Raw genomic sequence first — 288,358 nt, forward strand, 5'->3', positions numbered from 1 at the left:
TCTGCGTCTGGCATGGCCTAGCAGGCATAACTAGTGGCAGGCCTGGGGGGGCTTTATTAGGCCCCCCGGCTGCCATAGAAACCAACAACATCCTGCAATCTTATCGCAGGATGCCGATGGGGTGAGAGAGGGAGCTCCCTCCCCCTCTCCAAAACCACTCAGATGCGACGCTCACTATTGAGCGCCGCATCTGAGGAGTTAAACTGGCGAGATCGATACTAATATCGATCTCGCGCGTTCAAGCAGGGCTGCTCCCAGAGCAGGGAGATTTAACGGCTCACTGCTCTATTTATTTATTCCGATAAAGCTCATTAGTGGCCGCCATGAAAAGGTGTATTGGCGGTCACTAACGAGTTAAGCCCCTCCTTTGAAGCTAGTTAAGAATATTTGGGGGTTGCATTATGAGCAATTGCTTACCATATTTCCTATTAGCTGGATTTATCTCTTTATAAGCAGTAGTAAGTCTCAGGATAGAGAATAGTCAGGGACTATTGGTGGGACTTACTCACACAGCACATATCACGCAATCTGTGCTGTCATTCACTGCGTGATCTTGCGAGATCACGCTGTACTGTGATTAAGTCCCACACAAATTTTACAGAAGTGTCGGGAGTGTAAATGGACATCGCGTCCTGGCTGGAGGTGATGTCTAGTCACTCTCAAGACACTTCAGTAAAGTTAATGTGGGTGTATGTGACAGCACAGCGTGATCTCGCGAGATCATGCTGTGCTGAGTACAAATGGACATGAATGGAGAGAAGTGTATGACGCTGATTGGTCACTGATTCGTCAGCGTCATACACTTATCTTTACAACACCCACTTGGTAAAAAGGTAAAAACCGCCCAGTTGTCTATTAAGAAACTAATTAGCATAAATCTAAAATTGCTCATAACTTGCTCAAAAATGATTGTTTTTCAAAATAAAAACCACTGTTGTTATCTACATTACAGCGCCGATCAGATCATGTAGGAGATAGGGCACTTATAATCTGGTGACAGAGCCTCTTTAATATTTCAATAGACCCAGATGAAATGAAGTTTCCTTTCTCCTTTTTACCAGCATTTATCAGGTATTTTACTTTTCATTTTTTGAAATCTATACTGGGTAATAATCATGTTCCTCATGCCGACATAATTGTTTTTTTTACAAAACACTAAAGGCATTTCTATTGTTCCCTGTGATCAGCAGGTCAAATCTTTTATATCACATAATATCAACTTGTTATTCATTTTCTTTTGATCACAGCAGCTTTTTTTGGGTCCAAAAGATTGAGGGTATGTTCACACGGCAGCATCCGTAACGGCCGAAATTACGGGGTTGTTTCCAGGAGAAAACAGCCCCGTCATTTCAGTCGTAACGGCATGTGCAGGCGCTTGAACGCCGCGTCCATTACGGACGTAACTGGAGCTGGTTTTCCATGGAGTCCATGGAAAACGGCTCCATTTACGTCTGAAGAAGTGAAATGACACTTCTTTGGCGCGGGCGTCTATTTACGTGCCGTCTTTTGACAGCGACGCGTAAATATACGCTTCGTGTGAACAGACAAACGTCAGCCCATTGCTTTCAATGGGCAGATGTTTGTCAACGCTTTCAAGCCGTAATTTCGGACGTAATTCCAGGCGTAAAACGCCCGAATTACGTCCGTAATTTGGCCATGTGAACAAACCCTAAGGCTATTTTCACACAGTGCAGTTTAGTGCAGTTTTTGATCTTTTTTTATTGTTTTTTGCTAAAGCTTTTGTTGGTCCTAAAGAGGGTAAAACAAAGGAAGGACACCCTACTCTTTTATAGTGTTAAAGTCATGATTTGTCGGGAAAAAAAAAGCACAAAAACAGCACTTTGAAATTGTGACCTTAAAGAGGCTCTGTCACCACATTATAAGTGCCCTATCTCCTACATAAGGAGATCGGCGCTATAATGTAGGTGACAGCAGTGCTTTTTATTTTTTTAAAAAACAATCTATTTTTACCACTTTATTAGCGATTTTAGATGTATGCTAATGAGTTGCTTAATGCCCAAGTGGGCGTGTTTTTACTTTAGACCAAGTGGACGTTGTACAGGGGAGTGTATGACGCTGACCAATCAGCATCATGCACTCCTCTCCATTCATTGACTCAGCGCATAGGGATCCTGCTAGATCCTTATGTGCTGTCTTATACTAACACATTAACAATACTGAAGTGCTTAGACAGTGAATAGACATTCCATGGGATGTCTATTCACAATCCCTGCACTTCATTATTCTGTCTGTGGTAGTTACAGCAGAGGAAGCGTGATCTCGCGAGATCTCGCTATAAATGACAGGTTACAACGAGATCACGCTTCCTCTGCTGTAACTACCATAGAAACAGTAACGAAGTGCAGAGATTGTAAATAGACATCCTGTGGGATGTCTATTCACTGTCTAAACACTTCAGTATTGTTAATGTGTTAGTATAAGACAGCACATAAGGATCTAGCAGGATCCCTATGCGCTGAGTAAATGAATGGAGAGGAGTGCATGATGCTGATTGGTCAGCGTCATACACTCCTCTGTACAACGTCCACTTGGTCTAAAGTAAAAATACGCCCACTTGGGCATTAAGCAACTCATTAGCATAAATCTAAAATCGCTAATAAAGTGGTAAAAATAGATAGTTTTTTAAAATAAAAAGCACAGCTGTCACCTACATTATAGCGCCGATCTCCTTATGTAGAAGATAGGGCACTTATAATGTGGTGACAGAGCCTCTTTAAGGTGCTTCTATTGTCCTCTGTTATCAGACCCCTCTCATCTTAAAGAAAAAAAAAAGTTTAGGTCAGGTTCACACAGTTTTACAAGCTAATAAAAATTGTCTTACTGTGAATATCATTAGTAGATACAAGGATCCAAAGCCAAATCAATGGCTATAATAGACTTTAATAAAACTCTGGTAGTTACCCATTTTGGGGATCAACCCCTTTTTCAGACACAGCAGCATGCACAATGGCTTTGGATCCTTCTATCTACTAATGGGATGCGAAGTTAGATATAAGACAATTTTTTATCGTATGAAACTATTTCACATCTGCTGAATAAAGATTCCTAAAAGAGATGTCTTGGAATTTAGCAGCCCCATATCTACATATTTAGCCTCCAGCACAACCGTACAAGGTAAGCAGCCACGCTGTTGTTCCCTGTTATCAGCTAACCTTTTAAGAACATATAGTACTAGCCTATGAAGCACTTTGTTTCCATTTTTCCCCTAGCTATTGCATACAGTGACATTTTGAGGAGATGCATTTTGATGCAACTAATAGTGGATTCTAAACAGAGAAGTATAAGTCTTTCTTGTTTACTTCTTCTCCCTTTGGGATATGCTCCTGGACCAAATCGGTCTTGGCCTTATATGAATATACCAGTCCCATACCTCCCAACCGTCCCGGATTCCGTGGGATAGTTCCGGTGTCAACTGTATCTGCGTCTTCAGGACGCAGATACAGTTGAATCCAATGCTGAGGCAGGGAACCATCAGCTCCCTGCAACAACATTCACTGTGTGAAGCGGTCGTGAGCCGCTCAGCACAGACAGTCACTGCATTGCGCCTCTCTGTGCCGAGGAACTTATATTACAGAGCGGAGTAGCAGAGGGATCTCGTCCATTCAACGTGGGAACGGGTAAGTAGTTATTTTATAATTGTTTTATTAGGCGCTATGGGACATTATACTATATGGTGGCAGATAAGGGGGCATTATACTGTATGGTGGCAGCTAAGGGGCATTATACTGTATAGGGGCTGCTCAGGAAGCATTATACTGTATGGGGCAACTAAAGCGGCATTATACTATATGGGGCAGCTATGGGGAATTATACGGTATGGGGCAGCTAAGGGGACATTATACTATATGGTGGCTGCTAAGCAGATATTATACTCAAAAAGAAAACATGTGGAGAGATCCTCCAGCTCACCTGACACACTCCTGTGTGTCGTTGATAGCGCCCGGTTCCTCGTGTCGGCACACGGGTTACAAGTAGGAAAACAGGGAAACAAAGGCAGGATCCAGCACTGTGGACAGCCAAGTCTAAGGACGCAGCGCCGTCCGAAACGCGTAGGCCATAGAGGATACCCTCCCTCCACTTCATACACACCCTGGACCTATACCACTGGACTTCCTTTTAACCTATTACATTAAACTTGGAAAAATCGATTTCCATTTTAAACGCATCTCAGCGCTGGATCCTGCCTTTGTTTCCCTGTTTTCCTACAGATATTATACTGTATGGTGGCAGCTAAGGGGGCATTATACCGTATGGGGAAGCTATGGGAGCATTATAATGTATGGGGGCAGCTATAGAGGCATTATACTGTAGGGGGCAACTGTGGGGGTATTATACTGTATGCGGTCAGCTATGGGCATTATACTTCACGGTGGCAGCTAAGGGAGCATTATACTGTATAGGAGCAGCTATATGGGGCATTATACTGTATGGGGCAGCTATGAGGCATTATACGGTATGGGTGCAGCTATGGGGCATTATACTGTATGGGAGCAGCTATGGGGCAATATGCTGTGTGGGGGCATCTGTGTGGGCATTATATTGTATGGGTGCAGTTATGGGGGCATTATACTGTATGGGGGCATTATATTGTGTGGAAGCAGTTTTTTGGCAATATACTGTGTGGGTGGCACTATGGGGTAAGTAGAGGTCCCCCTCCTGGTCTTGATCTCCTATTTATCTTCTTATACGCAGGTGTAGGTATACTACTTTACATGTCGTTTTTACTTAGATTGTACCTTATATATATTCTCTATACTTATTTATGTGTTCATCTGTGCAAAGCGTACCATGCCTAGTACCTGCTCATTAATATGTACTTATGCACTTTAGCCATATATAGGTTGTGTCAGACCATTTTTACATCTGGGGGGCTACTCTGCTTTTACGTTCGGATTCCGTTTGTGTTCGAGGGTCCATGGCATTTTATTATGTCTAAGTGTTATACGTTGTCTCCATGTGTCTAATTGACTTTAATAAAGATTATTTGTATTTTTTCAAACACCTGGTCGTGACTTGTTTCTTGTTCTGGTTTAGTTTTAATTAGTCACTAGGACCACTAGTATCATTCGGGGTATTATTCAGTTTGCTAAATTGGCACTATGGGGTATTAAACTGTATGGGGGCATCTGTATGGGTATTATACTTTTTTGGGGCATCTGTGTTGGCTTTATACTGTATGAGTGCATCTATGAGGGCATTATACTGTGTGGGGCAGCTATTTAGCATTTTACTGTGTGGGAGGTTCTATGGGAGCATTATACTGTGGGGAGGCACTATGGGAGCATGATGCTGTGTGGGCTAAACCAGATCCGTATGGGCAAGGATTGGGCAGGGTTAGAGGTGTGGCTTAGCAGGGAAAAAATGTGGTAGTCCCTCTTTGCGATATTTGAAAGATGGGAGGTATGCAGTCCTGTACCTAACCTTGTTCCATCCCATCATATACACCTATTTGTTGTTTAAATTTATCTCCGTAGACTAGGGTTCCACAGCGACATTTGGTCAGCTGCAATGTGTAGTACAATTTTGGCATTACCACCACTTCTATACCCTTCAATGTTTCCCTATGGGAAAAAAAATGTTGCAAGAACCATGTCAGATTTTTTGTGATGTTCGCAGGATCAACAGCAACTTTGTTTCTATAGGCAAACTTTGAAATAGTGCATGAGTCACCACGATTTTACCACAAATCATGGGCAACTTTGTGTCGTTGTGGAGCTCTAGCCTTAATGTGAGCATCTACCTTGGAACCATTATAATGTATTTATTAGGGATTTACAATATTAACGATTCCTCAATATACATCTGTTATCAAAATTGCTATTCAAATATAGAAAAGTCACTGCCCTGCAGGTAGGTTTGCCTAGATACCATACCCCTGTGCCAATGCCATTCACAGAATGAAGCCTCCTGTTATCAATCAGTGCCAGTATTCTGATGATGTCACCTGCCCTATTCTATTTTAGAATTCCAATAACTGGCGAACATTAGGGAAACGCTGAACATGCAATTCCTAAAATATGGTTTAAAGTGTCTCACAAGTCAACCCAGCAGAGCGCTTATTACATTTTTTGACACCCCAATTTGACCACCAATCCCACATTCCCTTAGATTCACACCTGCAGTATTTGCTGCAGAAACATGTGTGAATTCAACCTTACACTATTTAACAAGTCTATGATGTTCTTCACAAATAATTTTGTCTTTACATTTTTCCGCAGATCTAAACATGAACCATGCAAAGCAGCTTATGAGTTACAAAGTTTGATGTACAGGAATAAAACATATGTCAGCTAATGAATAGTAGAATGAGATGCACATAACATAAAACAGTGATTCTCCCCATGTTCTGTACAAGCAGCAGAAGCCAGTGCTTTGAGAAAGTTGTATCCTCTGCAGAACAAGGAGTAATCCAGGGAGTTAACTCTTAGATGATCAGTCCACAGCACAGGTTAGAACCAGGACTGAGCACAGGAAGACCAGAAGTCTAGAAGTAGCTGTCACCCTCTCCTACACTCACTCCTATCCTCAGCCCACTGAACAAATATAGCTGGAGCCCTCTAATTTGGGAGGGTGGGAGATGGGGCCGGACCAACCTGGAGAGTCCTGTCTTTGGGGAGGGTCTTTGATTTTTGGAAACTGAATACTATTTGCTAGCAGAGGAAAGCTGAAGAATGCTTGGAGACCCAGCAAAGGGGTCTTAGCCCAACCCTCTGACGGTGGGACTTTAGGAGGAGAGAGAGAGGTTTGCATTTTGATTAAAGCCCTCATACCTTCTTCAGTCTGCAGGCAGGGGACTGGGGAGGAACACATCTCAGCTGGGCAAAGGAGAAGAAAAGCCACCCCAAGCCCCCCTCCCCCTGTCAGACTTTTGGGTTTCTTCCTCCTAATGGCTGTGTAGTGATCACCTCCTGGACTTTTGGAAGGAGTTGGTGCTGTAGATTGAATCCTGAGATTCTTTATCATCTGGGGGGCTCCCAGTATTTGGAGTTGGAGATGGAGAGGTGGAACACAAGGTGGAAAACGAAAAGGAGGTTGTGGGATTCATCCCTTAGCTCCCTAATTCTCATCACTTTGACTTTCCTTTTCCAAGCTGCAGAGGTCAGAGGAGGTAAGAGAAAAAAACAAACCTAAAAAAACTAATGGACAGATGGGTCCCTTTTCATATCCCCATCAAAACCCAGGAAATATAACAGACCTGGACAATAATCCTTATGAGGATAATCTTTTCCTACAAGAGTCCATCTCACCATGCCTGAGTGCCTTTACTTTGATGCTGTGCTGAGTGCTTCATGTAATCTTCATTCATTTGATGGGTTAGGTGGCAGCACCCTGTATAGGGCTCAGGGAGGGGGTGGTAATACAGGGACATAGGTGACAGGTCTGAGGAGTTAGGAATGCTTCATTATAATGCACTCAGCTTTGTAGTAGTGGAAGTCTATGAGGATGCTGCACTGTCCTCCTGTCTCAGTGTAGCATATCCTGTCCTGGGAGGTGGGAGATAGAGGTGATGGTGGTCCGTTAGGTGTCTATGGACAAGGCTAGAAGGGTGGATTTTTTTTTCTCTGCAATGATCCCTCTGTGCTAGGAATTCCCCCCCAATCCCCCCCCCCCCCCCCAGGGGATGTCACATTCAGACACGTCTATAAGAGGGGTGGGACCAGACACACAGACCCCACCACCTTCCCACTGCAGACCCAGGCTAGATTTCTCCTGGATACAAAGAAAACTTCTGTAGAATCAGACATTCCCTACAAGGATCTTCCTTATGAGATCCTTGGGTACCTGAATATCCTCTTGGGGATTTCACAATAAACTAATTTTGCATCATACTTAACTACTTTTAGAACTTGGATTTATAGTTCAGTTAGTGTTCCTAGTGATACATTCTCCTTAGACTTAGAGCAGGAGTCTGATAATCACATGCAATCTGTGAGCCTCCAGATGTTGTGGAACTACAAATACCATAATGCCCTCTTGGCTATATTAGATCTGCTATAGAAATGCAAGTCTGATCTTGCTGGTACTTGTAGTTGCACAGCTTTTGTAGAGCCAAAGCTCATATAACTAGTATAATGTGGAATATAATACAATGTTATTATAGTAAGCATGTTACAATGTGACATTAATTCATCAATATTTTGCTGCCTTTTTCCTGGTGACTTATTGTTAGTTATGATCATATGGTCATTGCCTAGTGCTATGGAAAATCGATAGGTGAGAGATGTGAATAGATGGGAATAGATATGATATGATAATATCTGTTTTAAACCACAACTATGTTGGAAAATAATTTCCATGAATATCTTCATATTTGTTGTTTCAAGCCAGCTATGTCCGCTATTTAAAGTGCAGAATCATATCTCTAGGCAGCGAAATAGTGAATCTTCAACAAAATTGCACCATTATGGACAGCCTAACATGACATTCCTGGTCCGATAGGGGTGAAAGTCAAGATGTAGATCAGGCAATACTTCCATATTGTGCTATTTACCTTGAAAAAAGTTATACATTTTAACACAAAATGTATAATGGAACCTATAGGCAGGAGGACATGGTGCATGTTATAATGTAAATTCTCTAACTTAAATGCTATGTACAAGAGACCTACAGTAATGATATAATAGGTGTACTGTGTCCCAGGCTCCTATGTGGTAGTTGTGGCAATGTTTGTCTTGTATGAAAGTTTGTGGAAACAGTACTGTAGTGTGCATGCTGCCTGCATTCTGCCCTCTTCTGGTCTCTCACATTCACCAAAGGTGAACTGAGGATTCGTTACACTGTAGAAAGGAAATAAAACCCTCTCATATGATTCTGAGCAGGATAGATTAGCAATGTGACAAGGTCCCTTCACTGTTTCCTCCCAGTACGAATACTATACATGGATCTTGCTTATATATTCAATATAAAGAATATGTCTAATCCATGGACTGGTTGTTTGAATAATCTAATAGTTAATGAAGATTAATTAACATTCTTTGACCTAGAAGCACAAAAGAACTAAATAACAAATTCAGCTCTGCTACATCTGTAGTTGTATATATTTGCAGGTAGTAGAGCTCGCTACATTTAAAGCATATTATCTATTTTAGTTCATTATTTAGTGAGTCTGAGAATGGGTTACATTGTATTATGCATTCTAATCACACCATTTATGTAAATTGCAGGAGGCATTTCGGTAGAAAGGTGAATATTTTCATATGTTAACCATTAAAAACTATTATACTGGGACATGTTTAGTCAACATATACATCTCATACTTACATTTAGTTATATATTTGGAGGAAAGTCGTTTAAGAAGCTGTAGGCATCTATATAAGTGTCAGTTTTTGCTCAGTTCCTAGACACAGACACTGTAATGCATGATTTCCTTTGTTACTTTTAGGAATGTTTAGTGGTTGGCAGGACAGATAATTGTATGTTATGAATTAATAGGACAGAGGAGCTTGTAAAGAGCCCAGAATATAGACTTGTGTTCCCTGTCATCAAAGTCGTTTTCGACAGAAATTGCCACTTGCATTTAGGTCGGAGACTGAAGAAGTCAAATTATATTTATTCTCTAAGCCAGAGTCAATATTTCTACCCGGCATTCTATAGTATTATTCACACTTGGAATCAGATCTGGAGACTGGTCCCTAGGCAGGTTAACTCTGTAACGGCCAAACAGGCCCAAACCATATGCCACAGGCCTCAAGATCTGTAATAAATGGGGGTTTCATCTGCTGCATTTGGAAACACTTTAACACATAGTGATCTAGAGTATTTAAAAGTAAATTGCAACATTGTAGCAACAATGTAAGACACTATACCTAATGCTGTATGTTTCCTGCTGACTGTGTAACTCTATCCTGTAAATGTTATGAAGGGTTACTTATACTAAGGCCCCTTAGGATCCCAGACATGCGGAGACACGAAGCTAATAACTTAAAATGAGACATAGCTAAAAAGATGAAAGTAAAAATACTCTTTGGAATACTATAATACAGATGTGGCACAGATATATTTCTTATTTTACTCTTTCAAGCTAAATCACAGTTGCCAGGTATAGGAAAGGCAAGTCTGTTAGTATTATTATGTATAAGCTTCACAGGGAGTATATTTTACCAAGAGCACGTGTCATTCTTTTACTATCTGCTATTTGTATAGCACCAACATATTCCATAGTCCTGTACATGGAGTGCGCACACATCGGTCCTTGTATTAAAATGACTCTGTGGGATATGTAGAGTCACAATGAGAAGACTTATTTTATAGGAATGGGATTGATTGTTTATGTATCTAACAAGGTTCCACATTTTTGTAGTAATTGTTTCGGAATCACTTTATTTGTTCCAGATTTGTAAAGCGCAAGGTTTATATAAACTCCGTCTCAAAGTATCTGTCCACTTTTGAATATTATTCCAAGCTGACGCTGGACCGTTTAACAGTGAGAGGGTTAAACCGTCTTTTGTATTCTTGCCAGTGTTTTACTTTCAGGAGCAAAAAATAACACAGAAATGTTAAAAATGTACCCCTGCAAAAAAAGGGCACACAATTGCCACTTTGTTTGGGGGGTATGAAGTAAAATGATTAAATAAACTTGAGTGGGATGGGGAAAGGTTGGTCGTTGGGAAGCAGGAATTGAGTTGAGTCCCAGGGATCAGCAGGTGAAATGGTTTGAGGAGCAGACACTCAGGGTTTGCTTAAAAAAACAGCAGGAACAGGGCCTGGCTTTCTCCTCTCCCCTTTCATGGCCGAGGGCGTGTTTAAGGCTCCTTGCACCTCTGACTTGTAGCTGACACTGAAATATGAGTGCTATGTGGATTTCAGAATGTCCCTTTGAGCTGAATTCTCTGTGAGATCCATTGATTCACTGGTAGAGATAAAGCATTCCACATTTGTCCTACAAGGGCCCCTATTTCAGTGCTGTTTGCAGAAAATGGACACTTCTTAAGTAGCATGTGTGATTTAAGGGGCCTTACACAGTGATGAGAAATATTTTACTGTCTTGTAGACCTCGCCAGACATTTCTCTCCAGTTGTAGCTGATTCGTTTGCAGTGTGTTGAACATCCAGCCAGCTGGCCCTCAGACTAAGACCCCCAGGATGAAGTCAGTTCCCTCTCGGCCTGACCGATTTCACACTACAAATGTGCTATTGCCAAAGATAGAGCCATTAGGTGGAGCACATATTGGGTGTGAATCAAGAAACGTTCATTCATTCATTCAGGGACTTTTATTTGGGATTCTATTGGGTTTTGTTGGAAACTCCTTCCAGCCAGTAGTAATCAATTCTACACTCTTGGCACTCAATAGCTCCGATAGGGATCACGGTGTCCATCATCCTGTGATCTAATCTCATAACTTGTAGAATTAGCAAAGTAAGGTAATGCTATCCAAGTCTATTTAGGGATGGACCATATATACCCTGTTATTTCCTAATTCTCCTTCAAATTATGTCATCTAAAAGGGCCTGGTAAAATCTGGCAGCCTCCATAAACCAGCAACTGGTGCCAAATCAGATCCCTGGGTGCATAGCCAGATATCTCTATTCAGTTTTGTATTACTTCACAGTATTAGATTGGACCCTTTTTTTTAATAATCATTTTATTTTTAGAAGGCTTGTTTTAACCGATGAGTGAAGGCACTTGATATGACAACTGTGGGGCTATCCATGAAATCTTGTCTAAGTAGTCACTTAATGATATTGGACCTGATATATATGCCATGCCTCTTCATAAAAAAACATTCAAAGGGTCTGACAAACAGACTCATAAAAGGCAGAAATTGTAAAGATGTTGTCATGTATCATACCACCATTTTTCTTTCATATCTTTTAGTTGGAATGGACCATTATAAGAGCTGTACAGAAGAATGTGTCAGCATTTTATGACCACTACTAGGCTCGACTGCTTACACATGCTTCCGTCCAGTTATTTGCTGGCTGCATTCTAAAACTGTAAGCCCTGTGACCCATGAAACACAAGAGATAAAATAAACACATGTGGTCTAAGTCTGTCCCAAGTGAAAGAGCAAACAGACTGCTGCTAACATAGGGGAGGTGTAAAAGTCTTTTTCAGGAGATTTAGGTTCACACTTTAGTTAGATCATTTAAGAAACACATGGATTGAGAATGCTGTTATCCAGTGCCCCTCTACCTAGAAAATATATTTATTAATTACCGCTTGAAAATTCCCTAATTCAGATTACTCCCCTCAAAAAAAAGTTTTAAAAAAAGTAAATTAAGTAAAAAAAAAAATTATCTGTCCGGTGTAGGTGTGCGTGTGGGGGGATGACAAGTGGTAATTTTTTCCCTACAGAATACAGTGAGTGGAGGTCCTGGGCATCCATCATCAATATTTGTCACCAGCACTCTAAATCCACTGTTGCTAGGCAATGACTCCAACATATTAGTCATTGCCAAGCGAATAGTATGGATGTTAATTTAGAAGTAATGCACACTATATATAATTGCAATGGTAAACTGATTGTTATTGAAGTTTTATCAAATTTGTATATCTATAGACTGATGTGTGAAGTAAAGAGTAGGTATTACTCAATAGCACTATTATTGATCCTCATGCCATTATATGCAGACTATTCCCCTTCACTTTCTCTTGTAATTTCTCACATTGAACCACTGGGTGGAAAGGAAAGGCACATAAATTGATTAATTTGCCATCAGTTTTGCATTATGGAGCACATACATCTCTTATAATCAGAAAATACTTGTTTGTACTCTATCAGACTGATGGCATTACTTGAAAAATAATTTATTACTGTGTTTCTAATGATAATACCATCTGGTTTGGAGGTTATTGCATGTGGTTTTCTCCCTGTAGTTTGTCATATTAGAAGCTTGGATCCATTAGTGGCTAATCAAAACCACCTCAGAGAATTCACATTGTTCTATCGTAAATGAATCATTTCTAAGATCTGATTTGTTAAGCAAGGATACATTAGTCAATTCTTAATCTGCTTGTGAATTGTAAAATTGTGAAATGTTAAAAGAGGAAAAGTGGTAGTAGATGGATCAAATTGCCAACTAGTGCAAATGTTTCATGTACCATATATGCATCCGCACCCTTATGTCTCCATTAGTCCATACTGCCTAGTATTTTAGGACTGGTTTGCAATTCTCATACAACTATGACAGCTAACTAGACTTTATTGTTTCTTTAACACATTTATACTAAACTATAGCAGATGGTTGTGTCTTTTAGGCTAGTATCACAGCTCTTTATGCATATTTCTTGACTATGGATGCGCTGTATTAAATCAAATTTGGGTTTGATTGTAGCAACTGTCACCAAGATCTGGTGTGCTCACAGGAATAAATATAAAAGTATAGATTGGTCGTTCCATCTATGTTTTTGTTTTAACTCATTTTCACTATTGACTTACAGATGTGCAGTGTTCTGGTAGGCCTCAAAGAGAAATTTAGTTTTGTTTAGTCAGTGGTCTTCATGAATAACTTTATAAGAAGTTTGATTAGACCTGTCATAGAAAACAAAACAGTGGACACCTGGGGGCCATACTGTTCCCCCTTTCTGCATAGAGGTGGTCATGGATAAACTCGTAGATTTCCATAACTTTTGTCCATTTTGTTAGTGATTTGACCATACATGAGCAGCCACTTCTCTGCTGCAGGCAGGGACTAGGTCCTTATTTATTGGACCAATTCTTGACAATCAGCCCAACCGCCGGAACCCCCACAGATATGACTTTTATGATGTCTGGTGGCTGCTCAATATGTGATCCATAATTGCTGTAAAGAGCTTGTATCAGTCATCTCGATCTGTCAAATATAGTACTGTAGATGTTATGTCGTAGTTACTATATTGTGTAATCTAGTAAAGTACTGTGTAAGGAAATAACAAGGTTGTTCTACTAGTAGGTGAATTATATTCAGACAGATAGAAGTATAAACCTTTGATGTGTGTGGCATGCTTATGTTATGAAAAGAAACATTGACCAGATGTTCTGATGTGCAATATGGTCCACCTCCATGGAATCAGTTCTTGTGTAAGAACAGTCTCCCAAAACAGCTGCTTAACAGATAAGAAACATGTTGTTTTTTTCATTAGACTTTTATTTTGCAAAATTCAAATTACATTACAAAAAGAGAAAGTTACAAGGACAGCACCGCTGGTAAAAGAAAAGTCTACTGGATACAAACCAAGCTGAGCCAGATGTCACGTAATGAGTTGAGGAGGAAAGTCTAAGATTTCAGCCAAAGCTGAGTATCAGAAGCTAATATCATGTGGCACTTATCAAAATCATGAGATTTTACGACACTCGTCCAGAAAAAAGTTGTACAGGGACTAGGGGAAACTGAAGAATAGAATTTCCCTTCATATCTGTTCGTTAAGGAATTCTTCAGAATGCCTAATGAATAACTTTTTGCTTCCACTATTTGCTATACAGCAGCCGGATATGTTTGAGCTGTGGCTTAGCAACAAAGCTCTATCCCATAGGAGATGCGCACACACCTACAGACAATGGCTGAACCACTTGCTACAGAATACTGCAGAAATGCTAGGGGGTGTATTTCTCACCAACACTTCGACTGAGCCTAAAAGAGAAAGATGGTCACCTGTCCCAAGTCTGGAGTCCAATTTCTTGGGAAGAAAGTAAGAAGACACATGGCAAAGAACAGCAGGGGGACTTTTTGTCTCGCTAACTAAGTCTTTTATGAAGAATAAAGAGAAGGACCACAGATACCATCCATTTACTCAGGGTAGGAATATCTGTTTAGGATTCGGGAAAGTTTCACATTTATTAGCAAAAAGAACACAAGAGAGGAGTTTTTGCAAATACTCAAAACTACAGGAAAATGGGTAATGGTAACCAGGAGGATGTTTTCAGTCAGCTAGGCTTGACCTCAATCTCCGGATTACCACAGGGTAAAATGTACAGAAACTCCTTCAGGAGTCAATAGACAGACGACAGACATCCACAAACAGAGGGAGGTTGAGAAGGTTGTGGATATAATTGAGGTCATGCTCCTGGTATACAATGGGAATGATCCACTACTGGCAGGATATATGGTAACAGAAGAAAGTCTAAAGAATCAATCTGGAAAATGTCAGCACTTTTATTTTTCATATACACTGTTAGGGCATGTGCTCTTCAGGGGCTTCCAAGCTTGGGAACCTCTTCTATTAGTTACAGTGGAGTATCACTGGGAATATTGGGGAGCCGCTTAGGAGGCCTCAGTGCAACCAAGCATTTTATTTCAATGTGCGACATGTAATACTAGATCTCCCCTTCAGTGATGATACACTTCTTCCCCCGGTGATATCAGCTGATGGCCAGGCATTTCAGCCGCCTGACTTTTTGTTATCATCTTAATCATTTGTGAACCCCATTAATATCAATCAATCAATCAATCAATCAATCAATCAATCAATCAATCAATCAATCGATCACTTAAGGCAAAGCCTCACCTTTGAGCTACTTTAATGTGGACATTGTATTATCAGCAATAGCCCCCTATATTCCAGCAGCTTACAGAGGAGAAGCTGAAATGCTTTTTAGCACGATGCAGCAGTACTTTTGCTTCAGAGAATATAGGCTACCATATATTACATTTTTATTCTGCTGATGGTTCAAGTTGATAGTTATAAAATATGAATTCCTCTTACTTTCAGCTACCTACTTTCATTCTCTGTTACTGATTATTATTGTATTTTTGTGAATGTCTTTTAAATTATTCCAAGTAACGATGTAGACGTTGTTATAATGTGTCTGAATGTTGGGTTCACTTGAGGACTTTCTAGTGTGATTTAAAAGAAACACCAACTAACAAAAGTAAGGAGATGCATCAATCTTTTCTTCAATACTGTGTGTGTGATTCTGGCTTAAGTGGTTTTTTTTAAGACTAGGGGTACAAGGCGACTTGTGGCAACTAATGATAGTGAATGTGATTGTGCAGAAATCCAGCAGATTTCGATTTCTGCCGATGGCTTCCATGTGCTGTCCGTTTTTTTTTAAGAAGCTATAGACTTGAATGGCGGCATAGTTTCGGAAAAACAGACCGGGATAGGACATATTCTATAATTTGCGGAAAGGAACAAAGGATCCGCAAAAAATACTGATGCGTTCATGGCCCCATAGAACTGAATGGGTCAGTGTGCTCTCCACAAAAAATGTGGATAAAACACTGCAGAAAAATATTGTCCTGTTCATGAGCCCTAAAGGACACCTCCAGTTATCCTATTGATCCCATCTCCTGAAAGAATCCCAAAATCCTCTCACAGGGACTTTCATTGTTGTGTGGTTGCTTAGGCATGTTCAGCAGGATAAATTTGGGAATATGGAGGTATTCTTTTAGACCAAAATACATGAAGTTGACTGTTATATACTAAAGAAGCACTTTAAAACAGAGGCTAGTAAACATATAAAATGTCTCTATAGGGTTAAATTAGGGATTCTAAGAGCTATACAGCCCCTCAGGACCAAAGTTTGGAGGGTCCAGCATCGAGCTGAAAATGACATTTGGGAGGAGTATTGTTAGTTGCTGTCTGACATTCGTGTTCTCAGCAATGCTGACAAGCTATGCTCCCATCACAGTCAGCGCTCCTCCAAAATGTTCTGTTAAATTATTTTCCCAGATATTCTTATACGTTGAATGCGAGTCACAGTATACAGCCCTCTGTGTTTCTTGACATGGCTCGCTTTATAACATGGACTGCTTCTTCATCACACAAATCCATACCTCCCAACTTTTGAATTTGGAAAAGAGGAACATTTTAAGCCACGCCCCTAACCACGCCCAATATCCCAATATCCAGCATAAACACATCAAATCACGGCCAGATCCTTCTGCAAATAGCAAGCGCACATTTACACTGCGGATCTCTAGACTGTCTGGATATCACAGATATTATGGATCCGGTTATATCGTCTTTGTGTTACTTTTCCTATCTTGGGTATAATATTCGCTCATCATGGCGGCAGCAGCTGCAGGACAAACCAAAAGGCTGAGAACAATGAAAGTCAAGAGGGAGACCCTATGGTGGATGACTTTTCAATTGACAGGTAGCAGAGTTACATGATGGGGATTTTTTTTTCCAGTTGTGTAACACTGCTACCGGTCAATGGAAAAATCATCCACCAGAGCCCCCCTGTAGATTGCTCCATACACAGCCCCCCTGTACATAGTGCCAGACACAGCCTCCCTGTACATAGCGACACACACAGCCCCCCTGTAGATAGCTCCACACACAGCCGCCTGTAGATAGCTCCACACACAGCCCCCCTGTAGATAGCTCCACACACAGGCCCCTATAGATAGCGCCAGACACAGCCCCCCTGTAGATAGCGCCACACACAGCCCCCCTGTAGATAGCTCCACACACAGTCCCCCTGTAGGTGCCACATTGCCGCCAGAGCGGTAGAGGTAGGCTTTATTCACACGACAGGGTCCGAGTTTCGGCCGATAAATACGGCCGCTTTGGGACATTTTTCCCGGCCGTTTTGCATCCGTTCCGATTCTGTTCCGGGCCGTGTTGCCGTTTTTAACGGCCGATTTTGACCTGTTTTGCATCCGATATTTTCCCTGTCCGTTTTAAAATCGGATGAATTTCATTTAAATTTGTTGCCATACACAGCCCTCTGTAGATAATGCCCCCCTGCCCCCTGTAGGTAATGCCACCCAGCCCCCTGTAGGTAATGCCACCCAGCCCCCTGCAGGTAATGCCACCCAGCCCCTTTCGGTAATGCCACCCAGCCCCCTGTAGGTAATGCCACACAGCCCCCCGTAGGTTGCACCCATCCCCCCCTTCCAGGAGAAGTCACTGACTTCAATGTCCATATATGGACAGTGTAGTCACTGACTTCTCCTGGAGAGGAATCCCCGGCCACAGCGTCGAGGATTCCGCTTCAGAAGTGAGTGATGTCACTGTGTCCATATATGGACAGTGTGGTCACTCACTTCTTCTGTAGCGAATCCCAGGCCACAGGGTCGGGGATTCCGCTTCACAAGTGAGTGACGTCACTGTGTCCATATATGGACAGTGTAGTCACTCACTTCTCCTGTAGCGGAATCCCCAATCCCCGGCTGGAGATTGGGGATTCCGACTCCTACAGGGAGCAAAAAAAGACCCTCCTCCTCCTCCTCCTCACATGCACTCTGCACTGTGAGAAGGAGGAGGAGAGAGAGCGTGAGCGACGGAAGACACTGCCGTCACTCGGGACACGTCACTCACCGTCAGAAGAAGGCAGGAGTCTTGCAGTGGCATTCTCACTTGTGTTGATGCTGGCCCGGGAGTGAACCAGTCCAGTCACCTCACCGGTGAGGTCAGGTGACAGGTCAGGGGACTGAACTGGTCCACTCACGGGCCGGCATTGATCCCAGTAAGAGCACCGCCGCAAGACTCCTGCCTTCTTCTGATCGCTGCTGCAGTCAGCATCGATCAGCTGTTCTGATGCAGCGCCCAGCGGGACATTTATAGACTGCCTGGGACGGCGGGACAGCGGTGAGAAACCGGGACTGTCCCGCCGGATCCGGAACGGTTGGGAGGTATGCAAACGCCCAGTGTCCTCCTGGTTTCGACATATCTCCTAACATTTCTGTTTTAGTAAATACTTGTATTCCCTATAAAATAACAATACAAGGCCTCATTTTCTTAGAACTCTGCATTGTGTCATTCCTCTACTATTCCTCCTGGAAATGTATGATTAAATGGACAACTAGGCGTTATGATTCCTTTTATTGATACGGGTCTGTCCCTACACTGTGTGACACTGTGTCAGCACTGATTATATAGGCACACTCCACATTGACAAGGGAAGTGCTAACACTCAGGAGAGCTGACAACTCCTCTTTAAAGGTGATTTCCAGTTTTATGTAAATAGTTTGCTTCAATTGTATCTAGTCAAGGCAATCCTCTGTGAGCTAAATATATCAGCAGCGTCAGCACAAATCCTGTCCTTATTCTTTTCTACAGTGTAGATAACATTTATCAGCCTGGCATCTAAGATGTTTAGGTCACCGAGTACTGCCTAGACTGTATACAACTGTATCTATAGCTCATCTGTACATGAGACTAGGTCTGTATGGATTTTTTTAGTTTGTGGATGTGAATATAAATGCTTTCATATTTCAACAGTGATCTTAAAAACGATAAAGTATTGAAACACAAAGTAACCACTTCCACATCTAAATAAAATTTACAAAAGGTGTGCGTATGTTGTAAATTTGCAGTGACTTCAGTGTCAGTGAGGGGAAAAAAGGAACAAAACATTAGAGACAAAGCAGGGAAAGGGACTTTTTGAAAACCTATTTGATACAAACTAACATCTCGCCATTTATGGTAAATTACACAATAACCACATCACGACAACGCCGGAACATATGAACTTAAAAAATGTCTAAATCCGTCATAACTAAAATTCATTGCATACCATAAAAGCAACTCGGCACATTAGTATAACTAGGAGCTCCTGGACACCTATGAAAAATCTGTGGGGACCTGTGCATGCCCCCCGCTTACAATGTGCCATTTATAAGACCGGTGCCTTCTTATGTCACAGATGGGCTTTGGGCCCCCTTAGGCACTGGGGACCAGGTGTGACTGCTGCTTCTGTACCCCCTATTATTATGCCTTGATGGCAGCGTGTCCTCTTGCTAGACAGTAGCTGGCAGTGTGGTCCGGTTTGACACACACTGACAATAAGATCTCTGTTCATTGTGAAATAGTTGCTGCATCATTCTGTAATCAAAGATGTTTTCTGGACGTTGTTAAGAAAAATAACATTTTTTATTGTGCATATAAATCACAGATAAAGACCCAGCAATAAGACATAGACATGGGAGAAACTTTATGCTTCCAATTAATGTGCACATTTCTTCTCCATCTGTCAAGTACAATTTATTTAGACATGTGGCATGTTTCAGCAATGTATTGTGTCTTGAAAGTATCTATCTTACTTCCCCTTAGGCAAAACACTCACTGATAAAATAAGAGGATCTGGTCTGACTACACTCCACATAAACAGTTATTTATAGAAAAAAATAAATATATATATATATATATATATATATATATGGACTGGAAAAAACTTTTTCTAGAAAATTAGAAATGTTAATCCTTTTTGAACATCTGCAATTCTCAGCTTCTCGATTATTAAGAGGCTTTATAAGAATGTGCAGTTTATACAGTAGATGATGTAGTAGAGAAATTAAAACTTTGTAACAATTCCTTAAGTTGTTTAGATATTTGAATTCACAGAGTTGTATCTGTTTGCGCTTGTTTATTCTATATAGCTCTCAGGGTGTCCGTATCCAGGATGCATATACCATAGGCGCAGATCATGCATCGGCTATAGGGCCCTTGGAGAGACGGGGCTTTGCCCTGGTTGGTTTTATCCCCTTTGCTATTTGGTGGCAAGAACGTGTACAGAATGTTCCTCTCTAAAGGGACTGCAGTGTTAGCAAGCAAAAGAATAGGAATAGGCCCAAGTGTTATGGAAACAGCATGGAGGGGGAAGCAAACAGCAGGCCTTTCTGTCCTGGATGGCAATAATAATGGAGGACACATTTTGATATTTGCTATAGGGCTCCTTCTCTTCTAAGTACACCTGTGTTCCATATGTTAAAATGTGTTATTACTGTTACAGATGTAAGGTTTATAAATTATTCCTATAGAATTGACAGAGAGGTTATTACAGTAAAAGTTCAGAGTTTTACTCTAGTTTAAAACTTTTCAAAAAAGAGTCATTCCAGTAATAGATCAGAGCCACCTGCAACAATCTCATTTCCACTTACCTGTAGTCAGCATCAATATAATGTAGACTGTATTCTGGAAATGGACTCCTCACATATCTTTACACAACAACCCCCTATCAGAAATAATCAGGCCCTGCTATACACTGATCACTTTGGGTACAGCTGCATTTAGCCACACAATTGTAGTATTGCATGACGTCCATTCAAATAGGTGACCATGCTATATATGACCATGCCCAGTCCTCCAAAATGGGAAGCTGAGCAGGGGATCCCTCTTTATGACACCTATTTAGGGCATATAGATGGGAGGGTTGTCATCACGAGACAACGCCTTTGAACTTTTTTCATATGCCAAGGAAAAAAGTTTTGAGAAGTTAGTAGTGCTTTGTTTTTGAAAAAGTTCTCTATCACTTTAAAAATAGTAGCTCTCCTGCAGTTTTTCATTTAGATCACATTATGAGCCAATACATAGATGGAAAAGCATTAACAATCTCAGTACTAACAAAAGAGGCATTTGACTGTAACTTAAAAATGAAGCCCTGCTTACGGTAGTATAAGAAAAGTTAATGAGAAATGCAGCTGTGGGAATCGCGCATGGTTTATAACTTTAGTCATATATTTCGGGATGGTTTACAAAACTTCATGGAAAGACAAAACAATATTCTTCTGTACATTCAGTCCTCTTTACTATGCCACACTTGATACAGTCCAAAATTTACTGTACAAAGGCTTTGGCAGAGGATAAAGAGATACATTCTGCTTCTTAAACTCCTGTGGCTTGTCCAGCATATCAAATTCTTCCCAGCGGGAACCTGCAGTGTCCTTCCTTACAGCAATGAGGACAGCTCTACAACAAGGGAGACAGAGAAAGACAGTCAAAGATGTTGCGAAGAAGAACATTTATTATTCTGGCAAATAAATAAGAGCAGCACAAGAATAAGGTCTTAGTAAGGCCTTTTACAACTGTAATCACAGGTTACAATTGCAGGGTACACTGGGTTATACTCATTGTTTTATCTCATCTGGTTATAGATTTGCTACCCTGCATTTTCACAAGGCATGATTTAGATTATAATAGCCAGTAGCAAACTCAGGATAGAGGGTCCTATTTTGGAGGGGGGTCTTGGCACTGGACCAACCATCCATGTTCCGTGCAAACTTTAACCATTGCATTTGCTCAGTCCATTGCAGCTTCACAGACATGACCTTGTAGCCTGACCCTGACCCTACTATGTATATTCCAAAAATAAATATTTCAAAGCTGCTTGAATTTTCATAAAGCCTTCAAAAAGATCCAGGACTGGCATGTGTGAAGCAAGAGCTCCCAAGTTATGACATGATGATCACTATTAACAAAACTGCTATTGACTCTAGAACCATAACATAGTACAGTACGTAAGGCTGAAAAAAGATATGAGTCCATCTAGTTCAAACTATTCTCCTACATTGTTGATCCAGAAAAAGGCAAAAACCAACATGAGACAGAAGCCAATTTTACTCAGCTTAGCGAAAAAATTCCTTCCCGAACCCAAATATATCAGAATAATCCCTGGACCAATGACCCATCTCCAACGATCTAATTTGTAATATTATTACTTTCAGGAACGACATCCAAGTGCCTTTTATCTCCTTCGGGACTGAGCCATTTTTTGATTTTTGATTTACGTTTTTCACTCCCCGAATTCCAAGAGCCATAACTTTTTTATTTTTTTCGTCAGTAGAGTGGTGTGAGGGCTTATTTTTTGCAGGAGGAGTTGTAGTTTATTTTGGTGCCATTTATAGTTCCATATAATGTACTGGGAAACTGAAAAAAATATATTTGCGGGCTGAAGTTGGAAAAAACTGTGATTTCTCAAATGTTTTTGTTTCCTTTTTACGGCTTTCACCTTGCGGTAAAAATGACAACTTATCTTTATTTTGTGGCTCAGTACGATTACGGTGATACCAAATTTATATAGGTTTTTTTATATTTTACTACTTTTATTGATAAAAAACTTTTTGTTAAAAAAAAAATGTTTTGTGTCGTCACATTCTGAGAGCCATAACTTTTTTATTTGTTCACCGATTGAGTGGTGTGAGGGCTTATTTTTTGCGGAACAAGCTGTAGTTTTTATCGGTACCATTTTTTGGCACATAGATCTTTTTGATCACTTTGTATGACATTTTTTTTAGAGCTAAGTTGACCAAAAAACTGATTTTGGCGTTTTACAATTTTATTTTTTACTTCGTTTACCGTGCGTGTTAAATAACGCTATATTGTAATAGTTCAGACTTTTACGGAAGCAGCTATATCAATTTTGTTTACTTTTTTTTTTTTTTATTACTTTAAGGGAAAATTGTGAAAAAGGGGTTTTTTGAACTTTTATCATTATTATTATTTTTTCACTCCTAAAAACTTTTTTTCACTTTTTGTTACACACTTTATTAGCCCCCCTAAACTAACGTATTGCAGTATATTGTCATTTTTACAGGCTTCATTTTTACAGGCTTTGCAGAGGCAAAGTGAAGGCAGCCCTGGGGGCCTTCATTAGGCCCCTGGGCTGCCATGACAACTGTCGGCATCCTCCGATCTCGATGAGGGGGAGGCAATGAGCTGCCGGAGGGGGCCACCGCCTCTTTTCAATGCCTCCGATATTGCGGTCGTGATTGACCGCAGCATTTGAGGGGTTAAACTGCCACGAACTGCGGGATCGCTGCTCCTGGCTCTTAGTCCCGGGTGACCGCTGTAAAATACAGCGGACACTCGCAGCACATGGAGCGCGCTCAGCACGTGAGCGCGCTCCAAACATCACCCCCCGCACCCGGACTTAATAGCACGTCTGGGTGCGCGAAGGGGTTAAACTGTTTCAATGAATTAACAATGACAACTTCCTCTGACAGAGCTCCATAGTCTCACTAATCTTACAGTAATAAAAAAAAACTAAAAAAAACTAGAATGAAGGACATAAAGGAAGTAAACAGGAGAGAAGAAAGTCCAAATCGAATAAAGTGAACCAGCCGAGTTCATGTAATTTCATCCTTTCAGACATCAGTTTTCTTATAGTAATTGACCAATGACATACAAGAAGTTATGTTATACTTGGACTGCACTGCAGTAATGTCTATCATAAATTACTGTTTATTGACAGTAGCTCTAAATATAACTAAGGCCTCATGCACACGACCGTGTTTTTGCGGCCGCAATTCCCCCGAAAATCCACGGGAGAATTGCGGCCCCATTCTTTTCTATGGGGCCGTGGACACGACCGTAGTTTTTGCGGTCCGTGCACGGCCCGGGAGCCCGGACCGCAGAAAGAACGGGCATGTCTTATTACGGCCCGGTTCTGCGGTCCGGGCTCATTGAAAACAATGGCCGCGGCCATGTGCATGTGCGGGCGGCCTGCGGCTGACAGTCCGCTGACAGTCCGCAGCCGGCCGACACGAAAATCACGGCCGTGCACACGGCTACGGTCGTGTGCATGAGGCCTAAGTCCTTGAAGGGAATGTTCTCTTTTTCCCTATTTTTTCCCTATCATGGAGACATATCAGAAGACAGTATAGGTGGGCTGCTGAGCACTTAAACTCGCACTGATCATTAGAATGAAGGGGCTTAATCACCTGGGAGAGATGTTGTTGAGCCACAAACCCTATCAGTCCCGTAGCATCTCTCCTGAGCAGAGGTGAAAGAGGCCAATGGGACACAGCGCTCTGAAATTCTAGCGATTGAAGAGCAACAACAAAAAAATCAATGGCTAAGCTAAGCTTTTCTTCACCTAGGGCTTCCCTAACTTAATGGACAGGTTTACTATTCAAAACTTACCAGAATTCTGGCTCAAATTGAGACAGAATTTTGGAGTAATTGCTGTGTTAAAACATTTATTAACTCTTTTAGACACTTTTTTGACACACTCGACAAGGGCATGGTCAAGTGGGAAGAGGGCATGATCAAGCGGAAAGAGGGCATGGCCTAAATGTGACACCGTGTGCCAAAAATGCACCAAAAGTTTGGCGTAAACAAAAAGGGCGGGGAATAAGCCAATTAATAGGTGATATAAGGAAGAGAAAAGTGCCTAGCATGTCTACCTAGATGCGCCAAATTTGTTATACAGCATGCAGCACTTTGTTCAATTTAGCACATTTTCTGACTACCTTGTCTCATCTCATCTTGATGGTATTTATATATCTGCCCTAGTATCTAAATACCCTTGCCAAGACATAATAAATTCTTGGCATCCTCCCTCCCTCGGCAACCAGCACCTGGGAATCAGGCAATATAGTTGACATGAAAACTCATGGAGAGGGGTTGTTACCCAACTTCCTACAGTCAAGATTGGCAAGTTTGCCTGGCTATCCTGCTATGTGGGATCACACAACATTTGCCCTCCTTCAGTGTAAGAAAGCTTGGTGCTAAACCCTATGGGAACTTTAATGGATTGGTAACCTATTATAACCATAGATTAAATGCTCTTTAATTTTTTTTTTAGTAGACAGAAAATAAGTTATATGTATATAATATGTGTGTACAAGTCACTTTGATGTGGCTAAAGCTTTCTCCTGATATTTTTCATAAAGCTGATTTACAGCTGCTAATCCCTTTTCCCTTCCTAAAGCTCATTCTAATCCCCTTTAAGGAGCAGTGAAATGCCCTCTGGACATAAAATAACTCTCCTGCGAATTTTTGAAGGCCAAGGACGGGATTTAGTTGTCAAATCATCCTTGAAGGATGGTAGCAAAGCTCAGAGTTATGATATACATTTGCATATCGTCCACATGTATATATTATATATTACTTTAGTAGTGGCTTTTCATATATCATGCTCCAGTTTCTCAGTTTCATCAGTTGAGCTTCTATGCATGCTTTCCTCCTCTGAGGACACAAACAATGGAGCATCTATAGCCAATGTCCCTGAGATAATTACACAAAGTGTAAAATTTACATGTTACTCCTGGAGGACCCCTGGAGATGAGAAATGTGGCCACTCAGTTCAAATATCAAATTGCCATTGACTCTGATACATCTCAATAAGGGTCATCTTCCTCTCCCTTTTATAGTAATGAAGTCACTTTCAAACTTTTTTTGTCTACTTTTGTCAAGTTTTTACCTGATTTTGCTCACTTGAAACATAATTAACATCTATTTGGAGACGACTACCATATGTGAATGATCTAGAATTAGGGTAAAAGACAACAGGATATGATGATTTCTTCAAACCATAACTCTTACCTTATTTACGTCCTAAAGATGTTTAGAATAAATCAAAATGATCTATCAATTTCATGAAAAAAAATATATAACCTGTATTTCTTCTCCAATATGATCATATTTAGTGTATAATTTGTCCATTGGATCTCTTTTTTATTAAATAAACGTAAATCCAGCCTTTGTGTATGGTAAACCAAGGGTTATGTCAAAACTAAAGGGTACCTCTACCAGCTTCCATTATTTGAAATCCTGGTTCCTTATGTAATATCAGCAAGTAGATCTGTTTTTTCTGTACAAGCAATGAACAACCAAAAACAATAATCAGTGATGTCATCAGTGATGTAACTCGCAGCAACAAAAATAGTGATTATATGGCCAATTCAGCAAAACCCTTGCACCTTTTCCTACATTATTGAGTATTTACAGCTAAAATGGGCAACACCTTGTAGTGATGCAGAGCTAAGTTTGCCAGTTGTATGAAAACCGAGTGTAGCGTTAGGCAAGAGCGGGCAGAAGACAGGTCCAAACTGTTACCTTGAAGAAACTTCTCTTATGTTAGTCATAGACATTGGGATTTGGTTGGACATTTTGGAAATATGTGACATTTGTTTTTCTATAAAAATACATGTCCAAATGCCCAAGCATGCTTGCTGTGGTATACAGTCAGAGAGCTCCGAAATTGGTTTATCTGTGTAGAAACAATAGCTGTCAGCCACAAAGATGCAATCAGGACATTCAATATTTTGCCCTGTGGGGTGGAGAAACCAATGCCCATGGCATCATCTCTGCTGTGGATTTAGTCTCCTTTCAAATGTTGTTTAGTCTGAAAATCCTACAGTGAAATTATAGATGTGGGGCTACAGGAAATGATCAGTTCATCTGAGCATACAGTGGTACTATAGCTGGAAATTGTCAATACCCCGCTTTAAAGGAACATGAACTGTGTGCAGCGCCCAAATCGTATGTAGTGACTATGTTAGAATTTTAATGCTGACAATTGTGTATTTTTATCCATTTGGTAACATTTTGCTTGCAATGTTAAAGAGTCCAGAAGACTGGATACTGCTAACCGTGTGGTATACTTCCCCAAATTCTGAATTTCATATCCAACTGGCCATAGTGGTAACCAGTGCTTCTTTGAGAATCTAGTCGTTGTTATTATGTGACTTGATAAACAATTGCAAGTAATAATATTAGTTCTATTTCTTAACACAAAGTCAACTAATTGTGTATTTTGCTTGTCATCTTTTTCAGCTGGACCAGTCAATGTTCTCAGAGCATTAGATTTTCACAGTACACCCGATGGTGTGTCAAGAACAGGAGGGTTTTGCGCAAACAGGAAGGCATCCAAAGGATCAGACACAGCATACAGAGTACAAAAACATGCCCAGCTTAGTGCCCCAATGAATCAATTATTTCCAGGTAAGAAACAAAGATACTCGTATTCTTGTCTTATTTTTGTATGCCAATTGTCACAATTTTCAATTGTGGCCATAGACATTAAGTATTCATCAGCATATCTATTGTCTATGGGCACTGCCAGAGCTGAAAGTGCATGGTAATTCATTGTCAAAAGGTGTTTTTCTGCCTACAAGGCTACATTAAGACGAGCGTAGCTAACCTCGGACGTGAAAAGCTGCAGTTTTTCACGTCCGAGGTGCACCCGTGTGGGAAGCGTTGTCACTGATCCCCCATAGACTAGAGTCTATGGAGGGATGCGTGACACACAGGAAAATAGGACATGTCCCATTTTTTCACTGACCCTTTACACGCTCCGTTGAAACAACGGTCGTGTTCACGACCCCATTAAAATACATGAGTCCGTGTGACGGACGTTATTTTAACGGCTGTCACACGGACGAGATACTCGCTCGTCTGAATGAGCCCTTATGGTTGGCTTTAGTTTTAAGCTGACCATACACTTAGGCCCAATCTAAAAGAGGTGTTAGTTTTCTGGCGTAGAAAAGTCACAAATGCCTCAAAAGTCACAATTTGAGCAAATTTTTTTTTTTTACTTTTGAGGCTTTTGTGCAGCTCACGGCACTTTACTAAAAGGTGGGTGGGACTTAACAGAAGAGTCGTAGCCTTCAGTGGTAAAAAATTTTTATTATAATTTACGCCAGTAACTGGCACAAATTATAGCGCAGATTAAAGGCCCTTTTTTTTACACCGGGACAATTATCGGGCAAATGATCGTTCATAGAACCCTCATTGCCGATAATTGCCCTGTGTAAACAGGACAGCGGTCAGCCGATGAACAAGCAAACACTCAATCTTCTGCTGATCGTATGGTTTTAAAAAAGTTAAATATTATTGTTGTCGGCAACACATCTCACTGTGTAAGCAGGGAGACGTTCTGCCGACATGATAATGTATGGAGACGTGCGAGAGAAGTAACGAGCCCTTAGATCCCCATACATAGCTCCTTGTGACCGGAGTAAACGAGCGCCGATCAACGAGCTGTATCATTGATCGCCGCTCGTTTACACGGCCCAAGAGGACCTTTACTTAAGCTTGTAGTAGAAGTAGATTTGATTTACTGAGTCACGGACGGCCAGAGATGCATCTAATTTATTGAGAAACGTGCACTTTTTATTAAATTAGGCGCATCTTACTCCAGTGCTCTTTAGATTAAAACTGGTTTCTGAAACGCCAGTTTTAATTAATCCCCCCCCCCCTTTATGCTTAACATGATGTCCTAACAGTTATGGTTAATCTTCATCATTTGCTATAAGATTAAGAGAATGCTAAAGGTTTCCTGGCTCCACTATTAAGTTTGACAAAAAATCCTGACCTTTAAATATTGGATTTTACAGCCTTTTAATGAGAAATAAAACAATACATGATTCATTTAATCGATGGGGTGTCCCTCTATGCAAGCTAATATTTCCGTCTGATATTGAGCAGGCAGCTTTTGATTTACCGTCCTCCTTTAGGCATTTCTCAAAAAGTTAATGTTAGTTCATTCATTGAGTAGAGCTAACCTAACAATACAAGATTCTCCTGTTCGTCATTTAAGTCCTGTTCACATGCAGTGCAGTTTTCATGCAGCTTCTACTGCAGTTATATTGTAAACAAGACCTTAAAGCCAGGTTCATACAGTGCAGTTTCGTGCGGTTAAGCCTTTTTTACAACAGGGGGCTAAACTGAAAGGGCATGTTCACATGTCTTATTTTCAGGGGTATTTCGTAGCGTAAAACCCTCGTATTTCCCTCCAAAATATGCGTGAAATACGCCTGCAAACAGTTTCTCAATGGGAAATTCACTGTGTAGTTCATATGAGGCAGATTTTTATGCTGCTGAATTAAAAAAACACACAGCAAAAAAACACCTTGTAAAAAAGAAGTCCCTTCTTGAGACATTTAACAAGGCGATTTTCCATTGACACTACAAAAAACACTTAGAAATATGCCTCAAAACACGCTTCAAAATATGCTTGAAAAACGCTTTCAAATACTCTTCAAAAATGCTTTGAAAATCAGCATAAAAGAGGCTGTTTTCTGTTGAAATCATCATCGTATTTTTCTGCATCAAACATATACGTGTGAACATACCCCAATAGAAAATCAGTGCAACTGCAATGATGCTCTGCAGGGTTATAGTTGCAAGTGACTTTTTGATAACTTTATAGTCGCAAGGTCACTTGCATTTTTTTCCCCCATAGAGACTGATTGAAGTTTAGATATCCCTGTGATTTACTGCAGATTTTTGCCCTGCGGTGTTGCCACAACATTAGTCAAAACAAAACCATAAAGAAAAAACACAAATGGGCCACACTCCAACTTTAAAATAAAGTAGTATCCATATCATAAGTAAAAAATTCTATAAGTTTATAATAAACTACAAAAATAGATGAGCAAATCATAAGTGCCTTACAAAATGCTCTCTGCACGTAACACATTTATGATTTGATACATTTGTTTTGTCATTGATCCCTATGCTTTACACTGCAGTTCTGCTTGTTTATATTGGCTGTTGCATATACAGTACGCACAAGTCCATCACCAAGCTCACCAGGACGTTACTATTTAAGGGGGTTTCCCATAATCATTATTTATCACCTATCCACAGAATATCTGATAGGTGGGACCCCTACTGATCACAAGAACAGGCTTACATTGCCGTTCATGGGAGCCCCATAGAAATGGAGCGGTACTGCGCATGCTTGACCAACGCTCCATTAATTTTTTTGGGGCTGCTGAAGATAGCACTTGGCAGCCCCATAGAAATAAATGGAGCTGTGGTCGAGCATGCGCACTACCGCTCCATTTCTATGGGACTCACAGAAACGGCAAGGTAAAACCGTAGTCGTGATCGGTGGGGTTCCCAGCAGTCAGACCCCCACTGATCAGATATTTATCCCATATCCTGTGGATAGGTGATAAATATTAATTATGGGAAAACCCCTGATTTCCAATACAGCAATGGCAAAATTATTATATTCTGCAAGGAATTTATCCAAAAAGATTATGTCTAGGGTCAGCAATCTTCGGCACTCCAGCTGTTTAAAACTACAATTCCCAGCATGCCCTGACTGCCTTTGGCTGGAATAATAAAGCCTTTGACTGTCAGGGCATTCTGGGAGTTGTAGTTGCTCAACAGCTGGAGTGCCGAAGATTGCTGACCCCTATACTGAGCCAAACGAGCCTCAATGAGAGGGGGAGCCCTGAGATCCGCTAGAAATGTCTTCCTGTTCTCATCTTTTGTTCAAGCAAGCTGTGATGTAGAAGAGAGATATAGATAAACATTAGTACAACATTAGTTTGTTAAGAAAATAAATTGAGGAACAAGAAGCAGCAGATGGTTTCCCTTGTGGTGTGACGACATATCAAAACAGAAATCAGATTTCTAATTTCCTTCAATTTTATTCATTAGTAGAGAAAAAGTTATTTCCATAATTCTACTTTGAGATGTAGTTTCATGTTGGGAGCTGCTAATGATTGCACCAGTTATGTTCACAATAACTCCCTAATATACTATAATGACCAAAAGGTTTCGGAGTGTCATGTTCACATACTACAGCGGCCTTTATTTGACTAATGGGCTGTGACCGCAGACTACCATAGAACCCAAGGGGGAGGGGCTTTGAGGGATTTAAAATACTGCAGCTGTCAGGTCGGTGTAAGGGCATGACCACACATGGCGGAATTCCTCCGCAACTGTCCGCATCAATGCCGCACAGAATCTGCGTTGCAGATTCTGCAGCGGATCTGCACAAAATGTGCAGAAAATTGATGCGGACTGGCCGCTGCGGACTGCAGGAAAAGTGCTTCCCTTCTCCCTATCAGTGCAGGATAGAGAGAAGGGACAGCACTTTCCCTAGTGAAAGGAAACGATTTTCATACTTACCGGCCGTTGTCTTGGTGACGCGTCCCTCCTTCGGCATCCAGCCCGACCTCCCTGGATGACGCGCCAGTCCATGTGACCGCTGCAGCCTGTGCTTGGCCTGTGATTGGCTGCAGCCGTCACTTACACTGAAACGTCATCCTGGGAGGCCGGACTGGAGACAGACGCAGGGAGTTCTCGGTAAGTATGAACTTATATGTTTTTTTACAGATACATGTATATTGGGATCGGTAGTCACTGTCCCGGGTGCAGAAACAGTTACTGCCGATCGCTTAACTCTTTCAGCACCCTGGACAGTGACTATTTACAGACGTCTCCTAGCAACGCTCCCGTCATTACGGGAGCCCCATTGACTTCCTCAGTCTGGCTGTAGACCTAGAAATACATAGGTCCAGCCAGAATGAAGAAATGTCAAGTTAAAAAAGCAAGACGTATCCGCAGCACACATGACATGTGCATGACAGCTGCGGACTTCATTGCGGAACTTTGAATCTCCATTGAAGTCAATGGAGAAATTCCGCCATGAGTCCGCCACTGCTCCGCAACAGACAGAGCATGCTGCGGACACCAAATTCCGCTCCGCAGCCTATGCTCCGCAGCGGAATTGTACGCATCGTGTAAACGAACACTGCTAATTTAAAGTGAAAGTCAATGGAGAAACGGCTCCGCTGCGGATTAACGCTGCGGAGTGTCCGCAGCGGAATTTAAGTGGAATTCCGCCATGTGTGAACCCGCCCTAATCCTTCTGCTTTGTTCTTAAATAATTTCGGTAACGGAAGATTGCTAATAAATAGTGCATGAGTGGAAGAAATTGCTCGCTTCTGCATAAACCAGTGTTTCAAGACCAGGGTCCCAGAAAAGACAGCAGCAAGTGAATGGGGCTTTATCGCAGTTTCCTTCACAACGGGTGAAAGGGAGATTGACTGTGCAGGAAAAATTAGAGAAGGAGATGAAGCATTTCCTTCTGTGGAGTTGAACCCCCACTGATCAGGAAGGTATGGCATAATTTATGGATACAGTATTTCATCACTTTTAATAGTGGGAAAACCATTTTAAAATAAAACAGCCTTGTACTCCTTCCTTATCACAAAGATTTTTCATATAAAAAAAAAAAGAAACAATAAATATAAATCAATAAAATTCTCTAGTTGTAAAAAAAATCCATTTAGCCATTTGTTAGTTTTATATATATATATATATATACATATATATCTATATATATATATATAGATATATATGTATATAGATCTATATATATATATATATATATATATACATATATATATATATACATATATATAGATCTATCTATCTATCTATCTATCTATCTATCTATCTATCTATCTATCTATCTATCTATCTATCTATCTATCTATCTATCTATCTATCTATCTATAGATAGATAGATAGATAGATAGATCTATATATATATATAGATATATATATATATATATATATATATATATACACACACACACATATATACATATATTTCTGGAAATACTTTCTAACAACTAGGGAAGCTTTTACTCTGGTTTCTTAGACTTCTGAATGGCATTATATGCCAAAGATGTGTTACTACATAAATATGCATTTGCTCTACAGGACTAAGAAAGTAATGACTAAAATAGCCTGACTAAGGACTTATTTTTAAATTTTTACTGGAGATTTTTTTTTTTTTTTTTAGGAAGAAATGTTTTTTAATATTCTACATTCCATATAGCACTTGACATATACGCACTGTCAGCAGAAATTTAAAAAAAAAAAGTACTGCTAAAATGTATATTAATTTTGACAAAGATATGTGAGTAATGAAAAGCCAATGAGTTATCAGGTTTTAGATCAGCGCATTTTCTAGACTGGGGCATGCTAGTGCACATCTGCCAGCAAGATGCATCTGCTTTCTTGGGGCTTCTGCAGCTGGAATCCAGTGATGAAGAAGAGCTTCCTCCAGTCATGCTGCTAATGTGTTGCTGGCTGTGATCTCTTTTACATTTTTAATAAATAAACAAGACTTTACAAGTGTCTTCTTCATATATTTCCTTACAAGCCAAGACGTGTAAGACCCTGAAAATAAGTGCAAATTCCACAAAGGCTTTCAATTGACTTATTCGCTGCGTGATGTGCCTGCGGCAGGAAGACCTGTAGTGGGTGCTGGTTAAACGGTATGTTGGGCTTGCAGATGCAGTAATACGAATGCACTAAAAGTTCTTTCTGCACTTGTCTTTATAAAGCAATTTATTCACATACCATGTACTGGCTATGCAGTGTTGGCAAGACATTAATGAAATTAAAGTAACTCCATATACTGTTAATACAGAAATGTCCATTGTGGGATAAACTCGATGATCAGGTCAGCCAATACAAAGCTTTACTATATTATACATAGACCTGCAAACTGCTTTTCACTGTGATAAAAAAAACACCTTAAAGAATTTAAAGAGGCTCTGTCACCACATTATAAGTGCCCTATCTCCTATATAAGGAGATCGGCGCTATAATGCTTTTTATTTTAAAAAAACGATCTATTTTCACAACGTTAGGAGCAATTCTGGTTTATGCTAATGAGCTTTCTTAATGCCCAAGTGGGCATATTTTTACTTTCGACCAAGTGGACGTTGTACAGAGGAGTGCATGACGCTGACCAATCGGCATCATGCACTCCTCTCCATTCATTTACACTGCACTAGCGATATAGTTATATCACTATGTGCAGCTACATACACAAGCCCTAACATTACTACAGTGTCCTGATAATGAATACACATGACCATCCAGCCTGGACGTCATGTGTACTCAGAATCCTGACACTTCTGACTCGGTCGAAAGTAAAAATACGCCCACTTGGGCATTAAGAAAGCTCATTAGCATAAACCAAAATCGCTCCTAACGTTGTGAAAATAGATCGTTTTTTTAAATAAAAAGCATTACTGTCACCTACATTATAGTGCCGATCTCCTTATGTAGGAGATAGGGCACTTATAATGTGGTGACAGAGCCTCTTTAACTATATATTATTTTCATTTTATGATGAAATCCTTTATTTAATTAAGATTTCCATCCTAAAAGCAAAAAAAAGACCCACTTGTTAATATACATGTACTTGAGCTGACAACTTGTGTCAACTTGTTACAAATTCCATTTACCTAAAGTTTAATCAAATTCTTAAAAAGCTGAGTGACAACTAATATGGGCTGCGGTTCCCCTAGGTCTTGTAACCCAGCATTCTTAGAGTCCAGAATTGCAAATCTGTCCAGTTTGGACACCTTCAGACGGGCATATATGTAACACCCAGACCCCTGTGGTTCTACTAAACCAAACTTACAGCCCTGTAGGGATCTGTGAGAGTTGTTACCCAGCTTTCTCCGAAGCGGAAATAATTGAGGATCATATGAATGAAGTTTATAACAACTTGATAGGGAAGGACAACGCATGGACTTATATTTACGGGTTTGCAACCATGTCGATTACTGTGGCATACAGAGTTGCACAATTTCTCTTAATACATTAACAAATTTCAGAAGAAATATACATTATTAGTGATAATAATTCTTGTGTAGCTTCAGTTAGAAGATTGTCTTCCTGTTCAACTGAGATTCTAACAGGTAATGAACATTACTGATAGCTCCAACATTGTACCATTTCTATGAAATATATTAAGTAATTTTCCTGTTTTACTAAACTGGAAACTATAAATTGGAAACTATTAGAAGAATCTTACAACTTGTTAAAACAGGTTCTTGTGTAAGACATCTTAGATATGTCCATTCAAGGATGGTGGACACAAATAACAAGCACATAATGGAAAAAAAGAAGTAGTGTTTAGTAATATTTACAAAAGGCAGAAAGGCTTGGCTAATAACATAAAGGACGAAGCGTATCTCAACCTTCAATTATTCCAAAATGTGTCGGCACCCTATTAGGTTGCAGCATATTAAGGAGCAAACACTATATTACATACTATTTCAGTTAGTTTACATGTAAAATGTGTTTCTGGTGGTCTTAGGAAAGTTGTAGAGTTTTGTTGTATCTTTCTTTAATATAAAATATAGGAGCTTCCTCACTCATTTCGTTTTTGGAAGTGAGCGGAGTTATTAGTGTCATCTTTTCTATTCAATGATAGGGTTCATTTTGGTCCAACTGCGATTGTTGACCTCTACACACTGTGACTTCTTCAAGTTGATCTGCAAGACCATTTGGTTCCTTGTAGCCTATAACCATGAATCAACATTCCATGCATTGACTTCCTGGTGAGCTTCTGATGAACTTGCCTAAGTTGTGTGTTTTAAAAGCATCTAATATGAACAAGCAGAGCTGCAGAGTAAAGCATTTGGAATGGACCAGAGATAAAACTCAGGCAAAAAATGTATCAGGACTGTCAACGATCACATGCTATTTATAGTAGCGCTGGTAAAGGGACCATTGGGCCTCCTGAAGTATCCGAATCCAACCACAACCTCTTATAATTAAAGCCCTAGATCGGACAAAGTGTAAGGGGGCGTCTGATGAGATGGTAGGTGGATTTCAGACTCACCCACCCATAAGACAATGTAGACAGTAAAGTCATTGATCATGGCTGTGTGCATATGAAGAAGCGTTATAAGGCAGTTAATAAAGAGCAGAAAAACATTCCTCATAGACAGTGACTTACATATCAATTACAAACACACTTAATATTGCAACTCAATACTTGAAGATTATAAATCTTTAAGCTACATTAATGCAGGCAAATTTTCCTTCAGAACCTATTCGGAAGCAAATTTTATGTAATCCTGTTTTAACCCCATTGAAATATATGCATCTGAGAAGAAAAAATCCAAAAAAGAACTGTCGGTTAAATGTAACCAATGTAATATCATACGTTCCTGGCTTCTTTGACGCAGTTCAACACTTTCTGACTATGTATATTGAGCTTTTCTGATCTTGTGACTCTTTTTCAGGGGGAGCATTCCCAAAGGATTTCTCAATCCTGCTGACAGTTAAACCCAAGAAGGGCCTGCAGACATTCATCCTATCTATATACAATCAAAAAGGTGTGCAGCAATTGGGAGTGGAGGTTGGCAGGTCTCCGGTTTTCCTTTATGAAGATCAGCATGGAAAACCCGCACCAGAGGATTACCCCATTTTTAGCACTGTTAATGTTGCTGATGGAAAGTGAGTATTAGCTGAAAAACACATACAGTACATAGCATTAAAGTTTTCAGCGTATATGAAAGCACTTTTGGTGAATCTTTTGGCGAAGCATGCTAGGAAATTGCATAAACTGCAGAACCAATTTAGAACCAATATTAAAATTGCTCAGTTTGTAGGTGATCTGAAAATACATCAGGAAATCTTCTGGGAATGCAAATTCTCTTCAGCATCCTCGTCAACTAGGTAATAGGCTGTTTTCCTAAACCTTGCGTCTGCAGTTCCACAGGCAGAATACATGCAACCATAATTGTATTCTATTGACAGATTGACATGGCATTAACATGGAATTTTATCTACTTGCTTCCTTGCCAACTTATTATTGAACTTGAAGAAGACCTGTCACTAAGATTATGCTGCCCTATCTAAGGGCAGCATGAGTTTTTGACATGGACTTGCAGTGCACAAGGTGGATTACCCAGTCTATCAGGTAGAATATCTCTTAAATTCTGTCTATGTTGCATGTCCCTGACATTAACTCATGCTGCCTTCAGATAGGGCAACATGATTTTAACACCCTTTTACACGGGCCAATTATCAGCCAAACACAAACAAGCGGTCATATAAACGCTCGTTCCCGATCATTGTCCTGTGTAAACAGGGCAACGATCAGCCGATGAACTAGCAAATGTTTGTTCATCGCCTGATCGTTTATGCAGCATGAAATATTATCGTTGTCAGCAGCACATCTCTGTGTAAACAGGGAGATGTGCTGCCGACATGATAGAAATGCATGAGGACGAGCGATCATTGTAACGTTCGCTTGCCCCATGCATTTCTCCTTGTGAGAGCAGCAAACGAGTGCCGATCAACAAGCTGTCTCGTTGATCGGTGCTGGTTTACACGGCCCATGTTGGGCCGTGTAAGAGGACTCTTAGTGACATGTTTCCTTTAAGAAATGAGCGTGGTCCTGATAAAAAGTATATGTTGGGGAATTGGTATTTATGCAATTGCCCAAAATATTTTTTTTCCACCTTGTCGATAAATCTAGGTTGATGCACTCTATACATTCTACACTCTTATTATGTATTACTTATTTATAGTATGTAGTGGTAATTCCATTGCATTCATGGACTCTAATAACCAAAACTATATTTCACGGGTGTAATGTGCCGTAACCAGCATTTTCTGTAGTATCTTTACAGGCATTATCCCTTGAAGTACAAATTGTTGATTTATGGTCATCTGAAGAATTACATAAACTTAAAAGACAAAATAATGTATTTATAATGAAGCAGTTTGGAAGTTGAAGAACTTGGAATGAACGTAAAATAAAACCCTTAATTATAATTACGCTGGACAAATACGTACTTCCCGCTGTTTACTAAAATAATCTTTCTTCTTGTTACATTATTTGCACTTTTGATTCAAAATGCCTTTTATGTCTGTGCCAGGAAGCTCAGCTGTGCAGATACACTACGATGTCTCCTACAAAGTGACAATTCCTATAAAAACTTTTTGATCATGTTGTTTTGGTAATCTAGGTCAATCTTGTAAGTGATTCGAAAACTTTTCCACTTCACAGATAAGATTTCTTCTTTATGACAAGTACATTTGCTTGGGTTGCCACGGATCAGAGTTATAACTGGACAATGAGACCTTTAAGTGTCATTATCATATCTCATCAGCATGGCAACTTTGATTGGCACAATTCCCTATTACAATACGGAATCATTGGAGCAAACAGATGGCATCATTGAGAAGGCTCAGACACACCACTCAAGAAATCTGTTAAAGGGGTTTTCCCACGAGGATATGTCATAAATGTCAGATAGATGTGGGTCCCAACTCTGGGACCCGCACCTATCTCTAGAACGGGGCCCCCTAAACCCCGTTCTAGCTTTGTCTGCTATCGATGACGTCCGGCCCCTTCCTGACTTTATGGTCAGGCGTTACGAAAACAGCGTAGCCTGCAGAGCTACGCTGTTTCCGTAACTCCAATAGTAGTGAATAGCAGTTACGGACGCAGCGTAGCATGCGAGCTACGTTATTTCCGTAAAAACCATTCAGTTCTATGTGGCTTACAAGAACAGCGTAGCTCAGCGAGCTACGCTGTTTTCACCTTCATGGTCGGAAATCAGCCGACACACAAAGAGGTAGACGGGTTTAGGGGCCCCGTTCCAGAGATAGGTGCGGGTCCCATAGGTCGGACCCGCATCTATCTGACATTTATGACATATCCTGTGGATAGCCTCAGCAAAAGCATGGTTGAACAGCAGCACACGTCTCCCAAAGTTCAATCAATATATTCTTTTATTGGTCAAACATCCAGTAAAAAATGGCAACGTTTCGACCCGTGACAAGGGTCTTTCTCAAAGCTTTTGTCTGATTTTACAGCGTGACACTGCTCCTGATATCGGGAGTTGTGCTGCTTCAAATACGTTATTTTTTGGATTATATCCTGTGGATATGTCATAAATGTCCCTAGTGGGAAAACACCTTTAACTTTCTCAAAACATTCTTAAAGTCCTTTTAAAATAAAATAGTTGGTTTTCCAAAGTACATTATTGCCACTGTCAACAGTCTTTAAATTATCAGTAAGGTCTTAGCCAGGGTCGAACTGGTCCACCAGATTTCCAGAGGATCCACCGTTACGGGCCCAAACTAACCCAATAATCGGTCCTAAAATGTCTAGATGAAGACTACTCTATTTGAAGCTAACATTTGGAGCTAACTTGGGAGCCAAGCACTTGCCACTAGGGTCTATTTCTTATGGGTGATATGTCCTATGTGAACAATGATAATAACAAGTGGATGTGCACGTATTCTGTAGAGATGGTGGGTGGGCCCTGAGAATCATCCCTCTGGTGAGCCCAAGGGACCCTAGTCCGAAACTGGACATTCAGATAACATGTTTATATATGTACAATGGAGGATTTGATGAACTAGAAATTTGCACTTGTTTCCTGAGTGTATAATACCCCTATGTTATGGTGTTTTTTCTTCTTACTATTTTTGTTGTTGTTTTTTTTTTTTTAGTGAAGCTCCACCCTTTAAAGGGAACCTGTCACTTTGAACATAGGGTCTGATCTTCAAGCTGCATTTTATTAAGCAGGAGGATCTAGTAGATTGAATAATGTGATTTCATTAATTCATTAAAATCTCACCTATCTCTGGGCTTATGAGTCCAATGGACAGTGTTATATTAGTGTATAAACACTTATACAGGGAAGACAGTTAATCATTGAGTCCCTCTGGCCATTGGTCACATAAACATAACAGGGTAGCTACCTGTTAATGTTATACTGATTTTGTAGATTTCTCTGACTGACCCATTGGATAAGCGGGAGGACCTGTATTAAAATGCTTTATTAATTCATATAGGTGGCACCGGATTGCTATCAGCGTTGAAAAGAACACAGTCACAATGATTGTCGACTGCAAAAAAAAGATCACTAAGGCCCTTCCAAGAAGTGACAGACCTGTGCTGGACACCAATGGCATCGCTGTGTTTGGAACCCGTATCCTGGACGAGGAGGTGTTTGAGGTAAGAGGAGCAATGTTCTTAAAGGGAATCTATAACCTAGATTTTTTTCCTAACTAAAACCAGATAGTGAAAATAATCTTTTTTTTAATCTGTTTTAATTTTTTAATTGTAGAATTTTTATTGTATGTTCTGTTCACGATTATGAGGGTACCCATCTTGCTTGAGTACCCACTGACTCCTACGCGAGAGTTTTCCATTGTGACCTGGGCAGAAAAACATTGTGCAGGAGAGGATAGGTGGGGAGCTGTGTTCATTACCTATTATCAATGGTGGACCCACTGTGTTTTTAATATATATATATATATATATATATATATATGTATATATATATATATATATATATATACGTATACATATATATATATATACATATATATATATATATATATATATATATATATATATATATATATACATAGGCAGATGGATCCAGCAGCACCGGTATAGTGTGGGTGCAAGCCCAAAGGGATAGACCAAGATCCCAATTACACAAAGAGCAAAAATCAGGCAGCAAGAAAGGCTCCAGGGGAAGGAGCTGAAACGTTGCCTATGGGCCAATAAAAGTACCCTCTTTTTTCACTTTCATAAACGGAGTGCTGCCTGATTTTTGCTCTTTTTATATATATATATATATATATATATATATATATATATATACGTATTGTATTCCTGCCTGTGATGATAAGGAGATGACTGCTGAGAGGTGATCTCTACAGAACAGGAAGTGTCAGTCTGTTGTGTGGTACCATCTGGGGTGTATCATTCAGGTTTATATGGTGCTGTTGCCTTCCCCAGAATAATGTTCAGACATGAGCGCTCCTGTATGCTAAGGGTATGTTCACACGCTTAGCAAAAAAACGTCTGAACATACGGAGCTGTTTTTTTAAGGGAAAACAGCTCCTAATTTTCAGATGTTTTTTAATTAACTAACCTTTTTCGTGGCGTTTTTTACGGCCGTTTTTGGAGCTGTTTCTCTATAGAGTCAATGAAAAATGGCTCCAAAAACGGCTCAAGAAGTGACATGCACTTCTCTTTTGTGGGCATTTTTTAATGTGCCCGTTTTTCAAAACGGCCGCGTAAAAAAACGCCCCGTCGTAACACAACGTAGTTTTTCCTATTGAAATCAATGGTCAGATGTTTAGATTTTTCTGCCTTTTTTTGGCCATTTGCGGGACAAAAAATTGCCGAAAATAGGCCGTGTTAACATATCCTTAGTGCTCTGCTCAACCATAAAGAACAGAAGTATTCCTCCTGTGGTATTTTTACCATCTACAAAAGTTGACTTGTGTCTATTATTACGTACATGTCTCAATGTAAGGGCTTTTTTATGACCAAGACCTGTGTTTCCTCCATATGTATTTTGACAAAAACGTGAAACTTTCTATTTCTCTGTCTAAACCTGTTTTTTGCTAAATTAAATATATGGAGAAAATGCCTAACACAAATAAAATTGTGTAAAAAAGTCATACATGTGTGTGTTTCTACCACTTGACCGGGCTGAATGGGATGTGCTTCCCTTTGATGGAGTCAAGGGCTATGTTTGAGGTCCCCACAATATTTCAGTTCACCCACCACTGGTCTATTAAATGTATGGCTCTTGCGTTTATGGTGTTGCTTTTATGGAAAAAGTAACATGTCTTCATCTGTTTTTCCCTCCCCCACTATCTCAATATCTTCTCACCTGTTCTTAGATCGGGGAGAGGGCTGCTATGTCCAAGCTCTTCATTTTCAGCTGTACTGACATTGAGTATTGTGTTAGCTGCTAGAATGTGCCTTAGGCTCTGTTCATACCACATTTAGAGTTTAAGGGTTTTTTCCACTAAGAACAGTTATTACTTTTCACAGCGGTGGGGCCCCCAGCGTTCATACATTTACCACCTGTGAATAGGTGATAAATGTTCTTAGTGGGAAATATCCCTTTAATCTTTGATGTATACGTTTGAGTGCACAGATTATATACATATTTACAGTAATATCCCAATTGGTTTGTTTGAGGTCAACATTTCTGTTTTTTGTGTTTTTTTAAGAATACCTGAATAGTATAACTCAAACAGGGTGTGAACAGGGCCTTATGATTCAATGAGAGGATTGTTGGGTGGATGGGAAAGTTTGGGCCAAGGTATATTAATGTCACTGTATAGATATCTACCAGCAAATTTAGCTGAATTTGTATATTTATTGATTTTTTATATGTGAATTTATATTTAATAAAGTTTATAAAACTAAAAAAAAATTATATTTATAATAGTATAACCCAAACAGGGTGTGAACAGGATCTTATGATTCAGTGGGAGGATAATGGCCTTTCAGAAGTTTTCCATGACATTTAGAAGGTTACTGCAGGCAGGGGATGTTCTAAAATACTAAAATAATACTCTCATGGTAGATCCCCCGATGCTCCTGCACCGCAGTTCCGATGCTCCCCACCGCTCTATTTACTTGAACAGGAAAAAATTACGTCCCGTTCCATCCAGCAGTAATGCTGGCAAGAATGGCACATCATTGCTGAGGCCAGTGACTGGCTGCATCGGTCACATGGATGGAATGAAACGTCATCACTTCCTGTAAAAGTAAACAGATTGCACCATCAGAGTAGCGGTGCTGGAGCGACGATGCTGGTGCGGGAGTGGAATTACTTATTTTGTTATTTTAGCACAATCCCTGCCTGCAGCCTGTTATTTTTAATGTCTCGTACAATTGCTTTAAAGACATTACATTGTAGGCCAAGATGAAGCCAGGCCTCCCAGAAATGTATGGCTATGTATAAAAAGTTGAAGTATTTTTTTTTTGTCAATGCAATCATAGTATGGAAGGGTCCACTATCTGCCTCCATAACAGCAACGATGACACCGCAAAGGTCGGTTTATCTCAAAGAGATAACATTTCGGAAATTGTAACATTTCCTTGTGCAATGTTGAACCTTCCCAAGTAGTTTAATTGATGGTCCGACTGTCTGGTCAGATAAAAACATCTAGCTGTGTCTGGACGCGTTAATTTGCCTTTCATTGGGTACTGTACTTATCCGGCTACTTGTGTGCTCCTTTAGTATAGGTAAACCAATATATAAGCTAGTGTTAGTTATAGTAAGAAAATTTTTACTAGAGACAGTACTTGTGAGTATTCTTTGCTGGTAAATACTTAAGGTACTTTAGGTGTAATTGGATAGGGCTAATAATTTATGGTGGTACCTTGGCTGCTACATACAGGTCGATGTGAAATTTTTTTGTAAACGTTCTTAAAGCGCCTACAGCTTCAAAGAAATTTTAATGCTGACATATCTTCAAATTTGATATTTTTTGACTTAAGAGATCAAGCCATTTCAAATGAACTGACTGAGGTGTTAACGGATCTCTTTCATGGTTAAGAATACTCTTCAACCTACATTCAAATATCGAGTAACATTCCTTTCTCTGTTTATTTTGACTATTTGTAACCGATATGATATGAAATGAAACTTTGGGCTCCAGCCAGTTATCCATACAGCAGTTTACTGGCTATGAACAATGTTGAAAGATGTATGTCAACTCCTTTCCTTGAAGTGAGAACAAGACGTAGGCTGTTCCCGCTTATGTGAATAACTCTCAGTAGGACAATCCTGGAAGTAGTCTGTGATTTAAGAGCAGTTCATATTTTTTTGTTTTTCTTTTTACATGTCATTTACTTACTTTATTCTATTTCAATGGTAAGTCTAAATGCTATTTAGCATTAAAATACTTAAATTTAAAATACCGCTGAAGCCTACATTTTTGGAAACATTTTTGTTTCATTGACTATACATCATCCTTGGCTCATTAAACTAGTCAGTTGGTTCATTGAATTAACTGACTGCCTATTAAAATGCCCATAAATTGTATTAGCTGAATCCCGATTTTGCCATTTGATCAATATGACTTTTTTTTACCTATTTTATCACATATGCAATAATAACTCTGGTGCTCATTTTGAGGGGTCAAATTACTTTGGGTATTCAGTAGTTGTGGATGGAAGATATGGTTAGCAGGTAACCAAAAATGGAGGCTTAAAGGGTTTATTCTATATGGACAACCCTGTCTCAAATGACCCCCCCCCCCTACACACACCCCCACCCTCTGACTGTCAGCCATTATTATCAGAGGAAGCTGACGCATTTCACTAGTTGTGGATTCTAAAATGATCCATGCATCTTTCAAACAAGTACCAATTTTATATTATGCCAGAACTTCTCCAAGTGACATTATCAATACATTTCTTCGAGCCTTTCTTATGCAGCATGTTTCATACGGACTGCACTGGTGGAAATAAGACAAACACCATTCTACTCTAATGTGGCGTCCCAGGGTCAGAGCTGTGAAGAAATCAGTGAAGTTTCAGCCAGAAATCTGAGCCTGGAAAGTACTGCAATAAAGGCACATACATCACAGAGAAAGCAAAGAACCCCTACTGTGGGTATAACATTGTTATCACTTTGCTGGATGCCTTTTTTCTAGGTTTGTTTTTTGCATACAAAAATTGGTTAGTTTACCCTCTCTCCTCCCCATACAAAGAATATAGGCAAATGAATTTTGCTGACCGTGGTGGATTAACTAGAATTTGATTTCCCCAATGTTTTTTTTTTCCCCCTCACGTGCATTGCTTTAAGTCCCTGGCCCTGATGGAAAATCTGTACTAGTACTCTCATCTTTCCTATGCCATTTATAGAACTTTCCTTCATACTTTTTCCTTCTGTTTAGGATCCATTTGTAGATCCAATCTGCAAGCAAAAATTACCTGTGTGAACAATTTCTGAGAGTAGTCATTTTGTACATATTGTAATGGTTAAAACAATATCACAATTTTTAAAAGGCTAGATACTTACATTATGTTATTGTGTTAGGAGGAGGGTATGATGTTAACTTGATCCAGGGAAATACTTTGACTGCCCTTATATATTAGGAAGGAATGTTTCTTACGGTGAGGTAAAATTGACCACAAATGCCCAAGTTAGTTTTTTTTATTCCTCCCTTTGCGAGTAAGGGGTTGGCTCACCATAAACAACCCATTTCATGTGCGAGCAATCACAGGTACGTCTCCCGACACCCCCGGCACACAGCTCATTTTGCCAAGGGAATCCGCGACCAAGTAGCCATTTCCTCTGCAGTAACCGCATAGTATTACATGATGGCCATTCAGATGTTTATCAGAGAGGGATCTGCCCTTACAGAAAAGCTCTATATTCCACTCATAGTGGAAGGGGGTGGGGTCCTGAACAGGGGTCCCCCTCTATGATGTCCATACGCCCTAATAGGGAATATAGACATGAGTTATCTTAATGAGACAACTTCTTTATATATCTAGGTCTAAGGAGGTTAATTTTAAAGGACATATATATTTTTTCAACCTTTGTAGGTTTGATGAATGTACTACATCTTAAACAGTTTCACCATAGCCATTGTGTATTGCAACTTTCTAGTTCTTCACCATTTTCTGGGTCTCTGCTTGCTGTTCATAGTGCATAGAAATATTTCTGTTCAGATCATGCCCAGCAAGCAGTTGCCAGGCTGGTCAAGTGTATAAGAGTGCTCTATTGTAACAAGTCATGCACCTGTGTTAGCAGGGCGTTACCAAGACAGGTTTTCATTAATCTAATCAATAAAGGATAACTAAACGTTCAACAAACTTCTGACATGTCATAGTGACGTCAGAAGTTTTGATTGGTGGGGTCTGAGCACTGAGACCCTCACCAATCACTAAAACGAAGCGGCAAAAGTGCTCGTGTGAGCGCTCAGCTGCTTCGTTTCTGTTCGGCTTTTTACGGAAAGCTGATGTATCAGAGTACGGGCTCATAGACTTTCTATTTAGTCTGTACACCGCTACATTGATTTCCGGAAAAAGCCAAACAGAAGCTAAGCAGCTGAGCGCTCACACAAGCACAACTGCCGCTTTGTTTTAGCGATTGGTGGGGGTCTCAGTGCTTGGACCCCATCAATCAAAACTTCTGACATGCAACTATGACATGTCAGAAGTTTATTGAACGTTAAGTTACCATTTAATTTGTAACTGCACATAACTCAATGCATCTGTACATGTTTGACTCTTCATATTTGTTACGGACTAAGGCCAGGGTTACATAGGGTGGCACCATTGCTGTAGCACAAGAACTGCAGCAAAAACTCTTATAAATAAATGAGGTTTTGATGGATCTTGTTGATGTACTACATGCAAAAAATGCAACCAATAGGACATGAATCATACTGTGTGAATGGGATTTTATAACACCCCATTTATTACAATGTAAATTATCACTGTGGCAAAAATTCAGCAAAATGGGAATATGTGAATATGACCATAGTGGTACAGTCCAACTGTGTGAACAGGGTCTTAGGCTGAAGCTACACAGGGAAGTCATGTGTAATATCACATGTGAATCTCAGATGCAATGCAACTTTTGATATTCCCTTTGGGGAAAAAAGATGCAGGCAACCTTGTGAGACATTTGAAAATGTTTTGATAGTTGCAATGTGGCTTGTTACTTTTTTTCCTGGTAAGGTATAATTAAAGATGCATTGTGAATGTAATTTACATGCGTGACATACAGTCGCCTTGAGCCCCAGCATAACAGTTGACCATGCAAAGAAATGCCTGGAAGGCTTCATGTTAGTGCAGGTATACACCTTCTTGTCCTGTAGATTAGAGTTAATTTATAGAAGTTTTTTTATGAACAGTGAAAATAAGCAAATGCAGTTAAGGTAATACATCGAATATTTATCTTGGCATGAAAGGTCGGTAATCATGTAGAAGACCGGAAATTTGACAGGTACATAAATGTCTGTAAACAAAATCTTAACTGCTACAAGTCAGATAATCAATTTACCTTCAAATGACTTGAACAAACCAAGTAATCATGGTGTCTGTCATTGTGCTGACTATGAAGGAAACTGTATAGACATCTGCGTGATTCTTAATAAGGTTATTCCAATCTGGTATCCAAATGCCTCCAGCCGGGTGTTTATAACACAGATTTATGAGGACCTGAAATGGCTGATTGTGGCGCGTCTCCGGAATTCAGAGCAGTCACCATATGGGACTCATTTCATACATACACCATGTAGGAGGAACCGCAATTTGTTGTACAAACCGTCTGCCAATTACGCTTCAAAGACACATTTAAGTGATATATAAGCAGTCATTGATCCTCTTTGAAATGAATCAACACCCCCTTTCTTTTTAGCACTGCCTAACTCCCAGAGTAAGTTTTTCCACCCCATTATCAGGAAATAATGAGAAACTGGTAGCATAAATACATGTGAAAAGGTTGGCACAGTTTTATATAACAACTCACGGTAAGACTGTGGATAAATAGGTTCTCCGCCTTGTACAATTACTTTTTAGTTAGAACAGTCCCCAAGCGTTAAGCTAATCACAGAGTATCCCACTGCTGGGACCCACAGCGATCAGCTGTGATCTGTGAGGAAGTTCAGCTGCAAGTGTTGAATTCCTGTGCAGCGACACCGCAGGGGATATGAAGCATTACACAGTTCCCATTGAATGCCATGATCCTGTTTGTGAAGGGGAAAAAAATGCAGTATTCGGGACACGGCACCTGACATGTACCTGAGGAAGGGACCTGTCTGGTCCTGAAACGCGTAGTATCTATTACAAATAAAGCCCACTATAACATACTCTGTTTTGAATATCTACCTGTCAGGCGCCGTGTCCCGAATAATGCATTTTTTTCCCCTTCACATCCTGTGTTCGTTTTTCCTGGGAACAGAACTTTTTCTCGTGGGATAGCAGCGGGTGGCAGCCGACTTCCGCAACGATCTTCATGTCATTCTACTTTCCATGCTCAGCAATAGTGTTGTGCCTATCCTAGCACAACACTGCCAGGTGAGTACATCAGCTCGCCTTTTGCTCACATTGTCCTTACAATATTAACTTAGAGGAGCGCCGTGTTCTCCTCTCTTCGTTTTTCTTTATCCAGATGATCCAGTTTGGTCACATTGTTAAAGTGATATTTCACTGTTTCTGTTTTTTAGATGGCTGGTTGACAATGAATATGGCATTGACTACAATTATAATAACCACAGGACTGTGGATGGTTTTTCTAGATCTCTGAATGATATTTTCTGACTAGTTATGCTACGATACATGCACCAGTAGTTTATTACTGTACTGCTAGCCAAATATGTTAGCAATTGTTTACAAATTTGTGTTGGTTATATGCTAAAGGAAAACTGGGTGTTGGGTGATAGCCCCTGTGGGAATTGTATTGGCAGGCATATTGGCTGTTATCCAGTTTCTCCACAAACAAATACATTTATAAAATGGCTGAATAGAATATAGTATATAAAATACAAAAACGCATTATTTGTGTGTATATGAAATTAAAGAAAAAACAGTCCAATATATATATTGCATACAATAGAGTATGGTCCATTTTATTCTTTAAGTAATATGCATGTTTCTGTTAGAATGCACTAGCGCCTTATTGAGAATCGGTATCAGACAGATCCGGAACACAGTTATGTGCATGAGCCCTGCTCGTGATCTGAGCTCCCACAATGCTCTGCTCTCTATTAACAGGAAACCAGCAGAATTTAGAATGTCACTCTGTCAAATCAGAGACAAGATAACACATATGACAATGGAAAGTAGTAACTATAATTTTTTTTGGAGTTTTCTTTTAAACAGTTGTAGCAAAAATAGTAAAGCAGGTTCAGGATTTGATGTTTGAGGCAACATACATGATCTCAGACTAGGGCTACTCGGCGACGAATGTGCAACTTATGGTGCAACATGACTTTTCATAGTCATCGAAGAATAGATGTACCATTAGGTCTGATTCACTCGAGCGTTGAACACGTCGGTGTGACGGCCGTTAAAACAATGGCCGTCATACAGACCTATGTAATTCAATGGGGCCGCTCAAACGGCTGTTGTTTTAACTGACCATGTGAAGGGTCCGTGGAAAAATATAACATGCCCTATTTTGTTCTGTTTTCATGGATCCCTCCATACTCAAGTCCTGTGGTGATCCGTGAAAACAGAATCCACACGGGGGCACCGTGGATGTGAAAAACGTCACGTTTATCATGTCCGAGTTTCCCCACGCTCATGTGATTCTAGCCTTAGGCTTCCATAATAAATGTGACACAATAAAAGTACATGCGACTACGATGTGACTACGATGTGACTACGATATGATCCCCAACAGTTGCAATTAGCAGAATCTTATATAGATTGTCTCAATATGCAGCAAGTATTTAATGAAATGCCATGCTGCTGTGACAAGTGGGACATACCTGAGCTTGTTGTATGTGGTCTTATTATTATTCTAGATCTAGACAAAATACACCGGTCACCCATTGACTGTCGCTATGCCTTACATCATAAGGAAGATCTGACTATGTAGGTTTACTGGGCTTTGGTGTATGTGCAGTAACATGATTGACTAATCATTAAAAAAAATAATTGTAAATTAGGATTACATGCTGACGACTACCATCAAATTTCTGAAGCAAAGTTTTAATTAAATTCTTTGAGATGGTTCATAAGCTACAATAGTATGCATCATAAATCACACAAAGTTTTTTCTATGTTCTCCTTTGAACCCAATTTGCAGCATCATAATAGAACTGTCGAACTGTCAGAATGGTAAAGGTTAACATTTGTTTTCTTGATAGAGATTGTGTAGTTTCCTGGCAATGAAGGTGTTAATTTGATCACGTCTAGTGTATTTATTTGACCGTCTCGAATCTGGCACAGAAGGGTACTCAAGCTCTGAGCTGAAGAAAGAAGGGAGAAGTAATGAGTTTCCCAGAGATGAAATTTACAGGTCTCAGACGAGTATTTTTCCTGCATTTCTGTCCTGTAACATTCTTTCCTGATGAGGTTTAATCCACTCAGTGCAGCAGGGCAGAAGTAAGCGGAGAACGCTCTGCACATGTCGAAGTCATCTGCAGCCGGTCTACAGCGGACCTGAGACTTCCTAGCGTCCAATGAAAAGTACGAATTACTGTCTTAAATGTTGGATTCCAGTAATTAAAAGCTTTATAAACGAAATTAGTTTTGTTAGTGTATAAAATATTTTGAGAAACTTTACCTGTTCGTTCACTGCACATTTATAAGAGATTTTTTTTTTCCTCTGTGAAGTCAAAAGGGGAAAAAAAAACGAAAAATATAATTCCTAGAAAATGCTGTGGTTTAAAATAATATATAGCTCTACAAAATGCAACTCATTATAATTCAATATGTCAATGGGAATGTATAAATTTCGACTTTTGCACATCTGGCTCCCAAACGTTCTCTATATGATAGTGGCCTAATAATGAGTCCACAATAAACTATAGTTTGAGGCCTATGCCTACCTACTCCCATTACACTTGGAGGCATAGTTCTTATTCTGGCATAATAACATTAACAAAAATGGTGTTTTGGATAAGTATGACATTTATCAAGTTCACTGAACTTTTTTCGGGAACTTTTCCATAAGTGCGGAGAAAAGGGAGAGTGACTTACATGTCATATAGTGTGAAACTTATTTAGTAAAGAATTCCTCCAGTTTCTGCACAGAAAATTGGTAGTACAACCTACCTGTAGCATAGTTAAAGGGTTTTTCCCATCAGGGACATTTATGGCATATCCATAACATATGCCATAAATGCACGTGTAAACGTGCCAAAAACGCTAGCGTTTTGTAAAGCGCTTTTTAAAATACAGGCGTTTTTGGTGCATTTTTTGATGCATTTTGTGTGTGTTTTTGGCGCATTTTTTTGGCCTGTAATTAGGACTCCCTTTGAGTACGAGAATTAGGCACATTTTCGGCACGTTTTCTGCGAGTTTTATGCGCCAAGAATTGACTTGATGCTTCTTTTTTTACACAATGCGTTTTTTAAACACGCACGTGTAAAAAAAAACTGCATCGCAATCACTACATTGCATTTTTCCATTGATGTCAATGGAAAGCTTAAAGCTTAAAGCATGCGTTTTTGATGAGTTTTTTTTGGTCAAATACACGCCGTACGAACAAGGCCTAAGTGTATTATTCTTTGTAGAGCATCGAAGACTTTCTAATTGTAGGTAGAAGGACTAATGTCAGTTTATTTTCTTAACCATATTAAAAGTACTGAAGAAAAGCCTGGCCTGCTAGAGTCAGTCATAAGTTGACTCTATAGAAAAATAAAAAATGGACCTTCCCCTTGGTGCTTGACATAGTAGCATGACCTATAGTCCCATAGCCACATTGGGGTTCATGTATCTGATTACTATTACTATGTACTAATTAAAGAAAAAAAATCAACAAAAATATACTCATTGAAATGCACCATTAGGATACCCACACACGTGGCAGATTTGTTGTGGATTTTTCTGCAGCAAATCCAGTGAATCTGCAGCGAATCTACTGAAAAATCGGCATATGGCTGGATTCATACACAATGTTTTGCTACGTTTTTGTGCGTTTTTTGTGACATTTCTAATGGCGTTTTTTTTAATGCAGTTTTAAATGTTGACAGATGTTACATTAAAGTCTATAGTAAAATATCAAATGCACTACATACAACTGCATTTTAGTTTGTGCCATTTTTGAGGCAATTTTTGGGTCAATGGTGTTTTTTTGCAAACGCAGCATGCTCTGTGTATGACGTTTTTTTCATAGGCTTCTCTATTGAACCTTAAAAACGCCACAAAAAAAGGCTATTAAAAACGCCTTAAAAAACGCATGTTATAATTGAAAAAAGCTAGCGTTTGTACAAGTGTTTTTTTATGCAGTTTAATATGGCAGAAAATTTGTGTGTGTGAAAAAGGCCTTAATTACGTGCAGATTTGATGTGGATTCACTGCAGATTTCACTCCTACATTGAAAAAGGTGAAATCCGCAGTGAACATCAGTAAGGCCACGATCAGACGTGTCAGAATTTTTCAACTGCAAATGTTGGTGCAGATTCGGGAAATTACGCAACGAATCTGCACAAACATTTGCATATTTGACAGGTAATTCAGACGTTGCAGAAAATACAGTGGACTTGCCACAGATTTCAGTTTTTGCATAGCAAAGGCTGAAATCCGCAGTGAAATTCTACTTCTTCTCCGCAACATAATGAGCATGCTGTGGAGGGAAAATTCTGCACCGCAGCCTAAATTCCGCACAGTTATTTTCCGCAACGTCTGAACTAAGTTTCCTAAAAATGTATAGAAACAAATGTAAAAAAATGAAGAATTCCACTGCGGTCTGCAGCGGAATTCAACAGCAATTCCGCCACGTCTGAACGTGGCCTAACAGAATGAGCATGCTGCGAATGTGAACATCCAACATGCTCTGATTTCCACGCAGAAAATCTTCTGGAGCATGTGGATGAGATTTGTTCAAATCTTATCCACATCGCTGATACTTTAATCCACGGCAGATTTTCCATGCGCAAATTTGCATTGAAAATCTGGAGCATTTCCGTTCTGTGTGCAGATGACCTTACCCCCCTTGCACACAATCGAGATCCGGCCGTGAAAAACGGTCCGAGTGTCGGCTGGATTTCCCAGCTCGACTGCGGTACAGGTGAACCAGACTCCCGGTTTTAAAGACATCTTATGATGCTAGGAGTCCCTGCCTCCCCACGGAACTGCTGTACCGAACTGAACGAAATGATACAGTACGGACCAGCAGATCCGTGTGGAGGCAGGGACTCCTAGCATCATAAAATCTCTATGATGCCAGGAGTCCCGTTCACCTGTACCGTGGTCGGGACGGGAAATCCAGCCGACACTCGCCCTATTTTTCACGGCCCGGTTTCGGTTGTGTGCAAGAGCACTTACTGTTTCAGAGCTTGGACCCACTAAAGATTTACTTGTATTCTGGTGGGCCAGACCCACCCTGATCAGGGTTACAGTGCTGAGCGATAAGAGAGGAGGTCATGTATCAATCTTGTTCTTTGTATGTCAAGTCTAATATTTTCACAATGCCTCCAAAAAGTCACACGCAGCACTTAACCCAGCTTGAATCGGGGAAAGAAGCCTGCAAAACAGGTCGAGTCTGTGTAGCATATATGCAGGTTTATTTTTAACACAGGATTGGAATAATAAAATGATATATAAATTGCAATTGCTGAGCAGAGCTAATATGCTGCAATCACAATAATCCTGTTAACAATGTAAAGGCATTGTAAGAGATCCAGAAATATCATCAAAATTACTCTATCATTTACATTTTGTTGTATAATCAATTTCCACCAATTTTCCTGTACACGGATTCATTACTGTTATGATTGCTTGTCATCATTTGCATCGGACGAATAATTGCATAGATGTAGTAGAGCTGTGTTTGTGAATGTATAGAGCTAAGACTAAAGATCTAAGCTATTCAATTGTACAGCTACCCTTTCATATAAGATAGCCGTCAGCCAAAAGCTGTGTTCCCCAGCTCCTCCATAAACATGTCAGTTTGGCTTGGCAGAGCATAGTAATATAAGCAGTATTTGGTTTCATCACGTTTGCAGAAATTATGTAGTCCCAAAGAGTAAAACAAAAATTTCAGCTCTGCTACATTTGTGGCTGATATGAATATTTAGGTGCAAATAATACCTGCTTCATGTGATATTGGTATTACAATTAAAGCCTGAAGTGCTGTGTAATCTGGGTATTACAATGGCGCAGATGTTGGGTTTCTTGTGATATTTGTTATTTGGGGTGTTTTGTGTGCACAGTGTGAGCTTCTTACTGGCGTTCCCCAGGCCGCGGCTTTGGGCTTCACTGTCCTACTGCACGAAGTATCTGCTGCCATATGATGTCTACTGAAGCTTTGGTGGCTACAAAAGCTCTGGATGTTGGCACAGTTGTGTGGCATGCCTCATGTGCTCTAATCTTGTCATCTACAGTGTATCATGTAATCTGCATGAAAGTCTTATCATATCTACATGTTATCAGAATTAAATACATACAGAGGGTCATACTTAAAAAAAAATATTTTGGATACCATCATTTCTTTGGAAAAATTGCGCAAAATTGTCAAAACCATGATGCAACATAACAGAGGCGTAACTTCAAGAGAACCTTTCACCTCCCCATACATGTGCAGTATGTAATGGACAGTGCTTCACAAACACTGTCTCGCTTGAAATTATTTTTTTTAACTTCCTCCGTTATTTACATATCGGTGCCGTTATATTTGGTGCCTGATATGTAAATAAGCCCCTGAACTATCAATGGGGTGTGTAAATGGCATGGTGGCGTGTTATTAATGCTGTGACACTGTCCAATCAGCTACAAACAGTGTCACAGCAGTTTGACAAGAGATGGAGAGGAGAGTGCACTGCTCCGCCGCTGCCATGGAACAGAAGAGAAGAAGAATGTGAATTATTTTTCTTCTGTTCCGTGGTGGCGGGAGTATCGTCGGCAGCGGCGTCGGAGCTGTGTGCGCGGGTGCGCAGTCTCACTCTTCAGCTCTCAGTAGACAAGGATGACAAGACTGTGTGATCTCTCGAGCGGAGCAGTGTGCCCTCCTCTCCATCTCTTGTCAGACAGTGAAGGAAACACTGTGTGATCTTACGAGATAGATCACACAGCACAAGCAGCTGTGACACTGTCTGTAGCTGATTGGACAGTGTCTCAGCGATAGTAACACGCCCCCTTGCCATTTACACGCCCCATAGACAGTTCAGGTGGTTATTTACATATTGGGCGCCAAATATAACGGCACCGATATTTAAATAATGGAGGAAGTTAAAAAAATAATTTCAATTGAGACAGGGTTTGTGAAGCTCTGCCCATTACATGCTTCACTCAGCTGCACATGTATGGGGAGGTGAAAAGTTCTCTTTAATGCTCCTGGGCCCCAATACAAAAACTATAACAGGGCCACCCCTCTACATACCATGTGCCTTTTATATTACTAGTGTATTTTTATGTAGCAGAAGGACCTTTGTGTCCCCTCAGGCACCAGGGCCCGGGTGCAACTGCAACCACTGCACCTTCTATAGCCATGTCCCTGGCATGAAAAAGTCATGTCATGAAGATCAGGACATATTTGGAAATGTCTAAGATGTCCTGATAAATCAAAGATAGTGAACCTCATGTAAGAAAACTAATGCAGACAAGAAATGGAGATATTGCCCTAAGCAACCAATCGACTAACTACGTTTATTTTTCCGGAGCATGTTTATAAATGAAAGAAGTGATCTGACTGGCTGGCAAGGGCAACACCTCCAGTATTTGTCTGCACAAGTTTTCATAAATGATGCCCATATGTGCAGTTGCGCTAAATGAGATGCTAATTATATGTAATTATGTGGGAGCCTCTCAGTGACCGTTTTCTGCTTGAAAGCGTCTGTGGTGCGGAGAAATGGCACCACATGAACCCTCTTGACATTTTTAGCTGGCTGAGAAGCTTCGCTAAGAGACACTATGTTAATATAGACCGCATATCAGCCTCTCAATGAGAAGATCAGAGAATCTATTGAGCACAATTGCCCTGATACTCTAGATGTCTAATGATAGACACCCTTTAAGATAATTTTAAAGGGCATTTTGCTACTTATCATATTTATTACTGTCTAGAACTGCATTCTTCATTCTGACAATCCTGACAATGTCAATTAATTTAATTATAAAAACTTTTTAATAGTTTTATATAAAAAGCCTTATAAGTTATAACCCAGAATGATGTATTATTTATGACCAAAAAGTTTTATAACATTTTAAACTTTATTTTAACTGATCTCTTATCTGGAGATGGAAGAAGCAATTCAAGGGCATAACAAGTAAACATGCGGCTCCATAGAAAATCTTAAAATAGGGCCCCATTTCATTTTCCACACCCACCTACCATCATCTATATCAGGGGTTCTCAACTATTTTTTTGTGAAAGTCTGCCATCAGGTGAAGGTCCTGACTTGGTCTGCCATCAGGTGAATGTCCTGACTTGGTCTTCCATCAGGTGAAGGTTCGAGCTGAACACCAACAGTTAGGCATGTTAAACACAGTTCGGATTTTCCCTAGATAGTACATAGCCCCACAGTGCTGTCTAAAGATAGTGCTACCCAGTGCCCCTTGTATATAGTGTCACATAGATCCACACAGTGTTCCTTGTAGTTAGTACCACACAATGCCCCTGTAGATAATGCCACAGTACCACCTATATAGTGGAACACGGTGCAAGCTAGTAGATAGTGCCACAAACTGCCCCTTACAGACAGTGCCACACGGTGCTCCCTGTAGATAGTGCCATGTAGTGCTCTTTGTAGATAGTGCCGCAATGAGCACTGTATAGTGCAACACAGTGCCCCTTGTAGAATGGGCCGCAAAGTTCCCTTTTGTAGATAGTGCCACTAAGTGCCCCTTGTAGATAGTGCCACAAAGTGCCCCCTGTAGATAGTGGTACACAGTGCCCCCTGTAGAAAGTGTCACACAGCCACAAACTCACCTGTCCCTATTCCCACACTGTCATTCAGCGATGCAGACCTAGCCTCTTCTAGCTAGGCCTGCTCCAACAGAACGACAAAGGTGGCAATGCGCCACCTGCATCACAATAAAAGCATTGAATGGCGGGACAGGGAACTAATGTTCCCTTTTCTTGCCAGCGCTGTTTGATCTTTTTAATTGTATCTGCATCCTACAGACATGGATACAATTTAATGCTGGGGTCTGATAAAGTGGCATGCGTGGTCTGGATTTGGACAGTTGTCCTCCAGTCATGTTTATATCTCTTACATTCGGTGGAGGATAGATAGTGAGGGACGTAAATACAATCTTTTAACAGAACTGCAGGATGTGTTAGTACTATACAAATAAAAAATAGAATACACGTTACAGCAAATTAGGTTTGCATTTAGTATTCCGTTGTTGCCTATTATGTGTCTTGTAAGTATTCACATGTGCCTTTTTAATATTGCTGGACTGGGATTTCACTGTAGGAAGGGAATGCAAGTTTCATGAGTCAATATAAGTACATTTATGTAGTCATATATCACTGCCCTGGAATAAGACATGTTGATTTTATAACATTTTTTCACACTATTTTGTTTCCTTAGGGTGATATCCAGCAGCTACTGATAGTTGATGACCCCAAAGCTGCGTATGACTACTGTGAACATTACATGACAGACTGTGACACCCCAGCACCAAATATGCCCCAAGCGCAGGACCCACAAGTGGATGAGGTAAGAGTTAAGAATGCTTTACAATGGCATTTTCAACAGCAAAATGCAGTCCATTTAAACACTAAGTAATAATTTCTATAGAACTTATACGATTCAAAAGGCCTGTATTTTAAAACTTCTTAAACTACAGCAGTTGCTTTTATGTTGTTATTCTCGATGCATTATCATGGCGGTCATGTAAAAAAGTAGTACTAATACAAGGGAAAACAGATTATACATGTCTTTCTGCAAATGAACAATTGAATACAGTAAGGCTATGTTCACACTGGTCAGATTTTTCATAGATAGTAGATAGTGCTACGTTGTCTCCTGAAGATAGTGCCACACAGTGCCCCATGTAGCAAAAGTCTCATCGTTTGCCATGAGCAACAATAGATATTCACGCATTGTATAAAAACTAAGAGAAAGGTAGCCTTGTTACCCATGGCAACCATCAAGAGTTTTTTTTTTAAATTCTCCAAATTTTACAGGATTTCTGTACTCTGGATCTTCATTTTTGGTTACACGCGGCCCAGTACATTTATAGGGTTTATTTGGGATTAGAAAAAGAGGCCTACTTTTTTCCAGAAATAACTTTTTTCAAGACACAACGTATGGACAAAGGGTGGCAATGTTTCTTGAAAAAATTTCATAGAACTCCTTTAATAATCCTACTTCTTTTTGACAATGTTTGTGAAGAAGGGATAACAACATGCACTTTTATTAATTTGATGTATTATTCTTATGACTATTTGTATTAACTATATTTTCAATTACTTTCAGTTTCATCATAGTTAAATCTTTAAAAAAAACTGCGTCCAGAAGATTAGTATTTTAGAATCAATTCATTTTTTGCCTATTTAAAATGATGTACTAAACAGGTGTTACATGTGAGTGAATAGGAAATTCTGAATTCCAATTCTCATAGTGCAATAAAATCTTTCTGAGCGCCGCCTGCTGCCTTTTTGTTTTTTTGCATGTCCTTACTTGCCGTCTTTGTGTTTTTGTTTTACATTTCCATAGACAAAAATGGGAAAAAACACAAATGCAAAAAGCAACCACATGTGCATTTCTTACATGTGGTTCAAGGAACATTATAACTTTCTGTTTTTTGAAAAGTGCCAAAACTCACTTGTCCTTATTTGCTCTTTCACTACAACTGGTTTAGTTTGATATTAAAGACTGATTTTTATGTTAAATGTATAGTGGTCAATAAACATGTCAGAATTTAGATTTGAAACCACAATTTAAGATGTCTGTATGGATGGCCTGTGTTTATTTACATACGAATGCCAATACAGAATAACGTATGGATCCGCTCATTGAGGTCATTGGGGCAGATTGATCTGCCGTTTTCTGGCATAAATACATTGACAAATATGGCATTCGGGCCCAACGCCAAATTTATGATGCCCGTTTCATTTTTTTATGACACATGTGTGTCTGAAAAAGTGGACATGGCTTTGTGACGAGAAACAAATGTATCTAAGATTTTAAATACATTTCTAATTAGTAGAAACGTGTTAAAAAAACAAACAGCGCCAGTTCCGAGCTGGCATTGTTTTAAGACAATGGCTGATTCATAAATATTTTGTATTGATGAAACTATTCATCAATAGTTGTATGTATGGTGTGCCAGTAATAATGAATCTCCCCTATTGTATGGAGGACTTGCATGGACCTACATGTGTAAATAAACAAAACACATCTATATAGGCACTAGGGGAGATATATTACGACTGGCAAACGCCAGTCTTAAACTAATGTACGTCGACGGAAAATGCGCCAAATTTATTAAGGGGTGCACACCTCTTAATATATTTGGTGCATCTTTGGCTGTCCAGGCGACAGTATTTGCAGCATAACTTACACCAGTTTCTGGCATAAATTATAATACATCTGTCATTTTGGCAGAGGCTCTGCGCCTTAGGCTATATCCTGCACCTTTTTTTGCAACTCTCGGAAAGTGGCAAGAAAAGTAACATTTTTGCCCAACTATGGCGTTTACCATACTTTGCTTGTTTTTTACGCCAGAAAACTGGCGCAAACCTGTTAATACATTCCCCCATTGTTCTCAGGAACTCGAGAATTTTATTGGCAAGTTCTGCCAAGCTCCTTCTCATAACTCCTTGTGTTGATTTTTTAAAACAAAGGTTATAATGATAATAATAATAATAATAATAATAATAATAATAATAATAATAATAATAATAATAATAATAATAAAGAACCACTGACTATTAGTTAATTACAGGTTCCAGAGCAGGAATAATATAAAGATTTTTCCTATGGTATTTGATGGTCGCTGTCTTGGCAGTCATTATTTCCTGTTTCACTTAGTAAATCCGGTGGAGAGGTGGGAGAAAGAGTGAGGCAATAAGAATACTATGACTTGAACCACATGGTCCATGCTGTCTTTGTGTCTGCTCTTTGCCTCCCAAATGAGAACCATGTGTTCTTGCCATGGGAGAGATCTCTTTGGGGCCCAGGCTTCCGAAATGTACAAACATCTCTCAGAGCTACCGTGTAACATGATAACGCTGCTTCTTGTGGAAAATAGGAGTGCTGAGATCATTGTGGAAATATTCTGAGGCATTCAGGGAATATATATATTTAAAAGAAATTCACCTCTAATGCGTTTTCCAGACAATGTCTCTATACTTCTGTAATGTGTGGTTTCAAGTGGTTTTAACCTGTTCACTGCGTGCAAGTCGTCTGCAAGAAGTCCCACTCTGAATCACAAACGTATAGTACATAGATGATGAAGTATAGTAAGATCAATTTTTAATTTAATATTAATGTAAAAAAGTCATAAATTGCTATGGGCAGATACAATCATGGGACATTTTTGTAAAGTGGTTTATATTTTGTGCTGGAAAAGAACAGACGATATAGAAACAAATAACAGCAATAGAGCGGTTCATACTGTTGCTTCAGTTAGTAATAAGGCTGAATAGTTTTATTTGAGGGCCAGAATTAAAGCCCTTATTTACACTGGCTAAATTTTTGGTAGCCAATAATTTTAACAAATCAAAAATTTGCCCACATTTATTCAGACTTTTTTTGTATTTTTTTGTATTATGATATGTTTTTACATAAGACAGAAAATGTCAGTTGAGTTTTTTTCTACCCCAGGGTCAGAAATACCTTTGTTCAGCCATATGTTCTACATTACTACTAGAGAAAGATCCTGCTGAGCTCTACCATTATTATCTCCTTTTAACCATGGCGTATGTAGTCATTTAATTGTAGCACATTTTGATATCAGTCTGTTTCTTTTCACAGTAACCATAAAAAATTAATATTAAAAACTGTCAGGCCAGCGACCCATTGAATTCCAGACTATAAAGTAATAGAGCACAGAAAAGGAACCTTAAAATCGAATTTAATTGTCCGTTTTAGGCCTATATAGGAAGAGGTGATATACAGCAGTGGATGGTGGGGGTTATTATTAAAAAAGGCACAATAACATCATAGTCACTTTACTGCTACTACTACTCTCCCTACAATCTCTACTGTTTGGGATATGCTTACAATGTCTAATCCCATGAATTTGCTTTGCACATAACACGTGCAAAAAAGGACAACTGCAAAGTAGTGTTTACCAGTGTCCTGTGTATCAGTATTTCCAAAGTGTCCTGTATTTCTTACCTACATCGGAGACTCTGAATGGATACTGCACACCAATTTCTATGGGACCATGCAAAAATACATTTGTAGACCGTGCATGGTAAGTGGTAAATATGAAATGTCACTAGCACATATTGTTACTGTCTGTGAAAATATCATATAAATCATATCATACCATCATCAAGGGTCATGACAGCCTCAGCATTTCCTTGCCCAAAGTGGTTCCGACCTAAATGCCCAGGGAAGGGGAAAAGATATTTTAATGGGAGTTAGCCTCCAGAAACTTGGAGAAGTACAGGAAATTTGACACAGTTGGCAACTCAGCTACACATGTTTGTGATCATTGAAGCACAGTGTATTGTCCAAAAGACTTCACGGTGAAAGAGATTATAAAGACCCATAGTTATTCGACACAATTATTTTTCTTACCAATTTGCTGCCATGATTTTTTTTTTTGTATCTATGATAGAAATCAAATGGTCCATTATTACTAGCATATTGATTATTGTTGATATTTTTTTTTTAACCAAAATTTCATTTTGATTGGTAATGGAAGTTAACCATTTCATTTGAAATCTATAATGTATTCCTCTTTTATCGTCATTTGGAATATTCAAGCTACATACATGATAAAAGGCAAAATATACAGAAGCTGTGCTGTCTCCTTACTGGGCCCCAGCACCGCATTCTATAGTGCTTCATTTGCTTATTTGCAAACATAGCTGTAAAATTATCTAAAAGGAATACATTCATGGAGTATTGATTAAATATGCCATCAATGTGTGACTAGTGCGGGACCAACCGATTGGACCCCTAGAACAAATGAGCAGCAGTTCCCTTTGCCATTTTTTTCAGAAACGACCACCCAAGTGTATGGGGCTGTGTCTGAATTCTCACGCATTGTCGTGGTTGGGATTGGAGCTGTTAATGAAAAAGTCTAAAGGGACTATTTTTTTTCTGAATTTTGTGGCCCCCTCTGTTCTATGCATCCCAACGGTTGAACCCCCTATTATCATACATAGATGGTATATCTAATCAATATGTAATTAAAGCGGTTTTCCAATCCTAAGAAATTGATGGCATATCCTCAGGATAGACCATCACTATCTTATTGGTGGGGCCCCCTTCAAGACACTCGATCGTCGGGGGTGCCGGGAGTTGGACCACAACCGATCAAATACTGATAGCCTATCCTGAGGATAAGCCATCAAATTCTTAGGACTGGAAACCCCCATTTAATGATCGTTGTGTGAAAAAACCCTTTCATCATAATTATTGCTCTGCTCTGCCTATGCCAATGCAAAAAGTCTTAAAGTGGAACTAAACCTAAATAAAAATGTTACGAATTTGAGAGATTCGTCATTAATTTACGTAATTTGCCCATTTAAAGGAGTCATGTGCGTTAAATTTCGTACCATATCTAAGCTACGTGGATCAATACAATGAGTAGACAAAATACATTTCCTTTTTTATAGATATATCATATGGACAGGGTTCATCATGAGACATAATACCATGGCCTATTAACAAGACCTGATGTAAGCCAGCATACATATAGTTAACTCACCTTTACGTGTGATCCTGTTACATAACATGTTTAGTTCCACTTTAAAAAGAAAAAAAAAAATAGACGGCTATTCAAGGCCAAAAACAAAACTGGGTTTATGGGTTTTCTGTGAAATATGCTTTACAGGGACTCATCACTCAGTTATGGCATATTCTCGTGACACAATGTATTCTGCATTGTAAGCCAATGTAGAAGGTGAAAATACATTGTACACAAATGTCACCTATAACAAAGCTTTTAAACTGCTGCTAACTAACAAGGCCTTGCCTAACAAATCTTCCTTTTGCTATATAGTATGCACCTGAAGAACTAATCGAATATGACTATGAGTATGGGGCAGCAGATTACAAGGAGCCTGATTTTGTTACAGAGGCACCCACAGTTGCTGAAGAAGTTGTAGCTCAGACTGAGGTACAGTAACTATATGTTGTGTGCACTGCGTGTGACACTATTCTCTCATAATCTGCTCAAGTGTCATCTCAGTCCCTTTTCTCCAGCTGACTTGTGGCCTCCTTGCTCTGGAAGTTGGGTGAAGTTAATGGCAGGCAACACTTTGGTGATTTTTTTTAGCAAATATAGCTCACAATACACCTTCCGAATCGTCCAGGCAAATCCTTCTTGCAAAGGTCTATTATAAATGTCTTGAGTTGTGTTGTAAACCTACCATTTTGGTGGCTTATATTCTTATTTTCTGAAATGATATTTATATACCAGACTGTGGACATGTCATGTATGATATTGATAGTCCATAAGTTATTGTGTTATGTCACCGGTTGATGACATAACTATTTGTTATCCTCCGGAATTAGAAAATAAGCCATCAATAAAGGTACACAGCCTGCCCTTCAAACTCCTCCTTACTTCCGCTTCTTCATTCTTTCATTCATTGTCTCCATCCGGTCTTTCACCACATTTTTGCAGAAGAAGAAAGCCAGTTCCAAAACGAAGAAGAAGCCAGTACCCCCTAAATCAAAGAACAAACCCCAAAAGGTCACGCCCAAAAAATCATTTGCAGCTAAGAAGAAGAAGGGCAAGACCGATTACCAGGCATCAACAAGAAAAAGAATAGGGGTAAAGGTAGCAAAGAAATCAAGATCTTCAATAGGGCCAGCCCCGAAGATCTGTGATCATGAGAAATAAAATGCCCTAACCTCACTAGAAGTGGACAGAAACTCTGGCTAATACCATAACCTATATCTATACTCCTACTTTTGGACTGATATCTTGCAAGATATTAAGATTAAATTAACAAAACTTTTATTTTCTCTCAGGCTAATGTGGTTGATTACATACCAGAACAATATGGAGAAGTAGACTATGGTTATCAGACAGATACTCCTGCTCTTACAACTGGAACCAATGAGGTAAAAAAGCTATAAAATTCATCAATGTAGGTGTAAAGCTCTTTTTCTACAGGACTTCAACTCTCATCATACCCCGAAGCAAAAGGAAATTCTAACTTGTATTCTGGCAGTAGCTTCATTTCTATACTTTGGATTTAGACCAATTTGTAATAGAACCCCCATCAGTACATTAGAAGGTATTAGCATAATGTAGGCATGAGGCATGAAGTGTTTAATGCCTCAATGACAGTTCTTTAACCTTGTGGATTAATACTGTGATTATCAGGTTTGCCAACAAAATAGGAGTTGATAGGCAAAAAATGATTGCTGGTCTACTTGCTTTCGCTTGCCGTTCCAAAAAGTCAAATTTTAATGCAATATGATAATCTGTTCTGCATGGAAAGTTCTCAACAATCATTCTGTATTGCTGCACGGTATTAGAGTGGTTTTAGTGCACATATACAGAACAATGCTTGTTATGTACTTTTATAATGCAATCACAAAACTGTATAGGTGGATATTTATAGAAACTGATGCTGGGCAAAAAGATTCTGCTACCTATTGCAACCCAAAAAAATATTTTATGTTCCATTTAGAAAATAATGCCAAATAACCACATGTTGCTGAAGGTTAAAGCAGCTTTTTGCTTTCTCTTGTGCATCAGTTTTTAGTATCTACTAAGGTTCCTTATCAACAATTCTAAACTTTTTGTGGATTGACATCTATTAAAACGGGTTGACATCATAAAGCAAATACATCATCTAGAACCATTACTCAGAAGCTTTACAAAGTGTGTTCTTTCAAGAATTGATATGGGTTTTCAATAGGGTTCAACTGTTAAATGAACTTCAGTACGTTGCTCCATACATCTAATGACTGTGATGACAGTTATGAGCACTGATGCCAATAAACAACTTCCCATGCCCAGTTGGGGACACTTGACACCAGTTTTTGGAATTTGTTAGATGGGTAGTAGTACTATTTATTTAGAATAATTAGTCATCCTGTATAAAAAAAAATAATGATTCTATGAATCTTAATGTAAAGCATATAAAATACATAGATATGTAGTATATTTATGACATATATGTCTGGTCATAACACTGCGTAAATATAAGCTACCAACACCACACAGTCTATAAAAGCTAATCAAATAGGGGATGCAAATATATTGAGAAATATTATCACTTATATAGGTATTTTCTGGGCACCTTAATTTAGTGGTAGTCTACCTACTTTCTATAGCTTCAAGGACCATGCCACAACTATATAAAGCAAGACCAAAACCAGGGCTATATAGCTACCTTGAGGACATAAGAGAGAGACAATAGAGATATCAAGAGTTGAGTCTCTTTCTATATCCTACACCACATCCACCTCATCTAGACTACTTGCCATTTTGCAGCTATTCCGTGTGTCTGCTGTGAAACAAAAAGAAAAATAAATAATTTCATTATTCAAAAATTCAGAGGGTACAGAAATTCATTCCATGGAAAGTTGACGGCGCCATAAAACAAAAGTCAAAAAGATTTGGATTATTTTCTATAACCTTATCTACAAGCAGCCCAAAACATTGCTAAGTGCCCTGGCTGAGGACGTTAGGCATAGGAATCACTTAATCTACCCCATAGAGGGTTACATGCACATTATTCTACACCCTCAGGTGAGTGGCTTTCTAATGGTTCTCCACACCGTTTGAGCCCCGTTTTAAGAAATATTCCAGAGGTGCTGTCTTCTTTTACTTTGATCTTTCTCCTGTAGCCATTTCTTAATACTTGAAGTACCTTTCTGCAGATGGTAACTCTGACTATTCTTCTAACTATCCATTATATATAGGCTTTTGAATCATCAAATTTAATAATACCAAGCTTATTAATGTATCAGAGAAAAGCCAAAATCAAACCAGTAAACAAGTAGACATGTCCTTCTTCATGTATTGCACAAAAGTGATTCTAAAGATTCTAAATGATATATCTGCTTTATAAATCACGAAACTTTAAAAGTTGCTATGGAAACATACACTTTTTGTAATTTACTTCTGAATACTTTCAATGTTTTGATGATATCTTTGAGCCTCAAATATAGACTTTCCATATTTTTTGGGCGTCATTGCATTAATATTACACCAGATTTGGACATCCTTGTGTGATTCTCCAATTTCTATCATATCTACAAGTTATCAGACAATAATGGAAGTTGTTCCATTGTAAGCAGACAACCAGAGGTGTCTAACATTTTCCTTTTTTTTTTAATGCAAGTCTTCCTTGGGCTCACAACTTCTAATGAACTGGAAATAGGTCACTTTGGTGATATACTACAGTTCACTAGCAGCTGGTCGGCCAAGAGATGTCTACCTATCGCTTACTCCTCGCTTAGATTGTCCATGCCAGTTTATATCCAACACACAAACATTGAAATAAACATCTATGAAATTCTATTTTATACAAAATGAATTAATTATTCTGAAAATCATTCTCTCGGAAATAATTGACTTGCCTAAGATCATAAAAAATTATGAATCTTTTTAGTGTTTGCTTTAAATATGCATTCTTCTTTTTACTTATACGTACAATACATGTCCTTAGATGTAGTCCATAGAATATATTCTAATGTCAATTGTAAAATTGTAAATTTCATACCAGGTTAATCTTTAACTCATATGATAAATCTTCTGGATATTATTAATGGTGTGTATATACAAATATCCTGCAGCAACAGATAGACGTGGAATGCACATTTAAAGAATACGTTTAGTTTGTGGAATCAGATATTCGCAGATGCTTTAACAGCTTTTATTTATTAATATTTACTACAGAGAATTGCTTTGCAATAAATTATAAGCAGACGCTGGCTTGGTAGGGATATAGGCATTGCTTCAAAAGCAGCAGTACTATTTGAATCACTAAATTTAAAGCGTACCTAAGCATATTGAAATTTGTAAAATGATTGATTAACTGGTTATGACCTGAACTTAGACTTATGTTTCACCCTTTCGTTTACTGTATAGTAGTACTGCTGCTTTACAATGAATCATGTTTACTTTGCCATCTTTTATTTGATGAGGAGAAGATGATTATCACATGCTCCTAAATCAACTTAAAAGAAAATGATGAATTAAAACTTTAGGTTGATGATATCTAAAGTTGCATCAGTGCATCTAACGCTTTCACTAACCTTAAACCGTGTGTTCCTCCCACTTGTTACACTGACACTGATAGAAAATTCCTGTGGAGGAGGAGACACTGGTGGAGGAGCCATTTGTGGAGGAACCTTTTCTGGAAGAGTACATAACTGGAGATGATTATGACTCAGACAAAAAACTAATAGAGGAAACAGAATATGGGGTGAAAGCTGTAGTGCCTACTGAGTCTGAGCCGGTGGTGGGAGGAGATTTAGAAAAAGATGATTTATATGAGTACACAGACTATGAAGAGAGAGCCACAAACCCAACAACGGATGACTTTGGACCTGGGGTACCAGCCGAGAAAGATATCTCAGAGACCACCGTAAGTTATTGTGGCTACAGATGTAAAAATGAAATGAACATGTCATTGAGCTGGAAAGGCTTATGAGTCATTACAAGACACTAAATATTTAAGACTTCAATACCCAAATAAATGCTCACATTTTTAAATTATGCAAATAAAATAAAAAATTGTGGATGGCTTTAGGCAACAAGGGCCTATTGGCCATGCTACTTTAGTATATATAGTGGTAACAATGGAAGCCAGTTATGTACAACAGAAACTCTAGACAGTCAGACATGGGCTGATATATTATACCGTGATGGAGGTAAATCAGAATAAGTTAGTAAAACAGTAGTAAACAAATGATTTACCTTAAAGCGATGCCTTTAGATTACAAACAAATCTGCTCAGAGACATACAGTATCTCTGTACATCCAGTAATTGATGATGTCCTGCAGTCATTTGGAAATTTGTTAGGTTAATACTCTTTTACTGTTTCCATGGCTCCTACTTGGCTGCTTAAAGGGGTTGTCAGAGCAAAAGCGGTGGTCTTCCATACTGATGTCATATCCACAGGATAGATCATCAGTATATGATCGGTGGGAATTCGACACCCGGACCCCGCATCGATAAGCTGTTTCAGCTGCCTCCAGGCCCTGGAAGCTATGCAGTTGTCGGTGTCGGAAGCAGATGGCTCTATTCACTGTATAGCAGTCCTGCTGCAGTACAGTAGCTCTGCTGCTATTCACTTGAATAGGAGTGGTTGGAGCCGTCTGCTTTCCGGCACCGATGACTGCACAACATCCAGTGCCTGGAGGCAGCCGAAACAGCTGATCGGTGTGGGGTCCGGGTGTCGAATCCCCAATGATCATATACTGATGATCTATCCTGTGGATAGGTCATCTGTATGAAAAACCACCTCAGGCGCAGGTATCCCCTTTAAATGTGACCAATGTTAAAGATTTTGCATTGGGGCCCAGGAGCTTCAAGTAATGCTTATGATGTCATGGTAAAAAGGACAAATATTTTATGAATCAAAATCTGGTTGCATAGTTATAACAGAGAATTTCAGAGTCACTGGTTTATACAGTCGAAAGTAAGTGAATTACATTTGGGGCAGTTGTTTAAACAAATAGGGACTGTATTTTGTACTGTTAAGCATTTAGGTATGGTATTCTATGAATTTTCTGTACTGAGTATTTCTTATGTTACCATGCTAATTATTTTCCATATTATAAATAAAATTATGGCCATTTTCTGGGTGTCATATAAAAATCGACCATATGGTGCTCTTAGCTAAGTATGATATTCTAGTGAATGCCTACAGTGTCTGGTACATACACATGAGAGATACTGCTTTATTCTTCAGGTGTATACGGAATCTCAGACATAATTTAGCCTACTAAAGGAATAAATATATTAAAAGTGTACTGCAGTCATTTCCTATAACATTACTATAGAAATAGCTTTTTATCAGTCTGTTATTTTATATGAAGACCTTTTTTGACTCAGTTGCCTACAAAAGTAAAAAAAAAACCCTGTACAAATATATTCCATTTTTAAAGGTATCTTTTGCTATGAACTATAAATGTTTTGTAGGATGTATTAATACCTTCCCTTTCTAATAACTCTATGTCACAATGACATTTAATGGTTTTACAGGTAAATAATTATGGAGGATATGGAGAGAAGGGTGATAGAGGAGAACCAGCTGTTATCGAACCAGTAAGTAACTTATGAATCAGTGGTAGAGATCTAAATACAAATAATTTCTACATTATTCTATAAAGGTGATGTTGACATTTTCAACTTTTTGCAAACAAAACTCACACACATATGGATTTAGAGAGATAGATATAACAGGGGAGTACAGAGAAGGAAGGAGCCAGTATAGACCCTTGCACTCGTTCACAGGGCCGCCATCAGGGGGGTATTAGGGGTAGTGGTGTGAGGGGCCCGGCCAAACCTAATTGAAAGGAGGGCCCGGCAACTGCCTCGACATTCTTTTGGTAGGAAAAAACGGGCCCCTGCAATGGGGCCCGTTTTTTTCACCAAAAGAATGTCGTGAGCTGCTGCTGCTGCTGCTGCTGCGGGCCCCCTCCCCTCGTCATGGGGGGCCGTCAAACCGTCCGCCCGCGCGCGCGCACCCGATCGCGCGCACAATGAAACTCCCGCGCGTGCGCACTCGCGAGCGCGCATCCACGAACGCCCGCACTGGAGACCGCCCGCGCGCGCACCCGCGATCGACCGCGCGCGCACCCGCGACCGGCCGCCCGCGCACCCGCGAACGAAGCGCGCGCAGCCGCGGACCCACATGGACAAAACTTACCTGGAGCCTGGCTGGAGGTGAAGGACTGGACGTCTGGACCGAAGACCTCCCCTGGAAGACATCGCCGGAAGAGGACTGGAGTGGGAGCAGCTCTTCTGACAGTGAGTAAATTATCTCAAAGTGTTGTTTATGTATGGCCCTGTTCACACAGTATTTTGCAGGCAAAAAAAAAATCTGCCTCAAAATTCCTTAAAGAATTTTGAGGCAGATTTTGAGGCAGATTTTGACCTGCCCACACTATCTTGCCGCGTTTTTTTGCTGCGTTTTTTGCCTGCGGCGATTGAGGACAGCAGACAAAAAACGCAGCGAAAAATGCATTTTCTGCCTCCCATTGATTTAGATGGGAGGTCAGAGGCGGAACCGCGGCAAGAAAGGACGTGCTGCTTTTCTTTTTCTTTTTTTCCGCGACTGGCTCCCATTGATTTCAGATTAAATCAATGGGAGGCGGTTTTGGAAGTTCTTTGGTGCTGATTCTGACGCAGTGTCCGAGTCAATATCAAGGCCCAAAAACTCTGTGAACTGGGCCTTATTCTTAGGGCTTATTCAGACGAACGTGTAATATGTCCGTGCAACGCGCGTGATTTTCACACGCCTCGCACGGACCTATGTTACTCTATGGTGCCGTGCGGACTGTCAGTGATTTTCACGCAGCGTGTGTACGCTGCGTAAAACTCACGACATGTCCGATATTTGTGCATTGTTCGCGCATCACGCACCCATTGAAGTCAATGGGTGCGTGAAAATCACGCCCAGCGCTTCCGCAGCCGTATAAACTATGAATGAAAACAGAAAAGCACCACGTGCTACAAACATACAAACAGAGTGTCATAATGATGGCGGCTGCGCGAAAATCACGCAGCCGCGCATCATACGCTGCTGACACACGGAGCTGTTATGAACCTTTTGCATGCGCAAAAAGCAAACGTTTTTTGCGCGTGCAAAAAGCACACGCTTGTGTAAATCCGGCCTTAGGGTAGGAACACACTAGGCATGAACGCTGCGGATTTTATGCAACACATTTTATTGTGGAAAATCCGCAGCGTATTACAGTCGCAGCAGAGTGGGTGAGGTTTGAACAAATCTCATTCACACGCTGCAAAAAAAATGGACCTGCAGTGCGGCTTTGGCTTTTTAAGCCGCAGCGTGTCAATTTATTCTGTGGAATCGCCGCTCCTCTGTTGCAGAAATGCTGCGGTTCTGCCGCAAAAATCACACAAGAGAAGAAAAAAAAGGTACTTTTTTAAATTGATAAAGTTTAGACTTACCCCGGCCGTAGTCCTGGTGACGCGATCCTCTATTCTTAGCGCAGCCCGGCCTCCTGTCATGACGTTTCATCCCATGTGACTGATGCAGCGGTCACATGGTCTACAGTGTCATCCCAGGAGGCGGGGCTACGTTCAGAAGAGAGAGATGCGTCACTTAAACTACGGCCGGGGCAAGTCTAAACTTTTTTTTCCCTGCAGGATTCCCGCAGCGGACACGCCTCACCAAACCTGCGCCACTATTTGGTGCGGTTTTGCTGGCGGAATTCCCTGCGGCTCCCGGGATAAGCTGTGTAGTTTTACTCAGCATATCCGCCTAGTGTGTCCCTTATGATGTCGCTCCTGGAGCTGCTGCCGCTCTCTAAATAGGCAGTTGGTCCAGTAGAATTTGGAATTATTTTTTTTTGTGAACCAGCTTAAAAAAATACAAAACTTTTGTGTTAGGGCCTGTTCACATCACTGTTCGCTTCCGCTCCGGGGTTCCGTCTGAGGTTTCTGTCGGGTGAACCCCGCAATGGAAAGTGAAAGTGATAGCACAGCTTCCGTTTCCATCACCATTAGCGCAGTCGACTGCGCTATTAATTCCGTCCGAAAACCAGCCGGAATGGTGACGAACCACCGCTCCGGGGTTCCGTCTGAGGTTTCTGTCGGGTGAACCCCGCAACGGAAAGTGAAAGTGACAGCACAGCTTCCGTTTCAGTCACCATTGATCTCAATGGTGACGGAAACATCGCTAATGGTTTCCGTTCGTCACCATTCCGGCTGGTTTTCGGACGGAATTAATAGCGCAGTCGACTGCGCTAATGGTGATGGAAACGGAAGCTGTGCTATCACTTTCACTTTCCGTTGCGGGGTTCACCCGACAGAAACCTCAGAAGGAACCCCGGAGCGGAAGCGAACGGTGATGTGAACAGGCCCTAACACAAAAGTTTTGTATTTTTTTAAGCTGGTTCACAAAAAAAAATAATTCCAAATTCTACTGGACCAACTGCCTATTTAGAGAGCGGCAGCAGCTCCAGGAGCGACATCATAAGGGACACACTAGGCGGATATGCTGAGTAAAACTACACAGCTTATCCCGGGAGCCGCAGGGAATTCCGCCAGCAAAACCGCACCAAATAGTGGCGCAGGTTTCGTGAGGCTTGTCCGCTGCGGGAATCCTGCAGGGAAAAAAAAGTTTAGACTTACCCCGGCCGTAGTTTAAGTGACGCATCTCTCTCTTCTGAACGTAGCCCCGCCTCCTGGGATGACGCTGTAGACCATGTGACCGCTGCAGCAGTCACATGGGATGAAACGTCATGACAGGAGGCGGGGCTACGCTAAGAATAGAGGATCGCGTCACCAGGACTACGGCCGGGGCAAGTCTAAACTTTTTTATAAATTTAAAAAAGTGCCTTTTTTTTTTTTTCTCATTTGTGATTTTTGCGGCAGAACCGCAGCATTTCCGCAACAGAGGAGCGGCGATTCCACAGAATACATTGACATGCGACTGCAGTCACACTGCAGGTCCATTATTTTTGCAGCGTGTGGATGAGATTTGTTCAAACCTCACCCACTCTGCTGCGACTGTGATACGCTGCGGATTTTACACAATAAAATGTGTTGCATAAAATCTGCAGCGTTCACGCCTAGTGTGTTCCTACCCTAAGGCCGGATTTACACAAGCGTGTGCTTTTTGCGCGCGCAAAAACGTGGCGTTTTGCGCTTGCAAAAGGTCCATAACAGCTCCGTGTGGCAGCAGCGTATGATGCGTGGCTGCGTGATTTTCGCGCAGCCGCCATCATTATGACACTCTGTTTGTATGTTTGTAGCACGTGGTGCTTTTCTGTTTTCATTCATAGTTTATACGGCTGCGGAAGTGCTGGGCGTGATTTTCACGCACCCATTGACTTCAATGGGTGCGTGATGCGCGAACAATGCACAAATATCGGACATGTCGTGAGTTTTACGCAGCGGACTCGAGCTGCGTGAAAATCACTGACAGTCTGCACGGCCCCATAGAGTAACATAGGTCCGTGCGAGGCGCATGAAAATCACACACGTTTCACGGACGTATTACACGTTCGTCTGAATAAGCCCTAACAATAAGGCCCAGTTCCCAGAGTTTTTGGGCCTTGATATTGACTCGGACACTGCGTCAGAATCAGCACCAAACAACTTCCAAAACCGCCCCCCATTGATTTAATCTGAAATCAATGGGAGCCAGTCGCGGAAAAAAGAAAAAGCAGCACGTCCTTTCTTGCCGCGGTTCCGCCTCTGACCTGCCATCGAAATCAATGGGAGGCAGAAAATGCATTTTTCGCTGCGTTTTCTGTCTGCTGTCCTCAATCGCCGCAGGCAAAAAACGCGGCAAGATAGTGTGGGCAGGTCAAAATCTGCCTCAAAATTCGGTGCGCGGTTCCAGGCGGTCGCCGGTGCGCATGCGCGGGAGTTTGCGGGTGCGCGTGATCGGTCGCACGGGCGGCGGTGTTTGACGGCCCCCATGCTACCCAGGGCCGCCATCAAGGGGGTATTAGGGGTACTGATGTGAGAGGCCCGGCCAAACCTAATTGAAAGGGGGGCCCGCAGCTCATGACATTCTTTTGGTGAAAAAAACGGGCCCCATTGCAGGGGCCTGTTTTTTTTCTACCAAAGGCAAGTCGCGGCAGTTTGCCGGGCCCCCTTTTCAATTAGGTTTGGCCGGGCCTCTCACATCAGTATCCATAATACCCCCCCTGTTGGCGGCCCTGGGTACCATGATATAGTACTGGACGGAGTACCGTTAACAGGCGGTGCCACGGTAGGGGGGCCCAGAAAATGTAGATGTAGGGGGCCCTGAAATTCCTGATGGCGGCCCTGCTCGTTCATATTACACTCAGCCGTACAGGGTTAATATGGCTTCTTCCTTGCTTGCCCTCCATGTCTTTTCCATCTTTTTAATGAGAGCATCGAGAGGTAAGTCTTTGGCCATTTCCCTCTTCTCCGAATTGCTAGTACTGATCGGGAGCCCTGCACAGAATTTTGCTTCCATAAGAAAAGAGACAATGAGACCAACCTCCGCTGAGACCACCCAACTCTCTAGGCCCCATAGGAACTGCAGGAGATGCCTCCATGCTGCATTTAGAGAAATAGCGTACAATGACAGTCCACGTGTACCTACAACAAAGATATATATCTGATTCCCATATTTAGAGAATGTATCTACAAGCTTCATAAAACTGAGGGTATTCTAATAAAGACTTTATAATAGTATATAATAGCTTGTACAGTATAATTGTCTTTGGGCAGAATGTAAGAGAGAGTGTTTAGGTAGTCAATGGGTAAATTCAGTAGTTGCAGAGAAGGACGGGTTGAGAACTGCTGCACTGGAGCTCTGCACGAGAGCAGTCTTTTATAACTGGTATTCATACTATGCGCAGCTCTTGGAAGTATGTACTCCTATGTACTATATCATTTTATATAGCTTCATATTTTGGAATCTTTGCATTTTTTTCTTTTTTGGTGTAGGAAAATAAATACAGGTCGCAGGTAGAATTTTGCAATTGGTGCATGACAGTTCAAGTCATTTAAAAAGTATAAAATTAATAAAGATATTAAATTTTTTATTCAATTCTGAAGTTGATATATTCCTTTAGGTATTTGTGTGTGGGTGCCATACTGTACTCTTTTTAATCTTGCAAGCATGAGATAAAAGTATAACTGTAATATATAAATCAGATTTCATTTATGTGACTTGGTGTAATAGAAGTGGTTGTATGGGGGTCTACCTGGACTGAGCTTGTATGGATATGCACAGCGAAACAATAGATTAACTAATACTCTAATCCCTGGCCTAGCCGCAGTATCTGATTTATATGACCTGCACACAAATCCTGTAAACCAGCGATAACATATTAGTCTCAATGCCTGAGATTCATAAGCTGTGGATTTTGACAACAGGAATAGTTTAAATGAGCTGTATTGTATGATAACAAATCTGATATGATGTCTGGCTCTTCAGGACTCTTTAGACACCCAGAGTGAATACCAATTATTTCCCAGTGAATAGGCCAAAAAAAAGCGATAACCTTGCTTGTATTCACACAGGTCATTCAGAGACTCCATCATTTTAAGTTTCTTCATTCTGGATTCTTTGCTTAAAGTAATTTTGACCACATGCCCAAAACAGAGCTGCCTAAACAACATGATATCGACGGATTGTCAGCTTCGATTCATTATTGCAATGCCCTTTTGTTTTTCAGGGAATGCTGATTGAAGGACCCCCAGGACTGGAAGGACCAGCAGTATGTATCCAATTATTTCTTTCATATTGTTTATAGTCCGCTCAAAGAAAGAGTCAAAGAAATGTATAGAATGGAACAAATTATATCTACAGTATACTAGGGGGAGTTCCTATTTTATTCCTTTAGTGAATGTACCTGGGTGCTAAATTCTAAACTCACCATGAAACGTCATTGTGCTACTTATTGTGTTATCTTAATAGGTGCGGCACAGTGTATGCTCATGGGGCACCTTGATATACTTTATATATTGTAGGCGAATATTGAGAAATGTTACTTTATATTGCTTATCCTGCGCTGATCCTGAGCTACAGCTTTGCGTGAGAGACATTTGTTTTATTCTAAGAACACTACCAGATTTTTTGGGGAAAGTTATCCCTGCTTTATTCTGATGAGATCCAATCCTGTTCTTGGCACAAAATAGACAAATGTTACACTGAGCTGCATATCATCTGTCTGAAAGCAGCCCTTCAGACTTTTTTCCCTCCACAGCTGCATTCACAATTCTCCTGACTACTTAGCCCTGCGTGTTCAATTTCTGTACAGAGCACTGCATGATAGGTATTTGGCTAAGGGAATGTCTGTGAACAAACTGTCAGCTGGTCCCGGTAGTAACCAGCAGAACTAGGAATGCAGCTCCGGGCTATAGTACATACCGTACCACAGTACATAAATCTCTATATAAATGGTTAAATGATTTTCGAAAGTTGACTTTCTTTTGATAATTACTTTAGATAAATGATAGTTCAGACTAGTTAGAATATTTGTTTAGTATATATGGACAGGCCGGAAATTAGGGGGGGGGGGAGCAAATCAATTATATTATAATGCCCGGTTCTTTTTATTTATGATATTTCTATGAGCATGAATACTGATGACATTTTTTTTTCCATAGTTTCTGCATATTATAGAAGTTTATTTGAGTTTAAATCTGTATGGTATGACAGCTATATTTTTGTTTTATTTCTAGGGTCTTACTGGTCCACCTGGCTTGCAAGGACCCTCTGGACCACATGGAGACCCCGGTGAGAGAGTAAGTACTATTAACAGTTCCCTCTCATATACTTCTTATGATCTGCGTTTTGCAGATCATTTAACTAGAAGGATAAATCTGAATTTCTGGTGCCATACAATAGCTTTTAATAAGAATTTAAACTTTTCTTTCCTGCGTGACTTAAAATGTTCTTCCTCCTTAGGGTCCACCTGGACGTTCTGGACTTCCTGGTGCTGATGGTTTACCTGGACCACCTGGCACTATGCTAATGTTACCTGTAAGTTACCATATTCAGTAACCATAGACCATGTATAAGATGTTCTTCAGTTCCTACTTATTATTTGGTGTTCATAGTACATGACAGATCTGAAGAGTACAGTATTTTTGAAGACCATGTATTCTTAAAGAGCTTATATAAATGCAACTAATACCTGCACAATGAATAAATTGTATAATTAATGAATTAATAATTGGTGAATTACAATGTTCTTTCCTAGTAAATAATAGAAAACCTGGATACTATTAAGAGTAAAAGTTCTCCAGTAGTAAATGATAGCAAACTGTATATCAGAAAATCATCTCTATCACAACGCCAGGCATTTCGCCTCAAGTATTGTTATTTTAGAATGCCCAGCAGTAGCAATGGTTTTAATGTAGATGCACTGGATAAACACATGTACCCAGATTTATTCAAGCTACAAGATGCGCTAAAAGTTTAATACAATTTTTCTACCAGACAGTAAAAAAAATGCAGTAAATACAAATGCAAAGACTTGCTCCGTGAAGCAACATGTATCCAAACTTTATTTGTATCTTCTTTTCCAGTTCCGGTATACGGGAGATGGAGAAAAAGGACCACCTATATCTGCTCAGGAAGCTCAAGCTCAGGCCATTCTCCAACAGGCTCGTGTGAGTGGTAGACTAATTTTACCAGGTTACCTTATATAACATACAGTATACAAATATTTAAGACGGGATTCAATGCAACAATATATTTTCAGAATCATGCTAGAATTAACCAGCAGTGAACACTGATTATAATTTAGACTCAGAACGTTCTTTAGGGCACATTCAGACGCAGTGGAATTCTGCAGCAGCCGTTTTTTACATTTGTTTCTATACATTTTTAGGAAACTTAGTTCAGACGTTGGGGAAAATAACTGTGCGGAATTTAGGCTGCGGTGCAGAATTTTCCCTCCGCTGCATGCTCATTATGATGCGGAGAAGAAGTGGAATTTCACTGCGAATTTCAGCCTTTACAATGCAAAAACTGAAATCTGTGGCAAGTCCACTGTGATATCTGCAACGTCTGAATTACCTGTCAAATATGCAAATGTTGGTGCAGATTCATTGCGTAATTGCCTCAAATCTGCACCAACATTTGCAGCGGAAAAATTCCGCCACGTCTGAACATGGCCTTATAGTCATACACTCACTCTGGTAATATAATATATATATTGACATGTTAGTAAATTCCATATTTATTCTCTTGTTGAGAATTTGATTATAATGTTCATGTCAAATTATTATTTAAGTAAATAGAGTTTACTTTCATCCATCATACATAGATACATATACACATACGTACGTACGTACTTACGTACGTACGTACGTACGTACGTACGTACATATAGACATACATACATACATACACATAGACATACATACATACATATAGACATACATACATACATACATACATACATACATGCAATACTACAAGTAACAGTGATATTATTTGTTGTTTTTCTTAGATTGCCATGAGAGGTCCCCCTGGTCCAATGGGTCTTACTGGAAGATCTGGTCCAGTGGTATGTATTAATAGCTACTTCTACAATAATTGCTTCTTAGTGCAATAGTTTCTTGTTTATACACATACACGTTGGAACAGCCATATTATACGCTGAACTAATATTTATACGCATTAAGTCCTGATATTAGGAGATAAAAATAAAATATGATACAATCAACATTTAAAACGCAACTTCAAATATATGATCCTTTGATTTATTGACAAAATTGTAAGGATGGTGTTTCATTCAGTATAAACAAAATGGTTGCCAGAATTAGGGTCCATACATAGGCGAAAGCTGCATGCACAGACCGTGTACAGTGGAACTTAGAGTCCCTTAGGGAGCCATAGGCACTCAGTTGTTGCCATATGGTACTTCCATGAGATACAGGGTCACACCTGGCAGCAATGCTTCTAGAGGAGAATATTTCTCAGTAACACGTCATATCATGGAACATGTCAAAATTCCTAAAAATTTGGTCTGTATTGTGAAATGGTGAAAAATATTTTCAGCAGGTTTATAGATATATCTGTTCTGGTGAGACTGGATGACAACTATTATGGCCACTATTCTAGCTTCCAAATAGATGTCACCCAACTTACCTCCAGTCTTGAATCGCAAATAATAGAAATGATTGACATATAATTAGTAAGGAGCCAAGGAAATTATAATGGTGTCCATTAGGGTTTTTCTACGAACAGATATACTCTAAAAAAAGGATGAAAAGTGCAGTCAACCATGTGGCACGAAAACCTAGATTTACATACATTTTATGTATTACATAATTATAAAAAAATATGATTAACTTTATTATTATTATTATTCTTAGAATATTAGGGAAATCATATTTAAGGGGATATTCACACATGCCAGTTTTATAGCTAAAAAATTCATAGGTTCAGCATCCCCACACCCATCCAAAAAAAGCCACAAAATTGGCTTGTGTGACTATAGGAATGTATCAACCTTTCTATGCCAGTTTTTTGGTTCAAAAGTCCCAATTTGTAGTGCAATTTGCAACATTTGACCTTATTTTGCCACACTTTTCACTTTTGTAATAGGGAGTGTGGCTTCTTAAAAGGGGGCAGGACCACAGCGGCACGACAAATTAATTTTGATTTACGCCACAAAACTGATATAAATTATAGTGGAAATGTACACCAGCTCTTAGCTTAGATTTTACTCTGTGGGGCGGAGCAAGGTAAAGGCTCATGCTGGGTCCCGTACCTTACACTGCCTCCGATTAGACTACCCCTCTCCTCTCCCCTCGGGCAACTAAATAAGAATAAAAAATAAAATAAAATAAATGAATACTCTTCATCCACCCTCTAGGTCCCCTCAGGCTCCCTCAGTATGGTACGGCTTATACAATGTCTTGACACTGGGCAGCATTAGGTACTTGTATGAGCCGCAGCATGCTGAGGGAGCCTGAGGGGACACAGAGAGGAGAAGAGGAGCCGTAAGGTGAGTGTGCTTTTTTTAAATTTATCTAATGGGATGGAGGAAATAGATGGTGCATGGACACAAAGGTTGCGGCACAATTGTGGCTCATAGTCGTCCAAAAGATGCGCCCCATTTATTATTAAAAGTTGTGCCCCATTTATTATTTCTTAATAAATGTGTTGCATCTTACTTCAGCTTTCTTTCTATTTAGACTGGCGTATGAAATACCAGTCTTAGTAAATTTCCACCTTAGTGTTAAAACCAGCAATTTCCATTTCATTTAATAATAAGTTAATAATAATATATAACTTTTTAGTAACACATCCCGTTACTTCATCCACAGTATACTGTTAGAACAGATATTAATGAAAAGTTTATTAAACTTTCTAATACTTATGCATTTCTTTAAACAGAGCCTAGGGTTTATTATACTTTGCGTTAGTAAATCCCGCTATATGGCTGCCGAATTGAAGCTGTTTAGTAAACATGAAACTGTCACAACCGATAATAACGTCTCCTTCGACCTAGCATAATCTGAATATCCCATTGCCTTCTATGAATTGAATGAACTATCCATTCAGCTTTGGCCTAGTTTTCCCTTGTTGTTCCATGGCCTATTAACTCATAATAGAAAATTTATTTTTCACAAAGTTTTAATAGGTCTTCCTACATCCAAACAAAATATATTATTTTTGGAGCCCTCTCTATTTAGAAAAGCAAGTTATCGATTGTGGTGGTTAGACGAGAAACGAAAATTTTTTTTTAGACCAATTTAATTAACACTTTGGTAAAGCGTACATTGCATCGCATATTTTATCTGAGAGAATCTATTGTATTGAAAACAATTCCATGACCCATTAAAGTGTAGACGTGCAGACAGCATTGATTGCAGCTACAGTGTTATGATTAGACATTTTCTCTAATGAAGTTTATGAGCTTGAAAGAAATGAAACAAGCAATCCAGTGCCGAAAAATCCCGCTAATATGGCTCGCAAATAGCAATACACGACTCTTATAATGTAGCAAAACTTTAGACTGTGAAATGGAATTTGATTAAGATTAAAATGTGAATAGTGTTGTTGTTTGGCAACGCTGGGTCCAGTAATGCAGAGTAAAGGATGCAGTGAATATAGGAATAAATTCTAGTTCAAGATGACAAAGAACATATATATTAAAAAATATATATATCAACAGTAAATATAAGTGATTACATTCCCTTCGTCTGTATCTTATGGGAAGGTATCCTAAACAACTGCCACATGAGCTCCCATAGGATTGTCACTCAAGTGTCGTAGTCTTATGTACGACCTAATTATGCTGTGAATTATCTCCTGCCATGATAGATGTATAACTATAGAAAATCTTCCATTAGGACAATAAAAGGATTTTTCTAATAACCCAATGAATCACATTAGAAATTCGAATATATTAGGTAATTTTCGATTCACTAATATATCAAGTATGGTATAAATGCAAAGTCCTGTAACTTCAGTACTATAGACGGTGCAAGGCCTTCATAATGCAGAATTCATAGTAAATTGTAGCATTCAAATGATAATCAGGACGATAACTTTTTTGGGAGAAAAGTGCTATGATCAGAATTTTTATTGGGAATATGGAGAAATCTTTAAAGGCTAGGTACACCAAATTATTTATTTTTTACTAAGTCAATGTTTTCAGTGTTTTAAAACAATGTTTTAAGATATAGCTTCTAGGTATATTGTATATCCTGCATGTCTTGGACATAGGATACAGCTAATTTCGATTAAATGTCATTTTTATGGCACAGTGAACCTTAAAAAAGAAACCACAAAAACTATGGCTGAATTGCGGTTTATTTTTCAGTTCCGCCTACAAAATAATTAGAAAAGTTTCTCAGTACATTATTAAAAAATACAAATCGTCCTGCAATAAACAAGCCCTCATATGGCTCTTGAAATGCGATGATGGAAAAATGAAAAGGAAAAAACGAAAATTGGATGTGTCCTCAAGGCAGTGTTTGACACCCCCGACATACAATGCCGGGAAGACTGTATTGTGTACTTCGGCAGATTTATTTTTCTCTTTTGAAACGAGCAGTGACAGAGGCGTTTTGTGGCAATTTGGCTCAGTTTTTTAAGCCAAAGTCAAAAGTGGAGCCGAAAGGAAGGGAAATTATAAAGAAAAGACTGATGTATTTCCTTTCTTTTGTGTCCACTCCTGCCACAGGGCAGGGCAACGATCAGCAGATGAACGTTTGTTCATCGGCTAATTGTGTCATTTTAAATGCCGAAAATATTATCGTTGTAGGCAGAACATCTCTGTGTAACCAGGGAGAGGTGCTGCCAACATGACAGAAATGTATGGAGACGAGCGATCGTAGTAACGAGCTCTCATCCCCATATTAGCGCCCTGTGAAAGGGAGTAAATGAGTGCCGATCAACGGGCTGTCTCCTTGATTGGTGCTCGTTTACACGGGCCATTTCTCTCTATTCCTTCCCCATAAAAATAAACATGGCATTGGGCTACTGAGAGATTGAAGTGATAGCCACTTGCTAATCACCCTTTGGCCTGTAGTCATCTCATGTTTATTTGCAGCTTCATATTCCTAAATGCACCAAAAGCAATTACACTATGGAATTACGGTAGTCAAATATTCTCCATGATAATTCATGTTCATATTTAATGCTAATAGATCAATATATATGCAAATGAAATACAAATATTTACTAGAAAAAGTAAATAGGAGCTCTTTATATACAAAATCTTTTCTTAATGAAACTGAGCCACATGAAATCTGCACAGAGCTAGTGAATATGATTGATGTTCATCCAGCTACGTCTGCAATTTATCATGTGCCAAAGATGACCTAAAACAGCGTCTAGCATGGAAGCTTTCCGGGAATGGCCATTAGACTAGTGTCTTACATGAACACGTTGAAATTGTATTTTTAAATTACCCTGGACATTCAGTGGTGGTGGATTAAGAGGCACCCGCGGCACATAATCACCCACTGAAACCTTGCAAATCTTATATCTATCACCTTGTACAATTATATCATTACTGAGGGAGAAAAAAAAACAAAGAGGATCCCAAAAATAAGATCATGTAACTTGTCACTGGTTCCCACAATAGGATGGACAGGCTGTATACTCTCATCATGGAGTATAAATAGGGTGCCTTCCTGAGACAACCTCTTTTAACTTTGTGGTGACTTTGGGGCTAGTTGAAAATTCCTGAAAAAACATTTTCCCTCAATCAGTATATAGGGTATTATTTCACTTCTATAATATATATATATAAAAAAAAAAAAAAAATCCAAAATACAATGTCAAAGAAATAACTCCCTTGCAACTTTCATATTTTTTTTTTTCCTTTTACATCAAATGTTTTATTCTGTCAATGAACCCAGAGGCTGTTGGTCAGTCTGTACCTATAACATACTGAATGCAGTATTACACTGCACCTGTTATTGACTGACCAATATATAGTATACAATATGCTCTAAAACAGTATGAAGCAGAGCGCCTATCTAGTCATTGAGATGCGGTGTTCTTCCCAGTAAGTTAAAAGTGCAGCCTCCACTCAGACAGCCGTAAACCATTGCTTTGCTGCTTAGACAGTTCCACTGAAGTAAATTAATGGTAGTTACCACTTACCATGGTTCACAAGGGTTTGTCAGGTTGGGCGACAATTTTGAGAACCTCTTCTGTATATAATATATTGTAAACTGTAAGCATAATATTTGACCAAGTCCTGGGCTGATCTAAGATGTTAAAGACTATGTAAACCTTTGAAAGGCTTTTTTTTTTCATTAATAATAATAATAATAATAATAATAATAATAATAATAATAAAAAGGTCAATCAGTGTGATGGGTGCAACTTTATAAATAGTTTTTATTAAAAATTATTTTTACTTTTTGAGATACAGCTGCTCTTTTATTCTATATGCAGAGCAGTGTTATCGTTCGCTATATCCTATTCCCGCCAGGTTCGTGGGACTGACAGCTTCAGTGTCGGCGGATCCTGCGTGTCTCTGACACCCAGGATCCACCTGTTACCCATCACATCTAAGTTGTGATAGATTACACACGCAGGACCCGCTGACACTGAAGCCGTCAGGTCCGCGGGACTGACGGATTCAGGTCATAGCGAACGATACAGCTGCTCTGTATAGAGAACACAAAGCAGCTGTATCTCAAAAATTAAAAATACGTTTTTAATATAAACTATTTCTAAAGTTGCACCAGTCACACTGATTGACCTTTTTATTTAAAAAAATGCCTTTCAAATGTGTACATAGCCTAGGCGCATGTATAAAGTCAGTTCTGTGAAATCTTATAGTCCCCCTTTAAAAATGTCATGTATACACAACAGCAATTTAAGATCATTTTAATCTTCTTAAATTTCCTTGTATACCCATAAAACATAATGTGCAAGAATTAGCAGGTGTGTGCATTACATTTTTCTGGAAATTTGGTCAATTTTCTTAAACCAAAAAAATGACATCTCATGCCCCATTGTTGCTCCCTCTTTACCAAGGCCATGTATGCCCACTGACACTGTGATCAAATCACTTTGTTGCCCATTGACCAATTTATTAGATAAAAAATACATAAAATTCATATGCTGCAAAGAATAGTCCATACCACTTGACACTAATGTTTAGAGAGATACCCTGGTGAGACAGGACCGGGCATAGAAAAGCATCCTCTTGGCATAGTGGCCTTACAGTACAGAAAGCAGAAGGCATTAAAGAAGAAAAGACAAAACATTGGAGCTCTTGGTGCATTAAGGAGGCGTGAGGCATTTTAAATATTAGTTCTGCAGTTTTACTGCCTTTAGCTGGCGGAATATGAGATATTAATACATGTTTGTAAAGCATTGAGGACCATTGTCAGCTGTTCAGCGATCGCACCACAAGGCGGCTGTAGACGTCCAGTTATTTTATTAGTAGTAACATGGGCAAACCCTTAGGACCACGGAACAATACAACTCCGTCAATGGGATTTTTGGCCACATTTGAGGCTTTAGTTTGTTTCTGTATTTTAAGAAATACTGTCCTGCGTTCCTAAATAATAAACATAGTCAGTAAGAAGTAAATCTGAGAAATATTTTATAACTGGCAATAAGCATTTTGTAGGATGCTTTATCTCCCTTGTGAATTTATATGTTTTTTGTATGTAAAATATGGTAAATGTACGAGGATAATGTCTATATTGTATCTAGAATTTTAGGGGATAAAGCATTTACCTGCATGTCACAAAATAGGCCGCGAAGGGTTACAGATCTGGACATTGCATTACCCATGTGGCTGTTGCATTGATTTATATAGGAAGGAACTGGGGACATACAGATGTAGCAGAGCTGATTTGGAACAATATTATTTGTGATCACGCTCAGTTAAAGAACATTGACACATACAAGAAAATACCTCACCAATAAATCCATTCAGTTGTTCGCTCCTCCTCAAAATTCTGTTCAGCTGTTTATTAGTGACAACTGTTTCACCCACCTGTGTTTTCCAAAAGTGACAACAGAAAATAGCTGCCATTAGGGATGCCAACCAGCAAGAAAAGTATCACCCAGGCAGATATATCCTTCCAGGAGTCAGGAAAGACTAGGCGAACATTTCCTGCTGCTACTTTAGGAAACTATAGAAATGTAAAACAGTCATTACTAAAACATGAAGGAACAAAATAAAAGATCTCATTAAGGTGATGTCGTAGGTTTACCTGAAGTCCTATTAAAAATTACAAGAAAAATCATCACGATGTCATCTGTAATGACAAACTCAGCTCTGCTATTTATATATATATATATATATATATATATATATATATATAAAATATTTCAACTTCCTCTCTTTTTGTCTTCTTTTATAGGGTTCACCAGGTTCTCCTGGAATTAAAGGAGAATCAGGAGATTCCGGGCCTCAGGTAAGGGATTTTGTAAAGATGAAACCATATACTCTATTCTCTTTTGAATAATGTTGTTGTGATTTTTATGTATACATCATACCTTTAATTGCTTATCTTTACAGACTGCACTTCCAGTTCTACAACTTGTCTACACCATGCATTCAAGCTTCAATAATTTTCATGTACAGTGACATACATTTTATTTTTTGCTTTGCAGGGTCCTAGAGGAATTCAAGGTTCCCCTGGGTCAATGGGTAAATCTGGCAAACGAGTGAGTAATGAGTTCTTTATTCCACAACACTCTCTCAACATATGTTATATAGATAAATGGAATTGTAATTAGTCACAGTAAAAAAACATTTAGCAATGAAATGGTTAAAATCGAAACATACCAGTGAATTAGTATGTGCATGACATAATAGAATTTGGAAACAAAGCATAACCCCATTGAATTAATTTTATTCAACAGTGATTGAGTTGATACATAGATAATAGATAGATAGCCAGATGACAGATGATAGATAGATAGATAGATAGATAGATAGATAGATAGATAGATAGATAGATAGATAGATAGATAGATAGATAGATAGATAGATAGATAGATAGGTAGGTAGGTAGGTAGATAGATAGATAGATAGATAGATAATAGATTGACAGATGATAGATAGATAGATAGATAGATAGATAGATAGATAGATAGATAGATAGCTGATAGATAGATAGATAGAAATTCAAAAAAATAAGCAGCACTCCACAGCATAGTAGTCAAAAAAGTGAAAACCGTTTATTCACCCATATGTAAGATTGCTACGTTTCAGTCCCAATCTGGACCTTTCTCAAGCAGGTTGAGAAAGGTCCAGATTGGGACTGAAACGTAGCAATCTTACATATGGGTGAATAAACGGTTTTCACTTTTTTGACTACTATGCTGTGGAGTGCTGCTTATTTTTTTGAATTCCTAAATTTGGACTATTGGTCGTGGTCTGAAGGCTTGCACACACGAAACCCCTGATAGAGGTGATTATTTCAAGATTTGTGGTGCGGTTCTTCTTTGTATTTCCTAGATAGATAGATAGATAGATAGATAGATAGATAGATAGATAGATAGATAGATAGATAGATAGATAGATAGATAGACAGACAGACAGACAGACAGACAGACAGACAGATAGATAGATAGATAGATAGATAGATAGATAGATAGATAGACAGACAGACAGATTAGATAGAGAGATATGGATGTAGCCATCTTTATCTTGACTCTGACTTTTTGCACTATGCTATCACACAAAAAAAGCCAAAAAGTAAATCTAAAGTTTCTTGTCACTGTGCATTTAATGCCTTAAAAGTCAAGATAAACATGGCTATATCTGTAAATAGATAGATGGGTTGATAGATTAGTTGCAAAGTATAGGCAGCACTCCAATGATTTAAAGTGAAAAAAAAAAAAATAGGACTTTATTAGCCCGTATGTGCCCATATGGGCTAATAAAGTCCTTTTTTTTTTTTTGGAGTGCTGCCTATACTTTGAAACGTATGGATTGGAGGGACAAGGAGTCTAAAAGGGGTTTTACACTGGGTGATTATCGTGCAGACGAGCTTTCATAGAACGCTCTTGCCGATAATTGCCCAGTGTAAACAGGGCAGCTATCAGCAGATGAACGAGCAAATGCTCCATCATCTGCTGGTCGTATCGTTTTAAAAAAGTAAAATATTATTGTTGTCAGCAGCACATCTCCCTGTGTAAACTTAGAGACGCTCTGCCAACATGATAATAATGTATTGGGACGAGCGTTCAGAGTAACGACCGCTCGTCCTCATCCATAGCTCCGTGTGACAGGAGCAAACGAGCGCCGATCAACAATGTCTCGTTGAACGGCGCTCGCTGCACCGGCCGCCTATCGCACAAAGTAAAATGGCCTTAAGTCCCGAGGCCTGCACCCTAGCCAGAGGCTGGAAACTTTGCTGCTCTATTTCTACTTTTTTTCTGAGTTGATAGATGGGAGATAAATAGATATTAGATGGATGGATGGATGGATGGATGGATGGATGGATGGATAGATAGATAGATAGATAGATAGATAGATAGATAGATAGATAGATAGATAGATAGATAGATAGATAGATAGATAGATAGATAGATAGATGGAGTGAGAGAGAGAGAGAGATTACAGCATTCATTATGCCAGCAATTCGAGATTCCAGTCTCAGTGCATATTTTCAGTAATCTTTGGGTTGTGCGACTTCATAAAGTATTATTATTTTTTAGCATAATACAGTGATAGGCCTTGTTATTAAACCACATATAGAAAACACGTCATTGTGATTATATTAGCTGTGGAGCGTTAATTAATATGATTTATGTGTTCATTTCAGGGACGCCCAGGAACTGATGGTGCCCGTGGAATGCCAGGAGAATCCGGGTCCAAGGTATGATTACATCTATGTCTACTTAGTTATGTGATTGTCAGGTATAGTAAATGGGCACCAGTCATGCAGTAGGATTCAGTACTGGTAATAAGACTTAACAGAGATATATATTCGGGTATAATCCTGTTCATTCATTGCTATAAATTTTCCATTGTCGTTAGTTGTACCATTTTTCAGCATAGATGTTTAATCACCTTAATTCATTTTTATCATTTCACAGGGTGACAGGGGGTTTGATGGCCTTCCAGGTCTACCCGGAGAGAAGGGGCACAGGGTGAGTCACTTCTTGGCTTGTCATGATAGCCATTGTTTTGTTACATTCACATCCTTTATTTTGTTTTTATTTTTAATTCTTGTGCTTATCCAGCAGAGGGCGCTTTCTGCTTTGGTCTTTTATTCCTGACATTGTGTTATAAGAAAACAAATGAATTAGCCTCGTTCTTAAGCAATTTGTTTACTCTTCTGTGTGTAGTTACTTTACAAGGACATTTTGTACATTCATTTATAAAAACACTACAGTCCATGATACACCGTCTATTGATGTACGTCACTTGTTTATTGTTTTAAGTCTACTCTTTGCCTTTGTTTGTAAATACCCTTTAGAATTGATTGTTAATGTTATATTTTAATCAAACACAATCCTTTTTTTTTCATATTAGAATAGTTCCCCTGTATTCATAGGAAATGCACTCTTAATATGAGAGAATTTAGGTGGACTGTCATGATTTATGGAGTATGAAGTATGGCTGACTCAGTGGCTCAGTGCGTTCCTCTTAGTTTGCTAGGTTGATGCCTCATCAAGTTATTCTTGTATGCACAGTGTCTTTGCAATTGCTGGGATCCCAAATTTTTTTTCTTAATTATTAAAAAACTAATTTTTCAGGGTGACAAAGGTCCACAAGGCCCACCTGGTCCTTCTGGTGAAGATGGAGACAGGGTAAGAAAATGGAACATGAGACACCAATCAATCAATTCATTCATTTTGTATCTTAACCTGTCTAAACACGTCCACATGGCAATTCTTATTGTAGTAAATTTGTAAAGACCTTTGTTAAAATGGCCAAACATGTAACTAAACATTAGGAATATGTAAAACACATGTGATACATGTGCTCTTTTACCAGAATATTTGTACCGGAATACAGCTTTACAATGCCAATGATACTTCCATACAATGCCCTCTCAATACAGCCATGCAGTACCCCTATAAGGCTTTGTTCACATAATCTTTTTTGTCTACGTTTAACGTATATGCTGGGAAAAGCTCCCGACGTATATGTTAAATGGAGGCTGCGACGGATGCTTAACATTGACATCAGTCACCCATAGGCTAAATTGGCATCCGTTTACGTCATGAAAAGATATTGGAAAGCTCATGACGTAATCATTTAACGGATGTATTTAACATATACGTTTTTTTACTCGACTCTGTGGGATGGAATAGTGTAGTCTACTACGCTATTCTATATGTTTTTACTTTTTTGGGGTATATTGACATATTCTAATCAGACGAAGGCCAAAAGGAAACTCTTTGTCCTCCGTCCGACAATCGAGCCCTATGGACACGTTTAGCGTGTATGTCGGTACCTTTCCCAATGTGCATGCTTAATGGAAACAAAAAATGTGATGTGGACATGCCCTAATACCACCAGACAATGCCAAATAATACATCTAATATTATCATATAAACTCTTCTCTAGCCAATATTTAGAACTGACCGTGGAGTGAAATGTTTTTCTGTTCCACTCTTAGTTAGCCACTGGGGGGTGGAGTCCCATTCTCCAAAAGCGGGGCAGGGGTTAGTGGTGCCCTAGGAAATGGAGTCCCTAGTCAATTGTCCAGTTTGCCACCCCTTTACTGCTGGCACATCTTGGTTATTTCCTATTGACATCTATAGAAGTTCTACTTACATGGCTTCTAAAAAAAAAACCTGCAGTGGTCTAACTGGGCCCTAAAGGCTACAACAATATAGGTATAGGCTTTATTCTTTGATACCTTAGGTTCTAATTTCTACCATAAATCTGAAAACTCTAAGGCCCCATGCACACGAACGTGCTTTTGCAGCCGCAATTCCCCCGAAAATCCACGGGAGAATTGCGGCCCCATTCATTTCTATGGGGCCATGCACATGACCGTGGTTTGCGGGTGGCTCGCGGCTGACAGTCCCCTGCCGGCCAACCCAAAAATCACGGGCGTGCACATGGCTACAGTCGTGTGCATGAGGCCTAACACCAATTCATTTAAGGTCGTTTCTTTCAACCATATCTGTTGAGTAACTGACAACTAAAGCTCTTGGAGCACATTAACAAACCACTTTCTAGAGGGCTTGAATAATTTAGCAACAGCGATGGATGTCCGTTATTAGGGGTATATGCAAACGATATGCCCTAAACGTTTTCCGGATGGTTTATATGGCTTATATTGCTTTAATAGATTTGACTCAGTAAGGAACATAAGTTTATACATGTAAGATGTAATTGCAATTTCTACTAAACATTTCCAGAAACTTATTGAAATGTCAGGTAATTGCCAAAGTTTTATTGAGGTACAAAATATCAGTTTATGTATCCATTCTTTGACAGCAAGCAGAGATTTTTAAAATAAGGAATTTAACCCCAAAGTAAACTGGAAAGCTGCTTTGCTTTTTATTAAAAAAATAAGATTATATACATACAATTGTAAAAATCGGTTTAAGTGAGTTAAAGGGGTTGATAATCCCTTGGCAGAAAATAAGACCCCGAGATGATTAGCTAATTCCGGGGGGTTCTACTACTAAAGAAATGAAGCATTACATCATGTGGAATAACTTCAGCCATGTACATATCATGGCTGAACATAGAATAATGTTGCGTGTGTATAATAATTATATATACAGACACATTGTTACCGCGCTAGTTGGGTACAGTGGGGCCAGGTATCAATAGTATTTATTACTTGCATTACTCATTCATATTATTTCCACTCCGTCAGAGGGAGCAGAACAATGAAAATACTGGAAGCGCCGGTTTTGTTGTACGAGGAACACCATATAGGCATCCATCAGAAACCATTGACTTTAAAGGGTTCTGTCTGGTTTCCATCAGGGTGTTCGTGGTTTCACCGGAAACAATAGCCCAGCATTTTGCGCTATCGTTTCGGGTGTTTGTAGCTGGATCGGTGACGGAGACCCCTAACGGAGTCTCCAGCGCAAATGTGAACAGGCCCTAAGCTTGTTGCATGTGTACTCCGTGTTTAGGGAAATAACATGTCACACTCTCGCGTCCGCTTGTCAATGCCTAGAACTGATAAGCTCCTGCAGTCATGGGCATTAATAAATTGAAACCATTTTACTAGCTAATAAATATAGCCTAATACTTATCCTACAGTTTAGCACTGCGGGCACATTTGCATTCAGTTCTCACAGCGGCTTTGTACAATTAGCCCTTTCTGTCCATCATAGGAAAGGTTATACAACACTACATATATTTTACAATTTGACAAATACAAACACATTGGTTGCTTGTCCCGTTTTACGTGCCGTGTGTTTTAATAACAGGAGAAACAGCTTTTTCTTTTGTGTAACAGGGAGAAGATGGAGAGGTTGGACCCAGAGGGCTGCCCGGTGAACCTGTGAGTGACACATTAATCTGTCGTATACGGAGCTCTCACTTTATATCTTTACAATTTCGCAACGCAGCTGAACATGCTGCCTTGTCCCTGACTGAGGAATCATCTGCAACTCCAGTGTAACCTTTACCCTGCCAGAAGACCACAGCAATATTTCCTCCAAGAACCTGTGAACAGTGTTGGATTCTCAACACCTTGTGGATTTTTTGGCCTATCCAGCAAGTTAATTGAGAAATAGAGGATCATTGCATATCAACATATACAATTGGGCTATATGCACACGTTGCGAATTGTGCTGCGGAAAATACACAGCAAAACCGCAGGAAACTGCAAGAAATTTGCAGCAAAAAAACGGTGCGGTTTTTACGTTTTGCGGCGTAAATCACTGCGTTTTCGTGCTGCGGGTTTTGCTGTGCATTTCTGTAGAACTGCAGAGATAGAATTTTCATGCGGGATAAATTGACATGCCGCGGTATTCGAAAATACGCACCGCGGGTCAATTTACATCCCAAAAAATACCGCAGCATGGACATGAGATTCCTTGGAATCTCATTGCCTATGCTGGTACTGTATTACACTGCGGTTTTGCCGCACTCAAATACACGCGGCAAAAACGCACATAATACGCATCGTGTGCATTGACCCTTAAAGTGGACATTTCCTAAATAAAAAAAAATAAAAAAAAAATATATATATATATATATCTACGTATACACACATATATATATATACACCTTTATATATATATATATATATATATATATATATATATACATATATACATATATACATATCTATATATATTTTTCTATTTGGGATATATATATATATGTACCGTATATATGTATATATATATATATATATATATATATAATGCTGTTAGTAAATTATTGGAATTTGCTGGTATCCTTTCTACAGTATTTTTCGGTAGCAGCAGATAAGAATTTTATAATTTACTATATAAATGTTGGGTTAGTGATTACATTTATCCTGAGCTACAAATATAATATCTGGAATTGTCATCTTAGATGACTGAAATGACCTTCCACTGCGTTATCTCCTCCAGTGCAGACCTATTATAACAGTATACAGTAGTTGTAATATATAATAGTATTGACACTTTCCGTCAGTAAATATATATGAATGATAAGCAGGCGCCACTATAAAGCAGGCAAAAATAATGAAAGCGTTATAGACCCTATTTTGAATCAATAGATCATATCCTATTGTTTGGAGGGGACGTCACCTGTAAGCGATGCTCTAGGATTTAGTGGCTATTAGTATACATATACGTAAATAAGTTATCTAGCTGCTCTTTCATCTCATATTATCTCTTTATTATTGTTGTTGAGATTATTTCCACCAGGTATGACTGAGTAACTGAATATTTTCTTCCAGGGTGAAAGAGGATTATTGGGACCAAGAGGTTCTCCCGGTCCTCCAGGACAACATGTAAGTATATAATAACTGCTAAGAATAATGTATATAATACAAATATAAATTATAAACAGAGTTCTACAAACTAGATACAGTATATCCCAAAATAGACTCATAGGTCTTAAAGTTGGTCTGACATGTTCTCTAAAGGTTAATCAAGAAAAAAAACAATGGAGGGTCTTGTTTAAAGAGTATTTTACTTTAAAGATTGGATAATAGTGATAACTTCATTATGTGGAACTCTTTATGGTCTAAAATATGTACTGTACCACAACTACCTTATGTTACTATTCTATGTGAGTCGCAATAGGAGATAACTCACTGCTTTAGCCATAGCCCTATATTTGCTCATGGACCCTCACTTAAAGGGGTATTGCCAACTTAGACATTTATGTATTTATAAATGTCTGATAGATTTGGGCAGCAAGCGAAACGGGGTCGGTAGAGCCCCGTTCTTGATATAGCTGTGGGTGCCAGAGATGGTACCCGCATCTATAAGACATTTATGTCCTATAGATATGACATAAATGTCTAAGTTGGAAATTCCTCTTTGAGTCAGAAAGAAGTATAGTATATAAATAAGTTTATGAAAATACATCTTATTTTACATGCAATATGTAAATCATATTTCACTATAGTGTTTTGTTTAGTTAGCATTTAACATGACCTTTGGTTTCTTGTTTGTCAGGGTGTTGCCGGTGTTGATGGTCCTCCAGGACCCAAAGGAAACTTGGTATGTATGTTTTTAATAATTTTTTGTGTAACGTCTATTGACCAAAACACTGCCATATAACCAATGGCATTAACATATCATGGTGTATATAGTTGGGCGTTTGTCAGCTGATCGTTGCCATGTTTACATGAGCCAATTATTGGGAACAAACATTCTTAAAAAAAATATGTTTGCTCGATTACAGACCCATGTAAGGCTTCATTCACATCTGCGCCAGGGCTCCGTTCCGACGGAACGTCGAAGCTTTCCGTCGGAACGGAGCCCTGACTGACACAAATGGAAACCATAGATTTCCGTTTCCATCACCATTGATTTCAATGGTGACGGATCCGGTGCAAATGGTTTCCGTTTGTCTCAGTTGTGCAAGGCTTCCGTCGTTTTGACGGAATCAGTAGCGTAGTCGAGTACTGACAGTTAATAGTATTTTCTCTAAATTAGCTATGATTAGGAGTCTATGGACTGGAAATACGTAAGCTTTGATTGTACTGTTGTTCATAATGATGATGCAATCATTTTATATGGCACAATTGCTGAATTAGTCCCTAGACTATACTTGTCAAGCTACCCCAAAATTACTATTGTCCCTCCCTCAGCAGTAGGTAAGTATGAAGGGAGAGAGGGTAGAGAATTATATAGGGTCATACTAAAGTCTCTGCTACTGTATAACTAAACTTTTATGGCTCAGTGTTGAATACGGAGCGAGTATGTTAGTGACACCTAAATGAATTGAAATTGAATGATCATGTTGCTGCTTTCTAGAATGGCCCACATAAATTGGCTCAATGACTGGAATAATGAAAAATCTGCCACACTATGAAAATGTATGTTTCTGTTTTAGAAAGATGATAGATAGATAGATAGATAGATAGATAGATAGATAGATAGATAGATAGATAGATAGATAGATAGATAGATAGATAGATAGATAGATAGATAGATAGATAGATAGATAGATAGATAGATAGATGATAGATAGATGATAGATAGATGATAGATAGATAGATAGATAGATAGATAGATAGATAGATAGATGATAGATAGATAGATAGATAGATAGACAGACAGACAGACAGACAGTCAGATAGATCGATCGTTTGATCGATTGATCGATCGATAGATCTTTTTTTTATTTTGCCTTGATTTGTTTCAATGTAATTTTTTTTTATCATTAAAATTTATATAATTCTTGTTTACACGTTGTTTTGCTAGGCAGCGCTAATGCAATCTAGTAGGTTTGCCTTCACTCTAGTTAAAATCTTTGTTAGGTATCTCTTTTCTAAGGGCACGTTCAGACCTGGCGGATTTGCGGCAGAATTCTGCTGCAGACAGGCCACAGAGGAAATCCGCACTGGACTTTTCTTTCTCTGTTTTCTATAGCTTTTTAGTTCATTAGTGCAGACATTGCAGAAAATAACTTTGCCGAAAATAGCAGCATGCACAGTCTGTTGCAGAGAAGTAGCAAATTATTACCACAGATTTCTGCCCTTGCAATGCAAAGTCTGAAACCTGCGGGAAAATTTACTGTAAAAACTGCCACATCTGGATGCACCCTCACATATGCAGATTTTGCAGCAAATTTGTTGCATAATTTTTGACCACGTCTGAAGATGTCCTGTAGGGCCACTAATTTCAAATTTTGGCTGACTTAGTTAACACTTAGTAATGACACATACAAACATATACTATGTAAAGTTGTGTTCTTTAGTCTGACCTGAAGTATTTGAGAAAAAAATTAACACACGACCATTAACCAAACTGAAAAACTTCATTGACATGCAAATGTATGCACTATCTGTCGGTAACTACTGGGACTATAAAGCTATCCATTTTTATTTTTTTTAATCTTTTTGTATTTTGAATTTTTCTGTTTTCTATGGCACAATAATGCTAAAATGAGTTGCTTCAAAGTTTTCCCAGTTACGCATAACAATGCATTACAATGGACCTCTAGTTTTATAAAACTTTACATATCGGTAGTACTTAGGATTATGAGCATTTTCTCCATATATTTAAACCTTTTGTTTTCTATTTTCCTCCGCTACCCCCACACAGCTATGATCAAAATACGTGTAGCTGCAGTATTTGAACTACTATGTATCTTAATAGTCATGTCAGGAACTTGGCCTAATGGGCCTAATGGTTCATACGTCTAATTTGCATTTTCTGTGGCATGTGAACAGGGTTGTAGAAACCCCATTCATATTCATGGGATGCGGCTTGTCATCGGATTTGATACAAAGTTCTATCCAGATTTCTTCTCAGGGGAATACAATAGGAATCTGTCAACAGATATTTAAGACCTAATTGATATTACATTGTTGGCAGATGCCTCTAAGAAATGGCGAATCTGCCATGAACAACTTATTGTCTATGTGCAGGTTTGGTTTTGATTCCCACTACTTTACATTTTTTCTAATGTGAACCTTTAAGTGGATGTAGATTGGAAAGCCAGTTTAAATCAGAGCAATAAATCGTATATTAAACCTACTGGTCCTGAAGAAGGTATATAGCACAATGGTACATGTATACAGTAGGGTTCACAATTTAATTTATTTAACCAGTTTTGCAGAAGGCCAGTTAAACTAAAAGTTTGTTTTGTTGAAACATGGGAGGAAATACAAATGTCAAAAAGATTTTATCCTGGTTGACATTAGTGCTTATCACTGTATAGCCTTGTTAATATTTTTGATCATTATGATTAATTTTGACAAGTCCTCTAAAAATGTCCTCACAGTGACTAACAAACCATTAGTTTGACCATTAAAATGGTTATATTTAAATTTGGATATGAAATTATCAATATTATAATTACATTTTTTGCATTTTAGGGACCTCAAGGAGAACCTGGACCAGCAGGTCAGCAAGGAATTCCAGGACCACAGGTATATACTAACTAAAGATAGTATATATTTCATAAGCTACTAATAATTTTTGTTTTATCTACTGTATATAAAATTATTAATATTTAGTATATGAAACTGTTTGGATATTTACTATAGTATTTGTCAAATTGGTGGTTCATAAATCATAAAAATGATTTGGCCCTGATGGGTAACAATAATTAAACATTTACTGATATAGCCCCATCATATATGCAGTACTATAAGATATGGGGAAGCAAAATAACTAACAAAAAAAAATCAATATAATGATGTAGTATTATTGGGAAATCTTTAGGTTTACCACAATCTATAAGATTTTTCTTTAAACAAAAATATCAAAATTAGCTTCTTCACAAAATACAAGCTTTCTCCATGGTACAGAACTGTAAGACTATAGATCAGATTGAAATGCAGTAGCGTGGATAAACTGACCATTTGGGCATAAGGGCAGTGCCCAGTGTACATGACCAAAGGGGGCTCACAGTCCCTTATTCAAATGCAAAATTTGAGCACAGGGTTTTAAAAAAAAAAAAATAAGTGGCAAATGCTTCAGAAATACATTAACCCAAGCCAAGTGGACTATGGCTCTGGTGGTAGATAAGGGACCCATGACCTTTAATGCCCGGGAGCCCAGACTTCTCTCAGTCTACCACTGGCAGTAGCAATTTTAGCTAAATACCAAAACCTACTTCATACTTTCTCAATAAATACAAATATACAAAATTGAATATTATACGGCTGGAGTAGAGAGTGGCCACCCAACAAGATGCCTACATGGTTTCCCTTTGGCGCAGGCATACGTATTCTATAACGTTCATTGTCAGACTCCTGAACTATACTTCCACGTTTATGAACCGATGGTGCAAGATGTCGTTGAAACGCGTTTATATGATCAAGTCTTCTCAATGAGGACGAAGAATGAAATAGGGATGGGAAAGGGGAAAAGATGTGGTCTAATGTGAAATTAATAAATAACCTTTATTGATTAACATTAAAATGTATAAAAGTTCATTGGTGCAAACTGGTATGTGTGAGTGACCCCCAAACTCACATACCATTAACCCGAAATATGGTGTAAATTGAGTGAGATCACTAATTTATTTTAAAGCGATTCCACCAACGCTAATGTTCCATTAGAGTGCAATAATCGCTGCACTACAATGGGAATTGGAATTCAAAATAAACGAATGGAATCAAATTGACAGTGTCAACTGATTAAACTGGTCCGTGCTGGACAAGTGGGCTCATATAATGATTGCTACACTGTGGTATTGACAGGCAGCTAGGTGGACTAAAATAGCCCTACACTGACTAAATGGGTATGCATGAAGTAAACCACATGCACACCCTGCGTTTTTGCTGCGTTATTGATAGACAGCAATCAACACTCAAAGATTGAGTGGTTGAGTGATTTCACTTAGTGTTAGATACAATGTTTGTCACCATTGTTTAATTGTTGTGCACACTTAGCTGAACTATGAATAGGAACCGTTAATGGTTATTTTTATTATATGTATTGAGTTTGTAACCTTCCGTTTTTGTGGCTCCAGATGGAATAAAGTGAAGTCCAAATAACGGTTCAAATAATATGTCAGCTAAGAATATAGGCTGTGCTGGAACGTAGTTTTTACTGTTATTGCTGCGCTGTTGGACCAGCAAGCAGCTAATTAAAGTCAGAGTGAGCCCTGCAGTAACTAGATGAGCAGTGGTGATCGAACCACATGCACATCTAACGTTACTCCAACGTTTATTATAGGCAGTTGATTATCGAGTGCGCCTTCACATCGCTGTCTGCCTGGGGAGCAGCGATGTAGAGAGCGATTGTGATATGCGCCACCACCGCTGGAGAACCCAGAAACGGTGAGCTACATTCGCTCACTAAATCGTGTCAGTTGCCAGAGCGATTATTGAATAAGTCCTCTCCACTGACTCAGTATGAGGGCTGAGTGAATGGGTAGGATGATGAGAGCTCTGGTGCCGAGACCCCACAGCCTCACTACACCTCGCCTGAGGTCTAAGCCCGTGGGTGAAGATTCACACCGGGAAGATCGTACAGGGGTTACTGGTCGACTGACCATATGATAGCGGGAGGTGGGAGAGATATGCCCCGGCTTTTCAGAGTAAGGCAGCAAGACACGCTGTAATTGAGGACTGCTCAGAGGTGGGAGCTGTCCCTCACCCACACAACAGCACCTTTTCTCTGTGCAGGTTTGAGCAGTGAGAGTGGAGAATAATGAGGGATTGTACATCTGACTCCTGGCTGCAGCGCGTAGGTTCAGGAATGCGGCCCAGTGTGGCAATGTTATGAAGCGCAAGTCTGTTCTCAGCTCACAGTGATGAATGAGATCCTGAAATATAATGTTTTCCTTTCTACACAGGGTCTCCCTGGTCCACAAGGCCCTATTGGTCCCCCTGGTGACAAGGTAATCTTTCCTCTGCTTATTTACTGCTGTAAAGACTGGTCTTTTTCATCTATTCTTTGTTTGTGTAGAGACATTTAGACCAAACGGAAAACTGCTATTTACTTGTAGAGTGTAAGTATGCAGAAAATATTGAAGTAATGTCGCTGTGTGCCGTAAGACGTAAAACCAGTATACGGTCCAAATGCAAAAGAGACATTCTAGAACATTTTATATAAAAATATAAAATTTTAGAAGAAGCACCATGAGTATTTATGAAAACACGTATGTAGAGGTGCCTTTATGGCATTATGTCTGTTAGGATTAATAATTTCACTTTTGGGTAAATGTAAAATCTAGAAATAGATTGTTACACTTTATAGTATAATTTTGACCTAGTTGGTAGTAAACATATAGCCAGTGGCCATCTATAGACGTGTCAATGCATACATGACAATTATGTCTATGACTACACGACTTATGACTATGTCTGACATACTCGGCTCTGCTGCATCTGTACTTGTCATTTATACAGAAGGCTAGAGTTTAGAAGTTTTAGAAAAGGACATTTGAGTTTAAATTTAATGCTGTTTGATTACAAAATGTAGCAAACTCTGTAAAGTCTTGCATGTAAAATAACAAAATGATATGGATAAGACTCAGCGCATTATCATAAATGAGGCACAAAACTCTCTGCGGTTTCTTTGTAGCAGATTTGTCCCAAAGATGAAAGAAAGATCCTATATCTCTGCTGGAACAGCATTTTCTCCAGATTACTTATTTCATTGCTTCATAACTGTATATTGCTGTAGTGAAATGTCTTATGGAAGAGAAGATGCTGAGACAGACAGACACAACACATAGAACTTCTAATGATCATTTGATCTGTTTTCTTTCTTTTTTCTCTGCCATCCATACATTATTCTTATTTATGTACTCTTATATAGGGACCTCACGGAAAGCCTGGTCTACCTGGACTACCTGGAGCTGATGGACCCCCAGTAAGTAGAAAAAAACAATGCTATTGGATTATAGATACTATAGAAGCAATTACAAGACAGAATGAGTCTACATTGCTGGTAACATACACACAAATAGGTTTTTTTCCAAGAAAATTTGCTACAATTTTTTATTTGGAAATGTCTAGAATGGAGTACAAAGATCTATAGGACCACTCAGGACCACTCAGAAACGTCTGTTACTGAAAATCCCTGACACCTTATCCTAAACAAAGCATGGAATTGAGTGGCTCTTTGCTTAGCATCTTGTTCCCTATGAAATCGGAAGAGGTCTGATCTCATGGAGTCCATCTTTCTTAAAAATGCCTTTTTTTTGCCCCTTTTTTATGTAATTTTTTTTGGTAATACTACAGCCCTACTGTACCCCTACATAGGGCTGGATTTACCTAAAGGTACAGTAGGCCTGTGCCTAAGGCAGCCATCGGGAGGGTCAAGGAGAAGGCATCAGAGGGTTATAGATTTTGTGAGAAATTCTGCTTTATTTTGTAGCAGCAAACATGTTTTCAAGCCATACATGTGTTAAGGTGTGTCCTACTTAATGGTTTAGAGTCTAGGGTGCCAGATATTCTGTGCCTACATGCTCCGGTACTGCAGAATGTGAACATGGCTCCTCTACGATGTTGAGGTTTTTCAGATTACACACTGAATTTACTTAGCTTCACTGAACAAATATTCTTTATAAGAATGACTAAATATGTAATAATAGCAAAAATTCAGTAACTGGTAAATAACTCATAAAGTTACCTGCATTTCAGGCGGTGCTTGGAAAATGTAATTTATAGAAAGATTTATTCATTTTAGGGAGTAGCATTAAAATGTATTTTATTAATGTGAATTTTAGATCAGTATTATTGCCTTGTAAATAAATATAACTATGACATAAAATCGGCACAGCTCACTTACTTTTACAATCTATTTCTTTATTTAGGCACCTTTTTGCTACATCACTTCACTTTTTATCCTTTTAGCTTTACTTTATTTTTAGTGCCAGTTAGTAATAGCAATAAGGAGCAAGGCACAGAAATACATTTATATTTTCTTGACCTTTAGTAAATCATGCCCAATTACTTCCTCCTATATCTATTCGCTTTGTGGCAATCCCAAAAAGTCTAGAAAACATTATTTTAATATAACTGAAATCTAAAATACCATGCTATGAATTTGTGTTTGCAGTTTTTTAATTTCCCCGATTTCTATAAGGGTATGTTCACACGGCAGCGTACGTAACGGCTGAAATTACGGGGCTGTTTTCAGGAGAAACCAGCACCGTAATTTCAGCCGTAATGGCATGTTGAGGCGCTTTTTCCTGCGTCCATTCCGGACGTTAAATGGAGCTGGTTTTCCATGGAGTCCATGGAAAACGGCCCCATTTACGTCTGAAGAAGTGACAGGCACTTCTTTGACGCGGGCGTCTTTTTTACCCCCCACCTTTTGACAGCGGGGCGTAAAAAAAATGACCGTGTGCACAGAACATCGTAAGACCCGTTCTAATGAATGGGCAGATGTTTGCCAACGCTATCGAGCCGCATTTTCGGACGTAAATCGAGGCGTAAAACGCCCGAATTACGTCCGAAAATAAGCCGGGTGAACATACCATTAAAGGCGCCCATGAAGAAATAAATTTGCTGGACAATGAACTGAAGTTTTTTTTTTCAGTAGACTCCATGCTCTGAAAGCTTATGACATAATTTTACTACTGTGCATATTGTGGATCTATAATTATATGTTTCAGTTTTAGAAAAGTAAAGAAAGAATCTATTCTAATTTAATTTATCTACTTACTTTTCTTTTAGGGACATCCTGGAAAAGAAGGGCCAGGTGGAGAAAAGGGTGCAGGGGTAAGTTTTCCGAATGTTTTCTAATGTCATAAGAGGTTTTAATTTAGAAAGTACAGGGATTTTTTTTTTGTTTTTAATCAAGTTCTGTAGTTGTATGGGAACTAAAACCAATGCTGATCTTACATTACCATGTCTTGACCCTCTATCTTAATCAATGAACCAGATGTTTGACTTGGTCATATTGGGATTCTACAATTCATTGATGCTGCTAATGCATGTCAGTGCACAAAACCCCCCTATAACATACTAATCTTTTCAGGGTGACCACTCAACATTATACTTAAAGGATAGAGAGGGCTGTGTTGATTGATTAGCCCTTCAAAACCCAGTATCCCAGTTATACTAGCCTCTTTGATTGATAATTTCCACGTATATCATGTAACATCAGGAAGAGGCCAATGGACTCGACCATGTATGTCTGATCTGAGAATAGTACATGCTCTTAACTAGTTATTTATTGAGTCCTATAACATGCCAGCTTCTGAAACCATGGAATGATACATACTGTGATAAAATTACCTCTTCTAGCTAGTGCTAGGGTAGTAAAAATCTAGATTATGCACATTGGTCACTGATGAATGCAAGTTGTCCATTTTCATGTCAAAAAATCTTTCATTATTTTTCATTACAATGCCTATGTCCAGTTACATATATACAGCATTCATCTATGTGATTCCTCATGAGGAGTGTTGAATATTGTTCTATATTGATCTGTTATAGAGAAAAGTCGTTCTCTGTTGCAAAGTAGACTCGGGTAGAATAGTGCAGCCAAACATCTAACGTTTTAGTAGCAATGTCATGGCATAGAAAACTGAGCTTCAAATAGTCAGTAGGTGCCACATTGTTTCACTGTTCATATCCAGTCTTGTGGTACTTTGGTCTTTTTTTTTTTACATTCAAATATTTGACATCACATAGGTTTTACAGGCTAATGAAGTACATCATTTTTTTGGTATACTTGTCACCTGGCAGAGCTCTTTATGTCAGGTTATCTGCGGCCCTTAGACAGCATAAAGATTCCCTGCAATACATGCAAAAGAGGGTAGCTGTGCCCCCTTGGCGAACCCTACTAACAAAGAGGGTTGACGTGAGGACTGCTGAAAACATTCCTAACTTTTCAGGTGATTTTCAGAAGAAGCAGTCATATGTGTGTACATGAGGAATAACACTATTTCTGGCCATTATATGACTTGTATTCTGCATTATTTAGCAGTTTTCCCCTCTATAGGGTCTATCTCTAATTCTCAATTGTCTCTGATGTAGTGGGCGCAGCCTAACTGCTCTCATATCTCCTATACACTGCACACATAGAAGATGAGACTCCTGCTCTTCTATCTCTATCTATCACATATATAGAAGCAGAAGGATGGAGGAGATTATACAGCAATATTTAGCAGTGTATCGAAAAATCCAGTACTGGGGGGGGGGTGTCCCTCTTTTTTGAGAGGACCACCATTCTAAAATACAATTTTTCACTGAAATTTTGGGTGGCCATCTAAAGAGGTTTTACTGCATGTACAAAACTAGGTTTTACTTTTCTTTCCCCAAACTACATTTTTGGCTTTTTCCTATTGCTTTTAGTGGGGTAAATCTTCTTACAGAAAAACTGCATGTAAAGTCTATGTTTTTTTTTTTACATATGGTATGGCAGTTATGATTTTCCATAGAAGCAGTTCTGGGAACATTTCAATAAACTGCTTCTTTGAAAAGCCATTGACAATCACAGCAAAGACATTGCTATTGGCGACAATGTGGCTATGAATGTTTTCCATTAATAGGTAATTGCCAACATTTACAGATGTACTGTCAGTTGGTATTTGGAAAGGAAAATGCTGAATAACCCTTGTCTCTAGGTAACAGCATTGATTTCAATTTTGTAAAGTAACCTGATGATATTGATTATATTATATATTAATACATAAATATGCACCTGCCATACATTGTATCTTTATGAAGGATTGCTTCCATTGCTGTAAACACAAGAGCTACTACCAATGGTGTGCAAGTCATTCAGAATGTACAAATTTAGTTCATATATATATATATATATATATATATATATATATATATACATATATAGCACACAAGAAAGTGGCGACATCACGCTTCGAACACTAATGCCACCTGAGCCACTAAATATAAATAAATATGCATTACTGCTGACTCTACTTACAATAGTGAGGTTCTTAGCGCATATTTTGATCAAATTGTGTGAGCTCACCTGCCACGAAAAGGCAGAAAACCTACATATATCTGGGGATATATAAATAAATATATATATATATATATATATATATATATATATATATATATATGTGTATATATATATATGTGTATATATATATATGTGTATATATATATATATATATATATATATATAGTTCAAAGATAGATGAACACAGCACTCCAGTACTTCCAAAATCAGGCCATGTGCTCGTCACCAGGGGATGAATCAATTCCCCAATTTGAGATAGAGAAAAACAGAGAACACAGTAACGGCACCAGGACTTCAAGGTGGATGAAAGCAGGGTGGATTTATTCACCTCAACACAGCAACGTTTCGGTTCAACAGGAACAAACGTTGCTGTGTTGAGGTGAATAAATCCACCCTGCTTTCATCCACCTTGAAGTCCTGGTGCTGTTACTGTGTTCTCTGTTTTTCTATATATATATATATATATATATATATATATATATATAGTGCATGACATATAGACCAATACACTCTAGGTAGTGGAAATGTGTGATTCTGCAAACTGCCTGTGCAGTGATTACATTTACTAACACCTTGAAGAGAATGCAAGTCGTGCTGTGTAGCTATATCTTGGATGGTGTGGACCTTGGGGGCTCTTTATGCCTAGCAGAACTGACATAGCATTTGGAGATCATTTTTGCATGCACCAAGCTTTGTTGGAATAGTAAATTTTTTGTTTTTTTCTTAAATCCGTTATACTCTGTTCCCACCATTGCAAGTCTTTGTTGTGTAGGTTTCCCTTTGTTTTTTGATGACAAGAATAGCACTGAAGACTACGCTATTCTTGCCATAAAGAAGAAACAGAAAACTGACGGATCAATTGTTAGTCAATAGCATCCATCAGAATTAATTGGGATCTGTTTCAAAATGGATCTGTCATAGATGTCCTGACTCTGTTAAGAAGGGAAGCCATTTGTTGGAGTAGTTACTTAGATGTATGTATGGATGATATTTAATTATTTTTCTTTCCTCTCCCCTGCTCTGCTTTTAAATGATACGTTCACACTTCCTGCAGTGATAACAGTGTATTTTCTTTTATTTCTAGGGCCCAACTGGTCCTCAAGGACCTATTGGTTATCCCGGACCTCGTGGTGTCAAGGTATGTTACATATGACTGTTATTGGGATTATTTGTTCAATTAGAGAACATTTACTGGTTCAAGTGTAGTTGTCTCCATGCTCGCTTATGCGAACATTTGCCGAGCTAAGATGTTGCTGCATGACTAATCTGTGATGTTTATCGTTCCATTGAAACTACAATAACTATGAAACCAGATACCTATGAAACCATTTGTGTTCATAGCATACTAAAACATTTTATTGTCAGAACCGAGGCAAAATATGACACATATAACATTGGATTACAACATCTACTGATCAGGCAAAGTGAATTAGCCAGTTTAGTTCTGAAAAGCTCACTAGAAAGCTCATATGGCTTGCAAGTCAGCCATTTTGATTTTGTGATAATCCTCATTTCCTGCCTGAAGCAAATATAAAGATAGGATTTCTTTTGTTTATAAGTGCTAAGGCCCTATGCACACAGCCATGTCCCTAATCGCAAGCCACGATTGCCCGGAAACCTTCCCATAAATAAACGGGAAGTTGTCCGTGGACAATAGAATTGAATGAGTCGAAAATTGCGGACCGTAATTGCGGTACTCAATTACGGATGATTTTTACGGTCGTGTGCATGGGGCCTTAATCTAAGCCTTATGTTACGTGTGTATTCTAGCAAAAATGTCTTATTAATGGTTTACAGTATATTCTAATGTGAACACCTGCAGCTACCAGGCATTATGTGTACTTGCCAATTCACTGCCAACCACAAATAAACTGAAAACTTGACTGTGGTCACTCTGTTGACATTTCCTTATCATCTGAATTAATCTGGACTCAAGGTGATCATACAGACAAAGATTAGTCGAGATAAGTCAAATTTTTGGCAGGTCTATAGTCACTTCCAGAATCTACAGTATGATAACTAAAGTTGCAGTGTCTTAAAGGGGTATTCTACTTTTGGACAATTCATTTTTGTTAGAAGGATCCCTTGAAAATAAGATGATAATGTGGTGTCCATCAGCTGTAATCTGTAGGGTAATCAAGTAGCAAGTGTTCAATATCCCTACAGTGCCACCACAGGGGAAATTAAGCATTACACAGTTCTCATTGAAATCAATGGGCTGTTCATTACAATATGGACATGCTGGGTACTACAGTCTGGGAGATGCTCTCTGTAACCACTCTACACTCTGGCTAATACATGAGAGTCCTAACAAAGGATCCCCCTCTATTAACTCAAAATTCCCTAATATGGTCTTTGAAATTGGGTTGTCTTAACCAGAGACCTTTAAAAATATAATAAATCAGATTAAATATGTATTTTGTGCAATTTATGTCCATCTTGTATTAGCAAAATTGTTTTCTGTTGTAGGCTGTATGATAATACATTTTATTCATTTTGTTTTAGGGTGCTGATGGTGTCAGAGGATTAAAGGGAGGCAAAGGAGAAAAGGTGCATAATAACTATATATGTGTGTCTGTCTTCTACCTGTGTGTGAATGTGGAAGAGTAATTCTAAATTGGATTGTTTTACATATTGATGCTGCTTTCTCTATAGAATTTTTTTGAATCTCAATGAACTTATGGAGAATATATCTGCTGCTAGTATTTGTGAAATATGTGATCCCCTTATAGAGAACCTTTCATTAAAGTGTACACTATCCATAAAACGTTATTCTCCAGTGGTAGCAATTTCCACATATTCATACTTTACTTTTCGCTTACATCCTTTCGTGCCCATGACTTAGAGTTACTGAACATCCCAACATTGAAGTCAATGTTTCGTCAAAATCTGTGATAGTTTCCGATTGATAATCTCATCTAAATTAGTTTATTATGCCTGCAGCAGGGTTTTAGAAGGGATAACTATGTCAGCCATTCTGAAGAGCATTGCACAGTAAAGCTAGAATGAAAGCATTTCCTGATTCCTCTGAAGAACATGGACCTTGGGGTGTGGAGGGTGGTGAAAGGTCCAATCTGTAAAGTACTATTACACGGCCCGACATGGGCCGTGTAAACGAATGCCGATCAACGAGATCGCCCGCCCGATCAACTACGATCGCCCGACCCTTTACATTTTAATCATGTAGGCAGCGCCTCTCCCTGAGATGTACTGCCGACAACGATGACTTTAAATTTTGCATAAAAGATCAGATCAGCTGATGAGCGAGTGTTTACTCATCCATTGGCTAATCGTTGCCCGTATTTCACATGGTAATTATGGGGAACGAGCGTTTTTCCAATCATTGGTTTGTGTAAAAGGGCCTTTACTCAGTAATAATGTATGACTTATGTATTCCAATTTTTGTTCCAGAATGCCTTTAAATGGTGGCTAGATTCCGGCTGCACCTCCTTAAATGAATGTCCTTAGAGAAAACGTCAACATTTTCTATTATTACAGTAGACACATATTCAATATGGGTTATAGGCAAGAGGGAGAGGCGACACTCTCTCTCCCTCATCTTTGCCTGTACCGTGGGAATCTTCAAGTCGAATTCCTGGAGGCTGGCACCCACTGTGCCCTAGAGGTCTAGTTCTACTGTGCTGCCCATATCCCTACTGTTTGGCAATATGGGTTATAAACACTCGGACACATGGAGACTAGTTTGCGTTGTCCTCCCTTTCAGCGATGTTGGAATGTGGACCAAATAGAACTTTAAAAAGATAACATAGATCCCTATGGTGATAGTAAGCACAATACTCAATGTTGCAAGTTGCTGTTATGCCCTGGCAGAATGAAGAGCACTTATATGTTTAATATCAGGATGCCTTAACATTATTTCCTTTAAGATATGGATAACTTTAAGAGACACTGCTCCAGACATCATGTACTTTTGATACATTTATAAGTATTTTTCTGAAAGTGCATTGATTGAATGCAGCACATTTTAACATTCTGCAGCTCACTCCCCTGTTAAACCTTCAGACATTACTTTATTTTCCTAATATACGGCATATACTTCTGAGTGTTTTTACATTTTGGTCCAAAAATAACCAGGAAAGATTTAATAATTACAGTATGGATGTGCTGTACATCATATAAATAAGGAGCAGAGTTTGAGTTTTATTTTTACATTTTTATTCATTTTATGATTATATTCTTCAGAGAAGGCTTCACGTATAGACTCTCAACAGCATTACTTCCATCGTTACTCCTGTTTCCAATTGAAAACCAGTTATATAATGCTTGAGTAATTAACAGTGAGCGTTTTCTATTGCGACGCTGTCTGGTCAGCACTCTAGAGTTTATTTTGTTATTGTTTGAAGACTTCCTCTGACTGCTGATTGCACGGAGACGTGAGAAATTTTGGGCTCTTCACACTTCACGTCTGTAATTCAAGACAAACTGCAGAGCTCTACTTTGTTAGCAAAGCTAATAACACTTAATCCTGAGATGTGCTCTGTGCGGCTGGCAGGCGCTCCGTATACTATTGTACTGATCCATCTACAAGTGGTCATTAGATGTGAGCAAACACACCATAATCCTGCTAGTGCTTCCTCTCTATATTAGTGTTATAGCTCTCCGAGGAACTGCGAGCTAGGACTTACTATTTGAGATCTGTTATTATCTACGACATTCAATTTAAAGCCTTGGTCATTATGTGCAATTTATCATGGACCTTTCAGATATCTTCAGTTTATAGATGATTTTAAGATTACCTTTCACAAAAAAAGTGGACTGAAAACTTGTCCCAGTTGCATTCAATCATACGAGCTAATAACTGCAAGGATTGAAGATTCTACATTAATATTTCGTTAGAGGTATAGACAAGACAGATAGCAGATCAAGTGGGAACAAGTATTCGAGAAGGGTGCATATCTTTACAAATAACCCTGACACACATTATTCCCATGTAGTCCTTGTATCCCGAGCTCATTTGAAAATCACATAGTCAAAATTATATATATTTATTTGCATTGTGCACAGAGAAATAAGTATTTGATCCCTTTGGCAAACAAGACTTAATACTTGGTGGCAAAACCCTTGTTGGCAAGCACAGCAGTCAGACATTTTTTGTAGTTGATGATGAGGTTTGCACACATGTTAGATGGAATTTTGGCCCACTCCTCTTTGCAGATCATCTGTAAATCATTAAGATTTCGAGGCTGTCGCTTGGCAACTCGGATCTTCAGCTCCCTCCTTAAGTTTTCGATGGGATTAAGGTCTGGAGACTGGCTAGGCCACTCCATGACCTTAATGTGCTTCTTTTTGAGCCACTCCTTTGTTGCCTTGGCTGTATGTTTTGGGTCATTGTCGTGCTAGAAGACCCAGCCACAAGCCATTTTTAATGTCCTGGTGGAGGGAAGGAGGTTGTCACTCAGGATTTGACGGTACATGGCTCCATCCATTCTCCCATTGATGCGGTGAAGTAGTCCTGTGCCCTTAGCAGAGAAACACCCCCAAAACATAATGTTTCCACCTCCATGCTTGACAGTGGGGACGGTGTTCTTTGGGTCATAGGCAGCATTTTTCTTCCTCCAAACACGGCGAGTTGAGTTAATGCCAAAGAGCTCAATTTTAGTCTCATCTGACCACAGCACCTTCTCCCAATCACTCTCAGAATCATCCAGATGTTCATTTGCAAACTTCAGACGGGCCTGTACATGTGCCTTCTTGAGCAGGGGGACCTTGCGGGCACTGCAGCATTTTAATCCATTACGGCGTAATGTGTTACCAATGGTTTTCTTGGTGACTGTGGTCCCAGCTGCCTTGAGATCATTAACAAGTTCCCCCCGTGTAGTTTTCGGCTGAGCTCTCACCTTCCTCAGGATCAAGGATACCCCACGAGGTGAGATTTTGCATGGAGCCCCAGATCGATGACAGTCATTTTGTATGTCTTCCATTTTCTTACTATTGCACCAACAGTTGTCTCCTTCTCACCCAGCGTCTTACTTATGGTTTTGTAGCCCATTCCAGCCTTGTGCAGGTCTATGATCTTGTCCCTGACATCCTTAGAAAGCTCTATGGTCTTGCCCATGTTGTAGAGGTTAGAGTCAGACTGATTAATTGAGTCTGTGGACAGGAGTCTTTTATACAGGTGACCATGTAAGACAGCTGTCTTTAATGCAGGCACCAAGTTGATTTGGAGCGTGTAACTGGTCTGGAGGAGGCTGAACTCTTAATGGTTGGTAGGGGATCAAATACTTATTTCTCTGTGCACAATGCAAATAAATATATATCATTTTGACTATGTGATTTTTAGTTTTTTTTTTTTATATAATCTCTCTCTCACTGGTAAAATTAACCTAGCCTAAAAATTCTAGACTGTTCATGACTTTGACAGTGGGCAAACTTACAAAATCAGCAAGGGATCAAATACTTATTTCCTTCACTGTATGTACACACATATGTCTGGTGGTGTATTATTGTTTTGTCTGGTAACTAATAGCGCATGATGAGTTTATTCGGTGTTATTGACTCTGATTTTATTACATCTTAGGGAGAAGATGGGTTTCCAGGATTTAAGGGTGACATGGGACTAAAAGGAGACAGGGTGAGTATGTCAAATAAAATTCTGTTTTGACCATAAATAAATGGTTAGCTTCTTTACTCTGTGAATGTTGCCTTGATTTCATTCTATGCCTTGGTGGTCAAATCATTTATATTATGGAGGGGTAAGAGCATATCAAATTTAGTCACATGAAGAATTTATTTAAAATATTAACATCTTTGAAGTCCCACATCCAATATGTGATGAATATGTGTTTTATTTACTCTTTCCCTCATTTCCTCTTCAGGGAGAATTTGGCTCTCTTGGTTCAAGAGGAGAAGATGGTCCTGAAGGTCCAAAAGGAAGATCTGGTCCCTCAGGAGACTCTGGGCCAGCAGGTCCAGCTGGTGAAAAGGTAAAACAGCCATTCTTTTTTTTTCACTCACCAAATATAGGAGGTAGAAGAATAGCTCAAGCTGACGATGACACGGGATGAAGAGAATATACAGTGGAATAAGCAATTTTCTTCTTTCATACTGCATTATGTTTTTGAAACGGTCTATCTCTAGTTAGGTATATGGGGTTAGGCATTACCTCCTAAAAAAGAGTAATATATATTGAAATATTCTGTATAAGGAGAGCATGGTGCCATTGGCATAGCAGTAGGACTTGCAGAGGGGGCTTTTGCAACTAGGGCTCTACATCAGGGGGATGGGGGTTACAGGTGAAATAAATGGGAAATTTAAAGTTGTGATGACATATAATGGAAATTGAGGGATGATGCAACAAAAATGTGTTAATTTAGTACTTTAAATAGATACTATGCAACATGATGCCACATATTATGCCAATTGGTGTCAATGAAATTAGTTGGCGGGCATATTTCCTGCTTTTATTTCTGTGGGCCAGGAGCATTTAGATGGAGCCGTGCCATATTCAGCATATTATTTATATGGTGTTATTGTAAAATTACTTGAATTTCTGCCTCATCCTTAATGGTAAATAGCTTTATTCATTGCCGACACTTGCAGTACGCATCAGGGGACCCAACTCATCAGCGCTTGTTTTCTTGTCTAGTACAAAAATTGAAACAAATCTTTTAGTGTCTTATCAAACATGTAAAAGACTTGAATTATACGCAGGAATGGTGCATTTTGGTTTTATGGAAAACGGATGGATTTTTATCTTGATGCAAAGTTATTAATGATTTTTTTCTTAAAAGAAAGCAGTATTTCTATGGATCAAGATTGAACACTGATTCATTTCATATCTCTTTGTAGATTTTTTTAATAAAGTTGTTTTAGGACAGGTTGGACTGGTAATTGAAATCTGATATTTGTATTTTTATATAAATTCTAAATAATCAGATTTTTGTTCTGTTTTTACTTAGGGCAAGCTCGGTGTACCAGGATTGCCCGGTTACCCAGGCAGACAGGGTCCAAAGGTAAGAAATTAAGCTGAAATTAACATATATGTTATCAGAAATGTTCAACCTTAGAAAATAAATTGAATATAAGAGATAAATAAAAATTACCTAATTTAAGCATTTCAATAAAAACGACTTGAATGCCTATTAGATCTCATGCACGTGGAAAAGCAGGGGCAGACACAGTATATGGGCCACTTGCTCTCGAAAAGGTCAGCATAGAGCACTCCCTTACTGTATGTCTCCCTTACAATCCGCCATAAAAGTAATTAGCTAAATCCCTTTCATGCAATGGGATAGACACATAATCTACAAAATGTCCTCAAAAAATTACATAGGACATCACCCAAGTCAGACACAACCTACAAATAAAGGCACAAAACGTCTAATCTAAAAAATTGCTTATTTTTTTATTTATCCAAATGTCAAAATAATGTTGTATCAATACAGTACTAAACAGAGATAATAGGGAAATATGCCCTTCAGGCACAAATGAAGATGCACATGGCACATGCAACAAGGACAGCAATTCCATAAGGAATAATGATAATAATATACTATCCCGGAAATATCAAAGGAACAATAAAGTAGTAATATTGCACAGAGCCCATAACTCAAGCTAAAAAGAAATAGACAGTACAGAGTGTTATATCTACTTCAAATATAGGTAGTAAACAGCTTGTGAGCATTAGATAGATAGATAGATAGATAGATAGATAGATAGATAGATAGATAGATAGATAGATAGATAGATAGATAGATAGATAGATAGATAGATAGATAGATAGATAGATAGATAGATGATAGAGCATTAGATGATAGATAGATACATAGATAGATAGATAGATAGATAGATAGATAGATAGATAGATAGATAGATAGATAGATAGATAGATAGATAGATGGATGGATGGATGGATGGATGGATAGATAGATAGATAGATAGATATGAGATAGATAGATAGATAGATAGATAGATAGATAGATAGATAGATAGATAGATAGATAGATAGATAGATAGATAGATAGATAGATAGATATGAGATAGATAGATAGATAGATAGATAGATAGATAGATAGATAGATAGATAGATAGATAGATAGATAGATAGATAGATAGATAGATAGATAGATAGATAGATAGATAGATAGATAGAGAGAGATAGATAGATAGATAGATAGATATGAGAGAGATAGATATGAGAGAGATAGATATGAGAGAGATAGATAGATATTATATAGATATTAGATAGATATTAGATAGACAGACAGAGACAGACAGACAGACAGTAGGAAGCAATTTTCAAAGGTGGGCATCTGCCCTGGTTGTACAGATAGTATATTCAGCCTTAACAGTTTCTAGGAAAGCTGGGCAACAAACAATATGTCCACCATTACAGCTTCCACGGACGGGATTCCTGTATGCTAAATCTGCTTCGTTCTAAAGGGACATATCTCTGGCTCTTAAGGCTATGTTCACACGGGGTATTTTGCAGGAGGAATATCTGCCTCAAAATTCCGTTTGGAAGTTTGAGGCAGATATTCCTCTCCCTACACGCCGATTTTCGCGGAGTTTTTCGCGCCGTTTTTCGCCCGCGGCCATTGAGCGCCGCGGGCATAAAACAGCGTGAAATACGCTTTCTCTGCCTCCCATTGAAGTCAATGGGAGGTCAGAGGCGGAAGCGCCCGAAGATAGGGCATGTCGCTTCTTTTTCCCGCGAGGCAGTTTTACTGCTCGCGGGAAAAAGACGCCGACGCCTCCCATTGAAATCAATGGGAGGCATTTTCGGGCCGTTTTTGCCGAGTTTGAACATAGCCTATATCTCCGCATAACTAGACAGATTGATATTCCGGAGCCTAGAAAGCTGGGTGACCACCCTTGGCGAGCTAGATTGGCAGAAATACCAGTTGCTACACAACTTTCTAGAAACAGCTATAACCAAGAATCAGTGGAATAGAATTTGAACTAGACAAAAGAAGAAAGCGCAAGTGTAGTTACCTATGTGATAGAATTGAAATTCCCAGCAGTGTAAAGCGAGACTTTCCCTGTAAATGTCATGTGTTTTTGTGCAGCTTTATGTGACACGGAGTCACCAATGGCCCTTTTCGGTCCTCTCTGTATTTGTACAGCCGCCTGACCTGCTGCAAATCCCCCTCACTTTCACCATGGCTGTCACATCGATTGCTTTCTGTCCTGTATTTGTTCATCAATAGTCTGCAGAGATTTTCTGCCACATCCTGAGATCAAAGTCTTTCTGCTGTTATTCCATTGAACAAACAGATCTGTGTATCAGGAGGGTTGCTCCAGATGCTTCTGTTTTACATAAAACAACACGCAGAATCCTTTCTGCCGCTTCGCAATCATGTTCTTACTTGAGAACAAAGCACTTTCTTCTCTCGAGTCCGCCGCTTTTCTCTTTGTCCCCAAAGCTTAATTTACTGCTTCAGTTATTGCAAGAATGGGGATGAGTTGGATAAAGTGCATTACCGTCTCTACATGTTCTGCCATCTTAGTCTTCGGGGCTTGGAAACAGAGTCCAATACTATAGCTGTTCTTTTAAAAAATAAAGTGCAAGTGTCACCATTATTTACTATTTTCTCATTCACTGATGTATTACAAACTGACCGTGCACTATTTTACGGAACTTTTACAGGCATGGTTATACTTTTTGCTATGTTCACTGACTTCCATTATCCATTGGTATAGCACAGAAGTAGCAGAGCTGAGTTTAAGGCCTGATTCGTGGGACGGCCGTTGAAACAGCGGCCATCCCACGGACCTATGTAATTCAATACGGCCGTTCACACAGCCGCTGTTTCAACGGATCGTCTGAAGGGTCCGTGAGAAAATAAGACATGTCCGTTCTTTTCGCGCATCACGCATCCCTCCATAGACTCTCAACTATGGGGGATGCGTGACATCGCGTCCCACAGCGCTGAGCACAGATGCACCTCGGACGTGAAAAACGGCAGTTTTTCATGTCCGAGATGCGCAGCGCTCGTGTGAATCAGGCCTTACTGAATGCTTACTAGCTATTCATTTTCTTCCGCGTTGGTTGCTAACGGAAAGTAATGGTCTGACGGAACCCACGAATGGAACCCCGATGCAGATGTGAGCGAAGCCTTAATGTGTATTGAGTGATGATCATATACTGTACGTCTGAATATGATTGATTACAATTAAATATTTTTGAAAAAAGTTGTATTTCTTAATTCAAGGAGGGGGTGAAGGCATGGACAGAGTTAAAGGGGTTTCCCCCACAATGACCCTTTACCTATCAACAGAATAAGTGATAAATGTCTGATCTCTTAAGGCCCCATGGCTGGAAACCCCACCGATCACTAGACTGGGGGTCTCAAGCCCACGGCTCTATTCAATGTCTGATGGAAACAGTGGAGCATTGTACTCGGCTGTCTCCATCAGCCCCATAGATATTGAATCGGTTCTAGTGATCGGTTGTGGGACCCCAGCGATAAGACATTTATCACCTATCCGGTAGATAGGTGATAAAGGTCCATTGTGGAAAACCCCCTTTAATGAATACTTCTATATGCTTCTGTATAGAACATAGGCATAGCCCATATTGTGAAATCAAGCACTTGCAGCTTATTGTAAAATGGGGATATATCAACTGACTTGATAGCAATTCTATTTGACCACTTTAAAAGCTTTTAGTCAATGTGGTTCCATTCACATTCGACTTGGATTCTACTTCAGAATAAAGTATATTCTATGTTAATGAGTTTTCTGAAGTAGACTTAAGTGAAACCTTCATTGATTCCACTGACTTACAGCAGGTTTGATGAAATGTTCTGATCTTTTCTATGCTTTCGGGATCTGAAAAGTTCCGGTAAGAGATTATTTTAATGTGCAGGTCACTTCATCTCATCAGCAGATAGACATATAAGGAAGTTTGCATGTTCCCATTCATTGAATGCACTTCTTGTAGTAACTTGTGTGAGCACTAGGTGAAGCATCGCCTAGCTATCAAATAGCTATCCAGTTTTTTTTTGTTTTGTTTTTACTGTGTAATCCTATTAAGTATGATCTCATACGCTTACTGCTTCAATTTGTAAATCAAATTGCAATTCGCTTGCTATTATGTTGAATTTGTAAAATCGATTTGACATATATTTGAGGTTTTAAAAAATGTGATCAAGCAAAGCTGTGGCAGACCCCTCTAATCACGATCCGAAAGTTACACATACATAATGGACCAATCACTTTTATATCTATGCAGATTTAGGTTGCAATTGTGCAGACATTTCAGTGACTATTTATCAATTATTTTACCTTCTCAAACCCAATTATCTTATGTTTTGCATTTTAATAGGGATCTACAGGCTTCCCTGGATTTAACGGTGCCAATGGCGAGAAAGGAGCTCGGGTATGGTTCTAGAAGCATATCATTTTTCACACTATATTTACTTCAAGCTTAGAGCAAGTTTTGTTTTTGAAGATATAGCAGTCTTATTAGCATTTTAGAGATTTCTAGAAGTCTTCTGACTATTGCACTAAATTGGAAATAAAATGATCCCATTTGACAGTGTATATAAATGCATTTGAAGATCACATATCCTTGAAATGTAAGTAATGATAAACTTAACAGATAGCATCCTGGCCTCTGCAATAATTTCAGGTTTGCTAGAAGTAGTCACTGCTGACTGCAATCTTGTATAACGTAATAAAAAATCTTTAGGAGCATTCTTCTGGTAAATGCGGTAGCATTGTATGTGCTAAACCATTTGTAGTTCCGCTACAGCTCAGCTAAAGACCAACATATACCCCAGTCTGGATTAGAAGATGTTTGACTGTTATGGTACAAGAACAAAAGACTTCTTATTAAACTTTTCTATCGTATTTTATTAACATAAACATTGCTATTCCACTAGGGTGTTGCTGGCAAGCCAGGTCCAAGGGGACAACGAGGTCCAACGGTGAGTGTGCTTCCATATTATCCTAGTTGTAGAATTTTTCTCTGACCACCTAAAAAGGTCAGATACTAATTTTAAATCCTAAACTTTGTAGTAACAATGGTATTTTGGGAGAAAGGAGTCTCATAAGGTTACTTTATTTCTTCACTTAGGGTCCACGGGGCGCTCGGGGTCCTAGAGGTCCTACTGGAAAACCAGGTCCTAAGGTAACTATCAAGGCTCTGTCATACTATGCATTGGGTTTGTGTGGAATTATAAGGTTAATGTTTTAATTATAAGTAAAACAAATTATACTATATGGGTGGGGTGATACAAAACATATCACATATCACATCACACAGAATGGAAATATAACACATATAATACAGCACATATCACGCCAATAATTCTTTTGAAATCTAGAAAACAACATCATTGTAGTATTATGCCATATAGACACTACTAGTAATGTCTCAATTGTCATTCTCTGTTCCACATTACTTGACATACTCTTTATCCTCTTTTTTTAGGGCACAGCAGGAAACGATGGCCCGCCCGGCCCACCTGGTGAAAGGGTAAGTAGTACCTGAAGGTTTAAAGGTGGCTGCTGTTATTTAAAAAAATGCATAAACACTTGTATGTGTGGCAGAACTGATTTGTCAATGCATCAGAGATGGGTTTGTCTTTTGGCACAACTCAACAACTCTATCAATTCAGAACCACGCTATACTACGCTTTTTCCGTAATTCATGGTCGGGAATCTCATGATTCAGCCACAACACAGAGCAGTAGATCGGGGTTAAGGGGTCCCCAATCTAGAGATAGGTGCAGGTCCCAGAGGCGCTACCCGCATCTATCTGACATTTATGACATATCCTGTGGGTATGTCATAAATGTCACTTATGGGAAAACCCCTTTTACCCGTTAGTGACCGCCAATACGCCTTTTCACAGCGCTGCATCAGAATAAATCTGCAGTGCCGGGAGCAGTTAAAACTCCCTGTTCTCAGCTACCAGAGGTAGCTGAGAACTTGGGGCAGCACTGCTCGAGCAGGTAGATCGAAATCTGCCCGTTTAATCCCTTAGATGCTCAATAGCGAGCTCCGCATCTGAGTGATTTTGGAGAGAGGGAGAGAGCTACTATGAGATCGCAGGGTGCCAGTGTCTTCTATGGCAGCCGGGGCCTAAAAAAGGCCCCCAGGTCTGCCTGTAGTGGATGCCTGCTAGGCCATGCCTCTGGCATGGTCTAGCTGCCTGTTTGTTGTAAACGGACAGGCGGTAATGCACAGCAATACAGAAGTATTGCAGTGTATTATAAAACCGATTTGATGATCGCATAGTGAAGTCCCCTAGTGGAACTAGTAAAAAAGTAAAAAAAAAGTTGAATAAAGTTATTAATAAATAAATAAGTGAAAAAAAATTAAAAACACACTTTTTCCCCTGTACATATATTTGGTATCGTCCCGTTCGTAACAACCCCAACTATAAAGCTATTATGTTGTTTAACCCGCTCGGTGAACGCTGTAAAAAATAAAATTAAAAACAATGCCAGAATTGCTGTTTTCTGTTCATCCTGCCTTCAAAAAAAGTGATAAAAAGTGATCAAAAATTTGCATCTACTCCAAAATTATACCGATAGAAACTACAAGTTGCAAAAAAATTGTCCTCATACAGCTGCATCGGCAGAAAAAAAAAAAAGTTATGGCTCTTCAAATATGGAGACACAAAAACAATTTTGAAAAAAAAAAAGTGTTTTTACTGTGTTAAAGTAGTAAAACATAAGAAAACCATATGAATTTGGTATCGTCGCAATCATAACGACCCGCTGAATAAAGTTATTATGTTATTTATGCCACACGGTAAACTGCATAAATGAAATACGCATAAAAAGAGTGGCGAAATTTTTTTTCTATTACGCCCCAAAAAAGTTAATAAAAGTTAATCAATAAATATGTACCCCAAAATGGCACTATTAAAAAATACAACTTGTCCCGCAAGCAACAAGTCCTCATACAACTATGTTGACGCAAAAATAAAAAAGTTATAGCTCTTGGAATGCGACGATGGAAAAACGTAAAAAAATTGCTTGGTCATTAACGTCTAAAATAGTGGTTAATATATAATAATAATAATTGATATAAGCATTCAATGGTGTTCATATGACAATTTACAACCCTGTGCACATTCTGCGGCAGCATTGTAAATACGGTGGCTAAGAAGCTACAGCAGAATTTGTAATGTGCATGATTTTGAGGTAAATTTCAAGGGTTACATCTGTAAGAATGTCTGTTCTTTTCCTTTGTTGGTCACTTGATTTTCCTTCCTTCAGTTCTATAAGTCTAGCATTGAATATTGAACCTGCCCTTATGTATTTATGTCACGGGAATGCAGTGATTTCCCCTTATCTTCATGAAGCGTTGTCGTTTCTTGTGTCAGAGAACACTTTATCTGCGGCTTCACAACAGTCCTCATTAGAATGCAGAATATTGTAATTATCTGCACAGTGTTGAGTGAGACACCGAGAAGCAGCAACTTCCTGCAGGAGGCCGATGTTAACTCTGAGAATAGACATTCTTCATATGGACATAAGTTTCAAAGAAAAACTGAGTCGCTGCTGAAATAAAGAAGTTTGCTCTTATTTATCTCCATTTACATGGGGCTCCTAAGTCCTGATCTATTGTTGACCACCTAGTAAGCATTGCGACCAATTATACAGATCCAGCTAGGATTTCCTTCACCTGGGACAAAGATTCAGTTTATTGTCATAGTCCTGTATCTAAATACCCTGGCCAATGTAGAGTGGCTGGCCCATGGCATAACCCTCTCCCCATGGCACCGGATAATAGCTTGATGAAAGTCTCAATAGTTTAGGCCCACACTTCACTGCAACTTTGGCAACAACACAATGGCCCACATTTAGTAAGACTGGCATTTATAACGCCGGTCTAAGAAAAAAGATAGTTGAAGTGATTTGTCCCAAATACATTAAAAGGCTGACGTAAACTAATTGATAAATGTGGGCCATTGTTCCTCATCACACATATGCATGTATCGTGTCCCGAATAGGAGTGATTTCTCAAAACGGGTGCAACGGAAAAGAAATGCAGCTACCCCCAATAACCAATCAGATTCCATCTCTCATTTTTCAGAGGTTCTTTGGAAAATAAGAGCTGCAACCCCCTGCACTAGTTGTGATAAATCATCCCCAATGCTTCTCTGTCCCCCATTTGACACTATTGCCATCAGTAGTTACAGGTGAAAGTTGCAAGCCAATGTAACTACTGGATTATGCTCATGCCACATTACTACTATTGCAAGAAAAAAAGAAATGACCAAGTCACTTGCACCAGGCATTATATTGCAGATGTTACCATGACCTTGGCACAGGCCTTAGAATCGAAAACTGTGCTTTAACGACACATTATAGTTGTTTCATTCCTCATTTATTCTAACCACTGCGCAAATTACTTAAGTAGTAGTGAAATAAAATCTTTTTCTACATAAAACATTAGACTTCGTTCATAAAAACGATATAAAAAAAACTAGCCCGATTTGTCCATAGCAACCAATCACAGTTTACCTTTAAAGTGGTTGCACCAGAATCAATAATTATCACTTATGCACGGGATAGGTCATGAATGATTGTCTGATCGCTGTCGTCCCGTCCCCCCCCCCCCCCCCCCGCAGTGAAGAGAAGCTTGAATGGGGCGGCAATCAGGCATGCGACCACCACTCCAATAAATGTCTACGGGACCGACGGAAACAGCTGAGCGCTGCACTCGGCTGTTTCATTCATTCCTATATGCTTTGAATGGAGTGGCAGCACGCATGCTTGACCGCTGTTTAATTCAATGTCCTCCCCACAGCAGTCGAGCAGTGAGAAAGAACAGAAGATTTGGGAACCCAATTCTGACAATCAGTGGGGGTCCCAGCGGTAAGGGTCCCAGTACCCTTTTAATTTTTCCAGAGCGGTTTAAGATATTAAATCTGAGCTATGATTGGTTGCTATAGACAACAAGGCCAGTTTTCCATTTATACCGTTTTCTTAATTGCTCTTACTCCAATAGAAGTTGATGCAATTCTTGAGGGACAGTTGCGAGAAGCTGACCTCAAATCAAGAAAAACGAAAATTGGCTAACTTTTTTTTTACCAATTTCCCAATGCTATCTTAGACTTAGACTCCATTGCAGAATCTGTCACCTTACAGAAAAAATAGTACATCATGCAGCGCTAATTGTTTGGGAAAAATAGAGACACCGTAAGGGAAACTAACACACCCGTTATAAGTCAGTGGGTTCCATTGGGCTCCGTTGGTGTCCATCGCAGCTTGAATTCAGTCTACAATGACAGAACAGAAAAACGTAAATCACAACGCAGATATGAACTCAGCCTCAGTCATGTTGCAGAGGACCGCTGACTAGTTACTGAACACCTCAGCCAGGAGTTGACACCAAAATCATTTGCCCTTACATGTTCATCGCTGTAGGTCATCTATTCTGTGATTTAATGGTCAGATAAGATGAAAAGCTGAACTAGTTTACCCTTATTCCCTGAGGACACATTTCTGCAGCATTAGCCTAGCAAATCCCACAGTATGATCTGTAAAATGTCTATGCAAAGCTTATTTTCCTGGTACTTTTCAAGGTCCTTGCTGCGGAGCAGGGTGTGCAGAGATGTAGCAGAGCAGAACAGACTATGGAGCGCAGTTCTCGGAATGTGCAATGTTCCTGTCCATTTCATTGTGATACACATTACAGCTGTTTGATCTTTCATTTACTATAATTACTGCAGTGTCTAAGGGAAGATTTATTTTAGTGGTTATAGGGAAATGTTAACTGTAATATAATTTCCTCACTTGATACATTAACTATTTGCTAATTTTGTTGAATGTCTTTTAGACGACGTTTAAATGTTTCATCACTTAGCAAGATTTTTTTTTTCCATTGCATCCTAGGGACCTCAAGGACCACAGGGCCCAGTTGGTTTCCCAGGACCAAAAGGCCCCCCTGTAAGTATATAAAATGTCTACCTCTGCCGAAGGAACGTAGATTTATGCTTACTAACTATTACTAGTTGTGTAGGATAGGTTATCTACTATGTCAGCTCAGCACTTAGAAAAGGGTGGTCAACAAATGTGGAAGCCCATGGGACAAGATGATCCTTAATTTTGACCACATGGAGGCAAGATTAGATATGATGTTCTAAATTAAAGCTTTTACTTAGTGGCTAATTCACAATATGGCTGTCAGAGGTCTTCCTCTGGCCGCGTATATTGAAAACTGACAATATGGTTGGCTAGATAACTAAATATAGGGCCCACTGCTTTGTATTGCTACAGTCATCAGAGATTTTTTAGGCAGAATAAGACAGAAGTAGGTTTATTGAAAGTCGAATATCCAAGATCTGTACCAATATTGACTCTTTAGTGTGAGCTTTGAGAATTTAGCCCTTTGTATCATTGAATCCATTGCTTTGGGAATACTTTGTGTTACAATCTTTCCTAGGTAATCTATTCTAAAAAGTATGAAAAATATTTTTAGTACATAGACCAGATACTCTGCTAGTTAGTTCCCAAACTAAACATAGTACATAGAATATGCTATTACCAAACTGGTATATATTGTATGGAATTGCATATCTATAGAATAAGGAAAATATGGAGCATGTCGTAAGTAATAAGTTATAATAAAAAGACTTGAGGATAAAATAATAATTGTTCAAATCTTTTATAGTGGAATTCTAATAGGCTCATATTTGTTGTTTTTAGGGCCCACCTGGAAAGGATGGGTTGCCTGGCCACCCTGGACAACGTGGTGAGACTGTAAGTATGCCAATCAATGTCTCTTTTGGCAGCTGTTTCACAGCCAGTTTACCCTCTGAGCGTTACTTTCTCCAAACACTTCTGGCCAGGTAGGAGAAGACACTTTGCAGGTTACAATAAATGTGTGTTCTCGTACCTGGCTGGACCTGTTTATGGCAAGTAGCAAATATTTGAATACAGAGGTGTGGCTGTCAAGCAGCTGTAAATATCCATGGGCATAACTAGATAATGATAGATCCAGCTAGTTAGACTAGTTTACTATATCTACCCTCTGTGTATTTGTGTGAGCTGTCTTATTAGCTGATTCTATCATTTTATCGCCATTGCCGTGAACTGCATCAAATGTTAAAGGTATCTCTATAAGCTCAGCACACGTACAGTAACAATATCTGGATTTTTATTTGTTTCTGCATATTAAATGTAAAGGATCTGCAAAATAGTATGATTTCAGATCTAATAATATACTACTACATTGTACAAAGTCCTTATAAATGCTGATATTGGGTAACCACCATATTACCAGACCTCCAAAGCTAGACTACCTGCCTCAGCTATTAAACCTGCTGCAGAAGTTTCTATAAAGTTGCTTTATAAGTTTGGCATATTGCAAGAACCCTCATTATGACAATTGAATTTAAGTTTCACTAACCATTTGCTTCCCCTTACTCAATATGTTGCTTGTGCTGCTTTAAACATATAATTCCTGTGCAGGTGCACATATGGATCGTCGCTAGTAGTTTCACCCAAATGCATCATCTTAACGTTTTTCACCAGCATTTCAATCCTTTAAAGAAACCATCATAAATATACAACATTGTTATCTATTACATGTAAACGGATTTATTTATTGGGACGTCACACCCTATCATATACTGTTTTGAAACTTTGTCACCAAAATAAGAATAGCTTTAGGTCCAAGGCATAAGATAGTACAAAAACACTGTAACAAATCAATTGAGGGGGGTTAAAATGATAAACACTTTATAAAGACATTATTAAGCTATAGATTATGTTTATTAAAATGTTTCAATGAAGTGTATTTCGTGATGGTTTCTATTTAAGGACAATCATTTAAGGCTAACTGCATACGTACCTGAATATTCAGATGTGACTTCTATACTCACAGGGTAACAGAAAGATTAAATTGGGAAGTTTGTTTGGCAGGGTTCCAGCATTCGAGAACTGGTGATCATTGGATATTTTCTTCCTTTGAGTTACTGTAACTAAAAAATTCTTCAGATTCTTAACTCATTCAGAGCCACTATATTATTAGAGGAAGATATTCACTAATGATCATTGGTGATCAATGGTTGGACCCTTCTAAATCCCATTATCTTATCTTATTGGACCCTTTAAAGGATATGTACACTTTTACAACTATTTATTGCTCCAGCGCATCTAGAATAAATGCTATAGCAAATTTACAATTATTCTTGATTAAAAATATCTTGCCGATTTGTGTCTGTAGCTTTTATGCAGTACTCTGTATCTCTATGGTTAAAAACTACAAACAAATCTTGTGTGTAGTCTGATCCTCCAGTCATGTATTACTTCATTCCCTCTATTTCTCTTTTTGCTAATCTGTAGAGAGGGGAAGATGAAAGAGAGTAACACATGTAGGTATGAACAGACAACACACTGAGTTTGTGTGTAGTCTGTTTCCATGGAAACACCTAGCTCTGCATAGGAGCTGTAAACACAAAGCTGCTTAATTTTTTATTTTCGAGACATTGGAGTAGTACAAAAAAGAAATGGTTGCAATAGTGCATTAAGTGTAACATGAAAATGGGAATGGGACACTTGGGTTAGTTGTAGTCAACTTAGGATTTTTCTCTTATCTACCACAGTCAGGAAAAAAGTTTTTATCAAAGTCTACCGTGCAAATGTATGGCAGAGACATTATTTTAATTATATATATTTTATTGGATAAAAAAGAAAATACCATATTTGCCTTTATTTTGTTAACATAGGCTTGATTTTTTTTTTACATTTTTCTAAATAATTTTAATGATAGTCATTATATCCCTATGTACCTGATTATAGATTTGAGTAGTTGATACCACATATGTGCTGCACTGCTGGAGATGCGGCTTTCATTTTACAGCTTGCTGAGATTCAGGGTGTCTTTCATAGCTAATAAATATTCCATCCAACTCTGTAACTAGCCTCTCGGAGAGGTTAAACCAGTAATTTTCTTCCCAGTGATTATTTGATGTCCATCAGCTGAATAGGGATTTAATTACAACATTACATATTCACAGAAGACCGGATATGTCAAGTACTGAAGTCTCTCCAAGTGAGAAACAATAACTTAATACTTGGATAAACACCTCTGCTAAATAATGTAATATATGCGATAATCTCACCTAAGATAAAATAATTCCAACTGACAAGTGTAGATAATGTATCAATGATCAAAGTGTAAGAATAGGGACTTTTACAAATAAACGTACGTTTTTTTTAAAATAATATCTGTAATGACTATGGGGTTGGGCATTTTTTTTAAAAAAAATAGAAAAAGGGCAAACCAACAAAATCCCATAGCAATCAATCTGCATAAAGTTCAGCTCATTCTAATGTATGTTTAACAATAGAAGCAAATATGTAATGACTATGAGATTTTGCGCATTTGAAAATCAGTAATCCCCTCGTAAATTCACATTTTAAAGAGTTAAAAGTCTTAGGTTAGATCTATATGACTTGTGCTTTTGGATGCCAGCATCCAAAGGCATAACACACAGAATGCAGGATTAATTTTCTTTAACTTATTTCTTCCCATTGACCAGGGTGATTATTGTATTACTGTTATGCATATATTAAATACTCAACTACATTTTTAGTGGCTGAAGTGTTGAGGATGCATTGACTCACACATACACTGTGGGACTCAATATATTCCTATGGAACACAAGTTTAAATAACATCTTCTATGGGCGCAAGTTGCCATCTGGCTCTAGCTTAAAGCTAAAATAAAGAGTATCCGGCACACCGGTGTGCCGGATACTCTTTATTTTACTCATCGTCGGGTTGGGCCCCTATCCGTGCAAAACCCTATCACCTCCATATCTGGTGCTATCTGAACTTCTATACAGATTGATCTAGCCTAAAGCTGTTTATACTCATAAGAGAAAAGCCGTCTTAAACTGCCGATATTGGCAGGATCGACCAGCAATCTCATGTGTATGGGGACTTTAAACTATCCCGTGATTATAGATTTTGCAAAAAGATGGATTTGAGATGTTGGATTTCAACATGCTTGGTTCTTTGTTCCCATGGGATCTAAACTTCTGCCACAGGTGTCAGGAAGTGGCTTTTCTCCCTATCCCCATTGAAATCAACATGCTTGTTCAGCTGAGCCAAGTGTCCTTATTTATGGTGCAGTTGTGAGAAATAACTATTGGCTAAACAGCATTCAACCAACAGCTATCTCAGCTGTATAGAAGGCTTTACTATTCAATCTGCATTCATGGGGTTGTCTGGAGTTAGAAAAAATGGTTATGTATTTTTTTCATAAACAGCACCAGTCTTTGACCGTGGACTGTGTATTGCTGTGTATTGCAGCTTATCCCAATTCAGGTGAACGGAACAGAGCTACAATACCAGACACGGACAAGAGTGGAACTATTTTGTGAAAATAAGCAGACACTTTTTAATCATAGGCAACACTATAAGTAAAAATAAAAACATTTAGTTTTTTTTTTTTCAACCCATTTGATGATTAGGCTATTATAGGAGATATCTCTAAATCTCAGTGCTTGCTATAGATTTACATGGAAGTAAATATTTGCCTTTAACTAGGTGTTCACAGTCCTCATGCACTCCGGCACGGTCCGTAGTTACAGCACGGACGGCCCGAGGAGTGTCATCCACGGGCCGTCCGCAATCACTGACCGTGTACACACAAGATGTGCATTGACTTGTCCTATTTTTTTGCTATCTGAGCTCCCAGACAATGCATGGACTGTGAAAACCACGGTCGTGCGTATTGGCCCATAGGATAGAATTTGCCCTATACTATCCACAATTGCGGATAGTATGCGGCCTCAAAACTATGGTTGTGTGCATAAGGCCTAAATGGATGCAGCCATAATATAGGATAATAACACAATATATTTTGAGCTTTTACATCACAAATTTTTTCCTTGAATAATATTTGCGAGATACTAGTTCAAGTCAAACAAAAAGGTTGTAATCTAGAAAGTAATGATAAGATGAGACCATTTAAAGTGTGATCTGGAAAATCTAACATAGTAGCCACTGATATTTATTATTTGCTTCCTTTTGCTTTTTCATTACCTAGCTGAATATATTGCATGTATTACAATTGCCAGTAAATAAATGATTCTGCAATGTGTTTCTTATTTTGCTGCCCTCTATTAACATACTGGATTTGATTGCTTCCTAACAAGTAGCTGTGCCCTCCTCACACACAGATTATCTTCATACGCATTTCATAGCGTTTTCCCTCATGCCATAATAACCTCTTATTTCTAGGCGGATTAAATGCTTTTTATTTTTTTAACCACATCATACATCAGGCTGCATTATGTACCATGCTGAAAGAGCTAGATGCTTCAGCTTGCTATTACGTGTTCTAACTGTGTTGGAGTCTTGGTAAGTAGACATGTAAAGTGCTGTCACTTATGCTTTGATACATATAAAGATCTGCCATGTGTTACAATGTACAATAGATATATCCGCTTCACAAAGTGGCCTAAACAATAAACATATGTCAATTCCGTTGATAAGATCTAGTGTACAATTGGCACTCTGTGTCCATTTCAGTCACTATTGCCTATGGACATGTCCTAGGAAATGGGCTATTTTGTGATAGTTGTTGTTTACCGTTTTGTGGTGTTACTTAGAGTTTTCTTCTATAATGTCACAGCTATAGAGACAAATTATGTTCACAAATGGTTATGAACTGCAATATTCATTTTGTAGGGTTTCCAAGGCAAAACTGGTCCCCCAGGTCCTGGAGGTGTCGTAGGTCCACAGGTCAGTAAAAAACAGCTGCACCAAATCTGTATTTTGCGCACTTGTGTCTTTATCTCTTTATCTCATCATCTCATTCCCCCCTTCTATCTAACTCTCTGCTCAATATACCTATGTGCTATACATATTTATCATTGGGTTTAGGTCAATTTTATTGCAGGTTTTGGGCATGAGATAACAAAACATAAAAGAAAATACAAATCAGCCATAGAAAATACATTCCTATTTTGTAAAAACATAGAATGCTCTGTACGCCAACACTGTAATTCTGTTTAAACTTAGAATCAATACAAAACAATCACTCCACCATCTATTTCACACTCCCCAACCTTATAGTTCTCCAATTTCTTTGTAATCACCATAAATAAGTAGAACTATATTGTAGAAATAGTATATTTTTGCTGTGGGCTACAGTAAGTGGATTGAGAAGATTAGAAACCTTAGCTCGGCTCCTATCTGTCCCACACTGATAATTATTCTTGTTTTATAAATACATCTATTATACATAGGGTCCAACTGGAGAAACTGGTCCTATTGGTGAGAGAGGTCATCCTGGACCTCCCGGTCCACCAGGAGAACAAGGCTTACCAGGAGCAGCTGGTAAAGAGGGCGCAAAGGTAAGACTGCCACTAAGAAATAGTGATAAAGGATGAAGGGAATCAACATGTAACCCTTATACTATATGGAAGAGGTAAATATAAGTGATCAAAGATTTTAAAATGTCTTGATGAGACCCAAAAGGCCATAATGGATGACAGAGGGATTGTCTGTCGTGAGGTGAAATTTTTCCGTTTCAAAAACTCAATATTTTTGCTGCGTTTTTTTTTTTTTTTTGTTTCGCCATCACCAGCCAGAACATTGTTATGTCTGGGCCTCACCAGTCGTTGGAGTCCATGACAAAAATAAAAATGCATCTCAATTCATCTTTCATTTTGACTCAATGATTCCACCCAGTACCATCTTGTCAATCACATTAAGGAATATATCACAGCTTTATATAAAAATTTTCCAATTTTACTTTGTATGACTGTAATGCATACAACTAATACCAGTTGATCAAATCTTGTTCTATTTCCTTTTAAACAGGGAGACCCAGGTCCTTCAGGAGTTTCTGGTAAAGATGGTCCTCCAGGATTACGTGGATTTCCTGGAGAGAGAGGACTTCCTGGAGCTTCGGTAACACTTCAATCCACAATAATGATCTAAACCGTATATATGTTCATAAATGTAACAAACCGTTCAAAATCTGTCAGCCAGTATTCCATTCATAGTCTTCAAGTAGACTAGCCCAACTTTACCAAATAGGCAAGAAATTAAAAATCAAATACAATCATATAAAATGATCTAATAAATATATTAAAGATGATTGTATACAGTGAAATAGCTGTTAAAGTAAATTATTATATGACATAAATGGCCTTTTAGTAAAGAACACTCTTTCTGTTTATCATAATGACAATATAAGGAAAATTTTAAACGTATTAAAACCATTGTTGTCCTAAAAGGTACAGCATAAAAGTAAATTTAGTTTTTCATTTTCTTTGAGGTAACTGAAATCTAACTATTGTCTGGTTGTGTGAATTTACCGTCACCTCTATGAGCACACATTTGAACCCCCTCAGTGGATAGGAGCAGCTATTAAACTTGATGTGAAGTTATACAAGTGTTGGTAGTTCCATTATGGTTTATTGGTTTTTCTTTATTTTTTGTTTTAGGGTTCAGCCGGCCTTAAAGGTGGAGAAGGACCACAGGGCCCAGCAGGTCCAGTTGTAAGTAGTAATATTCTTTATGGTTTCTTCCATGTCTCAAATGAACACACTAGAAACTTTACATGATGTTCTTCTTGTCCGGATCCTACAAAAAAAAAAGAAGTTTGTACTTACAATACATGTAGAGATCGTAAAATCTATTTTCCAGGTAATAGGATCACAGGGTATTAGAGCAAGTGGAGAATCAAAGGAGAAACAATTCATAAAGATTAGTTTATCGCTATCTCTTGGGTTTACATGTTCATAAATCTAATGATTGTTAGATTTGCGTAAAAAAGAAATTAAAATACCACTGGAGAACCAATTATGTAATTTCAGTTTGTCTCAAGAGAATTTTTTGTGAAAATAATATTTTTTACGCAATGTAAAACTTAAGCTATTATTGATTTGTTCTGGACTGGAAACATTGAGCATTTTGTCTCTTCTTCGCTTTTTTCTTTTTTAGCTTTTACACTTTATATATATATATATATATATATATATATATATATATATATATATATATATATATATATATATTTATTTTATAACTGCTAATTTATATATTTTGTTCTTTTTTATATTTTTTTAGGGTTCAGCTGGAGAAAGAGGCGCAGCTGGTACTGCTGGACCTATTGGTCTTCCAGGAAGACCTGGTCCTCAGGGCCCACCAGGACCAGCAGGAGAAAAGGGAGCTCCTGTAAGTACTACACTGAATGTGAATTTTACTTGAGACACTAAGTTCAAATAGTATATAACATCATATACAGAATGATGTCTTATTAGTGTATAGAAAAGTGAGGAAGACATACACCATTTAGCAACAATAACCAAGGAAGGACAATCGTTGAACCAGTGACAGGGTCATGGGCATCTAAACCTAATTAATGCGCATGGGGAGCAAAGGCTAGCCCGTCTGGTCCGATCCCTCAGAAAAGCTGATGTAGCGAAAATTGCTGAAAAAAGTATTGCTCGCTATGATAAAAGGTGTCAGAACACACAGTGCATTGAGGCTTTGCTATGTTGGGGCTACATGGACCGGTCACAGTTACCACGCTGACCTCTGTCCACAGTTGAAAGCACCTAGAATGGGCACGTGAGCACGTCAGAACTGGACCGTAGAGCAATGACAGAAGAAGGCCTGGTCTGATGAATCTCATTATCTTTTACATCATGTGGACTACTGTGTGCATGTGCGTCACTTTCTTGCAGAAGAGATGGCACCAGGATGCACTTTGAGAAGGAGGCATCTCGGAGGAGGCACTGTGATTCTCTGGGCAATGTTCTGCTGTGAATCCTTGGGTCCTGGCATTCATGTGGATGTTATTTTTACACATACCACCTACCTTAACATTGTTGCAGACCAAGTAGTCCTCAGTATAGTAAATAATATACCCAAACAGAATCACATAATTTTACAATGATGACTACCCTCTGCAGGATACTAATACCCAGTGATGATGGGGCTCGGATAATGCTAAGAATATGTATAAATCCTAATATTTCTGTCATTTAGGCTCCATGATGCATCGTTTCTGTCAGTTTTAAATTTTGCCAGTCTGGGAGGGGCTTAGTTATGTGCACCGCCCACTGATATCTATGAGGGTGAGGAAATTACCATGAAGCTGACTCATTTATTATGGAGTCATGAAGATATCAGCAACTTTAGGCCTCATTTACACGAGCGTATTATACGCGCGTGCGACGCGCGTGCTTTTCACGCGTGTCGTACGCACCTATAATAGTCTATGGGGCTGTTTAGACGATGCGTGAATTTTGCGCTGCGTGAGTGCGTTGCGTAAAACTCACGACATGTTCTATATTCTTGCGTTTTTCACGCAACACGCACCCATTGACTTCAATGGGTGCGTGAAAACAACGCATGCCACACTGACGGTCCTGCGTTGCATGCGCGAAAATCACGCAAGAGCTGTCAAACTCCTGAATGTAAACAGAAAAGCACCACGTGCTTTTCTGGTTACAAACATCCAAACGGAGTGTCAAATTCGAGATGAGCGCACCGAACTTCACCGGGTTCGGCCAAACTCGTTTTGACCGAAACCGGTAAAAAATGTTCGGGTACGCGACGTCAGGAGACAGTCACTGTCCACGGTGCTGAAAGCGTTAAACTGGTTCAGCACCCTGGACAGTGACTTCCGCTCCGAAAATCCATGAACCTGTAAAAAAAAAAAAAAGTTCTGACTTACCGATAACTCCGGTCCGACCTCCCGGGATGACAGTTAAGTCCAAGTGACAGCTGCAGCCAATCACAGGCCAAGCACAGGCTGCAGCCAATCACAGGCTGCAGCGGTCTCATGGACTGCGGCGTCATCCTGGGAGGTGGGGCCGGATGACAAGAGTGGGACGCGTCACCAAGGCAACGGCCGGGAGCCCGGACTGGGGGAAGCAGGAAGTTCTTGGTAAGTATGAAAGTCTTTTTTTATTCACAGGTTGGTGTATATTGTGTTCGGCATTCACTGTCGAGGGTGCTGAAAGAGTTACTGCCGATCAGTTAGCTCTTTCAGCACCTTGGACAGTGACGGGCGTCGACTAGCCTCATCTCTATGATGGCGGCTGCGCGAAAATCACGCAGCCGCGCATCATACACGGATGACACACGGAGCTGCCAAGTGCCTTTTGCGCGCGCAAAACGCAGCGTTTTTTGCGCGCGCAAAACGCACACGCTCGTGTAAATGAGGCCTTATGCTGCAATGTAGAAAATATGTAGTAACAGGAAATAATAGGAAGCACAAAGTCTCTACAATGTAAAACTAGGTAATACCATGTGCTAGCTGATTTATTTTATGTTTGGTGGTTGTAGCGTAATGGGCTACTAGTGATCCATATTGAACAAGTTAAATGCCTTCGAAGTAAAGTTAATGTTAAATAAGCACTGTTTTTATTACCCAACAGTGAAGTAAAGAAGCACTCATTTTGTATATTATGGACCAAAAATACTTAAAAGTGTTGCCCCAAGACTAAATGTAATCACCCAACCACAGGATAGGTAATAACATGCTGAGTGGTGTGGTCCGACCGCTAGGACCCCCACCAGATGTCTCATTTATCCGAATGAATGGTGCGGCAGGTCGCGCATGAGCACTGCCGCTCCATTCACTGTCTATGGGACTGCCAGAGATAGCCGAGTACAGCGCTTGGCTATCTCTGGCAGTCCAAAGATACTCTAAAAAAGAATTCACTCCTTACTGAAGGCGCTCCTGCACAGGCGTGGATAGTCAGCTATGTTCCCTCTCGATTAATAAAGTATTAAACGGCTTTATTGCTTAAAAAAGACATGTGTACTTGAAAGCAGCATATATCTTTATAGTTAGATAGCCGATAAAGACCTAAGTACTAGGTCGAAACGCGTAGCTTCTACACACCCCCCACTTTCACTTTATTTGTGCCATTTGTCTTTGAACCTATGTTATCACCTTAGACGAGCGCCCTGTGTCTCTCTTTTTCCTGTATCTTTTCCCCATATCTCTGGCAGTGGCATAGAGAATGAATGAAGTATGCGTGACCTGGTGCTCCATTAATTCGGAGGAATGGGACTCCCGTTCTTGTGATTGGTGGGGGTCCCAGTGGTCAGACCCCCACCAATCAGCATATTATCACCAATCCTGTGATTAGGGGGTAACATTTAATCTATTTAATCTTGGGACAACCCTTTTAACTTATATCCCAGGAAGCCATTGGGTCAGAATAGGGAAACAAGTCATCAACTGCTGCAAGCAACACGATGGCAGGATTCCACCAGACTATAGTATGGGTGCGGTATTCATACCCCTAGATAGGCATTCATGGCTAATTTTTACTTAAAAGCAAACAATAATATTAAATGTCTAGCATCTATATGTTACTTCTTATTGAAAAGGCATCTTTGTAAAACCCACATCCTGTATTCTGTCTTAAACTAATTAAGGGGGAAGCAGCAAAATAATATCTCTTCAAAGTAAAACTCATTGCTGAAAACATTGAGCTATAGCTTATCTTTTTGTTTGCCTTTAGCAGTTTTCAGTTTCTGCTACGTGCATAATAAAAGCATAAAAAATGGAAGGAGTCACACACTTAATATACTCAACTATACAACAACAGGATTGTTCCTTTAATGTATCTGCTGCTAACATCTTGGTGCCAGATAGCACAGGACAACTTCAGAAGTCTTTTATGCCTTCGTGGGTTAAGAGCTGTTTTGGTGGCATGAGGGGAACCCACACAATATTAGGCAGATGGTTTAAAGGTTATGTCTGACCGGTTTAGATCCTCAAGTAACCATCTACACAGGCAAAAGCATACTGAAGGTATTTCTAAAAGCAGAATAAAGAAAGAGTTAACAAGGCAGCTATTTATTCCAAGGCAATGTTTATGCTTAGTCTAGATAAAAGTTCAATTAATTCTCCCACATGATTAAGACTTTTAAGATATATCTGAAAACTCAGAAGCCAATTTATTTAGCACAGATATGTCCTTCATATTGATGTTGTTTCAGTCCTATCTCTAGGCGACTTTTTTTTTTGCGTTTTAGCTTCTGGAGTCTTGCAGTTAGTAGGTTCTATAATCCAAACAATTCTGGAAAGAGTTTAAGATGCCTCTAGGCGGAAACATCAGCTTTATTATTATTCCAAAGGGTAGCGGAAAGTGACACATAATTTATTAGTCAATATCCTTCCTGAATGTCTAAGAATAATGTTGTTACACCCGCTAACTAAGGCCTCATGCACACGACCGTAGTGGTGTGCACGGCCGCGTGTATTAATTTCTATGAGCCTGGACCACAAAATACGGCCGTAATAAGACATGTCCTATCTTTTTGCGGTCCAGGCTCCTGGGCAATGCACGGACCGTGGAAAACATGGTCGTGTGCACGGGCCCATTGAAATATATGGGGCCGCAATTCACCCACAGATTTGCGGGTAAATTGCGGCCGCAAAAATACGTTCGTGTGCATGGGGCCTTAGAAAAAGGTTGTGGGTTTAAATGTCTGCAAAATTTGAGATAAGAGGAAGTAGAGCCCATGCACACGACAAAGCTATGTGCAGTCTTCTGTACAGAGTCCCACGGAGAACCTATGGTTCCGTATTATGGACTCATAGGCATCACATTCTCCCTTTGAAGCAGTCCTTCTAGGAGGGGATGCTTCTGTAAAACGACATGGTTTGAAACATGGCATCATTTTTTTTTCTTACACATTCATATGAATCTGTAAGCTCTCCATATTCTAAAATATTGTACCTCCGTAAGGCACTATAGTCTTCCATATAAGCAATACCTCTAGGGGAGAATACCTCAGCAATATGGCATGCATTGGACCATGCCACAATTCTTTTTTGTCATAGATAAAAAAAAACTCTGTGGGCCTCAGAAAAAAATCGGAGGCACATGGGAGTACAGTATGGGCCCATAGTAGTCCATAGAATACAGATCCATAATATGGCCATGTATTTATTGTGTACAAACAGTAGGTGAGATAAAAGCAGCTTGTAGTTAAAGCTAAGGTCACACTACCGTTGTCTCCCGTTTAGGTCTCTTCCGTGAAAGGAAGAGATGACCGAAAATCCAAATGGTAATTCTTTTGTTTCAGTTGGATTCTGTTTGCCTCCGTTCTGCTAGGTTTCCATTTTTTTTCACGTAAGCAAAAACGCAGTCTGCAGCACTTTTGCTTTCGTGACAAAAACGGAAACCTAGTGGAATGGAGGCAAACGGTATCCAACTTAAACAAAAATCAATTAAATCAATGATAATTCAAACGGAAGCGATGCTTTCCATTTGGATTTTCGGTCATCTCTTCCTCTGACGGAAGAGACCTAAGCGGGAGACAACGGTAGACAAAATGATAAATCTACACATACACAATAAGAAGAAAACAACAAGAAAACATATTTGGAATAGTTTGATAACTAAATATTATTATCCATAGTGTGATCCTAGATACAATTCTTCTGCTCTTTATCATTGCTACAAAATATACTGTGATGCCCAGAACTGCCATACTCTGCCTCAGCTAAACACTGACCTCTGCTCCATCTGTCTGGTTTTATTCATTGTATACAGTGCTATGATGACACATACATTCAATCTTCACCGGTTCTTCACTTTAGTATGCATTATATGACATATACGGATAATATTTTATGAAAATTGATGATACACAGATTATTAGGATTATTATTTTTATTTATCATAATGATGGATGTTTCCTGTTGACAAGACAATGAAACATCCTTTCAGCCACTAATGTATTACAATGAGATGAGCACTGTTTAAATAGCTCTATACATAGAGAATATTAACATTTACCAGTCGTACGGAACTAAATAAACAAAATGGCATTTAATGTGTTCTCTAGTTTATGAGGCTCTTGTTCCCCTATATGAAACCGGTGCTCACTGCCAAACCCAAGTGCAAGTCAATTCTTTTTAGAATGGTTACGATAAAAGTTTTGGAAAAGCTTTCTGTTCTTGAGTGTATCTTCCATATTTACTGAAGTATGATATAAACAATATGTGGGTGCATTAGCTCAATACAATTCAGGCTCAAATCAGAAAATAGGATCAGTTTGACAGTCTCCCATTAGGTTATATTTTCGGGCTTGTATGCTTCCGATTGACAATGTTACTATGATCTAAAGTTGGCCAGTGTGAATATTTATACACAAACTACAATACAGCTTAAACGCTTTCTGTGGAGCTTTCCGGTATATAGTCAATTTATCAAAAACTTATGTTTTTCAATGTTATCCTATGATAGGGAGAGAAAGGACCCCAAGGACCTGCTGGCCGAGATGGAGTACAAGGACCTGTAGGACTTCCGGGACCTGCTGGACCTCAAGGACCACCTGGTGAAGATGGTGATAAGGTATTAAGCTTAGACTGTAAGCTAAGAGATAATTTAAGATTAGTCTGCTAACCATAAAACCTATATTGTATTTATGGTATTGTATGTGGGAGACATAACGATTATTTTTAGTGATTGGAAGCCATTAGCTTTAATGCAGTATTTGTTGCAATGGATCCAAGCAGCTGGACAACAATCGGCGTAAAATACTGGATCTGATATTTTCATTTATTGATGTGATTCCGAACTTGGCCATGTATATTTCACTTTATCTTGTCCCCTCTCTCACTAATGTTGTAGCTAGAGATACCCACTATGTATACAAAGACAATATAGGTGAAGTGGGCAAACACTGAGGAGCATCATCATAGGGGCATTACTATATGTTATCTCCGCATTATTCATTTAAAATAAAGACAATAGTTGTGAAATTGCAGAATTCATGTAAGATAAAATGTGTGATAATATCACACTATTGCAATTATATATTAAATACAGCCTCATCATTTAGAGAATATAAAGCTTTATTAAATGTAATTATGAATAGTTGTAAAATTATAGCAATATATCTAACAATAATGAATTGTATTACCAGTGGCGGATTAAGTAGACCATAGGCCCTGGGCTGTTCCACAAACTTGGGCCCCCTTTCCCCACTGCTGCTCTGCCGCGTCTATAGTGAACACAACCTTTCTGTGTGGGCATTGACAAATGGTTGTTACGATTCCCCTTGTCAAAGGGCTGTGTCCCTACATACTGACAGTCTCCATCCATCGCTGACTCTATCACACTGTTCAGGGACACTTCCTCTTGACAATGGGAATAGTCCTGGGTACACAGAGATATGTAGAATACAAGGATTACCTGCAACAGATATGTCAGGAGAGGTGACAGATCCCCTATAGAGCCAGTGACTCACAAGTGACGTCTTCTCTGATGGGAGCCGTGTTCTTTTCTTCTCTATCTGACGCAGACCGTTATGGCGACTTCTCCTGATGAGACATCTTTGCCCATCACTTCTGCACCCTTTTTCAGCCTCTATGCAAACACACAAGTTTAGACACCAAGGCCCAGGCCCATACATTAAAGGAGTTGTCCGGGCACGGACCGTTTTCTATACTGATGACCTATCGATGTGCCCGGACAACCCCTTTTACTCAGACTAATAAATTTGGACCCAAGACTAGATCATAGAATACATACAGACCCAGACTTTCTAAACTATTGCAGTCCCCAGACCAGACCCCCCTAAACAAATACAGACACCAGAACAAGCACCCTAAATAAATACAGACCTCAGACCAGACCCCTAAATACAGACCCCAGACCTGACCCCCTAAACTAATAATGACCCCAGACCTGACTCCCTTAATACAGACCCCAGACCAGACCCCCTAAACTAATACAGACCCCTAAATAAAGACACCCTAAACTAATACAGACCCCTAAATACAGACCCCATAAACTAATACAGACCCCAGATCAGACCCCAAACTACAGACCCCAGACCAGACCCCCTAAATACAGACCTCACACCAGACCCCTAAATACAGACACAAGACCTCAAACTAATACAGACCCCAGACCTGACCCCTACACTAATAATAACCCCAGACCTGACTCCCTCAAGTAATACAGACCCCAGACCAGACCCCTAAATACAGACCCCTAAACTAATAACGACCCTAGAACAGGCCCCCTAAATAGACCCTATAAACTAATTCAGACCCCAGACCAGACCCCCTAAATACAGACCGCAGAACTAAAACTAATACAGAACCCCTAAATACTGACCCCAGACCCCTTAAACTAACACAGACCTCTAAATATACAGGCCCTAAACCCCTTAAACTGATACAGACCCCAGACCAGACCCCCTAAATACAGACCCTTTAAACGAATACAGACACCAAACCTCCTATCAGCTTAGTTTAGGGGACGAGGCACTCTAGCAAGCACTGGGGTCCCTTCAATGTATTTCCAGGTACAGCGCCATACATATGATTGTGGCTGTGCCTTGTACTGCAGCTTACTGCATCTCAGTCTCTTTCAAGTAAATGGGACTGAGCTGCAGTCCAAGGCTTTAAGAATAGCTTCATATCCAGTCAGATTTGAGTGGCTGTTATTTGTGTTTGGATCTCCATAAAGTAACTCTATGTTAGTTGTCATGTAGCGTTGGCACACCTGAGGTTAGAAAGAGTACAGCAGGTTAGGGACTAGTTATAAAAACTTGAATACCCATGTATTAAGCACACACAATGACAAGTAAGGCTCAGTTCACATCTGCACTGGGTCATTCTGTTGTTCTGCTCCGTCAGAGGAGCAGAAGAAGGGAATACCGGAAGAAACGGTTCAGTTGCACTATGGACACCACCGGCAGCCGAAGGAACACCTTGACATTAATAGGTTCCGTCAGCTTCCTGTCGGGGTGTCCGTGGTTTTACCGGGAATAATAGCACAGTATTGTTTCTGGTAATCTCTGCCGGATCTGTGACGGAGGCCCCTAACAGAGCCTCCAACGCAGATGTGAACAGGGCCTAAGATCTGTTTCCAAACAGAGATATGAATACATTAAATAAATATTTGTAAATGAAACACGTTGTGGAAATGTCACATACAGATGGTCCAGTAAGCAAACAGCTAGATGATATCCTTAATGTACTGGCTAAGTCATATACTTTGCATCTGTAAAGTACTGATTCCACTTAAAATTCTATAGAGTAAAATTATTTTAATCTGTCATGAATGGTACCTACCAGATGATCAAATATTCTGGATTATAAATTGGTCCTAAAAAAGTATATAAGATTGATTTGTAAGGGTAAACAATCTTCAGGAAGCCCAAATTCAAATGCTTGCACAAAATATGCTGTTTAATGCTTTTTGTTTTGTTAAAGGGGTATTTCCCAAGGGGTTACTTCAGCTTAGTGCTCAAAACAAGTGGCACATTTTTTGATTTTCTGTATTTTTTCTGTATTTTTTACTATTAGCTTCTAAAACAAAAGGTTATGCTCATAGTTGAAGATTGTTATCCATATAATACATTCGATCATGGCTCAAAGAACTTACCTGCTTTTATGTACTAGGAGTGCTATTTTCTTCTGCACTTTCCGTCATCTTGTAAGCCACTAATGTCAGCTCCCGTGATCTTATTAGTAGTCACCCCCTGCCCTTTTTACTGTCTCCCATCTTCTTCCACTCAGTGATCATCTATTTAAACCTCTGGGAGAGTTTGCTGCAAATCCCAGCGTGTACCATGCTAATCAATGCTAGGATTAAGCTGTCAGAATATAAAGCGTAATCAATACACACAATGCCAGCTCCGTCCCAGTAATGTGCCATTCACACAAGCTGCTGGGAATCCCTTGTATAATTTACTTTTCTTTCTTTTTTTTATTTTAGGGTGAAATAGGAGAACCTGGTCAAAAGGGAGGCAAGGGAGATAAAGGCGAGCAGGTGAGTGTCTAAATGGTTAATGCTCAATTTCAATCAAACCTGATAATTGATATATAAAGATTTTCAATGACATTTCCAGCTCTAAAGCTTCATTATGCCTTGTATAGTCTCTGATCTTCATTGCTACAATATTTAAAAAAAAATGGTATTCTTGATCATACCAAAATACAAATTCGAGCCACTTAAAATTTTTCTTTAGCTACAGCTAAAGGCTACACCGCTTGTAAAACCTATACTTTGGTGTGATCGCAGTGAATTGTTATTCTGTGCAGCAGATGAAGAACATATTTAGGGTCCTCTGGATAATATCTTGATTTACTGACCACTTAAAGGTGTAAATTAAATTATTTCTTTTTTTTCCCCCCGTTTCTAGGGTCCTCCTGGACCAGCCGGTTTGCAAGGCCCAGTTGGAGCTCCCGGTCCAGCTGTAAGTATTTTAATAATGACATTTCAGTGAGCCAAAAAATTACTATTAGACGGAAATGAGGATTTATGGAATATAGCATATTACCAGTCAGTTTCCCCTGGTATGTTACTTATTGTATTCCAGGACAAAAATATTAAGACATGCACATAAGATGTCAATGCTATTAATCAGTGGAAGGATGAAAATGGGTGATTGAGTATAGTACAATAGAACATTGGAAGTCAACATTGACAAAATATTCTACTATGAAGGCTGCTGAATTGAAATGCTAGTGCAGTGTACATTGATCTAAACGTTCCCTTGTAAGACTGAGATGTGAATTTTTTTTTCGTAATAGTAAGGTTGAAAAAAAGTGTCCATCTCATACTGCAATGCTGATAAGGAGCAAGACAAAACAGCCCCCATGAGACAGTTTGGAATAATGTTTCCAAATATGTCAGAATCAAAATAAAAGAAGTCGGTATCTTCAATTATCCAGTGCCCTTAACTTGTAACAAGGCAGTCATCAAAATGTATTCATCGTAACATCCTCTGCTCTTAGTCTCACTGCTTTTACTGTAAATAACCCTTTCATGATGATGTACACATTCTTTTCCCTCTAGACATATGCCCCTTGTCATAGTTATAGTCTTATTCATGGACAGACATATCTCTGTACTCAGATCATAATATCAGAGGTTGGAAACACTGACCATAGCTGGAGAGTGCAGCCATATTAGTCTATACAGAATGAAATAACTAATCTTAAGTCATTGATGTCTACATTCTTCAAAGCTTCCATTATACAAGGAAACCTCTCCAATAGACCACCTCTTTAAGAAGACCAACCCATTATCCAGACCAGATTGCTTGTGACAGATTTTGAGTTCTACCATATATTATGCTTAGTGGCCATTTTCTTTAAGAAGACCACCCTACTAAAAGACAACCTTTCAATGTAATTTTGGGTGGATGTCTCAAAGAGGTTTCACTGTATACGATTCTGTTCTTTATATTATGGAGAATAACTTATATTCTGGATGAAATTGCTCACTGGCGTATTTATTGAGAGAAATGCTTCTATTTTAGGATATTAATCGTAAATTCAGGGTGAACCAACTAATAGTAATGACAAGCATGAGATTTTAGTTCTGGTTAACTACGAATACACATGTGTATTCTGGAGTGATAATGCCAGAAACCAAGTGCATTAGTGGCCCGACGATCAATCTAGGAATAATGTACCCTAGTAGTTTTCAATATAGCATATAGCACAGCTCATTTCTTGGTTGGCTCTTTGGTGTTTTTGGTAATACCTTTACATTGCCGCTTTCCTCAGGGATCTGATGGAGAACCAGGCCCAAGAGGTCAACAGGGAATGTTTGGGCAAAAGGGTGATGAAGGTGCTCGTGGATTCCCAGGCCCCCCTGGTCCAATTGGTCTTCAAGTAAGTAGGATGGTTCCATTGCATCTTTTAAACACAACACCAATTTTTTACTAATTTTTTTTTCATATATTGTAATGCAAACCCCATGAAACCTTTTCCCTGTGTCCTGCACTAATATATCTTTTTTTATTACTCCCAGTCCTATAATAATAATAATAATAATAATAATAATAACAACCATAAGTCCTAAAGCAATGATATTCAATGCTTAAAAGGTACATATAACTACTCTTCGGAACAATTTAGGCAAGAAACATAAAAAACCTGGAGATAAATCAAGACGAATCATGATAAACATTTATATCGGGACAATATAGGGAAGGAAGATGGGGATTGTACAATGCAACCAAATGATTGAGGCCTCATTCACACGGCCGTGCCCGTAATCACAGTCCGCAATTACGGGCACGGCTGGCCGCTAGCGGCCGCGGACAGCCACTCGCATTTTCGGCCTGTGCTCCCATATAAGGTATGGAAGCATGGCCCGTAAAAAGCAAAAAATAGGACATGTCCTATCTTTTGCGGAGGCTTTCTATGGCCCGGACACCTTCCCGCAAATATACGCGAAGGTGTCCGCTGTCAATAGAAATGAATGGCTCTGTAATTGTGGACCGTAATTACGGTCCGCAATTACGGACGAAATCTACAGTCGTATGCCTGGGGCCTGAATCTGGGTAATGCTTGTATACAGTATATCTAATTTGGAAACATGGATTATATTGTGGATACACATCTGTCTGCAGAATCTCAGTTTTATAAATGTGCCTCTATCAGATTTGGTCTTATCGAATGCAGCATGGCAGAGTTTAGGGAAGAAAAAAAAAAAAACCTGGAGATGAATCACGATAAACATTTATATCGGGACAATATAGGGAAGGCAGATGGGGGTAATGCTTGTAGTGCAGCATGGCAGAGTATACAGAGGATGTCCTTTCTATTGAAATAAGTGGTATGCCTCTCCTAGTATCCAGATAATCTTCTCAGTAAACAGAGAGATCAGTGGGTGTGTTGATGTATATATTCATTAGCAGTGAATGTGTACTGGCATTTCTGGCAACTGATGAAGATATTACAGGGACACAGGAGGTGCCCCATGCCCTTAGCAGATGAAATGTGTGCAGGAGAAGATGGCACAGCCCATATGAATGGGCCATCAGCTCAGTAATCAGTACTATGCCAGCTGGCAGAGATTATTCATGTGCCACTGTGCTCCAAGCAGAGAGTTACTGATGTTACAAATCCGGGAGAAGGAACGTGCAGAAGATACCTCGCCTATCAGTGGCTCATTTATAAGACAGGTATTCTGCGCAGGGATGTACTCTCTACGATGATCAGCATGAAAATCAGAATACATTTCCGCAATGCTCTGTGAATAGTAAATATAAATATGTCTTTCCATATATACTGTTTTACATGCTGCTTGCTGCTCAGGGAGTAATGTAGCTCTGGGTGCCAGGGGAAATGCCATGGCATTCTGCCTTGGCCAGGGTATTAAGATACACACTTCTTTGTGAGCACTAATTATATCTTTTTGTAATTAGTTGCCCCGTAGACCTGCGTGCTTACTATTAAAATAAAATAAAAAAGCATTTGCAGGACATTTAGAGATTACCCCGTGGGGCATGTATTATGAAGTAGTTATACAGGTTATATGCTACTGTAGTATGTGGTGAGTTGATACTTTCCTTGTTCACAGATTTATTATTGTCTTTCCGCCTCAGTTTTGGCGTTTGGTGCTCCTATTTTCTTGGCGCGTGTATTATTGGCCAAATTTAGCTTTGTGCCAGAAAAAAAAACTGGATTTAAAACATGCTCGCCACATTGGGTCGCATACTTAGAATATGGCATGGATTTGTCGAGTTGTGAAATGCGCCAGATTTACTACTGACGTGCGCCAGTTTTGTGGCGCGAAATACTGGTCAAAAGTTTATCACCCAGTAGGTGGTTTAAAGAAGGGAACAGAGTCTACTAACATGCGTCAAGATGCGGCAACTTATTTCAAACAGATTTCACGTCATTGAAAAAATTGACGCCTCTTTATTCTAGCACCTTTGGCTTTAGGCTATCTATCTTCAAGCCATTATTAATAAATCTGCCCACTGTGTTCAGCTGGCCATTAATATTAGATTTTTATCTGCAGATCCCCCTCTTTTTTACAGGATATGCCAACAGTCTTTTGTCTATTGGCAGGGCTTGAGCCAAATTGGTGAAGATACTTTGGCAAAAACTTTTGTGGGGTTTCCCTTACAAAATATTAAATAGTAAATATTAAAGTAAAAAAACTTTCCAATAAGCTTACCTATCAAAGACCGCTCTGGTCTCCCACCATCCATTTCCTCTGTCTTTCTCTTCTTCAGATACCTGGGTAATTGTCCCTTTTGCCCCCTCTATAATTCAGCTTTGTCTATGGGTACGGTTAATCCCTTGACCCTCCACCTGATATCTGGTTAAAAATGAATCAGATTTTTTTCCTGAACGATTTTATATTTTACCTGAAAAAAGCAGCAGCAAAATCATCTGGCAGCTACTCATCTGCCCCTACCGCCTTAGAATTAACATTTGGAAATTGGAATTCATAATAATCAGTCAAAGGTCTGGCCACAGGCATTTATTGTATGTCTTTTTTTTTTTTTTAATGTGATAAACGAAATTCCTGTTGCAGTTCTTGATTTTGTTTCCTATATTTTTATCGACTAACTGTTTTCCTATCTGCCAAACGTAGGAAATATCTCATCCTGTTTTAGATAGTGCGCTGAAATTGAAGCAAATAATTCTGACCTATTAGGCAATGATAGTTTTTTTTTTTTATCCATATAGTGTCTGATTCTTAAGCACATATTACATATGTAAATTTGACTCTATGATGAAGATAAACTCTACTCTGTGCACAATGCGGATTTACATTTCTAAATCTAATATCTTTGCCGGTAGCTGCAGAGATAAAATGAATGATGTGCCTTTCTGTATTGCCAGTAGCAGCGTCACATATCATCAGTCTGGCCCAGCAAGACATAAATTATTAACCACGCTCGCACTACAACTGCTGTGTATAGTTTTCATCATCCATTTACAGCCGCCAACATCCTGCGGCCAACATGGCATTTGTATCCCTTAGTGGAACTATAGCTGAAGGATTGATAGCGAAATGTTGTAGTAGTGCGCTGCATGAAGCTTGCCACTTAATACAGAAGGCCTATGTTAATCTCTTTTTATAATGCACTCGTTTTGCCTTACTTCTTTGGGATATATAGATATACACAGTGTCATTTAAAAAATGTTCAAGACCTTTAAATAAAATTATTTTCTCACATTTAAATTTATAATATTGAGCTGTGAATATGTAGGTTTTTTTTATACAACTCTCTAATTATTTAATCTCTTTATCATTTCATTATTTTAGGGTCCTATATATGACTTCCTATATATTTATGTCATGTTTTACTCTTAGTTTCTATGCATAGGTTATTCCTTAACTAGCACTACTACTACTACTACTACTACTACTACTACTGCTACTACTACTACTATTACTACTACTACTACTACTACTACTGCTACTACTACTACTACTACTACTACTACTACTGCTACTACTACTACTATTACTACTACTACTACTACTACTACTACTGCTACTACTACTACTACTACTGCTACTACCACTACTACTGCTACTACCACTACTGCTACTACCACTACTACTACTACTACTACTACTACTACTGCTACTACCACTACTGCTACTACCACTACTACTACTACTACTACTACTACCACTACTACTACTACCACTACTGCTACTACCACTACTACTACTACTACTACTACTACTACCACTACTACTACTACCACTACTGCTACTACCACTACTACTACTACCACTACTACTACTACTACTACTGCTACTACTACTACTATTACTACTACTACTACTACTACTACTACTACTGCTACTACTACTACTGCTACTACTACTACTACTACTACTACTACTACTGCTACTACCACTACTGCTACTACCACTACTACTACTACTACCACTACTGCTACTACCACTACTGCTACTACTACTACTACTACTACTACTACTACTACTACTACTACTACCACTACTACTACTACCACTACTGCTACTACCACTACTACTACTGCTACTACCACTACTGCTACTACCACTACTACTACTACTGCTACTACTACTACTACTACTACTACTACTACTACTACTACTACCTCTACTGCTACTACCGCTACTACTACTACTACTACTACTACTACCTCAATGTTTCTTTCCATGTTTTATTTTTCCTCAAAAATCAACAACCTTCATACATAAGGATCACACTAAACGAGTACCAAGCTAAAAAATCTTCATATTTTTACTGAAACCCTTCAATAATCTGCAATATAATTGCTGTATTACCTTAAGGAGGTTAATTTCGGCTAAGTAACAATCTTAATCTATTTATTTCAGGGTCTTCCTGGACCTCCAGGTGAAAAGGGAGAAAATGGTGATGTTGGTCCAATGGTAAGTGCAACATAATATAATGTAGATATCTATGATATGTCACATTTGCCTTTTGTTTGTGAGCAATTAGCTCTTTTTTTAGGCCTATAAAGATGGGCATTTTTTCATGAATGGAAGTAACGCTTTGCTTCTTTTGAATAGGGTCCACCTGGTCCCCCTGGTCCTAGAGGTCCTCAAGGTCCTAATGGTGCAGATGTAAGTATTTGGAATTGCATGTACCTAAGAAGAACATTTTCAGTATGTGTCTATTTATATGAATTTTATTCTTCCTGCAGGGTCCACAAGGTCCACCTGGATCTATTGGCTCTCCTGGCGGTCTTGGTGAGAAGGTAGGTGAAAACATATTTTCTTCCGCTCCTTGTTAAGAGTACTGTGTTAGAGTTCATGCATACAGATAGGGAGGACAGCAACTTATACCTCAAGTGACTCTCCCAGCTATCCCTAATCCTGGCCCAACATTCAAACCCAATTCTGCTTATTGTCTAAGACAACCATATGATAATTATTATATACCATTATATATGACAATTATTTTAGTGTTCATTGTATCAATACATAATAAGACAATGCTTTGTTTTTCCTTAGTTTATTTGTCATTAAAAAAAAAGCATATCTCTATTTAAGCATCTAATGTTAATGATGTGAGGCAATTGAAATTACTTTTGCTTATTGCCCTTAAGGGTATGTTCACACGTAGAGTCAAAAACGTCTCAAAATACGGAGCTGTTTTCAAGGGAAAACAGCCCCTGATTTTCAGAAGTTTTTTGAGTAACTCGCATTTTTCGCTGCATTTTCGCGCCGTTTTCGTGGTGTTTTTTTTACAGCCGTTTTTGAAGCTGTTTTCATTGGAGTCTATGAGAAAACATCTTCAAAAACATCCCAAGAAGTGTCCTGCACTTCTTTTGACGAGGCTGTAATTTTACGAGTCGTCTTTTGACAGCGACGCGTAAAATGACAGGTCGTCGGCACAGTACATCGTAAAGCCCATGAAAGTAATGGGCAGATGTTTGCCGACGTATTGGAGCCGTTTTTTCAGACGTAATTCGAGGCGTAAAACGCCTCCTTTACGTCTTAAAATAGGTCGTGTGAACCCAGCCTAAAGGGAACCTATCACGTTGAAAATGCAGACCAATCTGTGGGCAGCATGTTATACAGCAGGGGAAGCTGAACAGATTGATGTATATTTTTGTAGCAAAAGATTTAGTAATTTATTTATTTAAACCTCTGCGCATTCTGGGCTTAGAAGTCCAGTGGGCGGTCCTAATCACAGATTGACAGCTATCTCTGTATTTACACTCATACAGGGAAGGCTGTAGGACCGCCTACTGGACTCCCAAGCCCACAATGAGTAGAGATTTAAATTGACAAAAATATGCATCAACATGCTTACATACTCCTACTTTATAAGATGCTGCCCGAGATTTGACTGGCTTCTCAAACTTTGGGGAAACTTAGCTTTTCCCATAGCAAGTATACATTCAGAGGTCCTTTATTAGGGAGTTAGGCCAGCTGCATAGCAACGAGCCAAGGTGACCATACACGACGTTGCGCAGATCCGCATGGTCACCTTCTATGGTAGCATTAGTGCCACCAGCACTTTTGTTCCAGCAGTAAGCCGGAGAAGGTCATCATTGGTCTAACACACATTTTCATAGGTCACAGCCTATTTCTACGTGCAGCCTATTTAGATGTATTTGCTTAAATATATGTTTAAATGCGTGCTTAGCGTGTTTAACATCCACTGTAATAAATGTGAGAACATCCACTATTGAAGGAAAAAGTGTCCCAGAAGTGCCATGTCAAGAAAGCTGCAGAGCGGACTAGCTCTTAGAAGTGTATTCTCCAGGGAAACATCAGTGCCAAAACATAAGGAAATATGCAAATATGCCTGGTGTAAAATAGACATTCGGATTATTAGGAGGCTACATTGTAAAATAAATCCATTTCTTTGTGCTTCTCTGTACCTTGTGATATGGGAACATTGTGTCTCCAGAGCCTTAACCCAACTCTCCGGAGTTCCCACACATTAAAAGGATTCTGCCTGCAGTGTTTGCATACAGACTTATGGTATAATAATAACTGTCATTCTAATTCAGACAAATGTAGACTTGTATTCCTAAGGAAGTGCGCAGTCCTATCATGCAGACGCTCTGCGGGCTTATCGTCTCCAAGTAGAAATATTTTTATGGATTGTTTTTGTGTAGGCTAAAATCGAACTAGTGATAAAATCTTTATTTTTACATTTTCTGTGCAGCCTTTAGAATCTCAGAAGCATTACAATGCATGTTCACGTCAGCTATTCAACAGCAATTCAGAAATGTTGAGCCATTGGGACAGCAGTGAACAGTTTTGTTATTGCATTAAACGATGAGTACATTTCTGTATTGCCAGAATCCCATTACTCGTGCTATTTTTCTACATATTGGTATATATTTAGTGTTAACCCTTGATTGGTCATCCTACAGCTCTAGCTATTACTAGACCATCACCTATGATACTAAGCATGTCAGACAGCTTACTAAGCACCACAGCAGTTTTTTATGAATCCCATTATCTCCAAATGTCAATGAGCATGTTGTAGATAAAAAAAAAAGGCAGGTTGTTAGATCAGTGGAAACCATATATACGCTATGTGAGCCATAAATATGTGGACCTTTGCCAAGAGGTACGTAAAGTCAAGCACACAGCCATGCAATATTCATAGACAAACAATGGTAGTAGTAAAGGTCTTACTGAAGAGCTTAGTGACTTTAAACGTGGGACTGTCATTGGATGCCACCATTGCCACAAGTCAGTTTGTAAGATTTATGATCTGCTAGATCTGCCACGGCCAACTTTAAAGCCCCTATTACACTGGCCGATTTTGGTCAGTGCAGCGAGCGCCAATCAATGAGACAGCTCGTTGATCGGCACTCGTTTGCTCCAGTCACAAGCAGCTATGCATGGGGACGAGCGCTCGTTACTCTGATCGCTTGTCCCCATACATTATTATCATGTTGGCAGCGCGTCTCCCTGTTTACACAGGGAGATGTGCTGCCGACAACGTTAATATTTTACTTTTTTTAAAAGATACTATCAGCAGATGAATGAGCGTTTGCTCGTCCATCTGCTGATCGCTGCTACACAGGGCAATTATCAGCAACTAGCGTTCTATGAACACTCGTCTGCCCGATAATCACCCAGTGTAAAACCCCCTTTAGTGCTATTTTTGCAAAGTGTAAGCATCTTTAAGTAACAACAGCTGAGCCATGATGCGGTAGACCATGCAAACTCATACAGCGGGCCACCGAGTGCTGAAACGTGTGACGAATAAACATTGCCTATCTTCTGTTGCATCACTCACTACAGAGTTCCAAACCAAAATTTGGAAGTGACATCAGCACAAGAACTGTGTGTCAGAAGCTTCATGAAATGGGTTTCCTTAGTTGAGCAGCTGCACACAAGCCTAAGGTCACCATGCACAATGCCAAGTGTCATAGGGAGTGGTGTAAAGCACGCTGCCACTGGAGAAGTGGAAACGTGTACTCTGGAGTGATGAATCTCATTTTGCTATCTGGCAATCTGATGGATGGATCTAAGTTTGACAGATGCTAGAAGAACGCTACCTACCGGAAGTAGCGCCCTCAGTAATATTTAGTATATAAGAAATAATGGTTTAGGGATGTTTTCCACAGTTTGGGCTAGGCCCCTTCTTTCCAGTGAAGCGTAATGTCATTGCTACAGCATACAAAGACATTTCGAACAATTGCATGCTTCCAATTTTGTGGCAACAATTTGGAGAAGGCCCTTTCCTGTTCCAGTATGACTGTGCCCCAGTGCACAAAGCGAGGTCAATAAAGATATGATTTGATGAGTTTGTTGCAGGGGAATTCAAGTGATCTGCATAGAACCTGACCTGAACCCCATCAAACAACTTTGGAATGTATTGAAACGCCAACTGTGAGCCAGACCTTCTCGTCCAACATAAGTGCCTGAATGGGCACAAATTTCCACAGACACACTCCAAAATCTTGTGGAAAGTGTTCCCAGAAGAGTGGAGGCTTTTATAGCCGCAAAAGGGGGCCCAACTCCATATTAATATCCAAGGTTTCGGAATGGGACGTCCATCAAGCTCATATAGGTGTGATGGTCAGGTGTCCAGATACTTTTGGCCATATAGTGTATTACAAATGTATTCATTATCAATTGATTATAAACAATGGAAGCCTCCAAAGTGTTACGTGGACTTAAAATATAACATCATTCTGTTGCACGTGGTAGTTCCCTTTATTCAGACGTTGAGTAGTTAGCCTGTTCTTACAAATAATATAACCATGTAAACCAAACTCATAGTGTTGGGTTATCAAGAGGGTCCACCTTGGACCGATACAGTGCCATATAATTTAATTTGATATTTACCAAGTGACTGTTCATGCCACTTTTTCATTATCTCACAACCATCCTTATCTGAAGAGGTCGGTTTCTGCATTTCTATGTTTTAGTCCCTTCCAATTCCTTTTTGCTCCATACTCATGAATAAGCTGATCACGGGCTGTCATGCTGCTGAGACCAAATATAATTGTATTTTTTGAGTTTCAATATGACTGAAATAATAGGCCTCTCAAAGCTTTCCTTAATACACATTCTTGATAAGGGGGTCAACTACATTATTACATTATTACACAAAAGTAACCAAACTTGTTATATCCTGCACTGTTTAAATATAAGCAAAGCGGGCAAACTATGGTGTCTATCCATACTGCTTCTAATGCTGACGGTAGACATCCAGATTCTACTGTGGGGAGATGGATGGTGGTATATATCACCAATTTTAACACGGAAACATATATGGTTCAAGCATGTGCCGATGTCTTACCTACAGTTGAAGTCAGTGAGATTTTTGCATATCTATGGCCCTAAGGACCCATGTACATGCCAACGCCATTGGCAGCAGACTGTATGTAGGCACATGAAATCCCTGCGGCTTGGTACTATGGAGCCATAGGTGCTCTATGTGCCATAGCTCGGTGCCCCACGCAGCCCCATATTACCTCCCTAATGTGTCATCCTATTGAACATGCCACCACTTTTTTTCTGTTGGATTAAATCGGAGCCATATGAAGGTATATTAGAGCCCCATAGAAGTATATGGATGCCCGATTACGACCCCATGCAGCATGGAGTTTGTGGGGAACCATAATACGACCTTGTTCATGAAACCCAAGCCCCTGCATTAGCTGTCAGTTGATTAAACTTAACAATCCAAGTTCCAGACCTTGTTTTGCTATGCCATATATTATTTAACCAAATCATTGAGAGTTTATTTACAATGGATGGATTTTGCTTGTTCTATACATGTCTTTCCAATCCTCCTGTATTATTTTATTTTCCTCGTTCTGACTCTCTCTCTTTCTCTTTTTTTTATTTTGCTCTCTTAACCAATAGTTTTGGAGAGTACCAGTGTAGTGATGGCCAAGGCATAGTTTTCTGGTGTTAGTATTAAGTGCGCTGCTTGAATAACCTTGAATTGACATTCTCTGGCCCTATTTTCTCCATAATTTTCAATATTCCGAAAACACTTTATTCTAAAATAGAGTTACTAGATGGTCTCAGAACGGTAAACCACTTAAAGTTATTCATTGTATGTAGGCTCAGCTAATGTATTCAAAGCCTTTGTTGACACCTGTGAAGGACTTGTATTATTTCCATATTTATATAGACTATACATCACTGTTTCTATTTCAGTGAATACTGTAAATAGAATCAAGGCCGTGTAGTCTGTATGTTTCAGACAGTGGCGCTTTTGCATACAAAACTATGAGGACACATCACTCACAACATAGCCTATTTATTATATTAGGAAAATGAAATGCTTTTAGTTTTTATGTATCACTCAGGTGTCAACATCTATGTCTATGTAATATAAGTGGAGTAGATATGTGGCTCTTTACATAGCAACAGCAAATAGATCTTCCTTCATTCAATGTTCACTCTACCAGTAATTCAATTCCCCTTCAGGAAAATATAATGGCTTTACATTGAATTTAAATAAAGATTTAAGTCATATATTACTGAATGTGTCTATGATGATGCACTTTCCTACGTGTTCTGTATTCTTTTATTTGCTAGTTATACCTGTTTCAATATGTAAGGCTGTTTCCGGGGGTCTAACTATACAGGGGCGCCGAGGTTGCAGTCACACCGGGCACTGGAGCCTATGGTGGACCAAATGTTCCTTCTGCCCCATATTAGAAGTCCAGTACTAAAAATGACATGTAATAGTTGGGGACCCTATTACAGATTTTGCATTGGGCCCAGGAGTTTCAAGTTACACCATTGCTCTCTTTATATATGGGCTAGTTTCCATTATGTCGGGTTTATGTCACTTTCTCAAAGTAAAAATAACATAGTCCATATTCACAAACCCTATGGAAACCGGATGTACCCATTACAAGGTAATGGTGCAAATGTATTAGTCTATGATTGACTTTCCTGTGCTGTATGGGTTGATGTACAGATTATTCTTTGAACATCTGGTCAGAAAGATCATAGATTAACTTCAAAATTGCAGTCTGGGCCATACAGAGTTAGTAACATTATAATGCTAAATTGCTATTTCTGGTTATATTTATCAGTCCACTGAGCTAGAAAAATAATGGCAAGAGGCTTAATGTGTGCTTTGGACTGCAAATCTAAATCTCCCTTCAGAGCAGTGTAAAATGTTTGTTCCTAAAATGAACATTTAATGTTTTGCATATATTTAAATTAAGAAGTATTCTTTAAATCCCCTTAAGCGGCATTCACACCATGATGTTGTACCGAAAAGCCAAAATGGGGCAACCCTCTAAACCTTTGCGTAAAAGTTTCTAATCAAAGAATGGTTAAAAAAAAACACCACATATTGGCTTCATACCTGAGGAACATTTCTTTTAGTAAGCTTTGGTAAGACAAAATAAAATGATTTTAGTTTTGCATATTAAAAATATGACTGTTAAACTAAAAGTACAATAGGATTTCATCTTTGTGCAGACCAAAGAAAGAATAGCACGGAATATAAAAATAACGTTTTTGCTAAATTTGAACATCACTGACTAAAGTCCAGGCAGACAAACTAGAGAGGAACTAACACTACTTGTTACTTGGTTGTAAGATTTTATATTGGTTAGTAAAAAAGTTAAAGTAATATTTCTGAGAGACACAAATACATTTCTATGTATGTTTCCATTTTAGGGTGAACCCGGTGAAGCTGGAAATCCAGGTCCACCTGGAGAAGCCGGTGTTGGCGTAAGTTCTTTTATATAAAAACTTGTTATGTATCTTTATATCTGTATCTAGCCATGGAAATTGTGTAGTGGGGGAACAGTAATTCCTGGGAAATTTTAATAATTACGGTGGTGGTGGGGAGTCGGAAAAATCCATATGGTCACAATTATCATTTGTGGCTCTATTTTTTTTATTTTGTTGCATTTCCAAAGGTCCTGTGCATCAGCGTGTTACACAGGACCCTTCTTACATTTTGTACTGCATCTCTACTTATATTTACTAAGTATTTAGAGAAAAACAAGATCCTTATCAATTATTTGAACCTGCATTTCCTTCGCAGTCCATGTAGTTTGACCACTTTGATAAAAAATAAGTGATTTCAGAATTCAAACAAAGAGTCTGATTTTTTTTTTTTTCAGGATCTTATCCACAGACTGTGTCTGGTATTACAGCTTATCTCCATTTAAGTGGCTGTGGCTGAGCTGAGATACCAGACACAGCCCAAGGACAAGAGTTTCGTAAAAAAAAAAAAAAACAGACACCTTTTTTTCTAATATCATATAAATATCGTAATGCAGTATGTCATCAATGAATTCATCTTTTACTAAGAATTGGACTAAATATTTTGTTTTATTTTGCACTATTAGCAAAGGAATAAAAAAAGAATTCATATTCCATAAATGGCAACTAAAACTTTTAAACCATGTTATAATTTATAATGCAAAGATGTCCCCAAATCCCTCTATACTATGGTGTTCCTGGACTGTCCCAGTCTATATGCAACCCACAATCTTTAATACCTAATAGACGCAAGGATTAAAAATGGTCTTCGTGGGATATCAGTGGATTGAAAACTTTGCATTGGGACAAAGTGATTTCTTCTCTCCTTCCCTTGAGGAACTGTAAATCTAGTGATAGAATTATAGTTATTTAAAACTTGTCTTGTGTTAACACCTCATAAGTAAAATTCATTTCTCCTAACGCGAATGTCTAATTGATTGGTATCTTATGATCATGTCTCCTTTACTCAAGCATATTGGCTGCTTCCCTTTAGCTCTCTGACAGCTTAAGAATTGCTTTGCAAGCAAAGAACAGAGCTAAAGAGAAATTAGCCTTGAGATTTGAAGGATGATTTAGATTCATTAAATAAAGACTGTACAAGTCTTTCAAAGCTTCTCGGTTTTTATAATCCTAGGAATAGCAAAAATAAGGTTTAAGTCAGTTTATAAAAATTGCTACAAAGGACTTAATCTTCTTACAACCCCAGAAAGGCTTTTTGAACTCTAACACCATATAATCTTTAATCCATATATATTTACATAAATCCGTAGGGCCCTAAAGGTGAGAGAGGAGAAAAAGGAGAAGCAGGACCTCCAGGATCTGCAGGACCCGCTGGTCCCAAAGGTCCACCAGGAGACGATGGTCCTAAAGGAAATCCTGTAAGGGAACCATCTAAACACTAGTATTTCCATGTTTTGGATAAATTGTTAGATATGGTGCTCACAATGTCTCCTTCATCCTCCAAATTGTTTAGGGTCCCGTTGGATTCCCAGGAGATCCAGGTCCTCCCGGAGAAGCGGGTCCAAGTGTAAGTATTAAAACTGTTGGTACACTATGACTGATTTCTTTTTATCTGTATTTTTCAGGTGAATTTTCACCCACTTTGCAGCCATAAATACAGATGTAAACACAGACGGCGTATTTTTACAGACTTCATGAACAACTATTATTTTACGTAATGCTCCACATGGAGCTGAAGTCATGAATAAAACCAGCACAGACAACATCAGCAGCGGTATTGCCCATGGCAATCTATTAGAGTTGTGGTCTTCTAATCTTTAGTTGCAGAATATAATTTACAATTTCATTAGCTGCCATGGCAAGACAAGTTTTCTTATTTAAACTAGTATTACAAGTATTATTGGTTAGAATTGCAAAAACCTATCATTGGTACTGTATAAGAAGCAATTAATTGCACTTACAATAGAGCTATGAGACTCTTAGTTGAGTGTTTTTCCCAAAATATATATATATATTGGTTTTTCAGTTCTGTCACCATTATGCCCTGTAGCTTTTTAAATTTTTATAAAGACAGTTGGCACTCGGAGGCTGAAATCATCATTCTGCATCCATATACTGCACATAGTAAAGAAAGATTTTGTATCAAATAAATATGTATTCTGGGAACATCATAAAAGCATAGAACCATTAGGTCCAGCTCCCAACTTTTTTTTTTTTTTTTTTTATAGCGAGAGATCTTATCAAGAGCATCTGTTTTCCTAATGCTATTTCTAGTGCTGAGCTCAATGTTCAAGAGCCGCCTAGAAGTCTGCATTGGAAATACTTAATTTACACATTCATTTTATATGGACGGGAATGCTTTTAGAAACTGCATAACATTTAGGGTATGTTCACACGCACTAATTACGGACGTAATTCGGGCGTTTTTGCCCCGAATTACGTCCGAAAATAGCGCCTCAATAGCGCTGACAAACAATGAAAGCAATGGGCAGACGTTTGTCTGTTCACACGAGGCGTATATTTACGCGCCGCTGTCAAATGACGGCGCGTATATAGACGCCCGCGTCAAAGAAGTGACCTGTCACTTCTTTGGGCGTAATTGGAGCCGTTACTTATTGATGCCAATGAATAACAGCGCCAATTACGTCCGTAATGGACGCGGCGTTCAAGCGCCTGCACATGCCGTTACGGCTGAAATTACGGGGATGTTTTCAGGCTGAAACATCCCCGTAATTTCAGCCCTTACGGACGCCCTCGTGTGAACATACCCTTAGAGAGCTTATAATTTTCATAACTTTTCATATTTTCTCTAAAGGGTCAAGATGGTACATCTGGTGACAAAGGTGAAGATGGAGAACCAGGCCAGCCTGTAAGTATTATTGCATTTTATTCACTGTTTAGGTTCCTACTTGTTCAAATTAGGATATGTGTTTGTAAGCTTGTATACATGCTTGATATCTGCAATACATTAATATATAATCATTATTTTTCTGTTTTTCAAATTTTTCATAAATAGGGACCTTCTGGTCCATCTGGAGAAGCTGGGCCACCAGGACCTCCGGGGAAGAGGGTGAGTTTAGCTTCTCAGTGTTTGCATATGAACATATTACCAGCCTCTTATGATTTGTATTGCTAGATATAAACAAACTGTAAATCTGAAAGTTTATAGGTAAAACAAATGGAAATGGCTTTTAAATTGAAAAAAGATGTAAACAATCATGGCTATGGGAGTGCTCCGCGGTGAATGATATTAGTAAAATATCAAAGAATATTGATTCATCTAGGTGTTGTGAAAGTAAAAAATGAAGGAAGGCCACAACTGCAGGCACATTTAAAGCAACAATCATCGTTTACTTCATCCAGGCTTTAAATATGTATTTTTCTTTTTATATTATTTATGTGAGCTTTTTATGATCATAGTATCTATGGTGCCTTAGCCTGAAATGGCAAAATAACTATTTTGGCTATAGTTATATTTAAATGGTCAGTCCTGCTTAGTAGCACATGAAAATTGTCCCACTAAAGCTAAGGGAGCTCCTTCACATAATAAAGTGTAGGTACTTTATACTATAAACATGATGGGACGGACTCATCCATGTTAATACAGCAAACCATTGCCAATACAAGATGTCCTCTCCCACAAAATAGTCAACAGTGCACCCTTCTATTATCTGCAGCTTGGTGTTGGGTCATTGTGCAGTCTCCTTATGTTATACAGGGAAACTCAACGTACTACAGACTACCCATAGTTCATCAATAAAGCACTGTGGGTGGACTACTGGTGGCTTTAGTTAAAAAGCTAGTAAAGGAAAAGTTATAATATAATATAATTCCTGCTACATGTATGATTCTTTATTCTAGGGACCGCCTGGAGCTGCCGGTGCAGAAGGCAGACAAGGAGAGAAAGGTGCAAAGGTGAGGAAATACATTCAGCTATACTATTTTACTTTTCTGTTTCCGTATTCTTTCAGATTAGATAATTTATAGTTTCTCTTATATGTAAAATTGTTTCTTACAGGGTGAATCTGGGTCGGAAGGACCTTCAGGAAAGACAGGGCCAGTTGGAGCTCAGGGACCATCAGGAAAACCAGGTCCTGAAGGTCTCAGAGGAATTCCAGGGCCTGTGGTGAGTAAACTAATACTTTAATTATACTTTATACTATTTACAAGGTCATAACTACTAATGGTTTACTATAGCTAAAAGTTACACTAGTGATTTCCATGTTCTCAAATATCATTGATTAGACTTAATATAAAGCTATATAAAGATTTTGTTATCTTATGTATTGGTGGTATTGGTGTATGCATTTCTCAAATTTGGTTTATATTTTATTTAGGGAGAACAAGGTCTTCCAGGTGCTCCAGGACAGAACGGACCTCCAGGCCCAATGGTATGTGACAAACATAAGTTCTTAATGATTAGGCATAGTCTGGATGTAGTGCATGACAATTTCCAAGCATTATCCCTCACTAAAGCATTAGATATTGAAATATTTTATAAAGATACTGATTTATACTGTTATTTGCTATTAAATCTGATCATTGTGTATAACTAATTAGGGCAACATGAGCTTAATGATGGCCCCCATTATCTGTACATGCAATTGGAGACATATATGATATTATGATACTGTTCCTGGAGTATTTATTTTAGGATGTAAATTTACTTAACTGCAAAATATTAATAACAAGATGTTTGTGGATATATATATATATATATATATATATACACACATACTCCAATTACTTTTATTTCACAGTTTCACTGTCCAATTCGGTTTTTGATGATATCTGGCCAGATGTTACAACATTGTATATTTGTTTTATTTAGGGCCCCCCTGGACTTCCAGGTTTGAAAGGTGATCCTGGTACAAAGGGTGAAAAGGTATGTTATATTTCATGTATTATCACTTTCCTATTCTTTTACAATTTGTGGAAAATATAAATGCCAAACTGTGTAATCTAATCTAGAAATGATAACAATGAATAAAATCATAGCATCTGCATTCCAAGGATTGATACACATGAAATAGTTATAAGTACAATTTTTCCAGAAATATTTAACAGCCTTCTGCCTTTATGTGCAAAGCATAGTAGTAGGTTAAGAAATCTGAGTTCTTTGCCCTCCATTCTAGGCTAGTCCGACATCACATTCGGTCAAACGTTTGGCTAACGAAAGTCTATGTAGGAGTATATGCCAGGAAAGTTTACCAGCATATACACCGAGAGTAGATACAAACCTAGCCTTATATATAGATCTATCGATCGATCGATCAATCGATCGATCGATAGATAGATAGATAGATAGATATACCTATATATGTTTATATATAGATATATATATTAAAATGTGCTATTAAAAGGGATAGAACACAATTAATTATTAAGTAGGTATATAAGATTGCGATGAAAACTGAGAAGGTGGCTATTGAGAAATAATAGAAAAGATCTGTATTATGAGGTTATGATGATGTAATTATGGGATATAACTGTGGACATTTTACGAGGTGGATTGATCATGGCATATTGGATTGAGTTCAAGAGAAAATTCTGGGTTTCAAATAGTGGGCTTCTAGGAGATTTATATAGTGATTATGTTGTAGGGAAAAATGACAAGAATTGACAATCTGGAATTTGTGGAGGGAAGTATTTTGATTGCTACCTGATTCATTTTTATGTGATAACCTTTTTCTTTCTAGGGACATCCTGGTTTGATTGGTCTTATTGGTCCACCTGGAGAGCAGGGTGAGAAGGGAGACAGAGGACTTCCAGGTCCACAGGGATTTACTGGAGGGAAGGGTGATGGTGTACGTATAAATTATTATCATACTTTTTTTTTTTAGATAATGTTATACGTTTTTAAGCTCATTGTTCAGGTTTTATACGTTTTTGTATGAATACTGGATATAAGTCAAATAAATCCTATTTCAGCGGAAGCAATTTAGACATCATCTGTCTTACCTCTAATAATGTACCTTTCTAACTCCAACAGGGTATTTCAGGTGGTTCCGGCCCCAATGGTCCTCCTGGCTCTCCTGGCTTGCCCGTAAGTATCCAGTAAAACATCCATATACACTATCAAGTACAATAATAATACATAGAATGCCAACTACACAGTTGGTGAGGAAAATATTATATTTATGAAGAATCAATAATGTGCCGGAACCTTCTCCAACTTTGGGGAATAAATAGATGGGACAGGTTGGATTATTCCTAATCGACTCTATTGTTTCCTCCAAAATTACAGTACCAGAGGTGTCTGTCACTTGCTCAGCTTACCCCTCCTTTATACAATTCTAACATGTTCTTTTGGCCAAGACAAACATGTGATTTAATGGAAGGACCATCCATTGTAATTTTTTTTAACTCCTAAGGTATATAATAATATAATAACTGTTTATTCATCGACAGGCCAACCCCATTTAGACTTTGGAAATAAACATATTGATATTCAATAAGTGATGTAGTTTGTAAAATAGTTTTTACATTTCTTAAATCTATCTGGTCTTAAATCTAACCTTTTTTTATACATATTTCTAGGGTCCTCAAGGTCCTAAGGGTTCAAAGGGTTCATCTGTAAGTATTTTGCACCTTAGAATTATATATATATTTTCTTTAATACCTTCATATTTTCCTTATAGCATCTGACATCCTCTGTGTTTTCTGATTCTCATTAATATATTCGAAATATTTGATCTCGATCTCCGCATCTATTGTTTCTACTCTTTATTTATGTATTTCGTTGTTTTATATTACACAGTGGTTAATTTCCAAATATAACTCTTTATATTTATTATTAAACGCTGTCTCTAGGGTCCTGCTGGTCAGAAGGGAGATTCCGGTACGCCTGGACCTCCTGGGCCCCCGGTAAGAAAATGTTCAATTTATTTATATGTTGAACATCTCTAGGTGGTTAAAGAATTTACCTTCAAAAATATATTGTACTCAACATATTTGTTATTGATTTCCTTTATCTATAAAAATATTTTTGCAATATAACTAAAGTATTAAGGCTGATCATCTAGCTGCAGAGGTCTAACCCGAAAATTATTTGTTTAGGGTCCACCTGGAGAAGTCATCCAGCCACTGCCTATCCAATCATCCAAGAAGAATCGCAGATCCCCTGATGGCATGATGGCTGACTTAGGAGACAACATTTTGGATTATGATGGAATGGAGGAGGTGTTTACCTCCCTCAACTCATTGAAACAGGACATAGAACGCATGAAGTATCCAGAGGGATCACAGAACAATCCTGCTAGAACATGCAAGGATCTCCAGCTGTCTCATCCTGAGTTCCCTGATGGTATGTAGGCAAAAAAAAAATAGTACTACTATAGTTCCTACTAGGTCTCGCTATAGATATTCTACATGCAATGAGTAAACAAGTACACAGTACAATGCATTTCTCATGTATTTTCAAACTCTCTGAATGAAAATTCACTGACATTGGGAATATTACACATGAATTCTATCTCTGGCCTTGATCCACAGGTTTTTTTTTCCCACTTCGTAGAATGCTAAAGAAAACTTACAATCACATACCTTGCATACATTAACTGAGTATGCACCCATGATCAGCCTCACTGAATACAGAGCTTGTATGTGAGCCACTGATTATCCTGCTTGTGTCAGTCTCACTAGTTATGCTCAATAATGTGATCAATTCATCAGATGTTATTTGCAAAGTAGGGACATTTGTTCTGTCATCTACTATACTGTCTGGCTGTAATCAGCGGAGGTAAAATCTATGCCAGTTAAGAACTGAGTAACTTAATTTCATTTATTATTTTCTATATGTAACTGAATTCTTCATGAAACCTTGACAAAAGTAGATTTGTGCATTCAGCAAGTTTTTGCATCACTGGATCAAGTAGACATTGCTACATTCTATTACAGCCCCTTTCATACCACATTTGGCAACGTATTCATTTGGCACAAAAAAACATACTGTATTACCTGGATTTCTGCATTAATTACAAATAAAATGTGGACTGTTTATTACCTAAGTCCCAATTATAGGAAAACACAATCTAACTAAACTAGCAACAGTCAAAAATGTGTACTATTCATGTCTTCTATTTAGCACATTGTGTTAACAGCCACAGTGCAGGATGAAAAATTAAGTGAACCTCTGTGTTAATGATTTCTCCAAGACCTATTTGGCAAGGGGATTTTCAATTAAGGAGATGAGATTGAAAGTGTGGGTTTCACATGTGCTTTGCCTACTAAATAAAGGCATACAAAGCCTGGTTATTGACTATTCTGTTCTTCTCAAGAAAGATTGGTTAGTGTGAACCATGCCTCCAGGTAAACAATTTTCAGAAGACCTCAGATGACGTCTTATAGAGAAGCATTAAGCTGGAAAGGGCTACAAAAGCATTGCTAAAGACCTGTTGCTACTCTCCCTAAGAGAGGGCATTTTGTTAAGATCACTCCAAGAGCACAATGGGCAATCCTAAAAAAAGGTGAGAAAGCACCCAAATTTAACAGCAAAAGACCTACAAAACACTCTACAAACTGCAAAAAAACTTTGTTCATGTATTCACTAGTAGAAAAACACTGAACAATAATGGTGTTCATAGAAGGACACCAAGAAGGAAGCTGCCACTGTCCAAACAAAACATTGCGACACCCGGATGTTTAACAATGCTTCTGGGAAAGTATTCTACGGACAGAGGAGACAAAAGTGGAACACCATGTTTGGAGGTAAAAGAGCACTGCACACCAATACCAAAGCCTCATCCCAATTGTGGAGGGAGCATCATGGTTTGGGGCTGCTCTGCTGCCTCAAGGCCGCCTTGTAATCACTGGTGAAGCAATGAATTCAAAGGTGTATCATAACATTTTACAGGAGAATGTAAGGGGAGCAGGGGACCTCACGCTGTAGAGACGTTGGTTGATGCAACAAGACAATGGCTCAAAGCACACAAGTAAATCAACTTATGAATGTTTGAAAAAAAAGATTTGTGTTTTGAATTGGCCGTATGAGAGTCCTGTCTTGACCCTATTGTGATGCTGTGCAATGACCTAAAGAGGGCTCTGCTTGCAAGGCATCAAAGAAATTTTGATGAGCTGAAACAAATTTGCAGGGAGGAATAGTCCAAAATTCGTCCTCATTGTTGTTCAAATCTTATTTGCAACTACAGGAAAGGTTTGTTGGAGGCGATTGCTGCTAAACGGGGCTCTACAGGTTATTGAATTCAAGGGTTCACTTACTTTTTCTCCCTGCACTGTGGATGTTTACTCAATATATTCAATAAAATGCATGAACAGTACAATGGTCTAACTATTATTTGTTTAGTAAGATTGTTTTAGTCTTAAATTATAACACTCAGACCACATTTTATTAGTAATCAATGCAAAATTCCAAGTAATTCACTTACTTTTTCTTGCAGCTGTAAATTTAAAGCAAAAATATAGTATATGCAAATGTATGCCTAATTATGACTTCCATTATAAAGAACATATAGGTTGCATGTATACTTTTTAGCATAAAGTGCAAAGCTCCACCATACTGCCTACACTAAAAACATATTGCACAAAAACATATGCCAAAATTACCCACTTAGCCATATGTTTTACCTATAGAAAGCAATAGAATACTTCAAGTATATGTTCCAATGTGGTTTTGTTATAGCAAAAAAATGGATAGGTAAAGATATGGTTTTAAGGCGGTCTACATTGTCTATTAAGCTCACTATCAATGTTTAAATACCATTGACATATGTGATCAAAAATACCTGCTATAAGTGGAATTCAATTCTCAGTTCAAAAGTCTGGAAATTCTAAAAATACCTTCATGTTTTATGATTCATAATATGCATTGCTCTTCTTCCCCTTAGGTGATTATTGGATTGATCCAAACCAGGGATGCTCTGGAGACTCATTCAAAGTCTACTGCAACTTCACTGCTGGAGGGGAAACCTGTATCTTTGCAGACAAGAAGTCAGAAGGAGTAAGTTAGACTGTCCATAGGCTAAAATTATAGAATATTCTTTTTGTTTATTTATTTATTTTTAACCCATAATCACTAATTCTGGAATAACTGACCTGTCTGAGTGAAGGTGATACTCAGAGGTCTGTGGCCATATCCCTTTAAAGAAGGATCATAAATCCAAATGACTATGCTAATTTTTTTGTATAATAATTGATCATTCATCTCATTCATTGTTCATTCATCTTTTGAACTGAAAACAGGTACGGATTTCGTCATGGCCAAAAGAAAATCCTGGTTCCTGGTTTAGTGAATTCAAGAGAGGAAAACTGGTAGGTTCCACAATCTATAAAAGACCTGTGTTAATAAGGTTTACAGAAGTTCTATGTTATAATGACAGATTGTTCAAGACAATATATGCCAAATTTAACATAAGACTTTGTTCACATCTGCGCTTGATTTCCGTTTTTTTTGTTGCATCGTAGGAACATAAACATTAGTAAAATGGAAGCCCTGGATCCGTCGCATGATGAAAACCATCTACGCCCGACGAAACTTATTGTCTTTAATGGGTTTTGATGGGTTTCCCTTATTATATCTATCATTTTGCCGGACAACATAGTGGTGCATACTGCACTATTTTGTCCAGTAAATGACAGAATCTGCAATGGAGGCTCCTAATAGAGCTAAAAGAGGCTCTGTCACCACATTATAAGCCTATCTTGTACATGATGTGATCGGCACTGTAATGTAGATTACAGCAGTGTTTTTTATTTAGAAAAACGATAATTTTTGATGGAGTTATGACCTATATTAGCTTTATGCTAATGAGTTTCTCAATGGACAACTGGGCGTGTTTTACTATATGACCAAGTGGGCGTTGTACAGAGGAGTGTATGACGCTGACCAATCAGTGTCATACACTTCTCTCTACTCATTTACACTGCAGATAGCGATATAGCTATATCGCTATCTGCAGCCACATAAACACACTATAACGCTACTCATGTGTCAGGACAATGAATATACATTACCTTCAGCCAGGACGTGACGTGTATTCATTCTACTGGCCACTTCTGTAGCGTCTGTGTGATTTAAAGCACAGCACAGTGAGATCTCGCTGTGAATGACAGTTTACAGCGTAATCGCGCGAGACTACGCCTGCTGTGATGTAAATCACAGAGACGCTACAGAAGTGGTCTGGAGAATGAATACACATTACGTCCTGGCTGGAGGTAATGTATATTCATTGTCATGACACATGAGTAGCGTTACAGTGTGTTTATGTGACTGCACATAGCGATATAGATATATCGCTATCTGCAGTGTAAATGAATGGAGAGAAGTGTATGACGCTGATTGGTCAGCGTCATACACTCCTCTCTATAACGCCCACTTGGTCATATAGTAAAATACACACAGTTGTCCATTGAGAAACTCATTAGCATAAAGCTAATATAGGTCATAACTCCGTCAAAAATGATAGTTTTTCTAATTAAAAAACACTGCTGTAATCTACGTTACAGCGCCGATCACATCATGTATAAGATAGGGCATTTATAATGTGGTAACAGAGTCTCTTTAAGACGCACATGTGAACAGAGCCTTAGCTCCCCCTAAGATATAAATTCACACTTCTGGCCTAGTCTAATGGTATAATTGAACATATATCATTAACAAAGATGTGTCTAGTAGATTGAAAAGTAATACAGCCTATATTAAAGAAAATGCACTCCTACCTACAACAGCTCTTTATTTCTTCTAGAGTCATGGTGGCCTAGACATGAATATGTTACCGGCTGTCTAGTCACCCAATTTTACATTTGATTGACACTCCCATTTGTCACCAGCTGACTAGTGTTCCATACCATACTAATTATAAGTGGCCAATAGTATTGAAGTTAAGCAAATAAAAATTTTGAAACACTCTAAAGCCATCCATACAAATAGGATAGTTGTTGGCCAAATATTACAATTTTCTGATACATAGTGATAAGTTATCAGTAGATTGGGTTTTAAGATTATGTGTCTGCCACTGACGCCTTTGTCATTTCTTCCCTGTAGCTTTCCTATGTTGACGTGGAGGGTAACTCAATCAATCAAGTTCAAATGACCTTCCTGAGACTCCTCAGTGCCTCCGCCCGACAGAACTTCACCTACAGCTGCCACCAGTCAGTAGCCTGGCATGATGCTGTAAATGATAACTATGACAAGGCTCTTAGGTTCTTAGGATCAAACGATGAGGAAATATCTTACGACAACAGCCTCTTCATTAAAGCCATGCACGATGGATGTGCGGTAAGTAAAGTTATATGAAACAATGCCACAATAATTTTATTCATAGTATTTCTACCTATCTGGGGTAAACGTTTTAAAAGATAAAATTCAACAGACATAAGAGATTAAAAAAATAACCAGGTAGATACCTATATAAAAGAACCAGCATTAACAAAATTATACAAGGTATTAAGAATATATATACAAGCATATGGATGTCCGGACAATTTATTTATCATACGTAGGAAAAGATAAAGCATTGATCTGATTGCAGACTCCGATATAATACAGTATATTTAACCATAAAAAAAGTACCTTTTAAAAAATAATTGTTTAATGGGTTTTTGGAAATACACATTGATGGCCTATCCTTAGGACACAGTATCACACATGATAGGCTTAGGTACAGGGCCGAGCAGACAGTATCATACAACCTATATCACGCCTGTCTCTAATACTATCATGTGTGATACTATCTGCTGGGACCCTGTATCATACAGGGCCTCAGCAGACAGTATCACACATGATAGGATTAGATACAGGGCCCCAGCAGACAATCTCACACATGTTAGCATTAGATACAGTGCCCAGGACAGTTTTTCTATACTTACTCTTCCTGCTCATTAATGGGGTCCTCTTCATCTCTGTGCGGAGCATGGGTCCTGACGCCATTCACTGTCATGACGTTGTGCGCGGCACACATAACGTTGTGATGTTGTAACTCTGAAAGGCATCAGGACTCAGCGCTACACTTGGATCTGACTCAAGGGCAAGATAGGTAAGTATACTGTTTCTGTAGTAACAGGGGCCTGTGTAGTTTACTACATATGCCCCAGTTACTACAGTAACTGTGGATAGATTTGGTGAGCCCCCTGTCTTCGGTGCGCAGTCGCAATTGCGACTGCTGCAACTCCTATAGCTTTTGTCACTGCTAGGACTTTTGCTTTTCCCACAGCCTCCCATAGGAAAGAGGTGGAGTGGTAAAAGCTACAAGTAGATAGAAGAGCCATCCTTCGTTATTCTAAAAAGCTTGGATATGATTGTACAAAAAGTTCAATTCCAGACTAACTCTTTGTAAGAAAGAATGTAACATATAGACTTTTTTTTTTTTTTTTTTTTAAATTAGATTTCCTTTTCACACATAGAACGAATCGTTCTTCCATGCTAAATGAGAATGAAAAGTGGTTTCCACACCAGTAAGCACATATCCGTGCCGTGTTGTGCATTCATGCGTCTTTCTTGCTTATGACTGACCGTTGTCTTAATTTTTTCTGAATCCGTAACAAATATTACAGTAAAACATGTGGCAATCAGAAATTTTTTTTGATAGAGCTGCTTTCATGACTTTTGGAAGTATTTCCAAAACCTCGTCCGATCAGCAATCAATAAAGTCTTTGAATCAACTAGAGCCTGGATAATACTCATTGTGAGCCAGTTCGTCTTTGCACTGAAAAACTCTTTATTGCCAATAATTTAAAGGAGGAATGATATAAAGTGAAAACCATAAGAATAGACAAATAAAGCGGCATAGTCTAAAGTCATTTGGGGGATGGGATTCCTTTAATCTCTGAAGTTAACAAGGCTGGAATGGTGGCATAACATGTATGATAGTGTTTTACTGCGAGAATAGAGACTCGACAAGGCATTCATTCTATCAGCAGCAAAGCAAAATATTACAAAACTATAAACTGACATATAAGTAATTGCTACTACACCCTATGATAATATAGACAAAATCACACATCAAACACTAATTTAAATGGGAACTGTGTAAAGCTTATTTTCCCTTATATTCGAGCTGCAAGGAAATTGTACATTATCTGCCAGGTCCCCCTAGAGATTATATGGATCACTTAAAGAGGCTCTGTCACCAGATTATCAAATCCCTATCTCCTATTGCATGTGATCGGCGCTGCAATGTAGATAACAGTAAAGTTGTTGTTTTTTTTAAAAAGATCATTTTTGGCCAAGTTGTGAGCAATTTTATATTTATGCAAATGAGCCTTTCCAATGGACAACTGGGCGTGTTTTCTCTTATTTCCAACTGGGCGTGTATTGTGTTTGTAACATCTGGGCGTGTTTACTTGTTTTACTAGCTGGGCGTTGTGAATAGAAGTGTATGATGCTGACATATGATGCTGACAAACACTTCTATTCACAACGCCCAGCTAGTAAAACAAGTAAACACGCCCAGATGTTACAAACACAATACACGCCCAGTTGGAAATAAGAGAAAATACGCCCAGTTGTCCATTGGAAAGGCTCATTTGCATAAATATAAAATTGCTCATAACTTGGCCAAAAATGATCGTTTTTAAAAACAAACAAACACTTTACTGTTATCTACATTGCAGCGCCGATCACATGCAATAGGAGATAGGGATTTGATAATCTGGTGACAGAGCCTCTTTAAGGTCCTAGCTCTTCTGTGACCACACACTAAAGAACTATTGGTGCTATGACTGTGTCAGCAGAACGGATATGGTGGGTACACCAGTGGTTTTTTTTTTGTCCAGATGGGACAATCACTTTTCTAAATGATGATTTGCTGGTCAGCTGTGGACGACCACTCATTTCTCTTGTAGCGTCCACTGCAGGGGAAATGTGGTACAGCATTGTGTGTAATACATTGTAGAGCTTCTATTTTAGCCAGGCATTAATTCCCCATTGACCACTTTGGTAGTGAAGAATAATATTAAAATGACTTTCCAAGAACAGTTGGTTAAAGAAAGTGCAGAAAAAATATGACAGATTGTGACAATGTATTGGGGTAGGAGCATGAACGTGAGCTTCCCACATTGTAGACAAACATGGTATAAAATAAATGGTAATGCATTTATAATAGATGTGCTAACTGGGGAAAACTATTTATTTTACCTTTAATACTGTCCACTAATACTTATTATTCCGTTTACAGCTGAGGAAAGGATATGCAAGAACAGTCCTTGAAATCAACACGCTGAAGATAGATCAGTTACCTATAGCAGATGTTATGATAAGTGACTTTGGGGATCAGAACCAGAAGTTTGGATTTGAGGTCGGACCGGCCTGCTTCTTAGGTTGAGACTGGAATCCGGACAAGCAGCTTAATAAAAAGTGTAAAAAAAAAATCTTCTTTAATAAAAAAAAAAGCGTCAGGCTTTGGATACCACCAGAGACGTGTTCACCACATGCAAGTTTTGAATATGGATTGTGCAGAGGGGAAGAAAAACAAAATACATAGAAAAAGCTCACTGCATATGAGTTACTTAGAATTTGCCAGGCGCCCTCACCCTGGGGCAGAATCACATGACTTAAGCAGTTGCAAAAATATGAAGGACTTAGATGTGATACTATTGAGACAGCTGTGTCCTCCTTTCATGGGAAACGTTTGGTGCTGAAGAACATCCAAAACAGGCTTCGTCCATCATAGGTGCTATTCTCGTAAATGGGTTTACCAAATGCTGTATACATGTAGTTACTCTGCATACTTATTATCAGGCTTGCATGTCCTTTTCCAAAACTTGCATGTGACTCTGGGTTGAGCCATAAAACTAAGAGCAAAATGAACCCAAAAAGGTTCCCCACTGTCTAGACCGGATGCAGTGTCTGTACTGTGCAAAATACCATGTAACTCCAGTGGACTCCAACCCTTCTTTCTGACTCCAAATAAAATCCCTTTGTATATATTGATGTGGAAGACCTCTCTTATTTGCTGTTGCTAAAAAAAATAAATCTATATATATATATATATATATTTACATTCTCTATATATAAAGCCTCAGGTTGCCAAACTGGAAGACAGAAATGATAATCTTAAATTTCACTATTTTTTTGTTGCATTTTTCTTTTGCAAAGTGAAACCATTTTGGTGCAATATTTGATGGTGCTAATACCTCATTCCAGGATGTTGTGACATGCATGTATATACCTAAAATAACTTTTTTAATTATTATTTGTGGTCGCGGGAAAATGTGTATTAAGAGAACTATTTCTGTATAAGATATTTGTCAATTTTGTGTGAAGTCATTGGTCAAACACACGTATGTTTAAATTTTTGTATCATCGAGGTTTCTGCAACTTCCAACAAGTAATATTAAAACTGGACGCCAAACAGTCATGTTATGTATTTGTTCAGTGTTTGAAAAACTTTTAGCAATCTAATCCCAGAGTATATATGTTAATATGTGCTGACTGCTATTTATGTTATAGCTATTCCAAACAGACACAGTAAATATATTGGTCAGCAAGTCACTACGTTGTTGAACCCATGAATAGCTTTTGAGATATTTATGTACACAATTTTGTCAAGGTCATGTGATTCTACCTGGTTGCATCGCAACATAGGAGGGGCTGCTAGTTACGCCAGTTAATTCGACATCCAAATTTTTAATTAGTCTTCCAAACTTCTTGTGGTTTTTCCTTCCATTCTGGTTTTAGCTGGAAAATAAAGATAAAGATTTTCACATTAAAAATAAAATTCTTTTGTAATTATTTTTCATAATATATGTAAGACTTGAAAATTGTGTGTTACTCTTTCATAAATAAACTGTTAAATTAATTGGTCTCAGATCCCACTAGCTCATTTTCCCATGACATTTAATTAACAGGATATAGAATAAACATTTTTTTTCTTTTGCTGTTGAATTTTTTTTCTACAAAAATGTTACTGTCACCTCAAAGAAGATATGAAAATGTTATCAATAAATTCAAGTCTTGTTTACGTTAAATGTTCCTTTCTTTTCTTAAAATATATGCTGGGTCAAGCATAACAACAAATCCCATTATCATAGTCCGAAATGGTCAGATGTTTAATGTCTTCTTGTATTGTTGCCTCAGTAGGCATGTTCATGTAGTACACAAAATGTCTTTCCCATAGTAGAATGTCGCCACAAAGATTTCATAGGCTGTAGCTGACTTTTCCACTTTAAACCATCTTATTGTGACAGAATCTACATTGATGGGGTGCATAAGCATGAACCTCAAATAAGCCCAGAACGATGGCGCTATAAAGTGCCCAAGGCCCTTCAGTGTTTTTTGTGACTCACTATCTCTGATATAGTCCTTAGCATCAATGGGGAATCAAACTCACTAATATTTAAATGAAATATAAGAAGATTGTTAAAAGTGGAAAACCCCTAGAAAATTCCTAACGTAGAGACAATACTATAAAAATATCAAACCAAGTCGAAGATATCTGCTAAAACTCTGAACTTAATCTTCCTATCCATGACATGTTATGACATTATTCAGGTAATGTCAGAAGCCAACAATGCTACCAGAGCAAAACTACTCCTTTGGATATATTTAGCAAATTCTTCTATGTCTCTCCAGCATTAGACTGATTTTACAGTTAAAGTATTTGCTTGGGTTAAGACCACTACATAATTGAATACAACACAGGTATTATTGATTCATATCCAAAAACACAAACAGATTTAGGATTTTTTTTATTCCCCAAAAATTATCTTTAATAAAAAAAAACTGAAAAAAGTTGTACATCTGCAGAATTAGCATTCCTTGGGCACACCGGTGGAAATTATTATGAAGATGCACCCACCCCCATGTAGACATAACCTGTGCACATCCACTTTCAACTGCATTGTAATCATTGTTCTTATCTTTGCACACTTTGGATGGGTCATCAATAAGGTCTAATAGGTTATTTGTGAATCAACCCATAAGAAATAGACCATAACGATAAATGATTGGCTTTAAAAATAGTGCTAAATGTGGTTGTCTAAGGCTATGTTTACACAGAGTATTTTGCCGAGTTTTTTGACGCGGAAACCGCGTCGCAAAACTCGGCAAAAACGGCCCGAAAACGCCTCCCATTGATTTCAATGGGAGGCGTCGGCGTCTTTTTCCCTATCTTCGGGCGTTTACGCCTCTGAGCTCCCATTGACTTCAATGGGAGGCAGAGAAAGCGTATTTCACGGTGTTTTATGCCCGCAGCTGTCAATGGCCGCGGGCGAAAAACGGCGCGAAAATCGCCGCGAAAATCGGCGTGCAGGGAGAGGAAAATCTGCCTCAAAGTTCCAAACTGAATTTTGAGGCAGATATTCCTCCTCCAAAATACTCCGTGTGAACATAGCCTAATGCAGGACATTTGGAGACAATTCTTGTTTTAGAGCCTAAGCCCACTGGAAGATTTCTGGTACTTTAGGGGGGCCAGTCTGTGTTAGAGCCTAATCCCACTGGTAGATTCCTGGTACTTTAGGGGGACCAGTCTTTGTCAGACTTGAGTTCCTTGGGACAATAAGAGGAAATGACTGTGGGGTCCCACCCTACATCTATACAGATCACTTTTAATTACATCATAAACTTGGTTGCTATCATTTCACACACAGGACATATTATAAGTAAGGTCTAATAGGTTATTTGTAAGACAACCCATAAGATATAACCCAAAATTAGCAACAGCTCCATATGGGGACGATATAGGTCAATGGCAGCTTGTAGTGAGGAGCCAGAGTTGCAAAAGTAGAGAATGAGGTCATCATCATATAGAGCTAATTTGGATTTAACTTCGTTGCAAGTTAATCCATAGATCTAGCAAGCACTTTGTAGGCATATAGCCAATGCCTCTATTGAAATGCCAAAAAGGGCTGGGGAGAGTGGACATCCCTGATGTGTCCCTCTACCCAAACCACAGAAAGATAATAGTTGCCCGTTTGCCATAATACGGGCCTCCAGGGAAACGTACAGCAACCTAACCCATTTTAAAAAGAAGGTTCCAAAACCGAAATACTGCATACAAGCCCAGAAGAATAAGGGTTGGAGTAAAAAATACATGGAAACGCTAGGAAATGTAAGTAATGTATCTACAAATTTGGCCCTGAGCATCGCTGCAATAGCAGGAGGGCCAGAGCAATTTCTGGTGAGGTACGGCAACAGCTTTGCCGATTGATTTACCAGCTCAAAATTTCTCTGATTTTGAAAAAAAAACATGGAGCTTGGCCTTAAGGGCTAGTAATTGGGAGTAAGAGTGCTGGAGCATCTCTATCGAGACCTGTTAGCTTTAGAGTGGTCAGTGGAATATTGTTGTTCAGCTTTCTCCAGCTCTCTCTACTCTGTCGACTTATGGCACCCCTGGAGGAACACCATGGCCACATCCTATTGGAGACCCCAATGTCATCATTGACTTGGAAGAATACCTCCAGTTGTGAAGGAAATCTATTAGGCTGAGGGTACTAGAAGAGCCAAAATGGATAAAAGCGCCATGGAGGGGGATGCATGGGGGTAATGTACAGAGAGTTAAGTTAAGGGGAATAATCGATATTCCTTTGAAGAGGCAGGTCATGCCAGCCACATGTGGCATTGTACGGGAGGGAAACTAAGGTATTGTCTATGCACGATAGTGATCTTTGCAAGGGGGAGTAGCAGGAGTACACTTTAGTAGTAAAGTTAAAAAAAATCCACACATCGAACCATCCCACCATGTCTTGAGAGCCTTGGGTTTACTAGTGGGGTAAGGCACAGGGGAGCGGAATAGCCTTTTCAACAGAGGATTGGGTACCAGGCTAAAGTCACCCGTGCATATAATCAAATAGTCTGGAAAATCCAGACCAAACAGCAAAGCCTATCGTAGTCAGCTGAAGGTGGATTGTAAATGGCAAGAAACAATTGATGGATATCAACAGTACGGGCTAAAAAAAAACATAGAGGCCCTCAGGGTCCAACCTGACAGAGTCAATTGCAAAATGAAGGGCGTTACGTACCCGCACTAGAGTAGTTAGAATGGCAGGAGTGATACATCCAGCCGAGCCATCTCCTACAGAGGGAGGGAGGCTGTGGCATCACCAAATGTGTCTCCAAAAGACAGACTATGTCTGGGCTATGGTTTTGTAGAGAGGAAAACACTAGATTACATTTAAGTGAGTTGTTCATACCCCTCACATTCCAGACTACACATTTCAGAGCACCTTTAGCCATAATGACATAGTGACAAATAAGAAAACGTATTAACCAAGAAAACACAATCGCACTTAACACCGTAAGGCTGGGTTCACACGACCTATTTTCAGACGTAAACGAGGCATATTATGCCTCGTTTTACGTCTGAAAATAGGGCTACAATACGTCGGCAAACATCTGCCCATTCATTTGAATGGGTTTGCCGACGTACTGTGCAGACAACCTGTCATTTACGCGTCGTCGTTTGACAGCTGTCAAACGACGACGCATAAAAATACAGCCTCGTCAAAAGAAGTGCAGGACACTTTTTTCAGACGTAATTTGAGCCGTTCTTCATTGAACTCAATGAAGTACAGCTCAAAATTTACGGCTGTCAGAGAAGCCTCGCAAAATGCGAGGAGGAGCATTTACGTCTGAAACGAGGCAGCTGTTTTCTCCTGAAAACAGTCTGTAATTTCAGACGTAAAAGCCTGCTACCGTGTGCACATACCCTAAGAGTAACCCACTTGCGTACAACAGGGAAATGTGCTCGAGAACTGCAGGCAACATCCGGGTTCCAAAGAGAACACCCTCCCCTCATAGACCCCATTCCACCCCACCTACAGTGGACCCGAATTAGGTAGCTTTGGATCCCAAACAAGAGATATACACATAGGTCTAACTAGCTAGTTATCAAAGAATGACCGCTGAGTACCCGGTCAACACTTGAGAATATATGCAAAAGGGACTAATCAGGAGTCCTGAGGCAAACAGGTAAGATCATCGAGTGAGTATATCTTCATGTAGGACAGCAAAATGGTCGTATGACCCTGGCTAGGCATCAGAGATAGAGAGCAACAACCTAGTACTGTGACTCAGTCCCAAGAATGGCAGGCAGGAGAACAGCACAGGCTATCCAGCCATGCCGAGGCTTCCAATGACGAATCAAGAAAGTGCACTTTGCCATCCCAAACGTCCCATAGTTAAGCTGGTACAGCCATGGAGTATAGAATTGCCCTTGTCTTTCATGAAAATCGCTCTGCGCTTCTGCAGTCCGATTGAGAAACCAGGGAAGAAAGAAAAAGGTGCATTCTGTAACTTGAAGGGGCCTTTCAGTCAGGCCAAATGAAGGCTCTTATCCTGGTCCTTACAATTCAATAACTACATAAGGAAGAGTCGTGGTGAGGCACCAGGGGGTAGAGGTCTAGTGGGAACCCAGCATAAATGCAGTTAAAAAGGAGTCATTTTTAAATATTTCTTTGAGCCATCTTTCGGCAAATTTTTCATGACGAGGGCTCTCGGTGCACATTGGCAGGCCCACCACCCGCACATTATTGTGCCTAAGGCGGTTTTCTAGGTCATCCATCTTGGATTGCCAAGTATTTGCTGAAGAGGAGAGCAAACTGACTCTGGCAGTTAGTTGAACCAATTGCTTCTTTATAGAGGAGATGTGGCCTTCAGCCGTCGTGACCTGCTCCTGCAGCGCCTGGTAGGCGTTGGAGCCTAGTCAGCTCCATTTTAGGCTTGTTAGCACCCAAACCGCTCCTAGGTTTGTGCAGCATTGCTGGGGCCGATTTTCACCGTAGATGATCCGGAGATAAAAGAATGCAGGAAATTTAGCTTAGTTTGCCGGGTTACCAGGTTTCAGGAGTGTAATCAGGGATATAGGAGACCAGAGCTCAGAAGAGACACATCCGCTCACATAGTTTGCTAGGACACACCCCCTAGTACTATTATTTTCATCAGACCAGCTGACTTATTTCTTAGTCTTCAGTTAATAAGTTGTTCTACTGTCAACTGGTGCCAAGTTTTAACAGGTAAATGTCTTGGGAGGAATATAGTGGGAGTATTTGCTTTTCAAGTCCAGCACGCACAGAGCAATGAGTGCATATTCATAGGCTTGTGCACTGAGTATTGGGTTGCTTTTAAACTTAGTCTCCTGCTCTCAAGGACCTGGTGTAACGTACACGGCCATGGATCGTCGTGCTGACTCACCCCTCGCGGCCATGGCCATGGATCTGTGAGTGCTGGCCCGCATCTCTTCCCCATGAGACACCAGCACTCACTTCTGCTCCGCTTTGCAATATCCCATATTGCGTGAAAATTAACCCTGTTATTTGGCCAGCTGCTACCCCGCTACGGCGGTGCTGCCTAGTGGGTCCACATACTCACAGATCGTGAGACCTGGAATGTACACGCATTATGTTTACAGCCAAAATATTTCAATGGGCACTGTGTAAAGCTTTATTTCCTCTTTGGTGAGACTGTAGGGGAAATTAACCCTTGCTGCCAGGTTCCCCCAAAGATTACAGATGGCCATCACAAATGGCGATCTTAAGAAGTTGATATAAAAGAAAATAAATTATTGGATTTAAAAAGGTGAGAGCAGGGTCAGACTCTAAAAAAGTGGGACATACAGAGAAGAGTAAAAAAGAGGAACTATTTATAGACAGCTAAAAGAAGTATGGGACTTATTTTTTTATAATGGAATGTGGATGAAGTGCACAATATATCTAGTTATATATAGGAAGAAAACTGATAAATAAAGATTTTGATTTATTCAGAGTAAGCAGCCTTTTAAGGCCATGTTCAGACGTGGCGGAATTGCTGTTGAGTTCAGCTGCGGACAGTACACTGTGGAATTCTGCAGCAGCCGTTTTTTACATTTGTTTCTATAAATTTTTAGGAAACTTAGTTCAGACTTTGCTGAAAATAACTGTGCGCATATTAGGCTGCGGTGCAGAATGTCCCCTCCACAGCATACACATTATGTTGCGGAGAAGCAGCGGAATTTCACTGCGGATTTCAGCCTCTGCAATGCAAAAACTGAAATCTGTGGCAAGTCCGCGGTGATATCTGCAACGTCTGAATTACCTGTCAGATATGCAAATGTTGGTGCAGAATCGTTGCGTTATTGCCCCGAATCTGCACCAACATTTGCAGCGGAAAAATTCTGCCATGTCTGAACGTAGCCTAACAGTTGTTGTTGTTGTATATTATTATTATTATTAGTTAGTTGTTAGAATATTGAGGAGATGTAATTGTAACCATACTTTTAATCAATTATTATTTAAATCAGGCAAATATTATATTGAGACATACTGTATGCTTCACTATGACATTATATAACTTGGTAGTTCTCTGAAGTGAAAACATGTAGAATCATTAAAGAAAGGAGAGGTATATTCAAATTGAACCTTGTGACTGATATAAAGATGAATGTGACTTAGTATTCCATTGTATAAATTGACTTAATACACAAGGTTACCAAGTAAGAAAAACAACATTTTATAATAATTTCCTAAAGAAAATATCAGAAAGACAAAACTGTGCTGGACAAGCAGCTGGGTGGAGATAAAAGAAGAAATGTGCAAAATGTCAGAGGTTTACTGTGTATATGAAGCTTAAAGGGGTTGTCTGGGCATTGGGCGTTTTTTTATACTGATTACCTCTCCACATGATAGGTCATCAGTATATGATCCGTGGGGGTTCTGACACCCGGATCCCGCACCAATCTGTTCCGGTAGCCTCCGGTCACAGTATAGCGGCTGGGCTGCAGAACTTTACCTCTGCTCCTATTCACTTAAATGGGAGCAGAGCTGAAGTACTGCAGCATGACCGCTATACTGTGACCGGAACCATCTGCTTCCGTCACTGACATCTGGTGCCCGAAGGCAACCGGAGCAACTGATCGGTGAGGTGTCGGACCCCCACCAATCATATACTGATGACCTATCCTGTGAATAGTTCATCAGTATAAAAAACCGTCCCATGCCTGGACAACCCCCTTAATTATTTTTTTAAAACGTATCTTTATAAAATATACAGTATGATAAGAATGATACAAGCCTTAAGTCATATGAGGGTGAAGGATTATAATCAGCACGAATGTACCGCTATTAATATCATTGATGGTACACGAGTCATAGGAGTTGTCTTGGTCTACATTTTTGTTGATGACATCCTTTTATGTATTAGACTACTTGTATTTGTTTGCATGACCTACAATCTAGCATAAAACGTTCATATAACAAGTAGTGAGGAAGGTAAAATTCCGGCACTCACCCGTATGGTTGTATTTCTTTCTTTTATTGTGGCATCCAGCAAAAATAAAAACGTACAAGGGAGGACAAAGCAGATAGTATGGCAGGTTACAGCCTGTTTCGCGCTAAGTGTAGCGCTTTTTCTGACCTCCCATAAAACATTCATATCTTTCTGTTTACCAGGTACACTTGTTGAGATGTCTTATGAGCTCTACTTCAGGTGCTCGCATAGTTTTTTGAAAACCAGAAAAATAGATTGCACAATACGACGAAGAGGAAATTTTTCCACCTTATAATGTTGTGCTAGGATTAGGCAAACCCTGTTGTAGCATGGATGCAATCATCTTAAGGATATTGCTGTTTTCTTACTGGTGTTGTAGTCTTTAATACATCATTTTAGTACAAGAGGCAATGGACAAATATCCGAGATGATCGAGTGGTGCCATCATATAAAGGTAATTTGGGATCAGCGGGCAGAACCAAGAGCAACTTTATTATTTGGATAAATCATGAATTAAACAACATGTTTTAGAACACTATCTGGTCTTTTGTCAGGTTTTCCACATACAATTTCTTTCTAGGGCTGAAATATTGCACCAATTGTGTATAGTTTAATGCAGAGGTGTAGCTTGAAACTCTTAGGTCCTGATGCAAAATATGTACCTGTGTCCCCTTAACAGTCATGTGTCATTTAGGGTAAAGCAGTCCTTTAATATGGCTAAAGGCCCTTTTACACTGGCCAATTATCGGGCAAACAAGCGTTCAAAGAATGCTCGTTCCTGATAATTTCCCTGTTTAAACAGGGCAGAGATCAGCAGATGAACGAGCAAACACTCGTTCATCCGCTGATTGTATAGTGCAAAATATTATTGGTGCCAGCAGGACATCTTCCTGTTTAAACAGGGAGATGCGCTGCCGGCATGATAATAATGTATGGGGGCGAGCGATCGAAGTAGCGAGCGCTCGTCCCCACACTAGCTCCTTGTGAAAGAAGCAAACGAGCGCCGATCAACGAGCTGCCTCGTTGATTGGCGCTCGTTGCACCGGAAAAAATGTGCTGGTGTAGATGTTTTTCATTTATACTATTTATTTGTAATTTTATTATATATGAATTGTTTTTTAATAATTATAGTTTCTTTATGACCCTGGAAGCGCCCCCACAGTGGCCAGTGATGTATTGGATGAATGTTAAACAAGTAGAAGTTGATTGTATCCGATAATTTAGTATTTTGAGTGCCAGTTACTATTGTAATAATTATAAATTGTTACTTTTTTTGGAGGTGGTGACCTATACCTGTGTACTGAATACGGATACAAATTTTAATGCCAGTGGTGAGGCGACTAAGTGTTAAAATCTCTAGATTATATGCTCGTACAGCAGACCAAATCTTTGAAGTTACATTGCATTTGCAACATACCATTAGATTCCATCCCAGATGGCTCAAAATAGTATTTACAAGCTAAAATTGCAAATATCCGGCAGAGATGACACAGCGTTGAATGGTTTTATGAATACCTCAAATTGATAAGACTTCAGAATAGGACAATCTTCTCACAGGTTAAGAAAAAGGGTCACATATTTTGACTCATAAATACTGTACTCCCCCTGAGTGGTTAAAGAGGCTCTGTCACCAGATTCACAAATCCCTATCTCCTATTGCATGTGATCGGCGCTGCAATGTAGATAACAGTAACGTTTGTTTTTTTTAAAAACGTTATTTTTGGCCAAGTTATGAGCAATTTTATATATATGCAAATGAGGTTTGAAATGGACAACTGGGCATTTTTTTTCTTTTCTGTGAGATTTCCACTAAGGGAAACGAAATCTCGTTTACCTCCGTAATCTCGCGAGATTTCATTTCCCTTGCTAGAAATCTCAAAGAAAAGAGTCAGAAGTGTCAGGATTCTGAATACACATGACGTCCAGGCTGGATGATCATGTGTATTCATTATCAGGACACTTGATTAACGTTAATCTCTGTGTATGTGGCTGCACATCACTGCTGTGTAAATCAATGGAGATGAGTGTATGATGCTGACTGGTCACTGATTGGTCAGCATCATACACGTAAACACGCCCAGTTAAAAACACAATACACGCCCAGATGGACATAACGAAAAAAAAAAAACGCCCAGTTGTCCATTTTAAACCTCATTGGCATATATATAAAATAGCTCATAACTTGGCCAAAAATGAACGTTTTAAAAAAAACAAAAAACGTTACTGTTATCTACATTGCAGCGCCGATCACATGCAATAGGAGATAGGGATTTGAGAATCTGGTGACAGAGCGGCTTTAATGTTAAAATGCATTTGGAGACAAAAAAAAATAAGTCCGTTTCTCTGGTGTAGGGGTGCACTGAATTGGAAAGGGCACTAAGGTGGGATGTTGAATGTTTTAATTTCCTATTTCTGAAGGTCATTCTCTTTTCTGTTCCACCTGTTTATCAAGCTTGTAAAAGGTCTCTATTAAAGAACCACACAAGCTAAAGTAACAGAATTCTAGAAAAGAGCTATTGATAAATTCACACTTTAAGTACCTATATTAAATGTTCAGAAATGTTTCAGAGTATATATTTAAAAAATAATAATCATAAAATGTTAAAAAATATATAATAATATTTCTTAGTCACAAGTCTATTAAAGAACTATTGTTTGTCCAAATAGTCACCAGCCAAGACGGTTCCTTTGGTCCATTAACCATTTAATAAAACCACCACTTAGCCATATTTAGCCTCTTCTGTAGCTTCTGAGTCTATTCCCCATATGTTTTACATGTCGGGGGGACTAGACTTACTTGTGTGGTGAGGGATAGGTGAAGTAGGTGACCTCCTGGGGCACCACTGATGGATGAGGGGGGCACAATTTATGGATTAAAAATAAATTAAAGAGGTCAAATAAGCAAATGAGAGCTTTCTCTGCACTTAAAGGGGTTGTCCACTACCGGACAACTGATGACCTATCCACAGGATAGGTCATCAGTATATGATCAGTGCAGGTCCGACACCCGGACCCCACATCGATCAGATGCTCCTGCTGCCTCCGGGCACAGGACGTCCATGCCGGAAGCAGATCGCGCCGGTAACGGAATAGCGGCCGAGCTGCAGTACTGTAGCTCTTCTCCTATTCAAGTGAATAGGAGCAGAGCTGCAGTTCTGCAGCATGGCCACTATGCAATGTATGAAGCAAACTGATTCCAACTCCATACATTGCATACTGTGCAGTAACATCCGGCGCCCGCAGGCAGACAGAACAGCTGATCGGTGCGGGGTACCCGTGTTGGACCTGCACCGATCATATACTGTTGACCTATCCAGTGGATAGGTCATCAGTTTTCCGGTAGTGCACAACCCTTTTAAGGGAAAGTCTTATTGGTGAGGGAATTGCACTTGTCACAAAGAAATAGTGAGGTTAGGGAAGGTGTTGGGAGAGAGATATAAAACGTGTAGCACCAAACATTCATGTTACTGGATGAGTCTGAGCTAGTGACTGTCAGCTGAATAATTGTCCATCTCACAGATATCATGCTGAACAGCAGAGACCAAGATTAGGGGGGCACATTCATGAGACCTTTGCCTTGGACACCAAGAGAACTTGTAGCAGTGTTATACTTATTCTAGTGGGCTTCATCATCCTATTATATTTACATCATTTAACCCCTTAAGGACGCAGCCTAGTTTGGGCCTTAAGGCTCAGAGCCCATTTTAAAAATCTGACATATTTCACTTTATATGGTAATAACGTCGGAATGCTTAAACCTATCCAAGCGATTCTGAGATTGTTTTCTCGTGACACTTTGGGCTTCATGTTTGTGGTAAAATTTGGTCGATATATTCAGTCTTTATTTGTGAAAAATTGCAAAATTTAGAGAAAATTTACAAAAAATAGCATTTTTCAGAATTTAAATGTATCTGCTTGAAAAACAGACGGTTATACCACCAAAAATAGTTACTAGTTCATATTTCCCATATGTCTACTTTAGATTGGCATAGTTTTTTGAACATTATTTTATTTTTCTTGGACGTTACAAGGCTTAGAACATAAACAGCAATTTCTCAAATTCTTAAGAAAATTTCAAAAGCCTTTTTTTGAAGGTGCCAGTTCAGTTCTGAAGTGGATTTGAGGGGCCTATGTATTAGAAACCCCCATAAAACACCCCATTTTAAAAACTAGACCCCTCAAAGTATTCAAAACAGCATATAGAAAGTTTTTTAACCCTTCAGGCATTTCACAGGAATTAAAGCAAAGTGGAAATGAAATTTGCAAATTTCATTTTTTCTGCTGAATTTCAATTTTATTCAATTTTTTTTTTAGTAACAGAGAAGGTTTTACCAGAGAAATACTACTAAATATGTATTGTCCAGATTCTGCAGTTTTTAGAAATGTCCCACATGTGCCTCTAGTGCGCTCGTGGACTAAAACACAAGCCCTAGAAGCAAAGAAGCACCTAGTGCATTTTGAGGCCTCTTTTTTATTAGAATATATTTTAGGCAGCATGCCAGGTTTGAAGAGGTGTTGAGGTATCAAAACAATGGAAACCCACCAGAAGTGACCCCATTTTGGAAATTACACCCCTCAAGGAATTCATTTATGGTTTTTGTTATCATTTTGACAGCACAGTTTTTTCACAGCACCTATTTGAATTGGGCTGTGAAATGAAAAAAATGATATTTTTTCCAATAAGATGTCATTTTTGATCAAAATTTCTTATTTTCACAGGGAACAACATACCCCATTTTGTTGCCCAATTTGTCCATAGTGCGGCAATACCCCATTTGTGGTGATAAACTGCCGTTTGGGCCCATGGGAGGGCTCAGACGGAAAGGAGCGCTATGTGTTTGTTGGAGTCCAGATTTTGCTGGATTGGTTTTCGGGTGCCATGTCGCATTTGCAGAGGCCCAGAGGTATCAAAACAATGGAAACCCACCAGAAGTGACCCCATTTTGGAAACTACACCCCTCAAGGAATTCATTTATGGTTTTTGTTATCATTTTGACAGCACAGTTTTTTCAGAGCACCTATTTGAATTGGGCTGTGAAATTAAAAAAATATTTTTTCCAATAAGATGTCATTTTTGATCAAAATTTCTTATTTTCACAAGGAACAACATACCCCATTTTGTTGCCCAATTTGTCCTTAGTGCGGCAATACCCCATTTGTGGTGATAAACTGCCGTTTGGGCCCATGGGAGGGCTCAGAAGAAAAGGACCACCATTTGGCCTACTGGAGCTTTTCTGGTGCTAAGTCATGTATGCAGAAGCCCCTGAGGTACCAGTACAGTTGAAACCCCCGAGAAGTGACCCCATTTTAAAAACTACACCCCTTAAGACATTCATCTAGAGGTGTAGTAAGCATTTTGACCCCACAGGTACTGTGTAAAAGATAATGCGCAGCAGATGGTGCAGTGTGAGATTTGCAATTTTATATATATATATGCCATTTCAGTGTCCAATATAGTGTGCCCAGCATGCGCCACCGGAGATATACACCCCTTAAATTGTAATGTGGGTTCTCCTGGGTACGGCAATACCCTACATGTGGCTGTTATCAGCTGCCTGGGCATACGGCAGGGCTCAGAAGGGAAAGATGAGGGGGGTAAGCTGTGCGGAGTGCATCAGGGTAAATTAAAAATCAAGGGATGTATGATACATTTTAAAACAATCTTTTATACAGAGCCCTGGTTTTTCGGGACACGTGTCACATTGGTATATTGTGTTCTTCCTTATCCCCCTCTTATAGCAGACTCTGCACCTCTTTTGACTCTTTCCCTTTCCACCGGTTTGGGGAACTTCTCCTGGAAAGTGTTGCCCTGGTACGATGCGTGTGGCCTCGCTTCCAGAAGTACTGGGTGCCCCCCCTTCCTGGTCCCTAAAGATTAGATCTTGAAATTCCAGGAAAGTTCCCCTCTGGCCTGAACATCGACGTAGCACGTACACATTGTACAAAGCCATCTGTATGATGTGCCCGGCCAGCTTCTTATACCACACCGCATGGCGCTGTAGGGCTTCAGGACTTGATTTGACAAATCCATCCCTCCCATGTACCTATTGTAGTCCAGGATGCAGTCTGGTTTGCGGGTGGCCTTTCCTTCATATATCCTAAATCTGTAGGTATACCCTGATGCCCTCTCGCAGCTTATACATCTTCACGCCATACCTTGCCCTCTTACCTGGCAGGTACTGGCGGAATTGAACCCTCCCTTTAAAATGTACCAGGGACTCATCAATAGAAAAACACTTCTCGGGGGTGTATGCTTGGGAAAACCGGGCACTGAAACGGTCTAATAGGGGTCTCCGTTTATCCAAACGGTCAAAACTGGGGTCATCTCGGGGTGGGCACGGCTCATTATCAGTATAATGTAAGAAGCGAAGTATTGCCTCAATTATTTATTTTTTTAGGTTCCAGTTCATTTCTGAAGTTGCTTTGAGGGGCCCATATATTAGAAACCCCTATCAAACACCCCATTTTAGAAACTAGACCCCTCAAAGTATTCACAACAGCATTTAGAAAGTTTATGAACCCTTTAGGTGTTTCACAGAAATTTAGAGCAAAGTAGAGGTGAAATTTACTCTTTTTATACCATTTTTTTTATAACACAAAAGGATTTATCAGAGAAACACAACTCAATACTTATTGCCCAGATTCTGCAGTTTTGAGAAATATCCCACATGTGGCCCTCGGGCGGTAATGGACTGAAGCACCGGCCTCCGAAGCAAAGGAGCACCTAGTGGATTTTGAGCCCTCTTTTTTATTAGGCACCATGTCCGGTTTGAAGAGGTCTTGTGGTGCCAAAACATTGGAAACCCCCCAAAAGTGACCCCAATTTGGAAACTAGACCCCTTGAGGAATCCATTGTAGTTTTCTTGGGGTGCATGCGGCTTTTTGATCAGTTTTTATTCCATTTTTAGGTGGCGTGGTGACTAATAAACAGCAATTCTACTATTGTTTTTGTATACTTTTTTTTTTACAGCGTTCACCGTGCACTATAAATGACATATTCACTTTATTCTGCGGGGCGATACGATCACGTCGATACCAGATGTTTATAGTTTTTTTTGATGTCTTATGGCGTTTGCACAATAAAATACGTTTTGTAAACAATCATTCACTTTTTGTGTTGCCTTATTCTAAGAGCCAGAACGTTTTTATTTTTCAATCAATAAAGCCGTGCGAGGACTTATTTTTTGCGTAACGAACTGTAGTTTCGATCAGGACCATTTTTCGGTACATGCGACTTTTTGATCTCTTTTTATTCCATTTTTTGGGAGGTGAAGTGACCAAAGAATTGTGATTGTGGTACGGTTTATCAATATATTTTTTTACGGCGTTCACCGTGCGGGATAAATAACAAAATAATTTTGTAGTTCAGGCCGTTACGGACGCGGCGATACCAATTATGTATAGTTTATTTGTTTGTTTATATATTTAAATAAATTATAAATGACTGATAAGGGAAAAAGTGGGACTTTTACTTTTATTACTTTTAAAACTTTTATTTTCTTATTTTTACACATCTTTTTTTTACTTTTTTTTTACTTTATTACTTTGTCCCACTAGGGGACATGAGGGCAGGAGGCCCTGATCGCTATTCTAATACACTGCACTACATGCGTAGTGCAGTGTATTAGAGCTGTCAGCTACTCACTGACAGCAAGCATAGTGGGTCCTGACGTTGTCAGGACCCACTAGGCTTCCGTCTATGGCATAGCCGGACGCCATTGTTTGGTGTCCGGTTGCCATAGTCACCATCGCCGGCCGCTATCGTGTAGCAGGCCGGCGATGGCGGATTAACCCCTAAGAAGCCGCGATCGCTATTGAACGCGGCTTCTGAGGGGTTAATCGGCGGGGGAGCTCCGCGATCGGTCCCGGCACATTGAGCAGTGATAGTCTGCTGTCGGAAACAGCAGCTATCACAGCTCATGAACGCGCCCCGCGCGAACGGCGCCGTGTTTACTCCATGACCTACTATTAGGTCACTGAGCGCGAACGCTACAGTTAGCATGACCTAATAGTAGGTCATGGAGCGTTAAGGGGTTAAGGCTTGGTCAAGGAAATCTTCCAGCACTGTCATCCTGATAAATCCGGAACAGGCACCTCTTCCTGTCTTCCTGGTAGTGAACATAGAGAGAGGGCTTTAGGGAGGGCGTTACAGTTAGGTATATGCCACACACTCACACGTTGTATTATACACAATAGAAGAGCTAAAGTAGGTAAGGTCATAGCAACTACTATGTGTTTTTATTCTATCAATTATTTCTGGTACATTATTTTCATGGTGTTTTATTTATTTTGGGATATTTTTTCTAACTTTTTAATGTTTATTTAATTTTCTATATTATTTACTATTATATTGTTAAATATAAATACATCATAAATATAATATATAAAATATAAATTTAGGGGCAAAGATTCAGACCTCTGACTGAGTTCTTCCTTTTACTAATGATGATAAACTCCTCAGAATTTCTGTATCCATATGTTCACTGGAGTGAAGGCAGCAATCCAGGTACATCTCCTCCTGTGTCATCTGCTAGTTATTTTTATTCATCACAATACTCATAAATCATTTTTCTAGTAAGCCTGTAATATTCTTGCACGTTTAGGCTACCATATTATTTGCCTTCTACTACAATACTACTGCTGCTAATATCATCCTTGAATATATTTACATCAGATTCTCACCAATGTTGGCTGTGCTCACCTTCATATTGTAATATTACAGAAATATTAAATTTTACACATAGTAATAGTTTTCCCAAAATTGCAAACGGCAACAAGGCAAATAATGTTGTGATACATATTAAAGTTATACTGGTTCTATATGTACATAAATATATCGATATAGGGATATGTTACTACAAATATTGTACTAAGGAAAAAAGCAGTGTTTACCTAGAGAAAAATCGGTTTATCCAGGGCAATGTGTGATCAATTGGGTCCGACCCCTGGGACCCACATCGATCAGTAGAACAAAGTGCCCTTCAATGTTTATCCATGCATGGAAGCACGCCCCTAAATGTGGCTGTGAGTGCTACATTGTTGACCTTTCTTGAAAACCTATTAATGTAAATTCCGGGAAAACACCTTTAAGGGAGAGTTTATAATCATCTAACCTTTAAATATGTGTAAAATAATTGTGTTTGAGATTCTAATTTATGGAAATCTCAGAAGAGCATTGAGCATCAGTGGGGTTGTGTGATGTCATGTCATAGGATTTTCAAAGTTAAAACCCTTTAATGATTCTCTAATATTTATATCAAAATACCAATATGAAATAATTTTAAATGTTGATGCTTCCTGGATTAAGAATATTCCATACAGTAATTATTATACCTTGGTTTTAAACTATGCCAATCCAATGGTGTTTTCCCATTCCAATGGAATTCTAGTAAATTCTTTCAAACTATACAAACATACTAGAGTTAAAAAAACAACAGATTTGTGTTAATAAATCATAAACATCAATATACTATATAATAACTACATGTGTATTAACCTACCTCAGTACTGCATTAACATTGTGGACAATATCATTGTAGCCGTATGCTTACCATAATCCTCACTGATATTAACTATTAGCGACATCATTGATATATTTCTCTCTAGCAGTCTTAATTGACAAGTAGGACTATATTATTCAGTAGCTTTAATTTTATTCATATAACTAAAAAAGTCTATTTCATGTGAGTTGATGAAGTGTATGTGCACACAGTCTTCTGCCAAGTCATCCGGACTAACGCTGTGAGCTGATCTAACAATTTACGAGCCATCAGTCACATAGGCAGACAGAAGAAACCTTTGCAAGATATAGATATTCACAGCTGGCAAAAAAAAGTGAAACTTTGCAAAATCTGAGCTAACTTATGAGCACAGCACTTTCACTTTGACTTTTACAGTAGTAGTAGCTTTTACCCTGTACAGTGACACCTGCAAAACATTATTATAAGAAAAGTTAACTTTCCAGGTAACTTTCCAATTTTGTCACTCTGAATTGAGCAATAGCTACGACACTGGGTAATTGGTGATTGTGTTATACCAGGAAGCTTCTTGTCTGTGGAGCAAGAAAACCTAATAGATTAAATTGGGAAATATAATTCCCACCCAGAATTTCCTATAAACCTGCATCGATATTTATAATTAGCGATTTGGGAAGCCGCTGAAAACATTTTAACAGCATGTACTGTATGTACGGCGGCATTATTTTGGTACTGTATGGCGGTAGAGTTTGAGCACTGTATGACAGTGTGGTCATGTTTTTCTTATGGTCATCCAAATTTGTAACACCTATTAGGGCACGTTCAGACGTGGCGGAATTGCTGTGGAATTCCGCTGCAGACAGTTCGCAGTGGAATTCCCCAGCGGCCGCTTTTTTTTTTCCATTTCTTTCTATACAGTTTTAGGAAAGTTAGTTCAGACGTTGCAGAAAATGACTTTGTGGAATTTAGGCTGCGGTGTAGATTTTTCCCTCCGCAGCCTGCTCTTTCCATTGCGGAGAAGAAGCGAAATTTCACTGCAGATTTCAACCTTTGCAATGCAAAAACTGAAAACTGTGGCAAGTCCGCTGTGATTTCTGCAACGTCTGAATTACCTGTCAAATATGCAAATGTTGGTGCAGATTCATTGCGTAATTGCCACAAAATTCCGCCACGTCTGAACGTGCCCTTACTGAGAAATGTTGGCCTTTGCACTATCCCAAATAATGAAAATAATGTTAAGAACCTTTACTTGTATAGTACCAACATATCGCAGAAAACTTTAAAATTGGAGGAAGCAATAACCATAAAAAGACGCACATTAAGAGCAAATTAACTAAGAAAAGTAGAGGATACGCTAAAAGCATGACATGAAGTGGATCCGGTGTGCTCTTCAAACCTCTTTCATCTTGTTTCCTGTCTCTTTAACCTCGTCTATTCTCTCATTCATATCTTCTACTTTCAAAAAGAAGGAAGAAAAAAAATCTCTTAACTGTGCAGCATGTCAAAAAGCAAGACCTCTGATCCCATCAGCCTGACACCGAGACATTCAGACACACAACCTATTCAGTCTTATGTATGTATCTGAAAGGTAAAAGGAGTTATTAAAATGTTAGGGATGGCAACGTGCAAGAGCAAGTCTATTCCCTCCCCGCTGCTCATCATATGCACAATCACACGCTGATGTTCGAATAGCACTGGGTACCACTGATCACAGCGCAGACCTTAGAGCTCATAATGAGGAGCTCCATCTCTCAGCTGTCGAAAAACATAATGACTTCCATCTTTTTTACAGTTTCAAATCTGATCATTTGCATAAAACTAATGCAAGTCCTTTTTTCCCTCGCTGCAGTTTAGTGATACATTTCTAATCCCGCATGGCTCATTTCATCGTGACAGAAAAATGTGTAATGAACAGTTACTTTCAGTCAACCTATACAGTGTGTACATTACCCCATTATACGAGGAAATAATCTCCATATACGTTGTTCCTTGGACATGCTGGTAACAGTAGTCCTACAGCAGCAAGCACTAGCCTAATCCTGCTATACATATATTGTCATGTTGGTGACTGGCTCTACACAAATCTAAGGAGAATTATCTGTGCCTCTTAGTTACTGAACTCCGTACACTTGCAACTAAGGCCGGGTTCCCACGTAACGTAAACGCTGCGTAATTTTATGCAACGGAATTCCGTGTGGAAGTTCCGCAGCATTTACAGTAAAAGTGAATTAGATTTGAAGACATCTCATGCACATGCTGCGGAAAAAATTCTGCAGTCAAAACGTTCAAAAATCGACCTGCGGTGTCAATTTATGCTGCGAATTTGTTGATCATCTGTTGTGGGTTTTCCCCCATTCGAATCAATGAAAATGTAAATCTTGCAACAAATAGTCAAGTGTTTCAACTTTTGCGGCAGAAATGCTGCGATTCTGCCGCAAAAAAAGCAAATAATAAAAAAAAAAAAACGTTATTTGATTTAAAATGTATAAAAAAAACTTATACTTACCCCATGTCTTTGTCAAGGCAACGCGTTGCACTGTACTAAGTGCAGTGTGGCCTGGTGGGATGACATTTTATGCTATGTGACATGGACATGCCGGGAGTAAGTATGAGCTTTTTTTTTTTTTTCTTTTTAACCACTGCTTTCCACAGTGGAGATTCCATCCAAAAACCTGCACCACAATTTAATTGTGGTTTTTCGGGCAGAATTCACTGTGTTTTCCAGGACGGATACACTATGTACTTTTACGCAGCTTATCCGCCCTGTGTGTTTCTATCCCTTAATGTGATTCCAACATCCAATGTCCTTTATTTCCCTTTGGCCATAAGAGACGCTTCAGATAGTGCTTGAGCCTCCAGCATTGTCTAACCTTCTACTGATTCATGTTTGCCTTCTAAGAATTCTACCTCAATATAAAATGATTTTGACACTAGCAGTTGTGGTAATCAATTTTCAGTTTGACGTTATAACCACAACCACTATATGATAGATACTATAAATAATCTAAAGAAAGTCCAAATGGTGGCATGTTGGGGAGGTTATTTTCCAGTTTAGCAGACGATAGAATAATGCCAGCAAGAGCCGATGACCCATAAATGCTATGCATACCTTTGAAATTTTATTTATATATATATATATATATATATATATATATATATATGTATATATATATATATATATATATATATATATATATATATATATATAAATGTCTATCAGTGTGTTTTGTTCAACTTTCTAAATACTTATTATAAATTATTCTTACTTTCGGAGACACAACTGCTTTGTATCCTGTATAAAGAGCAGCTGTATCTAGCGCTGAGACCTGAATCCGTCAAGTCAGCGAGACTGACGGCTGCAGTGACGGAGGGTCCTGGGTGTTACACCCAGGATCGTGCTGTTACCAATCACATTTAAGTTATGAACTTACCGTCACTAAAAGGCATTGTCTCACCACAAAGATCACAGCTAAATGTTTTCCAAAATTAAACTTGAAGACAACCTGTCCTCTCCTAAACTCCTCCTCCGACTGTATATAATGGTCTGCAAACATTTTGCGCCTTTTACTGTAATAATCCGGAAGTCTTGTTTGTTCCTCTTCTTATGCCCGCCCACCGTCGAAAACTGGCCCACCCTGAATCCCAAAAGTTTGTCTGAGTTAGCGCTATGGTGTCCTGATGTGCACATGCACCAGAACAGGACATCGATGTGCAAGCACGGGATTTTGTGTGTGCTGGGAGGACGCGAGGAGCTGTCAATCGCAAGTAAGGAGGCGGGGTTAACTCAGAAAGGATTGAGGAATGAAGATTTGACTCTTTTCGAATGAAGATATGACTCATTAGCATACGGCATGGGAACACTACAAAACTGTTAGTTTGTGTTGTCAAAAAAATACAGCCACTAGTCTTTCTTCTAAGGTGGCCGGACATGTCCACATCATCCCTCCCCCTTCCTCTCACCCCCATTTCCTGGGGACAGTGCTTGCATATTGAAGGCTGAGCATATGCTGCAGCTTCCTGCCTGGCCACCATATACCTGATATCTTTCCAAGTACAGTTAAGAATTGCGAGCAAGACCACACACGGTTAATATACTTGCCTACAGCCATCCCATTATCTTCTATATGATGACGCACTGATGCCAATGCAGGGCTTATTTTCTATGGTATGTAGCTGGACCTGGGGTACCAAAGCAGACTCGGGATGGCACGGTGGCTGCAAACACCTCCTGATCCTTCCATTTAGTAGTAGTGGATCAGGAGCAAACCAGGGACCTGTGATGCTGCCGCTCTCGCCTACAGTCACATGGGAGTGGCTGTCTACAAGTATTATGGGGCGCACAGAAACTTGAGAACATGAATTGGTATCACATTTTATTTTTTATAAAATAGTGACTGCAACTGTAATGTTTAGCCATGACATACCAAGATATACAGCAGCTTATCGGGAGAAAAACCCTTTAACCTCCTATGGACAGCTGCTTCACTTTTTGTCTGCACTATTATCCATAAATAAAGTCCGTCATATGCTTTTTGCATAGGAAGAATTAACTGCTAGACATTGTTGAGAAGGGCTAAGTGGAAAAATGTCGCAATGTCAGCACGACTATTCCCTCACTATCATGTTTAATGATGGTGTCTGAGACAAGAAGAAATAAAATCTACGATTTTAAAAATTTATTCTCATATTCAAGATGTTTACTGCAAGACGTGAGCTACAAGATGGAAGCAGTAGAACATTTAAACTGCAACTCAACCATTATTCTCCCCATCTATGACATCATCATGTCATTTTCACTCATTTTGGTTGATATCAGTTCATCACATTTCGGAATTCATAGTGAGAAGAGGAACAAATAATTTCAAATTTAGAATATAGATGTCAGCATTAGTAGCATTATTCTCAGGTTTTGTGTATTGGCTAGTGACGAGACGTAGTTATGACTTTCTTAGCATGTCAATGTTTCTTGCATTAGTCTACTTTTACTCGCTTAATACACAATGTCCCAATTCTATGTTTTATGCTTTGTTCACATCTGCGTTAGGGCTCCGTGCATGGGATCCGTCTGAACTTTCCATCAGGGGAACCCATGAACAGAACTCTGACTGAAACAAATGGAAACCATAGGTTTCTGTTTGCATCCCCATTGATTTCATCCGGTGCAAATGGTTTGCATCGGATCCATCACCATTGAATCAACCTACGGTTTCTATTTGTTTCAATCAGGGTTCCGTTCATGGGTTCCCCTGATGGCGTAGATGTGAACGAAGCGTAAGTTAAGTATAAAATTTACCGCTCAAATATATTCTGTATGATATCTAGTTTCCATACTTAAAGTAAACTTGTTAGAATGGGTCTATCAAATTAATCTTTTAGATGCGGTAAAGTAATTAATGTGATGGTCTACACCTACTAAATGGTTTAATCCCTTAAAAATAGAAGCTGTGGGCTTTAATGACAAGATGCAGGTGCTAGTTCAGCAGCTAAAACTCTTATTTTTTGGGCAAGGGGATATTTGCATATTTTTTCTTTCATACAGTAATTGTTTATTTAAATTTACTGGGCTGTTAAAAATTGTAAGAATATGACATTTTTTAAATAAAACAATGTTTTCAATCACATAAAATATTTATCTTTCCTTTTCATTATTTATTGGTACTTTGTTTTATATTTTTTTTTTTTACTTGCATTGTTTTTATTACGTGTCCCCCAAATGTTCAGCAAATTCCTTTGGAGGACTTTATTGTTTATAGACTGCATTTAGATAACACAGTGATCATTTGTCTTTTTGCTCTCTTGTGATTCCCAATTTTTGGCTATGAATGTTGTGTTATAATAAACAATGACCTTAGCCGAAGCTGAAGAGGTATGTACCAAATCACTGTTAAAAGCCTACATCATTTAGGAGATTACACCTCTCAATTTGAAATGGCCTATTAATACATTTATAAAAAAATATCTAATTGTTTCTGAAATTGTATTTGATTGTGGAATCCTGCTCATATGAAACCTTGTAATATTAATTGGACACTAAGTTTTTAAAGAACTTATGCTAGTCTAATGGTATAGCTGATACAGAACAACTTTCTAATTTACTTACTGTTAAAATTTAGTTGCTTTATCCATGCAAATTCTGTGTGAAGTTACTGCCACTAGGTGTCTCCCTTCCTGTAATCTGCTTTCCCCTGTTGTCAAGCAATGTCCTGGTTACAGAGCAGAATTTATGAACTGCAGGCAGTGGGAGTGTAGAGAGAGAGAGAGAGAGGAGTGCGAGAAGGAGAGAGAGAGAGGAGGGAGAAAGAGAGAGAGAGAAGGAGTGAGAGTGCAGGAGAGGGAAGGAGAAAGGGAGAAGGAAAGAGAGAAGGAGAGAAAGAGAGAGAAGGAGAGAGAGAAAGAGGAGGAGAGATAGAGAGAGGAGAGAGAGGGAGAGAAAAGGAAAGAGAGAGAGAGAGAGAGAGGGAGAGGAGAGAGAGAAAGAAGTGGAGAGACACACGCTGCATGTAAGTGTATAGAGAAGGGAGGAGTGAGCAGGTGGAGGAAGCAGGAGCAGAGTGAGAAAGACACAGGCTGCTGGTAAGATTTATATTTCACTGGTAAGATTTATATTTCACCCTGCTGCTGGATTCTCAGCTACACTACTCATTACCGCTGTATAACCTCCTGATATAACACAGTGTACCAACACCAGTAGATGACATGGCTCCCCAAACCATCACTGACTGTGGAAACTTCACACTGGACCGCAAGCAACTTGGGTTGAGTGCCTCTCCACTCTTTCTCCAGACTCTGGGACCTTGATTTTCAAATGAAATGCAAAATTTACTTTCATCTGAAAACAGGACTTTGGACACTGAGCAACAGTGTTGGCCAACTGTGTTATATCAAGTCCAGAGTCAACGCAGCCGTCTACCAGGAAATTTTCGAGCACTTCATGCTTCCCCCTGCTGACAAGCTTTATGGAGATGCTGATTTAATTTTCCAGCAGGACTTGACACCTGTCCACACTGACAAAAGTACCAATACCTGGTTTAATAACCACAGTATCACTGTGCTTGATTGGCCAGCAAACTCATCTGACCTAAACCCCATAGAGAATCTATGGGGTATTGTCAAGAGGAGGATGAGAGACACCAGACCCAACAATGTAGACGAGCTATGGGTCGCTATCAAAGCAACCTGGGCTTCCATAACACCTCAGCAGTGCCCCAGGCTGATCACCTCCATGCCACGCTGCATTGATAACACCTCAGCAGGGCCACAGGCTGATCGCCTCCATGCCATGCCACATTGATGCAGTAATTCATGCAAAAGGATCCCTGACCAAGTATTGAGGGCATATACTGGATATACTTTTTAGTAGGCCTACATTTCTGTATTAAAAATCATTTTTTAAATTTGGCTTATATAATATTCTAATTTTCTGAGACACTACATTTTGGGACTTCATTAACTGTTACCATAATCACCAACATTAAAAGAAAAAAATGCTGGAAATAGATCACTATGTGTGTAATGAATCTATATAATAGGAGTTTCACTTTTTGTATAAAATTACTGAAATAAATTAACTTTTTGATGATATTCTAATTCATTGAGAAGGATTAGTATATATATATATATATATATATATATATATATATATATATATATATATATATATATATATATATATATTATGCAGTGCACCTCCAAACACATACACAGACAAGCTAATTCACTATTCACCCCTCAACAGAATGCTGACCACCTATGCCGATTTGGTACCCAAGTGCAAGAGAGCTTTTTTGTGGAAGGACAAGCTTCCACTTGAGCTGTGGGGTATGTGGACGGGTGAATAGTGAATTAGCTTGTCTGTGTATGTGTATCTCTCTCTTTCACCTGCTGGCCAGCAAGCCTTTGTCTCTGTCCACTATTATTTCTACAGACAAACTGATTCAGCATTCCCCAATAACACACAGCATTACCTGCACCTTACCTGTATGTGACCAAACCTGCATGAGGAGCGTGGTGGGTTTATATAGGAGGCACTTGATTAATGCCAGGTGCGGCAGAGCTGCAGCCACACAAAGTATATGTATTTTTCTTTTGTATGATTTGGTGATGTGTATAGAGATTGTAAGCTTATTTTCTTTTTAAAAGGAGACAGGAAGTATGGAATATGTATAATATGTGGTTTATGTATAATATGTATGTGTTTGAAATGTAAAAAAACAAATGTGTGAGTCCCTTTAAGACTAGAATTCTGGGAAATAGAATATTGTGTATTTAAGTGCACCCAGAGGAGGGTGGGACAGGTTCAGAGCATATGAGCTGAGGATTGGGGTGCTGCTTGATATGAAGGCAGCTGCAATTCAACCCCTAATGTACCTGCTTTTTGTTGTGTTATTTTGTATTTGCTCAAAATAAATACTAGCATTGTTTGCCAAATCCTGAGTGAGGACTGTTTATGACAGCAAGAACTCCCACACCCCAACAGAGTATATAAGGGGACAGCAGAGTATATAAGAGTAGCAAAGTATATAGGGGCAGAAAAGTAGATAAGGGGCAGCAGAGTAGATAAGGGGCAGCACAGATAGCTTCATTTTATCTGTTCTACTTTAATAGTTAACACACACACACTTACACTTACTCGGCTCCTGTTTACTCTGTATGTGTGTGTGTGTGTGTGTGTGTGTGTGTGTGTAGCGAGGAGCTGAAGAAAGAGCAGAGCCCAGTGGCGCCCCCTACATGCTGGGAGGGTGCAGCGACCTGTGCACTCGCACAGGACGCACACACCTAAGGCCGGCCCTGCGTGTACTATGCTATGTTATTTGTTTACTTGAAAGATCATAGACCATACATTGAGACAATGTGCTTTTTTCTAAGTCATTCATTTGTAAACTGCCTGAAGAAGGGGCCTCTGTGCTCTGAAAGCTTGCATATAGAACTTTTATGGTTAGCCAATAAAGGTATCATACCTATTATACTTTTGTCTTTTTTGACACAAAAGTATTTAACATTTCAGACAAACATAACATAATTGGAGAGACAAACACTGATGAGGAAAATATATTTTACAGCATTGTACGTACACAGGGGTTATTATGCATTATCATTCTTTGTACATCATGTAGTCAATTGTCATGTATTGATCATTATCTATAATATTTATTTGTTCTAGTCTATATAAAATAAAAGTCATTTAAACTGCACATCGGTGGGTTCCCGATGACTATCAAGTAATGTGTCTGGGCAACCTTAGGTGTGGGATTGGAGTATTGTGTAATGTACATTTTTACACCCTCTGTGTCTAGGTGAGTTCCTTTTGTGTTGCAACTTTGTATTTCCAATCTCTTTATCTTGATTTTTTTTCAGCAGGTGAAAGGATACAAGGAGATTATTTATTATTTATTTTACAAGAAAATAAGTACTACCTATAATTTACAAATGATCTGAAATGTAAATCTGTGCGGCGTTGCCTTTGTCCTGCTGAGCGCTACAGCCTTGTGAACATTTCTTTAACACAAATTTCAGATACATTAACTATAACTAATTATTTTCTGTCCAAATCACCTATTGCTTTAAATGATACAAACCGCCAAGCAAAAGTTTAGACCGCTCAGTGATGCAAGATGTTTACCAAGATACTAACATGCTGCATTAAACACTAAACAATCTCCCAGTAACAGAATGTGAAGCTATTAAAACTCTGACAGTAGACAGATCCATTATTATTCGGCCTGCGGATAAATGTGGTGTCTTAGACTTCATGGACATCAAAATTACACATGGTGCATAATGTTGTTATATCGACCCATTTAAAGTGGCCGACCAGATTTCTATTGAAATACATTGTTGCAGCTGGAATTGCTCATTCAAATCTTAATGAAATGTAGGATGCTAGCCTAAAAATACAAAGTCCATCCTCGGGGAGAAAAAAAATTACTTGCAAATCACCATGTTTAATTGCATGTCTGTGTTTCCTATCGGCCCAATGATTTCTATGTACTCCCCACAAAATAACAGTGTATTTTATATTGGGTTGTGTAACACAGACACAAAAAATATGGATGTGTTTATTTACTTTGTGAAATATATTATGAATGAGGTACAAATTCAATGGTATCACATGTAAACACGGACAATACAGGCATTATGTTTTATTATAGTTTCTCCCTAATAAAGTTAATGGCTGAAAACAGAGGTTTACATGTACAGCCTGTGCCGCTACAGAAGAGCCTTGTTGGATGGGGGTAATCACCACCTAAAAATGGAATATAGCAGGACTCCCTTCTTGTCTACTGGATTGCATATAAGAAATTGTGCCAATAATTCCCATCTTTTACAATTGCAGGGGAATTGCGATCCACCAGAGAAACTATCAGTGAAGAATTTTTCTGGAAGACCATGAAGGAAGTGTTCCGTGTCGAACACCCTGCTTTAAAAAAAATATCTGTTTGAAAGCAAGGGGAAAACATACTGTTTCTAGACAGGTGACGTGTATGACCTCTGAAAGGGTTATAGATTTATATAGATTTATATGGATTTGTAAGTCCTGCAATTGCTAGTTGCATTTAGTGACTATAATGGAACAGTCATTATACATATTGCAGCATTTCTTTGAATACCCATTTATTATAATGAAAAATTAATATGAACTTCTGAAAATTATGAGAATGATACTTCAAAATAGAGATCCCTCCACTTACTTTTTGCAGGAACTATTGTTATCACTAGTGGTGATATTAATTTTGAAAGGATTCTTTACTGCACGTATAACTAACAATCCATTTCTGTAACATACAACCAGACCGAATTAAGGTGTGTGGAGGTCCATGGGCAAACAAATTGTGTCACGCCCCCTCCCCTTTTCCAGAAATAAATTAATTTGAGAATAATAGAAAAATCAGCCTAAAGCCTTATTCAGATGAACGTTGAAATCGTCCGTGTGACAGCCATTTTTTTTTAATCACGGCTACACATACTTCTATGGGGCTATTCACACGGGCGTTGTTTTAACGTACCGTGTGAACGGCCCCGTGAAAAAATAGGACATGTCCTATTCTTGTCCGTTTTCAAGGATCCCTCAATAGACTCAAATCTATAAGCGATCCGTGAAAATGGGTTCCGCATGCGTGCAAATCAGACGTTTTTCACGACCAATTTGACACACGTTCCCCTGAATAAGGCTTAAGGGTATGTTCATACACAGCGTAAACACTGGATTTTCCACACCAGATTTCATTGCAGAAAATCCGCAGCGTATTACAGTAGCAGTAGAGTGGATGAGAATTAAACAAAACTCATCCACATGCTGCAGAAAAAGTCAGCCGAGAAACCGTTCATAAATCGACCTGTACTGTGTTTTTTTTTTTTAAATGAATACATTTTTATTAAACATTTTGTAAAAGTTTTTGCCAATACATGAAATGTATAATTAGATACAATGTCAGACAGCAATAAAAATACTAGATGATAGTGAGAAATAATCTCGAATATTCATGTCTTCTATAAAGATTATACAACATCAATCATATAATAAATAATAATGAAGTGGCAATACAACTTCCAATATTAAGTTACCTATGTATCGTCTATAAATGTATATCAGAATGAAAGAAATAAGAAAACCATCAACACAGATTACAACTAAACAGGTAAAAGTAACCTTTGGTATGTCATGGACTAGAATGAAAAATAGTGATGCAAATGTTCTAGAGTGACCAGTTATATAGGAACACAATTATGAGCACTATGGAGCCAAGGACCCCACATCTTCATAAACTTCGAAAAAGTCTGATCTTTGTATGCTAAAATTTTTAGTGAGAGCATGTAGTGTTGATATGAACTATCATTTCTTGTAGGGGAGGCATTGTCAAACTCTTCCAACTTCTAGTAATAGCCAGTTTAGTTGCTAGAAAAATATGCGCTGCTATGATCCTAAAATTAGACGGTAAAGAATTAATATTTAAGAAGAGCAGTGCCAGGGACAGGGATGGGTCTGTAAAGGATTTGCCTGACACAGCTTCTGTGTCGACGCCCCTGGTTAATCAACCTGCATCTGTTCCTAGGTCTGCTAGAGTGACTCGATCTGCTATCACTCAGGCTGGTAGGCTGAGGAGTGGGAGAGCCTATCACAGCCTGGCCAGATGGTTCTAGCTCCCGCCCTTGGTCTACTTATACCTTCATTTGCTGCTTGTCCTTTGCCTGTGATTCTCTTGCTTCCTGGCACTGCTGTTCCTGCTATTACCATTTACCTCTGCTTCATATTGACCCTGGCTTGACTGACTATTCTCCTGCTCTGCATTTGCTACCACGTACACTCCTGGTTTAACTCGGCTCGTCCACTACTCTGTTGCTCACGGTGTTGCCATGGGAAACTGCCCCACTTCCCTTGCTTCTGTGTACCCTTGTCTTGTTTTGTCTGTCGTGCACATATTGAGCGTAGGGACCGACGCCCAGTTGTACGCTGTCGCCTAGGACAGGCTGTGCAAGTAGGCAGGGACTGAGTGGTGGGTAGATTAGGGCTCACCTATCTGTCTCCCTACCCCGACGTTATAGGGTCTATAGGAACACCTACCATATGTGAGATTAGGTCAAGGGAAGAGGTCCAAAGATTCGTGAGCAATGGACATCTCCATAGAATGTGAAGCAGGGTACCTTTACATCTGCAATCCCTCCAACACATATGTGATACCCCTGGAAATATGTGCTGAAGTCTATCAGGAGTATAATACCATCTAAGTACAGTTTTCATAGAGGATTCATAATGGAGGGTACATTTCAAATGTTTTCCAACAAAGGCAAGAGAAGTAGACCATAATGATGAGGGGAATACTTGTGTAAGCTCTCTCTCCCAGGCCAGAAATGGACGTGATTTTTTAAATTTTGTTTTAGAACCTAATAGGTCATAAATGGGCTTTCCATGATAGGCTTAGGCCAGTATTGAAAGCTGTCCGCATTTGCTGTACCCTTAAAGGGATATTCCTTTTGTAATAAATGTCTAATGCAGAGATACTTGTAAAAATTCCTATGTGGAATACGAAATTTGTCATGCAATGAGACAAACTGAAGCAATTGATCTTTGTCCATGAGAGCAATCACTTGGGTCACTCCCCAATGCCTCCAACTTTGAAGGGCCAGGTCAGGGAGAAAGAGCTCCAAAGCCTCTAAAGGAAAAACACAAGAAAGCTGTGACAATTCAGAGTGCGTACACTTAGAATGGAATTGTTTCCAGTTGTAAATAGATGTAGAGAAAAAAGTATGGTAGAGATATTTCAGGTAAACTGGGACTTAAACTTGCTATCAGAAATGCCTTTAAAGTATGTGTGGGAACCAATGTTGATTCTATATGGACCCAATGTTGGGACGTATCCCCTAGCCACCATTTATGTAATTGTGAAACCTGAGTAGCCAAGTAGTAATGTCGTATTTAGGCAAACTCAACCCACCAAAGTTCTTCCCTTTAAGTAATATTTTAGCAGCAATACATGGCCTACCTCTCTTCCATATATATGAACTCAGTAGTTTATTTGTTGAGTTAAAAAAAGATAAAGGGACTTTTATCGGCAGTGTTCTTAGTAAAGTAATTTAGGGAGAACCAATGTTTTAAACACCGCTATTCTGCCTATCCAATAAACCTCATGAGTAGCAATGTGTGACAGATCATTCTCCATTACTGACAACATAGGGAGACAGTTCACTCGGAAAAAGTGACATTTTTAGTAATGTTAATCCTCAAATATTTGATTTATTCGTGTTGCCAATCCAGGCAAAAGCGAGATCTCATGGATAGCATATCTGTATGCGTGCAATTTAAAGGTAAGGCTTGGGACTTTCCCATATTGATTTTATATTGTGATAATGTGCTGAACTCTTCTATGAGCTTTAAGGCTGCACCCAGAGATGATTTTGACTCCTCCAAAGTCATAATTATGTCATCACCATATAGAGAGAAGCAATGGGAGCGATCCCCTATTCGTACGCCATGTATTGCAGAGTTTTGTCTAATGGCTTGTGCCAATGGTTTGATAGAAAGGATGAAAATTAAAGGGAACAGAGGACACCCCTGTCTAGTCCCATTACTTATTAGGAATTAGTCTGAGAGAGTTCCATTCACCCACACCCTCGCAGAAGGAGAAGTGTATAGGGCTTTAACCGCACTCATAATGGGTCCCACAAATCTCATCTCCTCCAATACCGAAAAGACGAACAACCATTTCACTTGGTCGAACGCCTTCTCAGCATCTAATTTGACCAGGACAGCTGGGATTCCTCCCTCTACCAGGCGATCCAAAATATTTAGGACCCTTCGTGTGTTTTCTGGGCCCTGTCGTCCCCTAACAAACCCGACATGGCCCTGATGGATCAATGATGGCATCATTCGGGTTAAACGGTTCGCTACAACCTTAGCATGCATTTTCAAATCGGAGTTGAGTAGAGATATGGGATGAAAATTCTGGGGGATGTCTGGTGATTTGTCTGGTTTTAGGAGTGTCACTATCATTGCATTAAGCATTTCTTTGGGGAAGGAACCCAGATTGATAGCTTGTTGTAAAGTGTCAAACGGATCAGGCAAAAGAGAGTCCTCAAATGTCCTATAATAAATACCAGAGAGGCCATCAGGACCAGGTGCCTTGTGTATCGGAAGTGATTGAATTATACTAGAAATTTCAGTTTTGGTGAGAGGGAGGTTTAGGTCAGCTAGTTGGTCAGATGAGAGCCGTGGAAGGTTTAATGAGTGTAAGAAGTCTACAACATGCTGTTGGGGGTCCTGTGGATGCGTAGGTGAAGGATCCAGATTATATAGGGAGTGATAGTACTCTCTGAATTTATTAGCTATGTGCCCAGGAGTATACAACTTAGTGGAATGGGGGGAGTAAATAAGGAATGGAATTTTACATTTTATAGCTCGAGCTATTAGTTTATGCACTAGTAGTTTACTAGCCTTGTTATCCTGGGAATAATACTGAGCTTTAGCAGACTGTAAGTGTTTCTTATATTTATATAATAAACAATCTAAACAGAGATTTTGTAATAGTCTTGTATTAGTCAAAGAAATGGAAGATTTATTGATAGATTACAAGGTGTATATCTGTACCATTATCTCATCAAATTGCCGATCCCGCTCTTTCTTGGCTCTATAACCCCATTTTATAAATAGCCCTCTCATATAAGCCTTGTGAGTATTCCAAAGTATAAAGGGGTCCTGATCAGAATTAACATTCAATAGGAAGTATTCATCCAACCCTTTCCTGAGTTCCTCCTGATATTGGGGATTAGCCATGAGGAATTAATTATTATGCCGTAGTGAGGAGGGAGATTTCGGATATTCTTCATCTACACACATTGTGACGGCTGCATGGTCCGACCATTTAATTAGTTCTATAGTGGAGTGTTTGACACTCTGTAAGAGAGATCTGTTAATGAGAAATAGATCTATGCGGGAATGAGATTTATGAACCGGGGAGAAATAAGAGTAGTCCCTTTTCGAATCATGCTGAATCCGCCATATATCATAAACATCCTCTCTATGCAGGATAGGAGCTAAAGATTGGGATTAGATCCGCCTTGATGCTGTAGAATCTATATGGGTGTCATGATCTTATTAATTTTGCAGGAACAACTTATTGAGGAATCGGATTTGATGGACATTCGGGGCATAAACAACCACTATTGTATACAGAACATTATTGACTTCTCCTATTTGAATGATAAATCTGCCGCAAGGATCTATCATAGATGAAATTGGTGTAAGTGCCATTGTGTTTTGATAGTCAGAAGGGCACCTCACTGTTTTATACTATGATATGAAAAGATGACCGTGGTGAACTGAGGATGTTTTACTCTATGGGCATCTTTATCCACAATGTGTGCAAAATACGTCACACTGTAGAGAAAGTGCTTCGTTCCACATGAACGATCTTTTTTGGGGGATATTCAGGCCTTTGACATTTAAAGAGGCAAATTTAAGCCCCATGGATAAACAGATAATACGCTATAATATAGACATTCAACATATATAACCACTGAACAAAGGAATCTCCCATTTTGCACATTAAAGCTAAGACAGAATTCACATATGAAGAGAAATACAATACGGTAGGAACATCACATCTTGTTCGTAACAAAGTGAGACTCAGAACATTGCAATAGATCATGAACACTATTGAGATAGAAATCCAAAAACATAATACCTGGTAAAACATGGAGAACAATATGACCCATACGTTAGAGTCAAACAAACAAACTGGACAGAAGTGCAGCTTTATAAGCTCGAACAGAATAGTGGGACAGATACTCAGGCTTTGTTTCCAGGAGACATGGCCGAGCTCTCACGGCACTTACTACTCGATATATCAGCTGTTCAACGATTGTTCTTCTTCTTGGAGTCACCAACTGCTAGTCCTGTTCCACCCGTAAAGGTGACTGTGAGTCCCAATCTGCAGTTTCAGGGAATGGGAGACTTCACATATGGAGGAGACTCTTCCCTTCTGCCTATGATGTGATGACATGCAGAGATCCATTGTAGCACACCGAAATTTTCACTGTAAATCCTTATCGGTATGCAATTTTTTGGTCTCGTAAAGTAGAAGTGATAGGGGCTAAGTGTTTGCACATACGCAATGTTGCCAAAGATAAATCCGCAAATAGCTTGATGTGTTGGTACGGTGCCGGTAGCTCATCGTGTTTCCTAGCTGCAGTCATCAGGGCTTCTTTAGTATCATAAAAATGAATGCGGGTGAGTACATCTCTAGGCAAGGTATCCGGAAGATGCTTAGGGCGAGGAACTCTATGTGCTCTATCAATAATAATTTCAGTGGGAGAACTTGATGGCAGTAAAGCTATCATGAGGCTTTGGACATAATGTTTAAGGTAATTTGGATGGATATCTTCTGATATTCCACGAAACTTCACATTGTTCCGTCTGGAACGGTCCTCAAGATCTGTGACTTTAGCTCTCAAGCTATCAATCTCCGTAGATAAGTCATTGTGGACATCCACAAGATTATTGTGGGAGTTTGCAAAGTCACCCATCTTCCTCTCTACATGATGTATCCTCGTCCCTAGGCCCTGCAGTGTTGTATTTATAGGTGTAAATAAAGAAATAATCTCCTTATGAATGGAGATACTAAATGCCATCAGCATTTCTTTCATCAAGGTATTCGATGCAGGTTGATCAGTGGTAGGTATATCCTCAAAGGCTGTTGTAACCGAAACCGGCAAGGTGGGAATAAGAGGGACAGCGTCTTCGCTTACCTCCGGCTGTGGTTGGAGTTTAAGGCGTTGTTTTGCAGGAATCACTGACAGAGAAGATGGCGCCAGCAGCGTGGTGCATTTGGCACCAACATTTGCATCCATTCCACCAGCCAGAGGACTGTATCTTGAGCTGGGGACAAAGGTAGCACAGGCATCTCCTGATTTTGCCGACCCCCGCAGACGGTTCTGCCGTCCAGGAGAGGATGGGTTTCCTGGGCTAGATGAATGCGAGCATGAGGTAGCACTAAGGTCCACATCATTACGGTCTTTATCAAAGTAAAACTCCAATCTACCCTGTTGTTTAAGGCTTCTCTTGCCTCTAGTCATCATCTGTAGATCTGCATCCTCAGGAATCAAAACGGTAAAGTATGAAGAGCTATTCTTTGAAAATAGCTATTGTAGTTCCAGAGCTCCAAGATCAAGCTGCCATATCTCCCGGCTGCCAAGCCATGCCCGTCGTGCGTTTTTTTTTTAATCCACAGCACGCCAATAGCTACTCTTTTGTTGCAGCACACCCACTCACAAATGCGCACATACACACACACTCACATACACACATATTTACACACAACATTACACACAAACTTATGTCTCCTGCAGATAACTGTCCCATCTCTGAGCAGCAGGATTCATAACTGATGTGGGGAGCAGAGGACAGAGCCTGCTATGTTCTTCCTGAGCTGCTCCCTGCAGATGTCCTCATTTCCCTCAGTCCTTACTGACTGCTTAAATGCCTGTATCAAGCATTAAGTTACAACAGTGGGCAAGACGCTAAGGTCGTTGTAACTTAATGCAGTAAAGGCAGGAGACCGAGGGGGAAAAATCAAGAGGAGACCAGAGACCCACATCCTGCAACCCCACGATAACTGCACCCAGGGCAAGTGTCTTGCCAACCCCCATAGATACACCCCTGCAGATGGTGCCTTACTTTATTTTAAACAGCTCTACAAGGCAACAGTGTTAACCGCTGAGCCAACGTGAAACTCTGGCAGCAATCTGGAGAAAAACTACATTGATGACATAGTGTGGTCATAATAATATTCTTTATTGGGATTTAGGCTATTATGAGACAAAAACAACAAAACACGAAAAAAAAAGTTAGCTCTGCAGAATGTTACAATGATAATGGATATCAGATTGCACAATAAAACACACTGCATTACAAGGGGGCGTTGAACTTTTTATTATCCATATATAATTTTGGAAAAAATTGAGAATAAAAATAGTCCACATAAATTGACGACACATGATTGTTGAGTCTTTGTACAGTTCTGCTTAGGCAGCTGTACAGTCTATCATAAGCTGTCTGTCTGAACAATAGAAATAATAACCGAGCTTTATCCGCTAACAGGGCTCAATTTGGGTACTTGCATCTAGTGTTCTGCATCCCCTCCCCGGCTTGTCAGCAGCACCCAGTTTATCACAGCCTGCGCTCCCTCTTGTGGAGGAAGATGCTGACATCACTTTACTTCAATATGCTGAATAGAACAAAGGCAACAGGCTGGAGCAATACAGTTACAACCAGTCTGCAGCAATTTTCTATCATCTAATCTCTGCTATTGTTCCGTGAAATCAATGCATGAGCTGGGGATACTGGGTATTGTGTTGGATGTAAAAGGAATACCTGTATGGATGATGTTCTAGAGAGGAGTAGAAAACTGGTGAGACACTAAATAAAACAATGTTAAGATGAAAGACCTTGGACACCTATGCAAAAAAAAGAAAGTTCAAAGTAAATGTTCATATACTGGAGTATTTTCAAAGGGTACCTCCATTGTTGTTAACGTTCACAACTCCCACCAGAAGTTTAAATCTAACATCGGAAGATTGGGTGGTACTGTTGCCAAAGTAACTGCTTGATCAGGGGCGAACACAAGCAACTGAGGTCCCCTGCGCAAAAAAAAAACAAAAACACGTATGTGCCCACTTTCGCCAGCATATCTGCAACTTACATCTTCTCATGTGTAAAATAAATAATGACTGTAAAAAAATATTTTTGCTGTTATTTCTCCAGAATACGGATGTATAGTCTTAATTACCCTTGCAGTGATGTATAACATTCCTGGTAGTCTAAAGTAGTGAATGGGTTAATGGTAACATCCCTTGGGAAGGACCATGAAGAGGTTTGTGGTTACATCCATGACCTAGGGCCTTAAAGGGGTTAATGGTAACATTGTTGGGGGTCTAGGGCGGTGAAGGGACTAATGATATCATCTTTGGTAGACTAGGGCATAAAGGGGTTAATGATACTATCCCTGCTCAGACACGCAGAAGCTGCATTATCAGCTACCAGTGAATCACAGAGCATCTCAGACAAACAAACTCTGTGGGGGCCATATAATCACTTCTAGGGCTGTTTGTTCTTCTTTACGCTGAAGATAATTCTTAATGATATTGGATGTATGTTTGGGGGCGTTGTCTTGCTGCAGAATAAATTTTGAGCCAATCAGACGCCTCTCTGATGGTACCGCATGATGGATAAATATCTGCCTGTATTTCTGAGCATTGAGGACACCATTAAGCCTGACCAAATCCATTTGCTGAAATGCTGCCCCAAACTTGCAAGGAACCTCCACGATGCTTCACTGTTGCCTGCAGACACTGATTATTCTACCGCTCTCCAGCCCTTCCATGAACAATCTGCCATCTGTTACAGGCAAATGTTTGAAATTTTGACTCATCAGTCCAGAGCACTTGCTGCCATTTTTCTGCACCCCAGTTCCTATGTTTTCTTGCATAGTTGAGTAGCTTGGCCTTGTTTCCAGGACGAAGGTATAGCTGTTTGGCCACAATTTTTCCATGAAGACCACTTCTGGCCAGACTTCTCCGAACAGTAGATGGGTATACCGGAGGCCCCACTGGTTTCTGCCAGTTCTGAGCCGATGCCACTGCTGGACATCTTCCGATTTCTAAAGGAAGTAAGCATGATGTGTCTTTGACCTGCTGCACTAAGTTTCATTGGCCGACCCCTGCGTCCACGGTCCTTGTTGCCCTTATCTGAATGCTTCTTTAAAAGAGCTTGAACAGCACATCTTGAAACCCCAGTCTGCTTTTATTATTCTTGCCTGGGAGAGACGTTGCTGATGCAGTATAACTACCTTGTGTCTTGTTGCTGTGCTCAGTCTTGCCATAGTGGACCGCACAGTTTGGCTGTTCCTCACCCAGTTTTACGCAGCTGTTTCTGTTACAGTTAATGACTGTGTTTTAACCTACATATGAAAATGATGTTCATTATCACCACCTGTTTGGTGTAATTGGTTAATCATACACCTGACTATAATCCTGCAAAATATATGACTTTGTTCAAGTGTACCTGGAAGAATTGATGCTGTTTTGAAGGCAAAGGGTGGTCACACCAAATATTGATTTGATTTAGATTTCTCTTTTGTTCACTCACTCTGTATTTTGTTAATTAATAAAATAAACTATTAACACTTCTATTTTTGAAAGCATTCTTACTTTGCAGGATTTTTCCACAAATGCATAAAACAGTTGCATCTATCTATACTGTATATATATATATATATATATATATATATCTATATCTATATATATATCTATATATATATATATGTTTTGACAATGTTAAAAAAAATCTGCATGTCATCTGGTACCTGTCTAATAGAAAGCCTGGCATTGATGCCCGTAGCAACCAATCACAGTACAGATTAATTTCCTAAACTGCTCTTGAAAATCGGACCCGGTGATTGGTGGCTATTTGCAACAAGACAAATTTGACAGCTTTGATAAATAAGGCCCAATCTGTTTATAGAGGATACCACTGATGATTTCATTGCTTTCATTTGTGTAAATACACGACCAGCCACTTGTGAGCTGGCGAATCTCAGAAAAAATTTTCAGATCCAGGAAAAAACACAAAATAAAATAAACAGAAGTCACATTTTTGTTCCATCACAAATCTTCCCTCACATCAATTGTCCATAGGTTTGCATAAATGACTGGCACAATAAAAATAATAATTTACACTACTTCCTATGATACTGTATACATCTAAAGATCTGTTTGTATCAAGCTGAGTGACAATGTCTATAACACATCAAACCCAAAAGAGACGCAGGGATCAAACACAAAACGTGAACTCACTATTAAATGCACTAGGTGAGCCTAAATGTGCAGATTTATATCTATATCCATCCACTTTTACTGTGTTTTTGAGGTTGGATTGTCCCGGATATAATTTCAGAGTGATATACTATTTCATGCCTGCTATGATGAGGCTCTTTCAAAGTTTAATAGTATTATTTACTGAACATCAAAGAATCAGCATTTGGGAACTACTCAGAACTTTAACAGTATTCTATCAATGTATATATATATATATAGATATATCTATATATATATATATATATAGATATATATATAGATATACATATACATAGATAGATATAGATAGACATAGATATATATATAGATATGTTTATATCTATATATATATATATATATATATATATATGTATACTGTATATACATATGCACACATTTATATCTATATAGTATAGTAAACTTTGTTTGCACATCAGATTTTCAAATAGGAGGTGAGTAAAAATTGTCACTTCTTTTGACATTTGTGGCGAAATTGGACTGTTCACCGTGTTCCAAAGAATATAGAACATTTTAATTTATTTGGAAAATTGATGGGGCAAACATTTGAAAGGTTTACATGCTGAAAAGTGTAGCCAACAATGCTCGCGTCACAAAAAAAAAAGAAACATATAGGGTATATTCTATGGTACCCTTTTTTGTAATGTAAGTTAATGAGCTGATACAATCATTTAGAATATGTACACATACATTTGCACACTATATATTTGGATGCATCTAAAAAAGAAAAAAAAGCAACAGAAAAATATCTAAAATAATTTAAATGGATGCCATTGGCAACATATTGTGAATGTATACCAGTTGCATACTATACATCACAGATCCATTATATGGAACACTCAAAAATAGTGAATGCAGAATAAAAGCCCAATAAAAAACAATTCTGAAATTGCTTGTTTTTTTGTCATTTCCGCTTCCAAACAATTAAATAAAAAATGATCAAAAAGTCGTATGTGTCCGAAAATGGTACTAATAAAAGCTACAGCTTGTCTCGCAAAAAAAAAAGCCATCACACAGCTCCACAAACCAAAAAATAAAAAAGTTATGCCACTAATAATGCGGTGATGAACAAACATCTCTCAGTTTCAGGGCCCTAGTATTTAGGAACTAGGAAGGAAAGGGACATAACACTTCTGCTGGAAGCTAGGGCACCCGTATTACACCAGGGCAAAACTTTCCCAGCAAAATTTCCCAAACTACAAAGGAGGAAATGTCCCCAAGTGGCGCAGTGTTACAAAATGGGGATACGTGTGACACTGACCTGTGCATAAAGGATTGCTTCACAGCATAACACACATCTATGGATAGTTTTATTATTTACCCCATTATTATACCCTCTTATTATGCCCTGATGTACTCCGCACAGCTTACATATGCCCCACATTATAAACTGAATACCAGCAATACTCAAACAAAACTACTACCAAGCAAAATCCATGCTCCAAATGGTGCTCCTTCCCTTCTAAGCCCTACATTGTGCCAAAACAGCAGTTTACATCCACATGTAAGGCATTATCATACCCGGGAGAACCCGCTTAACAATTTATGGGGTAAGATTCTTCAGTGGCACAACGTATTGATCGGTGAAATGGCATATCAGTGGAAAAATTGCAATTTTCACTTTGCATCATCCACTGTATATTAATTTCTGAAAAACACTTGTGGTGTTTAAATGCTCACTACACCCCTTGATACATGCCTTTAGGGTTGTCGTTTCTAAAATGGGGTCACTTTTTCCTCGGATTGGGTAGCTTTCATCATGTCCACCCCAGGTAAATAAATGGCCAATTTAGATATTAATGAGGCTTTATATATCTATATATGAGTTTTGTGTAATACTCATGCCATAGCTAGTTGATTATTCTAGATTTCTGATCTTCAGGCAATATTTTATAGCATTACAACATTGTAATATGTCATGGCTATTATGGGATATGTTGGACATTCCAATCCGGGGTGTTTTTAATTTTCTGTGTTTTAAATGTATGTTTTTTTGGGGGGTAATTTTTCCCTTATGGGATAATAAAGATTTATAATTGTTATTTAATTGTCTATTGACGTTATTTTTATATCAGGTATATTTTTGGTATTCTGATTAATTGATTGATAGTTATACCTGATGGTATAATGTATGCTTAAGATACATTTTTGTTGAAAATACCTAACATGATGCCTAAAATATAATCTAATAAAAAGAAGGCACCAAAATCCACTAGGTGCTCCTTTGATTCTGAGGCCTGTGTTTAAGTCCAGTAGCACACTAGGGCAACATGTGAGATATTTCTAAAATCTGCAGTATATGGGTGATACATTTTTAGTTGTATTTCTTTGGCAAAACCTTCTGTGTTGCAGAAAAAAATTTGGAATAAAACTGAATTTCTGTAAAAAAATATAATTGTACATTTCACCTCTAAATTGCTTTAATTCCTGTGAAATGCCTAAAGGGTTAAGACACTCTCTAAATGCTATTTTGAATACCTTGAGGGTGCCGTTTTTAAAATGGGGTGATTTATCGGGGTTTTTAAAGTATGAGCCCCTCAAAGCCACTTCAGAACTGAACTGATCCCTGAAAAATAGCCTTTTGAAATTTTCTTGAAAATGTGAGAAATTTCTGGTAAGTTCTAAGACTTGTGACGTCCTAGAAAAATAAAAGCATGTTCAAAAAATAATGCCAACATAAAGTAGACATATGGGAAATGTTAATTAGCAACTTGTGTGGTATTACTATCTGTCTTACAAGCATATACATTTAAATTTAGAAAAATGCTAATTTGGGAAATTTTTTGCTACATTTTGGTGTTTTTCACAATTAAATACTGAATGTATAGACCAAATGTTACCACTAACATAAAGTCCAATGTGTCACGAGAAAAAAAATCTCATAATCGCTTAAATAGCTGAAAGCATCCCAAAGTTATTACCACATAAATGGATACATGTCAGATTTGAAAAGTGAAGCTCTGTCAGGAAGGTCAAAACTGGCCGCAGCAGGAAGGGGTTAAGTAGACTGTTTGTTTACCCATAGCCATATATGTTGCTGTCACTTTAACTAATGCTGCCTTGCCGTTAAAGAGCTTAAAAGGGGGTTGGATACAGTCCTAGAAAATCTAAGAGTGTCATACATGACTTTTCAAGGATATCGGGACACTTTTCGATTCACAACTAATCAAATTTAACAATCTGTTTGATCTAATCGAACCTGAAACTAATTTTGGGAAATTTGCTCATCTTTACTCATCTGCAATGATAGTAAGGAAAAAAATTGGATATTTGTAATATATACATTTCTTATTTTCCTTCTCTGTTATGCTTCATGTGTTGCTTATTAAAAATAACAAGCTCAGACTGACGCTGCAAATCACAAAACATGGGTATAAGGAATTAAAAGTAACAATTTCCCCATTACAAAAAAACTGAAAATAAATATATCTACACTAATCGCTTACTTGTGTGTATAATCTTTATCCTTTCAGACTGTGGAAAGGTAAAAATAAATACATCGACTTTTCTATAGCTTTGTGGTCTTAGGTTTCCTTTGCATGGGGATATGAACGGTTCATATGTGAGTCCTATATTTGATTCCCAAAGTCATAGTTAGGTTTTTCTTTACCAGGAGTAAAGAATCAGTTTGCAGCCATTAGAGACAGGCTGGACCAAGGACAGGAGAACATGTGCCACCCCGGGTCGGTCCTCTAGTTGACATTAAGGGCCGCCTGGCCACCTGGGGAGTGGTCAGCATGGCTGCATTAACTCACTGCTCCTCGATCCCCAGGCCTCTTCTCCTCCTTTTCTGTTAGCTGCCTATCAGCATAGTGAGGGGTGGAGCCTGTTATAAAAGGGATGGAGCTTTACAGAAAGGGGTGGAAGAAGATAATGGCGGATCCTGTACTAAAAGATGAGAAATGGAACAGCCAATAGGGAGCCAGGAACCAGCAACAAGGTTTTCCTTTAGGGCACAGAAACATCTAAGCACCATACTGTGCAGTTGTGCACTGGCTTGCCATAACCCTTGGCAACAAGCAACAAAGGGGGCCATTTATTAACTTTTCTACCTGGCATATAAAAATTGCAAAAGGGAAAAAAAGTCGTAATTTGCCACTTGTTTGGAAATGGGTCATGGCTTCGGAGAATGGGGCATGGCCACCACGGCTCAACAAATTTATTATAATTTATAATAGAAATTGTAAATTATAGTGGAAATATGCGCTAGCTCCTAGCTGGCGTAGATTTCTCTTTATGAGGTTTAGCAAGGTAAAGGTCCTACCGTGCCCTCCTCCAATCAGACTACCCCCCAATTAGATAGTTAAGCAAAAATAAATAAAGAAATACAATTGATTTATTTATTTTTTTAATTAATACACACCACACCGCATCTCTTCTACCCCCCGGCTCCCTCATTACTGTGGCGCAGCTTATACATTGTACTCACACTAGGCAGAATCCGATCGTGGTAAGTGACGCAGCACTGATGACGTTGAGTGCTACATCGCATTTAAGGCCTGTCCCCTGACGCTGCTTGCACCAGGACCTTGTATGAGCGGCGTTGGAGTAATGAGGAAGCCTGAGGAGAGAAGAGGAGCCATGAGGTTAGTATGTTTGTGTGGTTGTTTTTTATTGACGATGTAGAAGAAATTGATGATGCATGGCCACGGTTATTGCACCACAATTGTTGCGCCCGGCCGTCGCCACAATTGTTTCACCTCTTAATAAATGTGTCACATTTTACTCCAAGTTTTCTTACTATTAAGCCTGGTGATTGATCGCTAGGCTTAATGAATTGCCCCCATAGAGTGGGGTGTTTTCCAGTACTTGGCTCTTATAGCGTATCTCCACTTTCAGTGAAAAATGATTATCGTGCAGGAGTATGCACGATAATAATTTTTTCAAAATAATTTGTATTAGCTATCTTGCTTCTAGCAGCAGTACAGACTTTGTAAAGAATCCTATAGCGCCGGCGACAAACAGGACGCTTTGTCTGCTACTGCAGCTATAAGCATTTGGCAGCATAGACTTTACACAGTCCGTGCTGCTTATAGAAGCCAAATAGCTAATACATGTTATTTTGAAAAACTATTAGGCCCCATGCAGACGGTCGTAATTTTTCCTTCGTAAATACTAGCGTAAACACGGGTCCTTTGTCACAGGTATTCGACCCGTATTCCACCAGTCTTTACGGACCCGTGCCCGTAAATACGGGCTCGTTGTCACCAATATTCCACCCGTATTTACGGACCCGTTTTCTCTGCAAAATTGAATTGCACTAATCGGCAGCCCCTTCTCTCTATCAGTGGTGGATAGAGAGTAGGGGCAGCCATTTCGGGCAGAGTTTCCGCAGCGGAATGCAGCGATTGTAAGTGAAAGAAGTTCATACGTACCCCGGTCGTTGTCTTGGTGACGCGTCCCTCTTTTGACATCCAGCGGCACGTAATTACAGGCATTTTTACGTTCATGTGCATGAGGCCTTAGAGTGCACACTCCTGCTCTAATATAATTTCTCACTGAAAGTGGACATACACTTTATAGGTTTGTACCACAAGGCACATTTATCACCTATACACAAGATCGCAGGGAACTCCACTGATGGGATCCCACGATTACTATAACGGGGGTACCGTGGTATATTACGTCCAGCGCCAGTATGTAGTGTGCGGAGGGAGGCAGAAGACGAGAAGAAAAGGGGCAGAAGATTCCCAATGAGCAAGCAGCAGTGAGTATAAGATGACGTCTGTTCTGAGGTCTGAATATATTTTTTTCCTTATCCTTCTTATATGGGGTTCTAATTGATTAAGGGGTCTGGTCTGGTGTCTGATTTTATTTGTTTTGCTACAGAGGCAGGAGATGCCCACAGAAGCAAGGACCAAAGATGTCTCAGAAGAAAACTTCAGTAGTCAGAAGAAATTACCATGACGGTCTTGGTCGGATGGAGAAAACAAGAAAAGAGAATGACTCCATTTAAAGAAGATGTCACCTGTGAGTCACTGGATTTATAGAGGAGTTGTCACCTCTCCTGACATGTCTGTTATAGGAAATTATTGTATTGCACATGAGATAACAATTCAGGACCATCTTTATTTAGAACTTTGTGTTATGACGTTCCTCTGTTATAAGGCCTGGCCTACATGGAGACATTTTGCAACCCAACTAATTCATTTTAACTATGGAGCTACAGTACAAAGCAATTAATTTGTAGGCAATCTTGTGGATTGCAGCTATCACTCAATCGGCAGTGATACAAAAAATCCTCCGTGTAGGCTAGGCCTAATTGACAACTGGGTGTTACCACACTGTAAGTGCGTAGGGAAACAGTCCTTTGACAGGGAAATGGTAACATTCAGTGGGCAATTTTTCTATACATTTCCAGGAGGAATAACAGAGGAACGGCACAATGCAGCATAAAGGTGCTTTCGAATTGTTATTTCACGGGGAATACAAGTATTTACTAAAACAGACATGTCAGGAGAGGTGATAGGTTCTCTTTAATTGTTATATATTCTGCCTGCAACTACACCTGATTAGTACTGTATTCTCTTGTATGGTCTGACGCGTGATAATACTCTGCAGACTACCAGTGTAGACCTGGTATCTAGACCACTTACACTTGTATTTTCCTCCTAGTGTTGATGATGTGTTTTACATATTTAAGGGAGTGGCAATGGGTGGGTGTAATTATTTAAAGTGAAATTGGCATGTTGCTCCCCCCCCATAGATTTTAATAATTGATCCGCGCCTGTACACCCCACAATACCTGCCGTATTAGAGATGCTCTGGTCTAGTCATCTAGACATCACAATTTGGCCCTTGTCACAGTGGGGACCCACTTTTAATTTTGCCTAGGGGGGTCTCTAGACTGCATTTAATAAAAAGTAATGGGGAGGGTGGTCTCTAACCGGCATATAATATATAGTAATGGGGGAGGGGGGTATGTAACCTACATGTAATATATAGTAATGGGGGAGGGGGGGGGTCTGTAATCTGCTTGTAATATATAGTAATGGGGTGAGGGGTGTGTAACCTGCATGTAATAAATAGTAATTGGGGAGGGGGTCCCTAATCTGCACATAATATATAGTAATGGGGGGGTCTCTATCCTGTATATAATATAAAGTAATAGGTGGCCTGCATGTAGCATATAGTAATTGGGGAAGGGTGGCTCTGGCCTGCATATAATATACAGTAAGGGGGCATATGTTATTACAGTAATCATAGGATCAGGAATAGTTTGTAGTTCCTGATCCCTCTGTTGCTAACAGCTAAATCATGTATCTGGTATTGTACATACGTGTGTGGTTGCAACGTGAGGACGTCACCTCCAGCAGTCGTCTTTCAACGGTGGCTGGATATAAAGCCAAGTTACCCCTGCCGCCGTTATACAGCAGGTGGAGGTCAAGAGGTTAAAGTGCAGCTAAACGTTTAACAAACTTCTGACATGTCATAGAGACATAAAAAAAAAACAACCTAACAAAAACCTCACACCAAGAAATGGCGTATACTGGGGTCCCTTATAGCATATAGACCTAGAAACGAACCGTAATGGGACATAACCCTTAGAAAAATAGTGTACTCAGTAATAAAAGTACAAAAAATCTTTATTGAATATAATGAGAAATAACAAGTAATGGAAAAAGAGATATGATACAACATACATGGAGACATATACAACAGGGTCAGATGAAATAGACCATGACCAACAGAATCAACCGTCCACTAATGAGATAGAACACGCTCAAATAATAGTGAAACAATTTATAAGCCCAGGGGTGTGGGGTGGTAAGTCCTACACATAGTGTAGTGTTGTCAGCTGAAAATGACGATATACAAAAATATAATCATAGCCTACACAATATATAGTAATGTAGTATACATATGATGGTACGTACAAAACCTACACAGTATATAGTAGTACGTGGAAAGTGCAGCTAAAGACGTGCACAGATAGCATAACGGCTCGAATAGCCAAGGAAAGTATAACTGCCACAGCTAGACACAATAGCACAATAATATGGAGGCTAAAAAAGCTGAAACGACATGCACATACCCTGAGACATGGTGAAGAGCGTGAAAGATCAGAAGGATGGATGGGTGAACAAACGCCTCGACGCGCGTTTCGCCCTGTAGACCGGCTTCCTGACATATGTATACTACATTACTATATATTGTGTAGGCTATGATTATATTTTTGTATATCGTCATTTTCAGCTGACAACGATCATTTTCAGCGATCTGATATAATGATTTGGTCTACTTAGTATACTAAGTAAAACTGACAGGCAATCTATTAGGCAGACCTGGGGGCCTTTATTAGGCCCTTGGTTGCTATGGAAACCAAACGGCGGCACTTGATCATGTAATGATGGGTTGACAGAGGGAGCTCCCTCACTCTTTCAAACACCTTAGATGCTGCAGTTGCTATTGACTACAGCATCTAAGGGATTAAACTGCCGGTTAAACTACTCTTCTATTCCGACAGTTATGGCAGGAGCCTGGCTGTTTATAACAGCCATACTCCTGCCCCTGATCTCGTGGATACAGTGACAGTACCCACGAGATACGAGCAACGGATATATTCGTCAAGATATGTAAAGATCTATCCGCGTGTGGCGGATATGTCTTTGTTGCCACACCTCATTTTGGAAGACAGAATTCAATAGTCTTATGTTGTAATAAGCTTCACAAAATGTCTAAGGCTGGCCATACACATTAGATGTATTTTAGCCGAACTGGCCGATTTCAGCAGTACTGGCCGACCATCTAGTATATATGTGGCGTCCCAACTCTCCCCCGAAGGCGAATGTCGGGGGGTAGAAGGATCAGGCATGTTGAAATTCAACATGCCCCATCCTTTTGTTGGCAATTTGATAAGCCTCTACCAGTGGAGTCTGGCAGCAGCTTTCTCACTTCTCCCTGTTGCCTAAGCCGTGCGTTCATGTGTATGGGGGAGTTGGAGGAATAGCTGTCAGACAAATAGTCAGTGGCGGATTAAGTAGACCATAGACTCTGGGCTGTTGGTGGCAAAGAACACAACAAAACTGTGTGGTTTTATTCTTTGGGTAGCCAGGGGCCCCACAGGCCTCGGGCGACCACCATAAACAGACCTATGGAGGTCCGCTATTGCGAACAAATGTTTGGCTGACAGCTATCTTGAGTGAATGGCCAGCATTATTTTGATAAAGTATCTCAAATTGATATATCAAACTTATTGTATATAAGGTCAAAATATGTTTCAGAGAAATAGTTGTTTTATTTTCTCATGTTGTTTTTCCACATGCATTTTAGAAAATTAAGGCTAAACTGTAATTTGTTGCTATGGGCAACAAGGCCACAATTTCTCTTCGACAATTTTGATACAGGAGGCCGGCATTGTAAAGGTTAAGCATTATTAGATCCTTCAACAAGGTAAATTACTCATTTAAATTTTTTTGCATGTAAATTGGTGTTTTGGTTTGCAATTAACCTTCATTTTCCTGTCCCAAAAAATGTGCTCGTTGTGCCAGCTGTTGTGACTCTCGCAAGAACGTAGCTTTCAGCTACAGCTGTAAATGGGAATTGTCCATGTGTTATACTTGGACTTATATAATAGTCATTCATACTATCTGTCAGTTGTGATCTGTAAAATCCTATAGCTGTCATTTATTAACTACATGCACCATTTTTTGGCTTATAATACTATTGTATATGCACGCCAGCAATAATGTGGCATAAAGAAGAGAAGTGTTTAACATGCATAGTTACGTCAAATTTACCATGTCATGTGCACTATTTTAAGAAATGTGGCACCATATTACCCGACTCATAAAAATGTTTTCCCTTTGACACTATTAATGGATTTTACACATGGTATTTTACAACACTATATAAATGTGAATAAGAATTCACAAATTTTCATTCGCTCACATGCAGGGCCAACTGAAACATAAAAATAGGCCAGGCATTTCAAAGCACAGAGCTGTCACCACCTGCTGTCCATGCAATATACAGGTGCCTCTTGCTGGCATGGTGGTTTATAACCTGGATAATGTTTAGGAGGAGGGAAATCAAATCAAATGGAAGTAATAGAAGATATGGTTGCTATGAGTAACGATAAACGTAAAAGTCCCTTTAAGGTGCCCGGAACAGGTATACAAAAGGAATGGGTATACAAAATATTAGCTCTATTGGTAAGAGCAACAGATCTAGGGTTGAAACCTAAGGGATGGATTAAAGTTCATGCATCATGCACTGCGGCAAATCTTGCTCTGTTTTTTGACTCCCCTTGTTTTCCACTACAATCCCTCACTCTAGTGATTGGAACTTGTTAAAAGATCCCGTATGATGGTTGGCAGTCTATGAGATGGAATCCCTACTGATGACTGGCATATACTGTTTGCACAACCTATATTATACCTCCATAAATCAAAGGGTGGAATTCACAGAACCTATACAATAACCTACTAAAAAGAGAGCAGGAATAACCACAGAACAATATGTATATGAAAATACAAAATTACATTTTATTGAAAGATAGTACATACAGACTAAAATTTGCATTTTCTGTAGTCCAAAGGCAGAAAACCAATGGGTTAAACTCCCTAGGATACATCCAGAAGAGACACATTAATAAGCAGTAATTAAATGAATAGCAATTAGCTACAGCATGCCTATAAAGGCAGAGGAAGGCCCCACCAACTTGTATTTGTATGAACCAATAATTTCTTTAGGGTGGGAAGCTGTGATGCCTTCGGACTACAGGAAATGAAAATTTTGGTAAGCAAATTTTAGTGTTTCCTAGTCATCCTCAGGCAGCACACCAATTGGATTTGGAAAGCAATAACTTAAATAGGGTGGCTAGAAGTTGCCTTTTTTTAGCACCGTACATTCAAATGCCGAACCTTCCCATGCTAGTATGTCAAGTCTGTAATGCTTGACAAAAGTTGAGGGAGAAGTCCACGTTGCTGCCCTGCATATTTGGTCCAATGGGACTTGGAATAGTTTGGCCCATGAAGTAGAGGTTGACCTTGTAGAATGTGCTCTGAGATGTATGGGTGAGTCCTGACCTTGAAGAAAGTAACATTCTCTAACGGTATCTCTCACTCATCTGGCAAGAGTAGCCTTGCTTGCTTTCTTCCCTTTTGATGCACCATAGAACTGCACAAACAAGGACTTTCTGCAAGGAATGGTGATTTGTAAGTATTAAAGCACAAACCTTCTTACATCCAAGGTGTACAGGGATGCTTGGTTTTCATTGTCTTAATTAGGAAGGAAAGCTGGAAGAACAATTTCTTGATTTAAGTTGATAGATAAAGCCACTTTGGGGGTAAAACCAGGAAGTGTGCAAAGTACAATACAATTTTGAAGCACACAGAGGTATGACTCTTTACAAGATAGAGCCTGTAGTTCTCACAATCTTCGAGCCGAGGGGATGGCCACTAAAAATAAGGTTTTTAAAAACAGATGTCTAAGACTCGCTTGAGATAGGTGCTCAAAGGGAAGACCTGTTAAAGATTGTAGTACCAAAGGGAAGTCTCAAGATGATATGGGATAATGAAAGGTTGGCTTCAAATTCCTTATGGCTTTAAAGAAGCATCTTGTCAGAGGCTGTCTAGAGAAGTTAGAGTCTAACTGGGCATTAAGAGCTGTAAAATGGACTTTGAGTGTGTTGAATCTGAGACCTTTGTCAAAACCCTCTTGAAGGAACAGCAAAATAGATGGGAGAACATATGGAGCAACTTTTTTAGATGAACACCAGTCTTTGAAAATTCTTCAGATTCTGTGATAGACTGTGCTAGTAGCTGCCATCCTAGAGGCAAGCAAGGTCTTAATTACTTTTTCAGAAAGACCGCAATGAATCATAGTCTCCCGCTCAACCTCCAAGCCGTGAGATGGAGATTGTTGACTTGTGGATGAAACGGGCCTCTCTGGGACAGAAGATCTTGTTGTGTTGGAAGCCTCCAGTATCTGCCATTCGATAGAGATGATACGAGTGTGAACCAGGCTCGGCGGGGACAAATGGGTATTATCGCTATGGCCTCTGGCTGTTCATCCACAATTTTCCTCAGTACCCTGTGGATTAATGGAAATTTGGTAAATACATAAATCAGTCTGGTCCTTCAACTGATAGAGAGACAGTCTATATCAAATGGGTGATCCAGTCGAGATAGGGAGCAAAAGTTCTCTAACTTTGTGTTGTCCCTTGTCGTCATGACATCTAGGTCGGGCAATCCGATCTTGTCCAAGATGTTCTGGAAAATCAAGGGATTTGGGCTCCACTCGGACAGGGGAAGATGTTTGCGGCTGAGACTGTCTGCTTTTACATTGTGAATTCCTCGTATATGCACTGCTGTTGTATTGAACAGATTGACTTCCATCCATGTCATCAACATCTTGGATTCTCTGTCTAAGGCACGGCACCTGATTCCTCCAAGCTTGTTTATGTACTAAACAAAAGGTAAGTTGTCTTTTTGCACCAGAACATTGCAGTTGTGAAGAAGTTGGTGGAAGTGGATTCTTGTCCTGATCACCCTCAATTCCCTTATATTTGAAGAAAGTTGACTTTCCGGAGGAGACCAGACACGCTGACACTATTGATCTAACACATGAGCCTCCCATCCCCATGAGGAGGCATCTGTTGTGAGTATTATCTGGGGGTGATGAGTCAGGGACTTGCCAAGGAACAACTTGGCAGGGTCTATCCATCATGTCAAATCCAGCCTGGTGCTTTGGGAGATGGACATCAGATTGTCCAGAGATGCAGATGTCTGTTCTACGAAGATAGAATTTCAGCCTGTAAGGACGAATGTGGGCTTATGCCCATGGAACAGTATTTATGGCTGAAGTGAGTAGCCCCAAAATCCTCATTGCTATGTCAAAACTGATATGAGGTGAGACGCCCCTTAATTGACCTTCAAGCATCTTTATGGAGATAGCTTGAGATTCATCTGCTGAGAGTTGATAATAAACCCCAGATATTTTATTTCTTGCACTGGAAGAAGTTGTCTGACTGCATGAGCTTTTATATAATCTAAGATGATGAGATAGTTTCCCTTGTCGGAGCTATAATAAAATAATAATCCAAGTAGGGAGTGATGGTGATACCTTGAATACGCAAGGCTGCCGTGATAACTACCACAATCTTTGCAAAAACTCAGGGAGCAGAAGTGATGCCAAAGGGGGGCACTTGAACTAATAATGAAGAATTTGAGATTTGTAACGAATTGCGATCCGAAGGAATTTTGTGTGAGAAAAAATAGGCGCATGAAAGTATGCGACGGTCAGATCTATAGATGCCACGTAGCTGTTTTGCTGAAGGACTGTCAGGAACGAATGTATGGTCTCCATTTTAAACCTTTTCTTTCTTAGAAAACCGTTCAAGGTCAAATCGATTTGCAAGGCGCCATTTGTTTTCCGGTTTTCGAAAAGGGAAAATTCTCGAATATATCCTTCTGCAGAAACTCTTTCACTAGCTGCAGAAACACAGCATTCCCTAAACTGCCAAAAACAAAAAAACAAACAAAAAAAAAACACTTGTTGGGGGAAACTCTTGAAATTCTAAGGCGTATCCTTGATGGATAGTAGAGGACACCAACTCGTCTGGGGAAATTGAAAGGTCTGAAAAAAGGACTCAGTCTTCCCCCTACGATGGGAAGACTGGCGTCATTGTTCTGCCAATTTTTGGGTATACCTTTTCTTGAAAGCAGCAGCATTGTCTTGACGCTGTTTGTCCCTCTTTTAATTACATTAAAAATTTATTCTCGTTTTAAGTGAACATTTACGCTGGAATCTAAAAGACTTGTTGGGTTTTATACTGGGTTGTGGGAACACATGACCTTTACCCTTGGATAAGGAGACAAATATCTTCTTCAACTGGGACCCAAACAAGCTTTCTGGCTGGATGGAATGTTACAGAAATGAATTTTTGATTGTACATCTTCTTTCCATAACTTTATCCACAGTGCACTCCTGACAACTGGCCCCAAAATACACAAGGTTCTCCTTTGCTTCCGAGGCTTGTGCTTCAGTCCATTAGCGCACTAGGGTCACATGGGGGATATTTCTAAAAACTGCAGAATCTGGGCAATAAATATTGAGTTGCATTTCTCTGGTAAAACATTCTGTATTACAGAAAAATTTTTATTACATATGAATTTTGGCAAGAAAATTTAATTTGTACATTTTACCTCTACATTGCTTTAATTCCTGTGAAACACCTAAAGGGTTAAGAGACTTTCTGAATGCTGTTTTGACTACTTTAAGGGGTGCAATTTTTAAAATGGGGTGATTTGAGGGGGCTTTCTAATATATAAGGCCCCAAAGCCACTTCAGAACTGAACTGGTCCCTGAAAAAATAGCCTTTTGAAATTTTTGGGAAAATGTGTGAAATTGCTGCTAAAGTTTTAAGTCTTGTAACATCCTAGAAAAATAAAAGGACGTTCAGTTAAAAAAACGATGCAAACATAAAGTAGATATATGGGAAATGTTAACTAGTAACTATTTTGTGTGGTATAATTGTCTGTTTTACAAGCACATAAATTTAAATTTAGAAAAATGCTAATTTTGGCAAATTTTCTCAAAATTTTGGTGTTTTTCACAAATAAATATTGAATTTATCAACCAAATTTTTTCACTAACATAAAGTACAATATGTCAAGAGAAAACAGTCTCAGAATCGCTTCGAAAGGTGAAAGCATTACAAAGTTATTACCACATAAAGTAACACATGTCAGACGTGAAAAAAGTCGTCTGTGTCCACTAGGCTAAAACAGGCTGTGTCCTAAAGGGGTTAAAGCATACCTACCTTTGTTAACGTTATATAATAAGCTGTTATATCTGTGTACAAAAGGAATAACACAATACCTGATTATATTAACATATATGACTTAAAAATTGATTTATTTTTTTTTAGCAGTTTTCCCCTCTGCAGGCTTTATCTCTAAGACAGTAGCGTCTGTGTCTTTCTCTCTATTACTGCTCCCTTCCCCCTCTCCATAGACTTATATGGGCAGCATGTGTGTGTGTCTCTCTTCCTCTCTCTCTCTCTCTCTCTCTCTGGTCCCCCACATAGTCCCCACCTCCATAGACTTCTATGGGCAGTGTATGTGTCTCTTTTTCTGCTCCCCCTCCCCTTTCCATAAAGTTATATGGGCAGGCTGTGAAAAGACACCCTACCACTTCCTGCAGTCCGTCCCCTTTGCTCTTTAACTACAGACAGATTTTGCTTGACAAAACTGGGTAGACAGCAGATTACAGGAAGGCCTAGTGGCAGTAACTTATATATATCAGGTATACTCTTAGTTTAATATATATTTTTTTTTAAATGTGTAAACCACACCATCAACTCCAGAAAAAAAATAATGGTGGACTATAATGTAAAAACACCTGATCACACAGTTAGGGACAGGCGCACATTCACTGTTTCTGCCCAGGATATGTGTACGCTACTAAACAAAGACCAATATAACCAATAATTCTGCCATACAGTGACCATATAGTGGTCAGATGCCAGTTCTACACAGATGGTCTGCTGAGTATTATCACACTGCAGACTATACAAGTGATTATAGTACTTATCAGACACAGTAAGAATAGACAAAAATTAAATCATTGACTCATAGTTGACATCTTCTCTGATTAGAGTCGTTCACTTCCCTTTTTTTCTCCATCTGGCCCAAACCACTATGACGACATCTGACAACAGCAGAGTTTGCTGCCTATTTTTGGCCCTTTTCTTCTGCACCCCTTCTATTAGCCCCTATACCCCTGCATCACAGCAAAACACGTTAGGGGGGCTTCTTTGAATTTTAGCTCAATGTAGGTTCAGACAGCTTGAGCATATAGATAGCTACTCATATTAGCTTAGATACAATTTATTACCGCACCGCAGACAATCTTTACTCTATGCTCTATCTCTACTGACTGGTACTATACTGTCACTTAGCCCTAGCAAGAAAGACTGCTGTCTCACTACATTGCAATTTTAACCTTATATGTGGTTCGTCTTTTTGATAAAACATGTATAAAGATAACTTCTTAGTATTTAGAGTAGTGATACATGTTAGTTAGGAAAAAAAATGGGCTTTATTTGCCTTTGGCATTTTTTATAAAATGTAACTGTTCGCTTGCCCGCCAGCTAATAGGGTCTTTCAGTGTGTTTGCATACAACCTAAGGCACCTTTTGCATGGACGCATCTAGGGCCATTTACTGGATACTTTCCAACAATAAATGCAATTTTACTTATTGTTTGTCTAAAGAAAAACTCTAATAACGGAACTGCCTGCTGAGTGTCATATACTTACGTCACTGGTATATTGTTAGCTTACTATTGACTTTAAATTAATTAAGTTAATAAACAATCAACCTCTGAGGGATTGAGGGTAAATGACTCCCTCTGGGGGTGGTAATGAGGTAAGATTTATGAGGTAAGTGGTTTGGACTCTATTAACAATGCATTAGGCTGAGCATGGGGAAAGAGTCAGACCTACTATAACATATTGAAATGCCCACAGTTTATGTAATTCTGCTTATAGTTTCTCTTCCATTTTTGCACAAAATACAATAAAAACTAATTTTATGTATAGAAAATATATATTTTGGTGTTCGTTGTATTAATTAACAGCAAAAAAATTTATTTGTCTGCCCAATTGAATATAACTAACCTTTCATGATAAGTTCTGCTAATTCATGGTACGATCGACATACTTGTCCAGGTACAGATATTGAAGCTGTCACTTAATGCGTAGCTTATTAATCTGCTTTTCATGTAAACAATGAGGCCTTATGATGCTCTGAGCTGTTCATTACAAATGACTCCTGTGAGATCATTAAAACTCCAGCTCACTCCTAATTGCTCTGTGCAATCCGCAAACAAATGATATTCCATTAACATAGACCCGGGTGTGAAGTGTGAATATAGAAGGCACACAACGCCACGCTTGAGAGGAAGCCATTGTAGATTCATGTAGGAACATTTAGCACAATACGACAATATTCGGCTGTTCTGGAAGCTCACAAGATACAGTTATTGATTTTCTTTCTTCTGCTCCTTTGAAAGTGAAATTATAATGTCCTTTTTTTTTTAAACTATTCCACTTATTTTAAAATAAATGGCATAGAGTTCTGTCCTAACCCAACTTATGAAGAGCCTCAGCATGTCCCAGCTTACTTTCTTCAAGTGAGAAATATATAACATACTATAGAGGGGTTCCGTGGGGTCTAGAGAAAACAAGTGTAATAGTAATCATAGAAAGAATAAAAATAAAAAAACCACACAAAGAAACTTCTAGTTACCTATGCACATTGTCTACCAGATCTTCTTGTCTTACATCGAAGGCCCTATTTATATCACTTTTGTGATATACGTTATGTGTGTACAATGGGAATGTGTGTCCACTTGATGTTGTCAGCGATGGTTGTCAGTATGTAGGGACACAGCCCTTTGAGAAGGGGAATTGCAACACCTATTTTTCAATGCTAGCACAGCAATGCTAGCCCACGGCGTAGTAGGGCAGCGGTGTTAAAGAGGGGCCCAAGTTTGGGGAACAGCCCAGGGCCTATGGTCTACTTAATACGCCACTGCTACGGATGATTAGCAACTTGCAAATATTGGCAGTCCAACCATCCGCCCATGTAAACATAGCAGAAATCACCTGGCAAACTAGGAAATGCTTGTTTGTCGGCTGATAGTATGTTTTATGCAGTCTATAATATCATCATTGTTGGCAGTACATCTCCCCGTGGTAACGGGGGATGTCCTGCTGACAATATGCAAACTGTATTTGGATGAATGATCGTACTAAGATTATTCGTCTCAATGTAGCCACGATCTTTGCTGCATATAAATCGAGCAAACAAGCACGATCGACATGTCATTATGGTCGATTGGCGCTCGTTATGGGCAGGGATCTCCCATGTAAAACAGCCCTTAAAAGTAATATAGCAGCATTTTCTGTGGTTTTCAAACGGACTGTAAATAAACCTGATATGTTAACTCAGTGAGTTATTATCGCAATGCTATAAGCATATAGTTTATTTAGCTCTGCTACATCTATGCAATGCTTTTTGTTGTTTCTAATTATTTAGTTGACTACGGTATTCATCCCGTCAAAACGATAGAACCCTTGCACAACAGAGACAAAGTGAAACTGTGAGGGATCATTAGCACATACAGTGAAGGAAATAAGTATTTGATCCCTTGCTGATTTTGTAAGTTTGCCCACTGTCAAAGACATGAACAGTCTAGAATTTTTAGGCTAGGTTAATTTTACCAGTGAGAGATAGATTATATAAAAAAAAAATAATGAAAATCACATAGTCAAAATTTATACATATTGATTTGCATTGTGCACAGAGAAATAAGTATTTGATCCCCTACCAACCATTAAGAGTTCAGCCTCCTCCAGACCAGTTACACGCTCCAAATCAACTTGGTGCCTGCATTAAAGACAGCTGTCTTAAATGGTCACCTGTATAAAAGACTCCTGTCCACAGACTCAATTAATCAGTCTGACTCTAACCTCTACAACATGGGCAAGACCAAAGAGCTTTCTAAGGATGTCAGGGACAAGATCATAGACCTGCACAAGGCTGGAATGGGCTACAAAACCATAAGTAAGACGCTGGGTGAGAAGGAGACAACTGTTGGTGCAATAGTAAGAAAATGGAAGACATACAAAATGACTGTCAATCGACATCGATCTGGGGCTCCATGCAAAATCTCACCTCGTGGGGTATCCTTGATCCTGAGGAAGGTGAGAGCTCAGCTGAAAACTACACGGGGGGAACTTGTTAATGATCTCAAGGCAGCTGGGACCACAGTCACCAAGAAAACCATTGGTAACACATTACGCCGTAATGGATTAAAATCCTGCAGTGCCCGCAAGGTCCCCCTGCTCAAGAAGGCACATGTGCAGGCCCGTATGAAGTTTGCAAATGAACATCTGCATGATTCTGAGAGTGATTGGGAGAAGGTGCTGTGGTCAGATAAGACTAAAATTGAGCTCTTTGGCATTAACTCAACTCACCGTGTTTGGAGGAAGAGAAATGCTGCCTATGACCCAAAGAACACCGTCCCCACTGTCAAGCATGGAGGTGGAAACATTATGTTTTGGGGGTGTTTCTCTGCTAAGGGCACAGGACTATTTCACCGCATCAATGGGAGAATGGATGGAGCCATGTACCATCAAATCCTGAGTGACAACCTCCTTCCCTCCACCAGGACATTAAAAATGGCTCGTGGCTGGGTCTTCCAGCACGAAAATGACCCGAAACATACAGCCAAGGCAACAAAGGAGTGGCTCAAAAAGAAGCACATTAAGGTCATGGAGTGGCCTAGCCAGTCTCCAGACCTTAATCCCATCGAAAACTTATGGAGGGAGCTGAAGATCCGAGTTGCCAAGCGACAGCCTCGAAATCTTAATGATTTACAGATGATCTGCAAAGAGGAGTGGGCCAAAATTCCATCTAACATGTGTGCAAACTTTATCATCAACTACAAAAAATGTCTGACTGCTGTGCTTGCCAACAAGAGTTTTGCCACCAAGTATTAAGTCTTGTTTGCCAAAGGGATCAAATACTTATTTCTCTGTGCACAATGCAAATAAATATATATAATTTTGACAATGTGATTTTCTGTTTTTTTTGTTTTTTTTATATAATCTATCTCTCACTGGTAAAATTAACCTAGCCTAAAAATTCTAGACTGTTCATGTCTTTAACAGTGGGCAAACTTACAAAATCAGCAAGGGAAAAAATACTTATTTCCTTCACTGTATATTGCTTGCAAAAACATTATTACCTTACATAAGCTACATATCAGTATATTTCACATAGAATCTATGCAACAAGATGGCACCTGCATCTGGGACAACGCCCATAGAGACACCGCCCTGGAATGCAAGAGGAATGTGCAGATGAACTCACAACTGAATAGAACCAATGGGGCTTAAGCACGTCCCACATTTTTACTGAGAAGACTTGTAACTCTTGTGTAATAAAGTGCAGTTGCATTTCCTACTTCACTGAGAGAGGATCTGTACCAACACTTCTCTGTCTGGTGTATTTCTTCTACGCATGCACTCAGTTTCAAATCTACAGAGGTGGTTATTCGATGTGAAATCACAGGGAAAGGAACCCTGATAAAACCATTGGCACCGGATCCGTCACCATTGAAATCAATGGTGATGGAAACGGAAACCTTTGGTTTCAGTTTGTGTCAGTCAGGGCTCCGTTCTGACGGAAAACTCAGAAGGAACATCGGAACGGAGCCCACACGCAGATGTAAACATAGCCTTAGATGGAAAATAAAACAAGTTAGTGTACATATAATACAAGATCCTGTTTATTGTCTCTTTATCACTGCCAGGCTCTAACAATCAACTTATCTGCTGAACAAATGGCATCTACGCCCGATGCTTCCAAAGCCATCGTTTATCGCTGACCTTGAGATACATGCCAGCCTCGTGCCATGCTGAGTACCAAATTTAATGTTCTGAAAAGGCAGACTTGACAAAAATGTACCTTCAAAAAAAATCAACCTAAGTGTAGTTATTTGCATTTGTAACAGGATGCAGCATAATGATCTGGGAACAAAACCGGCTATTTATGAGCAGCAATAAATCCAGAAGAAGGAAATGGATTGTAAAATTGAATGATAATGTACCAGTAATTAATTATGCGTTTTTTAATTATCCATCAACACATAAAAGGTAAATTGAGTCATTCTAGGCAAATTAATGCATTTGTTGTACTTAAAGAATGCATCATTAATAACATGTTAGTTTGGTTTGGATGGACATGGGGAGATCATATATGCAGACTGGAGACTGCAGAGGTTTGTGGAGGATGAGTACAGATTTTGATTGTGTTTTATTCCTTCTAACTAATATGTGATTTCATAAATCATCTGCATAATTTCAAACATTTGAATAGAATTTGAGAATAGCTATGCTGACACTAAGTGTCCTATGTTTCCTGGCAGAATACAAGCTGTTACAAATGATGGCCTATGTTCTGCTGACAATCTTCAAAGAGGGTGACTCATCGTGGCTAAGCCTTTTTTTCATGTTCCTTTAACAACTATTTTATTTATAAGCAATTTCCGACTGTAATGAACCAGGTTCTGGAAAACCTAGGGAAAGAACTATACTTGACCGCACTTTTTACTTATAGCATCCTTATTTCCATGACTTTGTATAGGGCCTTGGATCTCTGTTGGTCCCAGGACTGCATTGCGAGTATCATGTCCGTGGCTGCGGGCTGTCAGTGCCACTCTCCCCATGACAGCCGCAGCCACGAGTCGGCGAGCGATGGCCCCAGTCTCCCCCTGAGGAGACGCCAGCGCTCGCTTCCACTCAACTCAGCCGGATCCCGTAGGGTGCGCGCGCACGCTCTTGACCGCTCTTAAAGGGGCAGCACATGCACCGGACTTTGATGAACCATCAGCCCATTAATCCTTGGACTATAAGAGGGGTTCAGCTCCTTGCTTCTATGCCTGAGTGTTGTTGTTGTTCCCTAAGTTTGTCTATGCAATGGTCTCCTAGTGTGTTCCTGTTACCTGCATTCCGTACTATCCTGGTCGAGCACTGTGCTGAGCCAAAGTTGTGCCGTGCTGTATACCATGCCTGACCTGCATCACCACGCCTGATGTCTGCCTGCTGCCTAGTCCCAGCCGAGCCTGCCTTGCTACTGTCCGAGCTGCCACAGGTACCCTATACGAACTATAGATTTTGACCTGCGCCCTGTTGGCCAGCTGCCATACCGCCAAGGCGGTACGGCCCAGTGGGTCAACAAACCCTTTGTGACAGTACGCTCAGGCCATGGACCCCGCTGGTCGAGTCAAGACCATGACGACGTCACAACAGATGCGGGCGGATATGCTAGACCTCCGGTCTCGACAGGACCAACTCCTCCAGGCGTTGAACATTCTTGCACGTCGGCAGGAGGCACAAGCTGCTGTTCCTCCTACTACACCTCCTGGCAGTGTTGATCCTCAGACTACACCTCTTGGCAGTGTTGACCCGCATTTTTCTTTGCCACTTCCTGACCGTTATGATGGAGACGCAAGTACCTGTCGTGGATTTTTGAATCAGTGCCAGATACACTTCAGCCTGTATACTAGGACATTTTTGTCTGATGGCGCAAGGTTCGCGTTCATCATCTCTCTCCTCACTGGCAAGGCTCTTGCATGGGCGAACCCTATCTGGGAGAGACAAGGACCGTGACTTCCAAGGCTCCCTCCGGACTTTTTGCACGGTGTTTGAGGAGCCTGGACGGGTCTCATCTGCAGCGGCTTCTTTGATTAACCTACGCCAAGGGGACATCTCTGTGAGTGAGTACGCCATCCACTTCTGCACCCTGGCGGGAGAGCTGTTATGGAACAATGAGGCCCTGGTGGCTGCATTCTGGCATGGACTGGCTCCTAAAATTAAGGACAAACTTGCCCCTCGAGATCTGCCGTCTACCCTGGATGACCTCATCCTTCTGTCCGCCCGGATTGATATACGGATCCGAGAACGCCTCCAAGAGGATCGTCGGGAGGGAGGCCTTCCTAGTCTGGTCCCTACTTTTCAGCAACCCCTGCTGTCCTCAGATTTCGATCCTCCTAAGGAGTCTGTGATGATGGACCAGTGTAAGCTATCCACCCAGGAGAGACAACGAAGACGCACTTCAGGACTCTATCTATATTGCGGCCTCATTGGCCATCTTGTGTGCCTGTGTCCCCAAAGTTCCCAAAGCCTAGGGTTGCTAGGAGTGACAACCTTGGGTAAGAAAGGACTCCCGTCTAAATTGTCCATACCTGTGACCATAGTATCCGGCGAGAGAACGCATCAGGTCTCTGCGTATCTAGACTCTGGATCCGCTGCTAATTTCATCCGTAGAGACATGGTGGACCTTCTTCAATTACCCACCACCCCTCTGGAGAGCCCGTTGACAGTTGCTTCAGTAAATGGACTACCTCTGCCAGACCCAGTTATAGCTGGATCCAAGTCGCTGAGGCTCCAAGTAGGGACTCTTCACGCCGAACTTCTGTCGTTCTATGTCCTATACAAAGCCGTTAACCCTGTGTTGCTGGGCCTGCCTTGGCTCCGACTACATGCCCAAGTCCTGGACTGGAATTCTGGAGAGGTTCTCCAGTGGGGCCCTGATTGTCAAAGTCGATGCCCGATGCACAATACTTCCGAGGTACCAGCGGCTGACTCAGCTTTTAGAGACTTTCTGCAGATCTGGCAGCAGACTCAATCTTCCATCCTAATGGCATTCAACTGCATGAAACGGAAGTCTGACACAAGGAGAAGAGAACGTCCTCAATTTCTCCCTGGCACGAAGGTCTGGCTTTCTTCTAGGAATATCCGACTAAGGGTACCATCATACAAATTTGCTCCCAGGTTCCTCGGACCCTTCGAGATCCTACAGCAGATCCACCCTGTCGCCTATAAGCTCCGGCTGCCTCCTACCCTCAAGATCCCCATCTCCTTCCATGTCTCCCTCCTGAAGCCGGTGGTTCTGCTATACCAAGACTCCTAGCTCTGTGGTTGCCTCCAGCGGTCCTTCAGACACCTTTGAGGTTAAGGAGATCTTGGACACCAAGAGAGTGAGAGGAAAGACTTTTTATTTGGTGGATTGGAGGGGTTTTGGTCCTGAAGAGAGGTCCTAGGAGCCAGAGGAGAACCTCAATGCTCCTACTCTTCTAAAGAAGTGGGGGCGTAAGATGGGGGATACTGTCATGTCCGTGGCTGCGGGCTGTCAGTGCCACTCTCCCCATGACAGCCGCAGCCACGAGTTGGCGAGCGCTGTCCCCAGTCTCCTCCTCAGGAGACGCCAGCGCTCGCTTCCACTCACCTCAACCGGATCCCGTAGGACTTTGATGAACCATCAGCCCATTAGTCCCTGGACTATAAGAGGGGTTCAGCCCCTTGCTTCTATGCCTGAGCGTTGTTGTTGTTCCCTAAGTTTGTCTATGCAATGGTCTCCTAGTGTGTTCCTGTTCCTGTTAACCTTATGTTTGGGCTTCGTTCACATCTGCGTCGGGAATCCAAACTGTGGCATGTGCCCCGTGCGCAACTTAGAGGGGGGCGCCAGCGCCACCCCCTCCTGCAGTATAATTGTACCTGCGTCTATAGGACACAGGTACAATTAGAACCAATGAATAGCCGGGTACGTTCTGTGCCCGGCCATCAATGGCGGATTATTATATTATCATGGCCGCCCAAAGTACATTGTAGTGTTGTTGCGATTTTGCCGCGAATCGCTGCAAAAAACGCGACGAAACTGCATTGTGTATGTCCTGCAAAAGGACCTTTAGACACGAGGTCACCTGACCTCATCTCTGAAGTTCTTACTATTGCTTAGAGACCTGCTGGTCACATGACCTTATCTCTGAAGTTCTTACTATTGCTTAGAGACCTGCTGGTCACATGACTTTAATTCTGAAGTTCGTACTATTGCTTAGAGACCTGCTGGTCACATGACAGCAGGACCTCGAGCAGCAGCAGCTACTCCACAGAGAAGACTGACTGTAAGTATAAGGGGATTGATTTGTTTAATGGGTCTGTATTTAGGGGTCTGTATTTAGGGGGTCTGGTCTGTGGTCTGTATCAGTTTAAGGGGTTTGGGGTCTGTATATTTAGGGGTCTGTGTTAGTTTAAGTGGTCTGGGGTCGGTATTTAGGGGGTCTATTTTAGTTTGAGGTCTGGGGTCTGTATTTAGGGGTCTGATCTGGGGTCTGTATTAGTTTATAAGGTCTATTTAGGGGGCCTGTTCTAGGGTCTGTATTAGGTTAGGGGTCTGTATTTAGGGGTCTGGTCTGTGGTCTCTATTAGAATAGGGGGTCTGGTCTGGGTTCTGTATTACTTAAGAATCAGGTATTTTGGTCATTATTAGTGTAGGGGTCAGGTCTGGGGTCTGTATTTAGGGGGTCTGTATTAGTTTGAGGTCTGGTGTCTGTATTTAGGGGGTCTGGTCTGGGGGTCTGTATTTAGGGGTGTGGTCTTCGGTTTGTATTAGTTTATGGGGTCCATATTTAGGGGTCTGTATTAGTTTTGGGGTCTTTATTTAGGTGTCTGTATTAGTTTAGGGGGGTCTGGTCTGAGGTCTGTATTAAGGGAGTCAGGTCTGGGGTCATTATTAGTGTAGGGGGTCAGGTCTGGGGTCTGTATTTAGGGGTCCGGTCTGAGGTCTGTATTTATTCAGGGTGCTTGTTCTGGGGTCTGTATTTGCTTAGGAGGGGGTCTGTTCTGGGGACTGCAATAGTTTAGAAGGTCTGGGGTCTGTATGTATTCTATGATCTAGTCTGGTGTCCAAATTTATTATTCTGAGTAAAAGGGGTTGTCCGGGCACATCGACAGGTCATCAGTATAAAAAACGGTCTGTGCCCGGACAACCCCTTTAATGTATGGTCCTGGGCCTTGGTGTCTAAATTTGTGTGTTTCTATAGAGGCTGGAAATGGCTGCAGAAGTGATGGGCAAAGATGTCTCATCAGGAGAAGTCGCCATAATGGTCTGCGTCAGATGGAGAAGAAAAGAAAACGGCTCCCATCAGAGAAGACGTCACTGGATCTATAGGGGATCTCCTCTCCTGACATGTCTGTTGCAGGTAATCCTTGTATTCTACATATTTCTGTGTACCCAGAGCTAACAGACAAATGCGTGTTACCATTCACATTGTCAGGAGGATGTGTCCCTACACAATGTGATACTGTCAGCGATGGTTGGAGACTGTCAGTATGTAGGGACACTGCCCTTTGACAAGAGGAATCGTAATAACCATTTGTCAATGCTCACACAAAAAGGTGGTGTTCACTATAGACACGGCAGATCGGTGGTGGGGAAGGGGGGTCCAAGTTTGTGGAAGAGACCAGGGCCTATGGTCTACTTAATCCGCCACTGCTGGCCATTCAGCGCCTTCCTACGAGTGAAGCGGCGCGATACTTTCTGCCGCTTGCGTCGTTGAAAGGTACTGATTGACAGGGAAGCCTTCAACCCCAGGCGACCTGCGCAGAAGAGAGCAGGTCTCCATTGCTGCCAGAAGGCGTGGGAACGGGATTAACCCCTTAATGACCGGGCCATTTTGCACGTTAATGACCAAGGATTATTTTTTGTTTTTTCACGGTCGCATTCCAAGATTCGTAACTTTTTTTTTATTCCATCGACATAGCCGTATAAGGGCTTGTTTTTTTGCGGGACAAGTTGTATTTTGTAATTGTACCATTTTTAGATGCTTATAATATATTGATTAACTTTTATTAACTTTATTTTAGGAGAGTATTGAAAATAAGCAGCTATTCCAGCATTGATTTTCACGGTATAAATTTACGCCGTTTACTATGCAGCGTAAATAACATGTTCACTTTATTCTATGGGTCGGCACGATTACTTGGATACCAAATATGTAAGGGTTTTATATGTTTTCTTACGTTTGCACAATAAAAAGCCTTTTAGAAAAAAATTACTTGTTTTTGCATCGCCGCATTCCAAGAGCCGTAAAGTTTTTATTTTTCCGTCAATGTGGCCGTATGTGGGCTTGATTTTTGCAGGCCAATGTGTAGTTTTCATTAGTACTATTTTGGGGTACATAGGACTTATAGATTAATTTTTATTACATTTTTTATGGGGGGAATGGGAGAAAAGAGCGAATTGTGCCGTTGTTTTTTGCGTTTTTTTTGGACGCCGTTCATCCGGCAGTATAATTAATGTGTTCATTTTATTGGTCAAGTTGTTATGATCGCGGGGATACCATGTATGTGTATGTGTGATTTGTTTTGACACTTTTACTAAATAGTTTTACTAACTAGTTTTATTTGATTTTCACTGTAATAATTATTTTTTTTTTCACCAACTTTATTTAACTGATTGACATTTTTTTTTTTTAGTCCCACCAGGGGACTTCACTATGCGATCTGCTGATCGCATATATAATGCTTTGGTATACTTAGTATACCAATGCATTATTGCCTGTCAGTGTAAAACTGACAGGCAACCTGTTAGGTTATGCCTCCGACATCGCCTAACAGGCAAATGCTGAAGGCAGACCTGGGGGTCTTTGTTAGACCCCCGCTGCCATGGAAACCCGACGGCGACCCGCGATTTTTGCGGGGGCGCCGATGGGGTGACAGAGGGAGCTCCCTCCCTCTGTCAAACACATTAGATGCCGCTGTCACTATTGATAGCGGCATTTAATGGGTTAAACTGCCGGAATCGGAGCGCGCTTCGATTCCGGCAGTTGCAGCAGGAGCCAGGCTGTGTATAACAGCCGTGCTCCTGCCGCTGATCGCGTGGGTACAGTCTCAGTACGCGCGAACTAGCAGCTGCAGAGGTCGGATATATCCGTCCTTCGGCGTTAAGAGGTTAAGGTGAGTTTGAATATTTTGTTATTTTATCGTAATAAAAAGTGTGTGGCATTATCTACGGGGGGTGGCTTTATCTACAGGGGGGACTTTATCTATGGGGGCTTTATCTACCAGGGGGGGCTTTTTCTACGGTGGGGCTCTATCATAGTCACTGAATTATACCCCCATACTGTTACTGAATAATACCGCCACAACATGACCAGTGACTGAATAATACCCCCATAAAGTTACTAAATAATACCTCCACACCATAACCACATACTGATTGAATAATACCACCACACCATAACCACATAGTGACTGAGTAATACCACCATACTGTTACTGAATAATACTGCCACACTATAACCACATAGTGACTAAATAAAACCCCCATACTGTTACTGAATAATATCTCGACACCATAACCACAACTCACTATTATAAGACCAATATTACTAATAATAACACAATAAAAAGTCCAAATAATACTGCCACACCATAACCAGATAGTGGCTGAATAATAACCCCATACTTTTACTGAATAATACCACCACACCATAACCATAGTGACGGAATAATACCCCTATACTGTTACTGAATAATACCACCACACCATAACCAGATAGTGGCTGAATAATAACCCCATACTTTTACTGAATAATACCACCACACCATAACCATAGTGACGGAATAATACCCCCATACTGTTACTGAATAATACTTCCATACCATAACCACATAGTGACTGAATAATACCCCCATACTGTTACTGAATAACACCGCCACACCATAACCACATAGTGACTGAATAATACCCGATACCGTTACTGAATAATACCACTACACCATAACCACATAGTGACTGAATAATACCACCATACTGTTACTGAATAATACCACCACACCATAACCACATAGTGACTGAATAATACCCCCATACTGTTACTGAATAATACCACCACACCATAACCACATAGTGACTGAATAATACCCTAATATTGTTACTGAATAAAAACCACTATCCAAAGATCAATATTACCACCATGTAGTGACCATATAGTGGTAGATGCCAGTTATACACAGGAGCTCTGCAGACAATATAAGTGATTACAGAACATTTATATCTAGTGACTCGCAGGTGATATTTCCTCTGATTAGAGTCGTTCACTTTCCCTTTTTATCCCCAGCCAGCCCAGACCACTGTGGCAACTTATTCCAGCCATGACTCATGTCTGCAGAATTTGACACACAGACATGTTTGTTTCTCTCTTTTCCAGCACCTTCCCCACGACAGTGCCCCAGATGGTAGTAATGATCCCTTAGTGCTCGACACAATAAAAATGCCCCAATTGCCCAGTTTTTTTCTCTCCCCGCCCCGCCTCCCTAACGCCGACCCTGCTTTCATGTAAACAGAACAGGAACATCTTATAGCCAATTTTGTATGGATATGTTCTCTGCCTCATGGTAATAGGTGTGTTGATCTCGTGGGATACAGTGATCTGTCCTATAGTGTGATTATAGTACTGAGAACACCGTAGCGTGTGACAAATTAATGGTATTTTGTTCAAAGGAGGAAAATATAACACACTTAGTAAATATCCCTCTGAAGTCATATATTTATATAATTAACCAAATACATTATTGTACTTTTACAGTTCTCTTATTATAAAAGGTAATGTAGTAATAATATCTAGTCGGTTCTGTCCTATAGTATTGTATACTAAATGTAATGATGTTATTTAATGCCCTGATCTATGAAAATACACGAAGAGGATGAGTGTTGGTTTATTGCCCTAGATATGCAGATTTTGTTCCGGGATAAGAAACGTCTTTTCATCTAGCAACAAATTTTATTCTCTAGAACACATTGTTCTGAAGAAGATGAACTCTGTGTGATCAGAGATTAGTGATGAGTCTGTCTCATGGATATCAAGAGTTTGTTTGATTAATGAATTTCCATAACAAAGTGAATAAATGCCAGGACAGCAGAGGTTCCTGTAAATCTAAAATTATCTAATCCTTCTATATATCTGTTCTATTGTATAAAAAATGTGTCAATAGCATGTTAGGATTGTATGGGGACAACTTAGAACAACATCAACAGTAAAGTGACTGCATGGCTAAAGGGGGTTTTACACTGGGCAATAGAATGCTCGTTGACGATAATTGTCCTGTGTAAACAGGGCAGCGATCAGCAGATGAACGAGCAAATATTTGTTCATCTGCTGATCGTATCGTTTTAAAAAAGTAAATATTATCGTTGTCGGTAGTACATCTCCTTATGTAAACAGAGAGACGCGCTGCCGACATGATACTAATGTTTGCGGAAGAGCAATTGGAGTAACGACCGCTCGTCCCCATACATAGCTCCTTGTAACAGGAGAAAACGAGTGCCGATCAACGAGCTGGCGCTCGCTGCAGTGGCCAAAATTGTAATAGGGCCTTAAAGGAACAGTGTCATCACAATTTTTTTTTTAATATGTTAAAGATGTTAGTGCTTTATTAAAAACGTTTATATTTATTTGTGTGTTTGTGTTTTACTTTTTCTTATTTTTACACTTTTTCTTCTCTATGGGGGCTGCCATTTTTTGTTCCATTTCTGTATGTGTCGATTAACGACACATACAGACATGGAATACGGCAGCCACAGTCCCATAGAGACTGCGAACGGGTCCCGTCCCATCCACTTCTGTGTACGCCGTCTGTGTGGGAACTGCGCATGCGCCGCTCCCACACAGTCCAACTTGAAATTGGCGCCGTCCGGCGCCATTTTCCTGTGGACCGGAAGTCGCGGCCGGACAGTAATATTACTACTTCCGGTCGCGGCTTCCGGACTTGTGCACTTGGACCAGCGGCAGCAGACGGAACGGACGGGCCGGAGGGAGCCGCGGCGGCAGGAGCAGGTAAGAGATTTCAATGTATGTTCGTGTTTGTGTACGTTTACTACTGTATGTAAACCTACTACACTGTGTGTTAGCTCAAAAAATGGCGACACACAGTGTAGGAGGTTAGACCGTTCAAACCCCTCGTTTATCCCGGCACTAGCCAGGATAAAGGAGGGGGGGATGCTGAGAGCTCACTAGAGCGAGGGCTTTTTACCCAATTTTGCAATGCTGCAATTTTGGGAATAGCTCCATCTAGTGACCAGCAATGGGAAATATTATAAATTAGAATTAATTTATAATATTTCCTGACTCGTGAAAAAAAATAAAAATATTTGAACAATGTTTAATCACCTACACACTAAATGTTTAATTAAAAAAAAAAAAAAATGTTTTTCTGGCAACACATTCCCTTTAAGGCTTCATTCACATCTGCATCGGGAATTTTAGTCGCAGCTTTCCGTCAGGAAAACCCATGAACGAATTCCAATCTGAAACAAACGTAAACCATTGTGTAATGCCGGGGTAGGGAGACAGACAGGTGAGCCCTAATCTACCCGCCACTCAGTCCCTGCCTACTTGCAACGGCCCGTCCTAGACGACGGCGTACAACTGGGCGACGCTCCCTACGCTCGCTATGTGCATGACAGACAAACAGACAAGGGTACACAGAAGCTAGGGGAATGGCGCAGTTGCCCACGGCAACACCGTGAGCAACAAGAGTAGTGAGCGAGCCGAGTCAAACCAGGAGTGTACGAGGTACCAAACGCAGAACAGGAGAGTAGTGAACGAGCCGAGTCAAACCAGGAGTGTACGAGGTACCAAACGCAGAGCAGGAGAGTAGTGAACGAGCCAAGTCAAACCAGGAGTGTACGAGGTACCAAACGCAGAGCAGGAGAGTAGTCAGTAAGCCAGGGTCTATATGGAGCAGAGGACAAAAGTACAAGCAGCAGCAGCAGAGCCAGGAAACCGACAGAATCACGACAGAAGGCAAAGGAGGAGCAGGAAGTGAAGGTATAAATAGACAGAGGGCGGGAGCTAGCTCCGTCTGGCCAGGCTGTGATAGGCTCTCCCACTCCTCAGCCTCCCAGCCTGATTGGTAGAAGGAGGGGTCACTCGATCAGACTTAGGAGCAGGTGCAGACTGACTAATCACGAGCATCGACACAGAAGCTGTGTCTGGCAGATCCTTTACACATTGGTTTCCGTTTGCATCACCACTGACTTCAATGGTGACGGATCCGGTGCAAATGGTTTTCGTCTGTCACCATTGTGTAAGGGTTCCGTTGTTTTGACGGAATCAGTACTGTAGTTTCTGCACTATTCATTCCGTCAAAACGACGGAACCCTTACACTACACCCTTACACAACAGAGACAAATGGAAACCATTTGCACCAGATCCGTCACCTTTGAAATCAAGGGTGGTTCAAACGGAAACCTATGGTTTCCGTTTGTTTTAGTTTGGATTCCCGACGCAGATGTGAACGAAGCCCAAACATAAGGTTAATTTGGAATTTAGATTGTGAGCCCCAACTGGGACAGGGTCTGATGTGAGAAATGACAATCTCTGTACAGCACTACAGAATATTTTGGGGCTTTATAAATTAATAAATTTAGGGACGGCATGAATTTTGCTGTAGCCTCGCTTTGCCACTGTTTTGCTTTTGGTTGTTGTAGTAGTTCCCTGTAGTTTTAATTTAAACAGGTCTAAAAAAAATAATGACAATTTCAGAATACAGAAAAAAACCCTGCTTCCCTTCAGGCATCATTTACACGAGCGTAATATACGTGCGTGCGACGCGCATGCTTTTCATGCGTGTCGTACGCACCTATATTAGTCTATGGGGCAGTGCAGACAGTGCGTGAATTTTGCGCAGCGCGAGTGCGTTGCGTAAAACTCACGACATGTCCTATCTTTGTGCGCTGTTCGCGCATCACGCACCCATTGAAGTCAATGGGTGCGTGAAAATCATGCACACCACACGGAAGCACTTCCGTGGGACGAGCGTGATTCGCGCAACAGCTGTCAAACTCTGAAATGTAAACAGAAAAGCACCACGTGCTTTTCAGTTTACAAACATTCAAACGGAGTGTCATAATGATGGCGGCTACACGAAAATCACGCAGCCGCGCATCATACACTGATGACACATGCAGCTGTTAAGTGCCTTTTGATCACGCAAAACGCCGCGTTTTTTGCGTGTGCAAAACGCACACGCTCGTGTAAATCAGGCCTCATAAAGCCAGACAGGTAAATGATGTAAATCTGTCACCGCTAGGGGGAGCTTTCAGTATATCGATTTTAACAGTCTCCATTGAACTCAATACAAGTCCACCATTAACAAACTCCTGAGCTCCCCCTATTGGTGGTTGCAGGCATGCAGAGATTTATCATTTAACGCTATAAATGTGTGAAAAGAAGTTGGGGTTTGAGAATCTGTAACAGAAAAACAGAGCTTAATCTGTGCAAAGATGTACAAAAATGATAGGTACACTTCAAACCATTTACATACATTGCAATATAATGTGTATTGTATTCAGTGGCGGATTATCATTAGGGCGTTTCGGGCGGTCGCCCGGGGCCCAAGACTGCCAGGGGGCCCAAGGAGCCTATGACCGCCCGAACCCCCTCATGCCCAGTGGCGTCGCTAGCACCGGAGGGAGCCCCGGTGCCAGGACCGCACCTGTCAGGCGAGGGGAGCTTTGCTTCTACTTAGCAGCCGTGGTCTGTGCTGCTTTAGAAGCTCCCCCTCCAGCCCCCCTTCCCTGCTCTAAACATCTCTGCTGCTAGCTGTCGGGACATGGGGGAGGGGAGACTGTCGGCGGGCTCTGTGCTGTGAGCAGGAGAAGAGCTGCAGTGAAGACATAAAAGGTAAGTGCATGTGTGTTTAATATCCATATTCATGTGTGTTTAATGTCCATATTCATGTATGTTTAATGTCCATATTCATGTATGTTTAATGTCCATATTCATGTATGTTTAATGTCCATATTCATGTATGTTTAATGTCCATATTCATGTGTTTACAAGGTGTACTTTGTGTATAATGTGCATACTCGTGTATAATGTGCCTACTTAGTGTATAATGTGCATACTCGTGTGTACTTTGTGTACTATGCATACTTTGTGTATAATGTGCCTACTTTGTGTACTTTGTGCATAATGTGTGTACTTTGTGTACTGTGCGTACTTTGTGCATAATGTGCGTACTTTGTACTGTGCGTACTTTGTGCATAATGTGCGTACTTTGTGCGTACTTTGTGCATAATGTGCGTACTTTGTGCGTACTTTGTGCATAATGTGCGTACTTTGTGCATAATGTGCGTACTTTGTGCATAATGTGGTACTTTGTGTACTGTGCATACTTTGTGCATAATGTGCCTACTTTGTGCATAATGTGCGTACTTTGTGCATAATGTGCGTACTTTGTGCATAATGTGCCTACTTTGTGCATAATGTGCGTACTTTGTGCATAATGTGGTACTTTGTGTACTGTGCATACTTTGTGCATAATGTGCATACTTTGTGCATAATGTGCGTACTTTGTGCATAATGTGCCTACTTTGTGTACTTTGTGCATAATGTGCGTACTTTGTGCATAATTTGCGTACTTTGTGCATAATGTGGTACTTTGTGTACTGTGCGTACTTTGTGCATAATGTGCCTACTTTGTGTACTTTGTGCATAATGTGGTACTTTGTGTACTGTGCGTACTTTGTGCATAATGTGCATAATGTGCGTACTTTGTGCATAATGTGCCTACTTTGTGTACTGTGTGTACTTTGTGCATAATGTGCGTACTTTGTGCATAATGTGCGTACTTTGTGCATAATGTGCGTACTGTGTGTACTTTGTGCATAATGTGCCTACTTTGTGTACTAGTGTTTAGGTAGTGTTAGCAATAGTTACGGCGCGGCAGGGTGGTGGTGGAGAAGGGGGGCCCAAGTTTGGGTAACAGCCAAGGGCCCATGGTCTTCTTAATCCGCCACTGATTGTATTTATAAGTAGTGCACTGCTATACGCAGATATTTGGGTACATACAGTATAATATCTATAAACCTGACATATCCTGAAATGTGTAGCGCAAGGTCTTAAACAATCATATCAAAATGCCATCCGTCTGCCTTTTGTAGCCCATAGGCCCCCATGTTAAAAAAAAGTATACTTTTTTACTGGAAGGTGCAAGATTGTATTGAATTTGTATTCTGACAAATTGTATAAATTAGCACAGTTCAAAAAATGTTAAAGATCGCTGCCCTACATGGTAAGCTACACGAGAGAAACATACTCTCTACCCAGGGCCGTGTTAACACAGTGAAAATGTTTCATGAGTGGGTCCCCTTTTGTGCTCCACACAGTAATTGTGCCCCCTTTTGTGCCCTACACATTAATAGTGCCCCTTTTTGTGCCCTACACATTAATAGTGCCTCCTTTGCGCCCCCTAGACAGTAGAAATGTCCACTTTGTGCCCGACACAGCATCATATGATGGGACAGTTATCTGCTTTTTTGTGTAGATGTTATCTCTCAGCTGCCTAGTGACTTATCTGTAGCAAAACCTATTGTTCATCTGAGGGACCCCAATAACCAGGGCTCTCATTCCCCCTTCTCCACTGCTAGACTAAATCTGCCATAGATGGAAGAAAAGTGTCAGACTGGGTTCACACACACTATTTACAGACGTAATTCGGGCGTTTTAGCCCCGAATTACGTCCGAAAATGCGGCTCAATAGCGTCGGCAAACATCTGCCCATTCATTTGAATGGGTCTTACGATGCTCTGTTCCAACGGTCATTTTTTTTACGCCCCACTGTCAAAAGGCGGGGCGTAGAAAAGACGCCCGCGTCAAAGAAGTACCTGTCAATTCTTCAGACGTAAATGGAGCCGTTTTCCATTGACTCCATGGAAAAACAGCTCCTTTTACGTCCGTAATGGACGCAGCGAAAAGCGCCTCAACATGCCATTACGGCTGAAATTACGGTGCTGTTTTCTCCTGAAAACAGCACCGTAATTTCAGCCGTAACGGACACTGCCGTGTGAACATACCCTCAGACAAGTTTATATTAGACTATGGGAGTAACCACTTATCTTCAAATAAGAGTAATAGCTTAAGCCCTGATATTGGAAAATAAAAAACAGTTACCCACCTAACCATGTTGTCACGATGAGTGGAGCAGCTGAGGCCTCTTCTGGCCTGTGTCAGAATGCTGAAATCAGAGGTACAGAAAAAATTGGACTACAGGCATCTTGGTCCTGGACAGGCAGCGCGATGTTGTGACATGCCTGCACCGGGCTGACAATGTATTTTACTCTCAGCAGCCCAGCGCAGACGTCGCAATGCCCTCACTGCATCGCACTCCCTGTCCTGGGCCTAAGCGCCTGTGGTCTACTATAAAAAATGGCAGTGCAGGGGGCCAATGGCTCCCTACTCCGCCTAAGTTTTCAACTGTATCCTCGTTCTGAGAAGGCTCAAACAGTTAAAAGTGGTGGTGCTGTTGGGAAATGGTGCAAGTGCTCCATTTGCCCTATGGCTAAAGAGGCCCTGTCTCTCCCCATTAACTATTTGTCATCCAGATATTTGTTTTATCTTAGGTGTAACCCTGTGTACCTTAGGCCTCATTCACACGACCGTAGTGATGTTCATGGGCCATGATTTTCAGCTCGGACGGCCGAAGAGTTTCACACGTGGTCGCCCGCAAATCAAGGGCCATGCACATTGCCGTGTGCATTCATTTCAAAGAGCCTGGACGGGCAAAATGCGGCCGTAAAAAGACATGACCTATCTTTTTGCGGTCCGGGCTCCCAGGCAATGCACGGACCGTCCAAACCACAGTCGTATGCATGGGCCCATTGAAATGAATTACGTCTGCAAAAATACGTTCATGTGCATGGGGCCTTATGGTTGTATGTTTTCTATTATGTTTATTGTTAGAATGTATTCTATTTTGTTGCATTTATGAGGATGTTATGGCCCGTGCTTGTTATCTTCTGTATTTTATATATTTCATGCCTTGTCAACCCCATCACATATATGTTTAAGCTTCAGTTAAAATACATTTGATAAATAAAAAATATACACTACTGTTCAAAAGTTTAGGGTCACTCAGAAATTTCCTTATTTTTGAAAGAAAAGCACAGTTTTTTTCAATGAAGATAACATTAAATTAATCAGAAATATACTCTATACATTGTTAATGTGGTAAATGGCTATTCTAGCTGCAAACATCTGGTTTTTAATGCAATATCTACATAGGTGTATAGAGGCCGATTTCCAGCAACCATCACTCCAGTGTTCTAATGGTACATTGTGTTTGATAACTGTGATAGAAGGCTAATGGATGATTAGAAAACACTTCAAAACCCTTGTGCAATTATGTTAGAACCGCTGTAAACAGTTTTGCTGTTTAGAGGAGCTATAGAACTGACCTTCCTTTGAGCTAGTTGAGAATCTGGAGCATTACATTTGTGGGTTCAATTAAACTCTCAAAATGGCTAGAAAAAGAGAGCTTTCATGTGAAATTCGACAGTCTATTCTTGTTCTTAGAAATGAAGGCTATTCCATGCGAGAAATTGCCAAGAAACTAAAGATTTCTTACAACGGTGTGTACTACTCCCTTCAGAGGATAGCACAAACAGGCTCTAACCAGAGTAGAAAGAGAAGTGGGAGGCCCCACTGCACAACTGAGCAACAAGACAAGTACATTAGAGTCTCTAGTTTGAGAAATAGACGCCTCACAGGTCCTCAACTGGCAGCTTCATTAAATAGTACCCGCAAAACGCCAGTGTCAACGTCTACAGTGAAGAGGCGACTCCGGGATGCTGGCCTTCAGGGCAGAGTGGCAAAGAAAAAGCCATATCTGAGACTGGCTAATAAAAGAAAAAGATTAATATGGGAAAAAGCACACAAACATTGGACAGAGGAAGATTGGAAAAAAAAGTGTTATGGACAGACGAATCAAAGTTTGAGGTGTTTGGATCACACAGAAGAACATTTGTGAGACGCAGAACAACTGAAAAGATGCTGGAAGAGTGCCTGACGCCATCTGTCAAGCATGGTGGAGGTAATGTGATGGTCTGGGGTTGCTTTGGTGCTGGTAAAGTGGGAGATTTGTACAAGGTAAAAGGGATTTTGAATAAGGAAGGCTATCACTCCAATTTGCAACGCCATGCCATACCCTGTGGACAGCGCTTGATTGGAGCCAATTTCATCCTACAACAGGACAATGACCCAAAGCACACCTCCAAATTATGCAAGAACTATTTAGGGAAGAAGCAGGCAGCTGGTATTCTATCTGTAATGGAGTGGCCAGCGCAGTCACCAGATCTCAACCCCATAGAGCTGTTATGGGAGCAGCTTGACCGTATGGTATGCAAGAAGTGCCCATCAAGCCAATCCAACTTGTGGGAGGGGCTTCTGGGAGCATGGGGTGAAATTTCTTTCGATTACCTCAGCAAATTAACAGCTAGAATGCCAAAGGTCTGCAATGCTGTAATTGCTGCAAATGGAGCATTCTTTGACGAAAGCAAAGTTTGAAGGAGAAAATTATTATTTAAAATAAAAATCATTATTTCTAACCTTGTCAATGTCTTGACTATATTTTCTAGTCATTTTGCAACTCATTTGATAAATATAAGTGTGAGTTTTCATTGTCTGGGTGACCCCAAACTTTTGAACGGTAGTGTATATATTTTAAGAAAATCTGTACAAAAAAAAAGAGTGCTCTTGGGAGAAGCTGATGAATACAAATACATTTGTATATCCAGCAGCTCTAAAAATGACATAGAATTGTGGCTCTGACAAAAAGAATAATTACCTCTATTTTTCTTTAGCATTACTAACTGACAGTGAAAAAATAGGACCTTGCATTATGTAGATAAATTAGGAGTATAATGTAACACCAAATCTGACAATAAACTGTGAAGAAAGCATCATTACTGGCAATTGTATCTTGAAAAACAATTTAACAACAATTAGGTTTCTCTTACAATTCTAAGAAAAGATAAGGATGATGGCAGACAATAGCCCAGGAAACAACCGCATTCACATAAATCCACTGGCCAAATCAAAACACTTAGGGACAGATTCATTAGACTATTGTTTGGTATGCCAGTCTAAAAAAAAAAATATGTCAAGAGTGAATTGTGCCAAATGTATTAAAAGCAAATCACAGAAAATGGGTTCAAATTTAGTTAAAATAACAGAAAAGGCCATACTTACTAATACAAGGGCAGGTTAAAACACTAGTTCCCAGAAAGATACAGATAACCCACATTTTTATCCTGCTACTTATTATTAGAATTGCACACAGATAAGACTTCTGTAAAGTACCAGTCACATGGTCACGTGTAGTCAACCATTCTCGCCAGCAATCTATTAATTACGCTCATACTATTAGATTAGGCGGACTGCCAAGCACCCTCCAAGGACTGACACCCCATACTCCGTCAACATCACAAGGCCAGACTGCATCCTGCAAAAATTATAAACATGATGTATTAGTTGATATTTTGGCCAAAATATCCAAATCAGATGAATAACTTTTTTTTTAGTCAGAGATTATTTTTAGCTCAACTGTATGGTCGCATAGTTTTTTCTTAGTCATAAGTAGCCCCATAATAGTTGGCTATTGACCAAGAACTAGTGGTATTTTGATAACTCATGATTGTGTCATAGGTCCTATCAGCTTTTCTAGTTCTCTGCACTCAGGTCAAACAATTTACAATGTTTAAACTGATGTTTATAGATGAAGCTGTTCTGTTGCAGTGATGTTTGCTTAGTTCTGTTCTTACTATAATTTCTTAGCCTATGTTATTGTGAGCTGAATGGATTTCATGACCTATGACTAGTATTAGGTCCTGTTACCAGTTATGTCAAGACTTGTTATTCTCCAGACTTCTGGGGAGATTAAGTAGGTTCCTTTCATATAGGGCAGAAAGAATAATAATGTCTACTAATATGTGCAACCAACACTTCTGCTTTCTTTGCATTGCCCTGAGAAAGAGGTCCACTGGCCTTGGTGCTGAAGCGAGGAGAGTCAGGTAAGAGTGAGCAGAGTTAACACAGTTAAACAGAGGGAAACTTGACTGGGGTGGTGGACGTTGTTAGGTAAGGGTTAAAGGGAGTCTGTCACCCAAAATTTGCCTATCACCCAGGTTTAGAGTGACGTAATTGGTGCATGCATAGTACAGCCGATTAGACCGGTGAAACTTCAGTGGTATACTGCGCATGCGCCAATTCAGAAGCAGAGGCACGGGTGTGCTCAAGGAGAATACGGGGCCAGGCGTGATCACGGCTTCTACTCTGCCTGGCCATATCATTACAAAAAAAAAAGGGAGGGTCAGACTAGGGATAGACGGTAGAGCAGTTTTGGGCAACGTTGACAACCTCATTGCTCCAAAGAACTCGTTTGCATATAAGGAATGAAGTGATTATTGCTGCAACGGAGCCACTCAGCTGAAAAATGAAAACATGGTTAGATTTAGGTGAGGTTACACTACATTACTGTGCTGCTGCTTCCATAGGCAAATTTATGGTAACAGACTCCTTTTAAGTTATTTTTTATTTACCTTTAAATTGAAGGTAGGGGGTCAGGAGCTGCAGGGTTCTTAAGGGGCGGAGTGTAGGTGCATCTTCTTCTTCAGGAGTTGGTAAGTGAGCGTTCATCCTGGGGCTCTCTCCTGATTTCACCTACAAATAAAAATAGTGCAGATTTAGTCATTTGCTTCATGAAGGCTCTTCTTGCACAAGTTCAGACTGCTGCAGCCTTCTATGGCCCGGCCTGGTTGCAAGCTCAGTCGGATAGCGTGCTCTGGGGTGGTCAAGGGATGCTGCTTATCCCCCTGAGTTCAGACGCGCAAGGAGGTCAAGGCCTCTTAAGCGCCTTAGCCCTGCTCACACCCGTTGGGCTTGGCGTCATATTAGGAGCCACTCTGGGGACCCTCCTGCCGGGGGGCAACCTGCCGTGGACGTGACCCGCATGGGGAGAAGGTATCAGATATGTTCCCTGCCACCTCCCTCCCTGGTTCCAGTGATGTCCGCCTCACCTGGCGATGTTGTGGTTGGTGAGGCGGCCTGCCACAGGACATTAGCTCGGAGGCCTGTCTCTGCCGGCGCTCCTGTAGACCTCTTGGTCCCTGCGCATTGGCGCTCTATTGGAGTGCCTGTTTTCAGCCCCGTGGCCTATTCCTCTGTGTAAGGTGCACATCGATCGTTGCAATTGGAGATGAAGATGGGGTGGGCATCACCTAATTCGTCTGGCTCTGAAAATAGGGAAATAGAAGATTGCCTAAATCATCATACTGCTCCTTCCTCCTTGCCAAGCTTCGCATTGGGACAGCCACTGAGACGACCAGGTGGGCTTTAAGTACTGATGTTGCTCGCAGGATAGGGCAATGGGAATCTGATCGTTATAAATGGTATGTACGTCCTCTTTGGTTGTAGTGGTGTTGTCTCTTTCATGCATCTTTGTTGTTTTTAGCTCTTACTGCATGCCCAGTGTGGATACTGGGACATTCATTTGTTGAGCGGTTTGTGCTGATGTCCGGCCAGCTGGGTTTTCCGCATGAGGAAGTGAATATCCGGTGGATGGGTGTTCGAGGTATGCAGTGGAGTCGCTTGTTGCCGGAATTTCATTATTATGCACGTCTTGATCGTTCTCCGGATGTACTGGTTGTACATGCAGGGAATGGTGTCACGAGGCGGGGTGTGGACCCACTGGGCTGTACCACATAGCGGGAGTGCAGCTGGCCAAACAGGTATGGTACAGAGTCTATAGTCCAAAAAAGGGTACCTGAGGCAATGTAGGCTGTAGCAAGGCAGGCTAGGCTGGGACCAGGCAGCAGGCAGACGTCAGGCGTGATGCAGTAGAACAGGTGTAGTGATGCAGCAAAACACGACAACAGTTCAGCACGACAGTAGACCAGGATGGTACTGATAGCACGGGAAACAGGATACAGGTACGGGGAACACTGGGAAGCTGGAAGACACTTAGGAGACCATGTGCAAGACAGACTAAGGGAAACAACAACAATGCCCAGGCGAGGTTAAGATGGGCGGTGACCCTCTTATAGTCCAGGAATTCAGGAGTTGATGATGATAATTTCCAGGTGAGCGCGCTGGCCCTTTAAGAGCTGGCGCGTGCGCACCCTCCGGGAGACAGGCTCAATACCCGGAAGTGAGTGCGGGCACCTCACAGGGGGACGACGCAGCAGGACGTCCATGGCCAAGGTCGTCGAGGGGTAAGTTAGAACGACAGACCGTGGCCATAGACGTTACAGTATCCCCCCTCTTACGCCCCCTCTTCTTGGCACCAGAACGGTAGAGAAACTTCCTTATGAGGACAGGGGCATCGATGTTCTACTCTGGCACCCAAGATCTCTCTTCAGGGCCGAATCCCCTCCAATCCACCAAATAAAATGTCCTTCCTCCCACCTTCTTGGTGGCTAGAATCTCCCTTACCTCGAAAGTCCCTGACGAACCACCAGGAGCCACTGCGGAACTAGGAGTCCTAGAGTAGCGGTTTAGAACCACGGGCTTCAGCAAGGATACATGGAAGGAGTTAGGGATCTTGAGTGTAGGAGGCAGCTGCAGCTTGTAAGACACCGGGTTAATTTGTAGAAGGATCTCGAAGGGTCCGAGGAACCTGGGAGCAAATTTGCAGGATGGCACATTCAGCCGGATATTCTTTGAGGACAACCAAACCCTTGTACCTGGAAGAAACTGAGGAGGATTCCGTCTTCTAGTATCTGCTTTTCTCTTCATGCGATCCACCGCTAGCAGAATAGAAGATCGGGTCTGTTGCCATATTTTCAAAAAGTCCCTGAAGGTCGAGTCAGCTGCAGGCACCTGGGACATAGTAGAGACAGGAAGAGGTATTGGAGGATGTTGGCCGTAGACTATGAAGAACGGGCTGGAGGTGGGGGACTCAGTAGTATGGTTATTATAAGAGAAATCATGTCATCTGGAAACAAAGTGCAGCAGATAGTTCTCCATAATTTGGTTAATCCTCTCAATTTGTCCATTGGACTGGGGATGATAGGCCGAAGAGAAGTCCAACTTTACACCAAGTAGACCGCAGAGTGCTCCACAAAACTTTGAAGTGAACTGGACCCCTCGATCCGAAACAATATGCAGGGGCAAGCCGTGCAGACGGAAGATGTGTTGTATGAAGAGGTCAGCCAGTCGAGCAGCAGAAGGCAGGCCAGTCAGGGGAACAGAATGAGCCATTTTAGAGAATCGATCCACCACCACCCAGATCACACTGCAACCCGCAGAGAGAGGGAGGTCCGTGACACAGTCAATTGCAACATGCTGCCAGGGGGCATTGGGCACAGGCAGTGGCTGGAGCACACCAGCTGGTCTGGAGTGGGCAACTTTATTTGCTGCGCATACCGTACATGAGGAGACGAAGTCCATGACGTCTTTGGGCATTATGGGCCACCAGAACTGACGGGCGATTAGGTCTTGGGTCTTACGAGTACCCGCGTGACCTGCCAGCTTGGAGCTGTGACCTCAGCGAAGGATTCTTCCTCTGTCTGCCAGACGTACAAAAGTTCTTCCTGGAGGAATGTCTCTAACCTGCAGAGGGTTCACAGAGAAGATGCAGGAAGGATCAATAATATTCTGTGGGGACTCCACAGTGTCCTCTGTTTCAAAGGACCTAGACAAGGCATCGGCCCTCACATTCTTGTCGGTAGTGGAGTTCGAACCGGAATCGAGCAAATACTAACGACCACCTGGCTTGACGAGGATCCAACCGTTGAGCCGTCTGTAAACAGGTCAGATTCTTGTGATCCGTGAAGACCAGGATAGGGTGGACTGCGCCTTCCAGTAGGTGTCTCCACTCCAGCAGGGCCAGCTTGATGGCCAGTAACTCTCGATTCCCAATCGAGTAGTTGCGCTCTGCGGAAGAAAACAGTTTGGAATAGTAGCCACATACCACAGTCTTGCCTTTAGAACCTCTCTGGAACAAAAGTGCGCCAGCACCAACAGAGGAAGCGTCCACTTCTAAAGAAAACTGTAGGGACACATCAGGGTGGTGAAGAATAGAGACTGACGTGAAGGCTTTTTTCAAGGTCTCAAATGCGGCTTCAGCCTCCGGAGTCCACACTTTGGCATTCATACCCTTTTTTGTGAGGGAAGAGATGGGGGCTGTCAATGACGAGAAGTTGGGGATGAACATCCGGTAGAAGTTGGTGAATCCCAGGAAGCGTTGCATGGCCCTTAAGCCTTGGGGGCGTGGCCTCTACAGGACAGCCTTTACCTTCTCAGGGTCCATCTTGAGGCCCTGATCAGAGATGATGTAGCCTAGGAAGGGAAGAGATCTTTTTTCAAACATGCACTTCTCCAGCTTGGCGTAAAGATGATTCTCCCTTAAACTAAGCAACACCTGGCGGACATGACTCTGATGAGTTACTTTATCTGGGGAAAAAAGCAAAATGTCATCGAGATACACCACAACACAGACATAGAGGAGATCACGAAAAATGTTATTGACAAATTCTTGAAACACTGTGGGGGCGTTACACAGGCCGAAGGGCATCACTAGGTATTTGTAGTGCCCATCACGAGTATTAAATGCGGTCTTCCACTCGTCACCCTGACGAATCCGAATCAGGTTGTAGGCCCCCCGCAAGTCCAGTTTAGAAAAAAATTAGACTGAGTTTCTGGCAGGGAGAGAGGGTATACTCTACCACGAGGAGGGGATGAATCAGGAACCAAGTTGATTGGCAATCATATGCACGATGAGGCGGCAAGTTCTCTGCTTCCTTCTTGTTGAAGACATCAGCGAACTGAAAGAAACAAGCAGGCAACCCTGCCAATGACTGATGCGGAGAAGGCTGCGGTGGATGGATATGACCCAGACAGCGATCGAGACACTTGGGACCCCACTGGACAACCTCTCTGGAGTTCCAATCCAGGACTGCGGCATGCAAATGGAGCCAAGGCAAACCCAGCAGCACGGGGTTGACAGCCTTGGGCAGAACAAACAGGGAGATGAGCTCAGTGTGAAGAGCTCCCACTTGAAGTCTCAATGGCTTGGTCACGGAAACAACTGGGTCAGGCAAAGGCAGTCCATCTACCGAGGCTACGATCAACGGCCTTTCCAGGCGGACAGTGGGCAACTGGAGAAGATCCACAAGGTCTTGACAAATGAAATTAGCTGCAGAGCCAGAGTCCAGGTAGGCAGGAACTGGATGGAGCCTCTCGCCTGCGACGATGGTCACGGCAATAAACAGTTTGGAAGAGAGTTCACGATTAAATGCAGTAGCACCCAGGGCTGTCTCTCCAACCAAACCTAGGCGTTGGGGTTTTTCGGTTTCTGTGGACACAGACGCACGACATGGCCAGAGAGGCTGCAATACAGACAGAGTCCAGAGGTGCGCCTGCACTGTTTCTCTTGTACAGACAATTTTAGGTGATCTCCCTGCACCTCTGGCATAGCAGTAGGAGTTGGGCGCCAATCTAGGAAGTCGCCTCTCCTGTTGCACCTCATGAGACCTCTCCCTAAGCCTTATATCTACCCAAGTAGCCAGCAGAATCAGGTTGTCCAAGGCAGGTGGTAGGTCTCGGGCAGCAAGTTTGTTCTTGATCCTGGGCGACATGCCATGCCAGAAGGATGCCACCAAGGCCTCATTGTTCCAGGACAGCTCTCTTACCAGGGTCCAGAACTGGATGGTGTATTCGCCCACGGAGGTGTCCTCTTGGCGAGGGTTGAAGATAGCCGTGGCTGCCGACGAGACACGTCCTCGCTCCTCAAAAACAGTACGTAACAACCGCATGAACCCCTGGAAGTCTGGAGTCTCGGGTCCCTGTCGTTCCCAGATTGGGTTCGCCCATGCCAGGGCCTTGCCATCAAGTAGAGACATGATGAAGGCGATCTGGGTTCCGTCCAACGGAAATGCTCGGGCGTGCAGGTAAAAATGGATATAGCATTGATTCAGAAATCCCCTGCACGTACTTGCGTCTCCATGGAACCGAGAAGGTAATGGCAGCGAGAACCAGGAATCCGAACCGGAACCGCCAGGAGATGTAGCAGAAGGGTCGTCAGAGAAGCTTGCATAGAGGCAGGAATGGAAGCAGCTAGCGCCCCTAGCTGCTGCGCCATGGAGTCCAATGCCACAAGAAGTTGATCCTGTCTTGTTCGGAGATCCTGCAGGTCCGTCTGCATGGCTTGGGAGTGTGACATGCCCTTAAATTGACCAGTGGAGTCCATGGCCTGAGCGTACTGTCACGAGGCGGGGTGTGGACCCACTGGGCCATACCACGTAGCGGGATGGCAGCTGGCCAAACAGGTATGGTACAGAGTCTATAGTCCTGAAAAGGGTACCTGAGGCAATGTAGGCAGTAGCAAGGCAGGCTCGGCTGAGACCAGGCAGCAGGCAGACGTCAGGCGTGGTGTAGTAGAACAGACGTAGAGATGCAGCAAAACACGACAACAGTTCAGCACGACAGTAGACCAGGATGGTACTGATAGCACGGGAAACAGGATACAGGTACGGGGAACACTGGGAAGCTGGAAGACACTTAGGAGACCATGTGCAAGACAGACTAAGGGAAACAACAACAATGCCCAGGCAAGGTTAAGAAGGACGGTGACCGTCTTATAGTCAAGGACTACAAGAGTTGATGATGATTTCGCTGGCCCTTTAAGAGCAGGCACGACGGCGCGCGCGCACCCTCCAGGAGAAAGGCTCGATACCCGAAAGTGAGTGCCGGCGCCTCACAGGGGGACGACACAGCACAGCAGCAGGACGTCCATGGCCGTGGTCGTCGAGGGGTAAGTTAGAACGACAGACCGTGGTCATAGACGTTACAGTTGGTGATTCAGGAAGAATTGGAAAAGACTGTGTCTTTGTGGAGAAACTCACACTTGTGAGGTTTCTCAAGTGCGTGTTCTGGCGGAAGAGATGCGGTCATCTGAGGAATGATCTGGAATAAAGATGAAAGACATGAGAGAATTTTTGACTTGGGTCTTCTGTGGTGAGCTCAGGGGAAAGAGGAATTTTTGAAGTGTCAGTCCCATGGTGTTCGGCTGCCCACGAGGCGGTTTTTGCGGCTGACTGAATTATACATGGCACCCTCGTAATGGCTGCATCTTTCCATGGTAAATTATATTTAGGTTTTATTGCACATTAAATATGGTTGAAATGTGTTGTTTTACAATCCTAATTTTATAAGACTTTAAGAAAGAGCAGTTGTGGCCGTTTAACATATTCTCACGCAATGTTGTATCTTTATTAAGCCACGTTCACACGTGGCAGAATATTTCCGCCCCAAATGTTGGTGCAGATTTGGGACAATTATGCAACAAATCTGCACCAATATTTGCATAATTGACAGGTAATTCAGACGTTGCAGATATCACAGCGAACTTGCCACAGATTTCAGTTTATGCATTGCAAAAGCTGAAATCCGCAGTAAAATTCCGCTGCTTCTACGCAACACAATGTGCATGCTGCGGAGGTAAAATTCTGCACCGCAGCCTAATTTCCGCACAGTTATTTTACGCAACGTCTGAATTAAGTTTCCTAAAAATGTATAGAAAGAAATGCAAAAAACGGCTGCTGCAGAATTCCACTGCGGACTGTCCGCAGCGGAATTCAACAGCAATTCCGCCACGTCTGAACGGCCTTAAGTTAAGTGGCCTTAACAGAGTATCACTAATCCCCTTAGTCAAGTAGTTTTTCTTATTTTATGCTACCACTTGGTCACGGCTCAATTGAAGGACTACAATGAGAGACAAAGGGGTTAATTTATAAAAAGATTTTCATCTGTAAATGTGGCATAATTTGTGGTTGACATGTGCCATATTCATGGAAATTCATGAGTCGTCCGACCAGGCATAGGCTTTCCAAAAGTTTTCAGTCATAGAAACTGTTTATTGCATGTTTGTGACAAATTGTACTACAATGCCATGCCAGGTATAGGGGTCAAAGAAATGATGGGAGTGCATCATAAATATAGTGTTCATGCTGAACACTTTCTTTGAGTGTAGTTACACCAGAAAATGGAATTTATATGTAAATAATGTTGATTCACATGTTGTTCACACATTCACATCACTGTGGTTGTTGAAGGAGGATTGCCAGGTAGGGACAAGGCTACAGAGGATGCTAGATAATACTTAATGGGGTTTTCCCATCAGTGACATTTATGATATGTCAAATGTATGATAGATGCGTGTCCCACCTCGGGGCCCCCTAAACCCTGTTCTATCTTTTTCTGCTCCTGCTGCCTCCCGGCCACTTCCTGACTATAAGGTCGGGAGTTACAAAAACAGCATAGCTCGCTGAGCTACGCTGTTTCGCTAACTCCCATAGTAGTGAACGGCAGTTACGGAAGCAGTGTAGCATGCGAGCTACGCTGTTTCTGTAGCTACCATTCAGTTCTATGGCACTTATGGAAACAGAGTAGCTCAGCGAGCTATACTGTTTTCTTTTTTCATGGATGGACATCACACAGAGCGCAACACAGAGCGGTTTAGCCGCAACACAGAGCGGTAGTACGGGGTTTTTAGGGGACATTGATATGTCATAAATGTCCCCGATGAGAAAACCCCTTTAAAACTGTGGGACATGAAGATACAATGCAAAAAAATTGTGGGCAGAAGCTTTGTGAATATGGTGCACATGCCTGTACTATTTTGTACTCTATATCTAGGTAAAAATGTGTCCCTTCATCACCTTCCTGGAGAAACAGATCAAAAAGCACATAACATAAGTGCAATCCATTCTGCTCCTAGTAATGCATGCTAGCTAAAATATACTTGCGTGTACACAATCTCATGCTGCAATATGTTGATGTGCCCATAGGTAAGAATATTTATGATAGTTTTATTTATAATAGTTGTATTACTATATTCATATTATACTGCTTTGCCTCTTTTTGATAATAATTCTGCCTTTCTGATCTCAATTGTTTTTATTGGTTCACTGTAAGCTTTCACCCTTGTGTCATCTTTACTTTTTCATTCCACAATGTCTGCTTTCTTGTTCACTTTTGTTAGAGGGGCCAGACTATAGCCATGAGTAAATGGGCAATTGCCCCGGGAACTCCACCATTTTGGGGCCTTCACTACCTCTGGTCCCCAACATGTATAGCTCACTCTAAACATCCTGTTTATGATGGTATCTTAAGCTTTTAGGGTATGTGCACACGTAGTCACCAAAAACGTCTGAAAATACGGAGCTGTTTTCAAGGGAAAACAGCCCCTGATTTTCAGACGTTTTTTGAGCAACTTGCGTTTTTCGCTGCGTTTTTCGCTGCGTTTTTCGCTGCGTTTTTCGCGCCATTTTCGCTGCGTTTTTTATGTCCGTTTTTGGAGCTGTTTTCATTGGAGTCTATGAGAAAACGGCTCCAAAAACGTCCAAAAAAGTGTCCTGCACTTCTTTTGACGAGGCTGTATTTTTACGCGTCGTCGTTTGACAGCTGTCAAACGACGACGCGTAAATGACAGGTCGTCTGCACAGTACGTCGGCAAACCCATTCAAATGAATGGGCAGATGTTTGCCGACGTATTGGAGCCGTATTTTCAGGCGTAAATCGAGGCATAATACGGCTCGTTTACGCCTGAATATAGGTCGTGTGAACCCAGTCTTATTATGACCTCATGTTTGGTATATTTATTGTCACAGATCAGCCACCAGACAGTAGGCCACCAAGTTCCTAATAGATTTTGCTTTGCTAATGCAAGGAGCGTAAGTCATTATCTGTTCTTTACCTCGAAGCCCTCTACCAGAAATATTTACTTTCCTGGAGAGAAACCCCTGATCGCTTCCCCCAACTACAAATCTATAGCACAATACCAAGACAATAGCCAATTGCCTAGTCATATCAAAGCCCAGTCAGGGCTGGTAGAATACTTGCAACACAGGTAAATGGGCACAGGTCAGGGCAGGAAATTATCAATTAGCGTAGTTTGACAACAAGCTGATTCTGAACCAAGTAAACAAATATAATACCTTCAGAGAATCACAGCTATCAAAAGAACCTTTGCTCAGGCAAGGATAAGAGGTCCTGTGGAACGTTGCCGTGTCGGCCAGGTAAGCTGCTGGCATCCCATTATTTGTATATCGCTGTTATCTAAGCACTATAGGGCAGTACGATGTGTCAATATAGTTTATGCTATATGGTGTGATTATGTGGGCTGCTTTATGGTGTTATTTCTTCATTTTAGTTGTAGTTTTGAGTGCTTCCCACACAATTTTTTCTAGCTGAGGGATATTCTGCGATGTGACGGGATTCCCTTTTTAGGGCGATCGCCTGACTATCTATCCGGAGGAGTCAATATTATCTGGAGAGGGCTACAGTAAATTTCAACTCTATAGAGCACCAAAAGACATTCTGAAATTTGACATTATGTCATCTGATTTGTGTTTTTGATGCAAAAAAACAACTCCCCGTTCTATTCTACCAGGTTTTTTTTTAATATATACCTTTATCCACTCTGTTTTATTGTGAGATATTTGGGGGGAAGCCAAGATGTAAGATAATGAAATACGTTACTGCCTACCTCATTGTTATTTGAGGATATTTGTTTCGTTTATGCTGTTGTTTGACTTTATAAAGGTTTCGTCTAATTTTATTGATTATTCATAGGTCATGAAAAATGTTTATGAAAAAAAAATAAACCTTAATTGTTTATCCTATAAAAAATTTTATATGAACATCATAGTACACAAAATAAAGGGTTGTTTGTATTGCAGTAAATATAACTCTACAAAGCAACGTCCAATGTCCTGAATACTTTTATATATTTATGGACACATATACAATATTTATTTGCTCATATTTTCTTGACAACCAATTTTACTTTGAATTTTCAATGAAAAAGCTTTTTTTTCAAGTGGTTTGATTTATGCAGAATATGTATTGCAGTAAACATAATAGCAGTCACATTGATCTATGATCTTCTGATGCACAGGACCCAAACCTCTTTGTTCCTCGTACATATTTCAAATAAGTGGAAAGCATGGGCTCCAGCTCAGCTCCAGGTCAAATGCACTTAACTAAGAATACCACTTTTATCATTTTTACTAGTCTAGAGAAAGTTAAATATAAGGTTCAGATGATTTGAACTGTACGTACAAACCTAAACCGGCCTCCCATCCAGTTTTTTCATTAACGAGACATTTAAACTGAAGGTGTCATGAATTTTTTTTTTATCATATTGCTTTTAATATAATATTTTCAAAAATGTTATTTAATTGTGTTCTCATGTTTTACTTTTTAATGTTTTCTGACTTTTACTTCTCTATGGGGCTGCCATTTTTTTTTCATCTCTGTATGTGTCGATTAACGACACATACAGAGATGGAATACGGCAGCTACAACCCCATAGAGAATGCGAACGGGAGTCGTTCCATTCTCAGTTGCATGCGCCGTCTGTGTGGGAACGGCGCATGCACCGCTCCCACACAGACCAAAACGAAGCTCATTTTCATGTGGACCGGAAGCCGCTGCCAGACAGTAAGATGACGACTTCCGGCCGCGGCTTCCGGCCATATGTTCAACGAAGCGAAGGCGCAATGAAGAGGAGCGTAGACCAGTGGAAGCGGCGGCAGGAGCAGGTAATTTATGTTTGTGTATGTTCGTGTGTATTATGTTCGTGTGTATTATGTTTGTGTATGTTCGTGTGATACTGTCTGCTGAGCCCTGTATCTAATCCTCCTAGCATTGTGCAGTTGCTCAGAAAATGGCGGCACACAGTGTAGGAGGTTTGAAGACATTCAAACCCCTCCTTCTCCTGGCACTAGCCAGAAGAAGGGAAGGGGGAATGTGTGAGGACACTAGAGGAGAGTGTGTCCACCCCCAATTTGCAGCATAAATCAATGAGGTTAATTTACCACAGTGACCATGCTGCAATTTTGGGAACTGCTCACTCTAGTGGCCAGCACATGGAAATTTTATAAATTAGAATCTAATTTATAATATTTCCTGACCTGTGAAAAAATTAAAAAAATTAAAACAATGTGTAATCACTTAAATATTAATTGTTTAAATGAAAAAAAAAAATAATAATTTATAGCGACACATTCCCTTTAACCTAAAGTCTATCTTATCTCCGTTTGCTGTGCAGGTGAATGACTTTTCTTTTTTATGTTGTTTGCAAGCAAACATTTCAGGCTGAGAAGAGGCTGTCTGTTTTCTTCAATAAGTCCATAGAAATGTCTGCATCATAATTACAACTTTGTCTTACAGTTTACAACAAGCACAATCATGGGCTTGAAAGATTTAGGCATCATAGACGAAGGCCCTGAAGCTCCAGCTCTGTGTACAACTGTATTGATGCCTGCGAAAAAGCATGCCAATTGTTGTCATAGCCTCCTACTAGCTCGGGTGGGCATAAATTCAGGCCAGAGTTTTTGTTTAAAGGGGTTTTAGTTTTGTTTTTTGTTGTCTCACCGCCAATAATTTCGAAAATAATAAAAAGTTGTGAGATGACCAAAACATTAATAATGTGGCTTTCCTTTTTTTACACTTACCTACCCGCCCCTAAGCCTCTTCCTGACCGATGAACTCTTGCATTTCCAGGTTAGGGTGGGATGAACTTACATACCCATGTGACCGCTGACACGTCACAAACTTCTAAACTTCCTTTACAGGCTCTTCCCCTCTAGCATTAGCCCCTCTCATCCACATGACATTACACTGCACTGACAGTGCAATACCATCACTGCTGCTATAGAAACAGTTTTGTTTATTGCCAAAATGGCCACAGCGGTAAAGTAACCCCTAATTAGCCCTTATAAAGCAATATTCTTCAGTCTATCTATCTTGCTACCTGCCCACACTGTGCCCCTAAATAATAAACATGCCAACACTGTGCCTCCTTTCTTTTTTTTTTTTTTTTTAAATGGCGTTAGTAGGGCAGACATTCAGCGGGAAACTCGCACTGAGCCAGTCCAGTCCTGCTTATTCTGTCCGAGGGGGTATGCCTACAATAGTCGTGATCGGCAGACAAAACAAACTACCCTTACTCCAAGGGATGCATTTTTCTTGTCACGTAACTGGGGGAATTTATCGGATCTCTGTTAAAGATTTGAATAGTAACTCCTATGGGTGAGTTACTGATATCATTATAATAATTTAGAGAAATATTTTTTTGTTGAGCAGACAACCCCTTCAATTGAACACTAGCTGTAATTTAAAGGGATTATATTGTTTAGATAACCTAATGTTCCATATGCTATTGTGGAATGTTGAACTTAAAGGGGTAGCTCATATTCAGGACCCCAATATTGGCTATTGGAAATCTAGATGATCCCATTAATAAAACGACACAACTAACAGAAGACAATTGAGCCAAATAATATTATATATCCATAAACAGACTAATAAACAATTTACATAATTGCTTAAATTAACTCCATCAACTTTCAACATCCCCATATCTGTCATCTCATACCCATCAAAATATGGAGAATGGGTAGCTTAACATAAATGGCACTGCCACCTACATTGAGAAAGGGCATCGTTTAAGGTATGTCCTCACCCTCATATGACGCCTAGATTGTCCAGAAATTAAGTTATTAATTTTGTTTCTTAAACAGACACAAACTGCGGGACTGACGGGTTCAGTGACAGCGGGTCCTTCGTGTCTCTGACACGCAGGATCCACATGTAATTTATCACATCTAAGTTCATAATTTAGATGTGAAAGATTACAGGTGGATCCTGCCTTTCGGAGACATGCAGGACCTGCTGACACTGAACCCGTCAGGTCTATGGGACTGACTGATTCAGGGTATAGCGACTGATACAGCTCCTCTGTATACGGAATACTAAGCAGCTGTATCTCAAAAAGTAAAACTATTTAGAAAATTGCACTAATCACACTGACTGACCTTTTTAGAAAAAAAAATAACCTTTAAAGGGGTTTTCTCATCAGGGACATTTATGGTATATCCACAGGATGTGCCATAAGTCTCAGAGAGTTGTGGATCTCACCTCTGGGATCTGCACCTATCTCTAGAATGAGGTCCCCTAAACCCTGTTCTACCTCTCTGTGCTCTGGCTGACACGAGTGATGCCCGACCATGAAGTAGAAAACAGGGTGTGCCTACCTATGGAAGACTATGAAGAGAAGTGGGGGAGCAAGAGGAGGGAGCAGGGAGAGAAATAAAGACATTCTGCTACCCATAAAAGACTATAAAGAGGGGAGGGGGAGCAGGAGGAAAGAGAAGGGGAGAGAGATAGAAGTCTATGGAGAGGGGAGGGGAGCAGAGTGAGAGGCACACACAGACATGCTGCAGCTTCTAGTAAGAGATATATGTCACTTCAGCACTGAATTCTCAGTTGCACTGCTCATTACAGCTTTATCTTGACGGTAACCATGGTTAACAGAAAAATAAAACGATTTCAAGCAACATCCTCCTTTTAAAGAAACCAGTTTGTTCTTATAATTCAATCAGCATGGCAGAGTGATATCAGCTGCCTTGTCCTCGTTAACACTTTCTCCTGAGCTAACGAGATCACTGAAATTATGTTAAAAGGTCATTTTGTGGCAGTGCTGAAATGCAGTGGAAATGGGGTTTTTGTGATTACGTTCATTTTCATGGCAAGGAATGACTTTGCAGTTAATTGCAATTCATCTGATCATTCTCATAACAATCTAGAGTCAATGCAAATTTCCACTATAAAAACTGAAGCAGCAAACTTTGTGAAAACCAAAAATTGTGTCAGTCTCAAAACCTTTGGCCAGGACTGTACGCTTATAATTTACATGCTTTCCATATCTCTAGCTCCAAATACCCTCATAAATGCATATATACAAATTTGAGATAATATCAAATACATTTTAAAAGGTATGTGCCCACACGTTTCCACTAAGGGCATATCCAGACGTGGCATAATTTTTCCGCTGAAAATATTTCTGCGGATTCGAGGCAATTACGCAACGAATCTGCAACAATATTTGCATATTTGACAGGTAATTCAGATGTTAGTTACAGATATCACAGCGGACTTGCCGCAGATTTCAGTTTTTGCATTGCAAAGGCTGAAATCCACAGTGAATTTCCACTGCTTCTCCGCAACAAAATGTGCATGCTGCGGAGTGAAAATTCTGCAACGCAGCCCAAATTCCGCTGTTATTTTCCGTAACGTCTAAACTAAGTTACCTAAAAATGTATAGAAACCGATGTAAAAGATGGCGGACTGTCCGCAGCGGAATTCAACAGCAATTACAAAACGTCTGAATGTGCCCTTATAGCATAAGTTTCAAGTAAATAATCAGTCAGCTCCCTCTCACATGACACATTTGGAAGTGCAGCTTCCTGAAGAAGTGGTCCATTATTCACCAGTTCTTCTGGGACAGTAGCTTACCTGTGGCGTAATTCTGTAGCATTAGCATGTTCTGACATCAGAATGCACAGATTATAATGATTCCTTATATAGTAAAACTTTCTTTAGAAGACTGCTCAAAATTACAGTGAGCTATGGTCTCCTAGAGGAGTGGTCCCGTCAAAGAAGAAGGTCAACATGCATAGGACATAAGAAAACGGAAAATCTGAACTAGATCAGGGGTCTTCTCAAAGGAGTGGTTTTACTGTAAATACCTGTATACTTATTACATTCAGATATTATTAAGGGCCATTGATGTATATTATATAAATATAATGCCAGTATTAATACCCTCCACTGACAAATTAGTTAATTTGCACTGAAAAATTATGACAGCCAGTTATTGTATTCTTTTCACTAGATTTTATTTCTAGTTGCAAATAAATAAAATATAAAGCGTCTTCCATGTCAACAGATGTGTTTAATGGTTTTTATGAGTGGCAAGTTAAACAATAATGGAATATTAAAATGTGAATATCTACCATAGGGTATTAAACAACCTGTCAAGAAGACTAAAGACGACCACTTAATGATAATAATATCTGCCTTAAAAGTCCACATTTTTTATTAATATCTCTGACTGGATTTAAGTTCTGTCAGTTAAGTCAGAATGATTAACTAATTCAAGGCAGATGGGACTTAAGACTCAAAGGGGACTTAAAACTCTCTGCCAAGAGTTGGTTTAACTCACTCTTCAAAATGCAGAACTATTTATTGTGTTAAGCTTCATCCTCCAATTCTATTTGATCAGTTTATTTCTCTCTTATTTTTTAAATTCCCTACTTGCTTCTTTCTTTCTCTCGCTTTTCCAATTGTCCTTTGTTGATTGTTTTCTTTTACTTGCACTGCCGACTTTATACATTTCTCCTGGGTTAATCTGGATTATTTGATTTTATATCTTTTTTATGGCAAGCAAATATCAATAAAATCATTTTGCACCACTTGCCAACCAAAAACAATTGTAATATAGAAGGAAATATATATCAGCAACAAAGCCTGTCAAGTATTAAATATTGGAAAGGTGTGTAACCATTTCAGCACCAAAAATCTTGGTCAAGATCTTAAAGAATATCCCCTAGCACTTAAAGTGTAGCTAAACGTTCGACAAACTTCTGACATGTCATAGTGACATGTCAGAAGTTTGTATTGGTGGGGGTCCAAGCACTGAGACCCCCACTAATCGCTAGAACGAAGCAGCTGAAGCACTCGTGTAAGCGCACAGCTGCTTCGTGTCTGTTCGGCTTTTTCCGGAAATAAATGTATCGGTGTACGGACTCAATAGAAAGTCTATGAGCCCGGACTCCGATACATTGGCTTTCCGGAAAAAGCCGAACAGACACTAAGCGGCTAAGCGCTCACACGAGCCCTTCAGCTGCTTAGTTCTAGCGATTGGTGGGGGTCTCAGTGCTCGGACCCCCACCAATCCAAACTTCTGACATGTCACTATGACATGTCAGAAGTTTGTCGAACATTTAGCTACACTTTAAGGGCATGTTCAGACGTGGCAGAGTTTTCCCGCTGCAAATGTTGGTGCAGATTTAGGGCAATTACGCAACGAGTCTGCACCAACATTTGCATATTTGACAGGTAATTCAGACGTTGCAGAAACACAGCGGACTTGCCACAGATTTCAGTTTTTGCATTGCAAAGGCTGAAATACGCAGTAAAATTCAGCTTCTTCTCTGCAACAGACAGTGCATGCTGCGGACTGAAGATTCCGCACCGCAGCGGAGTTTTCCGCAACGTCTTAACTAACTTGCCTAAAAATGTATAGAAACAAATGTAAAAAATGGCCGCTGGAGAATTCCACTGAGGACTATCCACTGCCACGTGTGAATGTGCCCTTATACATCCTTGCTATTGATTTCTTTCAGACTGAAATTGCATCAATCATCATCAGTTCTGTTACAAAACATCCGTGCTCGAAGTTGATGGGCATATGTCTTTTCAACCGTACTATGATTGTAAAAAGCTAATAGAAACTGATGGAATTTTGTTGTTTAATTTATTATTTCAGTTTTAAAACAGTTTCAACATATAACTATATACTAGAATTACTGTATGATGGCAAAATCCCTTGCAGTGTAAAAAATATACTGTATCAATACAAAGTAAACAATATTATAACAAAAAAATATGTGGAGAGAAATAAGTAGCAGAGCAAAAAAAAATAAAATACTGCAAAATACCAGAAGTTTGAACCCAAAAATTAAATCTGCTGATCATTAACACAAACTGTAAGTGTATGTCCACACGTAGCGTAAATACTGCGGATTTTCCGCAACGTATTTAATTGTGGAAAATCTGCAGCGTAATACAGTAGGAGCAGAGTGGCTCTCATATGAACAAATCTCATCCACACGCTCCATAGAAAATCTCCCCCGAAAAACTGTTCATAAATTTACCTGCGGTGCATTTTTTTAAATCCGCAGCATGTCAATTTATGCTGTCGAAATGCTAGTTTTCTGTTGCGGGTTTTCCCCATTGAATTCAATAGGGAGGTAAAACCCACAACAAATAGAAGATGTTGCGAATTTTTCGGCGGCGGGAAAATCTGCGATTCCACCTCGAAAGAAAGAAAAAGAAGATTATACTTACCCAGATTTCTCTGCTTCTGCGTCAAATCATAGGCTGCAGCAGTCACAATAGATAAAGCTTTATCCTAGGAGGCCGGGCTGCAAGATGTCAGAGGGACGCGTCACTATGACTACTGGTAAGTATAGGCCTTTTTTCTTTTTATACCGCTGTGGATCACAATTTGGTGTGGTTTTTCGGCCGGTATTCCCTACTTTTACGCAGCGTCTCCGCTCTGTGTAAGCATAGCCTAATACTGATTTTCCCTACAAAGCATCTGCAAAGAATTTAAAAAACTATTTGTCTAAAAGACTTCTACTTCCCAAATTCTGTCCTATGATGGTTGACTTCTATACACGAGGCTCTTGTCAGACAATGACCAATGATTAAAGAAAGTTGTATAACTCGAATTACTTAAAGGTTATATCGGATGACCCAGGTCCCATGACACTTTTGTTCTATATCCCTTTCATATGTATAGGTGATACAACCGAACCATTGCCAATCAGTATTGCTCTAGAGGGTTTTCCCTTATTAACCCTGTAACAGAACAAATTGTTAAAGGAGTTTCCCATTCCCTAGAAATGTATGACCTATCCTCAGGATAGGCCATCAATAGCTAATCGCTTGGGTCCGACTCCCAGGACCCACGCCGATCAGCTGTTTTGAAGGGGGTGCTGCGCTCGTACGAGCGCGGTTTCCCCTTCATTTCTACTTGCTCACAGTGTGAATTGTGTCGAGCGCTACACCCCCTTCAAAACAGCTGATCGGCGGAAGTCAGAACCCGAGCCATCAGTTATTGATGGCCTATCCTGAGGATAGGCTATCAATTTTTAGGGACTGGAAAACCCCTTTAAATATGTGACGCCCTATAATGATATATTCTAATTCCCAAGTATTCTAAATATATTTAAAGTGAGTGGGGAAAAGCAGTTTTCTATCACCTTAATATTTATAACCTCAACTACTGTCGTGCTGAGATGTCAGGACTTCCTAATTCCACTTTAGATATCTATGACACTATGGGAACATGCAAATGTCTAGAAATACCCTCTGTTTTATGAAAAAGTAGTCCCTCTGATGGTAATAGTCCACCACAGGGAGCAGTAGTGTAGACAGAAATTATATACCCCACAAAATCTGTAGTGGTGACTGCTGGAAAATGCTATTACTCTATTACATGGAGTAGAAGAAGTTCAACTCTTTCACCACGGGCTCCATAGAATTTGTGTGGTCTGCCTCTATGGTAGGTACGCCACAGGGAGTTTTCTTTTATACTGAAAACCAGGCAGATAATAACAACACTTAGTGCAGGCATGGAGGAGTCCAGATAGCGAAGCACTGCAGGACCGGTGATAATATTGTATGGGATGGGAAATTTGCATATCTCCAAGCTAAGAAATTTAATTTCCCAATATATTCGGTAAATGTGTTTTTCTATATCTCCTTTAAATATAATTTGTTACAAAAGGTGAGAAAATTAAATCTGGGAAAGAACCGTACAACCATCGAGGCTCTGCGATGAAGTGACCAAGGCTACTAGATTAAAATTAATATCAAAGAGGCTCTGTCAGCACATTATAAGTGTCCTATCTCCTACATAAGGAGATGGGTGCTATAATGTAGGTGACAGTAATGCTTTTTATTTAAAAACCCTTCAGTATTGTTAATGTGTTAGTATAAGACAACACATAAGGCTCTAACAGGATCCCTAAGTGCTGAGTAAATGAATGGAGAGGAGTGAATGATGCTGATTGGTCAGCGTCATACACTCCTCTGTACAATGCCGACTTGGTCTAAAGTAAAAATACACCCACTTGGGCATTAAGCAACTCATTAAAATAAATCTAAAAACGCTAATAAAGTGGTAAAAATAGATCGTTTTTTAAAAATAAAAAGCACTGCTGTTATCTACATTATAGCGCCCATCTCCTTATGTAGGAGATAGGGCACTTATAATGTGGTGACAGAGCCTCTTTAACAAGCTTCTATACGGGGCAGCATCTAAAGTGTTCTGCTATCAAAGTGTCTTTTTGGCATAACTTACTAAAGGTGACTGTACTTTTTAAAGGTTTTTTTTTCCTCTCGCCACAGTCCTTCCCACAGATAACTGTGATCTTGCATATTACAAGTCACATCATCTTCAATTAATGCTCAGAAAGTGCGACCTCTGCACCGAATATTGAATATGTTTCTCACACTGGGTAATTAGGGACTACATCACGTCAGATTTATGTTTTGTCTAAAGTCACTGCTGAGCTAATCCACTGTCTCATACTACACCTGAAAGAAAGAGGCGCAAGGTGTAATTAAATTACTCTATGTTACCATGGCAACAGAAAGCAGGGCCCTGTTAGACAATGAGAGAGGAGGTCTGCAATTCAGGTCAAAAGACTTACTTTTTTAGATGGATAACTTTACAGTATTATTGCGGATACGATTTTAAAAGCCAAGGCATGATTACTTCTATATGACTGATGGGACAGAAAAAAGGTTATTTTATTCATTTCATCCCGTGTTCACGTAAAATGATGGAGAATTGTTACAATAAGAGCTGTTGAAATACTCCCTTAGACCTCTTCAAAATGGGACCATCTTTTAGATGCCCTAATAAACGAAGCGAAAAGGGTGCAACCGCACGCATCCAGTGAAGAGCCTCCAGAATCCTGCATACAGTTTATATGATCTCGTGCACTGTATGCAAAACGACCATCCCTCCTACTGATTGGTTGAAAAGGATCACGTGACTAGATCCAAGGCATTTTTCTTACCAAGCTCTAGATATATTTCTGTGATAAAGTAACACTCAGGGCACATTCAGACGTAGCGGAATTGCTGTTGAATTCCATTGCGGACAGTGCACAGTGGAATTCTGCAGCAGCCGTTTTTTACATTTGTTTCTATACATTTTTAGGAAACTTAGTTCAGACGTTGCGGAAAATAACTGTGTGGAATTTAGGCTGCGGTGCAGAATTTCCCCTCCGCAGCATGCAAATTATGTTGCGGAGAAGAAGCGGAATTTCACTGCGGATTTCAGCCTTTGCAATGCAAAAACTGAAATCTGTGGCAAGTCCGCTGTGATATCTGCAACGTCTGAATTACCTGTCAAATATTAAAATGTTGCTGCAAATTCCCAATTTTCAGCGGAAAAATTCTGCCACGTCTGAACATGGTCTTAAACTCCAGTCTTAATTGACACACAAGTGTAGTTATGAAAAGAGGGATAACTTCTGTCCCCAATGCAAAATTTGTAACACGACCCCCAACTTTGAAGTGTTATTTATATTACTGGTCTCCTCATATGGGGCCGAGGGAGCTTTTGGGCCGATTGTGTTTGACAGTTTCATTCCCGCTGTGACAGCCATTCATGGCCTTTTAAACCCTTAGGTGCCATGATCAATATTGATTGTGGCATCTAAGTAGTGTAAACCGAAAGAACTCCCTTTGTTTCGCCTCCATCAACTGACGGTTTTAGACTGACGTAAAAATACCCCCAGGGCTGTTCTATAGTATTGCCTCTGCATTTTATATGTATTTATTCCAATATATTGTAGATAAAAATCTAAAATCTAAAAAAAAAAATTGTTAAGTAAAGTAAAAAAAAACTTAAAAGAATAAAGGTAAAAATAAATAAATAATCATAACTCTTTACATTTTTTTCATTAAAGAAGTATCAGATATTTTGTATCCCTGTAGCCGTAAAAAAAGAAAGAAAAAAAAAGAAAAACATACAATAAAGCTGTCATTAGTGAACAATGAATGTCAAAAAATTTTTACAAAAAAACAATAGCGGAATTCCTTTTTTTTATTAATTTCACCATTATGAAAAGTTTCGTATAAATTTGACGCTAACTTGTATGTACCCCAAAATTATGTGTAAAAAAAAAAAATCAATGGAAAACATTAAAATCAACTTAATCACAGCTTGTTTTTTTTCCTGCTAAAAAGTATGAAAAACTCACAGTGGTACATTTAAAGTTTGCTATCAATGTATGGGCTATTTCAACATGTTACATTGATATAGATACAGGTAAAAGAACAAATAACATTAAAATGTTGTTATTTTTATTTTTTGCCAAATAGTGATCAACTAAGAGACTAAAACATGAGGCGACCTGGTATTACGATGTACATTATCTCTGATGCAGCAGAAATCCTACCTCCTGGGCACACCAGGCAATTGCTAGTTCTTGCGTAGTATGGGGCTAAGAGAACTGACAAAAAATAAGAATTATAATTGGGAACGCTACAGTGTGATTTGTGTCCCAATGAAATGAACCAGTGTGCTGGTTTATTGGCTTAAAGGGGTTGTCCACTTTTGATTTTTTTTCTATTAATTTATTTATAGAATAGGAAATGATACAGATTTCTAATATACATGTATTTCAAAATCTGCTCACATACCATTCTTATATCAGTGCAGTTGTCTCTGTCTAAAACGAAAAAAATGGTATAGCCCACAGATTTGTCCATAAAAAAGCACCCATAGGATAACTGAATGGACAGTCATGTGACCCACATCATGTGACTACTGGAATTCATGTAACAATGCCCAAGTATATAAAAGGGGAATAGTAGATTATTTAGGAACAGAGTTATAAAGTATTTCTACCTACAGCAATTCTTCTCACTGTCTCCTCTGTGTGTTGCGTGTGTGTTTTTTTTAAATTTAACTTTATTAACAACATAAAACATCTTTTAGAGACAGGCAGCCATTTTATAAATCTTCTAGAGACAGGGAATACTGGTAGTGAATCAATTGTTTATCATTATTCCACCATGAGTCCTATTCACATAGCCCATGTTGTGTGTGGATCTGTGTGTGTGTGTGTGTGTGTGTGAGTGCGTGCGTGTGCGTGCGTGTGCGTGCGTGTGCGTGCGTGTGCGTGCGTGTGCGTGCGTGTGCGTGCGTGTGCGTGCGTGTGCGTGTTGGTCACATGACTGACACCATATTTGGTCATATTCAGTTAGCCTGTGGATGTATTACACAGGACTGATCTGTGGGCAATACCATTCTACTGTGACGGGGGCCTCATGCACTATAATAAATGTGTGCGAGCAGAATTTCTAATACATGTATATCAGAAAACTGTATGATTTCCTATTCTACAAATAAGTAAAAAAATAAATAAAAACTGGACAAACCCTTTCATTTCCTTCTCCATTAGAAGTAATAGTAATGTACTGTAGTAGCGTACAGAATACTTCTTCCAAGAAAACAGGCGATATATGGAAACACTAAAAGAAATACGGAGCCAAGCAAAGAGCTATCTTTGAAAGCTGGCGCAATTGTTAGTTCTCAAACATAAAATCTCACATTTGTCCATCTGCTTGCTCAAAAGAACAGTTAAACAGCAGAGAGTTCGTTTGTTCTTTGTGAAAAGTATTATCTTTCCTCAAGACAATAATTTCAGTGAACATGCAAAAGAAAAGACAAAACAAAATCTTGTCAGTGCCAAACAATGAGGCAGAAGGAGCGTTAGCCCCAGCAGGATGTCTATTTAATGACAAGCGCAGAATTGGTTGACTCACATACAAATACCAATAATAGACTTTCTGGGCATCAAAGCCAAGTAAATGTCCACGGTTGCTCAGAAGATAACTAGAAATATTTACAGTGAAGCCTTTTTAAAAACAACTTCTCAAAATGACACATGTACAATAAAAGAATAAGGGCCTGTTCACATCACCGTTCGCATTCCGTTCCGGGGGTTCCATCGGAGGTTTCCGTCGGGTGAACCCCGCAACGGAAAGTGAAAGTGAAACCACAGCTTCCGTTTCAGTCACCATTGATATCATTCCGGAAGGTTTCCGGTTTTCCGACGGAATCAATAGCGGAGTCGACTGCGCTATTGATTCCGTCGGAAAACCGGTAACCTGACGGAATGGTGACGAATGGAAACCATTAGCGATGTTTCTGTCACCATTGATATCAATGGTGACTGAAACGGAAGCTGTGATTTCACTTTCACTTTCCGTTGCGGGGTTCACCCGACGGAAACCTCCGACGGAACCCCAGAACGGAAAGCGAACAGTGATATGAACAGGCCCATAAACACAAAATGTGTGAAACACCCCATAATCATGTCATTAATAGACTTGTAGTGCATGATGGGAGTTTCATAACAGCAGGAGAGCAACAGGTTAAAGGACAGTGCAACACAGCATAGAGTGACGCATGTGGTCCTTACAAAGGGGGTCCCAGAAAAAAACCTGTTCAAAAAGGGTGGTCACCAATCAGAATGAGACGGTCACTTTATACAGGCTATACTGTAATTACAAATCTGGTCTTTATGGGGGGGGGTAATAGTACTCTCAAAGAGGTGGTCTTCTGGGATGGTTTCCACTGTAATTCTTGGTGATTTAGTATACAAAAACCTTATCAACCTGTTGCTGATGGAAAATTAGATCAATCTTCACAACTGCATGAGGCTGGACAATATACTGCAGGTGAAAATTAAGAGGTATATTGTAAACTATAAAAAAAATGGGACCAACATGAAGTGCATGCTTTTCTTTATGGATGTAACCACTGCAGCATTATGTATTATAAATATGAGGGAATCAAATCTCCAAAATGTAGCAGAGCTGTGAAAATCAAAATGTACCTCTATTAGCCAAAGCAGAGAGCTTTTGCAATACATAAAAGCCTTATGGGAACCATGCTACTGGAGTCAAGAACCTGCAGCAGGAAAAGGGGGTTCACTAAAGCAGAACCCTCCTCCATCTGTGCTTCCAACTGATTTGATCTGGAATTGTTTTTATACCATTTACGAGGACGCCATGCGCAGCATTTGAGGGGTTAAACGGCCAGGAACAGCTGACACTCGCAGAGTATGGAGGGCACTCAGCCCGTGAGCGCCCCCCATACTTCCCTATGACACTTATCACGTACATGTATGTGAGAATGCGTCAGGGGGTTAAAAACCAGGCACCTAAAAATACAGTTTCTGCTATTAGGTCTCAAGATTCGAGTATAGTGACAGAATCGAATAAGATAGTTTCCGTCTTTGTATCTTTTTATAAGGATCTGCATTAGACCAAGTTGAGGGATCAATTACAGGAGAAAAGGGCTTTCTTGGGAAAAATTGCATTGCCTAGACTCTCGGAGGAACAGAGAGCAAGTTTGGATGCTCCATTATTATTGTAGGAAGTGGAGAGGGCCGTGGCTGGATCTGCAGGAGGAAAGTCGCCGGGGTCGGATGAATTACCCTTTGAGATGTATCAGTGCTATAGTGAATAATGTTTGGTGAGGCTCAAAGAGGTACTTGAAGTGGCATTCAAGGTGGGGAAGCTTCCCTTGTCTATGACTGAGGCACTAATCATATTAATCCTCAAAAAAAAAAAGATCCTTTGAATGTAGACTCATATCGTCCTATATCACTGATAAGTACAGATATTAAATTACTTGCTAAAATTCTAGCTTGTCGTCTCTCGACAGTGGTGGCCGATCTGTTTCATGAAGATCAGACTGGGTTTATTAAAGGTAAATCTACTTCCACCAATATTAGACGACTGTTTATGAACATACAGTCAAGGCCAGATAACGATGGCCAAATTTTAATTTCCTATGATGATGTAGCCAAGTCCTTTGATACGCTCGAATGGTCATATTTATGGGAGGTTTCGGGAATGTATGGGTTTTGGTACTTGTTTTATTAACTGGGTTAAATTGTTGTACTCCGAGCCAAGGGCTAGATTGGAAATTAATGGGGAAGTGTTGTAGACCTTTCCGATTGGTAGGGGGACCAGGCAAGGGTGTCCACCATCTCCATTATTATTCGCATTAGGAGTTGAACTTTTGGCAGCTCGAATTAGAGGCGACGCGGAGATTGAGGGATTTAAAGAGGCTCTGTCACCAGATTCTCAAATCCCTATCTCCTATTGCATGTGATCGGCGCTGCAATGTAGATAACAGTAAAAAAAATATTTTTTTTTTAAAACGTTCATTTTTGGCCAAGTTATGAGCTATTTTATATATATGCAAATGAGGTTTGAAATGGACAACTGGGCGTTTTTTTTTTGTTATGTCCAACTGGGCGTGTATTGTGTTTTTAACTGGGTGTGTTTACATGTATGACGCTGACCAATCAGTGACCAGTCAGCATCATACACTCCTCTACATTTATTTACACAGCAGTGATGTGCAGCCACATAAACAGAGATTAACGTTAATCAAGTGTCCTGATAATGAATACACATGAAATCCAGCCTGGACGTCATGTGTATTCAGAATCCTGACACTTCTGACTCTTTTCTTTGAGATTTCTAGCAAGGGAAACGAAATCTCGCGAGATTACAGAGGTAAACGAGATTTTGTTTCCCTTGCTGGAAATCTCACAGAAAAGATTCAGAAGTGTCCTGATAATGAATACACATGATCATCCAGCCTGGACGTCATGTGTATTCAGAATCCTGACACTTCTGACTCTTTTCTTTGAGATTTCCAGCAAGGGAAACAAAATCTCGTTTACCTCCGTAATGTCGCGAGATTTCGTTTCCCTTGCTAGAAATCTCAAAGAAAAGAGTCAGAAGTGTCAGGATTCTGAATACACATGATGCCCAGGCTGGATGATGATGTGTATTCATTATCAGGACACTTGATTAACGTTAATCTCTGTTTATGTGGCTGCACATCGCTGCTGTGTAAATAAATGTAGAGGAGTGTATGATGCTGACTGGTCACTGATTGGTCAGCGTCATACACGTAAACACAGCCAGTTAAAAACACAATACACGCCCAGTTGGACATAATGAAAAAAAAACCGCCCAGTTGTTTATTTCAAACCTCATTTGCATATATATAAAATAGCTCATAACTTGGCCAAAAATGAACGTTTTTAAAAAAACAAAAACTTTACTGTTATCTACATTGCAGTGCCGATCACATGCAATAGGAGATAGAGATTTGAGAATCTGGTGACAGAGCCTCTTTAAAGAGGCTCTGTCACCAGATTTTGCAACCCCTATCTGCTATTGCAGCAGATAGGCGCTGCAATGTAGATTACAGTAACGTTTTTATTTTAAAAAAACGAGCATTTTTGGCCAAGTTATGACCATTTTTGTAGTTATGCAAATGAGGCTTGCAAAAGTCCAAGTGGGTGTGTTTAAAAGTACAAGTCCAAGTGGGTGTGTATTATGTGCGTACATCGGGGCGTTTTTAATACTTTCACTAGCTGGGCGCTCTGATGAGAAGTAACATCCTCTTCTCTTCAGAACGCCCAGCTTGTGACAGTGCAGATCTGTGACGTCACTCACAGGTCCTGCATCGTGACGGCCACATCGGCAGCAGAGGCTACAGTTGATTCTGCAGCAGCATCAGCGTTTGCAGGTAAGATCGACTTACCTGCAAACGCTGATGCTGCTGCAGAATCAACTGTAGCCTCTGGTGCCGATGTGGCCGTCACGATGCAGGACCTGTGAGTGACGTCACAGATCTGCACTGTCACAAGCTGGGCGTTCTGAAGAGAAGAGGATGTTACTTCTCATCAGAGCGCCCAGCTAGTGAAAGTATTAAAAACGCCCCGATGTACGCACATAATACACACCCACTTGGACTTGTACTTTTAAACACACCCACTTGGACTTTTGCAAGCCTCATTTGCATAACTACAAAAATGGTCATAACTTGGCCAAAAATGCTCGTTTTTTTAAAATAAAAACGTTACTGTAATCTACATTGCAGCGCCTATCTGCTGCAATAGCAGATAGGGGTTGCAAAATCTGGTGACAGAGCCTCTTTAAGTATCTAGATAGGGAGGAAAAGGTGGCTCTATATGCGGATGCTATTCTACACTTTTTGGGGTCCCACCTGTTGAACGGGAAGGTACTTAATACATTAAAGGAGTTTGGGGAAGCCTCAGGGTTGCAAATTAGCTGGGGGAAATCGATGATATTGCCCTTGGATCCGGTGTTTACACCCCTTTATAATGGGATACAGATAGTGAACAAACCCTTGTCGTGGAAATCAATGGCTCAAATTATATTAGACTGAAATTTAGACGAGTCCAACAGACTCTCAGGCCAGGCACCATTATTCAGCATCCTAATCAGGATATTTCATACCGATATAACTCGAGAGAGGAGAAGAAAACACATAGACGCTGCTGATATGCTCAAAATACTCCTCTGAAAGTTTATTTCCAAACTCAAACTATAATACTATCATTCAGAAGGGGTGTAGGCTTGAGGTTAACCAATTAGAGACAATGTGACAATATTTGTTATTCAGTAAAAAGCAGACCATAACGTACATCCCAGATACATCATTATAATTCTTCACACATCAGGTTTGCAGATGACCTTATCTCTCTTGGGCAGAATGTTCCCGTAAGATGGGGGAGACCTTCCCACAAGCATATTTGCCACCCTCCCTTCTCACTACCTGTTCCTTCTCTGCAAGCTTCGTATGGGAGCCAAGGTCAAAGATAAAACATATACGAAATCAACATTACTTGTGTTAAAGGAACAATGACTTTCCTATTCACTACAAAAGAACCAAGATGGGAACTCCAGACAAGATGGCTGCTGCACGAAACGAAATCATTTAAACATTATTATAATCACTTTCACATAATACATATCTTAGTAATTCGGCATCCTGCTTGATAATTCATAATGTAATTTCATACAGAGAATATAAGCAAATAAACCATCCTTCACACCCTTTAAGTATCTAGGCATAGATCTTACTAGGGATTTGCTTGGATATAGCAGATACAATATTAAACCACTTATACATGAAATGAGAACTAAGATAAAGATATGGTGCAACCTGGGATTGAATATAGCGGGGAGAGTATCCCTTATTAAAATTGTATTGATTCCCTCTATTTCGTATGTTATGACTAATTGTCCAATTTGGTTTCCGGAAAAATATTAAGAACCGTAGAAAGGCTATTTAGGTACTTAGTGTGGAGAGGAAGGCAGCCAAGAATAAAATTGAGTCATCTACAGAGGCCAGTCGATGAGGGGGGGGGGACTATCCCTGTGGTTAAATTTCTTTATATTGCAGCCCAAGTAAAAATGATATGTGAGAGAAGGGCAAATATAGTTTATATAGAGCTTATAAGAAGGAAGCTTCCATTCTTCACGAGGTATGGTGCTATTGAGTTACTGAAAACAGGAATTGTGGCTGACTTAGAGCAGGCTGAGTTCCCTACAGCGGTAATGGCTCAAAAAGTATGGAAGGTTCTAAAGGATGAAGTAGGTAATAATGGGTTATGGAATAATGCCCCAATATGGGGGAATAAACTATTGGGTAATGAGTTTTTTTATTTACAATATTCATTTTGGGTAAATAAAGATATCTATAGATTATCACAACTGTATAGGGGAAATAATATTTCTACATATCAAGAACTGAGTATGGAATATGGGTTGTCCCCAAAAAGTTAGTTTTTTTCGATATTTGCAGATTAGAACAGCTCTCTGGTCCAGTAACTGTAAGGTCTTAATGCAGTCTCTGCCCATAGTCGACTGTATTGCCAAAACGATGAATGATGATCAAATGAAGTAGGCAGGAATTGCCAATGGAAGAAAGAACTAGGGGTAAATTGTATTTTTTTTTCTATTTTGTTTGTAAAAACCTCAATAAAAGTTGTTTTGAAAAAAAATTACCCCTTATGCTACCTATCAGTGATATCTCAGTTGTAAGTCCAAAAGTCAGACCGTGTAAGTACTGTGCATGTCTTTATTGCTAGTCTTGGAAACGTTATATATTAGTCAAAATACACCAAGATACATGTCCTACCACTTGGACATGCTCCTTGGTACAATTCGACCAATATAGGATGTTCCGAAGCCTAGCAATAAAGACATGCACAGTACTTACATTGTGATAAATACAGGATGTTCCTATGCCTATCAATAAATAAATACATGTGTAGTACTTACACTAACTGAGGACTAAGACTTGAGCACTGATTTGATCAGCTTGTTCTGTTCAGTAACTGTCAAGCCATGCGCAGTAGTCCTCTTTGGCAACTTGTAATTATGGACTATAGTGGACATGAGCCAGGAAATGCAAGTACGCAAGTGTCGAAGACTAAACAGAGACATTTTTCATGCCATTTGCCTCTGAACCATTGAGGACATCGATTGCTGGCAAAATATGTCAGGGAGGTATCTTCCGGGATTTTAAAATGTCAGAGTCTATGTTCTACTTCAACACTATGCGGTCAGCAGCTTTCCAGTGTAATAATGAGTGTCTAGCAAAGAATAAATGGCTACACGGCCAATAGATTGAGATAGACTACATAGGAAATAAAAACACATCTAATGCAACACAATAGCGCATTGAGTTCACAATTGATGAACCAATGCCAATTTGATATTAATAGTCCAGTGAATCACTCTAGGTTCCTTCAGGCTTGCAGCTACCATAGGCAATAGTTTGCCCTGTCAGACATTGATACAGTGTTGCATATACATATCATATTGCAACATTGTAGCAGTTGTAGGTAATATGCAGCCTCGGTAGAAATTACATTGAGACAGAGATCCTGTGCTTGTGCCAATTTATTCCTTTGCAATTATAAAAAAAAGTGTGATTCACACAAGTTTTTATTATTATTATTATTATTATTATTATTATTATTTTCATGACCTATTAAAAGTTATGTTTTTAGCAATCACTGATAGGTAGCATAAGAAGTCATTTGTCCTTAGGGACATTCTTTGTTGTGTATAGCATTCGCTCCCTATGTGCATCAATGACCGTTGTGTGCCCATAACCCTGATGCCGTTTTCACCATTTATTTCTGGTGTATTTTAAGTTATTTTGAAAAGCCAAAGGAGAAAAATACCAGAAAAAAAACACCATACCTAGAGCATGCTACCTTTTGATAAAACAGTACTGAAAAGAAAAAGCTACAAAAAGGTTGCAAACCAAAATGCTATGCCTGTAGACATTTTCATATTTCACTATAGACTTTAAACTAACATCTGGTCGCAGTGTTGTAGCCCCAATTTTTTTTTTTTTAAAACTGCCTTAAATGTTTACGAATTCTGTGTGCCTTAATGGGTTTTTGTCGGTTTATTTTAGGATATTAAATAGCTTTAAGTCAGTGCACATCTTAAACTTAGGAGACTTCCTCATAGGAAGTGTTAATACAAATACTGCCATTTCTGAGACCGGCATGGTGCTTTACCTAACGATCAAAAGGTCGGCTAATGTATGTAGCAGGTCTTTCTACAGTTCTGTCCAGCCGCTGTGGATGGCATCATTCAAATTACCGTGTCAGGACTAGAGATTCTTGAGAGCGCATCCGAAGACTGAGAGAGGTGACTCCAACTAGAAGCTGTGCTTAGATTGCCAGGAGGCAGAAACTTTGAGGCAGCATCAGACACACGGTGCAGAAATTTTGCTTCCAATGCAAGAAAACCCATTTGGAACAATATAACATTTACGGACACTATAATGATGAGTCCAAGCAATTTTTACTTCCCCGGGCTAAATCAATGTATAGCTACAGGTATGGTGCCCATAAATATGGCAATGATGGTATGGTCCGCAGTGTTTATCCCTCTTTTAAATGCATACTGCTTGAGCAAAGATTTTATGAGTATGACGCTTTTAAAGGAACTTTGTACCAGTTTGGCTGGTACAATCTTATTTACTCTCTCTATATATATATAAATGAATGTCTGTTGCATGTTCTTTATGCACGGCCAAACGACTAGACCAATCTTCACCAAATTTGGCCCATAAGTAAATTATGCACTTTCGAAAGATTTACACAGGGTGAAAGCTCTCTAGGACCTACCCTTCTCGACATATTCACAAAAGATTGCAATACAAAAGCAAATATGGCACCACTGACTTCCACATCAAGAGTCCTCCTCCATATCACATCAGATGACCCGTATTAGCCAATAGAAGCTCGCAGGTTCTTCATTCTTAGCCTCACTGACATACACACAGGTTCCCCATAACACCCAAGTCATTTTTGTTTTACACCGGGTTTCCATAACAATCCAGCAATCTTTCTTTACTCGCCGTGGACGGATTGTACCTATACTACACTGTACCTATACTGGATATCAGTGTTCTCATAAACTGAACCCCTTTCAGATCAGTCATGCCTCCAAAAAGGAATCCTGCACTTGGACAAAACACTCCTGCAGCAAAGCACATGGCTGTTCCCCGAGCTGCTGAAATCTCTCAACAGACCCAAGCCCGTCTCCAGGCTGACAAGATACGTCACAGCCAACAGCGAGCTGCTGAAACTCCCCAGCAGACTGAGGTACGACTGCAGCCTCAGTGAGACAGATGAGCGGCTTCATATCAGTAGGAAGCAAAGTGTTTAACCACACACAAGAACACAAGGACGTCAGACGCCAGGAACAGGCGCCTAAACTTGAGCCTAAACACTACGGATGATTGATCCCTTGCCCCTAAAGAATGCACTTTTTTTTTAAAAAGGCTCTCTTTCAAAACAATGAGACAGTCATAATCACCTTTTTCAGAACCCTTGGACTCTAGGAAAGCTGGTTCTGGCCCATCTCCATCGTTTACCGTGAGGAAACGCGCTGGGAGGATTTTTTAATAATATAAGGAGATGTGCCCCGATCCCCTTGCACTGACAAAAGTGGATGATATCCAGCATCTGAATGGGTAGGGGGGGGCATTGACCCCTTAATTAAATTTTCACATTTATCATCTATACAAAAATACATAAAATGGGATATCTGTGAGCTCTCTTTGAAAAGGCATTAGTATATGTAAATAACGCTTTTGGGTGAATATTTTGCTGTCTGACTTGCTGAAAATTCTCAGAAAACAATGTTTGAACACGTCATACAAGATGCAACGTGACTTCCTGAAAAATTATGTTTAAATACACGTCATATGACTCCACTATGTTTGTACAATTTATGTGTGCTAGTAATTTCCTATCCGAAATTGTAAAAAATTTTTTGTAAAAGATATATTTTATGTATAAACTCCAGATCTATCTCTTTTTTTCTCAATTAATTTATTACAGAGGATTGTCAAAGATTAAGTATAGGTGGTGGACTTCAAACTACACCATCAGTGTGTATAACCACACAAACAAACAACAAACTCTGCTGGTATATTGTAAAAATGAACTGTATATTGCCTTAGGAAAATCTACGATTGCATGCACCATTAAGTATTAAGACATCATCTTATCTTGACTTCATCTCTATTGCTTCAGAGATTAGAATATTGTAACTGCCCTAGAAAGGGAAAAAAAAGTCAGTAGCTGGAGCTTCTTATTCCTGGCAACACAACATAGGCTAGTAGCATTTCAACTCATGTTCACCCCTTGGCGTTTTTTGTTGCATTTCAACCTTAAATTAAAATAAATTTTTGGGGGTTTGTACCAACTGATTTACACGTTGCCTACTACTTTGAAGGTGCAAACTATTTTTTACTGTGACACAAACAATAATTAAACAAAAAGAAGAGAACTTTAATTTGCATTATTTCTAAGTATTCACCGCCTGAAAGTCAATACTTTGTGGAGCCCCATTTTGCTGCAATTACAGAGGTAAGTCTCTTGGGGTACGTCTCTATTGGCTTGGCACTGGGATTGTTGCCCATTCTTACAGGCATATCTCTTCCAAAACCTTCAAGTTAGAAGTATTGCATTGGTGTACAGCAGTTTTCAAGTCATGCCACAGATTCTTAATTGGATTGAGGTCTGGACTTTGAATTGGCCATTTGAAGACATATGCACTCCTACATTTAAAAAAAATGTTGTGTTGTATTTTTTTTTCAACAAGGTTTTATTTTTCCTTACACATTAACAATTTGGACTTTATTTTTCAGGTCAATCACATAAAATCAAATTTAAAATCCATTTTAAATTCCAGGTTGTAATACAACAAAACAAGTAAAACATCAAGGAGGGGGGGGGGGGATAATATCGCAAGGCACCTTACCATCAATATCAAAGGTCACAGTACAGTTTCCTCTTACATGAGAGATCAGGCAGACAAGCCGTATTGTGAGACTTCTCAAAGCTGGAAGGAGGGAGAGCATCAACAATTATTTGTACCCTGAGCCAGATGTGAGAGAGTAAAGGCAGTGGCAAAATAAGTATTGAGGGTTATTTACACTTTGAAGGTAAAAAAAAACCACGACAACACAGAAGTGTAGGTTTTTAAATGACTCATTTGCTTTGCTTTCTGAGTATTTTCCTATTTTTTACTTTTGTTATGCATATTATTTTTTTAAAAAGAGGTTTATGTTCTGGAAAACTCCTGTCTGTTCCCCTGTCGTACAATGTGAATTGCAATGTAAAAAAAAAATGCCTAAAAGGGGTTGTGCCAGAATCAACAATTATCACCTATCCTGTGGAGGGGAGCATACAGGAAAAATCCTGTGATAAAAATTGCTATAGGTTATTTACAACATGTGCCACTAAGACTTCCTCAGACTTCAATTGCCCACACTGTTTTCCATATGATCAAAGAGATTATGTGTAGTCACATGCTGACTTTCATACCTTCAACTAGCCAATGAACAAAACATATTCGGTTTTGCCCTTAAGGAGGATCTGTCAAATATTTAAGTTGCCTTGTCTGAGGGCAGCATAAAGAAGTGACAAGCATTCTGATTTCAGCGTGCAGTCACTTATCAGATAATGTGCCATAGTCCATGAGTATTTATTAGTTATACTTGTGGCATGCGTTCGGCACAGCATGCTTGAGTTCAAGAATATTCGTATATTCACGCTCCCCCGTGAACTCCAGCCACTGATTGACACTTCTCTCCCTATCACTGTGCATAGGGGCAACGGTGTCAATCAGAGGCTGGAGGGCGGGGGTTGTTTGAATATATGTATATACCTAGACTAGATGCGTGCCGAAAAAACAACTACTAAATACTTCTAAACTACAGCACATTAACTAATAGTTGACAACACGCAAAAATCAGACAGGGCGGCAAGAAAATATGACAGATTAGATTTTAGCAAAAAGCTTCTGTATTTTTCTTAGTGTCCCTTTAACGGTAGGATGGATTATAGATCTATTTGGCTCCGAAACACCATTTATTAAACATCTTTTCACTTTACATTACTATTGCTCTCCATCTTTACCAGTGGATCACTAAACACCCATACAATTAATATACATTGAACCACATAATAATTTCAGTCTTTCTGCTGCAATAGCTTTTCATATGAAGTTAGGTATTAATATGGTTTGCCTAAAGAGGTTCCTTTCTATTCTAACATGCGGTTACATGGAGAGCTCACACATAATATATAATCTATAAAATATATTCTTACAGATGCCAATATGACTATATCCGTAGACTCTTAGCTTGCTCCTTTCTCACACACAATCCAAAGTAGACACTAGCATTGGTACAATTTGTAACATCTCATATATTACAAAGTATGAAAACTCCATTTGCTCACAGAAGGTTATCCTACATATACCTGGACATGTATGTAGCTTCTACTTTAGTTGTCCATGTTTCTTCTACTTTAGTTGTCCATGTGTCTACAGAATTAAATTGAAGAATATAAGATGGTTATTTGTAATTATTTTAAAAGAATCCATATTTGACTCATTGACCAACCATTGACTTGTTAGTCAGGGGAACTGCATTGTCCGTTCTACAAGAATTGCTCACCGCTACCATTCGATTCCTGTCAGTTTGGTTGGCGGAAGATTGTACTTAACGTCAGTCTTTTCTTAATCTTCAAGTTTTCAGAGAAGAAAGGCATTACATTTTGGTTTAGTGATTTCTAATCTTTAGTAAATATACAATGCAAGGGTATCAACTGTGATATTTCATAAAACACAACATGAATTACAAGGCAATTATTTAAGGGTTTTGCCTAACTTCAATATTTATGACATATTCACAGGACATGGCATAAGTATCTGTAAGATGTGAGTAACACCTCGGGTCCTATTACGAGAACGACGGTCTTTAGACCACATCCAAGCGGAGAATGAATGAAGAGGTGGCCGCTTGCTCGGCTGCTTCCATAACTCCCACTGAAGTGCATGGTTCAAGCATGGCCACCCCAATATTCAACAGTAGACTCGGTCATGAAAAAAGCAGAATAGTTAGAATACAGAGATTAATACGTACTAGCAGAATACGTGGAACTCGTATCTTACAGATATTTATGCCATGTCCTGTGAATCTCACAATTGTCAAAGTTCACTGAAACTCAATGTGTTAAGTATAAAGATAGTGTCCCTGTATCTATAAGTCCCTGGCTCTTCTATAAGGATTAACAGGTTAGAAAAGACTTGAATTTCAAAGTAATTCAGTAATATATTTGAATGCTGCTGTATATTCTTCAGGTTTTCTTTTGTTTTTTTTTAAGGATTGTAAAATATAAAGTGGCATCATCAGTCTGTTCAGGGAAAAGTAGAAGAGATTTAGGAAGACGTGCATTTCATCTTCAACTAGTTGCACTCGGAGCATAACTAATATAATTCCCGTTAGATAGCACAGATTGCAGAAAAGAACTCGAATACATTCACATCTTTCAATGAACGACTAACACATCTAGAATTTTTTCTTCAGATGGTAAACAGGTCTCATTAGTATTAATGACAAGTAACTGCTGATCAGATTAGAGAGAACTTCTCTCTTTCTGTTGGAAATACCCAGGGAATCCTTCTGCATATATTGTAAGTGCAGCCAACACTTAGCAAAACCCTCTCTTATTTTACAGCTCCAATATGCATCCCCACAGTAAAGCATGTTTGAATTCAAATTAAATGTGGAATATTCCGTCTGCTTCTTCTCTGTACACGCAGAACATGCCTTTTCTATTACTGAGGTGAAATTTGCCAGAATTGAGAGTTTCCTATGACAGACACAATATATTAAACAATCCCTTACCATCTTCACATCCTATTGAAATGTTGATCTATGTCTTCAATATTGTATTGTATTTATAATCAGAAAATATTTCAAGGGACAATTCCACATTCCAAAAAGAGTTCATACCCCAGGAGCATTATATTATCTTCCACTTTCAAAACATTATTGTACCACTCACTTATATGATTCTAGTCATAGTGATAAGGTTTTGAAGTGGATAAGAATGAATATGGTTGGTGAAGTTGTCTCTTAATGGAAAACAAAATCAATAAATTCCTTAGATTTGTAGGCTTCTTACAGGCTATCTAAGGGATCCATTAGTACAGGCAGATTACGGCTCTAAGAGTAGCAAGATAAATACGAGTAGAAAGGGATGTCTTCCCTGTCTGGAATGTTGCAATTGCAATAGCATGATAAGCGGCAATACTTTTCTGCACCCTTGAACGGGTAAAATATACAACATAAAACAATTCTTTACATGGCAATGCAACTATTTTGTATATGATGCCCATGTGGATTTTTGAACTTTGGGGAGACAACTCAAGAGTGTCGGGCACGATTAAATCAACATAAGTATACAATTAAGAGTCAAAAAAAATGAATAACCAATTCCTAACCATTTCATGGAACATAGACACAATGTTTCTCAGTTGCGTTTTAAAATGATAGATGGAGTGTTTCCATAATGAGAGGGGGAGAAAGAGAAAAGGCTTTGAAGAAACTGTAGTTAAAGTGGATCTATGAATTAGATACTTTTGAACCAAAAGGACTCAACAGAGAGTTTAGGATGACTGGTATCTGTTAACGGTGTTTCCCGTGCATGATCCTAGCGACATGATCACAGATGGATTAATACTAAGATAAGGTGCCCAACAAATTTGTGTGAATTTAACATATTTTTCAATCTTTTATAGATATGTTTGCACTAAGGGGAACCATGAAAAGTACAGTGGAAAATGACAACACATGAATTTGCATGTATTACAGTATTTATCTAAATATGACCGGGTTGGTCTAGATTAAAAGTGGGGTTTGTCTTACTAATGGTGTGGTCTTGACTCTATGCTTGGGTAATGGTAAAGAGTGACACTTTCCTGACACCTGGCCACATAATTTATGGGATCGGGTTGGACGGAACGAATAGTTACACAATTGCATAGGTTGAAAAAAGACACAGGTCCAACAAGTCCAACCTTTTTCAATAAATTACACGTCATTCATTGCTTGATTAATTATAATCCTGAATGCCATTCATCAGTAAAAAATCATCTAGCCTATTTTTAAATGCTGACATAGTATCTGCCATTACTACCTCTTGGGGTAGGGCATTCCATAGTTTGACTACTCTAGCTGTAAAGAACTCTTTCATATATTGATGTCTGAAACGTCTTTCTTCCACACACAATGAATGTCCCCTGGTCCTTTGTAGAGTCCTTGGAAAGAACAGATTATGTGAAAGTTCTATGTATTGACCACACATATATTTATATACATGTTAATAAGATCACCTCTGAGGAGTCTTTTTTCCAAGCGGAACAAGCTAAATTTTTCTAGCCTTTCACTGTAAGGGACACCTCCCATCCCATTTAATAATTTTGTTGCCCGCCTTTGAACCCTCTCCAGGTCTCCTATATCCTTATTACAATGTGGAGCTCAAAACTGAATTCCATATTCAAGATGTGGCATTACAAGAGATTTATCAAGGGGTAATATTACATTTGAATCACAGGTTTTTATCTCTCTTTTTATACACCCTAAAATCACTTTTGCAGCTGCTGCCTGACATTGAGTGCTGCTGCTTAGCTTATTTGTAACCAGAATACCCAGGTCCTTCTCTTGCCCAGCTTTATTCCATTTAATGTATATGAATTAATACTATTATTGCATCCTAGGTGCATTACTTTACATTTATCGAAATTACATTTCATCTGCCATTTTTTTGCTTATGCTGCCACCTTATCTAGGTCTTTCTATAATATCTTATAGTCAAGCTGAGTTTTAAGTATCCTAAGAAGTATTTGTATCGTCAGCAAAAACTGACACCTTGCTATCAATCCCATCAACAAGGTCAATAATAAAAAGATTAAAAATAATTGGGCCTAACACCGATTCTTGTGGTACCCCGCTGCTGATTTCAGCTCATTTTGAGTAAGTACCATTTATAACGACTCTTTGTTATCTGTCCCTTAACCAATTCTTTACCCATGTGCATACATGGTTCCCCAGTCCCTTGTGTCTGTAGCTTCAGAACAAAACTTTTGTGTGGAACAGTATCAAATTATTTAGCAAAATCCAAATATATAACATCAGCCGCGTGACCAATATCCAGATTTGCACTTACCTCCTCATAGAAGCTGAGCATGTTATTTAGGCACGACCTGCTTTTCATGAATCCATGCTGGTTATCAGTTATTAGACTATTCTCTGCTATATACTGTTGCAGTTCATCCCTTGGAATATCGTCAAATATTTTACATACCACAGATGACAAACTTACTGGACGGTAGTTACTTGGTTCCACCTTCTTACCCTTCTTAAATATTGGTACAACATCAGCCGTCTTCCAATCCAGTTGCACCGATCCTGTTACAAGAGAGTCTAGGAAGATGAGATACAATGGTCTGTCCATTACTGAGCTCAATTCCCTTAATACTCGTGGATGTATGCCGTCTGGGCCAGAGGCTTTATTAATATTTAATTTGCTCAGACGCAGCTGTACTTCCTCCTGTGTTAAGCAGGTTATATTGGGTGGGGAACCTTCATTACTGTCCCCTGAATATCTGGCACTGAGAGCTTATTAGTGAACACAGAGGAAAAGTCTCTGTTTAATATCTCAACTCTCCCTTTGTCCTCTACCATTATATTCCCATGGTCATCATTAAAGGGAGCGTGTCACAATTTTTTTTTTTATATATAATCTTGCTTTTAGTTTGACATTAAAATACATTTTATTTATTTGTGTTTTTGTGTTGTAGTTTTTACTTTTTTATTACTTTTACTTCTCTATCGGGGCTGCCATTTTTTTTCATCTCTGTATGTGTCGATTAACGACACATACAGAGATGGAATACGACACATACATCCCCATAGAGAATGCGAACGGGAGCCGTTCCATTCACTATAGCGTACGCCGTCTTTGTGGGAACGGCGCATGCGCCGCTCCCACACAGACCAAAAGGAAGGTATTTGGTAGAGCGACATCCGGAGCCATTTTCATGTGGAATGGAAGCCGCGGCCGGACAGTAAGATGACGACTTCCGGTCGCGGCTTCCGGCCACATGTTCAAGGCAGCGAAGATGCAAGATATAGGAGCGGAGGCGGCAGGAGCAGGTAAGTTATGTTTGTGTATGTGATGTGTGTGTATGTTCATGTTATACTGTCTGATTACCACTGTATCTAATCCTCCTACACTGTGCATTCGCTCAGAAAATGGCGGCACACAGTGTAGGAGGTTTGAAGATTCAACCACCTCCTTCTCCTGGCACTAGCCAGGATAAGGGAGAGGGGATTGTGTGAGGACACTAGAGCGATTGTGTCTACTCCAAATTTGCAGCATAAAGTAATGAGGTTGCTTTACCACATTGCCAATGCTGCAATTTTGGAAATTGCTCCCTCTAGTGACCAGCACATGGAAATGTTATAAATTAGAATCTAATTTATAATATTTCCTGACTTGTGAAAACATTAAAAAAATTAAAACAATGTGTAATCACTTATATACTAACTGTTTAACTGAAGAAATAAAAACAAATTCTAGCGACACATTCCCTTTAAGAGGGACAATATTATCAGATTTTTTATTTTTGGCATTAATATATATATTTTTTTAAATTCTGATTCATTTTAATGTCGTTAGTGATTTGTTTTTCTGTAGATAACTTTGCTAACTTGATTTCATTTTTACATTTCCTATTGAGATCTTTGTAGGTTTGGAATGCTATTGCTGACCCCTGAGTCTTCAATGTTTTGAATGCTTTTTGTTTTTTGTCTAATTATATTCAGTACTTCCCTATTCATCCATATTGGTCTCCTTTTATTTCTAGACATTTTGTTACCAGTGGGTATAAACTTACTACACAATTCTTGTAATATATATTAAAAACTCCCCATTTAGCTTCAATATTCCTATTTAACATTGCATGATCCCAGTCAACACAATTATGTTCCCTCAGTTGATTGAATTTTGCTCTCCTAATATTCCAGGTTTTAGTAGCTCCCCTTCCTACTATTTTATTGCATATTATACAAAAACGTACTATATTGTGGTCACTATTGCCTAAGTACTCCAGGATCTCAACATCTGATATCATGACCATTTGTCACCTGGTACAATTCTTTGTACTAATATAGGATGAAGTGCATTGGCTGTTATCATAACTTTTTTATGGCTAATGGGTCTACACATGGTATATTGGACCACGTATACATGGAAAAAATTATACCAGCATTAAAAGACTATGCCTGATAACGTTAGTGCAATTCCACTACAATTAAATGCAGTTTGTGTCCTTTTTTTCCCCAATGAGTGA

The 288,358-nt window shown here is 39.7% G+C and overlaps 1 protein-coding gene across 2 annotated transcripts; it reads left to right on the forward strand.

The window, feature by feature from the left end:
• Positions 1-6,813: 6,813 nt before the first annotated feature.
• COL11A1 (collagen type XI alpha 1 chain) lies at positions 6,814-169,651 on the forward strand. 2 transcript variants are annotated; one of them, XM_075833368.1, is made up of 67 exons: positions 6,814-7,129; positions 27,166-27,333; positions 36,198-36,411; positions 39,772-39,934; positions 56,908-57,036; positions 62,507-62,623; positions 63,484-63,576; positions 66,774-67,061; positions 68,685-68,747; positions 74,834-74,875; positions 75,843-75,905; positions 76,069-76,143; positions 76,692-76,775; positions 77,621-77,677; positions 84,969-85,022; positions 85,222-85,275; positions 87,384-87,437; positions 87,658-87,711; positions 88,321-88,374; positions 91,002-91,046; positions 92,442-92,495; positions 93,169-93,213; positions 96,042-96,095; positions 98,474-98,518; positions 99,442-99,495; positions 101,307-101,351; positions 104,651-104,704; positions 106,072-106,116; positions 110,105-110,158; positions 110,403-110,510; positions 111,486-111,539; positions 115,856-115,909; positions 116,415-116,459; positions 116,609-116,662; positions 116,966-117,010; positions 121,389-121,442; positions 122,202-122,255; positions 127,200-127,253; positions 127,760-127,867; positions 128,337-128,426; positions 128,966-129,019; positions 129,591-129,698; positions 135,749-135,856; positions 139,238-139,291; positions 139,665-139,718; positions 141,037-141,144; positions 145,619-145,672; positions 145,814-145,867; positions 145,948-146,001; positions 152,882-152,935; positions 154,246-154,353; positions 154,449-154,502; positions 155,751-155,804; positions 155,952-156,005; positions 156,797-156,850; positions 156,954-157,061; positions 157,273-157,326; positions 157,767-157,820; positions 158,635-158,742; positions 158,928-158,981; positions 159,476-159,511; positions 159,749-159,802; positions 159,995-160,241; positions 162,781-162,893; positions 163,136-163,204; positions 164,937-165,170; positions 168,067-169,651. In XM_075833368.1, the coding sequence occupies exons 1-67, from the start codon at positions 7,015-7,017 to the stop codon at positions 168,211-168,213; spliced, it is 5,460 nt and encodes a 1,819-aa protein (XP_075689483.1). In that variant the 5' UTR covers positions 6,814-7,014; the 3' UTR covers positions 168,214-169,651. The 2 variants fall into 2 exon arrangements, with proteins under 2 accessions (XP_075689483.1, XP_075689484.1); XM_075833369.1 differs by lacking the exon at positions 66,774-67,061.
• Positions 169,652-288,358: the final 118,707 nt, after the last annotated feature.

This window comes from Rhinoderma darwinii, chromosome 7 (assembly GCF_050947455.1).
Source record: "Rhinoderma darwinii isolate aRhiDar2 chromosome 7, aRhiDar2.hap1, whole genome shotgun sequence".
Lineage (NCBI taxonomy): Eukaryota > Metazoa > Chordata > Amphibia > Anura > Rhinodermatidae > Rhinoderma > Rhinoderma darwinii.

Bases quoted from the DNA above. Each gene is read 5' to 3' on its own strand.
- COL11A1 (XM_075833368.1), top strand. From the start codon at position 7,015: ATGGAGAGGTGGAACACAAGGTGGAAAACGAAAAGGAGGTTGTGGGAT. The intron at 85,023-85,221 runs GTAAGGGATTTT...TTTGCTTTGCAG, and splicing joins CAGGAGATTCCGGGCCTCAG to GGTCCTAGAGGAATTCAAGG. The intron at 159,803-159,994 runs GTAAGAAAATGT...TTATTTGTTTAG, and splicing joins CTGGACCTCCTGGGCCCCCG to GGTCCACCTGGAGAAGTCAT.